Genomic DNA, 288,358 nt, shown 5'->3' with positions numbered 1-288,358 from the left:
TTATTTCTGAGTCTTTAAAGTTATCATTTCGTAATATTTATTTAGTTCATGGTGGAAATGAATACTTCATGTATGTGCTTTAGGTTAATACCATAGCCTGTCTGTTTAGTTATCAAAACCAAAATTCTACACACAAAGTATTTTAAAAGTTACTACACTTAATAAACTACAGCCAGGTTATTAGATTCCAAAGATGATCTTTGGTTTTATAAACACTATGTCCAATGGAAAAATAATCTAAACATATTTTTTAAGAAAATCCACATCTGCTGACAAAATAAAGGAGTTCTAACAAGAACCAGTATCAGTTTGTTTTGTCCTTTCCTAAAAGCAGGTGATGTAAACTCATACAAGCATATTTCCAAAACGTCTCCTGATATCAGAACATGCAGCTCTCCAGTGATTAAATTCTTAATCAGACCTGCAGGACATCTCTTATCAGCTCTGAAATAATTTATTTTATGTGACTTGGAACCAGTTGCAGTCTTCTCAATTCCAGAGAAAGATATATGAGGTTACCAGAACAATTCCACATTGTGGAGGTTAAAATTAAAGAGCGGAGTTACATTCCTGGCAGATGGATGCTTATTTCAAGCAGCCAGTGACAGTGTTTGCAAGATAGTAGACTGTATAGTTATTTATTATAAAGCACATTTTGTTCAGACCTGACAACTCCAGAAGTTCAAAAACCATAAGCCAAGTTTCCAAAAACTTCATTATCTTCAAAATTATAAGATTTATTTTATCTAATTTAATTGAGACTTCAGCAGTCATCCTATCTGTCCACCAGCCTCCAAGAGTCGCTTTTGGCCACTAACAAATATGGGAGGTATCATGGTAGGGGGCACGGAGTAGCTGCAGAGAGTTGGGATTATGGTGGTGGAGAGGCAAGAAATGCTGTGCAAGAAAACACAGGAAACTAGTCTTCCTCAGTTCTGCTGTTCACAGAATGATTTGTTTTAAAAATGGGGATTTATTGTTAAATCCTTCTTATGTTGTGTCCTTAGGCTACCTTAGAGTCAATTATTTCAGCCTTTCTCTGCAGGTAGGAGCTTACTTTATTTTTTTTCATTAACAGCTTATGTTCTCACAGTACTGGGAATGGAGCTTAACAAAAAAAAAAAAAAAAAGCCCCCAAAAATCAAAAGAAACAATCAAACAAAACAGAACACAAAAAACCAACACAGTTTGAGATATGTGATAAAAATCAATAAGCAATAGAAAACGGAAATGGGAGGGATCTTGAGAAGGCAAGATAAACTGTGCCTAAACTACTGCCAACAGATTTTTACCTGCCTTTTTTTTTTAAATCCTCCAATAATAAAGATGCAAAAACTTTCCCAGGTGCCCTGTTCCAGTGCTTCACTATCTTTACATCAACCCCACCAACGCTTCCTGCACCAGTAGCTGGCACCGTTGTTGCTAACACACTACTTGAGAATAGCATGAAATCTCTTACCAACAAGGACTAAATGATCATTGTAGGTCCTTTCCAACTGAAATATTCTAACAATTTAGAGAAAGAGAGGACCTATGTTCCTTAGCCATAATATGAAGGACAATGGTCTTTTTTCCATTTACCCTACCTTTTCATTACACTGGGAGGAAAGGACCTCACAAAGCCACCCTATCAATGAAACATTTTTACAGAAACATGAGTCCAGCAAAATTAATGTAGAAGAGAAACAGCCTTGTTTCAAGTTCTGACCATCACATCTACAGCTACACAAATATGTCATGTGCAAAAATTCTTATCAGCTACTACTAAGTAAAATACTTCCTTAAGGGGAGATCTGCTTTGCTTCACTTTAATCTTGGACGAATCCTCATTGAAAAAGCTTTGAAATTTAAGTCCATAATATTATTTTCTATGTATTCTGGACAGATGCTAGCTGACACCCTTCTGTAGAAAACAGAGTAAAAGCTCATTCAGAGACACCTTCAAGATGTCACCTACCTACAGCTTCCCAGCCTACTTCTTTTCACTGCCTACCATTAAGAAATTTTGGGGGTCTCATGCTATGCCATTTCTTCTTTGACTGACAAGAAATAGGACCCAGGATTTGGCCATGGGCATAAACATGCATATGAGAGGCTGAGACACAAGAGCAAAAATTTAATTCATAGCAATAACATCTGAAAAAATACCTTGTTAAAATATTAGAAAGAAAGCAGCATCTGCATGTGTTTTCATAAGACATAGAACAATTTTGTTCTGTAGCTCTTCCTTAAACAATCACGATCACTGCGAGTGGAACTGAAATGCATCTACTATGACACCATTTCACTGTGAAAGCTCCGAGATCTGAATATTTGTCCTTCTGCAGCACTCTGAAAGCAAAACTGTCATTTAAATGTAATTACTTTAGCCCAGGGAAGATATGCACTTATAAGAAAAAATCCTGATAGCTGTAAATGGGTCTTACGGCAGTATTCACATAGCAAATAAAATGATCTCTCTCATAGAAATTATGGAGCTGGGTTTTCAGCATCTGTATGCTTTGTTTCGTATTTTGAAGACAGCACTTGTGTGAACGTGTGCCTGATTATTTAATAGTGCAGCGATCCTTAGAGATTCAAAAAGCAGCTAGGACAACATGGCTGTGACTTTGAGTCTGAATTTGCAAAGCTCAGTCATCTTTTCTATGATCAATATAAATGGCAAATGTGTTTGTCCTCCCTTCCCCTCTCCTGAAGGAAGCCGTAGCCCCCACTGAGCTGTCGGTGCAGGAACCTGCCTCGTGCTGGGTTTTGCCCCTGGGAGACCAGGACCCTCACTAATGCCTGCTCCATCTGACCGCCAACGGCCTTCGGTGAGGCAAACCTTGGCACAGCACCGCTAGTTTCCACTGGCTCGCGTCCTTCTCAAAGGTTGCCCCTCACCGCACATTTCGGGCGGCGCAGTGGTCGGCGGGCTGGAGCTCAGCTGAAATCCCAGGCTGACAGGTATCTACTGTCGCCTGACTCCTGCTTTATCCCTCCTGGAGAAACCTCCTGCTGCAGACGCAGAGGCTGAGGCTGAAATAACCTTCTTCATCACTCCCTGTCATGTCTGGCAGCCCCCCCGAGCGAGCGCGTCCCCGGGAGGTGAAGGCCTCCCTCCGAGCTGCCACCACACCATGGCCCCTGCTCCCTGACAGCCTCCCTCCCCTCCGTTTGCTGCTCTCACTCAGATTCACTTCGCTCCCCGGTACCGCACGGGCTTTGCTGTAAGACAAAGCAGAGGTGTATTTATCAGAGTTAAAGCTAATCCATTCAGAATTGGAATCATAGATTCGTTCAGGTTGGAAAAGAGCTTTAGGATCATCAAGTCCGACCATCAACCCAACACCACCATGGCCACTAAACCATGTCCTGAAATACCATAATCCTGACATTATACCTACAGGACTGCAAACACGGGTGATATAAATTGTTATTCCTAAGGGTAAGAAGCTTCCTGACTTTTCCTGGGTGTTTCACACCAGGCCCTTGTGGCATATGCTGACCTGAGAAGCTGATATTCCTCCTTCACGGAACAGTGACATACTCAAGTAAACCCACCATGTTGTCGAGGATTTCTCTCTTTTCTCCAGATACACCAAACCTGGCTTCTAGCTCCAATTCATAGAATCACAGAATAGAATCATAGAACCATTTAGGTTGGAAAAGACCTTCAAGATCATCAAGTCCAACCATCATCCATGCTCACTAAACCATGTTCTGGAGTATCTTGTTTATGCGCTTTTTGAACACCTCCAGGGATGGTGACTCAACCACTTCCCTGGGCAGCCTATTCCAATGTCTGACAACCCTCTCAGTAAAGAAATTTTTCCTAATATCTAACCTAAAACTCCCTTGCTGCAACTTGAGGCCATTTCCTCTCGTCCTATCTCCAGCCACCTGACAGAAGAGACCAGCACCCACCTCACTACACCCTCCTTTCAGGCAGTTGTAGAGCGATCAGGTCTCCCCTCAGCCTCCTTTTCTCCAGGATGAACAACCCCAGTTCCCTCAGCCGCTCCTCACAAGTCTTGTTCTCCAGGCCCCTCACCAACTCGGTTGCCCTTCTCTGGACACGCTCCAGCCCCTCCATGTCTTTCCTGCAGCGAGGGGCCCAAAACTGAACACAGGACTCGAGGGGCGGCCTCACCAGTGCCCAGTACAGGGGACGATCACCTCCCTGCTCCTGCTGGCCACACCATTTCTGATACAGGCCAGGATGCCGTTGGCCTTCTTGGCCACCTGGGCACGCTGCTGGTCATATTCAGCTGGGTCATGCCAGCGGCTCGCATTTTGAACTACTATCGTGGTTTAGATTTTCCTCACTGTGCCCCCCACTCCACACAGGCCAGGCACAGACACAGCCCAGATCTTTATTAAATCTTCATTAAATATTCAAAATTATTAAAAATAATGAAACCAAGTCATATTCATTAAAAATACATCATATCTATTTTATCAAAACTTTGGCTTTTGGTGTTCTTCCAGCTTTATCTTTGAGACTGCACATGGCTTTTATGGATACAAACTTCAGGAAAGATGGAAGACTCTGCCCGTATGGGCGTCCACTTGTGTTCCCTCCCCAGTACCTGTTTGCAGCTTTCAGGTCTCTGGATCAAAGAGGCAAAAGGAGCATCCCTCAGAAGTGCAGCATATGAGTCTGGATTTTTTTTTACCATTTCCACAGTTACCTCTCAGAAATACTCAGATCACGAAGTCAGGATAAGAAATGATGAAAAACAGACTGAAAGTCAGAGTCGTTTTGCTCTTGAGAGACCTCGCGAATTATCCAATCCTGACAGCCCTGACTGCTTGGATTAGCCAACTTTCAGAGGAATAAAGCCTCCATGATTTTTTCTCTCTTGGACACTGAAATTACCTCCAGCCTCTCCTCAGGGTCCCTCCAAAGGGACAAGCACATTAAGCCCCTAAGCCACTGTTCTTCTGGAAACAGCCACTAAATAAAGAGGCCAGAGGAAGAACAGGAACTGTAGGTAGCTGTGAAACTATACAGTGCTGGGTTATTAAAATTTTTCAATTCTGATTTTGTAAAAGCCTAAGAAATTACTAAAAATACATAATTTTAAATACAACCATAAAATAACAGAATTATGTAAAGAACAGTTGGGAATATCAGTTAGCCTAACTCTGGCAGGATCAATTATCCCTGTGTCATTCATGACAGACATATGGCTAAACTGTTTTTTAATATCTCCAGCAATTAAGATTTTACAACCTCTGCAGACGTCTGCTCATACAGCGCAAAGCTGTATTTTTGACTAGCACTGTCACTTTCCCTTACAAGTAGGAAGTGTTTCCTAATATTTAACTTGATCTTTTCTTGCTGAAAACAAAGCCTGTTACTGTTTCTTTATCTACCAAATCCTCTCATTCTTTGTAGCAGACTTCTGTACACCTCAAGTCCCTTACCTTGTCGCAATCATTTCCTATTCTGTGTTTTACCCAGGTCCAGTTTTTTCAATATTTCCCCAAAGGTCATCTTTTCTAGAGATTGTCCTGGACTCTCTCTGGTTGCTTTCACATCTTTCTCAAAGTGTCATGACCACAGAAATCCAGGTCTGAGAGGAATAGAAATCCTGTGGGCTGCATTTCTGACTATAGATCCCAGACATGATGTTCACAGCTGTACTAGAGCTCAAAGATCTGGTATTTAATCCTGTTTCTGTTTTGCCAGTTATTCCTATCTGTGTTGCCATAAAGTTTCACCTTGGTTTTTCAGATCAAATTGTCAAGATCTGTCAGCATACCTGCAGTCTTTCTTCCCTAATCTCTTTAACTATTAACCAGAGACTTTTGGCATACACTTTACACTTTCAACCACCAAGCAAGTGTGTTATCTTGCATATAGAAGGTAATATTTTTCCCTTCTCTCTTGTTTGTCCTTCTTGAGCACACTATACTGATTTAGGTTCATCTAGTCATACGAGTTATCCCATCTCTGTTATGCCAGTTACTTCACAACAGCGAAGAGATTAAGTTTCTTGCATTAAAATATAGATGCCTGTATAGTATCTATGGTCTATAGCATAGAAATCTTTGATGGACTGACCAGCTATTCCTGTTTTTATTCCTTCTAAAAAAAATCTTAGTGACTTAGTGGCTACTAAACAATCTTTTTCTATCTAGATCCTTGTTGCTTACATTTATCGAGGATCTTGTCACCCATCACTGCTGATCCAGGCTGGTGTCCCTCCTTCCTAGGTCAGCAAGAGAACATTTTAGGGTAGTCTAGGTTGGCAAGATAATTCCCCCTTTTTCTGAGGTCAACTCTGTTTTGGCAGTGGATCATTGAACTTCATTTTGTGTTGAAAGGATCAAATCTTATGCTCTTGATGAACCTTAAGGTAGTAAAAATTTGAGTTTCAGTTGCAAAAAAAGTAATTACACATGCAAAAATGTCAATTACTTATGGAAATTATAGGCTACATGACTACCTGTTCATTTGCATGCACAATTACCCAAACTGAATAAGAAACCACGACAAATTTAATGTGCCAATTGGGTGTGCAATCAGGCATTCAACTAACTCACACCTAATTGGGCACACCTCATTTTGAAAATTATTCTCCTAGTTTTCTGCTTACCTTTAACATTTTGGGTGAAGGCTCTATAATAATTCTTTCATAGATATAAAATTGAACAAAGGGAAATCATATTTGTCCACAAAAAACATACATAGCAGCACTGACTATAAAGCTTTTTTTTCTTTTTCCCCCCAGTTCAGCCTTGTCTGAATACTATACCAAGTCCCACCAGGCCACAATGTTGGTGTTGTCATTAATCAGTTTACAGACTCCATTCCACAGCAATCTATTAAACTTTTGAGAAGAACTCGACACCAATAGCACCAACATGCAGAGTTTATGACTGACTTTTCTTTCAGTCCTGGGACTCATAGATAGTATTATATACACATAGTGCTTGTGCAGCACGAAGTTGTTTTTAACTAGGATGGCATTTAATTCACTGAGGACCAGATTTTCAGTGACAGGCAAACACAGATGTTTGTGGATGCCCGATTTATGTGCATAAATGTCAGCTGGGTAATCACAAATTAGGTTATCTGCACACGTAAGTATTTATATTCTGAGTGGCTGTGGACATAGCAAACAACTGGTGTAAGTATACAGATCCACTTCTAAGTCAGAGATGGGCTAATACTTGGGGTGCAGTACTAGCTCCCCCATTCAGGTTAGTCACAGCTAAACTGGCTGAAAATAGCTGAAGAAGATCTCATGATAAAGCATGAAAAGATTTCAGGAGAGATTCAAGTCAATAAATGCAAAATAAATCCCATGAAGAGAAGTAATTGTAATTCTGTATGTACAGCAGCAGGCTTTCAATAAGATTTTATGACTAAGAAATGAGACTTCGGAGATACTGCGAACAATTCTTTGAAAATGTTAGCCCTGTACTCAACAGCAATCACAAAAAGAATTAGAATATGGGGAACTACTAGGAAAGGGAAGAAAACTGTATACGGTCACTGAATAAAACCTTTGTGCATTTATGTCTCAAATGCTATGTGCAAGTCTGGCCACCACATATCGGAAATCATACAGCGGATATCAGAAACTGGTAAAGTAGAACGAGAAGATGCACTGAGAAACGTAACAAGGATTATCGAGGATTATCAGAAGTATGTGATGGCCTCTGAGGACAAATTACAAAGAGCGGAACCCTTCCTAAAATTTAGAAAGCCATAATCAGCATTTATAAAACTATTTTTTAAATTAAAAAAAAAAAACAACTTGTCATGGAAAACATAAATAGGGAACAATGATGTATTATTTTTCATAATACATAACATAAGGGACATACGATGAAATTACAGGCAGCAGGTTTAACACAAACAAAAGGAAGCAGTTTTATACGATACACCATTAAATCGTGGAATCTTTTGCCACAGGATGATTTGGATAGCACAAATATGAATAGGTCCAGAGATTTTTTAATAAATCATGGAAGATCCACTAGGGTATTTAAAAGAAGATGTTGGAGATGTGACTCTGCTTCAGTAAACTCCTAATCCAGAGTGCCCAAAGGGCAAACAGTGCATCAGGAGAGGCGGCACTCTGCCCTTCCCGTTTCCTGTAGTCTGCCTAATTATGAAATGTTATTCACTGTCAGAAAGAGACACTAGTCTAGGTGGACCTTTGACCTTACCGCATCTGGCTATATTTATATTTATATTACAGCTCTTAATCCTTTCCTTGGGAACTTCTACCTAGCTGTCTTTTTCCTGTCTTGTGTGCTGCTCTTATTTTCATGAGTCTTCATTCTCATTCTTATTGAACTGCAACCTAGTTTTTTCAGACCATTTCTCCAAGATCATTATATTTAAATCCATTTTCTCCCATCTTCTCTAGTAACAATGATTACCTGAAGGAATGGTTGATGACAATAACTCTAAATCTTTCAACACCTGCACAGTTAAATTACCCTAAAGCTCATAAAACTGACTGATGCCATATACAAGGGAATTATGGTATTTTAAAATTGTGATATAGATGTCTGGATAGATCTGGAAAGACAGAACAGTATGGTTCCCAAAAGTCTACATGATTTTCCTTGCGTGCTGTTACTTTGTGTAATATCACTATTAGTATGGAACATCCTAAGAGTTGTTTCTGAGCCATTAATATTTATGAGATTGGTGCAGCTACTGTTCTCAGTTTGTAGGCACCTGTTGAAGTAAGACAAATTAAAAAAGGAAAAAAAATGTTTAATATGGTATTAGTTTGAATGATCTCATATTGCACTTTCAAGGTAGATTTTCCCTCTATTACCAAATGCTAATACTTAAAGCCACAAAAAGCATTGACGTACCAAAAGCCTAGTCTTCAGCTGAAGACCCCGGAGTTTATTATCTTCACTTCTGGCAGTAAGCCTGGGAAAGGAAAGGGCTGCTAAGAAGTGCAACATAATGTTGCTCCCTCTGAAGAGGAAAAGTATATTGACTCTAACAGAGTGCCATGCTAAAATGGCAGCGTGATCAGCGGAGACCGATGTTTCCCAGGCTTAGACCGAGGCAGAACACATGAGTATCAGTAGGCAACGGTCTGTGCAGATATCCTCTCAGGTACCTAAAAATGGGTTGCACAAAGGCTGAGTTGGGACATACCTAAACTAATCATTCAGACACAGAGGTGGAAGGAAGAAGAGGAGGGAAGAATTTGGACACTTTATCCTGTGTTGCACCTCTTTCCATTAGGAAAGTTAATTGCCTTCTTCTGAAGCTCCCATCCTTCTTTCTGAAGATAAGGAAGAGCCAGTGCTTTTTTAAAAAGTACGTCTGGAGCAAAGGACTTGCACTGCTGCCCAAGCTCCCCCATGCCTTTTGTCCAAGAGCACAGCGTACTAAGACCTCTCTCACAACCTGTGAAAAACAATTTGAGTAGTAAGGTATTCAGGGAGGAAACTGCCAGCAAGAGAGTAGCAAGAGGAGGTATCTTCATCCCCTTCCACTGAAGATGCTACACCTGATACTAATTCAGTTTTCATGAACTTACCTGAAAGTAGGCTGCACCTGGGTTACAGTTCAGGCTCCCAGTTCTAAATTCCCTCAGTGAAATTAGCCCTAAAGAAATATTTAAGTACTTTTCCCTTTAAAAGGTGTTTTGATTCCAATTCTGTAACTTAGCCCCAAGATGACTGTATCTATGGTTTTCTTTGATGAGATTTCTAACTTGTTTGACAAAAGTAATTGGTAACTTTTGCCTTTTAAAAGGTGTTTGATTTAGTACCACATGTGAGTCTTATTATAAAATTAGTCTCTCATAAACCAATAGAGAACACATTAAATGGATTAGAACTCACTAATTGGCAGATGCCCAAATGCAGCTGTCAACCTAGAGTCATACTGAAGTGAGGAATATTCTAACAGGATGATCCCTTTGCAGGGTTTAATTCTATAATGCTTTATTAATGCTCTCAAATAATACACAATATCATTGCTGGTAAAATCTGTGGATGACACATAGATTGCCAGAATAGTAGATAATAACAATGAAGATATCCAACTTGTCAGCCTGGGCCGACTCAAACAAATGATCTTTTTAAACAGCAAGTATCTCTAGATCAAAGCAGCTGGACCATGCCTGTGACACTAAATACTGCATGTGGAACGGGCACTCAGTGAGAACCACACAGGATGAGCAACTGAGCATGAGCTTCCAGAGTGATGATGAGGTGAAAGGGGGCTAACGAAATCACTGCAAGTATGTAAATAGTGGAGCAGAGGTTGGGGATGAGTGTGTACTTCTGTATGTGACACTGGTGAGGCCAGCACCCAAACACCAGTGGAGAAATTTCCAAGAATTCTCACAATCTTCACACGCAAGCAGCAACGTTGCTCACTGCCTGTTGCTCGTCGCATCCTATTCTGCCTTTGTGTAACATCCACTGGATAAAGCATACGAGCTGTTTCAGGAGCAGGAGAGTGCCGTAACCACTGGGCAGTACATCATTACCACGCTTGCAGCCCCTTTGCCTCTGCCCCTGCTGCTTCGTGTTTGGTATCGGTGCTGCTCACTGCCCCATGCCCAGGTCAGAGCAGCCGCGAGCGTCCCCCTTGACCCACACCCCATATCCACGTTTCCCCACAGCCTGATCTAGCCTACAAAACAGAAATGGGAAATGTGTACCCCCTCAGGTCAAACCTCAGTCTCATTGTTAGGAGTATTTGTTGCAAATACCCTTTTACACAAGGAGTAGGCAGGGAAACTAGTTGTGTTTTTAAGGGCTAAAGCCGCCTTGGTTTTTTGAAAGAAATGGTGCAGCTCATTCCCGTCAGCAGGCAGGCTGTGGACCCTGAGTAGGTGGAGTGAAAAACATGATTTAATAGCCCTCCCTAGAGGATGTGTTCAGTCTCCTAACCCTTGGCTGTACAGTGAAGCCAAAAAAATACTGCATTTAGTCAACGGAACTTGACTTGCTGATTACATGACAACTGGAAAAGCGTTCTTTACTCTAATCAAAATACATGCAAGCATTTACCTCACCAACAGGGCCTGATGTATAGCTGCATGTTTCTGGACTTTTTGACAGACACAAATCAGTTAAATACACATTTTTTCAGTAAGATAAATCTTTTCAAACACACCACATTATTGACATTCTTAAAAGAAATATTTATATTTACATAGTAAAACAATAAGGTAAAAGTTGATTATAAATCTTCAAATAAACTTTCCAACAATGAGAAAGTTAGACCCAAAAGGTTTCTCTTTGCTTACTACAAACAAGACAAATGATACATTACAGATTTAAGCTATAAAGAAGAGTTCCCTTCCTCAACATGTTATTTTCCTCAGATTACATAACTGAAACATACATAAACTATTATTGTTGATTAAGAATATAACAAGTTATTAAATATACATCTACTGTTTAATGTCCTTGGAGTCACAGCACTGCTGAAGATTAACCTTCCAAGCTTCTTAGAAAACACAGAAATGCCTACTAAGGTTTTTGATTTTAAAACTTCCCAATTAACCAGTTTAGATTGCTCAGACTAACATTTCAGACTCATGCATAAATACATCACAAGATAAATTAATCTTGTTACTCTACTAACAGGAACTCTTTCTCCCACTAAATTAAATATATACTTATGCCCGAGGTCCAAATACTGTCTTGAAAACTTTTAGGTACTCACCCAAAAGTATATCTGCTTTCTGCTTGCATATATAGTGTTTAAAAGAGTCTTAGTAAATATCTTCATAAATACTAAAATATCAAATTTTGAGAAATATAATAACATGGTCAGTACTAATATCCTCCCTTATATGTTTGGATCTGATGGGAAGGTTACTTCAGGTCACCCCTATATCGGAAAAAAATCTGACTCCTGACTGGCCCATGTGTGAGAACAGGCAGACACATACCTTTGCGCTAAGCACAAACTACTCTTCTCCTCCTAAAGCAGGCAGGAGAAGAGAAGGACCTTCCCCACCCAGCTGGAGGAGGGCCCTGCCTTCACATCCAAGGAGAAAGAGAGAGAGGAGCGCATGCAGGTTAAGATCAGAGTAAAAACTAAAGTTATGTCAGGACATAAAATGTCTACTGTTCTTTAAAACAAATGTTTTGAGTTGTCCTCTATGGCGTCCCAGTTCTTCAAGGAGCTCCATGCCATCCAAGCTGGAGACTCAAGCTATAGCCTGCTCTTCTCCAGAATCCTTTTTGGAGAGACAATACAAGAGGCCATGGGCTGAAGAGAATGACTTTAATGTCATGGGGGATGGGGAACATAATGCAGATCCTCTCAAAGGAGGGTCTGAAGCTGCAGTCTGAAGCCACAAAATCAACTGATGCTGCGCTGTTATTATAAATTCTTCCTCCCTTATATTCATAGTTGCGTTTTTATTTATGAATAATGTGCTCAGTCCTCTAGCATGAAACCACGCTACCTCCTAAACATACCACGTGTGTTCCCTGTAATCCCAGAGGAAAACTATGATTAATATACAATGTCTTTATGCAAGAATTTAAACACAGTAGGACTACAGCTAATTAATGTTTTTTAGAGATGTCAGCCATCCTAAATCATTGGTAAATACAAGTCCAGGAGATCAGACTGCTGCAAAAGCTATCAGTGAGGTGGAATAGATTGCTATGATTAACAGTTTCTAATGGTTTCCCATGGAAGGAATGATTCATTTCCAATAAAAAAAGCCTTGGATTCACAATAGGGAAGCTACCACCTGCTTCTGTTTAAGAAAAAGGTCTGAAATTTATAAACTAGTTTGTGTACAGCATTTTCTTTTCCTGCTGTTAATTTTTTAAATTATCTTTTAACCACTACTGACACCATTTATTTTTCGTTCATTAGCCTTAGGTGGTCCAACCACAGAATTTTCATTAAAAAAACAAGAAAATATTGTTCAAACCTCTATAGTAATCATTGTCACCATCCACCCCTCCAAGGAAATGTGACAGGAGATAATGGTATGACAAGTACTCAGAAGTATAGACAATTGCATGGCTGGAGCCAGAAGAAAGTAGTATACCACAGCAACATACAGGAAGGTAAGAACTATCTGATGTGTGACAAGCTCAGGCAGTTCACAAAAAGACAGAGTGGAGGGTTTTTTAAATTGCTAAGAAGAGCAAGCTGCCATTCTGAACTAAACTCAGACCTCAGAAAGTCCTGATTCTTAATGAAATAGATACTGTCTGGCCACACTTGGTTTTCAGGCTCCCAAATCTTCTGATGGTACTCTCAGTCATTCTGAAAAATAGCCAAATTCAGGTACATCAGCAATACGCAGGCTTTGGCTCTGGATATGCAGCCTGTCCCTTCTGAAGGAAAGTTGTACACATCCTGGTCCTTTTGCTCTTTTGCCTCCTTTAAAGCCTGCACGTACAATTATAGCTGTCCTTTTAAATTACAGAACAAGTGAGGACCAAAATAATTTGCAACTGATCAATGCAAGCAGCAAAAAATAATCCTTCCTGTGCAGGCTGGTGGGCCAAGAATCAGAGCTGCGTCTCCATTCCCTGTCCACACATGAGTCAATGTTCAGCCAGTATTCAAACTCACCACGTCATTGCTCAGAGCAGAGGTCTAGGTTAGTGATATCACCCAACCAAATCACAGTAACCACAATACCAAGCGCGTAAGTACTGCTTATTCTGAAGATTTCCTGCACTTTATGAAAAATAAAGAGTATTCAGAATTTAAACCTGTAGTAAATTCCAGTTGCACTACTTAAAACAGCTTTGGATCTCTGGGTTGTGATAGCCCCTTAGCAAAAGGAACAGGGAGATCCTAGAGTAAAGTCTCCAGGGGGAAGGCTTTGAGCCTCCATTGCTGTTTGAATAGAGGCTGGGATTTTCAAGGAATGGATTTAGTTGACCACAGAAGGATTATTCTCCAGATTTATAGGCAATGAGTCCTTAGATCCAGCACAGGACCCTATGAATTTTGGATTTTTTTTATTTTTAAGGGAAGAAGAAAAACTTCAAACTGCGGTATGCACCCATCCCAAAAGCTAGTTTCATATCAGTGTGCGCTGAACATGAGAAGAGGCTGTCATGGTTCAACCCCAGGCGGCAACTCAGCCCCACGCAGCCGCTCACTCACTCCCCCCTGGTGGGGTGGGGGAGAAAATCAGAAGGGTGAAAGCGAGAAAACTCGTGGGCTGAGATAAAGACGGTTTAATAGGCAAAGCAAAAGCTGTGCACACAAGCGAAGCAAAACAAGGAATTCATTCCCCACTTCCCATGGGCAGGCAGGTGTTCAGCCATCTCCAGGACAGCAGGGCTCCATCATCAAGGTGACTCGGGAAGACAAACGCCATCACTCCGAACGTCCCTCCTTCCTCCTTCTTCCCCCAGCTCTATATTACTGATCATGATGTCCCATGGTCTGGGATGTCCCTTGGGTCAGTCGGGGTCGGCTGTCCCGGCTGTGTCCCCTTTCCAGTTCCTTGTGCCCCCCCAGCCTGCTCGCTGGTGGGGTGGGCTGAGAGGCAGAACAGCCCTTGGCTCTGGGTAAGCCCTGCTCAGCAGAACGAAAACATCCCTGGGTTATCAACACTGTTTCCAGCACAAATCCAAAACACAGCCCCACACCAGCTAGGGTGAAGAAAATTAACTCTACCCCAGCCCAAACCAGCACAGAGGCACTTTTTGTTAAGATCCACTACAGTGTCTTTTATTGATCCGTCACCACACAGATCAGTTTTTCTGGAAGCCTGAGCTTACTTTCCTCCCACTTCTGAGGACTCGAATATTCACCATAATAAAGATCAACTTGGAAAGGCTTTATGCCATAACACAGTACATTCCTTTTGCCTTGCCTCTGGAAAGAGTAGCCTGAGCACATTTCAGTACTTACAGCGTGAGTGAACACGTCTTCTGGGAAGGAGAGGGCAGATGTGTTGCAGTCGTGCTTCTTTGAAGATAAAGGCCCTGTTTAAATATATTTCATCAAGTATGCATTTTGCTTTGGAAACCTACCTTTTCATTACAAATAAAAGGTGTCAAAGGGCTTCTGCCTGTTGTTTAATAATTTGTAAAGGAAACATTCTCTTCTGCTCTGTACTGCCTCTGTGCAGCGCATACGCTGTTTCAGGCTCCCACTATGCGTCCCTTGCCCATCATACCAACAGTTTCTCCTAGCTGATTTCTGCTTTAGGATGTGATGAGTAGTGCCTTAGAAGTGACTCTTCCTCTTATTGACTAGGGTGTATAGAGCTAGGTCACATGTAGCTGAAGTTTGGTCAAATGAATCCCACCCGTTTTGCCTCAAATGATAATCATCCGCTGGTTTCGTTGTACGTTCTCCTTCGCGTAAGTACCCAGTAGCTGTACCTTTGTATCAAAAGATCACACCATGACAGCAAGCAGTTCCCTTCAGATTAACAATGCAAGACAGAACATTTAGACCATAGATTATGTGAAGAACCTGGTCCCAGGGTAGATGGAGTATCTTCAAAGCACCGTGGCAGATTTAATTTGGCCGGAGAAGGAGTGGTGAGCAATGTAAGTGTCATCATGAAGAAACAATGACCTATTATAGATGAAGAGGAAGCGAAAAGAATGATTTTCAGCTCGGAAAAAGTTATATAGATAGTTGAAGGTATAGGTATAATTGTAAGTATAGATGCAGATAGACTTTGGGAAGCTGTTCTTCATGGGTGATAAGAAAAACATTCAGGTAACAAACAAGCTTCCATATGGCAGAAGGCCAGATGATTTTATCTTGAAAACAGAAACAATACTGAAAATGATATATGTTATATACCTGGATACAATTCTACTGTGAATGAACTCAACCACAGGAGCTATACAGTCCAGTTCCTCTGAACCTAAGTAATAGCTGCCCACCATAGCTAGCGTTGCCCTTCGGATGCACTGCTATGTGTACATCTGTCTGACACATCCTTAGGCAGCTTCATTTCCATAATGCAGCTTTTAAGAGCCAGGAGTGATTTAAATGCTTTTTTCTCAGTCTTAGCCCTTCGAATTGTAGAACTGTGATTTTGGAGGAACTACATGACAATAAAGCAATTAATGTATTTTTTCTAGTCATATTTATCTTCTGCAGACATGTTACACTCAAGGAGAAAATAAAGGAACTTTCTGGATAACAAAGCCTGTCTTTAACACCTCTGTGGCCCACAATTTGGTTAAAGTCTCTATGCCAGAAAGCGTTTCCAGCTGGCTTGCCCTTGCATCATTGTTTTAGAAAATACACTAATCTCTTTTTGAAAAAAAAAAAAAACAAACACAAACCAACATATTTCCTCCATTTTTATGCAAAGTACTCCACGACGGAGGAAGCAGAACCAGGATACAGGTCTCTACTTGCTTCCCTTCCTTACCAATTGTTCCTCACATTATCTTCAATGGGGACACCAGTCAAGGGCAATGGGCCAGCTAACAGAAATCTCCTGATTTCAAAAACAGTTTTCCTAGTTAGACTGTCACCTAATTCCAGACGTAGTGGGATTCACATATCCAAATTTTGACAACTGCAGTGTAGGTGTCTGCATAGGAGTTAGTCACTTGGCTCCCTTTACAGAGAGTGATAGGTTCCATAGCACACAGCTCATCTCCTAGGGGAGATGACCCTAACCATGAATTTTCTTCTCCACTGATCAGAGCAGGGATCCAGGTGATTACCTCACACATAGATGTCTAAAGTTGGGTGAGATGACTTCCCCACACCTGTCTTAAATGTTAGCAAGGACCTATAGCATGACAGCCTTTGAAGAATCACAAAAGAAGACAGCTCTTATAACAAGCAAATCTCAAATCCATCGCAGTGTTGGACACTATAAAAATCTGTAGCATGAGAGCTATTTTTAGTGAAAGTAGGAGAAGCCATACTGGGCAAGACGAAAGGTCTGATGATCCTGTTTCTGATGGTGGGCAGCAGCTGGTGCCCAGGATGGCTACGAGAATGCTGCAAGCAGGAACTGATGCTCCCCCAGTGAACTGTCAGGATGCTTGGAGCCCTGTGTCTCAAGATCTCCCCGAGCCAGTGGTCATATTTTTTTGTGTGTTTAATGACCCTAGAAAAATAATTTTTATGAATATGTGTGGTGGGTTGACCTTGGCTGGACACCAGGTGCCCACCAAAGCTGTTCTATCACTCCCCCTCCTCAGCTGGACAGGGGAGAGAAAATATAACAAAGGTCTCGTGGGTCGAGATAAGGACAGGGAGAGATCACTCACCAATTACTGTCACAGGCAAAACAGACTCAGCTTGGGGAAAATTAACTCACTATATTACAAATCAACCGGAGTAGTGTAATGAGAAATAAAACCAAATCTCAGAACACCTTCCCCCCACCCCTCTCTTCTTCCTGGGCACAACTTCACTCCCAGATTCTCTACCAACCCCCCCCCAGTGGCAGAGGGGGTTGGGGAATGGCATTTACGGTCAGCTCATCACACGTTATTTTCTGCCGCTTCATCCTCCTCAGGGGAGGACTCATCCCACTCTTCCCCTGCTCCAGTGTGGGGTCCCACCCACAGGAGAGAGTCCTCCATGAACTTCTCCAACGTGAGTCCTTCCCACGGGCTGCAGTTCTTCACAAACTTCTCCAATGTGAGTTCTTCCCATGGGCTGCAGTCCTTCAGGCACAGACTGCTCCTGCATGGGTCCCCCACGGGGTCACAAGTCCTGCCAGAAAACCTGCTCCAGCCTGGGCTCCTCTCTCCACAGATCCGCAGGTCCTGCCAGGAGCCTGCTCCAGCATGGGCTTCCCACGGGGTCACAGCCTCCTTCGGGCATCCCCTTGCTCCGGCGTGGGGTCCTCCAGAAAGGACAGCCTGCCTCACTGTGGTCTTCCCCACGGGCTGCAGGGGAATCTCTGCTCCGGCGCCTGCAGCATCTCCTCCCCTCCTGCTGCACTGACCTGGGGGTCTGCAGGGTTGTTTCTCTCACATGTTCTCACTCCTCTCTCCAGATGCCGTTTCTGTCTGTCCCAACTTTTTTCCCTTCTTAAAAATGTTCTCCCAGAGGCGTTACCACTATCGCTGATGGGCTTGGCCTTGGCCAGCGGCGGGTCCATCCTAGAGCTGGCTGGCGTTGGCTCTGTCGGACATGGGGGAAGCTTCCAGCAGCTTCTTACAGAAGCCACCCCTGTAACCCCCCCCCCCCCCCCCCGCTACCAAAACCTTGCCACACAAAGCCAATACAATATGTTTTTGTAAGTTGTATATACTTTCAGCAGTGCCCTGTGGCAATGATGTAAAAAGATTTTAATTAGAGGTTGCATGAAGACCCACCTTCTCTTATGCATCCTGAATGTGCAGTCTGATCATTTTGTGTGGTGACTCTGCTCTTGTAAGAAAAAGAAGGCTATTCAGTTTCTCCAAGCCACTGAGTTTGTAGACTTTCATCATGCCCCAAACCCCACTGGCTATTTTCTGGGCTGAACTGTCCTAGCACATTTACTCTCCATGTGCAGATACTGTTACATCATCTTTGTTACCACTCTCTATTATTTTTTAGTTTTATTATATCCTCTCTGTGCAAGCTAGCTCAGAACTCTACTTTCTAGATTGACTGCTGATTGCAGTCAACAACACTGCAAAGGGCATATAATTTTTTTTATAAATAACACAATAACATGTGGTGTGCTCTCTGCTAAAGTAAATTGATTTTCAGTTGATAGCTGATCAGAAAGGAAAGGGAACCCTTACACGCTGGAATAACGCTTTGAGCACAGCAATATTTATCCTAATGCTTTAGTTACTTGCCATCACTGTCAGGTCTGGATCTTTGCTTTTTCCTCTCTCTTACCTACTCCCTCTCTCTCTGGTGTGGTTATTTTTGCTTCCTTGATATACATGAGTTGCTTGTCTACCATGGTATCAAGAAATGAGTTTGTTTTCACACGTGGTTAATACATTAGAAAGTGCTTCTGACATAGTATGTCTGATAGTTGTAGGATTTTGAAAGGAAAGATGCAATGCCACCAACTTGTTTGTTTAATATACGCCTTAGAAGAAGTTCTCTTTGGTGTCCGCAGGTGAGAGTGGATGAGGCAGAAACTTTGGGATAGATGAGCAGGAAAGAAAAAAAAAAGAATAAAATTTTGAATGGATGAATATGCTTCTGAAGGGCTGGAGACATATACTAATCAAATCATGGCCTTTCTGAAAGTCACCTACAGCAAACTAGAGAGAGAAGCTGATCCAAACAAAAAAAATAAAAAAGGAAATTTTGTTCCTCAGAACAATTTATGGATTGAGAAAGTATATTTGTCTCAAATTATAATGAAGAGTAAAAATCCCATAAGTTTTGACAAAATAAAATATCCAAAGTGAAGCAGACATATTTTTTTGTCCTTCTTTTAACTAAAACATCATCAAAAGAGAAAATGTGTCAAAATAAATGTATTTAAACTGTTTTAAAAATGTACTTTGAAAATGTAGATGAGATTGAAATGTTTCACAGTTTCAACTTTGCTATATCCAAAATCTTCAGTAGGAAAGAGCTTCCTGGACAAATTCTGACCAGTCTCATGCAGGAGAATAGGGAAATTTGTTTCATGATGGAAAAAATTCGAGGACCTGAAACAGTCCCCTCCCACTCTGCCTGCCTCACCACGCAGACGCAGACAGTTTCTGATGCTCTCTGATGCTGGGCTACAGTAAGGAATCCAAACAGGGTGACATTAATCATCTGTGCTCTGGAATTATGGACCTCACTAGCTGTGGATGTCATGGAGGTAATAAAGCTGAGGGATGAGTTGCTTAAATTTATAGAGCAGGTGCAAGCATTAACTAAACTTTTCAGAAGACTAGTCTTACATTTTAAGATGGGAGTTAATGATCTGATTATTTTTCTAGTTCAGTAAGTCAGCAAGTAAGTGACTTATAGTGTCCTCTTATTCTCTTTTATCTTATTTGAGTGAATCAGTGAAAGGAGCCAATATGTATTTGCCGTCTATGACTTTTTTTGACAGAAGTCAAGCAACAGAGAAGCTTCAGTCTAAGGGTTTCTGTTCCATGAGAAATTCTGGTAGTTTGGCATTTGAGTTTATTCTGACACAGAACCAAACATGACCTGAGAACAAAACATGACCTGAGACTTCCTTCAAAAAAAGTAATGTTAATAATTCAGACTCATAATATCACATTAACACTAATAATCAGAATAGTGCTTTTGATTTAAAAAAAAAAAAAAGAAATTAACAATTTTAGTTATATGTTATAAAGTGTCATAAAATCAATTTTAAAATCAAAGCCATTTTGAGAGGAAAATCAAAGACAAGTCATTTTAATCAAAATGCCCTTGCAAATAAAGACTGCAAACTAGAACATTAAAATCAACACCAGTAACGCTACAAACCTCTGGTAGTTTTCCTCACAAAATAGAAAGTCCCTTTGGGAAAGTCTTCCAGCTCGGGAAAGCTGACAATTTTATTCCCCACCTTCCCGAAATTAGGTCTCTGATGGCACCAATACTTTTCTCCCTAGGGTGCAGTAGTTTTGTTCAGTGAGGCTATGTGACAAAAATCCCACAGAAGCTAAAACCTATATAAAGCACCATTTATAAAGAAGAGGTTTGTGTATTTCGAATCCAAACCAAGGAGCTGTGCCATATCTGGCCTGTATGGCCCCTCATTATTTAGTGACTCCAGCCCATAACACAGACTCACTCCTGCAATCCGAAGCCCACAAATGTCACTGCAAACGAGCAGTGGTGAAAGGCAGCAGGCAGGTACCTCTTCATTATGTGGCACCCAACAAATACACAACTTGCCCTGACAGGCATTTGTAATAGATAAATTCTTATCTGAGCTTAAAAAAATAAATAAATAAAACCCAGAACAAAACAAAACAGCAGTCACCTTATTAGTGCATATTTTTTCTGCACAAGGAAAAATAATGAGAAGGGAAAATTAATTATTTCCAGGGGAAAATACTCAAGCTAAACCATGCTATTTGCATTTTATTGTCTCTGCAGAGGTGTAAATTGCTGTCATCTTGGGCTTTATATTGCATTGATAAGGTGCTTCTAGGAAAGGGAAACTAGGCAGAAAATTGGCATCATTATGCATTTCTGAGATGCTTATATTTAATCATTACAAACAGCAGATCTTTGAATAATAAACTGGGGGGAATTAAACAGTCAAAAATAAATGTCTGCAGCTTCAGGGTTATGAAAAAATCATTTGATGAATTACTGTGAAATGGAAAAAAGGACTTATCTCCCCACATTCCCAAGAAAACCCCTAACACAAAAACCACCTCATCATCAATAAAATTAGAAGACAAGGAACTGGCAATAAGTGCAGACTAAAGAAATTCTTATATAGCAGATCCATCTGCTTCCTTTCATAATGCAGGGACATTAGCAGAGAAATTTAAAAGCAATGAGCTTTAGAGAACATAAAGAAGCAAAGTAGCAATGGTAGTAGGTCACATTCCCATTTTCCCTGAAAGCTTCCATAAGATCCTCCACAAAAACAACAAGTGGCGGAGGACGTTACTCACAGGAATTATGACTTGAGGTCAACCTCAGTTAATGCCTGAATTTTAATTAATCCACACTGTACTGCAGTTGCCTCCGCATTTTACTAAAGCCTGATAACGAGGCAGTTTTCTCATAGTAAGAAATTAACAGTAGGCTAATTCCACTTTCCATAGCATGGTGTCTTATGAAGTCAGCTGATTTACATGTATTACTAGCAGATATACTCATTTTCCCCTTCCCTTAATTCTGGAGCTTGAAGACCATCAAACCCTAAAGTGACTGCAAACCATATGTCTTGAAGAGACTATGGACCTGACAGGTATCTTTGCAAGGGTTTTTCCAAACACTCTCTTCAGTGCTGCAACATTATTCCATGATCGAGTTTAGTCTGTAATTTTTTTCAAACTATACTATATGTCAAATGGTTTTGATGACACTATAATAATGTCAGAAGCTATTATGGTTTAGCAAGCTTGTACAAGGGCGCATCACCTTGGTGGACCACATGGGCTGAGAACCATGGCTACAGTTTGTTTAAAAAAGAAAAGGAAGTCATATGTATGAGGAATTAAATCAAGAAAGATCAGTACAAGCTGTGGTATGCCAGTTCCATGTTTCTTTTCTGGGTGGTTTTGGGTTGTTTTTTTTGTTTGTTTCTGTAAACAAGATGCTTTATATCTCCCTGAGGTCTTTGCTGTATGAGCATTAAAAGGATCTTATAATAATAATGTAAAGGCTTAATAGCAAATAAAATTTCCAGTTGATAGTATGATGCACAGTTGTACCTCACACTTTATTCTGAGCACTTTAAGATTTCAGGGTATTTTCTTGGTTTTTGGTAGCTTGATCTGAACTGTAAAAGTTTATACACAATAAAAAAGGAGAAAGAATTGTAAAGCTTTTGAATATGTTGTCATTTTCTACCATTGTGTTCATTTAGAAATTAATTTAAAACTTCATATTTTATATTCAAATGTTATAAATAGTCAGTTTATACATCAAACTAAAAGAAAAATTGGTGGGTTTTTTTCTCATTAAGATCAGCATTTCGACAGCTGCTTCGAGGTTAGTCTTTATGCAGTGATTCTAGGAACTGGATACAGTAAGATCAGTCTGATTCTCACTTTGTTGCTTCATGAGGAAGAAATTACATGTCTGTTAAAAAAAAGTATTTACTTCCAGAGACTGAAATGAAAAATATTGCTATCAAATAATACGATTAACTGTTTCCTCTAGCATTACCACTGCTGGAAATAAAATTTAAACAATGATATTTCATTAACATTTTTTCATTAATAATTTTTTTTCTGTAAATTTCAGAAGAGGCAAGGTGTTAAATTTTTCACAAAAGACAAAAGTCAAAAAGTTGTAGCTCTGAATAGAAGAGAACGATAACGTAAAAAAAAATTATCTCCATTCTGACCAGTGTGACATATTTTTGCTACATATACACTTTCTCAGCTGCTAATCTCCAGAGTTTTCAACAGTTAAATTGATGGATGAAGGGAAGAAAGATTGCTTGACAGCCTGGCAATCTATCCAGAGGGGAAGGGACACTGTCAGTCAGGGTTCAGGTACTGGAAGGGCTTTTGACCAGCCAACCGTCTGCACGTGTCTAGAAGGCCAAGTGCTGGTTTTCCCCACTACTCAGTTCATGAGAATGAAACCAACGAGACAAAATACTTTATTTTCTACTGTCATAGAGAACTTTCAGCTTTGTGAACACTTACGATATCTGTATTATGCTCAACAGACACAGAGTTGTGTGAACACCACCGGTACTGTCGAAATTAATAGCACCGCTCCCAATTTCACTATCCACTCCTGTATTCTACACGATTACAGTGCTACTTTAGGCTGCACCAAACCTGTGCTAGCATGGTAGGTAATTAAGTCCCCAGACAAGTCTTTGTCAAGACACACTCCTTTTGGCTGGAAGTCACGTATGACCTCCTGCCTGTACAGAAACGTCGGTGCCACCAAGAGCTGGCTCTGCTCTCTATTAGGGAGCACGTCCTCCGCCCACGTACCTAATTTTATGGTACTACAGGTCTAAGCTGTCTGCGTAGCCCTAGCATAGACCCTTCGCATCCCAGTTCCCTGAGACCATAGGCAAGTCTGGTACACCTTCCCCCGTTCTCCAGCCCTCAGCCCGGTCTCCTCTGGTGGGAACTGGAGATGCGGGAGTCGTGCGGGAGCTGCAGGATGCTCCAGCCAGCTCCAACGTCAGGGCCGGGCAACAGGGCTCCAAAATGGGAGGTGGGATGTGCTGGTTTTGGCTGGGGTAGAGTTAATTTTCTTCACAGTAGCTGGTATGGGGCTGTGTTTTGGATTTGTGCTGAAAACAGTGTTGATAACCCAGGGATGTTTTCGTTCTGCTGAGCAGGGCTTACCCAGAGCCAAGGGCTGTTCTGCCTCTCAGCCCACCCCACCAGCGAGCAGGCTGGGGGGGCACAAGGAACTGGAAAGGGGACACAGCCGGGACAGCTGACCCTGACTGACCCAAGGGATATCCCAGACCATGGGACGTCATGATCAGTAATACAGAGCTGGGGGAAGAAGGAGGAAGGAGGGACGTTGGGAGTGACGGCGTTTGTCTTCCCAAGTCACCTTGATGATGGAGCCCTGCTGTCCTGGAGATGGCTGAACACCTGCCTGCCCATGGGAGGTGGTGAACGAATTCCTTGTTTTGCTTTGCTTGCGTGCACGGCTTTTGCTTTACCTATTAAAATGCCTTCATCTCAGCCCACGAGTTTTCTCACTTGAGAGCGAGCGGCTGCGTGGGGCTGAGTTGCCGGCTGGGGTTAAACCCCGACACGGGGGGAGACAAGCAGACACGTACACACACACGTGCGCACACACACACACACACACTGGCATCGCATTGTTTTCAGGGGAAATCAGCCTAGGAACGTACAAATGGATAGTGGTTGTAACTGAAAGTGCTGTAGCGAGGTATTACAGCAAACCAGTCCAGCTTACAGGGGCTTTAATTCTCCTCCGTAAGAGGGATGTGAGTGAGGGATTTCAAAGGGAGCAGAGAGCTGTCTTGACATCTATCTTGTTACAGTTGTAATGATGAAATGCACCCTTGTGCAGCAATACTTATATACTGTTTACAACAATGCAGCACCTGGGAGCTGAAGGACTACATTCCCACGTAGATGAGAAACCATAGATATTTTTTTCAACGTGGTAATTGGGAAATCCGTAGTTCTTCTTTGGAAGTTATACCTTGCAGAATTGGCATAAGGAATGCATCTGAATATACCACTGAGATATTGCGTGAAACAGAAAGCTACTGCAGCCTATTATTTTTTTTTAATCTCTGTAAACCAAAGTTAAGATACAGAAAATGTACAGAAAATGTGAATAAGTGTCCTTGTGCCTAAAGTAAGGAATACTACAGAAAGGACATTGGAGAAGCACATAAACACACGACTATCATTTACTGGGTCTCTCCCTGCCAAGAAGAATAAAATCTAGAATGAAATATGGTCATTCTGCAGGCACTGCTTCAATGTCACATAGCCTGTTCTGTCCTACCCTGGTTAGTCTCTCCTGAGAACAGCAACATTTCCCTGAAGAAAGGGACATCTCTGTGAGGAGCTAACATCACTCCTCCCTGATGTGGCATCGAAAGACAAGTCACTGAACATGAGGTGATGCTAGGGAACATGGCACAGAAGAATTCAAGAGGCAGGAGAGTAGGAAATATCTTTGAGGGGAAAATGAGCTTTTCTTATGCTGCATCTCTGTGTGATCTTCATCTGTGAGGACATTCACAACCTGCAGACTTCCAAGAAGTGACAGCTCACAACAGTATTGTAAACGTGGAATATGTTAGCTCTCTAAAATTACTGTTGGGTGAAAAGAGACGTTCAGTGTTACCAGAAAAAAACTTATATGCTGATATACCACTCAGTTACTTCTCATTTCTCTTTCAAAACCTTGATAAAATAAAGTACAGTTCATCCCATTAAAATATGTCCTCCATATATATTTTAGCACAAGCAAGCCAGACAAACACTCCCATGTACAAACACAAAAATATATATGTATTTTAATTTTCATTTGGTCGTATTTTATTTAACAGAATGTCGTTCTTCCTCAGTAACCAACAATGATTTAAAGTAGTAGTACTCTCCAAAGCAGCCCATTGATCACAGAGAACTGATGATATTTAAATATACAATATAAAGAGTGACATGTTTCACAAAGTTGCTTAATCTTCAGATTTTAGGTTGGAACACAACAAACCAAAAGTAACCATCTTACTAGGTCCAAGAATGAAATTCAAACTGACAACAAGTTGTGAAAAGAGAATAGTTATTGAAACTATACATAGAGAGAACATGATTGATAGACTTGCCCTGGCTTTACAAATCTCAGACCCCCTGAGTCCTAACAGTACTAAACTGAGAAACAAACAAACAAATTTTATCCTGAGGATACAAGCACTGTTTGCAAATTACTCCTGTAATTTAATTTTTGAATTTTTGATACGGTGCTATAGTATTTTCCATAAGGCTCCAAAGTAGATTGTTGCATGCGAAAAAAATGTATTCAGTGGTTAGTACTACACAAGTACTACAGATCACAAGAGCCTTAAGGCACAGGTAGCCAACCTAGTCATTTTAGATGTCGCCTCGACTAGCTGTTAATCAGCATTCTCCTAACAGAGTTGTATTAATAGATTATATGAGTGCTTTCACAACTGCGTGAGTGCAGAATTAACAGAGTGTGAGCTGTGCACAACCTTCATTGGGACAGGAGTACTTCCATTATCTGCTGTTGCTTAAATGTTGGAGCAGTAGTCCCTATGTGAAGAGTGATAATTAACAGTCAGGGGAAGGTAACATCTTAAATCACACGAGCTGTCTCAGATGACTGTCTATCTACACCTGTGCAGACTCCTAGCCAGAGTCTTTTTCGTATTCCTCTATGATGAGGTCAGCTGTTGCTCTCATTTTCCATTTCACCCTGTTACCAGAGATTTGTATAAGGGCAATATTTAAAATAGTGGTCCTCAAGCTCTAGTCTGCAGGTTATCGGGGATTTGGGGTTTTTTTACAGTTTTCTCCAGTTATTCATAGAATAAAGTACATACAGAAGACAGGATGATGTTGAATGCAAGGGAGTAGGAGAAGAAAGGATGCGGAGCTGGGAAAGTTTTGTGGGACACATTTCACACAACAGTCCATAGGGTGAAAGAGCTAGAGAGCCAAATGATTTAAAAGAGACACTATTGTCAAGTTGATCATTAGTTAACTGCAAAACAATTTTTTTTAAATATTGTCAGGTATTCTGTATTTAGAATCACATTTTCTACTATTTAATTCCTTCTGCCACTGATGCATGAAAGATGCACATGAACCTCAGGGAAAACCGTATTTAGGGAAAGTGATTATACACTAAGTCCCATCAAGGTTACAATGCAACCAAACCCTGAAACTCTTTAAGTTATTGTAATCCTAGGCATTCCTTGTAACAATCGCCGATTTAATATTTTTAGACGTTAAGTGTAATGCTTAAAGTTGTCAGTTTCCTTTAAATCATCTCCACTCTGAGTGACTAACGGCTACAATTAACATCACCAGTGGAACCGTTTAAAGACACAGGACACAGACCACCAGCTACAGCTGGAAGGCTGCGTAATTAGCACAAGACACGGCGGTGCGCAGGGGCGATTCCCACGCCGCTCACGCTCACAGCCTTCTACACAGAGTAGGTGCCAATATCGATGTCAGGGCAAGAGACACTTTAATCCGAGCAAGCGCTCAATTCTCCCACGAAATTATCTCTGCAGCAGGGACTTGCAGAATACATCTCTCCTTTCTCTTCCTATGGACAGGTTGGAGAACGTTAGCTTTCCAGCTCCTGCGTGCTACGTGACACCCACATCCCAAGAGCCACCGTGGGAACGGTAGCGGCAGAGGCAGTCCAGGCCTGGCAACAGCTTTAAATACGTTGAAATCAAGTTTGTGGAAAGAGAAAAAGATGTTCTCCTTCTTTCCGATGACAGATGTGTGGTGGGGTTTGTAAGTCCTCTTGTGTCACAGAACAAGTGAAAGCCTCCCTCACCATTCCATCGAAATGATTGATCAGTTCACTCCAACTCCCTGTCGTCGTTTTCTCCACAGGCCTCCCACCCATCCTTACGGCGTGCGGCTCCTCTCCTTCCCTCCCTGCATGACTCCTTCAGCCCAGCAGGACACGGCATTTCGCACATTCCTTCAGGTACCAGGTCTCAGCCAGCCTGGGGGCCATCTCCAGGTGAGGAGCTGGTGGCATGCACTGATCCAGTGACCCATTTTCACAAGCTCAGCTGCTGCACCTACAATTTCACATGGTAACTCAAGCATTTTCTAAAGAATTAGGGAACTCCACCACAGCCATACGAGGCAGACCAGGTGAGAAATGGGAACTCTGCTCATACTGTAGATGGGGGGACACAAGATAAGCTACTGAGTCGCTTCTTGGAAATGTCCATACGACTTCACTTACATCATTTTTGCCATTCATACGGGTTTGCACTGCAGGCTTGTTTCTGTTTTTTATTTTAATTATTGTGTTTTATCATCTTCTATTATCTTTTCCCTTGCTTTTTTCTTCCCTGAAATTTTTATTAACCAAGGGACCTGATTTGAGATGCCTGCCTTTAGGCACTGCTGTGCACTGCCGATGATGCAACAGCCTCTTTAAGGGATCACAGCAGCATTTCCATATCAAATACAAATCCTAATCAACCCTCGCCATTTGTCTGCTGCAAATTGTGAGATATGCCAATTCTCTGGAAGTGAATTCTCCACTAACAGCAATACCTTTATTAGAGAAGACTTGTTGTAAATGACTGATTCAGAAACAACAGAGCTGGCTGACCACGGTCTCGATAGACAAAATACTTTGGCCAAGTTTTAACAAAAATGAGTGCCAGAAGGAAGCGTCAGCATCTTCCCTTGGAAGTCTCTCTGTTTTGCCTATGATGTGCAGTGCTTCCCCTCCATTTGGATACCATCAACTCAGATGTTGAACTCACTGCAGAAACTTCTCTTTTTTCTCTCTTTTTAAACTCGTATCATGGGAGTCTGACATGTTTGTTGCCAATCACAGCAGTTTACACACACAGCACACTGGAGAATGAGTGACAAAGTAGTGGGAGCTTGTGACCCATGTTTCAACTTCACCACTGCCCAGCATACCACAAGCTGTTATTTTTTAACAACAAAATCACTTTGCAAATTGTGCAATCCAACTGGGGTCGATGCCATTTTTGTGGCAACAGACCCATATGAAGGGAACAAATGAAGATCCCAAAAGCTGATAGGAAAGAATTCCCACACAACTGAAAGCTGAAATGCAGACGGAAGGGTATGTCCAAGTCGATGTGCTAAATACAGACCCTTGACACGGGATCATTCAAGGTTACAAGGCAATACAGGCTGTGGGGTCCTATCTACCTGGCTTGCACTTTCACTTGTGGTCACTTAAGCATGCCTCTAAATAAAATGCTGATGTTCCTTGTATAGCTAATGGGAGATAAGTATCCTTCAAGGTCCTCAAAAGGAGGTCCTCCCTGACCAAGTTCAGAATTCTTTACTGGGCAGCCAAGATTTCCTTTTGGGGGTCTTTAGAGTAAACTACCTTTTTTCCATCAATTATACAGGGAAGAAAGGAATTTCATTTGGGGGACATACTCCCTTTTTACCCTTTCCTTAGCAGAAATAGTAAAATGTACATTCAGGTTTAACTCCATGGGAAAGCAGATCACCCGTGGCTTATAAAGGTCTCACGGTAAAACGTTTAGGTAGGTTTCTAAAGAAACTAGGCATGATTGAATCAACGACCAGACATTCTTCTCGCACAAAACAGGGACACATCACTTTCTCTACTGCAGCTCAAACCAGACTGAGTGATCAAAGTGTCATTTTGCCATATATAAACACAATGTGAATGTCTCCCATTGAGATTTTAATGTCTCTAACTGGCTGTGTTCCTGGTTTGCTACCTGAGAAATGGGGTAACTATTATTTTCTTGATTTCATAGTGTGCTTTGAATTTCGTGGACAAAAGTACTGTTCTCAGCACCACAGTTACATGCTCATAAACTACTTGCAAAATGCCTTTCTTTAGAAGGACACGATACAGCTAGCCACGTGATTGATTTTTCAGTACAATCCTTTGAGACTTTTGCCCTCGCCTTTCACATTGAGATTTATTTTCCAAATTTGTCCTGGTCACAATGCTGTCAGTAGCTAGCAGGACATTCCCCATAGGGAAATAAAGATTATCAAAACCAAATTCAGTGCCCCCCTCAATCCTATTTTAATATTCTAAACAAAATCCTGAAGCCTGATTTTGAATTTTTCTCTCTTCCATGCTCTTTCAAACATGACTACTTCAAAAATCTTGACGAGTACATACACTGATAATAACAGAAACAATATAATAACAGGGACGTGACCAAAGTGTTTCCCAGGTAATTCTAAATGGCAGTTCTTATGACACTTGGCAAACTTTTTAATTTCCCAGACAGAACAGGTAAATAATAAAAGGCATGAACAAAATACTGTCGAGTTACAGTTTTGTCAGGTAATGTGCTTAGGCTTTGCTGTGACTGTGATTAAATAATACAAAGAGCATTCCATGCAAGGTACTGAGCTAAAACAATTTTTTAAGAGAGACATTAAAGCGAATCTGCTCCTCCACTTATCAATGACCTCGTGAGGTCCCTTCTACTCCTGTTTTCTTTAATTCCGTGTTTAGTTTATGTATGTCTCTACAAATATCTTTTGTGACTAGGCGTAGCATGTTTGTAGAGTCCAAAACATCTTTTTAAATGCACTATACAGTAAATTTACATTTCTGTAATGACATCTTAAAGCTATTTTACAACTAATAACAATTGGGAGCCTGGGTATTTGTTGGAGCTTAGTGGGACTGATTACCTGTCTTTATAAAGCCAAGAGACTGTTGACATCTCTGATCACAGGAGGAAGGCTTTGGGCATGGAAGTTTCCATAACTTTTCCATATATTTTTAAACATTTGTGTCATGGAAGAGACATCATATAAGGGGACATTTTTAGATCTTGCCAAAGGCCTGAAATTATCAATTATTACACTTTTTTTTATCCCCCTTTTTTTTTCACTTATTTGCTTGGACAGGTGTATCCAGTTTTTCCACTAAGTTCCTCATATTGCAGGATATTTTTTTATATGCATATCAGCATGCATAATTACAACAAGGATTATTCTATCCAATACACAACAAAGGTAAGAAATTAAGAGAAATTCCTCCCAAGCATTTGAATTCTATTTTTAGCACTTCAATTCTGCTATAAAAATTAGACATCAATTCCTATGATAATAAAGATTGGAAAAAGTTTTCAGTCCAAATTTAGTCTATTAAAAATTGACCTACCTATAAAGATTTTCTACAAGAAGCAAGGGAAAGGTAGAAACCCTTTATGTACCCTGATGTGTAAAAGAGAAATGCCTTTAAAGAATACTGAGAGCATGTAAAGGATAATTATTCTTCTTACCCATTTTCATATTCTTATTCAATGTCCCAACTGCAGTTACCACTGCCAGAATTTGCTTCAGCGAAATAAAAGCTGCAGCCAAGACCTGTAGCCCAATTCTTTAACAGTGAGGATCTTATTGAAAAAAGTAGTTTTGTTCTTGGTGAAAGATGAGGTCCCAGTTACACAAAATTATAATATATCCTACTTTCATTTTTCTGGAAAGAATATATTAATACTCATTAACTTGAAGTTGAAATGAGGCATCAGAAAACATTACATAAATTACAGCTAAGTGCATAAATAAAGGATTTGCAAACAAATTTATAAGCTTCAAAACAAATTTTGAGCTTCATACAGATGAGCAGATACACTTCCCTACAGAGATGCTTTGTAGGGGATGTAAGAGGCATTTGCATTTTCTGACCAGACAGTTGGTGTACTCTAAAATCAGTGCTGTGCTGGTTTACACCAAAGTTTGGTCCATGTATCCAAAAGCATCCATGAAGATTATGATCACCACTGTGTCACAGTTTGCATACATATGGAATACTGACAAAATCCTGAAGCCCTTACAAGGAGAAAATTTCTACTGATGTTAAAGTTTCATCTGATAAGGATTTAAAAATCAGATCAATGGCAATATACTAGTCTACTAACTGTAAGTGTGGGCATATATAACATACATTCAAATGTGGCACGTAGGCAAACCCTAGAGACACATCTCACCTATCCAGCATGATGTTACAAGGTACGTGAAAAACAGGACTGAATAAAATAGTATATAAGAATTCATCAATCTTTCAAGTCTCTCAAACCATGGAATTAGTATTACAACAGTTTCTACTACTGAAAACTTGTAGGACAGACTGAAAAGACGTTCAGGAGAAGAACAGAATTGGGAGAGCAGAAAGGTGATGACTTGTTCAGACAATTCCTGCAATGCGATGGCAAGTTGGGGCGTACACTATTTATCGGCATTGCTAATGAACTGCGAAATAGGAAAGCTTTATCTGTGTGCTGCCTGGGCTAATCAAGGGTGATGCTGGAAGAGGCAGGGTTGTCTCAACCCTGAGAAACACCAAAGCTGCCACCACAGGAGTTACAGCTAAACTCTGAGACGACATGCTTCCAAGATTTCACTCTCCACTCTCTCTCAACTCATCCCAGCCTACTACATCTTACAGCTGCAATCACCCTGGGTGAGGAGAGGTGACCTACAACCAGGGACTTTGAAACTTCAGTGATCACAGAAGTGATGGAAGAAATTCTTTAAACTCCAGCGCTTGGGAGGTGGGGTTGCTGTGAGCCATCATCTCCCCCACCGCGGTCAGTGTATTCTTAACTAATCCCTGCATCGCCTGGACATGCTCGCACTGTTTAGATGTCTTGGTGGACACCCTGTGTCTTCTCACTCTGATTGCCGAGTGAAGTCCTAATAAGAAATGACATTCTTGCCTCAGCATACAACAGGCCGCACACACGTCAGCAAGCACACAAAGATGACACGGCCCCCGCGTTTCAGCTGATTTACCCAATCCCTAGCAAAACCTGTTGCCCTTTTGAGGTAAAATGTATTTCTCTATTATGGCACATGTTCAATATATACAGTTACACAACAACCAAAACAAAAGTGTCCTAAACACATAGGCTGAGATGTTTGACTACAACTTATTATATTAATCCTTTCTTGGAGTGGGATGCTGTTGTTCTATGGAAAGTTTTACTATATTAATAATGACATTGTCTCAATATACAATCTATAATATATCTAAGTACATTGAATAGGTATGATTTTTTGTATAAACCTTCAATTAAATATACTCGTCTAACAATGTCACCTTGTATGCTTGTCAGAGATTGGTAAAAATATATATATGTATCCAGTCTCCCAGTGCACAGGATTCAGTGATTAACTTTTAACCTCTGCTGCCAGGCTTTACTTTCAAATACCAGTTATTACACTGTATTTAGAGGACTATTTTCTCATTCCAAGGGAGAACAGAGTTCTGGAAAAATTCTTGACGTGCACCCAAAACACAAGAGAAGTAACTCCAATGTGTCGCACATTACAACACCCAGATTAGGGTAACAAGCCAGGTTACCTGCGAACTATAAATGAAAAGTTAAGGAAGAAACCTCACAGATCCATACAGCCAAACAACAAAGCTGTCAGAGTTGATTCCAGCTCATCTGTTATCTTTTTCACAATGCTACATGGTTTATGCTAAATCACAATCCTAAGCCACAACGTTATTTGGGAAATCAATTCCTACAGTTAGGAAATATTTGACTGATTACAGCATCTCCAAGTTCTTATATGCCCTCTTTATCTTTGCACACTACACGAGCATTGCAGAGAGAAAACAAAACAGCAGTCAATACGCTAGCTGCAATATGGCTTCCTATGAGAAGGACAACATTTAATTGGCTTTGATATTTTTCTTTGTCCGGTATGCGTTTCTCTGTGTGTATGTGTGTGAGTGCGCACACTTTTTCTTCTCTTTTTTTTTTATGGTGCACTTCACTGACATATTTAATAGTCACTCATTTCCATGGCATTTGTTTACCATAACTTACAAAGTCAAACTGGAGGATTATGTTGTATTTACAAACAAGTTGGCACTTACAGAATAAATTACTGATCCCTCTTTATTTTTTATTTCATTTTATTTTCCTTTTTTCTCCTCTTCTTTTTCACCCCAGGGCATCCAGAATTCAGGCAGAATAGTAAAACCTGCTGCCTGCTGCCATTATGCTACATTAACATGAGTAAATAGGATTCCAGCTGGTACACGCTTTCCCAACGGTTTGCTTGTTGCTGAGAGGCAGTGCCTTCCACCTCAGTTCATGTCCGATGCTCAGGAACTGTTAGTCAAGTGAAAGCAAAGGCTGCATGTTTTCTTCCTCATTCTTATCCATGCGTTTCAGCACCCCAGGATCCACAACCGACTGAGACCTGCAAAGGGATAACACGTTTATTTGACATTTCTAGATCAAGACAAATGAGGGTAAACCTCAGCTTTCTTTTGTTTATTTTAATTTCTGCCAGGGCTTAAAAATAATGGTACAGCATTACCCAAGCATCTGATCACTGCAAATGGTCCAAAAATACCTTTATGGAGTGATTACATGGCTTTAAAGGACTCAATGCTGGTTTGTGGATATAGGAGCAAAAGGTAAAGTGGATCCTCTTCTCTTCAGTAAAGCAGTGAAACAGGGTGCATTCTCAGCAGAGGGCAAACTAAGCTGTCTTGCATACGGACTTCAGTACTGACCCCCTCTACCAGAAGGTTATATGCCACCAGGCTGGTAAAGAAGGTACAATTCAGCCACCCAGCTGGCTAATGGCACACTGCAATTAGTGGCATGTGTTAGCTGGAAGCACAAGTTGCTCCTTTTCTGAACAGCACTTAAATGCAACAGTGTGAGATCCTCAGCCAACCCTCGGGAATCCTGCCATGGCCAGCAGGATTTCTGGAGCAGTGGACACATCTGTCAAACTCACTTATCAGCTCGACTAAACAGAGCAGAGAAGGATGGTAAGGGCCAATTCAATGACGATCGTACAATTTCTCCAGGTTCTCTGATTCAGCACAGAAGCATAACACTGGTACTGGTACCCTGCAACAGCCACGTGTGAGGGAGAAAGAGGAAACCCCAACCTCCAGCAAAATCAAAATGCTCCAGTAAAAACAAAGTCCAAAGTGTTAAGATGGGCTTTTAACATCACCTATGCCTCAGCTTGTCAAAAAGCAGTCACTTCTGGGGTACAGTAGAAGCAACCTTTGTTAGAGGTTTCCTTTAGTGAGATGAATCTCATGCTAGAAATGCCTATTTCTCTTCCTTTCTGTAAAGAAGATTTGAGGTGGCTAGAGCATGTGTACATCTCTATAATGTAGACACCTATTTTTGATCAGTGAAAGCATACAGTGACTGCAACATTGCTACAGATTTGCCCGTATGGAGGGCTACAGCACAGAGAAAAACCTTTACGAATTCTGCTCTCTCCTAAGATAAATGTAGAGAGTCAATCCCCCGCTCTTATAAACTGGCATCATCCGCTGAAACCAATGAATGAGGCTGATAGCAGGACACAATTTGGGTTTTCTCAAAAAATCTAAATCCAACGTTCAAAAACACAAGAAAAAACATCTGAATTAAAGCCTAGGTGAAAACTTTAAGGATATTTTCTAATAATATTTACCACATTCTCTTACTAATGTTAAAACCAAGAAAATTAGCTTTAAAAATCTGATGGTCTCTCTTGTGATAAACATAATTAAAAATTTTTAATTAAAACTGTACAATAACCCTCATCTAGAATGCTGGTCAGTTCCTCAGGCAGAAATCTAAACCACTGAATTAAAAAACGCTTTTTTTTAAATCTTCACACAGTACTGTGCCAATGCAAAGCTGATTGAAAATTTGCTGGTGGGAAGCTGTACTCCTGGAAAATCCAGTTCATCGAGATAAAAAATGCTGTGGAAGCATACTAATTTCAAAAGATTTCCAACTGAATGTAAGTACTAATAGGAGACTGAGCCTCTTCCTCAGCTGCCGATGTCTGAGCGGCCAAGGTTTCCAGTTCTCATCTGGGGAACTGAAGGGGAACAGGAAAGGCTGCAAACCTGCCCTCAAATTCACAGTGAGGCCGTTTTGGCCACCAGTTCCCAGGGCCTCCAAACTCCCCAATGCCAAGGCAGATGTGAAAATGGAACTGCACAAATCCTGATCTACGCCTTGGAAGCCCAGGAGCCTAAATGCCTTGAAGGAGAAGGAGAAATAGTATTCGTTCAGTTTTAAATCGACATTTACTGTCACGTTTCAGTCCATTCAGCAGCAATTCATGAATGAAGGTATGTAAAAGCAAAATAACATTTGTGTAAGGCTATAGCACCTTCTATCTACCTCTCCCAAATAACTTTACAGACACTACTGAATAAATTCTCACAAAACACAGTAGGACAGCGTTGTACTAGAAAGTCCCATTGCAGAGGTGAGGAAACGAAGCCACACAGAGATACTCTGCAAAGTCGATCAACACAGACCTCTGCCCTGCAGGGCTGGGTGAGAAGATGACGCGGGTCTCTTGGCCATGAGAGCCACGGGTCGACAGAGCCACGGGCTAAACGTGACTGCTGAGGCAGCTGCAGCGGTGCCACGTGAAGTGAACATTTCTCCCCAGAGATCTGTACTACAGGTGGGATTAATCCCTCCTGATCTCCACCACCCTCCCCATGATCAGCCTTCCTTTCAAGCAGAGGTCATCCAATGCACCAAAAGTTCAAGGGCGTCTGGAGGAATGTCAGTGGTTCATATGGGGGCAAAAATGAGTGATGAAGAAATGAATTCTCAGTAGGATTTTGGTTTAAGAAGGATATTCTTTCAGGGCAATAAACTAATTTTAAAATGGCAAGCCACATTAAACAAGATAATTGTTGGAGATCTGCTAGATGCTTGTGAAATTTGTTCTAAGGAGTTAAGCACTATTCATTGACATACCGTCATGGTTTTTTATATGTTAAAAACCTTCTTTTGCACTAACATACCACACTGAGTGTGGTTTTAAACTGAGAGAAACAATCCATCAGGTGCCAAATTCAAGTTAAATTTAATTTTTAATGAAATAGTTTATTTGTTTTATCTTAACTTTTCTATTTCTGTTTTAACAAAGTCTGTGCACTTAATACATCAAAGTCCTGGGACTTTCTCTCCATCTTACTACCACTCCCTTCTACTTCATACTAGCACAGTAAGTCTATGTAGTACTTTTTATATCCAACAGCAGGGAAGGAGGATTCCAGCAGGTGCTGCAGACACATTAACTGAAAAAGAATGCGAAGAAGGTGAAGCAATTTCAGCTCAATATTGTGTAGATACAAATTTCAACATGCTTATTTTCTGCAGCATGTCTCCTACTGTGTCAGCTAACCCAGACTGAAAGAATGTCAATTTGAAGCTGACACCGGAGTGCAATTCTGCATGAAGGATTTTTCAAGCACAAGTTAAATGAGTATAAAAATTCTTTGAGAAAGAATAAAGAAACTGGTCAATCCACTGCTTTTCCACTTAATAACCTGCTTGCCCAGGATAGTCTGGAAAAGTCTGCTCCAAAGGGTCTTGTCACAGGCCTTCTCATGGCTTTTTGTTGCATCCTTGAATGAAGCCATTTACTCTCATGACTTCATTTTGCAACAGCAAGACTTCTGCATTTCAGCTCCTAAATTCCACCCTTCTTTCCAAGACAGCTTCTTCTCTATTGTCTCATAATTCTTGTATTACGTGCAAATCATATATAAATGTATTGCTCACTTTTCCCCTTCCCCTGGCTCTTTGCTGTCCCATTTTCTCGATTACTTGTGTTAATTGCATCTTTGTCGTATGGCTTCAGGACCTTTTTTAACTTCTCCTTATCCCAGTTCATTCCCATCCAGTCTCTTGTTATTTCCCACTTTCAATGCACTGTAGATTTTTTCCAACACAAAATCCTTAAACTTCACTGCTTTTTTTTCTTTTTTATTCCTATGGCAATCTCCTGTTGTCTCCTCTCTATTTTCTGAAAAATTATCTCCCCTCCAAACTGCACTGTCCTCCCCAATCTATGCAATGTTTTCCAGCCAAACTCATCTTCCTGGCTGAGGAGTCTGAAAATATTTTATCCTGTTTGATCTGCTTCCAGAGTGTCTCTCCTTTTTGTATCAAATGCCATCTCCTGAAACTGAATTTTCAGCTTAGCATATTCTGACTTAATTTTAATGACTTTATACATTGTTTTCTGCCCTGTTTGTTCTCTTCTGATTCATTGCTAGTCCTACCCATTATGAGCTGCACTCTGACTTTTGCTGCGCTGCTCAACCTTTTCTATCACCCTGCTGTAACCTTCCCCCTTTCTCTTGCACTGCCCTGGCAAGGTTGGACCAGGTTTACCTCTCCCAAGTGAATCACCTCGCTGCTTCCAGAGTTACTGGAGAGGTAACTAACCTCTTCCTATACTTTATTTTGAATGGTAAAATGCAGCAAGCAATTATACTGTATCTTCTCAAAGAGAAGAATATCAGAACGCCAGGATGGTTTCCAGACTCGAGTATAACAGTTGGCCCTGATTTTTGTCCTGGTTCTCCTCATTACATTTTCTCATGTTGTGTGCAGTCACTGTGACTGACAGTTCAGATGCTGTAAATGTCCTGGCACCAACAGGCTGGTGGATACCAGGCACTGGGCTATGAGATGGAGGAAGGTAAGAGTTATCATCACCACCCAGCTGGATAATTGGTCCCAATTTACCCTCTGCACTGCGGCTCACTCCAGCTCACACTGTCTCTCTAATACGTCCTGTAGGCTGGGCTGGGATATCAGCTTATTCCAAACACAGTACTCTAGGCACTACCTATACGGCACCGCAGAAGTAATTAGCTGCACTGAGCTCACAACTCACATGGGTAATAACCAACAATATGGTCTATAGTCAACAGTGATCTTCTTAAGAAAGGAAAAAAAATGGTCCTTGTAGCTAATAAACTGAGGGAAGTACCTGCAGCTTCATGAAAGAGGAGGAAGGCAAATGTTAAGCTTATGGCAATACTAGAAGACCACAGTACCTTTAACCCACCTTTTCATGGATTTGGGAGAGAGATCTTTTTCTATATCCTTTGCAGGAGCGTTGTAGGAGTCCGCATTGCATTCACTGTCATCGTCGTATTCATGGTCAAGCAGTGTTCTTGCCCACGTCCCCATGTCATAGGGAGGCAACATTCCTCCAAACTCTGAAGGTAGGATCTCAGGGTGTATTAGCTGATGCAGGCTGTTGAGGTTATTACCGTGCAGGAATATCTGTATGTACACATGCAGGTAAAAACAAAGCGGTATCACAAAAATCATCACAGCCCAAATTGCATCATCATTATTAGAGGATATTGTACAGTTTCAATATTCTGGCTGTGTTGGGCTAACAGAGATGGCCACCCAGGCACACATCGCCTCTGCCTTAAGCATGGTCATACTATGTTCATAAACCTACAAAGTGATTAAAGCATAAATGACTTTTAAAATATTTGCAGGACAAAGGGCCTACGCAGGGTAAGAACTGATGTCTGGTAACTAGGTGGACTGAAGATTAGATAGACAGACTGCCTACCTCTTGTTATTTGCTCTCCCTAATCCTGTGAATTAAATTAAGTGAAAAAATTAAGAACATAAATAATAAATAAAGTTAATATTCACCGTATACATTAAGGAATAGATATTGGCTTCCAGCATCCAGCCATGAGTTCTGTAAATAAGATAAATAGTGCAGTGTAATGAAAACTCCACTGGAAAGATTTTCTTCCTTAATATGGTGGTACTAGTAACTACCACCCATACTTGACAATTTATGAAGTAAGTAATAACGGGAAACTAATTTCTATGACAACAATGAGGGAATAGTTGATGGACTATTTGATATTTTCCATCAATGTTGTGGTAGACTGATTTTCACATATGCTTTGCATTTATATATATGTATATTAATATGACATATAGAATCATTCTATGATTCTATGATTCCATGATGTTGCCTCCCAAGAGCTGTTCCCCACAGGGCAGGCAGGGGTGCGCGCACGGACAGACACCGTGTGCCATCAATTCACATTCCACTCCACCTTGCGGGGACTTCTCCAGACAGCCCTAGCACGATTTATCATGAGTTAAATTCCGAAGGCAGAAAGACAAAAAGACCAAAGATAGGCTTGTCTTGTGTTGCTTATTTCAGCCCATCTTTCAGTCAGCTGTGGAGAGAGGGAGCTTAATACAACCATGCGAACCCAGTAACGTTCTGCCATCTCAGAAAGGATTTTATTCTTGTTTGAAAGAACAAATATTAATGGCAAAAGTAATTTGTTTTATGGTGCTTTTCCAACTCAATGTTTCACTTCTTAGCAACTGTTTCTGTACAGGACCAGTACTACATTTATCTGAATATAGCTATCAGTTCCAAATCTAACAGACATAATAAAAAAATACAAAATAATTCAGGATAAACACAACAGATAAATAACAAGCCTGATAAAATCCTGAAGAGAATTCTGTTGGGTTTGGGGTTTTTTTTCACAGTCATTTGTTCTGCCTCTTACAGGTTTTTTTAAAGCTGATTTTAAACTTTATGTGCTGGGCATAACTTTCACATTTTGACACTAAGTTTTGGACTCTAAATTGGTACTTAACCACCTGACTACTTCTTACAGGTATTCAGTATTGACAAAGACAGTTGTAAAAAGTCAGCGTTTCTGAGAATATATGCCACTGATTCAGGTGTCTAAACAAGAATTTAGATGCTAGCTGATAAGCACCCATGTTCAACTGCCTTGTCACTTATTTTTAATGTTGCAACACACCCATGAGCTGTATTTTACTCCCTGGTTATGCATACGCAGCACGACTTAAAAAGGCCTCAAACATATCTGGCACTATAATGTTCTTTGTTGAAGCTGTAGTCAAGAGAGTGCAACTGAATCCTGCAAAATGGGTTTTCATTTGCATATTTATAACAGATATTACATAAAAGGCTTTGTGATCTATAGTTCAAAATCTGTGAATACCAGAGGCCTCTGAAGCATAATCTGTCAGTGAAAAACAGCTAAACACCAAGGATCATTGTGGCCTTGTAGACTGTGTTTGAGGAGAGAAATACAGAGTTGCTTGGAGAGCTAATCCCATTTGGAAAAAAAAAAAAAAAAAAAAGATCATCACATTCTTTGTAGTGCCTTTGTACATGATGCTGATTGTGTTTTCCTGGATGACAAATTTCCTGTTACAGAAATAATATCGTTCTATGTGCTATCACCACCAAGCTCTAATTTAATTGCACTGATGCAAATGCTGCAAATTCAGCAACATCTCAGAGACTGCTCAGGCTTATGCACAGATGCATGCACACAAATTTCCTTTCATTGGATTTCATTCAAATCAGTATTTGCAAACTACTATATACCAGCTGTGTATTTTGGTTCATGCTAATGTCAAGGAAATCACACTAGGAAAGGACTTCATACTCACTACCTCTGTTCTTAAAAGAAAGACACAAATAATTTTAACAGAAATTGAATAGGGTTGAATTGAATAGAATCTTAATAGAAACTGTAATGTTGGCAATATTTTTTATATAACCCCCAGGAGAAAGCATATGCTTACATTTTAAAATACATTTAAGTGCACTGCTTGACTGTGTCCTTAAAGGGTAATGCTGTATAAGTTTCTAAAACAGTTAAAGATACTCTTTACAATGCAAATGTATTTAAATACTTTCCACCAATAGCAAGCTGATATATTGTGTATATCTGCTTTATTAGAGTATGATACATCTGCTGAGTACAACTGCCAGGTAGTGGACAATTAAACAGAAGAATACCCTTTTTCGTGTCTTCTCCTTCAGAAAGGGACGTATAACTGTGTAGAGGGCATGGATATACCACGGCTGATTGACGAAATGTATTCCTCCAAACCGGGCTGGAAAGCTGTCCTGTGTGTCACAAAACAAATACATACAATGAGAGTTGACTCTTAACAGAAGTTGCACATGCATCAAATCTTTTTTTTTTTTTTTAATGCTTTCATTTTAATAATAAACCCTAAAGAAGAAGAAACATTCTTCAAAATTGTGTTCTCTCAGTTGAGTTCCAACCTTCCACACCAAGCTGCAACGCGCCCTGGACAGAGCAGTGAGGAAGCATGCTGAGACAGCTATGGTATTCAAATAAAGGTATGGCATTTCTAACCTCCAGAAATGCTTAAAACATTTATGATTGTCCTATAATCCATCTATGCAATACATTTTTTTCTTTTCCACTCCTACAGATTTTCTCATTTTTAATAGTAACCATCTCAGCTCTTCCAGTAGCATCGAAGAGCACTAGCTACGTCCCTCTTGTTTCCACCTTAAAAAGAAAGTGTAAATCTAAACTACTATTCAAAACATCTCCAATATTATCCATATTTCATAAAACTGAGAATGCATTAAACATTATGCATAAAGTGTTATGCAATATCCATGGCAGTAATTCTTGTCACATAGTCAGGGGCCTTCTGGGAGATTAAATGTAAGGATACGATATCTGTATTGAAGCAATGACTTTTCTTTTTTCTTGCTGAAAACCACAAGGGGCAGAGAACTCACTAGGAAAGATTCTGATCTGCATTTTCAATTTCTAAGACAAGAGAATACGCCAGAGGGTTTGGCAGTTTGAAGACAGCAGCCACTCTGTGGCTGGAATACTATTGCCAAATTCATCGCGTGTCCTCATCTTTTCTTTGCCAGGTTGATCACAGGCACAAACAATGCAAGAAGCTGCTGCCATCTCCTATGTTGCCTAGAGTTACAGCACTGAGCAAGGAAGCAAGAGGTGTAAACAGGCTTGTAAATTGAAGCATATCCCCTTTTGTCTTCATGGGTTATGTCAGAACCCTCTCGGTGTTCAGGTATACAGACTTACTAAATTAATGGCTTTCATTTGAACCCTTATTCAACAGCTGGCCCACTCTAGGCAGCCACGGTAGTCACTTAGAGCAAAATTGGGTTCCTCGCAGCAGCACCAACTCCCGTTTGACAGTACAGGTACAAACAAGGACATGCTTCCCAGCTACACCTCCTCCTCCTCCTCCTCCTGTGTGGATGCAGTAAAGGCAGCTTCAGGTCTGCGTCAGTGGGATCAGAGGCTCAAAAGGAGGCAATCAAATGGTTAGACAGGGCACTCTCTGCAAATAGACATATTTTGCCTCCTTTGGAGATAAGAGAGCAGGCCATATAGAAGCATCCAACAGTCTAGATATAACCCACAAAGCACCATTTGAAGCATACTGATTTAAGGTCATAGAGCACACAGCAAAAAAATGGTCAAGAAAAAACCATAAGCTATAACCACCAATCAAGAACTGTCAGATAAGGAAGGCAGGAACTGTAGGAAGGAAATCTTCCATGAAATGTTTCCAGGTAGGAATATACTTTGAAAAAGTGCACATGCCAAGAAACCTCCTCAGTTCTGCGAATGTGTACAGACCTGTGGGAATAATGAAGCCTGAAGCACCGTCAAAAGTTCCATTCAAATACTGGCAGGCACTCCTAACCCAGCGGGTCTTTACTTCAGGGTGCCACCTACCTCCAAATCACAACTACCTGGTGGATTACCAGATGAAATATTTTCCATCAAGGAGGCGATGCCTTAACAATAATCTACGGGGAGGGTGACAGCTACAGCACACACCACTAACATCTGGCTGGCCACAGCACAACAGTCAATGGAATTAACAGTCTATTTTACAGTTTTCCTCCAGAAACATTTGATTAACACCGGCCTTGAAATAAACCAATCCTATTGAAAGGCTGTGCTACAGAAGCCTCGTCTTGCTAAATGCCTAGTTCCTGTCAGCGCTGACTAAATGTCAAACAGGATGGTTGATAATTTGACACGTAATTCACCCTGTTCAATATCGTAAATCCCCAAACACCATTTTGAGAACACAACCTCTGATATACAAAAGGTAGTAAATTATGTCCCTATCACAGCAATCCAACGAATCCATTAGGAAGGATAAATCACTGGATGACACCTTAACCTTTAGTTGCGGGAGATACCGTTCATCTCCAGAAGGCTGCGGTTATTTGGTTTATCGTGACTGCGGCTCCAGCAAAGAAGTCTGGTGCAGCATGCTGTGTACCATGCACAAAAGAGCATACAGGAGAGCTGCAGAAGACATCTTTTGCTAGTTTCATGTAGATGTCTTTGAAGATATCTTCAGAGGTAACTCTGGAACGGTAACCGGGTTAAGCCTCGTGGGGGTCAAACACTTTTTATAATGTAGGCACTATGGAAGACAGCACACAAAACCAGCCATTCCTGGCTGCATGCCTTCTTGCATTATTTTATAAGCTTTTCAATGAATACAAGTGCCCCAAAACTTACATACACCAAGTTATGAAATGCTCAAAAAATGTCTCACACAGAAACTGAGGACAATTTGCGAATGAGAAGATCTCAACAGGCAAACAGCCATGCACACACACAGATGCAGAGCAGAGCGCCAAAGGTATTTGTATTCTACCACAGGCTCAGAATGGATAACTTGTCGATACTTGGTATTAAATTTCTAGCAAATAAAAGGAATATTGTTAGAAAATACCACTTTGACACTTCCACCATCTTTTCCTGCATCTCAGAAACCATTTACATGGAAGATCATGAATATATGTGGAACAATCCTCAAATAGAAGATGCTACTTGATATTAAAAGCCTATTTGTCTCAGTGTTTTTCAGCAATTCTAAAGGTATTTTCCAGGACTGACTAAAGCAGTCAGGTATTTATCAATTTCTGTGACTGAACTGAGGTGCCCAAATTCAGGAGCACTTCCTAAGGTGTAATTAGGAACCGCCAAAATTTGGGCCCTGAAAGAGAAAGGCCGATTTGGTCAGAATGATCCTGCATTGTACACAGTGCTGGGACTAGAATTCAAAAGCTGCTGAATGCAGATCCAAACCCCAAACTCAACAGCACCTGGTGAGAAAATAAAAAAGCAGAATAAGCAACTACAGCTGCTGGAGAAACAGGTGTCAGAAGGTTGTCTGGCTCTTCTCGGATGTATCTGACTTCCACATGGGGATTTGCCAGACAGATGGCCATCCTACACAAACAGCAGGTAGGAATTTCTTCCAAATCACTGATTCTTGTGGGTTTTCACGTAGATTAAGTCACAAGCGTGGTGACAGCCACAACTGCCTCTGTAGACATATTGCAGTTCAACAGAAAAGTCTGTAACCCATGAATCACATGAATTCTAAGTAAAAGGAATCCCATGCCAGAAAACAGTAAGAAATGGAGATCAGCCATGAAGTGAGCCATGCATTTGACTGGGAGAGTAATAAATCTGATGGGGTATTACCAAACGACTAAAAAGAACCAATTATATGTACACAGCACGTGGATTTTTTCAGCGTTCACAATAACCTCTGTTTGTGCAGCAGAACAGAACCTGAGCATGAACACAGTTTGGGACATGGCCGCACCGCAGACAGAGGCGAGCAGGTAGTGAGGGTTAGGGACCACAGCCCGTGTGATACAAGCCTTACAAATGACAATTAATAGTGGGCTGCCAAGGAAGAGGCAGACCCCTACCCTGCTGTTTGCAGGACTGGGTGACTACCAGTGCCCAGCACGTTGGAGAATGACCCCAAGCAACTGCCTCTCCATCTCTGACGACACGGTTCTGCTCACTCACGGCACCGCAGTTTTACCTCTCTGCCACACATAATTCATATTACCTGCCTCCGCAATCTTCCTCTCCAAGGACTCAGCTGCTGTTGCCTGCTACCGCCCTTGGCACATGCTACGAAGCCAGGCTTCTACCTGCTGGGCACCACATCCAACCTGTGCTGGGTTTGGCCATCACCTGAGCCAGCTCTCCGGTTTTTGCAGAAGGTCCGCCTCTCCGCTGTGGCCAGCAGAAACTCTCACAGCACACGTAATAACAGCAAAACTAGCATGCGACATTTTCAACAGTACCTAAGAGAGGAAAGCGCCAAATTCCTACTGAAAACCAGTGTGTCTTCTTAGTGGTATCAGAACTGTTATCATAGAGATAATAAAAATGACCCACCTTTTTTCATCGTTACCAAATGCAAAAAAATTGAAGAACTTCTTAAAGCCCACACTATTCTCCACTCCTTGGGTGTCATGTCTACATTTAAACCTCTGAAGTCTACTTTTAAAGAATTCGCCCCCGCAGCTGAAATCAGCACTGGAGTCAAATTTGCTTGCACAGCTCTTAGAAGAGCAGTCTTAGAAGCTGCTGGGACCGCTGTGTGCCCAAAGGTACGTTGGCAGCCCAGCCACATCAGGGCCCCACAAGCGTTCTGCACATCACCTCCAAATAGCCCGTCTGGACTTTGCCACATACTACCACTGCAAGAGTGCTTGGGCACATATGCTCTGGGGACATGTTTGAGGGTTTGCTGTCCTTACCGGCAGTGAAACTGTTTTTCTGGACAGTCTAGAGGCATCCTCCAAAGGACTGTCTAGATAAATGCAAGGAACATGCTCACATGCTTTACTTAAGGCTGTGCTTGAGTGCTGGGATGAATTCAGCATCTGCACGCTACAAGAGGCTACAGAGTCAAAACTGTGAAAACTGCACCTTCATAACAAAACTTACAAATTCAAAGATAGCGTATTAAATTATTAACATCTTAAATGTCACTTAAGAGTTATTCCTGAAGATAATAAATTCAGGTCTCCTCCAGCTATCCCAAAAAGTCAAGCACTTCAGGGGAAAAAAAAAACAAATGAACCAAAATAGTATTTTCATAATGGAAAGCTCCACTAGACACACATTGAAACATTCTGTCTGATGCAAGATGCAGCACAACTAAACTTAATTTTTAGCACGTTAAAGAGGAAACTATGGAAAATCACAGAAAGAAAAGGCTCTGATTAGAAGGAATATTTCACTTCCTTCGTACTCCAAGAGTTGAAATACCAGAGGAACCAAGAGGCACTGCCATCCACACCAGGAAAGGAGACCCAAGTCTTCCTCCCAAACTGTAACTTTCACTGAAGATATGGAAGAACAAGGCGTTCCCAATACCAAACTTCCTGCAGGCATCCATCCATGACAGGGATAATTGCAATGTCTCAAAACAAAGTAACTTGTGTGTCAAGACTGATCACCTGTGCTCAAGGCATGACCTTAGACTAGGATCCTATCCGGGAGGATAAAGAGACTGAAAAGTGCATCTGGGGAGTTCTAAAGGAATTTGGATTGTTTTATTTATGAAAATAAACACTGGAAGGCAGATAAACACACTAGGGAGAATAAACAACAGGTGAGGAAAGACCCTTTCAAACCAAAGGACAAAGCTGACACTCAAATGAATGAGAAAAATCTCACCATGAACACAGCCAGACTGGAAAGTGGTAGACTTGAATCATCAAACATCCAACAAGTCTGGGGGGGGAATAAGCAACCTAACTTATCTTGAGATGAAAATTACTAAATTAGGAAGAAGCTAAGCTTCAGGTTGTCTGTAGCAATGGGAGACTTCTGTCCCTCTGTGTTAAAGCTCTTTCAGGTTCAGATCAAAAAAACTTTTCAGGTTTCAGTGGCGGTGAAATTTTGCTTGATCCCTGGAATAGCTGCGTTAGTGATTTCCCTCTGTAAGACTACAACATTGTTCACGCCTAACTTGAGCTTTTCATTTTTATTAAACAATGTTGAACCATTTCTAAGACGAACAAAAAGTACCCAAGTAAATTTTTGTTCCTGTGTTCAACCATAAGAGCACTACCTAAAGGCAAATTAACATCATTCAGTGATACTGCTATGAAATAAGATTTAATTATCTAGAACTGGATGTTGTCATTTTGCTAAGAAGCTTCCAGTGAAGCAATCTGACTTTTGGCTATCCTCCTTTTCAATTCTATTAGTCATTTTATCTTACAGCTCATATAGAAATATGTTAAATTGAATGAGATGAGAAGAGAGAGAGATGGTATCCATCCAGTGAGAATATTGCTCTTCTTATTGAAGTATCTGTTTTAATTTCAAATAATCTTCAATCTTTCATTTCAATATGCTACTCATAAAATTTATATATTGGTTAAATTCATTAGGTGGATAGGGATTTAAAAGCCATCTGACCACATGTGTCTGCATGCTTATATATAAATATAGTAAAATAAAAAAATCTACATAGATTTTGTTCTTCCACTATTTGGATAAAGGGCTCAGATCACTCTCATTTTTTTAATTAGACGGGCTTGATAAAGAAAATATTTTGTATAAAACCTCTCATTTTCATTGGAAATTACTTTATTTTTGCAAATTAACTTCAAGAGGTTTTGGCCTGATTTTTTAAAAAGTTTTAATTAGAAATTGTGTGAAATACTTTTAGCAATTTTTGCTTGTTTTGACAGGGGCTTGGGGCTTGGGGTATTTTTTTTCCCTTGGCTCATTTGTTTAGTTTGAACCTGGAAAAATGAAGGCTTTAATTTTAAAGAGGAAATGAAAAAAGCTGTTTTCCAAGGACAATTCTGTCTTCAACTACCAACACTGTCTGTTTTTTAATTCTAAATAACACTTCATTTGGAATGTGAGCTATTAAAAACGGGGCGGGGGGGGAACCCAAAAGCTTTTCACAGCATGATGCGGTTCTCCAAATTGGCGAAGCCAGAAAAACAGTAAGAAAGATGGTAGAAGTACGTTCTTCTACACTGTTTTCTTTTCCTGTGATGAAAATCATTCTTTACAATAGGCAATTATCAGATGGTGATTTCTTCTATGGAAATTCCCACAGGGAAAAAAAAAAATCCATTTTCCAGGCAGCTTGTGAATGTCTGATTAGATTAAGATTACAGACAAAAGGGAAAAAAAAACCACTATACTGCAAACTGCTGTGCATAAATATAGTAACAATATTTTCATAATGTTGGTAGAATAAAAATAATGAGGGAAATTATTGTTCATAAAAATTCCATACTCAATTTCCTGAAGGCAGAAGTCTTTGGCCAGGGACGGTATAGGAGGAGATGAAATCCCACACTGGCATCTCAGCTTGTACCACCCCGATGCGCAAACAGCCCTTGGTCTCTGCCGGGACCACTGACCACAGCATTACTGTCATGATGCTTTTCATCATGCAGAAAGCCTCCCACAGCCCTGAGGTCACCTCAAAGAGGAGCACCAGTAGCTATCAGATACAACCCCCACCTTGTGCCTGACCCCTTTCAAATGTGAGTAGGCTAAATAGCACCTTATCTAGAATTGCCTTAGGGGAGCTACACTTATTTGTTCTGTTTTATTCCACCAAAATGTGATCTCTTGTGCTATCTCACATTTCCTTCATAGCAGAAGGAAGGAAGGGAAACCTTAGGATAATGTTAAGACAAGGATTGAAAGAAACAACAACAAGGTAGAAACCACAGAAATAAGATAAAAGTAAGGAGCAGAGGAAAACAGGCGAGATTAAACGAAAATTAATTCGGGGGGGATATAGAGAAATTACTATGATGCACAAGCGAAAAACATATTCATCAAGTTCCTTTTCTAGCCCCTCTTCAAAACTTGCACAGAAAGGCAGGGAAAGAGAAATGGAAGTATTCCTACATGTAGGATCCACGTTTTACAGGCACATGTCAAGACTGATTTTGCAGACCTAAACTCAAATAGGGTAAGTAAATACCAAATCTTATGCCTTCCATATAGTTTCTGCATATCATCCCAGTTGACAATTTCCCAGAAGAACCAGAGCCAACCCATGGATTTTTAATTCTGGATTGGCTTCAGCCAAATTTTGCAAAAAGCTACATGAACTGACCATCCTTAGCAGTGTATCAGTACACCTGCCCAGGCAACGGTGCCACAGCTCTGCAGATGGATAGTGTGAACAGAGATACTAAACAGAGGCAAAAATGCAAGTTTCTTTGTTGTGGCAGCTTTCAAACAACATTGCATAGCATTGCAGTGCCAACAAGTTACTGAGTTAAAATATACCAATTCTCCAACCAGAATATTCACTTTTTTCCCTGGAAATGAAGAACTTCTGAACTGTTGCCTACAATTTTATTACTCAAAGCTCCTCCAAAAATGCAACTCTCAGTTTCAGAGAAGATGCATTAAAATTGGATTACCACTTTATCAGTTTCAATTGACAATAAGACAATAGACTGAAAACTGTAGCGATTCAAGAGTTATTTCATGATCCGTATGTTTCCTCATACTATGAGGAATCAATCTCCATCACTGCAGTAGGCACTAAGAGCAGTAATCATTTTAGCCATCCAATTTTAACCTGTCACTCCATGCAAATGAGAGTCCTGAGAATTGAACTGAACTGTAAAATTGGAGAGATACTGATTTAAGAAAAATCAGCTGAGGACAGCCACTGAGATCTAGAATGCAGCATAATTAAGCTTTAAATTACTGGGGAAATTGAATAACTGACTTGAGATCCATTAATAAGTATTATATTTTATTAAAAGTAGAGGTATCATGAACTATGCAGCATACAAATTTTCAAGAGGTCAGTTCCCAGCAGTACAAAACTATTTCCAGTTCCAAAAAGTGTTCAAATGTCTTTGTCATAGTACAGAAGGGAGATTTATTTCAGCCTTTCAGCTTCAAAAAAAGCCTTGGTCTGAACTGCTCAGTTATACTTTATCTTTACAAAGGTACCTGAAAGATAGGGTTTCCTACGAGGTAACTCCACCTCAGCTTCTCTCTTCCTTTGCACTCCTGAACAACTACTGGTGGTACACACACGTAAAATGCTCCTGGGAGCCCAGGGAATTTCAATATTGTTTGAGGGAGAACTGTCATTCCCGTTATTACTCTGGAGGATCGTAAATCACTGTTGTTGAATTCTAAATTCAGGCATCAATCCCCTGTCTTTTTAAAGCCATATAAGCATGGCTGTCTCTGTTTTAGCTGCTACAGAGGAAACCCCACCAGTAAAAAACAGAGATTAACAACAACTGGGCAAATAAACAATTATTTGTTTTCTCATACATATCTAGGACAAAACTAATACGTTTATTGCCCTATCAGGACGTGCCAGTAATGAAGAAATGTGATGGTAGAGTCTAGCCTAAAATCACACTTTTGGAACTCTTGAAAATTCATATCCAAGGAGTTAGAAGATCAAAATCAGAAATGCAGATCTCTTCATCCTAAGATAAAAGTGGAACCCATGTGAATCTCTTCTCAGCTAGAGAAAATAACAGTAGCCACAGTCCATGTTACATGGACACCGACAGAGAAAAAGACCTGAACTCTAAAACCATCCAGAGGGCTGGGTCCAGTGCTGGGCTCCCCAGTACAAAGCAGACAGCAACATACTGGACTGAGTCCAGCAAAGGGCCCTGAGGATGACTAAGGGATTGGAGCATCTCTGATACGAGCAGATGCTGGGAGAGCTGGGAATGGCCAGCATGGAGGAGAGAAAACTCAGGGGGATCTCATCAAGGCATAGAAATAAAGACCTGAAGGGAGGATGTAAAAAGGATGGAGCCAGGCTCTCTTCAGTGGTGCCCAGTGACAGGACCAGAGGCAATGGGCACAAATCAGAACACAGGAGGGTCCTTCTGACCGTAAGGAAACCATGTAAGAGTCCACAGTTCTGAACAATTCAGACCCTGATGAAAAATTGTATTGGGTTTGTGTGGAAAGGTTTTGGTAGCGGGGGGGTTACAGGGGTGGCTTCTGTGAGAAGCTGCTGGAAGCTTCCCCCATGTCCGACAGAGCCAACGCCAGCCGGCTCCAAGATGGACCCGCCGCTGGCCAAGGCTGAGCCCAGCAGTGACAGAGGTAGTGCCTCTGGGAGAGCAGATTTAAGAAAGGAAAAAAAGTTGCTGGGACAGACAGAAACAGCAGCTGGACAGAAGAGTGAGAACATGGAAGAGAAACAACCCTGCAGACCCCCAGGTCAGTGCAGCAGGAGGGGAGGAGATGCTCCAGGCACTGGAGCAGAGATTGCCCTGCAGCCTGTGAGGAAGACCATGGTGAGGCAGGCTGTCCCCCTGCAGCCCAGGGAGGTCCACGGGGGAGCAGAACTCCACCTGCAGCCCGTGGGAGGACCCCACGCCGGAGCAGGGGGATGCCCAAAGGAGGCTGTGACCCCACGGGAAGCCCGTGCTGGAGCAGGCTCCTGGCAGGACCTGCGGATCTGTGGAGAGAGGAGCCCACGCTGGAGCAGGTTTTCTGGCAGGACTTGTGACCCCACGGGGGACCCACGCTGGAGCAGTCTGTGCCTGAAGGACTGCAGCCCGTGGGAAGGACCCACACTGGAGCAGTTCATGAAGGACTGTTTCCCGTGGGAGGGACCCCACACTGGAGCAGGGGATGAGTGTGATGAGCCCTGCCCCTGAAGAGGATGAAGCAGCAGAGACAGCATGTGATGAACTGACCATAAACCCCATTCCCCGTCCCCCTGTGCCACTGGGGGGGTTGGTAGAGAATCCGGGAGTGAAGTTGTGCCCGGGAAGAAGGGAGGAGGGGCAGGAAGGTGTTTTGAGGTTTGGTTTTATTTCTCATTACCCTACTCTGGTTGATTGGCAATAAATTAAGTTAATATTCCCCAAGTTGAGTCTGTTTTGCCCATGACAGTAATTGGTGGGTGATCTCTCCCTGTCCTTATCTCAACCCACGAGCCCTTTGTTATATTTTCTCTCCCCTGTCCAGCTCGGGGGGGTTGGTGATAGAATGGCTTTGGTGGGCACCTGGCATCCAGCCAGGGTTAACCCACCACAAAAATACAAAAACACTGAGGTTACATGAGGTCTTTTTAGCTGATATTTTCCAAAAACACTTCACTTCCCAAAGCTGTACTATTTTTGAAGTTCATCATCAGCCAAAGCAACCAATGTGCTGACAGACTTCTCAAACTAAATAAAGAACTGATTTGCAGGTAGATGTTAATATTTACACTATGTAATGTACTCAAGCTGCTTGGTTTGCTTGAGGTCACTCATCTTTTCATCACAAGTGCCTGCCGAACGTGCACACAGCTTATTCCACCTAAGTGAAGGCTTACCTTACTTGAAAACCCTGAAGCTTCCTATGCACCACACTCTCGGGTGATCAAGATTTACAAAATGTAGCCACTGTCCAGCTGCCTGCAGAACACTGAACAGGCTCGGTTTCCAAAGGCTGGGAACTAGCTGCTCCCCCAGTTCTGGCTCAACCCCCACCTGCGAGCCCATTTTTCGGAAAGGTCACAGAGGGCAACACAGGCAGCTCACAGACCAAGGAAAGCCTGCCACACTCAGATTAACTCCATACATTAGCAAAACCTCTAGGAAAGAAGTTCAATTTCCATTCCGAGACTGACGGTTTACTGCTACGCTCTTAGCTTTACCAACCTAATAAAGGGCGGTTGCATCTGAAAGCATGTTGTTTTCCAAACATAGCATTGGTTAACAAAAGATATCGTTGTTGCATATGTAACATCTTCAAATGTTTCTAACTGTAGTTTGTAAGATGTTTATTGCTTTACCGTTAAAACGTTGTTCAAATTGTAGCATCCTAAGTCCAATGCAGTATATTAAAACAGTTGTAACCTGTTTTTTACAGACAGCTTAAGAATGTGCACAAAAAGATCCTACTTCCTTCTCCTTCCTTTCTACTTTTCTGATTTCACCACCTTCTGATTTGCAGCCCTCTTCTACAGCATGGCTTAAATTTTCTGCTTTCTTATCTTTTCTGCTTCTGTCACTCCAATGTTAGCGGTTGATGCTAACAGGAGAATTAAATCCCCAGTACAGGGACGATGACATATGGTATGCCTGAATGGACTTAATGGGAGGGAGAGACGCCCTGATGGCTGTCGCTTGCATCTCATCCATTAGCACCACACACCGCACCACGCCATCCAGCACATACATGCTATTCGTCACACGACTGTGCAACCACCACCCACTTGTCATTCACGCTACAGCTGCAAACGTCCCTGCTGTGACCACCACGTGTACCTCAAAAGGAGCCTGAAAATACAGAACTCCTCACTTCGGTGACAATATCATTAAACATTAAACCCTAAACAAGCTTCTGTCCCTGCTTAACTGAACAGTCAAGAGTCACTCCTCGGCGACTAACAAAAGCGACGTATGACAAGCTGAAGCAAAATCAGAGCCAATGTTCATGTAAGTAGACATGGCCTTTTCTAACCTGTCCACTTGCAAAGGGATGCAGTTGTTGAGGGTATCTGGAGAGCATGTCACAAAGCTCTCGCACCTCTACAAAAAATAGTTTAAAGAAGCAAAACCTTCTGTTAGGTACTAACAGGTGTGGGGTCACAGCAAGAGACAATGCAGACCCAAAATGTACAAGATTTGCTAGACATAAGGTATTTTCAACTGCCAATGAACAGAACTGCATCGAAATCTAAAAAGAATGTGTCAAATAGAGTGTGTGTCTGTGTATAAAAATCATTATGCGTCAAACATCAAATTAATCTCCTAAATAATTTATTACCATGGATAATTTGTCAGTTTCCAGTAGCCTATTCACTTTAATTTAAAACAGATTTAAGAGCTCAGACTATCAGCGTAGGACAAAAAAAGAAAGGCATTTCCTATCTAGGAACCAGGTTCTTTGTGTCCTACTGGTAGATCAATTATGTATTAGAGTTGCTGCTGCTTGACTTTTAATCCACATTAGTTCACAGACCTTGAGCAAATTTGATGTTACCATATTAAAAAGGGAAAGCACTAGAATAAGCTAGACAGAAAAAAAAAGGAAAACAGATCAAGCAAGGGGCCAATTAATCAGCCAAATGCCGGCAATGGAGACAGGCTGCCTACTGCCAGCACACAGGAAAATAAGAAATGCTCAGATAATTCATTTAAATTCCCTTAAATGTAATAAATCCTACTTGGAATAACCATAAGATCATTTTTAATATGTTGCATTGTTACCCTTCTTTTTGGCAATTCCAGCAAAGAAATCTGCTGATGTGTATATAAGTGAACATTGTAGTACTATAATACCTGTTCTCATCCTGAATGAACAACATTTTGAGCCAAATTCTAGGTACCAGATACCAGCTGTATGCTTAGCCATTTAATGATCCTGCTGTGTATTTACTGAAAAAGATAATTTAAAGCAGTACTCCATCCAGTCAGCTTTCCTCATTTTGGAGCCTGGCTGATAAATCTTCACACATAGCCAAAGCATTAAAAAGTCTTCCATTTTCCGAACCCCAATTCTTGCATCATCATATCCACCACAGCCTTCTAGCACTAGAATTAAAAGCTGCATAAATAGTTAAGTGTTTTGTGATAAGAACGCAGTAGCTAAATCTGCCAGTACACAAAAAGCAAAGGCAACCTTCAAATTTGAGTTCACTGAAATACAGGATGGAGGGGAGGAAGGAAGATGTAAAAAAAGGGGGAAAATTATTTCAAAATGCTTGCTAGCTATTACTATTGCCTAGGAGCTGTAGTCTGAGTGCTCTAAGCTTCCATTTTCTTACAAAGACAATGTTATTTGGTTGAAATATTTTTCCTGCGGTGCACAGTATTCTCTCCTGGAGACAGGAACAGATACAGCCTAGAGGTAAATGGGGACGTGAGGTGTCTGAATGCTCCACTCAATACTGGCAGCCTTCCCAAACTGAAACATTTCAGTTTTGACCCATTTGATACTTGTCTACGGAAAGAAAAAAATCTCTAGAAGGGAGACACTTTACATAAACATTTTCATTTAGTCTTGATGAAAAATATGCGACTCTTCTTAGAAAGGCTGTAGAGTCAAGGTTATAATGTTTCTGCTTAAATTTTTAAAAGACCTACAGTGCCCTTGGTTTTGTGCATATGAATGCAGCACCTTGAAGCTATACGAACAGATTCCACTCTGTTATTTGCCGCAACCATATGAAATGCAAGCTTATGCCAGGATCAGAAATTGAATTTCATGCAGATCTGATGTGGAGAGTTACGTCATGAAATAAATCACAGTCAAGCACGAGCTGTGCATCCCAAGACACCCTCCTTATTCAAACAGATTGCTTTGTTATTTTAAGCTGTTACACTGCTGGAAACTTCATGGCCCAGTTCTGTGACTGTGACAGACCTCACCTGTGAAGCAAGACCATGCAGGTTAATCTCCAGGTGGAAGCCGCAGTGCTGCATGACGGTCATTGGCACTTCAGTAACTGGTTCCTCTCCTTTGGACTCAACTCTGCCCCAAAGCTCCAGCACAACTGAACAGGATTGGTGTGCTCACTGGAGCTGCCAGCTTTCGGCAGAAAAAAAGCAACTAAGGTCTTGACCACTTCTATTAAGTCCTATGGTGCCATTGTAGAAGCAGAAGCATTAACCCCAATGTTTTTGGTGAAATAACAACTCGAGTAATCTCATTCTGCGTATCTAAATTCTCTCTCTACTTTCAGCTGTCTCCAGCATTTTTACTGCAGCATTCAGCTGCCTCAAAGTGTCACCAAGCACTGAAAAACACCAGACATGGCAATTTATTCAATGCAAGATGTGATCGTGTCATCACTACAAACACTTAACACTGAGAAGATCCATAAAAGTTAACAGCAAGTGGGTCTGCTGAGCTCAACTCCGTGACATCCCAGACCTGCTCCACCAGCCTGCAAAGGTGAGTGCAAAGATCTCCAAAGCAATGTTCTTCACATACAGCTTGCTCACTTAAACTCACTGTGGACTTGCACTAGCTTGACAGCATCAGGTGTACTCCACAACCTCTGACTACAGACAGGCCTTGCCCTACTAAAATGTACCATGAGAAGGACCAAGATACACAAAATAACATTTCACAAAACCCAAGCAGAATCTATACTGTGCACTTAACAGCACCCAGAAGCATTCATGGAGGAGAAACTCCATTATCTATACTGTGAAACTCTTAGAGCAGGTCAAAGCCACCTAGTACTCTCCCAAACAATTTGGAAGGTAAGCAGAAAGCAGGCACCATTCCCAAAATGCTCTTTGGACGTAGCTATCATCTGATTAGGTTAACAAAAACATTAATAGCCAGGACATAGCCACTCCAGCAGTAGGGAGCAGCCCTGGGCATGTCTAGTTTATTAGTACAGACACAGTCACACTCTCTTAGAGACATTCTCCACTGGCAGCTGCCATTATAAAACAGCAAGAAACCCATAAAAATATGAAGTAATTTTAAATTATTACACCTCATACAAAGCAAACATATTCACTTTCAAATGTAAGCTATACACCTTTTAAATTCTATTGATTACACAGATTAAACCTTTTAAATGCCCCTAATTAAACAGAGTGGCTACTCAAGCACTGTGAGGTCTATTGTGTAAATACATATTAAGGAGTCCTGGGAGCTGTTTCCATCCACCATAGTGACCTCTGCTGAAGAGCACTTTTTTTTTTTAAGAAAATTAGTATTACACAAATGCTTCTGTTCATATAATCTGTTGTCGAAATTTCTGTTGTCCACATTCTGTATAGTCTGAAATAGAGACTAGAAATGGCTGCAAGATATAAACAATTCTCCAGGCAAAATATTTATAATTATTACTTTCTTACCCATCAGGTCTTCAGCATCCTAGTTCCTTTCCTACAGCACTGAGCAATGCACTGTCATTTATATTTAAGGTAAGCGTCAAGTAAGTTCTGTCCATAGCCCAATTAACACAGCAGGTAACTCACAGGTTTCAACCTGAAAAGTCTGGGATCAATAACGACGTTGATACCTGGGGAAAGTGAGGGAGCAGAAAAAGCCCAGCTCTGAACTTCAGCCACAAGCGAGGGACACCAGTGCTTACCGACCGGCAGATCTGGTGCCAGCACGCAGGGGTTCTGGAGAACCTCAGCCACAGCAACGCAGCTAACAGCTTCTGAGGAGCTGGACTCTGCATCAGATGAGGATCAGGCCCAGTCTGATTACACCAATTAATAAATCCAACGTAAATCATAATCCACGTGTAAGGTTTTAAATGTTGACACCAATAGTTATTTCTGATGGTTTTAAGGACTAACTCATCTGGGCTGGGAGAGTCTCCTTTTTTAAAACAACATACCTGTCTGGAAACAGTTCTCCACTATTGAATAGCTACTGAATGCTTTTTCTGTATAAGATGTTTCATAAGCATAATAACAAAAACAATTATCCCCTATCATTAGCAGGGTGAACAGCACAGCCCCAACAGGAATAGGAGTTAGGCTAACAGAGAAGCTGAATCCGTAGTAAATAAATAATGTGATCAAGACCTTTTCATGGTTTTGTATTTCACAGGAAAAAAATCAATTTACAAGTATTTTATTTTTTTGAATAAAGCTCTCCCTCATTGTGTTTTCTGACATAAAAGTAAATACAGATGTAGATGTGCTCCCAGAAAAATTAAATTATCTTTTCTAAAGTGCTATTGTTAAACAAGTGGTGACAGGTTAATATAACCCAGCATCAATGCAAAAACCTTGCAATGTGTGTTCCACTAGAGCACGAAGCTTATAAAATAAAAACATCATGGCATGATTAGCAGGCTGTATATAGTTTTATATAGTCCACATAAAACATCATTCTTCCCTGATCTGTATCTATCATGCTGGGGTGTGTTTTTCAGTACTACACAAAGCAGTAAAAATTACAGATGTTATTTACTATCAAAGCATGTGCACAAGTAAGTGCATCCTCTACCATTGCTGCAGACAAAAAGTATTCCCAGCAAAGATCGTACTGCATTGCCCTCGACATGGCTCCCAGCCAGGTAGAGAAGATCTTTTTCCTTCAGATGTGGGATCTGAAATAACGCCTGAAGCAAGAATCAAACCAGAAGCCACAATTTTGAAATTCGAGCAAGTAACTCTCTGTCCAACCTGGCAGTCCTCACTTTGTTTAAATCCGCGTCCAATTCAGCTCTGGCTGATCTCCACGGACAGGCGACGGCCGCCCGCTCTCAAAAGCTGTAGGAGCGCGGGGGGCTGCACCAGAGCTCGCAGGAGCCTGCGGACGGGCGTCGGGGAAGAAAAAGTGTAAAGATGCAGAAAGACAGCGACATTACGGATGGGGAAAGTTCGGAGCTCCGGCACTGGAGCATCTGGTCTAGCTCAGGAGGACGGAAAAGGGCAGCAGAGGTTTGGATCAGCTTTGGTTAAAGGCACCTGCCCGCTCACTGCGGGTAACCTCTGAGCCTCTTCTGCAAGGATGGAGAGCAGCTTTCATTACCTTACGTGTGTTAATGAGAAATGTGATTGTTAAATCTAATTAAAGCTGTTTAAAAGCTGGGTTTGATTCACTGTTATGTAATACTGAGGGAGACGAGATCTATTTTAGGACTCTGAAAATGAGGGCAAAACAAACGGCACGCACAGATACGAACCTCTGTCCCCGAGCCTCACCCCCCAGCCTGGACCTGGCCTGGCTCCCACCACGCTCACCTGCTACCTGGGAAACAACCCAGGGATTTCACTTTTCAGCACCAACTCCTCTAAATGTACTCCTGATGACATTTTCATGCAGTGACAGCTCCTATTTTCACCCCTCCTTCTCCTTTCCTTTAGCATATAAACACATTACAGTACCTTTCACCGTGAAATAACTCACTGTTCATCCTATCTCTATTTTACTGTTAATGCTCAAGAAACACGATGCCCTCAGTTGTGCATGACTCATTTACTCTGCCTCCTCCCCAGTCTCCCCATTCCATGCAAACTGTCCTCCCCAGGTTTCAATGCTGTAGGTCCCCTTTCACCATCCCAAAGCCTTCAGCCCTTATTCCCTGCTCTCTTCCCACCGAACGTCATCCCTGGAGAATTCCCATTGTCATCCCTGTGCCGAAACACACGTCCCTCCGCTTGTTCTGTCTTCCACAGCCAAGCCTCACTCGTCATACTACTTGGCTGAAAGCTCACTAACAGCACTAAGCTCAAATTCTCTCCGTTTTTATTTTCTGTAGGGTTGCAGCGATCTCCACAAAGCACTCAGCTACTAAACTCACATCCTTGGGATCATCTGTAAAGTCCTGTTCTCCTCTAACACCATGGCTTTTACTTCAAGACCAACACTTACCATGTCTTCCCACACACAATGTTGTGGGGAATCTGGCCTCTCTACTAGTCTACTGCCAAGCTTTTTCTTGCCTAAAAATTATTCAGTTTAAGGGTTGGGCTTTTTTGATCAATTTGGGTTTGATGAGTCCAGGGCTGTGAATTTCACTCCATGTTGAAAGGATCAAACCCAAGAGAGAAAGGACAGGAACGCATCTTCCAGCAGTAAAAGCAGAGAAGGAAACCAGGCTGACACTATTTGGGTGACCAGAATTGCAGTCTGTGTGAATTCTGACTGAATCTGACTGAATCCCCTTTTTAGTTTTTATTGTGTGTTCAAATGAAAATCAAGCTTCTGAACAAGGAGGGGTGAGAAGCAAGCAACACCTAGCCCGACGTGATGCACTAATAGCAAAACCACTCTGAAACAGTCTGCTTTGCAGCAAAACACCTCTCCTCCAACACAACATGTGAATCAAAGCAGATTATGCCCAGGCTTCGCTGCAGAACACGGAACAAAACGAGTTATCCTAAACCAACCTTGCCGTCAGCCCGCGACTGATGCAAGCTCAGGAATGCCAAATAAAAAGCCGAAGAGCGTGCCAGGGCTCCACTCGCTCCATCCGGCCTTACCTCAGACAGAGGGACAGATGGTGCCAGTGACTCAGAAGAACTCCAAAAGGCTCCCATCTCACAGCAATAACCTGTGTCCCAGCCCTGGGAACAGTCTGTCGTCCCTGCAAATGGTATTTTTCAAGGACGTAAGGGTGAACTTGGTGCTGGTAGGAAAACACGACAGAGCGCTCTCAGGGGCAACTTCTCTTTTTGCGAACTGGGGAAAGATAATTCTATTCTGCAGTTTCACCAGTGTACTCCTACATGTCAGAAGGCAGGGCCTTGGGAAATAACGCTTGGCAACATAAATTACAGCTTAGTGTACTACTTTTGACTAAGTTAAAATTGTCAAAAACCTTTCCAGAAAGGAGAAGCCTCAGGGAAAGCATAAAAGCATTCTAAGTAAGACTTCGTGACTTAAAAGGAAATCAATCCCAACTTTAAAATCTGTTAAAAAAAAAAAAACAAAAAAAAAACCAAAAAAAAAAACCCTCCAGATTCTGCTTTTCTATTTTCTGTTTTTTTCAATTGATGTATTTGCAAAATAAAGGAGTTGTAGTTCTCTTCCTTACCAACTCTTTAAAATCCTTCCCATTTCCAAGTAAAATGATGGCTTTCCCATTTCTAGTGTAGGAAAACAAATATGCATTTGCAATTGTACTTTTCCCAAGAAGTGGCCACACCAGAGAGTGAACAAACACAGGGAAGCACTGGCTCAGTATCTGGTCCCAGTCAGGGGCCAGGACTGATTTAGGACAAGGAAACGGGGTCAGAGATTTGCATTGGTAGAGCAAGACCTGTGCAGAAATGAACTGCTGAGAAGACCTGTGCCCATGACAACTACAGTGACAGTTTTCTTAGAGCCGCAATGCTGTAATGATGTAAGCACGTTAAGGTTCGTGGGGAAGAAGAATTTTCTCTTATTAGACAAAATAGCACAGAATGAGACAGTTACATGTTGACCCAAACTGCTATTCTAGGGGGGTTGTTCCACCATGAAAGCTTTAGATGGCACCTTTATGTCCCTTAACAGTGACACAGATACTTCTACTCTTCCAATCTCAGCTCAGTGCACCAAACGCTCAGGGTCACAACCCCACTTCCATTTGCCCTTCCGACTTGGAGCGGTTTCTCAAAAGACCCTCCTAATCCACCTTGCTTTGCATGGGCCCCAAAGTACTCTGTCCTCAGTACCTTTCTCTTCTCCCCATGTCTCAGCCTAAGTGTGAGTTCTAACATCATCTCTGTGCTGGTAACTCATGTGGAGACCTCTTCTTCAGCCCCCTCCTGTACAGTAACTTAAAATTGCAGCCTGCTGCTCTGAAAAATGTCCAGCTGAAGCCCAATGTAGCTAGAAGAAGAGCTGCTGAACTTGCCACCCTTACCTCCATTCTCAAACACGGTGCATAGCAGAGCTGAGCGGTTCATCATATTCAGGCCCTAGTCTCATTTTTGATTTTGACCTCTCTCAAGCCCCGCACATCTCACCTCTGTTTACATCCTGCAAATTCTTCTTTCATGGTGTTGCTTAGACAATAAATGGGGCTGAGAGAGCATGCTCACCAATGCAGCAAATTATCTTTTTTTCCAAATACACAAAGGCGTGCCTGCCTGGGTTTTTTTTCCTACGAAGACATCAGTGCTGCAAATGCATGGTTTTTTCTTCTCAGTCCTCATGTCTGCTTTCCTAGCCTGCGATTTAATGAAAGATTAAAGACTAGCTTATGAAAAGTTCACCACAGCAACTGCTGATGTCACTGGGAACTGGATTCCCAGTTGGGGCTTAAAGAAAGATGAGGACTGTATTGATAATTGACAATATTTCTGACGTTACTCATCTAGCTAATTAAGCCACAACTCCACGCCACCACATATGCTCAAAACTGAATGAACAGAAAATGTAGCACCATTCATATGCTTATCTGTTGGTGTTATATAAATTTAGCCCACAGAAATTAACTGTTCATGGAAGGTACAGATTATTTACTCCTTTCCCATTCAGCAGCGAAAAACAGAATTATTCATGCAGCTACTTCCTGATGCCATGCCTTTGATTATCCTACTGAAAAAAAGCATGTGCATTCTGCCTCAGAAAATGAACCTAAGTGCTGTATCCCCCATGCTGTAGAATGAAGCAAGGTTTTTATCCATTTAATTGCAAGCACATTTAAGCATTGAAGGAAAGGAGACACACACTATTACTAGCTTGGACAGCTTTGCATATAAGACACAAGTAGTGATTCTCCCCCTCGCTGTGTTTGCCATCGTTTTTAGAAGAGGTAAAATTTTCATGTACATACAAACACAAGAACAAAAAGCACATTTAAAGTTACCAAATTGTGCATGTGTTCCCCTTTTTGCTATTTCTGAGAGTCAAATTTTAGCAATTTTAGTTACTGCTAAAATGCCTTTATGGTAGTTTTTTGCTTGCTCCATTCTCCTACAGCAGCCCCAAAGCAGTGTACTGAGAGGCAGTCAGCCCTATGGCATGGAGATACACCCAGTAAGGGAGAATACCTGCCACAAACCCAAAATTCTCAGGGATGGAACATGGGGGGTGTTCAGGACTTTAGCAGATATCATGGAGAAAAAATGCAGTTAGAGGAGGAAACAAAGATCTATCACACAGCTTCAAGAAACTCTAGCAATGAGTACAAAGAGTTATGCTTTGTGTATCTACTGTGGTTACAAGTATTTGGATGACAGGAATGAGAATGGAGGCAGACGGACCATCTTATCCCCGCATTTAAGTGAAAGCCCTGAGACCTGGGACTGTGCCCGAGTCCTGGACACAGAACCGAGAGGCTGCGCAGTTCTGCTACACCGTGTGGCTGCCATCCTCAGGGAGGGACGTGAGAGCTCATTACAAAAAAGCACAAGGTTGTCAAAGGGGAGCTCTTAAAAGAAGACATTTACAGGCGCCATATGAAAGTAAAACAATTCATCAAGATTTAATGGGACAGAATATCAACAGGATGAAGGAGAAAATATATAGTAAGGCTCACCTTGCAAGTAAGATGCTGCTCAGTTTGATTCCAGTCCTACAACTTAAAGCGAGAACACACATGGTTGAAGTTGTTCCCATGGATCGTCAAATGGATTCATTCTTAATTGGCTTTCCATGCAGCTCTCTTTAAAGGCTTGAGTGCTACTTTCATTTGGTACTGCATTGATTTTCTCTGAAGTTTCCTCCTATCATGGCTACCCTGATCAATTAGGGTGCTATAAATAGAGCGGTCAGATTCCTTTCACTGGTCTCATTAAATTGCACCCCTGCTGAATTTCTGTGGAGAACAGAATTAGATCATACCGATAGCAATAGTATGAAGATGCCCCCAGGATTTCCAGAGAAAATCAATTGCTCAATATTCCTAACAAAAAGCTTTGAAAAGCATGAACCAATAGAGCTCAGCTAATGCCCAAAACATATGTCAAACCTTGCTTGCAATTGTGCATCCCTAAAACTCCGAAAGATAAAGGATGGGAAAATAAGTGGTTAAGGGGCTCAGCCAGTTCTTCACCGATACATAATCCCTCATCAATCACGACTATTTAACTGCATCCCCTCATAATGGATATATGTTGCTGGAGGTATGCAGCTAACCTATATAATTCTTCTGGAAAGCGGAGTAAGGATTCAAGAAGGAACACAGTCCCAAGGCATGCTTGGTGCCTGTCAAAGTCACTGTATAACGGTGGTGTGCTTACTGACTAAAACGAGCCGGATGGTTAATGTCTGGTGGTATGATGTGGGCTAATTAGTGCAGGGGTATGTCAGCTATGACTTCAAAAACGTTAAGCTTTATTTTGTAATGGTATGGCAGTATGGCTTTTAAAAATTTGGTTTAGAGATGACATTTTACTCAGTGAGACTGGAAACAGCCATAAAATAGGAAATGGAATTGTCTGCTTTGAAGCATATCAAAATCTAATCTGAAGGGCAGCTTTTAGGTCTCCACTCTGCCCTACACCCTGCCCCATCCCTTCATACCTACCCTGTCTCCTCCTAACATCCTTTCTCTCCTCTTTTCTCCTCTGTTAAGCACTACCATTCAAAATCTTTTCCATCTTCCTGCCAAAATGAAGCAAAATTTTCACCACGGACTCTCCTGCAAGTTGAAAATCCCTACTGCAAAGGCTGGGGTTTTGACTAGTGCACTTGAATTAATGAATGTATCTCCTGTGTCTATATGCACTCAACTGGTGTCTGGAGTATACGCTCCGGGTTATTTGTATGAAGGTCTGAAGGATGCACCGCAGACCCCAGAGGACTGGCTGTACCTTGCAAAGGCTTTGCGAGAAGAACACTGGAGGACTACCAGTACTTGATGATTTATCCTGGACCCTTCAGACTCAGCATGGTGGCTTTCAGCCAGAAGATGCAGTGCTCTAAAGGATACTTTCAGTCAAAGAGCTTAGAGCAGGACGAAGGCACCTCCGAACAAACTCAGAAGATTTTGTGGGTAAGAAGGCACATTCAGTGCAATATCAGGTAAGACTCAATGACAACTGCAGTTTAAACACACCTTTAGGGAGGCCCTCTCCGCAATCACAGCAGAACCACTTTCTCCTTCCAGAAAATGTTTTCTATGGGGGAAGTGCAAAGGGTTGCAATCCAGCCCCCAGACAGAAAGCCCTCCCCAAAATGATTCTAACAGATATAACAGATTCTTAAGAACCAACTTGAAAGAGCAAGGTATTAACAAACACATTTTAAAATACAATCTTTAATCACTGATTAATCCCTGTGTGGTATTGGAGTCAGCCCCATAAAATAAGGGGGCTGAATACACATTTTATAGTCAGAACTCACACCTATACTGTGAGGGACAACATAAAATGCAACCCACGAGAACCAGCAAGGACCCTGACATAGCCAGAACTGTTCTGGGGGAGATGTTGACATGAGACTTTCTCAGTGTCAGGTGCTGGAGTTATATTCTTTTTTTTTGACTGAATGTACACCCAAATTTCCACCAATAGGATGATATGTGCAGCCACCTCAGATTTCAGCCCATATCCGTGTTTGGATATTCATTATGTATAGACAAAACATTAGCGCTCATTCCTTTTTATTACAGAAGACAGTGGAAAAGAGTACAAGCACAATTTTCCCATTCCACATAGTAAGAAGTTAGAAATGTTTTTTAAGAACTTACTTTGATCTTTGCAAAATATGCAGGAAATGACTGGAGAAATGCAGTTTGCCTGGGGTTTTGGGGTAGGTTTTCTTGAAAAAAATATATTATCCAAGTTGGAGTATGATGTTTTAGAAGGAGTTCATACTTAATTTTTTCTTAAGAAATATAATTTTTCTTATGTGTTATAAATCTAAATTTTCAGTTCCTGAACTACTTTAAATCACCAGAGTAGCAGTTATTTAAACATAGTTATGCCTACTAAAACATATGAGAATTGAATTGTCTTAATTTTTTTATGATTATGAAACATGAGATGAGAGAAACCATCACCAGCCACATAATTTCACATTTTTATGGTGCTTCCCCCTAGAGAGGTTTCCCACGTTTGTTTTTCAACATTAGTGAAATATCACAGCCGTGGTTTTCCTACACGGCAATCACGTATAAAAAAAGTCAAAATTTTGCTTATAACCAAAGTCAAATGAGATTCATAAAAATAATTGTCATAGGAACTGAACACTTGCTAAGAAATATAAACAAAAATCACAAAAAATTATATTGTTTTGGGGAACGGGCACTGAAGGCTTAGCTGATACCACAGGCACTACGTGCAAAGGCAGTATGTACTGAAGACAATAACATAAAGCCAACTGTGCACAGCCTAATAAGATCACGGAGGATTTATGAGCATCACAAAAAACAAAGGTTAGACTGATTTCAGAAAATAATTCCAAAAATGATCCAGCGTATCCTTATGAGGTAAACCTGAAAGATGTGTATATGAAATGGATTGATAACACAGGCAATTTAGACAGTATCAAAAAAAGTAAATTTAAGCTCCCCAAATGAAGAGGATCCCACTGATTTTCACATCTCACCATCTCTAGTGGCAAAGCAGACAGGAAGAATGTCTCCAGGTCCTGATTCCAGATCATTGCTGTTGCAAATAGATACTCCATCAAACAATTCCTTTCTTTGGGTTACTGAGAGTCTCCTGCTTTGGACCCAACAGCACGTGGTGAAATAGCAAAGGGTTTTACAGGAGGTGACATTTTGAAATAGAAAAATCAGAATTAATGCCGAGAGGAAATCTGAAGAGCAAGAAGTCATAGAAAGGTTTCCAAAGAATGTGTCAGACCTGTCTTCGAGACTTTAAATTAAATTGTGTGAAGTACTAGAAAATATAACGCATGAGATAATCTTGCCTTTGCAGAAAGGTGAGCTAAGATCTTAATACATGTCTTCTGTCTCTGACATTACGATTTAGAACAAATTAGTTTTATTTCTGAGTGACCTTATGACGAAGAATACTATTTATTCCCTTCATGGCCTTAAGACACTGAAGCAAAGAGAAATATTTAGACTTTGACTGAGAAATATCACTTCCAAAAATAATTATGTATTTTGAAGCTGAGGAATGATCATAACCATATAGTTGTTGAACTGTGGCCTACCAGAGACAACAGGAAGCCAATCACAGCACCAAGAGTTAATTCCCTACACCAAGTTTGTGCTACGAGCCCTTCTTTTCTCATGCTGGTGCCACTCACCTTAGCATAATATTAGTTTTTCAGCTTAATTAGGGCAATTCAGTCACTATCTTTGTTTAATAGATAGATTCCGTTTCCCAATAAGAAGAAATAAAACAGAGAAGTGGTTAGCATTTAGCAAAAGCTCATGAAAGAGGCAGTCTGCACATACAAGAAGAATCTCTTCTATTTTCTTTTCCTCAAGCTGCAATAATTTTAATTTGATGTTTTTCTCTGTTGACAGAACTGATGGAAAAAATGTCAACTATGAGCATTTTCATCGGCTTCTATGCTAATCATGGCTACTTTGTTGAAGTAGAAGAAAACTTCAGGTACAAAAAAATCTTCTTTTCCCAGATCATGCCGTATCATTCCACTACACCCTCAGAAACCCCAACATCTCCTGCCTGGCACCATGAGCACTGAGGCATAGTATATACCGAGCAGGTCAGGTCCAGCCTGAGGAACTACAAGGGCTGTTTCCTCAACAGCCCGGTGGCTGGAGGGCTCACTTGTTGTGTGAACAGATCAGGACTCACCCTCCAATGCTGCTTCCGAGAGCGGTACGAAGACCACTGGGAACACCAGTTAAGAAGAGATTTGAAGCCGGGAGATTTGAAGCTGATTAGATGCCAGATGGGGAGAGCATTGGGACGGTGAGACCACAAAAGGCTGAGATCTCCTAAGGAGTCTAAGATGAACCTAACATGCCGTGACTGAGGTGCTGGACCATGACATCAGGACGCTGAGACAAAAAAACCCACATCAGTGAAGACTAGTACAAAGTAAGGCAACGTCAACAGGAGCGGGATGAGGAACTGGGGAAGCGGTAGGACTGGGGCAAAGGCTGCTCAGAGGGAAAAGGGCAGGAGGAACGGGCAGAAGAGCCTGTGCCAGTTCGATCAAAGTGCCTGAACAAAAGCCAAGATCCCCACAAGTAATCACGCCTCGCTTCCAGCAAATATCTGCAAAACGCTGGCAAAGTGCCCACGCTCTTTCTCGTGCGGGTTCACATGGAGGATGACAACCTACTGCAGGCAGCTACTCTGCTAGCTCTGGTGGCAGTGTTTGGGTGGTGGATATTTAACTCCATTAAGCATCCCTGAAGTTTTCAGTAAGACACCACATGGCCGAGTTTCTGGGGGCAAAAGGGGAGTTCAGTTTATGGCATCTTACCGTTTGTTTCAAAGAGGTGGCAACCCACACGGCGTTACGTGTGTTCAAAGAGCTACTAATGAGGAGTTCTACATTTTGGCCATGCTAGAATTTAGGGTCCTGGCTTGGGGGTTCAGGATCAAGACTTTAGAAGTCTTGAATCCTCCCGATCGAAAATAAATGGCAGCTGGACTCCGAACATATAAAAGGTGACTGAAAATCAGACTGTGGCCTGTCACAGTGGGCACCCCAAATTAGCAGACACTTTTAACAGTAGTCTTTCAGTGGAACAGCTCTTGGCTGGAAAAAAAAGAAGAAATAAAAGTATCCTCTCATCTTGAAAGTGTGTTTGTGAGAATAAATAAATTACCATTTGAAAGGCATTCAACAATTTTTTATTGATGAGCATCATAAAAGAATTTGGCAAGGAAATTAATTATTCTGTCTTCAGATAACAGGTTAACAGCTGGGACCACAGTGAATAATGGGTATGTCTATATAGACATGCCTGTAAGCAACTGAACTCCAGCTCCAGCCATTAAGTCCTCACCTGGCAGGTTAAGCCCATCTAGATAGCAGGTGAGGACCTAGAACTAACAATCACTTCCAGTCCACCCTGTTTCCAGAGTAAATTGCTGGCAAGCCTTTTTGATGGCCTTTTTACAAGTAGAGAAGATCAAATATATGCAAACTCTTGTAAAATAAGAAGCTCTTAGGAAAGATATCCCATTCTGCTGCTGCTACAGAACATGAGTTGAACTGGTATGAAACTGTGCTGTTTACAAGCACATTCCTCCACTCTCTGGGCTGGTCCTGGGATAAGGGCACTCTGGCATTTACAAACAGCTTAATTCTTTGATAAAAAACTGAATGAAAGCAGCTACATGATTTATTAGCCCTCCTGAAAGCAGAAGATACTCCCATTAAAAGCCCGAGCCTGCTACTTTTTAATATCCTCCCAAGCACTATATGAAGTGTCAGGACTCTGTTCTCAAAAACTGGCGGAAAACTCAAGCACTGAATGAGTGTTTTTTATGGTTTTAAGTTTGGATGCAAAGACCTTTAAAGCTCATGTTTTGTGATTTGCTGCCTACTGATACTCATTGCTAGTACTGAGTAACTGTTTCTTAAGCTTATTATTAACGATCCTATGCACTGCACAGAGCATGTGACCATGTAATAAAATACTGTTTTCAGAGGCATCCTTAGTTCTGGAAGTTCCTGACTTACAAATTCTTGACACTGCAACCTGCTGGTTGTATAGATGTAGTCCAGAACTAGGTGGCGAAATTTAAGCGCTGTCTGTGCATATCTAAATAGAAAGGTAAACCAACCATGATGTTCAGGTAAGATTCCCTGTAAGATACTGATGAAGTTCATGCTTAGAGAAAATGGGAGTAGGAAGTCGTGTCCCTTTCATGACCAGATTGTGCACGCTCTGCTCTCCGTTACTTCCACCTTACTCTGCTGCAGGAAATCTGACTGGGGATATTGTCCTTACAACTCACAAGAACAGCTGTTTGAAAGATGTTTGGGATAGCAATAGTAGCTGCAAGCATGCTGTCTTAGTGTTCTTTCTGTTTTGCTTTCACGTTCACAGTAACGAGTTTGTTTTAGCTTATGAAGCCTTCCTTTGTTACAAAAAAAAGTCACAAACGGTTGAAAGACCTGCCTTGTCCCCCACAACACTATCGCTCTCTCTTCCTGTAAACATCCTCAACCCAAGAGCAAGACTCTTCTGTCTTCTGCAACAATGCTGACTGTCCACATATGTTCAGCTCCCGGGTCAAATGTGTATCATCTCTTTTTCCCCAGCTTTTTACCTAGAGGAAAAGCAGTAATATTCACCCACCAATAACTACGCAGTTTTGCTAAGCATTTGGAGGTACAGCCTGCCTGAGTGACAACACGCAAAACAAATCTGTCATGTATGCAACTACTATTATGAGCTAAATAGAAATCAAATATTTAAGAAGCATTTAGTGTTTCAGGTTTTAGAATCCTAAATATCAGTTAATCAGTTAAAGTGTCTTCTGCATACCCACAACTCTCCATTCTGCAAAGCTCACATATAATTACCCCTGAAGCTGTCTGTCAGACTTAACAATAAGCCCCAGCTTTCAATATAATTTTCAAATTGAATTTTCGGTCTTTGACACTGTTTTTACCTGCTTTGTGAAAACAATGCTCTCTTGATACTTAATAAAAAGCCCATATAGGTAGCTATAAAAGGACTATCACAAAGAAAAGAATCATACCCAGAACCGCCTCCCTCCTTCTGCCCAAGTGTTCCCAGGTCAGTGTTTGGGCAGAAGGGGCCGTGGGAGTGTCAGGAACAGTAAAATGAAAGAAAGGTTATTAAAAAGGGGGGAAGGGAGGGTAGAATACACACTTGACTTAATTATGTCCCACCAAAAGTCCATCTAACCCCACACCCTGTCCTTAACAGAAGCCAAAAATGAGAGCCTAGAGCAGATACAATGCAGACAGCATATGTGATATTTCCACTCAGCATTCACCTCTTCTCCAATTATATTTAGTAATCCTCATGAAATGAGGATGAAATGAAATGAAATGGAAATTAAATGAATCCTCCAGTTCATTTCTCTTCCACAAACTTATCCATTTTCCCTGAACACAACTAAACTTTTAGCACCCAGAATTTCCCACAGCAAGGAGTTCCAGAGATTACCCAGCTATTGTACAAAGAATCACTGCGTCATATAAAGAGCCAGGCCTCTTGTTAGTATCATCTGATGATGCCCGTTTCTTAAAATGGAGGTAACAAAGAACATCTGCAGCTTGTCCACTCTCTCCAGCCACCCACGACCTTGTTTGTATCCTGGTCTGACCTCCTAAGGGACCCTGCTTTAAGCAGGAGGTTAGACTTGCTGAGCTCCTGAGGTCTCTTCCAACTTGAATTATTATCCTGGGATCCTACAGTTTTATAGATACCTGTAGTTTCCCTCCACAGTTTTTCTTCTTCCATCCAGAAGAATCCCAGCCAACTTAGTTGCTCCTTACACAGAAACCAGCCCATACCTTCTGGGGGGGTTGCCCTTCTCCAGTCCTACAGGAGTCTTTCTGAGACAGAAAATCAGAAGCATCCACAACATTCAAGATGGAACTGATGGCACAGATTTTGGCAGCAGCTTCACCATGTTCCCTGCTCTCCATTCCCTTCCTTACAATTCCTAACATATGACCTGCTTTTTCGACCAACTTTATGTTTTGAGATGATATTTTCATAGAACTATTTATCAGACCAAAACATCAGGGTGTCATTCTTGTGTGGTGAGAACTTGGAGTTCGTCACTGTCTATGGAAAGTTAGGATTGGTTTTCTTCTGAGCTCTCAAGAGTTCTCCGTTCTGTGGGAAAAGTAGCTGAAGCAGACAGATTGTAACCCCTTGCTGGTGAAAGAGGCAAAGTTTTGTAAAGTTTTTCAAAGTTTTTGAAAGGCACTTATTCAAGGCACTCGGGTGTTGCAGCACACAATGCTGTAACACTCCCTGCTTTGAGGAACCCAGCTGCTGAGTAACATGAGCTCCTTCACAAGCCCAAAATCAGTGCTTGGCTACAGAAATCAATGAATGGGGAGAAGTGGGCACCTAAAGACTGGGATTCACAAACACTCATGCATTGCATACACTGGGGAGAGCCAACACAAGGTGCTAAAGTCAGGGCATGGGTTTCGGTCTCACCTCTCAAAGAATATTTTCCTTCTGCTCAGGTTTCACAGCTCTGAGCTCTTAGGTACTCCCAGGCACCTAATCCAGACAGACCCTTCTCGGAAAACAGAGAGTATTACATGCTGGATTTGCTTATGTTCTTACTCTTCACTACAGAAGGTGTAGGGGCCCTAAGTGCAAATCCTCCTTCTTATTGACGAGGAGCAACATAAATGCTGTAGCCACCAGCATCCGCAGGGAAGAGTATTGCTCCTTTTTCCCAAAAGCACAAGGCCAGTGTGTGAGCTAGGACTGCAGCATCAAAAGTCCCAGCCGAGCGCCCCAAACTCCACAGGAGCTGCTTGGCTAGCAAAAAAATTTGATCTAAAAATCAGCACCAATTTGTTGGTACAGCACTGTTAGGATGGATATGTTGGAAATTCACATTAGTTTACAGATAATCACCGTCCTTTAACATTAAAAATGCCATGGCCAAAAGGCTCTTTTCCTGAAAACAACTACCTCGGAGGTTTTTCTAATGTATACAAGTCATTTAGGGGTATGATTCTTTTCTTACTCTCATTTAACATAGATGCAGACAAAGTATATAGCAGAACTTGTCTTCAGTAGAAAACTATATATATTTACTTCTCTTACTTTCAAAAGCAATTTCCTAAAAAATAAGCACTTGTGAAAAGCCTAGAAACGCCATAGCTTGTAATCAACTCTTTTTGGTACACACCATATTGAATATCCTTCTCACCATGGAAGCTAAGAAAATATAATGCATATTTCGTAGATTTCATTCAGGAGGCAAAGGGATTTGGTTAACATCAAATTCAGTGGTCACTAATCCCACTTTCCCTGTCCCTTTCCACCCAAGTCACACAAATATTGAAATTCTCCAAATGGTAAAGTTCAGCATCTTGAGCCCTGTTAAATCTTATAAGCCAAAGTAAATTCCATTTCTCTGATTAAACAGAGAGTATTTAGAAAGATCATTAAAAAAGCAGTGTGTCTGAGTTGTTCTTGTTCTTTTTCATACCACCCGATTAAGCACTTTTTACTTTGACATCATTCAGAATTATGTTTCTGCTATGCATTTTTGTGCAAAATAAAAGAAAAGGTAGACCCTGCTGAGGGTAAGGGAATGTAACATTTCAGGCGTGAAATCTTGCAAGATGGTGCAAATAAACCTGTGCCTAGCCCAGCGTGTCTCTGTACCACCTTTCCACCATGCTTTCCTCTTATTTCCTTCTTGATCACAATTCTTTTTGAAGTGATGCTCTCCCTCCAAGATGCTCAGTACAGTTGTCTTTAGTCCTTTCCATTGGTTCTAACATATCTTTACATAGAAAAATGTTTAAGAAAAAGAAAAAAAAAAAAAGACATTACATATAAACAACCCCCCAGGTAGTATAACTACTGGGAAAATATCACTAGAGAATCAGTCAATTTTGCTAGTATAAGAATGTTAGCCCTCATTCTCTCAATGGTTCTCCACAGAAAATGAAACACTGTATTATGAGAGACTAACTAATTGATTTCTTCAAAAGACTTGTGGTAAAAGGCCTTCTAAAACTTGCTGCTTACAGATAACAATACCCGTCACAGATTAGGACAGATTCCCTGAGCATTGGGAGAGTTTTATCTCCCCTTTGCCATTTCAGTGCCTCCTCATTGCCTCTTCTGGAGCATTTCATGACCAGTTTTACATCTCTGGAGTCAACAGGACTGAAGACAGTGGGCACAAAATGATGCCCTGGGTGTTGACCACCATCAGACTCGGGATATTCAAACATACAAAGCTGGGGGCATGAGTAAATTAAGCCAACGGACTTCACCTCAGCTCAGTAATGAACCACTCGATGGCAGGAGAACACAGACCTCAGAGCCCACCTGAACTTTGGTAGGTCATCCATCATATTTTCAGATGCAATTATCCACTGCAGCTCTCCTCAAAATAACCATCTCTGATTAATGTCCAAGAAGAAACACCACCATTTAAAAAACAAAGACTACTAAAGTATTTATTCATGTTTTAAGCATGAAAACAATGGCTAACTTTGAAAAACAGCACACAAAAAAAAACCCCAACTTTGAAAGCAATAAAAGGAAATGCAGCACTATTAGAGCACAGACCTCACTGCTGCCTTCCAACGTTCTCAAGACCATGGAATCACACCATTGCATAAGGAAACACAACAAAATGAAAATTGAGATCTTTGTCTCATGACTGTCACTACCCTTGTGTGTGCAACAGCAAGCTGAATACTGGTTAAACCATTTCAAGATCTAGATCAAGACTCTATACTACTGCTATGCAAGTTTCTTCAAAAATAGCAATATCGAAGTGAAGAAAGTTCAAAGATAAGGCTGTTATTTTGTTTTATGAGTAATAAAAATGTATAAATGATAAAAACATCACAGAAAAGGAATATATGTCCTTGTAAAACCAAGGCACACTGCCACAGAAGTGAATTACTGGTATTTTTAACACAGCAACTCAAGCTTGCAAAGAAAACAACTACTTTACAGATTCTAGTTTTTCATTTTAATAAGCATTAAAGATCATAGGAGACAGCCAAGAGTTATGTAGTATCCTTTCCACCAATGTGCCTGTGCCATGTAAAGTGCATTTACAATGAGCAGAAAGAAATTTAAATCACTGTACACTCAGTCCCAGAAGCTGCTGCTCAAATTAATCCTGACCCAGCAAAAAAGCCAAGCACACGCTGAACTTTGAGTAAGTAAATAGTCCCAGCTAACTGTCTAATCACAGTGCCCCACACTTCTCAGGACAAATGATGTAGAGCCTGTCTCCAGTGGAATCAACAAAAAAACCCAACCTGGCGTGGCAGGAGCAACGCATATTTCATTAGCCTTGTGCAAAATTACAAGATAAACTGATTACGTCTAACTTGCTGCTGCAGAAGCTACGGTCTGAATTTACAGGAAGCCAGACACTTCAGAATAAAGACAGAAAAGTTACCTCTTATTTATGGCAAAGAAGGAGCCTACACACCAGGAGTTACTGCAATTAGCTGACTGAGCTCCTGTGTTAGCTTGTGCCACTGTAGCTTGCCTGTTCACCCACACCTTAAGCTGTTAATAGCCTTGCTATTCAGAAGTTCTTGGATTCTTGCTTTGTTTGGGGTTTTTTTAGCCACCTAGATTGGCAAAGAACTACAAAACAAAGGAGAATTGGGAAAAGAAAGAAAAGAAGAATGTTACCTGAAGGCCCTCTATGGCTAATCTAAGCATGCTTGGTGTGAGCTTGGAGGCCTGTTTGAAGGTGAAGTTGCTCCAGTCTATAATCAAAACAAATCCATTCACTTGAAGCTCGGGGTCTTCTATCATGGCTTCTAAAGAAAGAAGTATGGCCCGCAAAATATCCACCAGTGTGTACCTGTGAACGTTAAGGGGAGATTTGGTTAGGAAAGGAGCAACAACCACGGACATGGATAAGTTCTAAGCGTTCTTCCTTTGTACTGCTTGTTAAAAGTTTAAATTGAAGGAGTGCAAACATATGCTCAGAAGTCACGGATATGTAAAGCTGGGAAAGTCTCAAAAGCTCAATTAGTTGAACTCATCCTCTGGAGCAGGATTATGTACATCTAGACCATCAGCCAACCAGAACAAACTACAAGAATATAACACACCAAAAGCAAATTTGAACTTCTCTGTAGTCTCCTAAGCTGCTTTAATATCGATACATGTTATTAAATGTCTGTACAAACATATCCATGCAGATTGTATTTTTCTAAAATCATAATGATACCAAAACCTGAGTCTAACACCAGAAGCCTAGACCCAGAGTTTCCTCCTATATTTTTCCAAAGGATTGAAATAACAGCTTCTACAAAATTATCAGTTAAAAAAGGGATTTCCACATGCTCCCCTTGTCCCTCTCTCTGGGTAATGTTTTCTCTTAAATCTACAAAGGGTATTACAGAAGGCTCATTACTCAAGGATCTTGAAAGCAGAAAGTCACACATACTAGGGCTTTGAGGTGTTTCTGGTTAAGAGCAATAGCAACCTTTTAAGAGTTACTTAGCTGCCTTCTGAGTACTGAATACTTCGTATACCCAGATTATGTGGTTTCAGGAGTAAGTTTGGAACGTGGTATCCATCAGTCCTAGAATTTTCTATGTTAAATTTGGGTTTACAAAAATGCCACCTGCAATATGTAATTATGTGTTTTGCGTACACGCACATAATCTTTTCTTAGATCGATGATCTTGTAAAAGGAGACATAATTCCATATTGCCGAGCTCTGTTAAGTATAATCTTTCTTTTTTTAAGCTAAAGCACCTAATACAGCAGCTGAATAGCTTAAATATATACAGCAAGGTCATCTTTAGACTGCCATATAATAGAGTTATTAATCAACTTGCAGTTTAGCTTATTGGGTTTTATTAAAAAAGGTGAAACACCTGAAGTATCAGGGCTTTTTTAAGAGACAGGAGAGTAGTAGTTTAAGTTTTGATTTTTTCCCAGACTAACTATGTTTTATATCTAAAAGTATTTTTTAAAAGTAAGATAAATAGTTATTGAAACAGATGTAAATTTGCCAGTCCACACCACAGTATCAGATGCAGCATTAGAAAGCTAAGCCAGAAAAATATCAGCTAAGATATTCCAGGAGCAAAAGAAAGAGTTAAATCTTCAGGGTTTGTGCTGATATTTTTAAATAAGGCCCTTTAAAAGTCTCCCATGATGATATCAAACATCGAAGTTCTCAAAATTACGAGTCCCCAGAGAAATCTTCACCATACTGCATATGTAGCAAAGAGCATGTGTGCCTATTTAGAAATTACATTAAATTATACTGAATTCTACTTGCTTTAATACGAGTACGCTGTTCCATTGTGTACATAACTATATTTTGAAAGTATCTGCAAGAGGAAATAACACAAATGAAATTAATCTGCTCTAGCTGACTCCTCGCATCTCTCCATCCTTTTTTTTTTTTGGCCAACTAAAACTCAGTGAACTTCCCAACTATGTATTTCTAGAAAAAGGACTGGAAAAGGACTCTCTTAGTGTCAGCCTAACACAAGCGAACAAGAGAAAGTGTGCCTTCCCCAGAAAACATTAGGGGAAACATTGTTTCACATAATTCTTCTCTTCATTTTGGAGACCCTTATTTTGTTTTGAATTTGGTTTGGTTGACTGGGATGAAAGTTTTCATATTCACTCCTCTCCTTTTCACTTTTCTGAGAGTTAACTTTTTTTAAGGCTTTACTTTTCTGAGAACTAAAGTTTACAGGAAGTTTAGTATGCTCCCTCTTTTTGTTCAGCTTTCTTCAACGGGGAGAGGAAACAGCACGAGAAAAAGTTCCTCTCTAATTCCCCTATAGAAATCCTCAAAACGCTAGAATTCTCCAATTCCTTTTGGCAGAAAAAAAGACCATTTCTGTAAAATGAATTTTGTCCATGGGGGATAAAAAGGACATGCCTTAAAACTGATTTTGAAGGAAAACGTTCAAAACCTGGATCCTTAAAACTGTTAGCTCCATTTGATCATCCAAAACCTGCTAGGCCAGGACCCTGTTTTTGCAGCAGGCACAGGGAAAGAATCCCCCTCTCCCCAGGCAGAGCAGCTCCCCCAAGCCCAACTGCTGGACGTGTGGGGAAAATGCCACCGTCGCTGCTGAAGTCGCTGAAAAACCAACGAAACAAACACCACCAGCGTCACGGGGCGAAGAGCGACCTGAGGAAAAATGAGGAAATCATTCATCGGCTCTTTCCCAAACGAGCTTGCACATGTATAATGGGACGTGTAGGAAGTGTTTGGCAGCATGAAGACTATAGACAGTTTTATTGGCGCTAACGAGGTCTTTGCCTAGCGTGTCTGCAGACCAGTCTATCCATCCAATACAATGCTGCTGCACGGACAGTGGAGGGCACCTCATCAACATCAGAACTAAAAATCTCCTGCACGACGTGCATTTTGTACAACTGCCAGCATCGGGATTAAAACACGCACTCAGCCGGAGGGAAGGAGGCTTACAGGGTCGTGTCCAGGGTCGGGGCTGGGCTCAGAGCGTGGCCAGCTGCCTTCAAACCCCTCGTTACCTCCACAAGGTGGTGGAGGTCTCAGAAATACTGGGGTTTTTATCGCTTCATGAAATTAGCTGGCGACACGGTCTGTAAGAGGCCTTCCCAGGGGAAACGTTGCATTGGGAAGGAAATTACATCAGGTGAGACATTGGGAGAGCAGCTAATGCCTCGGTCTGAGGAAGATCATCTACCAGAGCTCACACAAGAAACACACATCAGAAATACTCAAATCCTAGAATTAGCCTCAACCCCACCTGACACTTATGCTGCCCCATTCAGAGGATCTCATTCTCCAAGAGAAGAGCTCCACGAAGCAGAAGGCTGCTGCAAGCACCCTACATCCAGTCCAAGAAGATGGGTCCCAAGTTCCTGATGTAGATCTCTCATGTCCTCCCTCGGGAGTACAAGAAGACATCTCATGCCTTGGATTAACAGCTCCCTAGTGGTACGAGGCTGCTAGACATCTGGTGCATTAGACAGAATGATTCTTTGTTTATGAGGCCAATCACATCTCTAACATGGGCCATAAAATGCTTTTTATATATACGCCTAAGTGATAAAGATATAGATGTATACATGTAAACAGAAATACACCTAATTATGTCCTGAATTCATTCAAGTCAACGAGAAAACTGTCTAGGCATCAATGAGACCAGGATTTCGGCTACCACAGAGAGTAACCAATGGTCACAGGGCTGGGTCGCCACAAATCTATGCCATATTCACCATCAACATAACTCCTATTGCAGGTTTGCTTAGTGTAGGAAATGCAGTCCACAACAACAATGACGATATTGTATGTTTACTCACTGAAGAAGACAAAAGTTTGTCCTCTCAGTGAAAACAAGTCCTGAAGAACACGGGTTTAGCTAAAAGCAAGCAAGAACACTTTCTGCCAGAGGAAGGTATCTGAAGTACTCTTTAAGTCTAAAAAGCCACATCAGGAGTACACAGGGACATGTCACTAACGACCAAGCTTCCCACCTCAAATACCCTTCAGGGCAATTAGTTGAAGATAGGAGTTATCCTTCATTCTGTAATGGACCTCTTCTCTGGGTTTTGAGACCTTATTTAAGCACAGTACAGAAAACCAGACAAGAAAGACAAATCCATTAGTGGATATTTAAAGCGGCTTTCACTCTGAACACATGCTGAGGCAAGCCAGAAACGTAAACCCAGTGTGACAGATGAAATCTTAGGTGGTGCAAATGGCAAGCTGAGTATTGAAAGTATCAGCTGAACTGCCCATGCAAATGAAACACGATTAAAGAAACTACAGTGAAGCTTTCACGCAGCACAGAATTATTTGCATAAAGACTCATCTTTAATCCACTCCAGCCCCATGTTGTCCAACATTTCGCCTCACTGCTACTACTGTTCATGTCAGCACCAGGAGGCACAGGGTCTCCCGTAAAATATGCCCCATCCTTGGCTGGACTTGAGGCAGATTAAAATCCTATGTAAAAAGAACGTGGGAAAAATTACTCTGGATTGTGTTGCTGAAACTTTTCTTTGAAAAAAAATCAACGTATTAGCCTTTAATTTTAAGAGGCCATGGTGTTCGGTCTGAGAGGAAGATGGTGTTGTTTTATTCTTACCAATCCGTGTTAAGTAACAGCATGTATTTAGGGGACAGCAAGCCACTCATTTTGCCCGAGCCCCAGTTTTACAATGACTGCTCCAGTGCTGTCAGGTACACAGGGTGTGCTGGGCCTGATTTGCTGCAGTGCATGTGCTATAGTACCCTGGAGTTAGCCTGTGCAGAAATAAATCCTTATTTATTTATGGCTAAATTCAGTTGCATTCACTTGTTTAAACAGACTCTCATGCGACATGTTGTAGCCAGCAAGGTATTACTAATTGCTAGGATAATCGAGAACTCACGGTTAATTTAAATGTATTTAATGCCCTCTATTTATAGAACCATGCTTAATTCAATGGAGAGCTTAGACAACTTTTTTAGCCCAGTTATTAATGTGAATAACAAACGCTGGAAATATGTTATCACATATATAATGCACTCTTAGTGTTCCTTTTCTGTGTGAGTCCCAGCTTGAGTTCAAATGAGGTGGGGACTGGTGCGCAGACACACTCTGCTACCTCTTGAAATTCTTCATTCAGGTTGACTTTAAAGCAATGAGCCTGGGAAGGCTTGACAAGTTAATAGCCACACTGACAGTGATTCTTTCAAATGCTTTGGGATGGCTACCATTTCTACCATGACAGCGACAGAGCTTTCTAGGGTAGTACCTCACTGAGGTCTTGATTTGTCAAAAACAGAACGGCTCAACCAATTAACTGAGCATCCCACTCTCTTGTAATTTAACAGTGGCAGCAATTTCCCCTTTACAGAAAGGAAAAGTTCTTTGAGAATTTTTTATGGGACATGACCAGATTCAAAGTATTTCCAAGGATTTTGGGGGAAAACAGTCTGGCAGACACTGCTATCAAGTCTTGATAGTAGTTCACTATGATCTTTGACCTTTACTTCTTGGTTATGTGGTCTGTGCATCCTATTCACTCCCTGAGGCCACTGAGATTTCCACCAGGGCAACAGAAAGAGAAGAGACAGGGAAAATGCAGGGTACAGATGTCTCCTGTCAAATCCAGCTGCATCAGCTGTTTTCAATATTTTATGTTCTTGATGATGGCTGGCATCCACCCTATCATCTGTTTAACCAGATTCTGGCTCCAGTCGACTCACTTTTGAACTGAATAACAGATAATCTGATTTGGCAGAGTTGCCCTACTATCTCTATTGCTATTTGTCATCTGCCCCCCGATATCAAGAAATTTCAAGTTATTTTGAGAATTAAAGCTGAGTGGCATGACTCTGCCTCTCAGGATGCAAACTGTTAACTAGCAGAGATAAAAGGTAGGTCGTCTTTGCTTGAATTTAAGCCACATGTCTCCTGAAGGTCCCAAACATGTAAGGAACGCACAATCTGTATTTCAAGCTCATCACCATTTGGACAAGTAAAGGTTTCCATCAAATGAGTTCTTGTGCCACTGTGGTTTAAAAGAGAAAGCTGGTCAAGTCTCTGAGCCATCATCCCATTTGTAACCTACTGGTCTGGCTTAATATTTTTTAGAATTTCAGTGAAACAGGAGCTGTCAAGATACATAAAGGAGTACCCAGAAATGATGCCTCAGATCTCCTTGGTTTGTCAGTCTGGGTACAGATGTGAATGCTGAAAAGATGGGGGATCGAAACTTCTCTCATAGCTACTCTGCTTAAATAGTGGCAGCATGCCCTGGGAGCCCTTATTCTAAAACCAAAAAGCACTACCAGTGTTACAAAAATGCACAGAAAGATAGAAACTGCTTCAAATATTTTACCATATTAGCTTTTTAGATTCAGATTTAATACCATTCATTACTCCTTACATTAGACCAGTGCCTAACAGTCACAGCCACGGATGAAGATTCAGCTGATCTAAATTTTACATTAGTATTGATCAAAAAGATCCCTGGCCAAAACACTCACAGTCTAAATACAAGTGATAATAGGCAGATACGGATACCTGGGGGAAAGCTAGGAAACAATAAGACAGCATCAGTCAGCAGGAGAAACGGCAGAAAAAATGACAGCGTTTGTACTAGTTAGTAATTATTATTTGAAAGATTACTTCTAAACAAAAATTGACTCTATTAACCAGGTATTTTGTTACTGTTAATAAGTTGTTATTGTTAGCATTGCTATTTATTTTGTCGCACTGCCTCCATCAGAGCTTGAAAAATACCCTGCCAACTCGCCTGTGGTTAATAGTGAGCTGAGGAGCAGACCAGCCTCCTAATAGCTACAGAATTAGAGTACATAATTTAGAGTATTAGAGCACAGAATACAGAATTTAAATTTTCATTTAATGGGAGGAAAAGAAAAGTTTCTAGCACTTCTGCACACAAAAGCATAGTTTTGAAAGCAAACCAGTGGACTCCATCTTTGCCCTGCTGTAAATCATCTGATGCAACAGAGCGAATGGTAATGAGCGCAGCGGATTTCCATGTTCACCGAGGATGGTGTGAGCTGACTGGGTCACTGTGACACAGACAGGAACTAGGAATCACCGCGCTCTCCTACTGCACTTTTCTGTTGCACTTTCTAGGAAAAATTCTGAGACAATTAATACCGGGAAAGATTTCAGGTAAATAGCATCAAAATGGACTGATTTTCCTAAGGCATTTGTGTGCAGGTGCCACGAAGCGTACAGAAGAACATGCATGACAACAAATCCCCTGCCGCTGAGAGCTGAAGTTAACTGTACCATTAACTGAAAAAAAAAACCTTCACCAGCTGGACACATTAAGAAAAAGGGAGCCTTCAAATGCACGTACACACCTACAAGCCAAATGTAGTTATGAATCAACAATCTGGAAGCTAACAGGGAAGGCCGATCCCTCCCCGGGCGCTATCCAGCCTCCTGGCAGGAATGCCACCCGTCTGCGCTCCCCCAGAGTAGAGGCAGGATGGAGAGTTAGGCAGCGTCCCATTGGAAAGCTGCTGGGCTACTCAGTACATTATCCTTCACCTTTCCTTTGTTTGTTTGTTTGTTTTAAATACATGTCTGACTTAGTTGTTCAGATGGTAGGACATCTGGTACAGTTTTCAGGCCCTGCTTTAATTTAATGATTTAACATCTAGTACACAGGCTTGTTTTACCATAGGAATTTTCTGCCTTCCATGCTTTTCCTTCTAATTGGAACTATGTAAATCGTAGGCTGCTGGTGCTATATAAATCATCTATAGTATGTCTGCTATTCATTTAAATAACAAATTGGAACTTTTTAATTCTAGTTGTTACCTGCTGGCCATAATAAGTTGTACACATGTGATAAATTTGCAGGCTTGCTGCGCTCTGTTAACATAGTTTATGAAACGTACAAAGAGGTCCTAACAAGACAGACTACAAAAAGTAATCCTAGTGTTGCTGTAAGAGGAGCACTGGTTTACGCACTGTAAGATCTCAAGTCCGTTAAGGCATAAGCTTGAGACATAACTGCGTAGCAGCTCTAGTATACGTTCCATACACGATGCTCCCCGGGTTCAGTGGCTGAACATCAGATAATGGAAGACAGTCAATTTAATTAGTAAAGAGAGTGACCTAGCTCCATTCCCACATCTGTCACTGACTTGTCATGTGCCTTGGAGCAAGCCACTCCCCGCAGCTGGGCTCCAGCTCTCTCCCCTTTGTCTGAGTGGTCTATCTGAAAAAAAAATCCCTCGCTCCGGAGGAGAGGCGTACCGTGGGCGGGCAGCGCTGAAGAGCGATAGGGACCCGACTGCAAACGTGGCCATTAGGTACCCCTGTGTACCCCAGTCACTGCCCTATTATATCATAAATAATAATTTTACCGACAGGACTTTGCGAAAAAGATCATAGAAATTTGCTGTAGTGTCAGCTGATCTCATGTAGTTTAAATATCAGCACATCTAAAATTAAGAAGAAAATAAACTTACTCTTTTCACACAGCAATTATTTTTTTAAATGCTACTTTATCTCCGAATTCAAATTCTTGATGTTCTTTTAACTGGGAACTAATGATCTAGAAAGTGTCACATAAAGCTTTGGGTTGTTTGGTTGTTTGTTTTAATGAGAAATAACAGTATAGAGTAGGCCACGCTACCTCTAACAAGGGAACTTCTTCATGGTAGATATATGAGTTAATAAAAGGCCTAAATATCCATTTCTTTGCTAGTTCCTCATTCAGGGATCTTTAAGAGTTTGTGGAGGTGTTTTTTAAATAAAAAGTTGATCTGGTCCTTATGTGGGAAATAAGGAAAATCCTTATGTGGGAGCCCACTCAGAGAGTCCTTAGCCTCATCATCACTGCTTCCTCGCTCAGCTTCTTTTGCTCCGTCTGCCAGAAAAGCAGAGCAGCAAAAGGTCGCCGGCCCCAGCTCCGCATACGTTCATCCACGCTTTCCAGTTGTTAGCCTGGTCGTGGGCAGGTTTGATTTGTGCCAGACAGCTTTCTCCCAGTCTCTGGGCGCGACTCAAGGGTTAGCAGGGGCCGGGAAGCTCTCCCTGCAGGCGGTGGGGCTGTGGGCACCCTGTCTGGAGAGGAGGAAAGCCACGGTGGGCCAGCGGCCCCCCGCGCAGAGACCCGTCCCTCGCCGTAACACCGACTGCTGCAGGGAGCCGTGGGAACGCTCCCTGCCACGGCTGTTGACACAGCCGGCGAGAGGACAGCTACCCAAACACTCGAAGGGCAGGCTCAAGTATGCCAGCTCCCCAAATTTTGTCCTTTCTGACCACCCTGCTAGCTGTCCGTGCCCTCCTCGTGTTTTCAAAGAGCTGAGCTTGGGATATCTGCGCCGAGCGCTCAGCGCTGCCTGCGCCCAGCCCGTGCTGACTGCACAAGGACGGTCTGGGTTCACGTGAAGGCAGCTAGCAGGATTTGAAGTTTTCTCACTAACAAGTGCTTCAGACCCTAAACCTGCTCTCAGGCTGGGAGCCCCGGGAAACGCTGCGGTGCTCACAGGAATAGGCTTTAGAGTTCACTCTTCATGGATTCATTCATTTACATGTACTGAAAATCGAGCGGTTGTTGTGGATGTAATTTTAGACTGCAGGAGAAACTGGGCATGACACCCAGTGAGGTATTTAGAATAATCAAATAGTGTCACATAGTATCAAGCCGATCCCTAAAAGAAAGGGCCTTGATGGGAGACAGCTCTTGGGTCAGCCTGCTAAGTCATCCTCAGGCTAGACTAGCCCCAAAAAGGATCAGAGGTTGTTCTAGGGACGGCACTAGCCTCCTTCAATTTGCTACCAAAGCAAGGATCTTATTATGCAGGGAATTCACACTTCGAGCAGCATGAGTGGGGAAAAGAAGCAGTTACTGTAACTTCCATCCTGGCATTTCCAGGTGGCTCAGGAAGAGCTTTCTTTAGCTGAGGGAAAGGATTCGGAGCCGTAGCTTCCTGCACAGGCAAACTTTTCAGCTCAAAAGCCCTGACGGGGGTACTCCTGTTTTGCACACAGCATCTCCCACTTTCTCCTGTGGCACCTCAGCAACTCTGCGTGCGCTGAAGCAGAAAGACCGGCACAGACATTGCAACCAGCCTTTGTCGGGGGGGTCGGGGGGGGTAAGCACATCATCTACCATGCCAGCTCACTTCATCTACCACGCCAGCTCACTTCATCTACCACGCCAGCTCACTTCGGCTAAGGGGAGGCAGAAGCACGTAAATCTCGTATCAGCCAGCCGAGAAGAGCACCGAGCAGCTCCTGCTTCCCTCCCGAAATTCGGAGCCTAAATGATGAGGAGGTCGAAAAGGCCCTAAGCCACAAAACACGTTACTTCTTCCTCTTCTCCCTCTGCCCTCCAGGCCGGGTGGGCAGAGCCCGGCGTGCCCCTGCCGCCCACCCCGTCCTCTCTGCTCTGGCATAGCTTTTCCCATGGAAAGAAGGGATTAAGGCGGGCAGGTGGCTCCGCATTTACCTGCTCTGGTCCCAGTTGGCAGCAAAAAGGATGAGGATCTTCCTGCCGTAGTGGTCCAGGTTGGCCAGCCCGCCGGGGAAGCCATCCTTCAGCGCCTGCTTGATGCCGGGGTCCGTGGCCTTGAAGCTCTTGAACATGTCCAGGTTCTGCTGGCGATATTCAAAGTACTGGGCCAGGAGGCGAAACGCCTCGAAGTGCTGAAACTTCCTCGCCCGCAGGAACCGCAGGATGAAGGCATCGTCGGTGCGGAGGAAGCCGATGTCGGGCCGGGTGATCACCATGTCCCGCACCTCCTGGATGTCCTGGTGCAAGGTGTCGGGGTTCTCGTTCAGCTCCAGCCGGGCTTTCTCCAGAGTCTCCGGGGAGAGACCTGCCTGCAAATGAGTCATGGCGCTGCCCTCCTCCTCCTCCTCCTCCTCCTCCTCCTCCTCCTCCTCCTCCTCCCCGCCTCTGCCGCCCGCTCTCCTCAGCCTCCCGGGCCCTCGCCCCCCCCGCAGGCGGGCTGCCCCGGCACGGCCGCCCGCCGCTCCCCCACCGGGCCCCGGCGGTCCAGAAGCGAGCGGCTCCCGGGGGTGGAGGGGACGGGGAAGGGGGGGGGGGGTCTGGCACCGAGACTACCCCCGGGCTGCTGGAGGAGCCGCGTTATCTCTCTGACATAGCGCCCGCCCCGCCGCGGGGTCCGACGCGCCGCATCCTCCTCCCTCCTCCTCCTCTTCTCCTCCTCCTCCTCCTCCTCCTCCTCCTCCTCCCCGCAGCCGGTCCGCGGGGGAGGGATGGGGACGGGGCTGCCGCTCGGTGCCGGTGAGGATGTCAGGCCGGGGGAGGTCCCCCGGGCCGGGGCTGGTAGGGGGGCTGCCCTCCCCGGAGAGGCACCATTGACGCAAGAGCAGAGCTCGCCCCGCTTCGGAAGCGTGTCCCCGGCTTAAAAAAAAAAAAATAAAAATTAAAATTAAAAAAAAAAAATAAAAAAAACCCACCAAACTATAAAAAAAAAAAAAGCAGGGAGGAGGAGGGATGCCGATCCGCAGGTAATTCGCCGGTACCGAAAAAAAAAACCCCTCGCGGGCGCGGAGCCCGGATAGACAACGGGAGCCTTCGGCCTTGCGGAGAAACACCCGACCCCCCCCGTCCCCGTTCCCGTCCCCGTTCCCGCTCCCTCCCCCGCTCCACGCCCCGGCTCCCAAACGGCACCAGCCGGGCGGGGGCCGCCCCGCTTGCGCGCTCCCGCCTTTGCACACTCGCGGACGCGCACACGTGGACGCGCTTTGCGCCGGGGCTGCGCTGAACAAGATGGTGGTTTGCCCTGAGTGGGGGGTTGGGGGTTTTACGGGCCCCCGGGGGGGGGTGTGAGGCCCCAAATCTGCGGGTGATGGCGGTGGGGAAGGGGTCGCTCATCCAGCGACGTCCTTAATTACCATCCTCCCTTCGGACCGAATTTCTCGGCACGAAACATCGTGAGCTTCAAAACCGGGGGGCTGTGGTGAAGCGACCCCCTTTTTTTTTTTTTTTGTCTGCCCGCCGCGTTAATGTTGCAAAGGGCAAAAATATCGCACTTTGGTGCATTATTATTTTTTTTTCTTCAGTGCGTTGAGTACTTCAGTGAGGAAAGATACCTTTTTTTTTTTTTTTTTTTTCCATGCAGGAAAGTTTGATGCTGCGGTCTGCTTTCAGGAAAAGTTCCCACCGAAGAACGTTTGACCTTTGTCTGAGGGACTGGACCTTTGCGATGCAAATACGCCCGAAAATCAAGCTCACATGAAAGATACACGGCAAACCCAGGAAAACCTATAACACGCTTCCTATAGGAAGCGAAGCTCCTTGGCACTGCGCTGGGCTCCTTCCCCAGGATGACACAGCCAGAGCACACAGGCTGAATTATTGAAAAGGCACCGAGATCACTGATCCGTATAGAGAGTATATATGGGGAACACACCAGCGGGAAGTACAGTATGCGTTCAGGCAAATAAAGACACGGGTTTTCTGCAGGCCATCATCAGACGAAAGAGATGACCTCGGCAGCGGGAGGGAGCCCTCGGCAATGAGCGTGTTCGGAGCGCGCGTCTACGCAGCGAGCAGTAGTTAGGTGGTAAAATTGTCATTCTTCTGGGGGCTAAAGGGAGTTTTGGCGTATTTACAGGGTTTTAGAGGGGTTTGCAGTTCTACTGGATCCCCCCTATTTCTTCAGAGCTGCCTGATCTCAAAGTATCTGCGGTACGGATGGCTGGAAGGACAGACGGAAACACCAGTCCTTCCTCAGCTGGGTACTAGACTTCCAGCAGCCTAGCTTAAGGCAGAAAGTGTTGGAAGGCCCAGTCCGATAGTGCCCACTCGTCGTGGCCCAGCTTTATTCCAGCTGAATTTCACCATGTGCTTTGAGATGCCTCACCAGAGAGATGAGCAGTCTGCCTAAGGACTGAATCACTCTCTAGAAATGCTTATTTCTCTTTGTCTGATAAAATGCCTTTAAAGTAGCCCCCCTTAACGTAGATGTGATTCATCTGGGTCAATAACTTTTTCTTGGGGCAGTTATTGCTCCAGAAATAGCTTGTGCTTTTGTTTATTATTATTATTTTCTATTTTTCTTAAAGCTTCGTTTTCCTGTGCTCTTGCTGTCTTCCTCTACATTACTTCTATGTTCCTCAGCAGAGACCCTTTGAGAACAGCTGTTTCCATCACCCCTATGGAACCAACAGCCAGACTTCTCCTGCCATCATTTTCCATTTCTGATGCTACTGCTTTGCCTTTTCCACTGCAACTAAGCTAATAAAAAGAGTAGGTCATGTCACAAGCGCCTTAAATTCACTCGGTGCGAGGCGAGCTGCAGGCACTCAGTGTCTTGCAAAATCAAGTCCGTAATATACCCTGTCTGTGACCTCCAGTTACGCATTGCTTAATTTGCTTTATTTTTCTTTTGCAAATGGAAACGTACCCATATATTATATTTTCTCATGTATGCCAACACATACATGCACTGAACAGAGAAAAGAAGTGAGCTGACCGAAATTAAAATATTAACAATTTTGAAACTACAGAAAAGGTTAATTCTAAAGTTTCTTAGTTTTTAAAAAAATTTATTAAGAAAATACATGGAATTTTATCTGAAAACTTTCAGTATTGTTCCATTTTTTGGTTTTCCCCATTTTTTACCATATTTAAGCCATTCCTCTTCTTACCCTTTTTAAAATAAAAAAGCACAGACAAACACGGGGAAAAATGTGGAGGAAGAGGATTTAAAAAAACCCTGGAAGCCAAATATATTAATTAATTTCATCAAAACCAACCCAATTTCTGTAGGCTTCCTTTTCAAAGCAAGGTTCAGTCTCCATAAAAATCGATTTAATAATTTAAGAACTTCTAACCGGTACTTTGCCACATTAAAATGAAACTCACCAAATATTAACAACATTTCAAGAAAATAATTTTGTCAATGAATTGTTGAAACATAGATCAAAATGCCCTCATCATGAAGGAGATGGTTTACACCGCTCTTTCCTGAACCGAGTAGATTTACAAAGTAAGCACTACAAAAAGCGGACACAGCAAGGTGGCCTGAAGGTAGAGTAGGTCAAAGAACAAGATTTTGGTCATGTTCTACCCAAGCCGCAGATGGGGCTTAGTATGACAATAACATTTGCTCGATATTTTGAGATCTTGTGTGTAAACACATGAAAGATTTGTTTTAAATATAAATAACTTGGTAGGAGCAATAAAAAATGTTTTCTGTCATCTATAAGCAGATTTATCAAACCATTTAAATAGTATAATGAAGAAATATGTGTTTTCCAATATGCCATCCTACCTAAGTCATGAGGGGAAAAATGGAGCCACTAATGCAGTTAGATGCAACATACTGATGGCACAGTGTAATTTATTTATTGTGCACATGCACTTTTCCCTCTATAAAACAGTAGGGTGTCTGACTAATGCCATTATGTAAATCTCAGTGTCTTTTCACATGCACTTACAAACTATTATTTTTCTTTGATGCTTTTATAGTCACTTTTGCCTGAACTTCATAAAATTAAAATCCAAGCACCCTGCAATCCCATAAGCACCACAATTAAGCACCTGATTTGAAAAAAAAAAAATAAACCACAAATAAGACACAAAGGTGTTTGTGTAGGTGTTTGATATCAGAGATGCTAATTCACATTCAGAATTAAATCGTTTAAAATCAGCAATACACCAGTGCACTCAGGAACAAAAATGGAATACAGAAATAAAACTAAACAAAATAAATACTAGATGGTGGATAAGGAAATAACTGTATTAGGACCCGTGTTGGCGCCTCACTTTCTCTGGGGTGGTTTAAGACTCCAGACGGCTCTTGCTGTTCTCTTTGACTTGCAGTTACGTTGCCCTCAGCATCCTGCTCTGGGTATTCCTTCAGGACAGCTGTGCATATAGGACCAAATTTCTGAGAGAGTTTGTCTTATTTAGCTGTGATATAGTTGATGAGAAGTATGTTTGAAAGTACATATAACCAGGAATATATGCTCGCATCCATTCCTCTTCAGCAGGGTTTATGTTGGTGCGTCCAGTTAAGCGTGTCCTTGAAGATTTTGAAAAGGGCTAAATATAACTTTGTCAAAAGCACCTAAATGACACCTAAATCCAAAGCGGCTAAATTCAAAGTCTAGGTCCCACTTTCAGAATCAATTTAGACACTTCATTCAAACATTTTAAGAGCATAAGAATAACTGTAGGTGAACAAGCATCTTCTTAGTGTGCCTCTCGAGTGGCTTAACGTTGAAGCCTAAGTAATAGTATCAGTTAGTGTTAGGCTCCTGGACTCCTGAAATATTTTCTTCAACGTGAGTTAATCTTTGAAGTCATTCATTGAGCACAGTGCTGTGACTTAACAAGTTCCCAGATGACAGCTCAGACTTAGCCACTGATCTCACGCATGATCTTGTCTCATCACTGCAAGTGGCTGGTAAAACTTCTCGGTTTAAACCTCAGTGGACGCCACATGAGGTTGAGGATTTGCCTCAGATGTCGTTCTGTAACTAGGTGAGTTACAGGAACGCAGTCATGTGTCTGAGCATGATGGTGATCTTTACTTAAGCGTATTTGTAGAAAATGTCAGGATGCTTGACCTAGAAAGTCCCATTATATCTGAAACAAGGGAACTTCTAGAACTGAGCTCTGTTGGAAATCTGTCTGCAACTTCAGATGCTGACTAGCTGAAAAATTGGCTTCTGAGAGCAAACTAGTCATCTGTCTTTTATTCATCATCATAGACCTCTAACAACATAAGGATAAATAGCCTTACAGTAGACAAGGGATAGCATCAGACCCTAATCAGAGAAATATTTCAGTATGACAAGCCTACTCACAGAATCATAAAAAATAAAACTGGAAGGGATTTTAAGAGGTTGCCTGGTTTATCTATCCCCCATCCTGATGGATGTTTGTCTGAGTGGTATTTAAAAACCTCCAGCAGCAAATACTTCACAGCTTCTTTAGACAGTCTGTCCCAGAGCTTCGGTATCCATGTGGTACGTTCTTCCCACTGTCCGGCGTATCCATCACTTGCTGCAATTTAGCCCGCTGGTTTTTATCTTATCTACTGTAGACTGACAGAATAATTTATTTCTTTATTTGGAGACTGGTGTAAAGTCTCAGGTGAAATTTCTCTTCTCCTTTTTCTGGCTGCACAACATCTGTTCTTTCAATCTCTGGCATTTAAAATGCTTCAGATGTACAGTATGAAGGGATGGGTGTGAGCAGGGCATTAGCATCGTGGGGACAGTATTTTGATGGGCTTTCCTCTTCTATCTACATGAGGTCTTTACATGCCATTTTTACTGTTGGAACAGACGGTCTTCCAGAGGTGAAACTCTAAGTTGAAATAATTAGCCTATGATTTAGAAAATTCAGCATCTCACAAACAGATGATACACAAAAGTAAAAGTTTCGCCCAGCATTAGTGCCAACACAAAATATCTTAACAGCTGTATTAAACTGGGGGAAAAAGAAAAAGAAAAAGAAAAAGAAAAAGAAAAAGAAAAAGAAACCAACCACCCCGAACTTAGGCAACTGCAGGACTCTGTCAAGCAAGTTCAAACATTAATTTAGTGTGTCTAAAAACGTATCTGGAAATGTAATGAAGTTCATTGTTATATTAATACTGCAATAACTGGGAGCAAAGCAGTCAGACATATTTCACTGCTATAAAAATTTGCATATCGGAGATATGTAGGAAATAAAGGATAATGAATTCATAACTGAGCCAATAGTTTCAGTAAGCTTAGTCAAATGATGAGTTAGGACATTAAACATTCCAAAATTTCAATACAGAATTAATAGAGAATGCTGAAGAATGCTAAGTTTGGAATAAATGCTCATTTTATTAAAAATGGATGAATGCAGTCATGGAACAAAATTATTCATTAAATCATTTTTAATGCAAGTGCGAGAAAGACATGTAAGTCTGAAAAGCTCCCAACGATGATCTGTGCCTTGGCTTTCCTGAAGTCAATACCCAGACTTGCATATCTAAGTAGAAGGTGATCAGTTTTGTCCTTGAACACATACCAGCACACGCAGCAGATGGATGCAAGCCACATTTGGATGCAATGTAGAATGACAAATCTCAGTTGTTTTATGGTACCAGCATTGCCTACGCCAGAATGACTGCTCACTTCACAGCATTGGAAACCAGGTAACGTTTGGTTTGGCTGCACGAAGGAAAGGTGCTTGGGACTTCAGTAAGTCTCATTCCGTTTACAGCTCAGGAAGCCGAGCACCATCCAAGATAATATCAGCTGTTTTCTTCAAATCCTGATGGGAGAGGTGCTGTAGAATGGGTTCACGGCTGTGAAGGTACTTCCGAAACTCCTCTGCCAAATCTGGGCACGTGTTTTCATCTTTTTAAGAGTGATTTTGGGGATCCTCACTATCTCCAGCTTTAAAATCTCTCAGTGGATTTGCTTTTAGAAGAAGTTGCAGCTTTCCTCTGACTGGAAAGACTGCAGTGCTTTGTTTCATAAAGAATGATCTTCTGTTGCTGAAAATCCAGCCTTTGCGAAGTTTTCTGTGGCTTATTACTCTCCCTGACTTATCTTTCTGTCTGTCTGTGTGTCTTTCTAACTATTTATCATGTTTAGAGCTCATTTTGTACCAAGCAAGTAAACACTTCCTATTTGAACTATTATACCCTGTCTTCAAGCTCTCATTTCCCGATATTTCTTTATAATATTTTTTCACTCCTACTTTGTCCACATGGTCAGGTAACTCTATACTTCTTCACTGGAAGTCAGTTTTACTCGTTGTGTGACATGGATGCCTGCTGGCGCACACAGCATCATGCGTTTTATCTCTACGTGTGGCACTTTGTACCACATCATATTTCTCGATAAGACACATAGGAATTTTTTCTCTTTAACATAGCATCTCCTTTAGGATACTTTTCCCATGACGTGTGGTTTCATAAACAGTTTCATAGTTTTTAGTACAGTATTATTCTCAGTGTTCTCTGGGCAAGCTTAATTCAGATCATGCCCACTACAATAATGATATATGTGACCCTGCCAGCTGCAAGATGGATGCAATGTCTGATATTAATCCTACAATATCACCACATCGTTTCTGGCAGCGTTTGATCCCCACATCTAGACACAATAACAAATCTGTCATCGTTGACTTGGTTACAGCCACTGATCAGATTACTTGGTACAAACTGCAGGTGAATCCTTCGCGAACATTCCTGTCACCTTCCGCACACAGCAGCCATAAAACCACCTGCTCTCTGTAAAAGTCAATTATTTCCATCTACCATAACTATACAGTACTTTCTTGAAATTTTCTGAGAAATATCCATTCTGATCTTAAAGGTCATAATTTATATCATTTTGAATGACTGAGTTTGTGAATTTGGCTTGATTCTGTCAGTCACTTGGAAATACCAGAAATCGCCTGAAAGCAAAGCAATTGAATAAAGCTGAAGTCAGCCTGTTCTCCTAAGGCAGCATTTTCAGCTTGTTCAGCAAAATGTATTTGTACTCCATCCCAGCGCAAATACTTGTGTGGCAAGATAATGTAGCTAACATGGGCTGTGTTTGATGATATAATTTCATTAGGATTTTCCAGTTTTCTCCTTTCTTTGAAAGGCAAATCATCCATATATTTTGTGATTTTCTTTTTGGAGAATATCATGAAGCATGAAGAAGCTTGTTGCCTCTGAAGTTTGTCTCTAGCCTTTTTTTTTTTCAGTTAAAGAATTCAGGCTGTTTGAAAGCTTCATCTATTTACTAAGTCAAAAACAGATTGCACCCAAAAGCTATTGAGTAGCAAAATTGCCTTATGCTGTAACTTGTTCCAAAATAAATGGAGCCATTGAAAGTCATTAAACCAGAATGGACAGAAAGGTGGCCTTATTTTCTAAACTTACACACATGGAGAGCTTCTTGTCACGGCGTTTTACAGGCAGTAATGGTAGCAGGCAACAGAAATTCAGTTTTCTCTGAAAGCAATGATGGAAACAGGTCAACGCTAACAAATGTAGACACATTTGGTTTTGGAAGTGAAGTTAATCATGCCACTGCTGCAGGTGATTTGATTTTAGCGCCTTAAAAATGCCAAGTTTGAACTTCACTCAGTCACTTAGGTTTCAATCCAGCTGCCAAAGCACAGGCCTTTCGAGTCTTTTGAGAGTCTTTTGAGACCACCCGGTCCTCAGCTGCTGCTCTGGAAGGCGTGGGTCGCCTGTAGCTCTTGTGTCATGTCTGCCAGCCCTGTGCAGGTGCCGGTGGTATCTCAGGGAATCTCACATGGTGCTGGACACCTGCCTTTTGAAAAATAAATTAAGCCCTCCTGTCCTGGTTTCGGCTGGGATAGAGTGAATTTTCCTTCTAGTAGCTGGTATAGTGTTACGTTTTGGATTCAGTATGAGAAGAACCAATGTTTTCAGTTGTTGCTATGCAGCGTTTAGACTAAGTCAAGGATTTTTCAGCTTCTGATGCCCAGCCAGCGAGAAGGCTGGAGGGGCACAAGAAGTTGGGAGGGGACACAGCCAGGGCAGCTGACCCAAACTGGCCAAAGGGGTATTCCAGAAATACCATGTGACATCATGCCCAGTATATAAACTGGGGGGAGTTGGCCTGGGGCGATTGCTGGTCAGGAACTAACTGGGCATCAGTCGGCAAGTGGTGAGCAATTGCATTGTGCATCACTTGTTTGGTATATTCCAATCCTTTTATTAGTATTGTCATTTTATTATTGTTATTTGTATCATTATTAGAGTCTTCCTTTCTGTTCTATTAAACTGCTCTTATCTCAACCCATGCGTTTTACCTTTTTCCTTCCAATTGTCTCCCCCATCCTAATGGAGGGGGGAGTGAGTGACCAGCTGCGTGGTGCTTAGTTACCAGCTGGAGTTAAACCAAGACACCTATTGAATGGCAACAGCATAGGGTTACATGTTTACTTTCAGTCCAGCTAAAATATTTAGCTGTCTTTTGGCTGTTTATGGAGCTATGGTATGGTAGGAGGCGAAAATGACACCTACACTTGATCTGTTGATTAGAGAGGCAAGCAACTGCTTTTAGTTTTGCCTGAGTCTTAGGCCCCTTTTATCACTGAGAAATTCAAAGAAGGAAAAGTGCAAAATAAAATGGCTGTTGAACCCTTGTCATAAGCTTTCCTGAGATCTTTCCAGGCACTGTTTGATTCACCATAGATGCTAAACAACCACCGAAGAATCATAGGTTGCATGTCTAACCTCCCTCCTCCGCAATGACGTTGCACAGAAGACGGGAGCAAAGGAGAAGAGCTGAGGCACACACCAAGGCACGCGGAGATGTTTGCAGCAACAAAGGGAACGCTGCTTGTTGAACCTAGCCAACCCAAGGAAAAACCCCAACATCTGCTACGGTTGTTCTTGGTGACCGGGAGCCCACTGAGAATATCAGAGGACTGAGCATACTCTGGGCTGAAGAGGAGAAATTGTGAGTTCATTTCTCTGTCATCAAGTTGGAAGTGTAGGAAAAAAGTTGGAATTGAGAGGTAGCACCCTGGTGCAGCCGGGGCTCAGCAGGGTTTGCTCTCACCGAGCTTTGTTACACTAGCAGTAGTGGAGGGGAGGTACCTTGCTATCTTCTCTTTCAGTCTCACCAAGTTTCCTGACAGAGCCTAGAAAGGACCCAAATCCTCACCCAGCAGGTCCTGTAAGTAATAATAAAATATGATCTCTGTTTGATCAGTCTCTCATATAGCCAAAAAGTGCCACAAAACCCTTTTCCACCTCTGTAAGTTCTGTTGAACACAGGCATTCTGTTCTGACCTTTAGCTCTCAGCTTGTTCCATTGAATTATCTTACTGAGGTGATAGCACCAAACGTGGAAGGAATTTACGTGTTTGTACACATCAGTTCAAAGAAAACATCATGCAGACATGAAGTCTTGATCCACAAAGTCAGGGGGAGTTTTCATACTGCCCTTGAGAAGTAAGGGATTCACTCAGTTCTCGAACTTCTGTAAGTAAGAATACTTCTTGCAACACAGGAGGTCAGCTTAGACTAACACAACAGTCCCCCAGCCTTAAAAATATATGGATCTGTAAAGCATAATGTTCACGAGAAGGTTACTGTAAATAGTGAAATAAAAAGAATTAATGATATACCGCAGTGCTGACCAAGAAACCTACAGCCAAGGAACTGGTAAAATTCAGAGAAAGGCAGAACCTGAATCATCAGATGAAATAAATGTGTTCCCAAAGTCTGAAAATTTTGTCAGAAGTTCATAGGAAATGCAGCTGAATGTATAGAAAATGCTACCAATGAAGCAGCAGGTGTACTTCCACAGGTTCTCTGCCTTTCAAGAGAAACACTCTTAAAAATGAGCATTGTATCATGTAAAAAGGCACTCTGCTTACTGGACAAAAGGCATTTGATGTTCCAGCACCACAGAAGCGTTAAGTAAATCTTTGAACATCTTGGGTCAGAATACCATCAGGTTTTAAACCATCAGGACCACACGGAATGAGTCCAGGATATGGCCGTGCCTGTTGTAAGAGAACTTTGCAAAATGAGTTCTGAAAGCACATTTGGCATTAGCAGTTCCTCGGACTTTCATCATACAGCTTCATAGTCTGTGGCAGAGAGGTAAATTTTAGTTCAGCAGAAAAGGATTCAGCTTCTTAACTGCCACAAATGTTAATGAGAATCTTTTGGCTAAAGCTCTTCCCACAAATTTGAAAGTTTACATTTAAAGGTCAGAGGGTTCCCGTGGCGTTTGAAGACAATGAAATATACTCTCAGGGCACTATTTATTCTGCCACAGAAAATCTAGTTGTTGAGACTCAAAAGTCCTCCCAGTTACATTTACTATGATTTATAAAGAACAGAAAACTGCACTGGCTGTTAAAATAGCAAGAGTCCAGCCAGATTCTTCTGCACTTTACCCTAGAAGTAGCCACAAAAGCAAACTGAGACTATATAAAAAAAGAGTGATTCAGAAGTATTTCTAAGCTTCCAAGTTTGGGTGAGATGCACGTGTGGTTTTGAACAAGTTTCTACCTGCCAAGTTTGTTTCTACCTTGAAGGAACGGCAAAAAAAAAAACCGCACAAAAAGCCAAGAAACCCTAATGCTATTGCTTACATATAAGCAAAAAAATAAAAAGAATATGTGGACACCACCTAAGTGGGTTTGAGGTTTTGGGGTGTGTTTTTATGAAAATATTGTTTTATCCTCCAAAACAGTCTGAGATACACTGTTTTAGAGAAAAGGGTGACACACAAGTCTCCGTACTCTCAGGAGCTGAATGTCTCCTATAACTCGAAACTCTCTATGGCCATTTATCTGGTTCTGAAGGATTTTTGAAAATTGGCTTCAGAAGAGTTGTGAAAGGTGTGTAATAGTTTACTCTTCAGATAAACAATTATTTTATGACAGGTAGCTCCCTTTTGGTGTTGTTCAATTCACAGCAACCCTCCTAAGATGAGCTGGCTGGTCGAAAAGGATGGGAATGAGAAATGCAATAGCATATTTTCTATGACTTTTTCACAACATTATCTTACAGAGTCTGTCCAGGCACAGATTTAATGCTGTTTTCTTCAGATAGCTGCTGCCGCAAATTGGTTCTGTCTTTCACAACTGTTATGAAAAAGAGTTGCAAACATATAATTCTCTTAAAGACACCCTACCAACATCTGTATTGTATGGCTAGATGCCGTATTAAAAATGGAAACATTTCCTGAAGAAGCAAGAAAGAAAAGTAGATAATTGGATTTTCTTCTGCTTGTCAGGAACATACCACTCAACACTAGGCACTGAATGGAAAAGATACCACTGCTTAGTAAGTCATGGCAATTTGACAGCTGACCTAAAAGGCCATTTGACTGTGAACAATAGGTATCTGTTAAGGATTTATCACTGCTCCTGATTATATTACCAAAGCCTTGCTTAGAAAAAGTCACAAACACTTAACGGGAGCAAGCACCTCCTTCTGTTATCTGGATTTACAGTCATGTAACTCCACTAACCTTCGAAGAATTATCCCTGATTTATAGTACTAGGAGATAAGAATCAAGCCAAAGATTTCTTCTTTAAGTTAGATATTTGCCCCATCTGTTTCATGGGGTTATTTCAGACTGAATGTAAGAAAACCCCATATGTTCTGTTTGGGCATAAATACGGATTAAAGACAATCCAGCACATGTCCTTGTTGAAAACTGACACAAGGGAAGATGAGCTGCATTAACTGAAGGTCTAAGATAATAAGTGGTTGACAGTGCTGAAAATTATTCCTTAATTATCCAGACAAATCACAAGTGGAAGAAATCTTGTTCTATCCACTAGCATTCTTGTTCTAAAGCAACAGATCCTTTTGTTAAGTTTTGGATATCTAAACAAATATCCTGGTCAAAAAGCAGTGTCTATTCTCCAATAAACTTGTACTAAAGATGGAGATGAGGAAATTGAAAAAGAGATAATTACTTTTTCTGTTATTTGCATTTTGCTGATTTAAAAATAGGCAAATTTTGTATTTCTTTGTAATAGTTTCTTTTGTGCTGTTTATCAGAAGGTTGATTTTTTAAATGTGCTGCTTTCTTGTTTCATATTTCCCCTTATTCTTTCCCACATTTTTCTCCCATACTTCTTTCTTTTCTGTGTCCGTCTCTCACCCCATTTATCCCTCTCCCCCTAATTTTTGGCCAGTTAGACTGGCAGCTAGCACAGGAAAAGAAGGAATCAAGGTGAAGGAAAATAAAAAGAACGATAAAATGAAAATGGAAAAGAAAGAAAAAGCTAATGCATGAGACAATATTATAGAGTAAGTTGTTAGGGGAAAAAAGAGATCTTTTTAAATAAAACGCCTATCCTTCTGAAAAGATTGGTCAGCTGTATTTTCTGAGGTCATTTAACTCTGCTTTCTTTGCTCTGTATGTCACTATGATAAGTATCACAACTGTAAAGGGCAGTAGGTGCTGGATTAGGAAAACAGGGAAGACCTGACATTCGCTGGCTGCTGGCTAGGCTGTGGGTCCCATTCCCTTCTTGGCAGCATATCCCACAGCAAGGCCACTGCACCACGCAAGAGGACTGCCAGCTCATGACAACTTTCATGACCGTGATATCTGTACTGAAGTCAGCAGCCACAAGGAACTCTCCTGTCTTCCAGAGTCCCTGAGCATCAGCCTGAGTGGATCGTGCCCTTTGCATTCAGGCTGCACAAAAGCCAAGTATTCCAAACCTCCCTTTTCCAGGGTGACCAGTTACTTTGTGAGAGCCACTGCCAAGACTTTTGCAGGGAATTTGACTCACTGCACTCTTTCCTCCTTTGTGCAGTTCCCTGCAAAGGCGTAAACTATTACGTTATTAAGTATTATATAATATTAAATATTAAACTATTGAATAACATTAAGCACATCCCGTTATTCCCACTGAAAATGTGTGCCTGCTGTTGGTTACTTAGAAAAGCTCCCATTTGAGAATGCTGTGGCCACTCCAGTCAGCTGCTTCTGCCTTCCAGGTTATGTTAGCTCTTTTTAGCCAGTAGGGACTATGTTTTCCCCAGTTTTACTCTGAATTCATATCTTCAGTGCTGCAAGTTATTTATATGATAAGTTTGTCCACGTGAATTTTATTTGCCATTGAAATGTTGAAAATAAACTTACCTTTAAGTTTATCTTTAAGTGGAAAATTAAACTTGACCTGTCAAACCTGTGGAACATCGTACTTTGTACTACAACTGCTTCCCATGCAAGCTCCAGCTACTGATGATGTGTAAGCCGAAATAACATCAACTAAGTTAACACAATGCTCACATTAAAAAGTGAATATTTAACGCCAGTTTGTTTATTAGCATCTACTATTAGTTCACTGCTTTTGCTCTCTGTGACATATCTGCATAGACAGCTGACGTACCCACACCAGCGTTTGTGGCAAACGGCAGTGAAGGCAGGTAACAGTGATGGGAACATCGAACGGAGGGGATACAGATGCAGAATGTCAGCTCTCCGTTCCTGAAGTGGAGAGTCTCCATTTTAAAACAAGAACCACTCAGAATGGCAAAAAAATCAAAGGGTTGTATTAACTAAGTGCTGCAGTTTGATTTAGTTTTTATCGGAGTCAATGGTTTATCTTTGCATAGTTACCCTTTTTTCACAGTGTGCTTATCTATTTTTCCTTTGAACATTACTTCTTGGACTTAATTGGCAATATAACTGAATGATCAGGGTTAGTGATGCCAGTGAACATTTTCTTCAGAAGAACTACATAAAGCAGTATTGGATCAGTAACAGTAGAAACGACATCAGCAGTAACTGCAAAAACCTTCTTTTATTGTCATATAACAGCACATATATGAGCTGTTATGCTTCTAACCAGCTTTACTGAACTTGTGTTTCTAATACAAAACTTCAGAATGTCCCTCGTTGCCTCATTTTTATACGCTAGTGGAACAAAGTTTTTTATATTGATCCTTTACAAATGCGCATCAGTAGGTTGATTTTATACAGAACTCTCACGATGGAAACCAGGGTCAACATTCAGCCCACTGAAGTCAGTATAAAGACCCTAATTGATTTCAGTGGACACTCTATCATATCCTAAACGCAGATATCTCCCCGGCATAGCTCTGAAAACACTTAGAAACCAATTAAACCTATCAAGACTTAGGGAGCTAACAGGCCACTTTCCCATGATTTCTATTTTCAGTTTATGCCGTAGTGGGAGGTCACAGGATAGACTTGACACTTGGCATTTTCTTTTCCTTCTCCGTGTCTTTGCAGAATTATGCCTGACACCCTCAGGCTGTCGCTGAGGTGTGTGTGCAGAGGGCAGAGCAGAAGAAATGCACAACGGAAAAATGAAAGGTGATTCCAGCAGACGACAGACTCCTCTTACACTGTCAAAAGAATTTGTGCTTTAGGTATTTTTGCCACCGTTCTTGTCAGCTTCAGGTTGGCATCTTGGGAGTTTACAGAAGTCCCTGTCAGAATAATACAAGCAGAATTATAGAAAGAGAAATGAAGGAGACAACGCAAAAAGAGAGACTTAAGTTTAATTGCAAAACTGCGCTTTTCCATTTAGATGTTTTTTCTGCTAGCTGGTCTCAAGCTGACACTTGACTCTCATAGGTGTCCTTTAGCATAGCTAGATTACAAAAGTAGATGGAAAACTGAGGGAGGAGAATTTCAAAGGCACAAGGGGGAGTTAAGCTCTTCCTCTGTGCAGAGAAATTACCTTTCATTGGAAAATTGTCCCCAAAAGGATACAGCTAGTTAGGACTTTTGTTTTTCAGTTCTCTGAGTAAGTCTGGGAAAGATCCTTCTCCTGCTACTAAGAACATGGTTTTCTTCATACGTTTAAAATTACAAATTGTAGGCATATGTGAATCAGAGGTGGTAACCATCTGAAGGAACCTGAAGGGTGTAAGTACCCATGAGGAGGAAGGCACGAAAGGGCCCTAAAAAGAGCCGAAGAGAATTTTGGAACAGAAAAGGAAATGTAGGCTGAGAGCCCAAGAAATGCTTCCTGACACACAGTGAAATGGCAAGTTCCCTGAAAATCTACAATCTCTGACAAGATTAAGAAAAGCAGCAAAAGCAGATTTTTCAATTGTATTGGTTTCTAGGATGCATTGTAAAGGTGAGCTGTTTTGCTTTTTTTATAGTGCTTATCTGTAAGTATTTGTCGGTCATTAATTCCAACACTCTCACATGTGAAAACATTGTCCTCCTCTCTTCTCTGTACTTATATAGCATTCACATACTAATTAGAACAATGTGCTATGTGGAAAAGTATTACTACAAAATTCACACTTACAGAATTTCACCTATCTTTTCATGAAGCAGATTACTTAGAAAAAAGGAGACCCAAAAACCAGATAGCTCTTTGCAGACTATCAGCAATTATTCCATTAATCATCAGTAGTCCTTGGATTATCTTTTGAAGATCACCAAGGTCTCTGCTTCATTTGCCTTTTGTTTCAGTAGTTTTGGAGTAAAAAAGTACCTACTTCCATCTTGGCAGGGATATGATATGAGTAGAAAGATCACTAACAAGAGGAATTGACCCTCACAACTACTGATTTTAAAGAATATGCTTCCATATCTATTGACAAAATATTCAGTTTATAGCAAAGTTAAGCCTCAGCTACTTTTGCAAGTCTTACAAACAAGAATTGATATTAACCACATCTTGAAATTTCAGCTTGTCTGTTAAATAAGAAGAAAAAAGTTAAAATTACATGAATAAGAAAATGTTCAAGTTTCCACTTCCTCAAGTAGAAAAGAAGGTATTTATAAAGTGGACTTTTAGATTATCTATTTGGCTCATGTTGTCCCATAAGATGCATGAAATCTTTCTCTCTTTTCCTATTAGTGCAGGTAATTGCTTTACAAGTCCCAGTAGGCAAAATGTGTAGGTTATCCCATGCTCCAGAACATTTGGCAGGGAGCAACTCTAACATCCTCCATTTGTATGGGATCCTTGGGAGCGTCTCAGCATGCACGATTTTAAAGGCAGTACACGTTGCAAGGGCAAGGGGCTGACACAGTCCATAATCAAGATTCTTAACTCTGTACTCAAGGTAAATGGGAGACAATAAACTCTCATGTAACCAGAGAAGGATGAACGCACAGTATAAAAGTGATTGTAGCAACGTTTCCCCATGTCCTCCCAGAACTTTTGTTTCAAACCAGTCAATGAGCTTTAAATTGGGTTTACTTCAGTCTTTTGCAGGCAATATTGGGAACACGCATTCTATGATTTTGATCAATCTAAGACATGTTTATCCATTTGTGGTTGTAACACCTGAGGGTATGTACCATAATACATAACATTTTGCGTGCTCAGAGTGACTCAAGGATACCATACTAGACTGTACTGCAGTGCAAGAACACCAAGAAAATAAGCCATAGGCAAAGAGATATAGTTATTTTTTTATCAGGGCACATTTGCATTCCATCTGGAATCAAATCCTTGTGGCAGAGGCTTGAGGTCCCCTCTGGCCTACTTCTTGTCAATATTGGTCAGTTTGCCAACATCAGGATATTGACATCTCTGAAATACCACTGTAGGGCAGGAAGAGGGAAATTTATTGAACTTCTAATTACTAGAAACGAAATGGTAAACAATGTGTCTCTCTACATTCCCATTTCAAATGCCTGTGACTTGTTAGGAAGGAAGGTGTACCCAGGCTATTAGCTGCCTTTTCCTACAGAAAGGGCAGGAAAGGTTACAGCATATTACACCACAAGTAACTCTACATTAAAACACTTGTTAATTCTAGGAAAGAAGAATTTCCGTTTGGGTGAATTTTACTGTATCTGCCAGAACAGGGGTCTGGCAGACATCAGAGGACTGCTACCAAGCTGCCTTATGATTTGTAAAAAGAAATGGGGCGGTTCATTTCATCTATACAGTATGGAAATAAATGGTAATATAGTCAGGAAGGACAAAGTGGAATGGGCAAGTGTATAAAACAGAGCTGACAAAGATGATGTTAAAAGCTCTTCAAGAGGGGTTGAGGTCTTCTCTTTTTGCAGACAATAGCATGGTACAGTGGTATAGCCAGCAGTGGTACTTGATGAGAGAAAACATAATTCATCAAAACCTCTTCATTAACATGAATAAACACACTTGTATGACTAGTGGCACCTGATCCAGAAATGTTTATATAATGGTCCAGGAAGGAAAACTGACCACATAGCATTGAACAGTTAGTTCAAATTTATTCATTCTGCTCAGCTGTCTAAGAAACTAGATGCCTCATCATCCTGTCATTTAGGTAGCTGCATCTAGCTGGGACTATGACCTTGATTTTTTTTCTCACACTAAGCCTATTTGATGCAGCTTTTTTGGTGATTTCCTTTACCAAAATGATAGACATGTACCTAACTAGTAATATATATTATTAACCCACTTCTAAAATTTGTAGGGAAGCTGCTAAAGTTATTATTCCTGTTCACAAGTGGCCAAACTGTAATTTCAGTATTTTTCATTTTTTTTCCAGCAGTCCAGTCTACATGGGTGAACACAAAGATGGATGTAATCTGTAACCCACGCCAGCCTACAGGCTAAAAAGCTGGGTTAGAATGGGCTAATATGCACACTATTGCAAGAAGAGTTATTAATGTGCAAGCAAAGCACATCTCTAATACAGCTGAATGGTGCTAGAATCAAAGTTATCTTGTTCCTCAGGTTAAAGGGTGAGCAAAAGCACCCAGGTCTGTCTGTGCTTAGCCACGTAGACATACCCCAAGGTTTATGGGGGAGATTATGGGAGGATCTCATACTTTTTCTGGGAAATCATCAGAACTGGGTGCCTCTCTCGTACACTAGCATGCACAGCATGGGGAACAAGAAGAAGAAGTCCGTGGACAGTTGCATGGCTACAGTCTTTTCAGGATCACAGAGACATGGTGGGATAACTCAAATGACTGCCATGGGTGAATACGGGCTCTTTAGGAAGGACAGGCTGGGCAGGCGAGGAGGGGGACTTGCCCTTTACATGAGGGAGCAGCAGGAATGTATGGAGCTCTGCCTCGGGATGGGTGAGGAGCCAGCTGAGAGGTTATGGGTCAGGATTAGTGGACAGACCAACATGGGTGAGGCTGCGGTGGGGAGGATGCAGACCTGTGTCAGTAAACCTGATTGGGAAAAAGTAGATGAGGCCTTCTTCAGACAACTGGAAGAAGCCTCACGTTTGCAGGCCCTGGTTCTCATGGGGGGATTTTAACCACCCTGATGTCTGCTGGAAGGACAACACAGAAGGGCACAAGCAGTCCAGGAGGTTTCGGGAGTGCATTGATGACAACTTCCTAACACAGGCGATGGCGATGACGAGGGGAGACCACTCTGCTGGAACCTCATATCTACAAAAAGGAAGAACTGGCAGGGGATGTGAAGGTCAGGGCAGCCTTGGCTGCAGTGACCATGAGATGGTGGAGTTCAGATTTGAGAGGAGGAAAGAAAGGAAAAATCAGGATCACCACCCTGGAGCTCAGGAGAGCGGGCTGCCCTGTACAAGTACCTACTTGGAAGAATCCCATGGCATATGACCCTGCAGAGAAGAGGGGTCCAGGAGAGCTGGTTGGTTTTCCAAGTTGCTTCCTCCAAGCTCAAACTGGTCCATCCTGACAAGCAGAAAAATCAAGCAAACACAGGAGAAGGTATGCATTAATGAGCAAGAAGCTCCTGACGAAATGCAGACATAAAAGGGAAGCATAGAAGAGGTGGAAGCACTATCAGGTGAGCCAGAGAAATATGAAGACACTGCCTGTGTGGGCAGGAATGGGGGTAGGAAAGCCAACATCCACATGGAGTTAAATCTGCTGAAGGATGTGAAGGGCAACAAGAAGGGCTTCTACAGGTATACCAGCAGCAAAAGTAAGAGTAGGGAAACTATGGGCCCACTGCTGAACGGAACAGGAAACAGGGTGATAAAGGACATGGAAAAGATGGAGGTTCCCAAGCCTTCTTTGCCTTGATCTTTACAAGGAAGACCAGCCTTCAGGAATCCCAGGTTCATGAGACCAGTGGAAAAGTCTGGAACGAGGCAGAATTGCTCTTGATGGAAGAGGCTCAGGTTAAGGAACATTTAAATAAACTGGACACGCACAAGTCCGTGGGACTGGTGCCCCCACGAGCACTGAGGGAGATGGCAGTTCTCACTAAGAGGCCACTCTGAAAGTCATAGCAATTGGGAGAGGCTTCCTGAGAACAGGAAGAAAGCAAATGTAACTTCTATCTTCAAGTAGAGGAAGGAGGAGGATTATGGGAACTAAAGGCTTGTCAACCTTGCCTCGACCCATGGGAAGGTGGTGGAGCAACTAATCCTGAAACCATTTCCAAATATATTAAGTCCAAGAAGGTGACTGGGCACAGTCAGCATGGATTTATGGAGGGGAAATCACACTTGATCAACCTGATTGCCTTCTACATGAGGTGACTGGTTTGGTAATCAAAGAGAGAGCAGTAGATGTTTTTTATCTCAGCTTTGGTAAGACTTTCAACATCATCTCCCATAACAACCTCATAGATTAACTGATGAACTACAGACTAGATAAATGGACAATGAAGTGAACCGAAAAGTGGCTGAACTGCCAGACTCAAAGGATTGTGATCAGTGGCACAAAGTCCAGCTGGCAGCAGAGCAGTGGTGTACCCCAGGGTCGATACTGAGTCCCGTGCTGTTTAACGTCTTCATTAATGACCTGGATGATAGGACAGCGTGCATCTTCTGTCAGGGGGTGCCAAGAAGAAATGGGCACAAATTGAAATAGGCGAAATTCCATTTAAACATAAGAAAAAGCTTTTTTACACTGAGGGTAATCAAACACGGGAACAGGTTGTCCAGAGAGGTTGTGGAGTTTCCATCCTTGGAGGTAACCCAAACCCAGCTAGCTGGACATGGCCTTGAGCAATGTGGTCTAGCCGGCCCTGCTCTGAGCTGAGGGACTAGGGTAGATGATATCCAGAGGTGCCTTCCAACCTCAATTATTCTGTGATCTTTACCTTAGGATAATATTAACTTCCCAAAAGTTCTCTTTCCTAAAGAGAAACAACGTTCACTGTTCCAGTCTTGTCTTGAAAATTGAAGGGATAATTCTCAGGGGTTATTTCACCTGGGTAAACTTTAGCTTAATTTTTCAAAGAAAGTGTATCTCATAGCTCTGTTAGAAGAGATGGAGTCAAATATATTGTTTTAACCACTCCAATACAGAACCTACACAAAACCAAATATGAACAGGAAGAAAATCAGACAGTAATCAGCAATTCCACAGGATTCAAGGAAATAAAGACATCCTCTAACCCAGTCCAAAATCTCATTATGTCAGGAAATCTCAGAAGATACTCAAATGTCATTAAGAATGAGACAGCTTGCTGAAATCTACAGCTCATGTTCTCTCTGACATGGTTTTTATTCTTGTTCATGTGATTCTAGGAGGGAAGTGTAATTTCTACCTATGATTATTCTCACATTGCCCAGAGACACTATTTCAGTGAGCACAATATTGGAGACATTCTTTACATACTACTGAGAGAGCAAACTTTCATTAGTTCAATCTTATTTCCCTCTAGGTTGCCCTTGGTCTGCATCCATCTCTCCACCCAGTGAGATTTTAATATTCCAGCTTTTGCAACAATGTCTAGAATTACATGACAATGACCCCACGCTCTTACAGTAACCTGGTTCATTCTTTTCTATCTTCTCCTGCTCCTCTGAATTGGTATTTACCTCTAGAGGAAATGAAACTTGAACATTAACTTTCCTGAAGGCAAGTGCTTTTTTATACATTTTTAAACTGATCACGGGGGTTGTTTTATTATTTATACATTCCAAGAATGTAATCACTATCCCCCTCTGAGAGTCATAGCTACTGTTTCAAAGAGAAAAACAAATATTTGCAGAGACACCAGTGCTGCCCCTTCTCTCCCCAGTCTTCCCACTGTCAAGGAAAAGATACAGGCAGGTACACCAGGCACTTTGAAGTCATTGGAACTTGGTTTTCTTGCATCAGCTGGATGCTTATAAAAAGTCACATCTGAGAGACCTCATGAGACTGGAGATAACAGCGTGCAGTGGTCACGGCCCTCAACCTGGGAGTTCAAAAGTCCAGGACTCCATAGTTTTCTATGGAGCATAGATGCTCTCGGTTCAGAGGTAGCTTCTACCTCGCCGCTTCCCTCTCCAAATCTGTAGCACGCCTATGACACTACTGAAGACTTCAGAGATGCCCTGTGAAGTATCAGTCACTGGATTAAGCTCTTGAGCTATAAAATACTTCATAAATTGTATGACGTGATATGATACGGTTGAGCACCAACTCCAGGCCATTTCCCACACTGCTGTGGAGGCATCCAGAAGCACAGGTGGCCCAGGCCTCCACACTTTAGCACAGACCCACCCGTGCTCCTGCCTGTGGGGTCTCACAACAGACACTTCCCCTGAGAGCTGGAAACCCCAGCCAAACTGCCAGTACTGGCTTGTTGGACTCCAGCCACAGCTTGTTCACCATACCCTCTCCACGGGAGACTGCCTGCTTACAGCCTGACTCTTTAGAAGGTGTAAAACCCACAAAAGTTTAATCGCGCCTTGCACAGTCTCCACTGGCCTTTGGTTTTTCTTGGTTTTTTATTCATTTGCCTTACCAGTGGCTGGTGATCGTTCCCAACCATGACCCCATCCATAAACCAGCTTTATAGTACACTTTCTTCTCTCCCACTACCTAATCCAGGTATGCATCGCTTGCATCTTTACCTGACTCTATCTGCTAGCACATAACAAGGGAAAGTAAATTTGATTTCACAAGGTTGTGTCCCACATTGGGCTGCCTGCAACAAGACACCTTTCTACATACGGACCACCTCTGCTGATTATCTAGAATTGTGTCCTACTGTTAATGGCAAAACCCACTCCAAGCACAACACAGTCAGCCTAAGGGAGGATCACACCTATTTAAAACAGAAACAGATGGGCTTTTTTGAGAAAAGACAAAAAAAAAAACAACTGGGAATACTATTGCTGTAATGCTTTGTACCCTTTATATTGCTTGTAAAATGCCTGAAGACTTCCAGAGTCTTTGCAATTATTGGAGAAGACAATGGGAAATAAAAATGTGTTGCTTAGAAAGAGCAATGTTTTCTTTACCTTTATAAAGAAACCTTCTGTATCTTTTGACGCCTGCAAGCATAATTTGCTTGGCTCCACACAATGCAATATTTCATGCTTCCTGTTAAGCTTTGATATGCTTGAAAACACACTACATAAGCAAGCTAAGAAGATAAATAGAGTTAACAATCAATATTATTATTTTATTCTCTATCATTTTAATTTGAATTGACAAAGTGTAAGAATAGTTTTTAAATATTGTATAACCAATAATACAACCAAAACGCATGGTACAAGAAGTTATTATGCATACATAACTAGGAAAGACAACAAAATATATTCTGCTCTTTAGACAGCACAGGGTTCAATTTACTTAACTTTAGCCAATCAGAAATTAAACATTTTGCCTAGAATAGCAGTCTAATCACTGAAAAAAAAGAAAGGCACCTCTGGGGCAATTCAGCCACTCCATCCTGAGATGGTTGTCTAAGGTATGTAGGTTAGATCATCTTTTGGAGAATGTTCTCTCTCTCACTGCCTTTCCTGCTGATAAGAAGGAGCCCAGACAACGAGCTCAGGTCAGATACTGACCTTCTAGATTAGCTAGCATTAGGTGAAATTAATCCCCCCCAACAAGTTCTCACCTTTCCCAGGGTTTTCATATTGTTCCGTGTGATAGTCATTGTGCATGTAAATACAGTATGAAGGCCAAATGGAAACATCTTTTTACATGGGCTGCCTCCCAGAGATTGACTTGGATTTCCATCAAAGTCAGTGGAAAAAGGCCACCGACTCTGAAATCATACTGTCTGTCGTCCTGTTCATTGCTCAGCTCCCCCAAGAGCAGCAGCCTCAGGCTCTGAACCTTACTACTGTATATCCATCCCGGTTCACTTTGTGTCTTTTGTCTTCCATGACTATCAAAATAGCTGTCAGGATCTTTCACTCCAGGTTATGAACATTGCACAATGCCTCAATAGTGGCCAGACAAAAGTATTCTGAAATCCAAGTCCTTATTGATTCTTTTAGGTATTGTGAACACTAATGATTTTTCTTCCTAGCAAGTGCTTTCTTGATCACTTCAGAAAAAAATACAGTTCATGTAAATATGGACAAGTAAGTTCCCTTTACTTGAGAAAAAAACGCTTCTCTCTGTCTCAGAAAAAGGGAGCTGACTGAGCTGCTTTTTTGCCAGCAAAACTACTATTCCCTGACACTGCAGCCAAAACAGCACACGTTAAGCCAAAGTGGATCTGCCCAGCCTTGCTTGGGGTAAAGCTGGACCCTGAAAACAGTGCTCAGTCTTTAAGGGCTCAGTCTTTAAGCATGAGAAGGTCCTGGAAAGAATAAGCATCTTTTATTAGAGACACATGCTTTTTGTCACAAGCTAGTGCTCGTTAGTCCTGTAAGTTATTAAACAAGACCCTCCAAGCTCAGGGGTGATTTGACTCGGCCAGCCTGCAGGTCAGTACGCCAGCAGCGTGTTCTGGTTTGAATTCCCCAGATTTCACTGAAAGCTTAACACATCCAACAGCCTGGCTTTAAAAGCAGTGCTCTGAGGTACTTCCCCTTGGCTCTTTCAGTCTGATCCAATAGATTCACCACCATTTGCTCTTACTGCAATTTTGTGTTTCATTCATTCATAAAGAGAGTCAGTTTGCTCTGACAGTGATTTTTGTTTGTCATCATCAGCCAGGTTGACGTTCGGAGCTTCTCAAAGATGTTCGACTTTTCAGTGCAAAGGTCAATGGAAAAAGCAGGGCCCTCAGACCGGCGGTGGCTTAACGTTTTTTGTAGGCTTTGGGAGTCACCACTTGCAAAGGAGACCCTGAAAAAGAACAGCGAAGATGCTTTGCAGACACATCTGGAAAGAAAATTTTTTAAAAATCCCAATAAGTTCTAAATACCCCAAAATTGTATCATTCCAAGAAAAAGGGCAGCACAAGGTACTTGTTGTGGAGACTGTAACTGTGGGGTTAGCGGAAGCAATTTTCGATGTTGTCAATCCAAATGAGCAATGACAAATAGGTTACACTTTTAAGGGACTGGCTGTAACAATGAGTAGTGTAAACCTGATGCACAAGAAAAGTAGTAGTACAGCATACAATTTTGTATAGAGCAAAAATTAAATTATTTTACATACACAAGGATCAAAATACAGGTATTTGAGTTCTTTCTGGAAAGCCTCTGGAAAATTATAAAGTGAAATGAGCACTGTGACGTGTTCAAGTTGCATGCCCCTTTTGCATTTCCTAAAGAACAGTGAGTGCTTGACATTTTCTTATCTTTATTGTGTCTCAGCTGTAAAGCTTCAGTTAAATTATAGTTTGAGAAGTTAGCATTAATATGTTAATTGCTTGAACATCAGTTTTTAAATATACTATGACAGCTACTGAATAGCACAAACTATGTATGTATACTATTGCACTTTTTTGCAGATTCCTGTATTCTTCTAATCTTGCCAATATCTGTGAACAAAAAAGGTTTATTTTTAGAGAGAACATGTTCTTCTACAGGTTCTGCTTGTTTAGGAAGGCATTGAGATAAATGGAACGTGGAGTCCTTTCAGTTTCAAAGAGATTTTATCAGAGAGGTTTTAGAAATCATATATGCTACTCCGTAGGTTAAACATATATTCATTACAAAAGAAAGGTCTGTGCACTTATGGACAAAGCTCTTAGCAAACTCAGGCAACTTGTACATGGGTTTAATTGAACTTTGCTTTTATATCTGTGCTGAATAGCTTCTAACCCTATCAATGCTCTGTGTATTCTACACAGTCTAAAATAATCCGTGGGTATTTTACCAAAAGCATTACTGCAGTGAACTGCCTTGTCTTGTCCCTGTTGTCGTCTTCCTCTGTGTAAATCTACTACTTCTCCCCCTCTCCTCCACCCGTATAAGTCCTCTAGTCTTCTCTTCATCTTTCTCACATTACAACTGCTCCTGAATGCAGCAATTCTCCACATGGAGAAGGAATATAGAAAATAAGAATTCTTGCCTGTCCAGTAATCCCATGGCTTTGGCTCTTGGACCAAGGAAAGAATTACCCTTTTGAAACCCACCATCTTCATGTAACCTTAATTTTGGAGGAGGAAAGAAAAATCTTTTTCCTTGTACCTGGTGGGAGAGAAGTAAAAGAGTTATCTCTCCCTGCTGCACATCTGCAAATATTAGACTGGGAGAGAGGATAAGCTATTTTCAACATCCAGTGCTTCAAAGTAAAACACCTGGGACAAAACAACCACACCGATACAAACACAATATGATTTACTACCACTATGTAGGAAAGAGATGCTGGGTCACAGTATAGCACTATGAATATGTCACCCCTGCTCAGCAGTAGTCGAAAAATCCACAAACAAAAGGATCACGGTTCATGATAGCCTCCAATCTTGAGTACTGGGTGCACCCCAGCTATGATATCTTAAAAATACATAGTTGACTTGAAGAAGGGGACAAAGAAAGGCGTCAAAGGTAATGGGAAGTATGGAACGGCTGTTTAGGGGAAGAGTTTAAAAGAAGAGACAGCATAGACCATGACTATTCAGCCTGGAAAAGAGGCAAGTGAAATAAAGCCTAAATTCAAGGTCTGTACAACTGGAAAGATAACTATTGTATCTTTCAACACAACAGCCAAGAACACACAATCTACTAATTAGACAACAGTTGCACGCCATGCATAACTAAACTGGGAAAATCACTCCCAGTGTCAAAATTATTAATGGGCTTAAAAGTAGATGAACAATGGAGGGCTAATTTAACTTGTAGTTGTTAAACATAATGGTCTTAATAAAACCTCAAGAAAACCCTATGCCACAAACTGCTGGGAACTGGGAGAAGACCAAGGGAAGGAACGCTGCACACTTGTTCAGCTCCGCAGCATCTGCTTCACGCTGTTGGAGGAGGCAGGATTCACAGCTGGACAGAGCTTTGATCTGAAGGAGCAGGGCAAATATTGCACTCGTGATAACCCATAACCGACAAAGTGCTTCTGCTGAGACTTGTTTAAATTCAAAACAGTATGTAAAGCAGCCACCTGCTTCCCTTTTCACCATAATGGTTCTGGTGACAATTGGAAGACTCAAAATGAGCCAGATTATGTTTTATGCCTTTCCCCAGAGGCCCTTCCTTCTTAGTGCAATAGTACTCTGCAGCCTATTATGATGTTCCCATCTGTCTTAGTCATCGTGCAGCCAAGTTATTTGTATTTAGCTCCTTAACCTTTCCTCATGAATCAATTTCTCTAACTCGGTAATCAAGACTGTCTGACAGGGAGGGAAAGTAAATCTTGGATTTGAAAACAGGGCTTCAGACAGCAACTCCTGCAATAACAGATGTAGAAATTCCTTAGATCCCTTGTACTACCTTTGTTTGGATAAACATGTATACTCACAGTGGGAAACAATGAAGCAAAAAGGATTGACCATGTTTGGGAAAAAAGTGGGCACTGGATAGGAAAGACCATTGAAAAGTCTAAGAGCAAAAGGCAGGATTAAGAAGTGTTAAGAAACTGCCTATATCCCAGAATGTTTATTTCAAGACAGTCTTTTACAAATTTCTTGACTATTCCCTTGAAGCTGCATTTTAGTAGAAAATTCTGTGTAGCTGGGAGGAATGTAAATCAGCCTGTGAACCATCTTTGGAAATTTTCTTCTTTGTGGTCAGTGAAATGGATTTTTTATTTTTTCATTGCTGATTCAAACTAGACTTTCACAGCTGCTGAGACAGAGAATTTCTGCAGAGCAAAGCCCACCTAAACTGCATTTTGTGATGAACAAGAACCTCTATGAACTGCATTATCAGTGTTTGAAGTGAATTTACAGGCATCTTTGACATCACTCATTTTCGTGCTCTGTAGATTACTGACTGTTTAATGATATTGAATTAGAAACAGTATCAATAGTTGGTATGGAGGTGCTGATTCTTATGCCATATACTTTTTTAGAAAGGTATCCATATTATATACCTGGTATTATATTTTGCCAGTTAATTTTGCCTTTTTAATTCATTGATTAAATATGACTTACATTATCCAAGGAAGCTTTCAGTTGCAGAACACCACAAATCTGGCTCTGAACCTATTTCCCATACATTTTAGGAGGCTAAACTGAAACAATATCTTTTCAGTTAAGAAGGACATGTTGTTACTAATTTGATTTTGACTTTGATCTAACCAAAAGTATACTTGAGATATTTAACTTACTCTTCACTCAGTACAATCTAGTCACTTATAGGTTACCCTGTACAGGCTCTTGTTTAGCACTCTGCTGCCTAAATATATGAGTGGCAGCTTTTGAGAAAATTTTGGAATCAAGTTTAAAGCCACAGACTTCTCATGCAAATGAACTAGCAACAAGTAGCTGTCATTGCCTAGTAGCGAGAGTCGTCATTAATGAAGCTCAATAGCTGTTACAGTTGCTTCTAACTTTGCCAGGCTTTAACCCTCCACATTCCTGTTCTTAGTACTTCTCTGCTTGAGGGTTGCTTTTATAAAACTTAAGTAAAAAAACCCACCCTCTTCAGTTCCAAAAACAATTAAGGAATAGAGATAAAATTGCTCTGAAGCAATTCCTTGGGTTTGAAGACCACCTCATGGTTGCCTTTACATGGACTGTTTGCCTAGGTTATGTTCATCATTGTCTCAACAGTTAACGTAACAAGACTCAGGGTGAGACCTTATGGAAGGAGAAGTGATAGTCTCTCACAGGTCGCACTTGCTCGCTGGTCTCTCACAGGTCGCACTTGCTCATCTTCTCAAACTGACACCCTCACAAGTAGCAAGATGCATGTGTCTAAGCTGTCTGTCCAGGACTTCTTGTGTGCAGCCCAGAGGGCAAGGGACAACAGCCACTATGTCTTCTGGGTTCCTCTTGCTTGGCAACGACAGGCTGGTGTTTGTGCAGGCTATTTGAAGCTCCATTTGAGAGCCAAACAATTATTACAGCGGGATCTTTCAACTCACAGCATTGCTTACCTCATCCTCCATAAAACTTCGACAAGGCTGCCAGGTGCTGCCTTTGGTTGCTTCCTCTGGGTATCTTTGTGGCTGCCATCTGCTTTTCGGTTTGGAAGAGGAGAGCACGTGCAATGTGACCTACAGCCTGTGTGTAAAACTTGTTCGCTGAACAAGTTAAGCTGAAAATCATTACACAAACATCTCGGCAGAAGGAGGACTAAAAAGCACAAGCCCATGTGTGGGGTCTTCTCAGCTTCAATAAATTGATCATCACATTAGTAGGACTGAGGGACTCTAAAGAAAAACTTACAAGGGATGCTGCAATGTTCGTTACCCCCAAACAGAACAGAAATGCAAGAGACTTCGTGCCTTGTTTTGCTGTCTCTCAGAAGCTTGAGGCTATGAAGTGGTGACGTTAAAGACAAAATAAAAAAGTTTAGCCCAACAGGAATCCATCCTTATTTATGGATTCTCTCTCCTCCCTCAGAATAGAAATAATCCACAAATTTTAAGGATTTGATCCCACCTCATATAGATTTCTCATCCTTTTGGAAAAGGCAAAATTTCTGGCATCCTGAAATGAAAGAATCTTTTATTCTTAAACCTTTTATTCTCCAAAGAAGTCAAAGGGGTGCCTTGAATGACCAAGACATAAAATCCCTTTCAATGATGGAATTGCCTGGGGTTTGGGCTGTGAAAACTGGCTTTTTTTCATGACATGATATGCTGAAGAGAAAGTTGGTATCTGCTCGTAAATCAGTGCTGCTGGTGGTGGTCTGTACTGCCTCCCTCTCTTCTAATACCACGATCACTGACATAATCCTGGCAACTTTACCTGGACTTTACTGGCATAATCAGTTCTTCTTTAATGCACAGAATGAATTTGTAAATGAGTAGCTATTAGTAGGAAGCATACTGTGGACAGGGGTGATTTAGTTTAATGCAGCCTTCCTGAACTGTATTTTCTATCCATTTCATGTGACATAAACTGTTCAATAGCTGAAAATCCTGTTACTTTAATATTAGGAAATTTCCCATTAATAATGGGTAAGTCTGGTAATAAACTCTGACGACATTTTGTGCATAACAAAGGAGGGGAAAAATGTGTATCATAGCCCAATACACAAGGGGGTGGGGGAATTATAATAAATATGGCTTTATAAAATAACATTTTAGTAATTCAACTTGTGGCAAATTACATCTTTTAAAATCTCTTAATATTCTGCCACACTTGCATTATTTAAACTTTACCTTTGCCACTAAGCAAACAAAACTGTACTAATGGAGACATAAATCTTTTTTCAGAATTATTTTGAGACACAAAGATTGGAAAAATCATTAAATATATGATGACAGTTGCAATATCTGCCTGATTTAGAAGCAGATCTATTCCCAGGAAAATACAGAGAGAATGATAAAATGAAGATCAATAAAACTCTGCTTATATGTATCTTATGAAGGAAATAAAATGAAGATACAGTAGATGGATCCATACAACGGATTCAAAATTAAACTGCAGATGGAATATAATTTGTTTGTTTCCCTCATATTTTTGTTCCATTGAAAGAACAAAACCAAAACAAATTTATTAAAAACATTCTAAGGTAAAAATTTTACCCCACTAAAGTCCAAGGGCTTTTTATCACTACCTTCAGCTGGGATGGATCATCAGTTATGCTTAGCTCTTGCTATAACTGGATCTTTGTCTTTGTGGACGTAAAAAAATTGTTGACATGATATAATTCACCTACAGATCTCTCAACACAATTTTCAATCACTTAGCCCATGTTCAGAATAGAAAATACTGTAGCATATCTCACCTGCTTTGCAGTGTCATAGCTGTAGATGATGAAAGTTGTACTATGGATAGGAAGAAGACATATCTGTTGTTGTTTCATCTCATTCTACTAATGTAGCTAGGTGAGATTAAAATTATTTTAGTCAGAGATGCATGTGCTTCAAATCTGTTAACATTAAGCCTTACACGTTATTTATTCCAGTTGTACAGATAGTAAAACCTGAGATAGGAACGCAGAGTGCCACAGAGCAAATTAGAGCTGGGAAAGATTCAGAAATTGCTTTATGCTCCCATGGTAAACCCAAACTACTCAACAATTTCATACCTCAAGGCCCCAAGATACTGTTTTCAGAGTGATGCTGGTTTGTTGGGGTTTTTTTGCATAAGGAAACATGCTTGTAGTACATGGCTTGAAATGCTACACAACAATTGGCCTATGAAAAGTTTTAATTGCACATTTTATTCCTCTGCTTCCATTTCTCTTTATCTAACTCACCCTTCTTCAACATAATATCTGAGCATCTTCTTATGAATAACCAGAACCACAAAATAAATTTGTTTCCTACATCTTCAAAATAGCAAGATTCTCTTCTTTCTTAAGTATACAAGCAATTGAATTTCTTTTTCAAGTTCAGAGCAATTTCATTTGGCTGCTCAGATAATTCATAATTGACTTGGAAAAAAATCAAACTGAGCTTGGATCTAATCCATATCACAAGAACCAAAATCACAGCTGACATTCTTGTTAGCACAGTGAGCAGAGAAACCCAGAGCCTGCTCCTATAAACATTACTCAAGCAGAACTCCTATTCTGAGAAATTTATTAAGAATTTTTGCTAGCATGAGGACACTAGAAATTGAGACATCCCTCCCTTGAATGAGACCCTATCTGTCCCCAGAATTGCACCAGTTTAACCAAAAGAGAGCTTTTTTAACAATTTTTGTTCAGTGCTAATGTAGGAGTTGGTGGTTTTTTGGTTGAAGCATGACTTCTACTTAGAAATAAACAGGAATTAAATATTTGAAATAACCTGCTTTCCACCTGAGTAAGAATATTCACAGTCATTCTTGTACTGATTTTAATTCAGTTGCAAATAAAAGCAACCCACTTAGGTAAGCCAAGGCAGGACCACTTCCTCGGTAGAAAGGTTAATTCTGCCAGGGAAAAGATGATTCTTGGCCTTGTATCTAATCAAGGCACTAAGCTTTCATTAGTTTTACTTAACCTGTAGGACAAATTGGAAAGCAAGAGTTTGTGGTGTGCCCAGCAGATAAATTAATTGCTTTCCTTTCCCTCTCTGCTGCCTGGGTCTACTGTGCAGTTACACAAACTCAGCTACATCAAATGTCACAGTTGGTGCTAATGCAACGGGCTTAAGCTCCTTATCTCCCTTCGATCCCTAACCTTAAATCCATGCTGGATTTTTTATCATTCATGTTCACTCCTTTTAAAAAGTTGAATAAAAAGCTGCGCTTTGTTTCAGTAATATTTCTTCTTTCCTCCCCTCCTCTTTGGTGTTAGTACTGTGTCCCTTAATTGCTGTCTTTCATTGAAGGTTTCCAGACTTCATCATGCCAGTAGATAAATTGTCTTCATTTATAACTCCAAATAGTCTGTTCATAGCTGTCAATAGCTAATGTATTTGTTTGAATCCTGAAAGGGCCCCAGACTGCAAAACCTAATTAATATTTACTAACCAGCAGAAAATTGTAAGAAAGAAAGCATTTCTCCCTAGCATGTATAATGTACACTTGTTCATTCTGCCTTGCCTTTTTCTCTGTCCTTTACCCTTATTTGAATGGATTTGTCATGACTCCCTTTTCTTTAGGCATGGCACATACAGACCCACTATTCCCCTGTAGATGCCACGGAGTAGGCGTCCTCCTGAGAGCCGTGCATGTACCGGTGGCACGGGAATTCTTCCCACGGCTCTCAAAGTTCGTCGTGAGCAGACATGAAAAGCCACGGCCCGAGCTCCATTCCTGTACTGCGCCTGCTGGTCCCACAGTCTGATGTTTGAGGGGGTCATTTAGTAGACTACATTTCATTGTTAAAATTAAGATCTCATTTAGTAGAAGAGGAATCCGTTCTCTGGTGGTTCAGACTATTTGAAACTCCATTAATTCCATTCTGGGGGGCACCCCTCTAACTCACTGCAACAGATAATTTTTTTCTCCCATGGCAGGAGACAGTAAAAAACCTAACATCCCATCCTAAACATTGCAGAGATATGGGTTAAGTGGACTGCATCCCATGGTGTAAATGCATCCATCACGGATCAACGTGTCCCCTCCCATTCAGCTGAGACCTCTCCCATCCGCACAGTTTCTCTGCTTGGCCCCCAGCAACTCAGCCTGTCCCCACTCCCACCTCCCTAAATCTAATCCTAATAGGACAAATTCTCTTAGCATTCAATATGGGAACGATGCAGCCAAGCCTTCAATAATTTGGCACTAATTAATACCAACTTTCTTTGTTGGAGGCGCCTGGAATTTCTGTTGTGATAAAAGCTTTCCCGGGTTGAACTTTGTTCTCCTGCCAGGTTTTTTGTTTGGTTTTCCTTTTTGAGAGTGCCTTAGCCAGAAGAATTGATATGTACACACACCTACTCTGCTCTCTCACAGGCAGAATTTGCCCACATGAGTGTGAGAAAATTCAGTGATCTCTGCTCAGTTTCCAGCACCAGGACTACCTTGGCTGAATGTTGTGGAGGCACAGCCTACAGGAGAACCTGCTCACTGTCATCAGTTTAAAAAAAGTCAAATTAAAGCATTTAAGAGATTACAGAAAGGCTTCCTTTTTACAGCATGGTCTAGTAAAATGGGTTTGCAGAGATATAATTCTCCAAATGCAAAATATAAGTAACTGCCTTCCTGGATTCAGGCCCTGGGGACCCATTGTTACCTACAGAGATTTGTTTGGGACACTGTGATGGAAGGGCAGATAACAAGATGGAGGTCTAGTAAGTTGAGGTAGGGAACCTGCAAACACTTTATGAAGAAATTAAGCTCTTTCTGTGAGTTTCAAAGCTGAATTTAGTATGCACAAGAGAAAAAAAATCTTTCTACTGAAGTGAGTTAATGCCTTTGTCCACTGGAATAAGATAATTATGATGTATTTTTAATTCTGGAAGAAGAACCTATATTAGCAAAAGAATTTATCGATTATTTTAGCATTTAAACATTTCATCATCTTGTCTTGCTTAAGCTGGAAGGGTACAGCCCATCAGACAGCAAACCACAGCTGAAAAGCCCTTCCTTGCTTTTCAGCAAGACTGATCATTGAGTTGTCATAAATCTGTGAAATGCAGCTCTACTTTCTTTATAAACACTGGACCTATTGTTCCTATGGCACAACTATTATTTAGATTTTTATTTGCATATAAAAAAGTAAAATCTAAAAAAAAAACCTGCTTGCAGCTGAATATTATCCTTCAGCGGTCTAATCCCAGAGTGATTCTCTTTGTATATGTTTAGAAATGTACTACTTGTCTGTTTTTAAGATGCAAGAGTAAAGAAAGAAACTACTATTTTTTTTAACTTAGAATATTTTGTCAGATATTTTGTTCTAAAATAATAGAAAATCAAATGTAATGGGCAGGTTTTTTATTATTGATTTCACTACTGCAATGTAGTGAAAGGGTTCTGTTCAAACAGATAATGTCTAAAAAAAAAAAAACATTTCCCATGCTGCATCTAAATAACTCATAGCCACCTCAGGCCTCAATCATCAGTCTGCATACAACAGTGCTGGCCATCAGGCATACCCTGTCTCTGTGGGGCTGTTGTAACAGGCGTTACTTGGGTTTCTGTAGTAAATTGCTGTTTTAATTTGTAAGCTTGAACACCCTTGCCTTAATAATCCCTATGTATAGCAAGAGCAGAAAGGCACTTTCTGAGAGAAACGTGGGATACCCAATACCCTGGAAACAAAAGTTCACTACGAAGCATTGAGAAGTCAGCAAAAAATTATTGTTAAATTAATCTGTTTTTTTAAGTAAGTGGGTGTTTACAATAACAGTTTACATATTTTCTTGAAAACCTAAATTTTAATAGCATACTTAAGTAGAGAAAATAGTATGAAATGGATTCCAGGGAGGAGGATAAGATACAGAGAAAGAAGCCGCTGAAGCAGAAGGGAATACTGTACTTGGGAAAACCCTGGGCAAACTGATTAAAACTGGGATTCATTTTACCTACTTTGTAAGGTACTAGCCAAACTGGTTGTCTAGGCTCCCCGTGTATGGAAAGAATACCTGGAGGGCAATTCATCTCAATTAACTTAGATACCTATCTTCCACCAGGATGAAATAAATGTGCTCTGAAGGTATCCTTTCTCTCCACTAACTAGAGGGGAACTTAAACACCTGGTTTAGACCAGACATTTAGCTCTTAGACAGCAAAGGTAGGTGAGACGTATGGCATGCAAAGCAAAAACAGGAGCAACAACAGCTGAGAAATAAAAGGGAAGTGAGCTGCAAAGGGCCTTTGGGGTAACAGGAAAGAATATGGAAGATGGGAAATAACATAATTAGGTAATCATGTGTGGCCACACAGAGGGATTTAAAGAGCGGGACAAAAGGATTTCGCAGCAACCGGGTAAATCCGACTGGGCTGTCATATGGTATAGAAGAAAATAGAAAAGGTGGCTGGGGGAAAGGTTTGCAATAATCAGTGCAAAAGTTGCTCAATGCATGAATACAAGAGTCTCCTGTAGGGATGCAAAAGAATTGCCAATCTTTGGGATATTGTGAAAATACAAAGGGTATTCAACCGCAGTATCTTCAAATGATGAGAAAGGCACTGAAGGTGAAAATAGGTTGTATTTTTACTGTAGTGGAGATAAAAGATATGATATGCAAAATGTAGTGAGGAAAGATATTTTTTCTCTTTGAACTGGATCTAGACCTCACAATGAGAAATAGTCTATTGCATGTTAGCATGGATTTTTTTCTGGTTGCCTATTGTGGCAGAATTGCTGACTGAGATGCTAGAAATATTTAAGCAGGAAACCTTTAATTGTACACTATTTTATTGAAGGAATAAATAAAATTGACATGATCGAATAAAGAAATCTGCTCCCTGATTAGGCATTATACCACCTAGTCTTAACAGTCTGACTACACATTTAATACTATCAACCTGTAATCTAACAATAAATATTACATAATCCAGACAAAGAGCGAGCAGAGGATTTGATTCAACCAAATCTTAATTATGAACTGAAAAGTATCAAGTGACCGCGATGGCTTCCAAGGCTGGCTCATGTGGATGTTTTGGGAAATTGTGCTAAAGTACTAGAAAAGCCTGTGGTGATCATCAATACCCTGTGTTATTTGAAACCAATCACATGGTAACTGAAGGCACTATTAAAGCAAATTGCTGGTTTGTGACTCTTATTTAACTAAAACATTTTTATCTTTTTCTTGTCCATCCTCCCAGCTCAAAATCTAAGCTGTGCTTCTTGCGTTTCTCTAGGAATTCATCTAGGATTCATATTTTTCTCTGTGATGTTTTGACTGTATTTTAAGCATAAATATTAGGAACCCTTTCCTGTCAACTTTTGATTTACCAAGCATTTGGCCAAGTCAATGAACACATTAAGCTCACTACATAATACCAGATGGCTTTATGGTTTTGTGTCCTCTCCTGGGCAAGTCCTGCTGTCATCTCGGAGCATCTGCACGGAGCCACGAGGGATGCATGCACTTTTCATTCATTCAAGCTGGGTCACTCATCATTAATATTCGGAGGAGGAAAGGAGGTGTCAGACAAGAGAATTGGTTCTGGCTTCTGTTAGCACATTGACGTGTCAATCATTCACCCTAGAGGCTGCCAGGCCCAATTTAGAACAAAAGTAACTGCTGGGCTGAGCACATCACAAAAGGAGATGAGATTTCTTTGTGTTAACCAGTCCCTTCACGGGATGGAAACGTAATTAGAGTCTTCCTCACAACCAATAACACATGAAACCCGGTGATTAGCAGGACCTACTCCGAGATAAAATCGCTGACCTCAATCACGTTATGAATGATTCTGCTGCAATCGTAGGGCGTTCGCAAAATGAAATTGTATTTAAAGCACCTCTCTTAGGAAAGCAGTCCGATCCAGCACGGTGACAGCTTGAATATGTTAAGTTCCCTGCAATTTCTTACATGACAGCTTTGATCATTCATAAAAGCTACTGTTGTTTTCCAAATTAATGTAGTCACCTTTAGAAGAAAGAACAGCAGAAACAAATTAATCCTCAAGCCGTTTGATCTCGGTGCAGCTCCCCAGCAGCTGTGTGTGTAATAGCCTCCTAGTGCACTCTGCTGGACTCCCTCCAGAAGGAACGAATGCCTCCTGCTCCCACGGAGCTCCCTTTAATGGCAAAAAGGTGGGTTCGGTGGCAAAGCCCACATGGGCTGAGTTGCTCAGGCTAGAGCAGGAATTCCCACTCCGTAAAACCTTCCGCCTTTTCCTGCAACGTTTTGATGCTTTTTTGGCACCTCGAGTTAATCGAAACAAATGGAAGCACCGGCAATAAGAGCGTTTGCCATCACAGTTCATACCTGTTCATCACCAAGGGGCAAAAGTTTTGTTTTGCTCTGGTAGTGTCACAGTCCACTCGATGGACTCGTGATGGTTCATTTGCTACAATCTCAAAAGTGCAAAATTAAGGTGACCAACACCAAAGAGGATAGCAGTAATCACACAATAAAACTTTATTGTATTGCCTGTGAGGAGCCACGTGATAATTAGAGATGGGTGAAAGAAAGGAGAAAAGTAAAGTTAAGTTTAGAGAGAGGAGAAAGAGAGGTTATAGCTACCACCGCTGATCTCAAGACGTCCTAACGGTCCTGGGTCCAGCTGATGCTGCATCGTCGATCGTCGTGGTCTTTGGTGGGGAAGCTTCAAACTTCTGTTGTTCAGAAGTCATCTTTTATGCTTAGTAACACACCTTGCTCCACCTCTGCCTCAGGAGTCTCCGCCCTTCTCAGAATACAATTATCATATCTCCGCCCTTCTCGAGCGAGGCTATCACGCAGGCGCGGGGTCAGTGTCCGAGGCATGGTAAGTCTTGGAAGCAGGCAGCCTTCGACCAGGAGGTGTGTTTTGGTATTATAATGAAGCAAAGTTCGTCTAAAGTTCATGATTTCTTCATCGATGTTATGGCAACAGTGGCAATTCATCCTTTTTGACAGTAGCTATGCGGTTATCTCTAACGGTTCCAGCCAGGTACCTTCCAGGAACCTTGTACCGCACATTCCACCCTCGGGACCGGCCGCTGCGCTCCAAACAGGCCGTTGTCAGGTAGCGTACTGTTCGTGTTCCTGATGACAACGTTGAGACAATGCTGATTTTCCGACCGACTCTTACAGGTAGGCAGCTTCTCTTCCAGCAGAGAGGCTAACATGGGACAGCTTTCAAGTGCCTGCCATTATAATAGCAGACTCAAACCTCTCAGGCACCAGGATCTGAACACTAAAGCTAGCTTCTTCTCTGCCATAAGTTGAACCAACATCCAAGCTGCAGGTATTTTGAGGAAGGTTAAATATTTATTCTATTGACCAGTTCCATCTCTGTGTGTAAAATCTCCTACCACCTAGTGATAATCAAAGAAACATTTTCTCAGGACAAACCACATGTAAACCAGTAAATCTCTATCACAATCAATACATAGACACCTTTCTATACCAGCTGAAGAACTGGTCTATTTTAATATAAGGTTGTCAAATATGTGTTTTCTTCCCTTACACTTGCAGTTATCTGCTGTTTACTGCATGTGACACAAGCAATCCATCCTGAACTTCTGTCTTGGTCAGAAGGTTGGAAACCTTTCACCTCCAGCAATTCTCATAACAGAAAGTCATTGTTCAATACACTTAATTTATTTCCTCAAGAAGAAAAAAAAAAAAAAGTCCTTAATTCATTTATCTCCTTTAGCCCCACTGTCTGTACCTGACTGCATCATGAAAAATGTATTCTAACTGTGGCCCGGTTTTGTAATGAAGTTTTATGGCCAGTTAAGTTTAACCCAAAGTATGAACCCCACATCTCTATTTCAGATACTATAGAACAAACACATAACATCATCAGCCAAAGGTTGTAGCTAAACTGCAGGAGTAAGAAACAATGACAGTGGGAAACAATAAACCACTTCTTTTTTAGCTCTCATAGGTATATATTACTAATGCTGTTTAGTGATTTATTTGAATGGCTGCAACTCATGGGCAAGTGAGAGGAAAGCCAGATCTCCCTAGTCACATAGCTATCCTGGGTACAAGGAATGAAATACCAAAAATATTTGGCAAATACCATAAAATATTTGGCTTTGGTTCTTATTTATACTGCTACTTTATTCATACAGTTATTTTGCTGTTCAGGTACCTACAGACTGTTTGTATGGCTGACTACACCAATCATTCTGCATCCCAAAAATCTGGCACAATGCCCATAAAAAAGAAAACTACAACAACAGCAGTCTGATGAACTTTTAAGAGTGCGTTTTGATCATTAGCATAAAACCATTTTCCCTTTTATAGTCTAAGAGACTAAATATGCAACAAGGTGGCACTGCCTTAATGAATGCTACTATTAGGTAAATTATATTATTCCTATTAATAGTAACACCTTCAAATAACATGTTCTTCCCTATTTTATGTACAGTTGTAAGTTTAATGAAAGGATACAGCATACAAACTCTGGCTGAAATATCTGGCAACATCAGTGGAGCGTATGTCATGGCTAAAGAAAGAGATGCAGAAGAGCTTTTGTGCTCTTTCACAAATGGCCAAAAGTCACTGTGTGTCAGTCCAGCATCTTTTCTGAAGCTGCCTCCTCTACATTATGTGAGGGGCCAAGAAGCTGAAGTTCACCTTTTTTTTTAAAGGTACTTCTTCAGCAAAATGCTGATCCTTCAATATTTTAGACAAAAATATTGTGCAAAGAAACTATGCACAGCTTGAGTCATTCTTAAGCCCAATTTCCCCACCACCTGTCAGGACATGAAGAAATGGAGGCTAAGTACAGTACAATTCGGGATAAGCGCCGTCACTGATAATGTAGTCCATTTGCATGGTAAGTAACTCCAAGTGCAGTTATGTCAATATATGCCAAAACTATGCTCCAAATACATGCATATGTAGATAGTGAATTAGAGAGGAAGAGCAGATTGGTGGTAACCTGTCAGAAAAGACAGGTTCAATTCTTTGCTCAACAGAGATTTGCTGTGTTCCCCTTTGTCCTCTTCAGTTCCTCATCTCTAAAATTGGGATGACTGTATTTTTTTACACATTACAGAGATGTCTGAGGACCTTAGAAACAATATCAATAGTATTGGTATAAATAGCTCCGATAGAGTGAATTGGGGGGAGGGTTATTGAATTGTTTTTCCACAAGGAATGCTGTCGATTCAGTATAAAGATGCTCCAATTTTTAACATGCTGACAGTATTTTGATTAGCGCGATTGTATTTTCTTGCCCTTGCTTCCATCAGCATAATTTTTACATAAGATGCACTGGTCCCTCTGCAATTTGTCTCCATACATTGCATTTCCATAAATAATTTCATGAATTCAGAGACAAATAGTTTGAGAAGGCCGTCCGCTTTCATTTGCATCATTCTCCATGTGTTCTCTGCTCTGAGGTATGTTATGTTCAGCAGTTGCTTAAATACTAATCCCAAAACTGAATTATCTCTGTTACTTTAAAGGAGGATAAGAACTGGTTTTGTTATGAAACATTCTACCTGTTGCAATACAGGAGAGTGGCGGGTATACACAAGATGTGGGAAGGAGCTTGCATTATTGTTCACTTAAAGGTTTGGGGAGTTATTTTCACATTTAAAGAAACTGCATGTGCAAAGTAACTGTGTCAGAGTACTGAAGTAATCAACATTTCTGAGTCAAATTTTAAAGAATGGAGTATTAACAAAAAAACTCAGACCAAAGCTTCAAAGAGAGTATGCAGTATTTATTTAATGTTGAAGACAGGTTTAAGAAGACATCCAGTAGAGACTTCTCAGCCACCAAATGGAACTTATGTTGAAAAAGCAAGGAAATACAGTCAAAAAATTGAAGAAAATTTATACAATCCATTGATTATCAGAGGACAACAAGCTGACTAAAAACTCTGTATTGCAACAATGCTGAAAATAAACATGAAGCAATTCCTGTTGCTAAAATCAGTTGAAAGTCATCTGTGGGACTGACAAAACCACGGCTTCCTTCAGTGGGGGTTTAAGAGAAAACTATCTCTGAGAAGGCTGTGCCTCTTGATTTTTGATTAAAGACATAGTCACAGCAATCTACATCTTCGTAACATCCACGGTGGATTAATACTCCTTATTGAACTCCCTAATGCACATGCTGAGATTAAAACCAGCTTCAGCTGATGTAAATCCCAGCAATCTCTTTTAATGGTACTAGCCACCAAGAGCATGACCCCCTAGCCCTCTGCTCCATAGCACGACTCCAAAGCAAAGAGACAAGCCAAGCGGTCTTCTGTGGTACAGGGCTGAGGTCTCTGGTGAGCTTTCTCAGCAGATGGTCCAAGAGCTCCTTGTTGGAAGAGGTGTTCATCACATTGGCAGAAGTAGAGGCTATATTCACAAAGGGATCTAAGATTGGAAATTCCTCTTCAGGTCCTTAAGTCATTGGACTTAAGCACCACCAACACTCACATCTGTGGCTAACCAAGCTCACAAACCCCCCCAGAAGATTCTCCTGTAACACTGTGGATGGACTCCTTGAGGCGTTTGCTGTAAAACAAACCTCATCTCAACTGGTACCTCTAAAAGAAACGTGCCAGATCAAGATTGTCCTTAGATTGTCCTTAGTCCCAGCTACACTTACTATAGGATGGTCCTTGCTATCATAAATAACTCGTTTTCCTCAACCCCACTCTTTCCTTTTTAAAAAGGGCAGAGCAGGGGATGGGCTGTAGCACTAGTAAAACCCTGTAGACCTTACGGCGGTGGGCCTGTGACACATGCTACCCCTCAGCGTGGTACCCCTAAGGCCTTTGGGGTGTCCCACCCCCACAGCGAGGGACATCCCACGGATCCGGGGTCCAGCTCAGACGGCATCGTCCTCCTCGCAAGACAGGGCAGAGCGGGGAGCTCCCTCGGGTCTACCACTGCAAAGATGGCAGCGCTCCTCCATGACGGGGTCTTCCCACTCGCCTGCCTGTGCCCCCCGGCTCCGGGTGAGGCTCTCGTTGTCCTTCCCGTGGAGGTTGCAGCTGCAGGCCTCCAGGGTTTGGGGTGCAGGGAGAAGGCAGGGTAAGAGACTCAAATCCCGAGTGGAGAAGGAAAGGTGGGAGCTGCTGGCGGAAAGGCAAGCGGTGGCACAAAGGAAAGGCCGAACGCGGCCTGGGCAGGGAGTGACTTCTGAGGTCAGGCCAAAAGAAATGGTGTTGGGAGAGAAGAGATGGCAGAGACTGGCACGGGAGGAAGGAACCAAGCGGAAGGTAAAACTTGAAAGACCAAAGCTCTAAGGTGAGTACAGGAAACGTCTTCATGAAAACCAGCTGCGAGAGAAGCAGATCATGAAGAAGGATACTAGAGACTTGAACCATAATCCGCTCAGAGGCAAGGTTGCCTGGGCTTCTGAGAAAAGGAGTTTGAAAGGAATTGAAGGGAAGAAGAAGAGACAAGAGTTGATTCGGTACAAAAAGACAAGACACAGACACCTGAAGTGAGTTAATCGCCAGGTCAAAGTTGATGAGCTTTAGCAAGAGACTTGCTGTGGAACAAAAGCTTCAAAGATCTCAAGAAATCCTTGATCAGCTGATGGAGGAAAGGATTAGGGAATCAAAAGAAAAAGCTCTAAAGGAGGAAGAACAAAGTTTTATGGCCAGATTTAGAGCAAAAGAGAAAGTGGAAGAGAAAAGAAGACATAAAAGGATGTTGCTAAATATAGCTGAGAGGAAAATTCAGCAAGACCCAGAAATTCTGGCCAAAATTATCCAACAGAAGGTAAAACACATCAAGGAAATTAACTGTTTGAAAGAAAGAAACCACCACTCTCAAAGACAAACCTTGATTATGATGACAGATGTCAACTACAGGAAATAGAAGCAGCAATCAGCAGAATAGATCATAGAAGTGATTTAGCATTAAGAGGTAAGGAATCTGTTGGAGAAAAAGTTAGAAAAAATACCCACAGTGTCTTATGGCCTGAGACAAAAAGAGACAGAACTGATGAATATCTAAACAAATGACTAGATGTCTTCAGATGCCTCTTTAGAGCACAGATATTCTTAAGACTTAAAGAAAGATTACAGCCATTTTTGTGCCAAAAAAGGTAGTTTGCAATTTATTCTTTCTGTGATTTGGCAAGAGCTCTGGGTTGTATCGCACTAAAATGGCTTCATTTTAACCCTGCTGCATCCAATGGATACGCCGATCACCACCTGAGCCGCTACAGTGCTGGCAGCCTGGTCTACCTGCTTGTTTTTCTGATGTTCTTTGGCGGCATGACACTTGGGCACGTGAGCATCTGTATGACATAGCTTGCAATGTCGTGCCTCAGGGCAGCGGCACAGGTGAGTTTACTTCTGCACTGCCGGTTGGTCCGTTTCCATCGCTGCAGCCAGCTCCGCAGGGCGTTTGCCACCATACAGGAGTCAGTATAGAGACAGAGCACTGGCCACTTTTCTCATACAGCAAGCCCTAGGGCCAGAGGGATGGCTTTCAGTTCTGCAGACTGACTTGAGTCACCTTGTCCTTCAGTGGCTTCTGCAACTCGCTGTGGGAGACTCCACGCAGCAGTTTCTTTCCACTTCTGATGGTTTCCCACAACACGACAGGATCCATCGGGAAACACAGCATGTTGCTTCTCGTCTCGTGGGGCCTCAGCACAGGTAACCTCCTTGGGCAGTGCTCCGAAATCTCGGCTTTCTGGCCAGTCCATGATCTCTTCCAGGACTCCTGGGTAGTTGCAGTTCCTCATTCGGGTCTGTTGCATGATCAACCCTTCCCACTTAGTCCACATAGTTTCGGTCACACGATGTGCAAATGGGACCTTCCCTTTGACCATCCAGTGCAGCACAGGCAACCACAATGCCAAGAGGAACTGTGCTTCTGTACCATCTACTTCCAAAGTGGCTCAAACCCCCTCATATGCTGCTAATATCTCCTTTCCAGACAGGGTGTATTTTGTATGACAACCCCATATATATAATATAATTTAATTTATAAACCATTTATAATGAAATGTATGTTAAATATAGATAATGAAAATAAAGTTCAGATTTAGTACTAGATAACCTGGTTTACATATGTAATAAATAGACATCTCTTCACAAGTAATTCTTACCCCTCATTAACTTTTGCAGCTTTGAGGAGAATGAATCGCTTTTACCTGTCATGTAGGTGGGCTGGTTCCGCCTCAGTAATGCAACATCTACTACTAATGAGGCATTAACGTAAGGCAGAAATATGTTCAGGTTCTTTCTCAAACTAGAAGAATTAGTGGTCCTAAAACAAAAAAGCAATCATATTTCATCTTACATGTAGCTAGCAAATACACAATCTGAAGTAAAATTTAGTTTGATGAACTGTTGGTCAGTGAATTAGATGACTCATTGCAATGGTATTTTCTTATTATATGATTTATATTGAGTTCCAGTAAATTATTTTTTGCAGTATGTTTAATTTTCATTTCAAAAAGTTGATTACTGTATCATTCACAGCATGCTAGGTATAAAATCCAGCTTTTAGTTTTTGCAGAAAAAGCAATCCCTGTGGTATAGGACTTCAAATAATTAAGAATCAGTACTTTGGAGGGGGGAATTCTGTGCATATCACTGAGTGAAATATACTCCAGTTCAAAGGCTCCAACGTAGACCTATTTGCCTGAATTATTTTTTTTAATCTATATTTATGTTTTCAAGTTTACCTATTGTCAATAACCTAGGGCAAGCAGCAGTGTCATCTGAAAAAGTAGAGAGCGTTCTCTCCTAGAAAAGGAAGGCTGAAACAAAGTTAGTGGTCAGCTACACAAGTGACAAGTGATGAACGGGAAATAGACCAAATTTGAGGGTGAGCCTTGATCTGGATGTCATCAGAGATCTTTGGGGGCTTCTGCCTCCTGAAACCAAGATTGCGTTTTCTCAAGGACGTGGTTCAAAAATAACATCTCTTTTCTAGAAAAGCAAAAATCTGAGCAAAGAGCAATTTAGCAATTGATAGAGCCTCGCCCTTTCACAGCCAGTGCTGGAACATCATTACATTAGGTTTGTTTAAGCACCTGTGTGAAATGTCCTAGCTTCAGGCTGCAGCCCAACAAGTCAAAAGCACTTTTTGCCAGAAAAGAAGGTAAAGCTGTATTTTGCCAATATAAATCAACTACGATTTGAAAACCTGCTCCTGCTAAAAATTCAAAGAGATTGTTGAAGCGAGATAACCTAAGAACCCTACAGTTGGAAATATGCCTGCTCCCAGTAGAATCAAGGAATGGAATTGGTAAATCAAAACAGCAAGGTATTTGCACACTTAGAATTCTACAGTATTTTCTACTCTGCTTCAGAACACATCGTAGTCATCTGCTGGGAGATTTTGGTTAATCTTTCCCACTTTCAGCTGGAATTGGAAAGGATAATAGTGGCGATTCTGATTTCTGTGTGCTGAGTCTCTAGTGAGGCACAGGCAAGGGACTGGTTTGCTGCTTGCCTCCCACTTAGCATGTGGTACAGAAATTCACTCCAGCTCAGTAAGGAACACTCTAATACTATGCAATTCATAGTATTTCATGATAAATGCAGCATTATAACCGATCTCTCTCTTTCAAAGAAAAGATTATGTTACCTCTTTCTGGCCTGAGCAGGTAGCCAAGAGTCTGGGGTCTCGTGAGTTGTTCAAATGGAGGACAAACTGGCAGGGTCCAGCGTGTATCACATACAAATTAGTTTATTACAAGAAGTGTTCAAAGTCACCTTTCCTGAACACATGAGAAATTAAACAGCAAGAGCAGGTTTCTTAGCACACAGGTCAACAACATCCTTTTCTGAACAACACTTAGACCAAAAATTCTCTCTCCGTTTTCACCCATGCCTGTTTCTAATTGCCTCTTGTAGACTTTTCTCTCAGCTCTTTCAGTTATTCTGCATCCCAAAGATCTGAAAACCTTCATATAGCAAAACCCATTCGTGCTGTGTCTTTATTTTAGGTGGAAGCTGTTTTCATTTCAGCTCTCTGAATACCTACAGAAGCCTAATCTTTTCTTACCTTTATCCCTCACAAAGACCTATTGTTAAACCCAGAAGCTTTTAATGACATTTAGCCAACTATAACAACATCTTGGTTTTGAACGCTTAGCAACAGCTACCAAATTTCTCATTGCTGCGAACAGCAGCCATATACGGCCCTGTGTCCCGACGTTTATCTTCAGCAAAAGGCAGATAAAGATAAATTATCCTGGTCTTTGGAGAGAAAGAAACAGCAGCATAACAGTTCTCATATGTTTTAGTGCTTCAGCTTCACAGTGGTGCTCTGATGAAAAAGGAATTGACCCCGAGTGGGCAGGGGCAGACAGCGGGACCAGACCATGAAGGTGCTGGAGGAAGGTGAACTCACCAGTAGTGCTGTCTTCAGGCATCCTGTCAACGGGAAAATGTTATAAAATATACAAAAAATAGTAGCATTGATTCATGCTTAGCAAAACCCTGAAATGTGATATGACTTGTCTTTCACTGTGCGTTGTTGGACTACTCTTTTCTTTGTTCTGAAGTAAAAAACCGCTTTTCCCAAGTAGCCTTATCTGAGAAGGGAAGCCACTGTTCCTTCCAGTTTTGAACTACTGTGGGCACACATCTGTCCACATGTCTGTGAGTATGGCTGCAGTGCATGTGAAAATCCTGAAGCCTTGATCTTAAAGTGAACTCTGCACAGATTCACCTGTAGAGATGGCTGTGATACAGTCAAGGCCAAAGTATAAATTAGCTCCCGGTTGTTTTGGATGTTCTGACAAATGCTGCAAATCTTCAGTTCAGGCTTCGCACAGTCAATCCACATACTTGGAAACACAACATTTTGAAATCACGATTTGAAAACATTCACTTCCAGTGGCCAACAAACAAGCCATGTTTTTTGGTGGTTTTTTTTTTTAACTAACTGAGATATGTAATATTTACAAAAAATACTTTGAAATATAAAATAAAATCCATGAGGGATTTTGAAGCAATGTTTATAATTGATTTGGATAAGCTCAGCTTTTAGGATTACTTTCTGCTTCTTTTTAAAATAACTGGATTATCTGAGGGATGAAGAAATCTTTGACCTATATATTCCAGTTACTGTCTTTCTTTCTTCCATTTACTTGTCTTTAAAGCATATTAAGACAAGCTAACCCATATAAATGTCTTGCAGGATATAAGATCCAATTTTAGTCATGCAAAAAGTACCTGTGTACCAAAGGAAGACAGATGGACAGATTCTTATTTTAGCACACATTGCATGGCAGAAGGAAACCAGTGGAAAGCAGGACTTAAATTTCTCTCTACCCCAGAAAATTACAATCACAGAATTATCCCAGAAAATTATAATTAAATCAAAAAAGAGTCAAAACAAACCAAACAAGCAAACAAAAAAAAAAAAACCCAAACCACCAAAAACCCCCCAAAACCTCAACCTTGATGCTGTTTATACTGATACCTGTCATATCAGTGTTGGTCACAATGTTCATCAAAGCTATGAACTTAACATATTATCGAGGAGAAAGGACAGACCAGAACGTGGCAGCTTAATTTATCAGTGAGTTCCACTCGCTATAGGAACGATGGGATATGGGGAACTTCTTCTTTACTAGGAAGGAAATGAGGTGGATGTTGTGTAAGTAAATATTATTGAAGCGCTGGCCCAAGGATGAGAAGCAGTAATACTTTTGCAACCAATGACCACAGCTAGCTCAGATAACCTCTCCCAAAAGTCTAAGGAAACCCAGATCTCTTGCCTGTGCATCAGACCTTCTTGCCCCTGCGTGGGGCTGGCACTGCAGCAGCTGCAGGGCTGCAGTGAGCCGCAGGGATTCACTCCCGGGGCAGGCTGGCAGTGGAGATGGTCCACAGTGCCAGTGAAGCCATCTTAAAGTACCAATGAGGTGAGCCTCCTGCATCTGCAAACACAATAGATCCTTTTCTTCGTTCTCCCATATCACGCCTTCATCACCCTTACGTTCCTCCTTTCTTTGATTAATGAGTTGATTTAGCGCAACCCTTAGCACACCCATCCTCTCTGTCACCCACCTGAAATGCACAGCGTGTTCAATGCGAAATGACCCAGACGGAAAAATTCCTGACTGGCCTAGAGAGTGGTGAGCTTAACCGTTAACTTGAATTTTTTTTCCCCTCACCATTCTCTGACATATTTCAGTGAGAAATCACTATCATTATGAGCACTGGAAAAAAAATAGAAAGATGGCACATGCACGTTCCTTTAGCGCTCTTTGATTTGTCTTCCTCCAAACGAATTAAATGCCCCATTCCCCACTTCTGAAACAAATATACTGAATTTGGAGAGAAAACAGCCAACAGTAATATTTCATTTTAGGAATAAAGTCACAATTTTGTTTTCTTAACCACAGATGAATAGTTTCCCTACCAGATATAGGCATTTCCAAACTGGGACAGGGGAGGGCACTAAAGAGTTACACATGGATCTGAAAGCTGAAGAAATACTTTGTCCAACACGTAAATTGGCTCTAAAATGGGTTCAGGCTCATCATGTATACTTCTTGAATGAAAAAGAAGCTTTGATACAGCCTGTTTTAGTTGATTGAACCACTTCCGTAATCCTGGGGAAAAGCTGCTGAAGCCAAGCCTTGCTTTTGTGTTTTATCATATTTCAGCCAAGGAAGGAAAAATACTTCCTTGTCAATAGTTTTCTAAGAGCATGTTGGTCTCTGAGAGAAGTAGAGAGCATGGTGTGAACCAGACTAGCATGTTTAGGCACTAGTTTTATTTGTCTCTAGTCAGTCAAACTAAGTTTTAGGGTAAAAATATATGTTTATAAGGTCTTTGCTCTAACTGGGCTAATACCACTGAAGAACTGACACGTTTAGATAATGGACTGCAACCCTCATTGCACTTCCAAGAAATGTCCTGCGAGGTTATTTGCAAATTTACTACAGTTGCTCAGGACTTGGCTCCTTATGGGAAGCAACGATTCATCTTCATGTGCAAAGGGAGTGTGTTTTGTCAACAGAAATGAACAACACACATCTATTTACATAATTAACTACCATCAGGCTCACAGCAGCGTAAGAAGCTGAGACAATTCTTCCCATTTTCTGCCTGTCAGAGTGTACTATCACAACTGAGAACATGCAGTGAGGTCCTTCTTTGTAAAAGCACAACTGAATGAAGACTCTCTTTTAATTATAGCAACTTTTTTTTTTTTAAGTAGTGGATAGTTCTGTAACCAGTGGTAACGTTTGTAATGATGCAAGGCTGTAATCACATCTCACGCCTTAGTGGAAAAATTTATTTATCACCGCGGAGATCAGGAAGGCTTTATGAATAGCTGTTCAATGGAGGTACAAGGTTCTGTATTTTTCTGGAGAACTTTTATACTGTCTGTCATACCACACAACATGTCATAAAGAAGGAGTAAACCTGGGTGGGTTGGTCAATCACAGGACAGTTATGAGGCAACGCTATGTAGTGTCTGTTAGTTTTAGGACACGTGAGGAAAAGCAATTCTAACAGAGATGGAGAGGTCTGAATGCTGCTTTACAGGCCACTGATACAGTTCTGGTCCACTGTTCTGGTCAGCCCTGATCAAAAAGATGTGATAAAAGTGGAGCAGATCAGAGAAAGCCTGTCAAGGAGCCCTGAAACACTTCAGCTGCTGAATGTCTGGTGTACAGTGAACACATATATACCCCATCCTTGGGCCTGATCTTGATATACATCCAATGCCACATCGTAGTTTTCTCTAAAAGGAAAGCCATATGCATAGGCCAGACAAGAATCACCTTAAATGGTGGGTGAGGAAGAGGTTGGCTTTTCAGATGTCTTCAGGAGACGTCTGGGAAGGAATGATTGCCTCCTATATAAAAAACAGAAGGCTAAACACTGGAAAAGGGTCAGAATAATTTAACTTATGCAACAATGTTCTCAGAAAAACGTGCGGAAAAAAGACAGATGATAATGAAAATGTGGCTGCAAATTAGACGTCAGATTCTGGTAATTCTTAGAGGTGTGCAGCATGAGGTCTCAACTCCAAAACAAATGTTCACAACGTCGCTGTCACTAGCACAACTGCATAACAGCAACGACAGATGCCCTAGGTAGACGGGGTTCCTCCTAGCCACCCAGGTGACCTCCTCCTTACTGACGTTTTAGAAGGAATATCACGTGCAGCAGAAATGGAGCTAGAGAACAAAGTGAGGTGTGGAGGAGCATCCCTGCCCGGAGGGTCCTCAAAGACCCCCAGCCCATGCAAAGGTTGGTGGAAGAGTCCAGAAGCCTTCTAAGATCTTCGCTGCCCCATGGCCAAGCTCTGCTCTGGTTTCCAGAGGAGTACAAGCTTGCTGCCTGCCTTCATGGTAGAGACAGACAAGTCCCCTAATGGCTCACAAAACTTGTTTCTCTCTCCGTGATCGCAGTTTCCCATGACAACCGCGTTTCTCCATAGGGACGCTACGCCTGGCTGCCAAGAGATGGATGTTTGTGGATGCAGAAATTTCACAGGAGATGGACCGGCCCCCAGCAGATGGGAATGGTTCGGGTGCTCATGGTGTTCAAAGTATATAAAAAGCTAATCCATTTTTTCACTTTTGAAAGAAGCAACAACCAAGACTTGTTGCAAACAGAAAAATTAAACTTCTGAATTTCAAAACAGAACGAGCGAGGTATCGCTTTCTCTTAAGATAGTATCAGGAGCTTGCAAAAACAAAGACGAGCTGTGCGTATGTACCCATCTTGACTTTGTGGGTGGAAGAGAAAGCTGGCATCGCAAACGCACACTGTGTTACCATAATTTTTTTTTGGAACGAGATCTGGCTGCCGTGCTACCGTATCGACCCAGACTCCCCAAATCGATCGCAAGGAGATTGCCATGAAAAATGGGAACGAGGGCAGCGGGTCCTGCCGACCAGCAGCCCCCGGCGCTGGGGGGGGGACGGCGGGTTATTTATTTCCTCGCCGTGCGGTGCTGCCCTCGCCCGCTCCTTCCGATTACACACCCTGCTTTTGTGCATCCTGGCTTGCGGGGCGGCGGGGGGGAAGAGCGAGCCGCGTGCGTTGTGTGGTTTTGTTCCCTTCATTACCATGCAGACAATATTCGGCTGTTCTCAAGGAAGGTCTGGGATCCCTGCTCTTTTCCCAGGCTTTCTTCTTTGCCCATGAAAAGATGGAAAAAAAAAAAAATAAAAAAAAACACAACGAGGAGCTTGTTTGGCTCCGTCTGGCCGAGCCGTGGGCTGACGGTGATGTAACGCCGAGCGTGGCGGTGACTGGCTGCGGCCAAACTGGTCATGCTCTGTCCACGCATGGTGCGGCCATCGGGCCGGCGGCCGCCTCACACCTCGGGCCCCCCGCCGCCGCACAAAGGCTCCGAGGGGGGAGCGCTCAACGGCGGACAAAGCGCCAGCCGAGCGTGAAGCGGAAGGGGATCTCCCCCATCGGCACGGCCGTGGCTCCCAGCCCCTCTCCTGAATGCCTGCCCGGAGCCGGGGGGCTTCCTCGGGTCGGGCAGGGGCACCCGCCCGGGGCTGCGGAGACGATGATGATGGTGATTATTGTTATTAGCCGGTGGAATGGGATTTTGTGAAATGGGGGCTGGCGGGGGGAAGTAGGCGCAGAAGGAAGAAAACCAGATTTGTTTTTGTTTCACAGGGTACGGGGCCAGATCTCTGATGTGCATCAGCAGAGCCCCACTGCGTTCAGCGGCAGATAGAGTCAAATACGTGTCAGCACAAAAGGCGGCCCACGATGTCAGATAACTGAAGGCTGTTTACAGCTGTTGCACAGTTCCGTGTTGGACGATTAGCAAGCTAAATGTCTACTAACATCTATTTAAACAGAAACATTTAGGCAGTGGGTTTAAAACTAGCTTGCAGGTTTATGTCATCTTATGACATTCATTTTGCCTAAAAAGTATTCATCATTCTCAATGCAAAAAAAACCCCAAAACAGTCCTTAGTCAATCCTTTGGTGATTGCTTATGATCGACTTTTCAGTTTTAATTTTGAAAATGAGTTACATTCTTATAACTAGAGATAGGTTGCCACAGAAAGACACTTAATAATTCTCACACTTGTTGTGTGATCTTGCCAGACAGCTGACGTAGAAAGGTCCTATTAAATATTTGAGCTTCCTTCGCAGTAGAAGGTAGTAAATACAGGATTTCTGTTTGTTAACTAACTTGTTAACGAGCTTTACTTTTTCAGTCTTCATTCTGCTTTCTCTCAGCCCATCAAAGACTGACTCCTGGGGTGACACATCCAAACATTTTGTTGCTCACAGTAGTGACAGCCTCTCAACAGATCCAGGGGGAATGAAAAGCAATGGAAGCTTACAGCTTGTTTGCAGAGGGGCGAGACACTGAAAGCATAAAACCAGATTTTCCTAAGAAAATATTAGACCTTGATTGAAAGGGGAGGAGGATGAGTGGAAAGGATTAAGCACTCCATGTTATCTGAAACATCTCTCACCTTAAAACTGGATCAACTTCCGAAGTGCCAGTCAACTCACCTTTCAGATGAAACTTCCCAAGACATGGTATCATTTAAACTTGCAGAATAGGTGTCTGACAGCATGCAGTTTCATCCTTTTAAATGCCTTCCAGAGTCTTGAGTTTGAAACGTGCTGTATTTAAATTCAGTCTAATTAAAGGTTGGAAATTAATTCATTAAGTGTTAATTATAATGAAAAAAAGTGCCCAGATATTTGATCTGCATGCCTTTATCCTCATTAAAACATAGAGTCAAAGTACAAATAAACAGAAAAGCCCTACTAAGTAAACCCACGCTTATCACCCAGCAACACAAATATTCACTAAAAAAAGCCCTCCCCTCAATCATTAGCCTTTTTAAGTGCTTCCAAATACATTTGTAATCTTCTTTCTATTACAGTCTGTTTCTCAAGAGTATGCAGGTGCTGCCTATTTCTGCAGCTCAATGACATACAGTGCATGCACATAAAGCGTAAGGATCATTTTCATTCAGGAGATCAGAAGTTGCCTTCCAGGCAGTTCAAGTCCCTCATTTCCAGGTATTGGCATTTGGAGATTGACACATAAAAAATGATGAAGCCAAAACTGAGGTATTACAGCAAACCCATGCATCCACTAGTGCATTCAGGGTCTGTCTCTCTTTACCTTGGTACATCTCGTGCATGCATGTACACACGTGTTTATGACAGCAGGAAATATATGCAGCAGAGGGGCTACAATTGCACTAGTAAAATCAGAAATTAGAAGTGCTTGGAAAATGGAAAGGATTTCTCTATTAAAAAGTAAAACTAAGAATAAAATAGCTGGTGAATTCCCTGAGTCTGCCACTGTGTGTTTTTACACAAAATGCAGCTGGGGAGAGGAATGTTTGTGGTTGATTTGTTATTGAAAGGAAAAAAAAAACCAACCCACAACCTAGAAAATTTGAAAGTCTTCCCCCAAGCAGTTTTCTTTGCTAATTGATTTGTCTTCATCATTAGACTTTTTTCTTTTCCTATAACAACAAGCTGTTTTATATGACCTCTCCCTTTTTGTTCACGGTACTTTTAATCCCAGGGCTTTGCTTTTCACTGCTGCTAGCTAGCAAAGACTACAATTACCACAAGGTGTTACTTGCAGCCCTGTGCTGTTAGGATTCTCATTAAGACTTAGCAATTCACGGTTCAACCTGATTTTACCCTACTGCCAGTAATTCCTTGCCAAAGCCACCTTCCAACCATGAAATCTGAAAACTTATCAACAGTGACTTCTCAAATCTCTAGTCCTGTTCTGGGTGTTATCCAAAGCAATGGCATCTCTTGTATTTCTTCCACCACCCCCAGTTTTTCACTGGGTCCTCCATGTACAAAGTCAAGAATTGCCTGAGCTATAATTTTTAACAGCTCAACGCTTCCAGCAACATACAGAAAATGTGTCCAGAGTGGAGGAAGATGAGGCCTCTGAGCTGCCACTTGGCTTTGGTTTTATCATCTACTTTGTTATCATGCTTACAATTGTCTCCTGTATTGCAACAATATTTCCTAAGCAAAGTCTACTCAGTTTTGATTCTGGTAGTGACTGAAGAGCAGCAGAACAAATGGAAGGTCTTGAGAACAGATTACATTCAAACAAACCACAAAAGACTTAAATAAGGCACTATGCCACTTGTGAATCCTGGTTTGCTCTGGTAAAATCTGTAAACGGTGTTAAAAAAAAGAGCAAAAAAGTAAAACCTTCATAGGCCTCCAGAGGAAAAAGAAGGCATCTATCTGTACTTACATGAAAATGTGTTTGGTTGGTTTTGACAACAGTGAGCTCTACTGCCAGGGAAGAAACATTTCTAGTTCCAGAGAGGAAACCTTCAAGCTTCAGAAAGGCAGAAGGAAGAAGAGGCTTTTCATTCTGCTGCGAGATGCTGGGGTTTGTACTTGTTTTGGAGGGGAGGGGGACCCAAGCTTTCATGCTGATGGGGAAGTAAAATAGTTCTTTATGGAGTATTTTATAAAGGACTATCAATCATTCCAGTATGAGCCTGAAGCAGAAGGGGAGCAAAGGAGAGGTCATGCACAAAAAAGGTTGTGTTTCAAGCCACGCAACGAATGGAGATTTGACTGTGGGAAAGGAGATTCATATTCATGCAGACCCTGAACTTGGCCTTACAGAGCAGATAAGTGCCGCTTGTGCCCGCAATATCCTCTCGCTGAGGTCTACCACCTATAAAATAAATCCTGTAATGAAAGCAGATCACCTCATAATGCAGTCCTGGAAGGGGCTGATTCATCTAATATCTCTTGCTTACAAATGTACCGTGGGGTTACCATAGTTCAGGCAGCCTCATTAAAAGCAGTGCAAAACACGCAGAGCCTGAATGGAGATGAAATAAAAGCCCTATAGATGGCTGTTACACATAATCCATTTGTTACTATGCTTCGGGCAAACAAAGGAGCACATTGTTTGTAGAGCTGCTTTCTGCCAGCAGCAGGACAAATTCTTATATGATTCTAGTGAATTTTTTACAACGTTCAACAAAACGAAGAGTGTGCCTTCTTCGTAATGCTAGCAATTCATGACTGGGAGAGGGATGAAGGCGGAATAGAGAAAGCGAGTGTAAAACAGTGAGATCAGGTAATTAGTAACAGCTGTACAGGGAAACCGAAATTCTTACTGATTCTGAGCACCTGGAGACCTGCACTGGAAATGAGAAGGAATTTTTCATGATTTTACATGCATTACATATAGTATATATAAAGTTTAGAATCTATTCCCTAACCACGAAATTCAAGTGGTTTAAATTTTTCCATACCAGTAGGTGACAAAGCCTCACTAAGCTTGGATAGCCAAAATAAGAGGATATTCTTGAAATACAAGTTGGCCAGACGCTAAAAACCACAAAGGCAGGCACTGAATGAAGCAATGAATTTAACAAGCAGAGGACCTGTCTAGTTACACAATGGAAAAGTTTAAAATAAAATTGCTATTCCTAGCTGTACATTTGGCATATATGTGAAGGCTTTTTTTCACCCTAACAAATTAATGGAAAACATAGTTTGCAGTCTACGTATTATTGGCATTCTCATACCCCGGGTTAAAAGATGTAGAAGCAGACTTCATCCTGACCTCACTGGAGTTGCACCAGATTCTAAGCATGCTAACCTAGGTGTCAACCTAACCAATTAGGACTGGTTAATTCACATTTTTGACTACACCTTGCTTTCTTTTCCAGGAGCTATGTCTTCAAGAGTACACCCTCATTGCTCATATATGTGAACAAAACAAAATTCCTGAAGTCGGATTTCTAAAAAGAGGCTAAACACTTCTTAGGCTGGCATAAGCTGAGAGGTGGTTTTTATGCCTAAACAAAGGAAATGCGTGGAGATTATTCTTCAAGCTGAACAAGCGATACACTACACAGAGCCAAACCCTTTGCACTTTAAGAATGGGACACCGGCCTGTCACCCCGCCTACACGCATACAAAGTGTTAGAAAAATTTATCACCTGAAAACAAACCTAAGAAGAGGGCTGTCAGGGACACAGTCCAAAAAAAACCTATGTGAGGTTTTGTTTAGCAGCGATATAATAACAGTCGTTTAACTGCAGCTGAAGCAAGAGATTTTCACCTCCCCTGGTCATGATACCACTTACCCCGGCTTGGAGGCGAAGGGGCAGGGTCTCTCTCAAATAGCCTCCGCTCTTCTTTGGGAGGGAAAGCAAAGCAAAGCGACGCTGAATGCAGTTAGGGGCCTCAAAAGGGAATCAACGTATCTGCAAAGGAAACGGCACACTATGAGGCCCTGACTGTTAATTCTATCTTTGTCCCACGAACAGAAGTGGTGGCAAAACATGGCCTGGTGGAAAGATGCGAAGACAGCACGAGGGCAGATATGCAAATTTCTGTGGGAAAACATCCCCTCGGAGGCATTGAGAAGCACTGACATGTTTTCACATAAATCATTAGATAAGAAGGGATCCTATTTTCCATCCAAACGGCACTCCAGAAGATGGGGGGAGCTGAGGGCCACCCCTCCTCCATGCACAACGAACCACTTTTGCCTCTACCCAGCTGATCACACAGAAATTGCTTTTCTGTATAATTATACGAAAGTAGCAAATAGGATTTAGGGTATAGAAATACTCTCTGTTCTAAGGTGTTTGTTGTTTGTGTACCTGAGGTAAATACTGACAATCAGGATACAGGAAGAGCCGCATTCTGATTTCCTAATTATTCATTTGTTCTGGACTCTGAGTTCCCAAAATTATTTGAGGCGCTGCTAGTGTCGTAGGTGGCTAATATATTCAAGAATACAAACTGCAGTGGGCTGGATTTCTGCTGCAGCTGGGAGGTCTTATGGATTAAGTGAGTAAGTAAATGCAGTGAGCGAGTGGGAATTTTCTGACTGTTTTGATAGGTCAAAGCTTAATTGCTGGCATATTCTGAATGAGGCATTCCACTGAAAACTTGATTTGAACCGATACTATGCAAAAAAAAAAAAAAAACAAGTAAGAGCTGACATTTAGCAATTAAATAAAAGAGGAAATACGATTCAGTGCCCACTCCCCGGGCAAAATCCCGGCTCCTGCTCCTCCGTCCCCTGACGGGCCTGGAGAGAAAACTCCCATCTCCTGGTACTGGGAATCTCTCCATCCATCCCTCGAGCCTCACACGGCCACACGTGCTACGAATAACGCACTCCGCTTCCCCCGTGGGTCACTCTGAGGGGAGGGCTTCACCCGTACAAATATTTAGCAACAGTTTTCAGCAGAAAATTCCCAGAATCGCATTGGATGGGACTGGGGGCGGGGGGCAATATAAGTGATTAATGGGTCCTCTGCAGAACAAAACCTCCTCAGCTCTGTCACAAGATAGTTGCTATGGTTTTTTGACACCGCTTAGCAGAAATTTGCTTTAGCCGGGGGGGATTGGAGGAGGGGAGAAACAAAAAAATACTATAGAAAAGTCCTCCATTGTACACTAGCAATTATTCTGAGCAAAATCCTGTGCTTGTCTAGAATTTCAAGCTCTGTATAAATACTTTCAATTAGATTTTAAAAAAAGAAAACACAAATGAGGAGACTTTGTTAAGAACAGACAGCTTGAAACATGTCTTGTTAGCTATCAACAAAGTCTGTTAGAAATGTTGGAAGGTTTCAGCTAGGTTGATGTAAAAACAACATCAAATATCCCCTCCTGTGAGACTAAGTTAAATGTTCTTTGCAGTGACTCAATTAAGGCTAGGTAAAATGCACGCTTCATTGCAATCAGCTGCAACAACATCAGAATCTTTTAGTGGGATATTTTACCAAAGTCTCAAGTTTAGACTGGTTTAAAAACGCTTTGTGGCAGATGGCAGTTTTCATAGGTGTAAAACATTCTAATATATGGGACAAGTTCTGCCTGAAACGTCCAACAAAATAGGAACGAGAAGTTGGCCAGGGAAGGCTTTTCAAAGTGTCTAAAAATGGATGCTTCCCATTTTATAAGGCATAAAAAAGCCAAAGCAGCACGCAAGAGTTTTAAGGTACCCTACCCATCTGGAAGAAGAGTCTTTCCGCATGTATTTTGAGTGACACAACTACAGGCTTTTATCACCACCCCCACTTAACGGAAGATCCTGCTAGACTGAACACTGGGGATTTGGGGAAGTTGGATGCTTATACAACAGCCTAGAGAAATTGCCATCCTTTAACAGCCTCGGGCGTTTCTAAATTGTCTTGTAAACTCCAACATCTGCAAGATGCAGAGTGCCCTACCTCCCTAGAAACACTGTATAAGGGTTGTCCATCTGTAGCCAACAAACATCAAACCAGAAGACCTGGGAGCCCAAATCATTTGGGTTTGTATGCTTAAGTCTGTCGGTATGTATTTACATGCCATAAATCAATGCTACACAGGCAAACATCCAGGGTAGCTTGGAAGGGGGAAGCAGGATGGCTGTGTTATCACATCACGCCGGGCTACAGGGGGAATTAATTCCTCCAGGAAAAGCACTCCGCTGATACAGCTACTCTGCTACTGCTACCTGAGACTGCTCGTTCAGTGCCAGGTGGGACTGCATCATGTCACACAGAAATATTATTCAGGTATTTTTGAAAACCCATTCCTGAATCGCAAGTACGATTATTCGTTACTTTATTAATTAATTCATCGCTTCACTAATTTCAGTGCTCCAAAGTCAGTTTTTACCAGCTGATCATCTGGCCCACACAAACTGTCAAATATCATAGATTATATAGGACAAAAAAAGTTGCTGCAGTGTATCCATTGGCATGTACTGCGTTGGACAGGCAAGGTGTCAAACTTCCCAGCATGTGGGAGAAGTTCTTGAGAATCACTTAACAGTTTTCAGTGGAAAATGCTGTGTCAATATCAGAATTTTTTATATAAATGTAAGAGTTCCAATGAAAATTTTAATTTAGAAAGTTGTTCAGTTGCAGGGTAGAAGGAGAAAGCATAATCAACACCATGACAGATGCACGGCAAGTGCTTGAGGGGGAAGGTGGCAGGCGCAGGTGCAAATCCCCACTTTGCATATCGCCCTGCCTAGAAACTCAACAAGGTCTTGGTTTTATCCCAGTGGGAAATATTGAGATCTCAGGATGATTTTCAGGATGGGAAAAACTCTTTTTGCCCAGCACCACATCTGAAACTTCTCCAGCTTAATTATTCCTGATGTCTGAGTGGCTGCTTTAAAATCCAACAAAGAGTTTACTGGGTACGAGAACAAAGTGTCCAATTTTCTTACCCAGTGCAAGCTGGAAGATATGATGGAGGAATATTTCAGTAATTAGCTGAAATACATTTGACAGGTAGATTCAGAACACAGCTCAACAGAAATGCAGATAACAGAAGGAATTTTCCAGACAGTCTTTCAATATAGCTCTATCACTGAAGGCAACATAAACTGCACTTGAAAAGCTGTAATTTGGCCACATCTGTAAGCACATCAGTGCTCTTTCCACAGCCTCACTAAGTGCTTGGGGCTGGGGTTTGCCACATTTCCAGTGGTTTTGCTTTCAACATTTCTGGTTTTAAGTGATTCCTTTGTTACGATTTCAGTCATCCACCTACTGCATATTCCATCCTATTTGTGACCATTCTCCTGACACCTGAATCAGCGTACGGTGCTCAACAGCACACTGGCAATGCTCATTCAGTACAGTGCCTTTGCCATTCCCACAACTATCAGAAACTAATTAAGCATACATATGACACTTCACATTTTTGGGTTTTTCTCTATGCAATTTCTTTGAATTTCTACAGTTGATTTTCACACCCAATATGAAAACAACATTAATTTTACACCAGGCTTCTTTGCAGACCAGCAAATAACAAAACTGGTAGAATTGCTAGGTAGGATGTTCCTCCAGCAGAACAAGAAAGCTGGGGCTGACAGATGACAAGTGAATCATCTAAAGCAATATTTTCCTGTTGAAAGCTATAGTGGTAAGCAAATAAAAGCTAGTCTACAGCTTTTGGAAAATAAGGAGGGAAAGCAACTAATCTTGTTTAGACAGTTACAGTCCCTTTCTTGATTGACATTGTCATAGTTCCTCTTGGCTGGGCATGAGAGAGACTTTCAAGAGGTTTTATTCTTAGACCGATGTGACAACTCACCTTCTCGAGATTGCCTTTTCCACGGAGGGATCTTACTTGACAGTGTTAAACTAGATACTTATCCTCGAAGACACTGTGCTCATCATTTGTCCATGCAGGAAATGGGCCACAAGGGACTACGTGTAGTTAGTTAACTATTTCTGTCTTTAGACAACTGAAGTTCATCACTTCAATTAGTCCAACAGCATGTTCTCTCACTGCCCATCTCCTCCAGTCATTTCAATTTCTTCAGGCTGGCAAGTGAAAAACAATAGAAAAGATGAGATCACATGCAGACGCTACTGAGCGCCCCAATGGAAAGCAATTCAGTTGGCCTCTGGGAGCACCTCCACTTCGGTTTGGCTCCGGAGCACACCTTTGAACAGCGTTCACTGACCATCCCCGCTTACTGTGCTTTTATTCATGGTGCAGCGTGCTCTTTCAGACGCGATGCTGTTGGCAGCTGCGCTTCAAGGGTACATCTAACGGCGTCCAACTGATAATGAAACGCGCAGCGGTCACATCAGCTCCTCCACACCAACTCTCCTGCTAAAGAAGGCGCTCCTATAAGGCTGCAGTACCTGTTAATGTAGACATAAGCTCAGACAGTTAACTCCAGGAGAGAATTAAAGCATGGAAACTAATTGGAGGGAGACACCAGCCTGCTTAGCGATAGATCTTTGGTTTCCGTCGCATCCCTGTTCTGCTGGCTACCTGAGCTGGACTCCGAGGATCCCTTCCATAGGCTCCAGTTCTTCCCTGGATGTGGGCTGAGACCTGCACCTACCGCAGGGTTCAGGATCCATCAAGTGACGGCCTCTAGGAGCCAGCAACCATTTAATACACACAGAAAGCATGCTACGTGGCAGTACTGCTACAAAGAAGTAGCAGTACTTCCTTCAAAAACTACTTACCTTCTAAAACTAGAAGTTAAATCCTAGAATATTTGAGAAATTACTCTCCCTGTTTATACGCCTCAAGTTTAATGGTAGAAAAATGTAGGAAAATTGGAAGTTTTTTACTCCACTAGGTGGTGTAATTTGTCTTTCTGTCAAATGTGGCATTACAAATATTCCCCCTAATACTTCATTCAAGATGGGGCCACAAAGTACCATGTGAAAAGTGAAACAGGAATCTGGTCTACAGGAGTCAGAAACTTTTACCAGGTCATGCCTCTTTGGTGTTTCCTATGAGTTATTAAAAAACCTTCTGTTGGGAAAGGATAACTTACCTTTAGAACATTCCTAGATCCATGGAGGAACAAAGTAGGAACCTGAAACAAAAATATCATGGTCACCTCCTATTTCCCCTTACACGCAGGCGCCATCCAAGCTGTTCATGTGATTTAACTCGGTTTTTACAGTGTAACATCCCTAGAAGCTCTCTCCTTGGTTTATATCCAAGTTACAAGATGATGCAGTCAAACATACTCCTGGATCTTTCTTGGTCAGTTATGTTTGCACTTGCATGAGTATAGTTACATACAGGGGAAGCAGAGAATGCTAGACTGCATAACAGCATATATATCTTGGAAGATATACCCTGGCTAAATGCAACCCTGGTGGATATATCCCTCTGGCTGAAAGAAAAACAACCTCCTTGGCTGATGCCATCCAACTCTTGGCTTCAGTTGAAGTCCAGATTTTAAAAAGTATTTCTGGAACATAACTTGCTATTTAGACATTTGTAGTCATTTATTTGTTCATGCTCACTAAGTAACATCTACTGACACAAATACAAAAAAAAAAAAAAAAAAGAGATCTAGGAAATAAGATGCCCAACAACCCATCAGCAGCAGACCACTCTTCCTAGAGTTCTGTAGCTACTAATCTGCCACATGATTCAGCAATAAACAAGTCCTTAATGGAGGAATACAACTAGGTAATTTTTATAGTGTTTCCAGGGTGTCTTGTAGGTATTAAGCTTAAACAGAAGTCGCAGAACTCACAGAAACAAACCAGTATGAGAAAAGAGACAGTTGGTTAAAGCACAAGACCGAATTGAACAAAACCCATCTGGGAAATGGGAGAAAGCTCAGCTATCCTATCAGCTGCAATTACCCTTATGCTACCCGCCCACAACTTTGCTTGCTTGCCCTTGGAGAACAGATACTGGTAACATAGGCATCTTTCAACAAACCAACCCATGAGAAACGCAACCAAGAAACACATCCAACACAGAGGGAATCATCAGCTTTCAGTGCTGAAACTTTCTGGTACTTCCTCGGTGTCACAGTCTGTACAGAACTCATGTTAATTCAGGTTATTTACATATCCAGACACATTCGAGATCAGCCAGAGCAGATAGCTCTGAAGAGCTTACATGCCCACCATACCCTCTCCAAGAACAGAATTTAAAATACAGGCCTGCCTACTGTGCATTATTAATGGCATTTCTAAACATTAGTGCCACTGGAGGATTAGTTTCTGAATGCGAATTTAACTAACCAACCATTTCCTCTGTGGATGACTGATGCATGACAATCTGAGGTATCTGCAACTACAGTTGTGAATACTACAGACTTAGAAAATTTGTCCGGAAATATTCTGCTAAATATTTCAAGCTTGGGTGGAGACAAAACCAGAAAGTTCCTCAACAGCTACAGTAAAGGCTTTAATCTCATTAAAATTAACAGCAATTGGATTTGTCTCATAAGCACTTCTACAGCTCCAGTTGCACCAGAATAATATTATCTAGAGAAGGGTCTGTATGTATTATATTGACCAAAGGTTCCAGAAGTGTAGCTCTTGATGTGACAGAAAAAGGGGTAAAGGTCCTTCTTGGTTACACACATGAGATAAACAGCCTTCTTAATATTAGTGTCTTGTGAACACATTAAACCACAACAAGAGGAAGTGGTCTGTACAATTGTAAATTCATACAAGTGATAATCTTCACATTAAGTACAAGACTGCACTATGAAAAAAGAAAGCTGAGAAACACCATGACAAGTGCATATTTACCTGTGCTGCACAGAGAACGTATATATTATATCTAATTAGTGATGCTGATCAGTTTAAACCTGACTTATGGTCTGCTGCAAAATCTCATACCAGGAGGCTGCTTGACAGCAGTACCACTGTACATAGCTCTATTATAAGAAAAAAGCACTTTGTGCTGTGCAAACACACACATTCTGAAAAAAAATGCCTTAAGTATTTACAGGATGGAGGTTTGTGTGCCATTAAGTCATGTTCCTGCTGCCGTTAGAATATGCACCTAAACAGAGGTGGGTTTAAGGGGTTAAGAAGGAAAAGAAAACTTGGCACAGGGAGATACCAAATACTGGCATCACATCAACAATGTAACTGCACTCCAGTCTCAGCAAATGCGAGTTTTGTGGATTTCGGTTTGCAAATTATGACAGCAGATGGTTGAAACCTGCCCCCATACAAATCCAATGCCTGAAATGGCATTGCCTATGTTTACACACCCTGAGAAAAGACGACTTGGATTTCCAAAGAACTGAGGGAGTAACTTCTATTCCCACATACTGGGACACTTGTTACAGAGGGTACAGGACACTTGAAACAACAGCCAAGTATCTGGCCACAATTACATAGCCAATAAACTTTTATTTAGATGTGGAAGGAAGACATGTTTACAATAAGAAAGATCTAGGGAGATTTATTGCTCCCCTGAAGTTCAGAGAAATCCCACAGGCTCTCTGTCAGCCTACCAGTGCTTGAGCAAAAGGATGAACAGGTTCTTTAAATCACAGGCTAAAGTCAAGAGCAGCATAAATTGGACGGAGACTTCACCTCCACACTGCTTCCCGATTGATACAATCTGTGTACGAGGAGTAATCCAAATATTGGATTGCACATATTTGGCAGGTCTTGCACCCCTCTTCACAGACAATGGTTTTGTCATAACTCACAATGAAGTTACTGTAATACTGCTCAAACAGTGTGCTGTGTGGCATAGACAACTGCTTGGCCATTTCATATAGGCTTTCTGGCTTCAAGTCTTCAATGCCGTAAGCTTTAGTCAGGATGTATTCTAATTTCCAGTTCGATTCATTTTTCTTGTTGGCGTCTCTGAGATCCAAGTAAAACTGCCAAAGATCCTACAGTTTAAAAAAAAAAAAAGAAAGAAAAAATAGGCACGGCTGTATTACTTTCTTCCCTGCTTCATTAAGCCTCTAGAGTGATACATTGATTAGGAAGCTGTCACTCCTCATTATTCACAACTGAACAGAAGGTCACGTCCCACCCCAAGAGCTGGGCTTACACCCAAACTGGTACTTGCGGTGCAGTAATGGTGGGGGGATGGGGAGGAGAAGAAAAAGGAGTCACAAAAGGCAGCAGTGGCAGTGTTAGAGGTCTTTCCTGTCCAAACTGTAAAATAAACTCCGCTATGCTCATGTCTCCTTTAGGGGAGTGGGGCAAAAGGGTGAGAACTGGAAGTTTCTTTTCTGCAGGCACTGCCTGAAGGGCAGAATGGACAGAAAAAGAATGGCCCAGGGAGAATTTAAGGGAAAAAGAGAGATGGAGATGCAGTAGTGAAATCTGCCACAAGAAAGTAGCAGCTTGTATTAGCATACGTCTCCAGAGGGAAACCGCAGTCCCAGTCAAGCTGCAGGATGTATTGTCACTGAACTCAGCGAGGTCAAGATTTTACCCTGAATTACAGAGAGAATACCCGAGCCATTCAGAGCCAAAATAATTATACAGGATTCACTTTATCTCCAAAAATCACATGAGACAGAAGTATTCTAATTTTTCCTTCTAAATTTATCTATAATTTCCTATAAAAAGTATAAACTCTATATAGGAAAGTGCATGATTACAAAAGACATCACACGGTTAAAAGAGCTTTTCTTCATCTGCTCTTCCACACCCTTTAGAAGCTTTTCATGCACTGCATCACTAAGCTCAGGCCAAAACCAGCAAACAACATTTGTATGTAAAGAAGCCCAGGATTTAGGTGAACCTTTTTCACTGTTGCAGAGGTCCCTGCAAATAGTTTTAGGATTCCGCCCAGAAAATGTCTGACTGTCTTTGATTCTAAAAACATTCCATGGAGAACAGGGAGTACTGGGGAGTCCTGCACGTACAGAAAGACTGACCAAGTTCTCTTTCAGATCTCCTTTCCTTTGCCCAGAAAGAAAAATAAGAGTAAGCACCACCGTCCCACCAATAGCCATAATACTACAAAGGCTGACATCTCACTGTAATTTTTAATGACGCTATTATTTCAAGTCTTAAACAATGCTTTAAAATCTTTACTTACCAGCAAGCTATAATCAAGAAGATCATATTGATACAATCTGACGCCAGGGTTATTGGACTCCATTTGCCATACATTCTTCACTGGGGTTACAGCAGGTGCCACAAACAAGGAATTTATTGGCTTTTCTGCAGGAAGAGGAAAGGTGAGGAAACAGTTTCCGTTAACACAGCAAGAACCAGAGTGACTGGCTTAGGTACATTAGCACTTTTTTCTCCCTGGATTAGCTATATCACTGTGACCTCCTTCTATACTTCCACTGGATAGACCAAAATCTGTGTCAAATACCACAGTACACATTCCAGTGTGTTACCAGTTAAGTCTGTCGATACTAGAGGCTTCCCACCAATTCAACTAGCTGTGCAAAATCGTCTTGCCTCTATGTAAATTTGTATATTTCTACTGAAGAAATATTCAAAATCTTTAGTTGCTGTCTCCATGCTATATTTTGCAAGTGTCCTGGTTTCAGCTGGGATAGAGTTAACTGTCTTCCTAGTGAGCGGCTGCGTGGTGCTTAGTTGCTTTATGTATTTATGATGTTATTAGAAATGCCAGGGTATGACCACCTGAGCCTGACTTCACTCACCTAGGCTAGCCTAGCACCTGATACGTGAACACCAATCTTTACAGCAACTGAAACATGAGGATGTACATGGATTTTAATTAGACAGAATATGCAGGTAAGTATATTGAGAGGTTCTCTGTGGAACAAAAAAAAAAGCCCTAACTATTCCTTTCTCTGACAACATCACTGCAGTGAAATCACAAGGTCAGTCTCCACATATGAGCAGAAGCTTTGAAAGCTTGGACATCAGTAGATTCTTCTGGAGAGGATAAAACTGAGCTCTGTATCTCAGTACACTGATGTTGGCTACAATATTACATTTATCTTGAATTCTCTGGAATTTTGTCAAGATGAAAACAGCATGACTAGAAGACAGCCCAAAACTGTACGATAAACACAAACTCTATTTAGCTACATGCAATTTCACTGTTTAAATTTTTCAAAAGATGCAAAATTATTAAAACAATTTGGAAGCAGTTACTTGCGCATGCAGACTATAACAACAAGGCACCGAGATCAGTCTGTCCTCAGTGAAATTTGCAGTAGAGGTGATGATTTCATGCACAGATGGGACAAGGTACAAAAATATGTGGGTATAAGACTGCCCTGAATACCATTTAAAAAATATTAAAAGCCAGTTCTTTCACTAGGGCTGGATTCCTTTTTACTGGAGAATAATTTCATGATAATGCCATGTAAAAAGGTAAATGATTTAGAATACTATTACCCCAGTCAGCATTTTGGGCATTGCTTTTATGAGTTCATATAAAACACAGATGAAGAGTCAATTAATATTTGGGTATTTTACATAAACCAAAGCAATGGTCCTCTCACTGTTCTATGGTACAGACACATATATATAACCAGTTACTTGTTAGAGATCTTCTATTAGAGATGTTAAGAGTGCTCTATACAGCCATGCCCATGCTTAAAACTAAGGGATTTCAAAGCAATAAACAAAATTTTCAAACATGGGTGCTTTTCTTGAAGGGAAATTAGCTGATCTAAGAGATGCAACAGGCACAGACTTTCCCCTGCCTCCTGCTTACCCTTATCTTAATTAACTTTGAAGCAGCAGGGAACTCAGCAGAGAGGCACAGTAATGATGCAGGAAACACAAGAACACAGAGCACGTCTAGTTGGCCTGAGAACATTCCCTTTGACACATTACACAATAGCAACTGGCTAGTATAATTTGCCCGTGTCACTGACAGAGCAGAGGGGAAAGACTAGAAATCCTTGTCTAGGCATAATCATTCATTAAAAAAAAAAAAAAAAAAACAGGAAGCTTGGGGAGTCTCTTCTGACTTCAACAAAAAAAGACAGTCTGCCTTGCAAGGTTCTCTCTGGAAAAAAAATTGGAAGTATGTACTCTTGTAGATAAATAGCAGTATTTCCCAATTTCGTTCTTCAATTATTTATAACAAAGGCTGCAAGAAAGTATTAATTTGCTTTTAATCAAGAAGAGAAAGATGAAGGATTCAACAAGCATCATTACCTTCTTCATCCAGGAGGACCATGATACTATCTCTATGTGTATGTCCAAAAAACTGCCCCGCAATAACACTACTGTATTTGCGAAAAATCTTTACCAGTCTCTCATTGTAATACTCCCTGATAGCTGTAGTATTCCTTGCATATGGCAAATATCCTATTGGTACATGTCCTATTATATATACCTAAGGAATTAGATACAGAAAGCACAATTAGCACCTTCATTTGAAGCTTAGACTCTTAGCTGTAACTTAGAAATGGTTACCACGATTTCATAATAATGCTATCTCAGAAATGGCATTCTGAAAGCTATAAATCCCGACAGTTTTGTTATACAAAATACAAATAGTAAGAATGTTTAAATTCATAATCAGAAAAAATAAATAATTTTTTTTTTAGTGAATTCCGTATATTCTTGGGAAAAAAGTTCCAATAAATCTATGTGTGATTTTAGGCCAAATGAAAATTTGATCAATTATTTCAAATTAAAAAATAAGTTACTAGGACAGGACTTATGATATGGCATCTCAAGAGGATAGCAAGAAAAACATGTTAGAATATTACAGAGGCTGCACAGTCAGAAACATGGAAGAACTGGTTAAAACCTCTCTGTCTGAGGTCAAGACTTGGTTCCAACTGCACACACCAACCAATATGCTGCAGGGTTTTATGAGGAAGGGAAATCTCTCCTTTCTCCTGACTGTAATATAATATTTTTTAAATTACAACACCATAGAAAAATGTAAACGTTTCAAATTAAACACTTCTTCTGGTCAGAGGATGATCCAATCCCCGCACCAATCAATCAAACACGAGCCAACAATTTATAACCTCACTTCAAAACCTGAGTATTGTAAGACAATTTATTATAACACTCAAATCATAGCAAAACACTCAAATCATAGCAATTGCTGCAGCTTGGATAAGTTTTGTGGTTGACAAACTCCTTTTTAGTTTCTATTTTTGATACTTGTAATTACATTAAAATGTAAATGAAATACACTAGCTTTCGTCTCAGGCCAAGGGTGCACATTTTAAAATTACAGGCTATGAGTAAAGAGAGTCAGAAACAAAAGTGAAAGTATTAAGTATTCTCATCCTGGCTTCTAGAGTATTTTACATAGTAGGAAAGAAAAGGTATTTTACTCTATAATTTGGGAAACTGCATTCAACTATTTTATTAATTGTTGTAGTATAATGCGCATATTTAAGGAAGAATTATTTAAAAAAATGAAATTTTTATCTTGCAGTATTTTTGGTACCGTTAATATTCTCCTAGAATCATGTTTATCTTTTCATTGTCTCTATTTCTTTCTTCTTTTCTGTTCTTTTCAAAGTTCGAACAAATAATGCTGATGGGTTCTGTTCACAGCCCCTACCTTTTCCTCCTTTTGTGAAGAGGCTTCTAGTATTCCCTCCAGCCAGGCAAACTGGTTGGCTGGGTCAGTGATATTCACAGTTACACTGTTGGGGCTGTAATATAAATTTGTGTTCAGACTGATTATCCTCAGCCGTTGAAAGCTATCACTGGATTCAAACAGCTGTGTGTAGAAGCCACCTGTGAAAATAAAAGCAACATCATCTGCAAAATGAAAGGCTTCAAAGCACAACTTTAGAATGGAAGTACAGCACTGACAAAATACCCAGCCTTACTCTTTCTCATAAAATAGAATATGGCATGTTTATTCAAGCCATGCATCACCTTATCACAAGAGAACATCCTAAGAATCTGGTTTTAGCTACTTTTTAGCAGGAGAAGTTGACACTAAATTTTTTATGAATTCTTGCCTGTAATTGCCTTTGTGTTTATTTGACAGTTTTCAGATGCAATTATCCTACTGACATGGAAGAAGTTCTTCCACACCAAGAGGTGCAGTAATTGTTAAAAAGTCCATGTTTCTTGAAATACTGCAAACATATAGGTTCCTCCAGGAAGAACTGCAATTAACAGTATAATCACCAAGACTATGTGCTATTATAACTTGAACAAATATGTGCCTATTCAATATGCTCTGAAATACATGTAGTATCAAAACAGAAACAATATTTCATCAATTTTTTTACAACCAAATTTAAATCTTCTCATGCATTGTACACCTTTATCTAAAAAGTATATGAGGTCTTGAAGGCAATAAGGTATTTCACATGCATTGGTACAAAGCCAATAATACTGTACATTTACAAGAAGCACTAATTATTGCACCAGAGGAGAATAAATGTACCCTGAAAATAAGCATTGCTATTCAAAAAGACAAGTAACTTCTTCCAGGAGAAGCATTACAGATAATCCATTGTGCTGATTCATCCTATGAGACGTCACTAAACAAACAGGACAAATCTATAGAAACATCAGTTCTCTAAGCCCTAGCTTTACAATGCATTACTGGCACATTTTACCTTTCCTGAAGGTACTGATTGCTTCATCAGTTAGCCAAGGTTTCCAGAAATCTGCTACAGCATTGTAAACTTCACTGGTAGTTACAGGAAGCTGATCCTGTGAGAGAGCAGAACCTGCCTAAGACTTAGCATTCAGAGACACAGACAAAAAAGTCACTAAATTATCCCACCTGCCCTCTCACATAACACCTAAGTGTATCCAGTCATCACCAAGAGGAACTCAAAAAAGGAAAAACCAAAAACTTCTGAACATCCAGTATTGCTGAGCAGGAGCAAATGCCTGAACTTAGAACGGACTGCATGGCCTTGTTAATGCATTGATAAACTAATGCCAGAAATATTTCAAGCCTTAGGAGCACAGCAGAGTGGAAAACCATACATTCTGCAAAACTAATAAATACATAAACTGAATATTCAAAGTCTAAAAATAAAGTCTCTTAGAGGAAAAGCTTGAACATAAGCTTCTTTTATAGCAGGTGAATTTCTCAAGCAACTGGGGGTTCACAGCAGCTCCCCAAAACTCCACTACGGTCCTCAGAAGCATTCAGGTGAAACTCACAAGTATTTCCATGATAACCTGTAGTTCTAAACGCATTTAAACGTAAAAGAAAAGTTTTGCCAATGTTTTCTCCCACCAGCTCTAATTAGGACTGTAGTACCTTTTGGTCTGCGCCAAGCACTGTCCAAGCACCACAGCCTGGTAAGAGCCGTGCTCTCACCTAACCCTGACAGGAAGATCCCAGCCTGTCCTTGCCTTTCCTAAAATACCTGCTTGGATTCTTGGTGCTAGAAGAAGAAAGCAGAGGCCCAAAAATAGGAACAGTATTACAGTGCATGTTTTCTTAAACATAAAATTTGACCTTTCTAAGACCTTTGAAACTAAACCTACGTTATTAGAGGCTTAGGCACTAAGTCTCCGTCTAGGAGTAGTGCAATCAGAAGTCTGTTCAGACATTTGTTGCTTGCAGTGCACAGATACCAGTTATTAAGAAAGCTTTGAGCCACACCAGGTCAGCCAGAGCTAACAGTCACTAACAGACATAGTAAAACCTGATCTCAGATAAGAAGCCATGTTATGGACTGAAGGTGGTCTGGACCCAGGCAAGTCAGTGCTCTGTGAACTTGTGGATTAGACAGCAGTTCAGGAATTTGTTTTAAGCAGGGGCAAGGATGTGAAACAAGTAAGACTACGCAGAAAGACCGAGGTTACAATATACGATCTGAGAGGTACCCCAATGCTTGATTAACCTGAGTAGTATTTTTAATAGGCTCTGCAAGAAAAATCACCCAAGACCGTTAAATTGTTAAGACGGACAGGTCAGAACACAATTTAGAGCAATAAAATTCTTCAGTGCATGGTGAGCGCACAGCTTTCACACTTGCTCTGGAACAGCCTACAGTGTGTGGCATGCTCCACATCGCTTCCAGTCTATGGGACATTTGCCAAGCATGTCCAGATGAAAAACAGAAATGTCATCAACAGAAAAAAAAAAAAAAATCCAACAACCTGAAATGACCCCGTAGTGGGGAATTTCTGATCCCATGGTCTTTTTCAAACAGCAACAGAAAGGTATGTCAGTTCTGCGCAGTAGCAAAGCTTGCCATTTCAAAGCAAGTATCACAGAAACACTCCTGTATGGTTTTGTGCAGAGAGAACTACAACAGTTATTCCAATCAGCAGCCTGCTTCAAAATACTATTTGCTGCCTGTCTGCCTCTCCTAACCATCTTTTTTCTATCTTCAGATTTAATTTCACAAACAAAACTCGTATTTGTTGGAAAAGTCACTACATTCTTTGTCTACAAGGTTACTGTATACAGTTTTTTTCTTCTATATCAAAAGAGACTGCTGAATGACAACTCTTTTCTGTTAAGGTTTTTTTAAAAAATGAAACAAAATGAAAACAAAACACTGAGTGAGAATTCAGTTAAGGTGTTACTTATCAAAACACTCCACCAGTGGTTTCTGGTGACAAGCTGGTGACTACCAGAGTACAAACAGAAGAGACTGAAGTCCCAGCTTGGTTTGCGCACTCACATTTCCAAGATATGTTTAGCTCTTATTTTGCCTCTCACATTTCCCTTTCCCCTCTCTAAGCACCTCTGTTACTCCCTGATTTGGGAATCACTAACTCCAGCAATGATAGGGGCAATAATACAATCACCTACTACACCAAGATATACCCTGATAGGCCTAATGAGTAACACAGAAAGCTGGAACAAAAGTCTTTGGGGGTGTGAAGGGGTGTTACTGAATTCCCATTAGGTGTTTCAAACAAAATATTTTAGCTGATGGGCTCATCCCTTCCGATCCCCTCAGATCCAATGACAGAATTTGCTTCTCAGTCCTGTGTACTGCCAGATCAACCCGCAATACGCTTTAAAGGACACATGAAGCAACTGTTTACTTTTGAGCTATGCCAAGAACAATATTCACAGAACACTGACAGTAAAAAATCACCGTCCTCAGCTGCAATGGCCCACACATCCCGTAAACCATCAATGCAAATATTTCTAAGTGTCCAATAAGGAAAGAAAAAAAGACTATTTTTAATAATAGTGGCAAAACTATGGGAACTTTACAAAAATTCTGCCATTAGTCTGATTAAAAAAATCCAGTGATGTCAGCAGACAGATTTCCAGTAGGCCTTTCAGTAGGCCTTGAATCTTACCACGGGCTCACAGATCCACTAATGATGTCATTTCTATTAGATTAAGTTATGTACACACATGCCTGACTTACACAGCAAGAAAAAAGTAAGTGTGTATTAACTATGATGAGAGCTGGTGGTTCTAAGCCATGAGGAACGATTAGCAGTAAATTTGCACAACCTCAGGCAACGTACAGATTTTACCTGGAATCAAAGTTTGCTTGGGTAACTTAAAACAGAGAGAGATGTACTTTCTGTTCTCCATTGGAACTATTTATAATTTTAAATGCTAACTAGAGAAACTGTTTCCAGGATAATAGTTACAAAAATGTAACTCTGATTTTTTTACACCTGCTTTCTGAGGGGTTAGGAACACAGTCAGTATGACACATAAACAGATTTCTAACTTGCTTTACCTGTGGCCAGTAGTCATGATTGCCCAAGGCCGGGAAAACCTGAAGATCCGGAAAGAAATTACGAATTGTAGAACTCATATTGCCAATGATGCTAATGACCAACTTTGTGGAGAGTTCTTTTACAGGAACATGAGGAGGACTATCTCTGAAAAAGGAAAAGGCTTTATTAACAAAGGTTTATTAGCAACATAAGGAAAGGCAAAAAATTCTGCAAATACATCTACAGTCTAGTATGTAATACTAGTGTAGACTCTTTAATTAAAATCAAAGAATTGCCTAAAAGGCTCTCTGCAAAGGCTTTTTTTTAAAAAAAGCAAACAAGTAGGCTAATGTTTATCCTATGATTCACACTTCTTACAACTAAGATTTCTTAGAAATTAAATTAATTCTACTCCATCAATTTGAGCTACTGTGCAATTTGGGTTATATATCCTCAGTCATCTGCACAACCTTATAAGTTTGCTTTTCCCCTTTTAACAACATCCTGTTGAAAATGAAGTACAGTAAGTGAAATAAATTAATCACTTGTCTTTACATATTCATATTTCCTAACAGCCTTCCCCCAGCAAAATTAAGTGACACAACATATATAACCTTTCCAGTAAAAAATACCCCATCATTGATAAGCAAACTAGTTCTCACAAACACTCAAAGATACTAATCTCTTTGATAAATTATCCATTAATGTATACCATAAAAAATTATGTGATGGTAGAATGGAGAATTTTGCTATGGCAGAAGGGTAAATTAATGTTATCTTTCATGAATACCTAGAAAGTAACAGGGCATGGTACTATCAGGCTACTCATATGCCTCCCTTTCACACTTCCTTCTCCAGTCCCACTGCTAAGGCACACAAAGGCTCATAGATAACACCTGTGTGAGAGACAGAATATTATTATGCCCATTTTCTAATAAGGAAGATCAGCACAGAAGAGGTAAACTTTTTAGTCAACAGGGGACTGCACACATCCAAAATACTGCAATCAGGGACTGTGAAACCACACTTTGTTTAGAAGCACATGCAGCTATGAGTGATAGTAATGAGGAGAGAGACAACGTCTACGACGCTGTTATCGTCCCCCTGCTAGCCCCTGATCTAGAACTCAGGCACCAAAGTTAAATGGTCACTTTATAGCACTTTAAAAAAAAACCAATATAAGCTATAGTATTGCTTGATTCTAGTTACCTCTTACAGAACCAGATAAAATACAGTTAAAGTGTATCTTCTAAAAAGGGGTGCACTTTAGATTTAATGACCTTAAGACCTACAAAATCCAGTACCTCCCATAATAATTCATTCCAGTCAGTTATTCCTCTGACCTTTCTTTTTGCTTTTTCCACTTCCCAGCGTTGCCGCACCATTTCTATTAACTTATACTAATACTAATATACTTATACTAATACAGTCATATGGTAAATGACCCAATGAACAGTCCAACAATATCCAGAAATGATTACAGAGACCAAAATCTGTTCCTAAGGCCTTACATTCTCCATCTTGCACTTAGCCATCTGGACAACTAAAGTGACTATTTAGAAGTAGCATTTGTGAGATACTAAACTCAGATCTGTTGGTGCAAATATAAACTTGTGAATTACTGCACTATATGATTATCCAGCTGTTAAAAGCTTTAACTGCAGAGTGACTTGAATACTTACCCCGTCCAAATCATGAATGAAACCTGCTGGTTTGAATCTTTCATGAATGCAAATGCTGACAAAATAAGTTGATACGGAGAATCACACAAAAAGTCTCCAAAAGGGCCTGGGTTGGAGGCATTGGCTCCTTTGGAAGAAGAACAAACTTTGGTGCGATCAGGGGTAATGTGGTAAGTCGGATCTAAATGTAGGTCAGATACATGCCAGAACTGCCCTGTTTTCAGAAAACAAAGATTAAAGAAAATGCATTATTTGCATTTGAACTGGATATACATGGGTAACGCCAAGTTTGCTCCAGTTTGTCTACTGCTATTCCTCTTTCAAGCTTTGGAAAGGAGAATAAATTTAACAAATTGGTGACTAGCCCGTCTGTCTGATAAGTGTGGACGAGTTCTGCTATTCCTGACAAAAGTCCTTCATGTAGTCTGCTCAGAAAAACTGAAAACAGAAGCAGAGGCATAGGTTTCAGCTGTTCAGCAGAAAAAAAATGGAGCTTGGTAGGGATGGGAAAATCAGTTCCCTTTCATTAATAGCAATCTGGAAACTGGAGAGGAGAGGAGGCGATACAAGGACTTCTCCACTCCACCTGAAAAGAGAGGGAGTTGCATTTTAATTATTTTCCCAGACCTTCCCTGGCTGGAAGCTACTGTAAAAGATCACAGTCCAGAAAGAAAGGCAAGAAACAGCATGCGTGCAAAAATTTCAAAGCTCTTCTTCTCCCCAGCAGCCGCAGTAGCAAAGAAACCGGGCTTCCCACCAGAGAGAGGTGTGTCACCAACTCACTACTTTCCAGGCTGACACATTCTCAGCCACTGCTATTTAGCGCTGCACAGATAAAGGAGCTGAGAAGCATAGGAATACGGTGAACAAGATGAATTAAGCTGGTATTAGACTACCGGCCTTCAAGTTTCACGTAAAATAAGAGTAATTTCTTTCTGTCGGTTTCAAAGCCCTCAGGAAAGGCACACACGTATCTGGGGTAGTGGTTGTGAAAGCGGGACAGATATAAATTGATTTTTCCCAAGGTCACATGCTCCCTCCGTGGCAGAGCAGGCACCACGCGCCCGGATGCCGTGGAGTTTTATTTCAGGAAGCAAAGAGCAGCAGCGATCTCCAAAACCTGCAAAACCGTGACTCCTACCAACAGGAGACAGAGACACTCCGGCAGGCCGCTGCGTCTTCGGTCCGAGGCATGTACCGGTTACAGGGAACGAAAATCCTGCGGAAACCATTTCGCAGCGCTCACCTGCGCGCGTTACCGTACCTCGGGCAGCGTGCGTGTGTTCGCTGACAGCACAGGAACCAAGTTTAATGTTTTCGGTCGGTGCCTCAGGACACCGCGCCGAAGGCAGGGCAGGGCTCGCCTCACCGGCCGCCCTCCGGAGCGCCCCGGCCAACGCGATCTAAACCCCATTTAAGACCACCCTCACACCCCCCCCCGGACCTGAACAGCCACGCGTTTGCTTGTCTGGAAGGTCACACGAAGCACAAGCCAGCTGGGACGGGGAACGCCGCCGCACCAGCCTACGGGAAGGGGAGGGAACGGAGAAGCAAGAGGGGAGCGACCGGCCCGGGCCTTCCCCCCGCCGCCGGCAGCACGGAGGGGCGGCCGGTCCGTCCCCTCAGCGCCTTCCCCGGGCGAGCCCCCCGCCCGCCGTCCCCCTCAGCGGGGGCGGCCGGCCCCTCTCGGCCGCTCCCCCCCGCCTCTCACCGGACTCACCCGCGGCGGAGCGGGGCTGCGGGCCGGCCGGCGCCGCCTCCAGCGCGGAGCAGAGCAGGGCCAGGCCGAGGGTCAAGCGGGAGGCGAGTCCCCCCCAGCCTCGGCTCCATGTCGGGCCGTGCCGGGAGAACCCTGCCCGCAGACGGTACCTCATGGGACCGCCCGCGGAGGAGAAGGGACGAGCCCCGGGAGGCCGAGGCGAGCGCCGGCCCTTCGGCTGCCGGAAGCCGCCGCGCCCCGCCCGCAGGCCGCGGGGGCCGCGGCCGCCTCAGCCGGGCCGGGCCCCTGGGGGGGGATCGGGGGTGAACCGTCACCGCTGAGGCGCCGGGGAGCTCCTAGGAGCCAGCGCGGCCGCCGGCTGGGCTGCATCGACGGCGCCGGCTGACTGCAGGCGGCCTGGAGGGAGGGCGAGGCGGGAAGGCGGGAGTCCCTTCCCCGCCCGGCGGGCCTGTCCCTTCGGGCCCTGGGCTGGCGGCTCTCCGTAGCGGCCGGGACCCCTGGCTGAAAATCCCTTTTTTTTCCCTTTTTCCCCCACGCCCGGAGCCCGCCGTGGCCCCGCCGGTGCTCCAGAGCCGGGGCCGAGCCTGCCCTGTACCCGCAGCGCTCGGAGGCCGTGCGGGAGTCTCTTGAAGGAAGGTTTCTGACAGCAGACCTGTGAAGAGGGATCCTGGTTACTTAAGGCACTTCAGAATTTAAAAAGCTGGCGAAATAACGCCGTCGACTACGGCCGCAGGAAAACGCTGAGGTGCGCTGTAAATACGCGTCTGCGTCGCTAAGGCGTTATAGTGGCGGAGCCGCTGTTTGCTGCTGGAGTCGGAGAAGTTTCTGGTGAAGGGAGAAGGCTCAGCGTCAGATTTAGGAGCAGACCAGAATAACGACGGCATGGATCCCGTAGCTGCCCCCGAGCGTCCCGCTGCTCGCTGTGCTCTTCTGTTCAGATCTGCTTTCCGGGGCTTTGTAAAACCCATTTTACCAGCAGCTGGGAGTCCCATATGTCAGTATTTTTCCTCACTTTTCCACTCCTCCGAGCAGTGCCACAGGCACCGCTTCTCCACTTTTCTCTCCCTTATTTAATTTGACATTAATATTGTTTATCTTTAGAACAGCAGAAGACTTCACTAATAAGGTTCATGATGCTTTCACGTGACTTACGGAAGATATGTATGTATGGAAAAGTAGCCTTTGTTTAAAAACGACTGTAATGTAAAATGTTTACCGTTCAGGGTAAGCCTTAACAACCTGTCTCTGCATTCCTTTCCTCATACATAATAAAAACCTTATTTTTTTAATTCATGACCCCACGAATCACTTGTGATGATGAATGCCAGTACTGGGGACCCAAGTCTGTTTTCCCCAGTGATGGAAAAGCAGCTGCTCCCACCTTTCTGAGAAGGGGTGGCTGGGAAGGACAGTCATGTGGCAAATGCACCCGCAGGCAAACTGGCAGCACAGGAGGGGAGGCGCATGAAAGCTGTATTAGTTACTGAGGCTGACGATTAAATGAGCTAATAAAACTGAAGGGCAGAAGATGCTGTTTAAACATAACTTGCACTATAGCAGCTGAAGCAGCCCACAATATAGAGACCGTAGAGCTCCCCACACCACTGGAACAAGTCCTACTTTTTTCTGATGAAAAAAGTTCACTCCTAGATTTTAAAAGCTATCGATATCCACCAAATAAAGCATATTTATAATGGTTTATAATTAAGGACTGTCCTCTAGCTGTATAGTGTTCCCCATGAGAGAAAACAGGCTTGGATGGTCCTTTCAGGCAGCTTCTTTGTGAAAAAGTAAAGCTACTGACATTGAATTTTGCATTTCTGTTGGCTAGGTGCCACAGTTATGTCTGAACTTTTATCAGATGAGTGAGTTGCGCTACCCGTGTTATCCTAGCTATCCAGGGAAGCAAGAACCCACTTCCCGTGACACCACGTAGCAGACCTGAAGGATAGCACGGTGCAGTATTAGGGCCAGGAATTTGGGCAGGATGCCCCTCCTGCACCTCCCTCTGCAGCTACATGCCCCCCCCCACCTCCTGCCCCAAGTACTGACCAGCTAAAGCCACAGCTCAGCTCTGCCTTGGTTTGAAAACTTATAGGCAGCTACACCTCCATGTAGTTCACTGAGTCAGTGTGTCAGGAAACATGGACTTCCCAAACAATCTCATTTGTGCTGCCAGCGACCTGTTTCAATTTTCCTAATAATCTGAAGTGTAAGGCACTTTTCCCCACCTTGGTCTTTTAGGGAAATATTCTTCAGGAATAAGGTTTTAATTTATGTCTTTTAAGCAGCATTTTATCTTAATAAAAAATGGTTATCTGCTGTACATATTAGCTATGAAACTAGAGCTCAGGGAGGAGAATCTCAGCAGGTTTGTCTTGTACCATTTTCCCTTTGTTTTCCTCCCACCCCTGTGGAGACTGATGAAAAGATAAGCTTTGTACTCTAGGTTCCCCCAGTCCTGCCCTTCATCACATTGGTCCTCTCCTCTGGCCCTGTGAAACACTTTAATCTTTTGTATATTAGCAAAAAAAAAAAATCCCACCCACCAAAACTAATGAAAAACTCTCATAACTATTAAAACCAAAACTACAGGATCCCCCCTGACATCAAAGGCTGACCATCTATTGACCTTAGCATGCATAGGATAACAAGTTCCCAGTGAAGAGAGGAGCTGAAACTGGCTTGAGCCTCTCACTTCTCTGCCTACTTCTATAAAGACAGGGGCTTTAGATTTCTCCAGCAAAAAGAAGCCACTGAAGTAGAGTGAAGGCAATTTTTCATTTCCCATGTACTCTACACCACATAGAGAAGCTGCTGCAGCGTTGTGCACCACATGCTTTTCTGTTGTTCAACGTGGAAAAAGGAACTTTCAGCAATTCCCTCCAGAACACTGGAATATTAGCTGATTAAATGCAGAAGGAGCACAGGTTTAAAAAACTTTTTAATTTGTTTATCTGCATTCCAAAACAATTCAAATATGTTCCATTTACTGTAAAAAAAAAAGAGGCAAGTGTTTCAGAAATTTAATGCCAAGCTTAACCTGTTTCACTATACAGCACAAGCTTGCCAATTTGATGGCATAGTTTTTTTAAAAAAACACCCCCCCAAAACTCTTTATTAACCTTTCATGCCAGAAATGTGCATTTTAGCTACGTTCAGTTGTGGACGGTACATTAATCCATCCAGCAGAAGTAACATCTGGACAGAGGTCAGGTAAACTCTATGCTTTCTCATAGTGGCGAACAGCAACGACATCACCAAAGGTGAGAGTCTGCAAGTCCAAGGAAAAGACAGACACGTTAGATGCTGGACCATTTTCTATAATGACTTAACACATATTAAAGAAGCCCATGCTAGAGCAAGGTTGGTTTACATCATGTAATTTATAGAAAAAACAAATTGGTGTAGATTATTGATATTTTAAATGAACAAGAGGCAAAACTTTAGTTACAGTTCCCGTAATAAACCCAACCTTCTCCTTGCTGCTTCCAAACCCAAGAAGCACATACTGCACATTTACAAGGCAACTATAGTGAGGCTAGAAACTACTGTTTAATTTTTCTAGTTTTTGTGAATGTAGTTTCTTAAATACAGCATTGTTTTAATACAGATTTAACACCGATTTTCCCAAAGCTGATCACACTGCGAGATGTGCAATCTAAAAATCCAAGTCCTCTATACCCACATTCTACACTATTATGCATAGGCATATACTTAAGGAGAACCCTGTACTAAAATAAATGCATTCTGTGCACTTAGGTAGCTAGAACTACCAAATATTTTAGTCTCTGCAGTTGTGCGGAACACTAACTGCAGTGTGTGAGTTTTGGAGGCATTTCCTGAAGTGGAACAGGGCATCTCACTGTGTTCAAACTCCAAAGGAAAAGGTTTTCTGTATATGCATGTAGCCATTTCCAAAAACAAAGCACGTATTTTCCCTTGTATCGCTTGTCACATTGTGTTGCACTGACTGTGTGCTTTAAGCTTTTAAATATTTGGAGGTCTCCATCCATACAGATACTCTCCAAAGTATTTGGAAAACAAGCTAACTGGTTTTCCCAAACAACCAAGTCATAGGTTAGTATAGCTGAAGAGGTTTTATTTTTGAAAGTTACATCTCTGTGCCAAAAATAAGGATGAGAAGTGCTGCCCTGGACATTAGATATATTAACTTACACCATTTATTCACCCCATACTCCTGTTCCTGAAAAGTCAGGAAAAGAATGTGAATTTGAAGCAAGACTTCTTCATACAATTGCTGTTTATCATAGTTTTTAAGAAGGTAGGAGGAATAAACCCTTTATTATTAAATATGAAAATGCTATTACCTCCCGCAATATTGTAGTCTATTTTCCTAGGGAAATACTTGTTCTGTGTAGTTAAATATTATTTATGCGTGCATATATAAAACAAGTTTTTAAAGAAATCTAAGTTAGCACGGGCAACAGATCATTGCCTATATAATCCAGAACTTTGTGACTTTCCCAGCTCACCAGGGCTTTTTTTTTTTTTTTTTTTTTTTTTTTGCTTGAGCATTTACACAAACTCTAGAAAGAGCATAAACACTCTGGAAATCCACAGGCTGGCCTGCCTATAACCACTAGCAATTTTTTAGTTGTCAGTAAAACAAGATGCAAAACAAAATAAACATTTGAAAAATCTCTGTTAGCTTTCCCCACCAATTGGTTTAAGGGTTTGTGCATACATAACACTATCTGTTCATAAAGTTTGAAATAAATGCAAGTGAGGAGTGTTAGCAGTGTACGTGAATGCTCAGTGAGCTTTATACTTACCATTACCATTTTGCCATCCTTTATTTCTCTCACAAAGTTTGTCTCTTTGCCATCCCACTTCTGTACGTGCACTAGCTTGTCTCCGTCCAAGGTCACAACTGACTGTGAGATACGAAGAAACACAAAGACATTCATTTATTTGGGGTATTTGGGATTCTGCTCACACATTCAGCATGCACTATTCTATTGAATTCTCTTCAATAGATGGATGTGGATCTAGAATGATAAAGTAGTCCCAGCCATTTTAAAGCCAAGCCCGTGAATCATCCTCGGTTTAAGCACAAGCTCCATACAATTCTTGTTCGTGTCAAAGGATTAAAAAAGTTGTTTCCTTCGAGTTCCAGTCTCACAAGAACCACTGTTTCAGATGTGCTTTGGGGCAGCGTTTACGTTAAGCCCCCCAAAAATGCAGGGAAGAAGGCATTTCCCCATTTCGACTGGGAAAAGTTATGCCAAATGATGTTTGGCTTGAAAGAAAAGTGGGCAGCCAACACAATTCTTCAGGGCTGGAAGGAAGACTAGAAAGGGGCTGGTGACATAACGCATTGCTTCAGACAAGACATGGTGTAAGCGGGCAAATAAGATGCAATCTTATCTTTTTTTCCTGTCCTTCACAGTGCTGCAACTGGCAGAAGTTACATTTTTTTTTCCTTTCACCCTACCAAAGATACAGCCTCGGGGGCGGGGGTGGGGAGGAAGAAGAGGAAAAAGAAGCCACTGCAGCCCGAGAGTTCACTTACTTTGCAGTTTCTATCATCGGGGGTAGTTTCATCAAATTCCTCTCCAAGTTTAAAGCTGATTTCTGTGTTTTTGAAAGTGCTTTGAGTCCTGATCACTACTTTGTCCCCCTCGCTGCTGATAATCACAGTGGGTTTAGTTACATTCCCCACCTGCCGTGTTGCAAACCCCACTCCTAGACCATCAAGGGAAAAGAGAAATCCATCAGACATGCGGGTTTTCACTTTTTTTTTTTTTTTGCCACACATCGAGGTACAGATTCCCCCGCTCCACACCTTTAAGCCCCCACAGCGAAACTCTACCTTTCTGCTTCGCTTGTGCCCTTACCCCTACAGCATCCATAGGTGCGTGTCCCCCCCAAGAAGCAGCTCCGTGCCCTCCCTCACCTCGGGGACGAGGAACCCCCAATTCGGCAGCGCCGCGGAACGGGTGGCGATCGCTTCTGCTTCTCTGGCTTTCAGTTTCTTACCGCTCCGGCACAACGATCGCTTTTGCTCGTGTTTGTTTGGAGTTTTATCTGCCGGCGGCGTTTGCCCTTTCTTTCTCCGGCACCTCCCGGAGCTTCTCCCCAGCAGGACGGCTCTCACATAACCCCCCCATCACATTAACCCTACTGAAGCACAGCCACCCAAACCTCCCCCGCCTCTGCCAATGCCTCACCTACACCTGGGGGGGGGGGGCTTTTTAATTTTTTAATTTTTTTTTTTTTTTTTTTAAAAAGGACGGTGCAAAACTGCAGCTCTGACCGCGCCGTACCTACCCAGCGCCTTCATGTACTCGTCGAAGTTGTGGCTGTCCACCAGCTTCCAGGTAGCGCAGAAAGCTTCGACCATGGCGGCGGCGGGGAGGGGGGTACCGGGGGAACGCCGCTACGGCCCCTATTTAAAGCCGGAGCCCGGCGGGGGTTTCGGGAGGAGGAGGAGGAGGAGGAGGGGGGGGAGGCAGCCGCGGTCCGCCCCCGCCGGCAGGGCCGGCGCCTCCCCTCCGCCCTCCGCTCCAGCCCCGGAGCCGCCGCGGGGGTCCGCCGCCCTCCGCCCCCTCCCCGTTCAATTCACAGAACGTGAAATACTGCCCGGAGTACGAGGAGAGGGCCGGAAGGGTGCTGCAGAACACCTCCTCGAGAAGGTGGCCCGCGAAGATTTTTTCTAAAGCCAGTTTGTACAAGACCCCTTTGCCCCCCTCCCTTTCCCATCGCTGAGGATGCTCTCTCCAAAATTGGCTTTTGCCGTTGCCGGCTGGAAACAGCATCTTGCCTCCACAATTGGGAGCGTTGGGAAACTTAAGAATGAAGGAAGAGGGCTTAAACCCGTTTTCATCCGATACGGTTTGTTTCTGTTGTCCTTCCCCTAGGTGTTCTCTGAAATTCATTGAAGGCGCTCGGTAGTCATCTCCTCTTGAGTGTTTTTCAGAAAGCAGCCCGTCTCCGTGGGACGAGCCATGGCGTCGGCTTTTCCAGAGCCACGGCTGGGATGGATTCCAGAGTCGTGAATCTAGCTCTTCTGCTCTCGTAACAAAACTCGGGCACTAAGTGAAAGAGGCTTTCTCTGACTCAGGAACAAAACCTCAACAACTTTCTACCTGGTCCTACCAAATGAAATATAAATAATTATCAATATTTTCCTAATATTTTTAAATTAGTTTTTGACATGTCATTTGCATGTCTTTCAGGCTTTTGTAGTCTGGCCCATTCTTTGGGTGTCAGGCAAGTGATGCTTCTGACAGGACTTTTAATTTGCCACTTTTTCACTTGTCCTCAGAAAGAACCAACCCCTCTCTGAACTAACCCCAGGAATACAATCCTGATTCCTTTTACCACACAACACAATTTTCGTTAGTCTTGATAACCTAAGGGTATGAACTAGTGCATCTATTTCTCCTTAACCCTCCGTCCACTTACTTGGAAGCACTGGCAGAGACACAAAGCGCCTCCTGCAGCTGCTCGGTTTATGTCCGACCTCCTCTTCTGAGACTTTTCAGCTAGCGCTCAGACAGCCAGGGAGAGCAAGAGCATCACTTGAAATAACAGACTGCCAATTGTTGTTCATGAGGCTGAAAGGAAAGAATTCCCCTTTTTTTTGTCAAAGCTGACTAATGCTATGTCTCCAAAGTTTGCACAGAATGCCAGCCTTACTGGTGCATCTCATACGGATGTCCACTAACCTAAATGTCTGTAGTCGGTCAAACCCTCTATAATGAATGAGGAATATGCTTTGTGATTGGCGCTGTCATGGCACGGGGCACACGGCATTTGTATCGTGCGTGGGTATCATCTGTGACTCCAGTTCAGTTTGGAACGGTGTTTCCTCGATACGGTAACATTATCAAGGATTTAGTAGCGTTCACCACCCGCAGCCAAACTCTGCAGCCACGGTCTCACAGACCTTCCTCGCTGGCACCCAGGCAGCTGATGTGCAAGTACAAGCAAACTGATCTCGCCTCTCACCTATTTCATCTCAGGTGAATCATATTAAATCCTAAATGATTTCACCAATACCCTCATGAACTGACACGAGTGTCTCCTTTCCCAGTACTGACAAGACAGAGTTATCTGCTCATATAGATTCTGTTTGCAGAAGCCCTGGAGCCTCTGCTGATCCTTCTGGTGCAGATGTGTGCACAGAGCCCTGGGAGAGCTCCTTGCTCTCTGTGCTCACCGGGGCTTGTTGTGGAGAACCAGCCCCACGGACTTTGTGTGATATAAAACTCCTGGAAGTGATTCAGTGCCACTGCCGGTAGCTGGACTCCTCAAGGACACTTCTGCCTTGCACCTTTTCCAGACGGTGCTGCAGCTTGGCCCTTGGGAGGCAGCCACTTCAGGATCCTTCGTAATTTAAGCAATCATACCTCTGCTGATGGCTCAGTTCTACAAGGATTTCTCAACATACTTAGCTAAGTACCTAGTCTTAAGAAAAATACATTCTTTAACACTTTGCACTAGGCTTCAGATGTAAAACAGGGTCTGCTAAAATGCTCACATTCCTTCTGCTGCTCAGCTAGATTGCCAAAGTCATCACACCAGGTTTTATGATGGTGAGATCCCACCTGTCTGTGTTAATGATGATTTGGGAGCAGGATAAATCCACAGCAGGAAATGTTACATTATTGACACCTTGTGGGGTGACAAGCCACAGCCAAAGATGTTTTCCATGGCATCTTATGTCCTATATATTTGCTTGTGGATCCTTATGTGAGAGTTGTACTAATGTCAACAGCTAGTACAAGTCATCCTGATCTATATAAATGCTTTGCTATGGCTGGAATGGAGATAGCAGTGTGAAATACGCTGACCAGGTGTGCATTTTAGGTTGCTGCTGCACAAGAGACCAGCTTGGAGTTTCTTTTACGCTGTCAGCAGAGTTTGAAGGTTTTAACAGGCAGAGTACTCCCCTGTAAAAAGCCTGTGTGATGGAAGATGTCTCTCGAGATTCTTCTCAGAATGCCCAGGGACTCATTCTCATTTACACTAAACTCTTTACATCCCTTGAGCAGTGTAAGTAGGCACATTTGCATTCTCTGTGCAAGGCCTGCTTGAAAGATGAAAATGCTGTGGCAAGACATCCCTGTGTAATGAGTAATCCTTACTTCCAAAGGCCATCCAGGGTGAACATGGGACTGCTCTAACCTTCAGCCTTTGAATACAGGACACAAAAACTGCTTTTGGCTACCTTTCCCCCCGTTATATCCCTGCTTCGCATGCCCGCAGGCATTCAGAGAATGAGGCGCTCACCCTCCTTCAGCCTTCATTCAGTCCCTGAAAAAAAATAATCATCTATTCAGAAGAAAAAAAAAAGGGCACCACAGGATGGCCACCAGGCTCCTGTGGTACAGAAGTCTGACCAAGAGGTTCTCTCATGTGCGGATTCCTCATAATCAATGTCAGGAACTGCTGAGCATCTAATCACTGCAGCCAGTCGCTACAGGCTTAGTATTCTGGCTATGGAAATGTAGTGAAATCGGTGCAGCTGATGTTTGAAGTCAGGTGTATCTACCCTTCTGTCGTGTCCCTCCGTGGATCTAACACAGGAGGGGCACCCTTACTACACCAGTTCAGTTAAACCTATCCTTTCACCACCCTTGCAGTACAATAGCTGGGAATATCGTACTACCCTGCAGAGTTTGGTCATTAGTTCAGGGGATACTATGTTATAAGACCTTCAGATAATTTAGTGATGACTGCATTATTCAAACATTTCTGTGTTCAGGGCAACGAAGGCCCTGGAACTGCAGAGCATCTTGTACCCACGTGTGCAAGGGTAGCAGTGACACCAGGGCCTAACTCCCCTGGTACCAAAGCAGACGTAGGCACTCAAAGGCCTTTTAGGTATTGAATCCCGTTGAAAGCCAACATGATTCAGGGTCCTAACTCACTTCGGAGTTTTGGTAATCTCTTAGCATTCTGAAACATATAGGGGGCTACTTTTGAATTAAGGAAATTGGAAATAATGTGTAGCTGAAAGTAGAAGAGATTTCCTCCATTCATGGACAGCAAACTAGGGTATTCTCTGCACATTTTAACCATGTCTGAAGCCCTGCTGTGCATCTCTGTGCAGCTGTGATCTCGGTGTAACACAGAAACAACCAGATTTTAGTACCTATTGTGTCAGATGAGATGATGTTGCTTCAGGGCTGAGCATGATTTGATTTTTGGTGCTGCAGAAAAACCTAATGTCAAACAGGGCAGTAGAACGTCCTTAACTAAAATTATCTGATGTGTCCTATAGCTGTCTAAGAGATATACTGATCCCCCTAATAAAAATAAACTATCTCGGTGCTGTCAGTGAGTCACAGAAAATCACTAGGTTTACTCTATTGATGAGCAGCTCTTTAGAAATCCCAATTTAAACAAGAGAGATAAATGCTTTATGGAGAAGATGCCCAGTTATGCAGCTGCACAAGCAAGTGGTCACAGGATGGCCCCAGGTACAAAGCAGCTGCATGAATCCAGTCTTGTGCTGTGTAAATGCTGTGGGAAGGGCTTTGCTGGAACTGCAGACCAGATGATAGGCAGGGTGCAAGGTAGTGCAGGCAGGAGCAGGGAAAACGTGTTTACACCGTATCCCTTCTAACAGCACGGCATACCTTAGGCAAAGCTTCGGAGCATGGTCAGCCGGCTTCCTTCCACTGTAAAAGCTCAACCAAAAATAATGCCAGGACAGGCTAACATTAGAGCACAAGTCATGTTAAGGTCTAATTCTGGTGTCTCTTGCTAACTGGTGAAAACTAAGCGGTCTGTGATCATGCATTTCATTCTTGTAGACTCTCTCTTGGGTTACAAATTGGTGTGACACGAGATTAGGAGAGTCCTGGAAAGTAAATACCCACTAATACCTCATTATGAACTATTAGACATTTATTCGGATTGGTTTAAGCTGAGAGGACAGCTGGTCTACAATGGTTTAAAGAAGGAAGCAAATACTACTAAACATCTCCAGGGTCTTCTCTGCTTCTTAAAGGCATTTGGGGGGTTGTTATCTGTTGTCTAATATTACTATATCTACCATTTAGAGGACTCGAGTCAGAGGCTCTCCTCGAAGAATTAGCCTGTGCTAAAGCCAGCCACCTTCCTGGCTCCCAGTTCTGTGTATTGAAGATGCAGTTATTTTAATTTTGTACCATTAGGCCTTTGGTTATCATAGTATTTGTCTTTGCTTTCTTTCATGTTTAAGAGTAGAAAAACTATTTTAAAGCCCCTAAAATGTAACAGAAATGTCTGATACTGGGTGTCACTTACAATAGCTGTCTAGTTATTGTAAAATCAATACAAGAAATCAGCTTTCCAGACTTACAATTTCAGCATGGCCAAATGTAAGGTCATACACTGAGGAAGAAAGAAATACAGTCTTATAAATAAGCAACTATTTCAGGGGTAATAATGACTCAGAGAAACTTAGAAGGCATACGAATAAGATGAACACACTAACTTAAAATAATCCTTATGTGCATAAATGGAACAATAGCACATAGGTTTAAGGAGATTAGATCACCTGGGTTTGACTTGTTACAACTGATTCTGGAAGCCTTGTGTAGATTTGGTGTTCAGAGCAGCCCAGTGAGAACATTAGTGGAGCAGAAACACACTCTGTATTAAGGTCCAAGGATGCTGTATTATAACAAAGGTAGGGAATGATTTATCATCATGAATACAAATTTTACAGTATTAAATGTACAGGTGATCTCTAAATGTCGTATTCTCTTTCCGTAGCCCTAGTATATGCCATAGAGGCTGTCTAACACTTAAGTGCAACTATGTGGAATTCAGTATAATCAATCTCAAGCTGAGTCCTTGCAGCGTAACGAAAGACAACTTTGCAGTCTGCAGGGCTGGATTTAAGAAACTTTTGGAATAGCTCAATGTACCTTCATTCTGTTTGTCCATACTGAAGCACTCCATTTGCTGCGATATCCTGAAATCACTCTCAACAGCAGATGAGATTTAGACAGTAAATCAGTTTTATTTGACTGAATTACAAATTTAAGAAAATAACTACTGAATTTGGAAAAGAGATGCAAAGTAATAACTCAGCTCATTAACTACCTGCATTTGGATATTCCCAGGGTCCTCCTCTGTTCCACTCAGCTGTGGACTGACAGGACAGAGTCACAGCCTGCTGGAGCCAGAAATGGTCCCTCAGATGCAGCTGGAGACAGACTCCTCCGGGTTTGTCTCCTCTAAATCGGAATCTCTCACCTGGAGCAAGCCGTTTCCTCCAAAGTTCTAAACTAGCAGTGGGTTATGGGGAGTGTTAATGCACCCCAGAGAAATGTCTGAATTCCACAGTCTTGATAAATAATTTAATTAGGTTATCAATTTATGGGCCTGTTGTTGATGAAAAAATGTCTGTAACATATCAGGCAGAGGTGCTTTCGAAATGCAACCTCATGCTAGGTGACCTAGATAGAATTACGCACCTAACTTGATTCATTCAAGAGTGCAACTATATCCCTGCTATACATCTTGGTTTGTGACCAAGCGTTGAGTCATTTCTCAGTTTTCATGAGTCTAAATATGTAAACTTCCTGTAACGCAAAATTCTAGAGCAACCTGAAGCACTGCAGGGTTAAGGTAGCTCATTACTAGCTTTAAATAGGGACTAGTACCAAGACAAACTTGGCCAAAACTTCAGTCTTCCTGGCTGTTTGGAGGCAATCCCAGAGAAACAGAAGTAAAAGTGGTCTGTTCAGTCTGGTATACAAAACTCCAGCCACTGGAAGTTAAGCCTAGAGAAATTTATATTAAAAATTAAGTGCATATTAGCTGTGAGGAGACTTAACCCCTTGACCAACTTTCAAACTGTCTTACTAGACTTTTCATCCCTGCAAGTTCTAAACTATGCTAACAACGACAGCTATTACATGATGCAGGAAGTAATTCAGAGAAGTTCCATATCCTGGATTATGCAAGAAATGACATCAGATGGTCACAATGGGTGAGTCTAAACCAGGACTTAAAAACACATCCCACTTGCTGAGTGTGGGTTCATACTTTGCAAAATCCAGAGTCTACTATGGGAAAAGATGCAGATATACACAGAAAGGAAAATAGACATGTAGTCCCTCCCCGGATAATCATGGGACTCACTTTCTGGACTGTACTGCAGCAAGTGCCAGTGGAGAAGCATAGATACAGCCACTATTCCTTTCATTCTATACATCCATGTGTACATGTTTCAAAAGACTTCCCCCTCAGTGTGGCAGTGGTAAACATAACCCGGACCCTCTGTGTATCACAAAATCCTTAACTAATCTTGTAATAGTTAAACAAGGCTTCTAATAGCATCTTCCTCCAGACCTTTGAAACTTTCTTGAACGGCTGATCAGAGCTGCAGCCAGAGCTCAGAACATCCAGAGTCCAGAGCCAGCGGAGGGTGCAGGAGCAGGGTGACTTGCTCACACCGCGACTGGCTCAGCTGTTCTGCTAAAAGAAGGGCTACAGAGGGGAAACGTGGCACAACTTTCATGCCTTTAACTCCATCTCATTGTCCTTTGTCTCCTCCACCCTTAAATATAATCCTTCTTACATGTCAGCATTTCATTTTATCCTTTATAAATTTACCTAGAAGTTTCCACTCATAACAGCCCATGTTTAAAAAAAATAAAAATAAAAATGCAAAGTCAAGAGTTCAAAGGCTGTCTGAAAGAACATGCCTGAAAGAAACTTATTTCAGCACTTTCTTATATTGCAACACCATCTCTATTTGCATAATCACATGCTATTTTGTTTCTAGAGAAGCTTCCCTCTCTCAATGCTCAAGAGAAAGGCTGTTCAGGGACTGGCTCAAGGCTCTTTAATGAGTCTGTCTGATATATAAGCTCTCTACCCAGTACTTGCTGGGAGGAATAGCAATGAGTTGTCCTTCTACCATCTCATTTTACCGAACATGGAGGCAGTTAAAGAGATTAGTTTCTTATACTGGGTGTTTAAAGCACTAACAGTTGATGTTGGGCATAAGAAGGTTTAAGCGAGCGAAGCAAGGGGTGAGCACTGAAGAAAGGAAGCGAGTAGATGGGTGTGAGCTTCGAACAGAGTTAGACGAGAAATTCAGAGGGACGGAAGGAATGGGACGGGATTGTTGAGCCATTGAAGTAGAAGGTGGGCACAAACTTGGGAGGAGCAAGCAGGTTCAACACCTGTAGCTCTCCCGCGAATGCACATACGGCGGGTTTCCTGTTTTTCACTTAAAGGGCGCTTTTCTTCAGGACACTGTTGCTCAGCCCCTGCCGTCTGCTGGAAGCTGGAGGAGGCCTCGATGGCCGCCGGGCAGAGCCCGTCTCCGTGGCGCGGTGGGCGGCTGCTGGGCCATGGAGGTGCTGCTGGGGAACGGGGAGGGGGTTGTGCCGGAGCGACAGCTATGCTGGAGAGCAAGAAGTAACGTTATTGTGAATAAACCGTTTATTTAGCTGAGCAGATGGATGCCATCCGCATGGAAGGCGCCTCGGAGGGGAGTTCGCCTGCCCTCCGCCACCTGCTGCAGCTCTGAGGGAGAAGGTTGGAGCCCCGTCCATCGTCCCACCGGCGCCGGGCGGTCGGGGCATTACCACAGCTGCCCCTCTTTTTCACGTTACCCTTCACCGCGAAAGTGGCCCAAATTCTGCCATTTCCCGGGCGCTGCCAGCCGAGGAGCGGGGCGAGGCGGTGAGGAAGGCGAAGGGCCGTCAGCCTGCCTGCCGCGGGCTCGGGCGCCATCTTGTGCCCGCAGGGCGGGAAGCGCCCGGCTGCAGCCCTCGGGCAGAAAAATCTGCTCCCGTCCCCTCAGGAAGGTCGGTGCGTTGTTCGGAGGCGACTTCTGGAATAACGCTGGGGGTTAACAGCAAGTTTGCATGCCCCTGCTTTTTGTTTACCCTGCTGATGTATCATTTACAAATGTGCCCAAGGGATCTGGGGGAAAAAAAAACCAAACCAACAACAACCATATAGGAAGGTTAAACCAGTCTCTCACAGATTAGCTTTTCCGTACACTGTGTGATAAACACTGGATTTACAGCATCAGTCACTGCACGGCAGAGTCCCAGGAATAAAGCACTGGTAAGGATTGTCTAAATGCTCACATCAGGGCCCTTTACATGCAGGCAACTGCTGAATACATGTTTAATCCAGAAAAGCCCACAGCATGCTGGCTTTCTTTCTATCAACAGCCAAAAACCCCATTTTCCATCAAACGTAAGTCTTGCATTAAAATCTGGAGATCTGGCATTAGGATGTGGCACAAGACAGGGCAGAGCAATGGCCTTCAGGCCTCCTGTCGCTCCCAGCCATCTTGGGATAGGAACCGGTCCCCACTGGGCTGAACAGGGAAATAAACCAAAATAATAAAATAACAGCTCTCAGCATGTATTGCTAATTACTATCCGAAGTAGAGCAGCTTCAGGTGGGGAAGATGAAACAGAGTTCTCCCTAAGAAAGGTCAAAACTAGTCATCTATGGCAGTACTGGCACCCTAGCCCAAATCGCAGAGCGAGCATCTAAAGCAGGGTAGGCTGCAAGCCAGACTCAGCCACCTGTTTTATGACAGAATTTAGAGGTTGAAAATGCTTTTGGCCGGTTCAGCCCTCCATGTCCAAGTGCAGCATCTCTCCTTTGCCCAGGCAGTGTGAGCCAGTTTCCACCGAGAGGTCTGGCCCTCCGAACCGGCGGTGACGTGCTCCTGCTGACTGGGCGAGGAAGTACAGAAAACGTGTAGAAAACAGAGGGGAATGAATTAATAAAGTAAACGCCACCTTCTCTGGACCTATCAAAGAATTTCCCCAAATCTTAAGTGTAATTCACGTGGGACTGTTTTCGCCTTGGTACAAGGGGAAGCGGGAAGGAGTGCCGCACATCTCCGAATGGCAGCAGCCCTGTGGCGTGGGGAAGCTTCAGCCGGCATTATTTTTCCAAGCTTACGTAAACCATTGGAACGATGTTCTCAGCAACACAAGATGCCTCCTGTTTGCCGTCACTCAACTTTCTGAATACACAGAGACACCAAGGTTTCCCTTAGGGAAACCCTTGAAGTGAAGGTCTCAGACAGTCCCTCTCACCAGGCTGGCTCACACCCTTTCTGCACTTTTGCTCTCCAGCAGCTGTCTCCCAGCTGGTTTTGAGGTCTCTGAAAACTGTCTCCCTCCACTTACTTGCACGAACTACCTGGCAGGCTGAGGATCCCACTAGATGGCAGGACAGTTTAAGCCCTTGCTATTTCTACCCAAATCGCTTCAAAGCAAGTGCCCTGGGTCCCCAGTGGGCTCAGCCCCGCTGGCCTCTGTGCTGGGTGGACCCTGGGGAACCCACACGTACCACGGTGGGTCTGGGGCTTATGCTCGCTGAGCACAGCAAATACAGCTTGTGCCAAACCGGTGGAGAAAAGCATGCAGAAATCTCTGCCCAGTTGCTTTTTACAGGCTTTATCACACAGAGAGCACCAGCAGACAGAACAGAGGAATATGAACTAGTCCTAAGTAATTTGCTAAATGTTGAAGTATTCCTATTTGTATGTGTGATACATAAAGGATATTTGGAATACTGATGGTAAAGTGCAGCTTAAACCTCTTCTAGCCACTGCTCTGTTGTAATTTTTAACTAATGCAAGTGCAGTTATATTATTTTATATGATCACCATTGTATGAAAACTGTGCAACACAGAAGTGGCCACTGTGGGTCAGATCGTAGGTCCACGTATCTAAATATGACATCTTGGATAGTGCAAACATATATGATGTTTCCACTAACTAGCCTCCTTGCCTCCAAGCATGTGTGTTCATGGACTTTCTGAGCTGGAAAAAATTTTCTATATGATTAGTAACTCATGACTTATAAAACTAAAGTTAGGTATAATTCACACTGTAGTTAGTATAAAACCGATCTTTGTCTTCAGTGACAACTAGATCTGGCCTGTATATTGCTGTACTATCAATGCTCTGGAAACTTCTTTTAAAGCATACCACTTTAAGAACTGCTTTGCCACTCATTTCACCCATCCAAGCTCAGCCTATGCAGTACTGTACCAGAGTGATGGTATACGGCACAGGTGGAGATAGCTGTATGAAGAATCATAGCAAATAGGCTTAATTTTAAAAAATGTTTAATTACTTCTCTTAATCTCACTAAATGAGAACATTCTAATAATCAGTCCCCTACCTCAAAACCTACTTAGTCCTTTATTGCCTTCCAGATAACAAATTGAACTTTCCTGTTTTATAGCAACAAAAGATGCACCTCAGCATGTTCACCCACCTCTTAAATGAAGCTTCTGATGAAGGGCTGACCCAGATAAAATTACCTTCCTAATGACATCTGCAAAAGATCTGAGGCTAATTTTCTGTATATTCAAAGTACCTAAATTGTTTTATATATGCACAACGAAGTTACAAGTGTATTTCCTGCCTTTTTTTTTTTTTAATATGCAGACTGACTAAGAATGAATAATTGCTTGATTAAGTTCTAAAATTTGGAGACAACAAAGGTACCTTTTTTGCTTGGTACTGAAATGAACTTCTTTGCTCTCTAAAAACCCAGGTTAGTGCTATAAACTGATGAAAAAGATGCTATTACCTGTACTGCACTTGCTGGAATGGAAATTGGGATTAATGCATTATAATACCAGATTAGCCTTAATAGAAGTTTGCCGCTGTAATTTATCAAGGTAATTAAGTATATACCTAATTTTAGGCACTAAGTAGTTCTATTGACTTCTGTGAGACTAGGCTGCATTTAAAGTTAAGCATGTTTTAAAATACTCCGCTGATTCAGGGCCATAGCTTTGTTACTCTCTAGATTAAGAGAATGCACTGTCATCAATTACCCATTAGCAGAGCTAATGGGAGGTACAGCCTGGATAATGGTTGAAACTGGATAAACTGGCTCAGTGAGAAATGTATTCAGAAACACTTAATTTGCTCTTTACAGGTTTAGCCAAAGTTTAGTAGAAGTATTACCTGTCTTCAAGATAACAAAAAGAAAAGAACCAGAGCTTTTCCAACTTCAGCTGTGCCTAAGATAGTAACCCTGCCTAAACCCCAGACTACTAGACAGCATCGCACAGAGACTCCCAGACACCTCCTGTCAGGCTGAGTCAAGTGTAATACACAATTAACAAATTCTTCTGGACCAAAATTTATGTGGCACAACATCTCCCACACCAACCAGTGTTTGCGGTTCTGTTTATACTGGTCAGAAATATGCAGCTGGCTCAGAACTGGAAAGGTTTATTTAACAAAATCAGGGCGTAACTAGATATTCCTCTTCTTTCTATATCTGAACTAACTACAAAAGATCTCTCTCACACAACCTGGACTAATAAATGTTTAGACACAAACCATACATGCGTGTGGCAAAGAAGTACTTCTGCATCTGTAGCTTGGCTGATCTGCAACTAGATTGATACACAGGGAAATGAGGACTGTATATGTGACCCACATATAGATCAAAAATGTTCATCCTGCTTTTAATTGAGTTGCATTTTAAATCTTCCTGTTAGTCTTTACTTCTTCTGCAGTTTTTCTAATTCTCTGTTAAAATTCTTCTTTCTAGGCAGCAACTTAGTCTTTCTCAATGACAGGTTCATACAGCTCAAGTACAAAGTAGGCACCAATTTTCCAGTGTTGAGCATTCTGACTAGTTCTAAGCTATACATCTGTGAGCAGTTAACTCCATGTATGTGTATAGCTGTGGAATGGTTTTTATACAGAGTTTAGCACATGAATAATTTGCTAAATTCAGCTGGTTCATAATTGGTGTTTTCATAGTGAAAAACTTCAAAGCATCTTAGGCTAACAAAATACTTACTTTTAAGTATCTATTCTTATAAGCCAAATTTCAGTGCCTGTATTCTCTAAGAGAAGAATCTAAATATATCCAGTGCTGCAACTGTGAAAGAAGAGGAGAATTCAATATAGGCCATGACCCAGAAGAGCACTTTAGCATATGCTCCAGTTAAAGCACATAAGGAATTCTGTTTCAGTAATACTCAGCTACTTGATTTTCATGGGATCATTTTAACTTCTTAAAATTGAGCAATTTTATGCACTGTGATGCTATAAAGGAGGCTGGTATATGAGAATGGGACTGCAACCCAGAACAAGAGTGAGTACCACAAATATAGTTAGCTCCGAGTCCCTCTCCACTGCAGTTTTCAACTCTGGTCCTCCAGTGCCTAGTTCAGTCTTTTAGACTTCCTTAAGCCACCTGTTTTGCTCCAGTGGAGTAAGTTATTTTACCTTTCCAAACCTGAAAGTAATTCTGCGATGTTGCACTTATTAAATGAATACAGGTAAGTGGAGCGAATTAAGTGTCAGTTCAGTTGGATGAAACTGAATCCTTTCCTGAACGGTCCCCCAAAGACAGTGTGTGAGTAAATGCACAGTAGGAATGGTAGGTGTGCAGAGAGACCTCTTAGAAGCTCTCTGCCAGCTATAAAATACACAAATATTTTACAGATGGAATACTGGTCAAACGTGGAATGCACCCATCAGAGATGCTTCCTCTGTCTGGCTACAGCCCAGCAGAGAGATTGTGTGGGCAAATAGAAGCATTTGAGAAGTACATAAATGGCTGCTGCCCTAGCCTGCAGTAAAGGTGCATGTCTGTACCCGAATCTTTGATCTCCTACAATAAGGGAATGAATGCTAAGTACTTCCAGGAGCATAACCTCCATAACAAAACAATTCCCATCAGCAGAGAAAAACCTTTGCGTAAAAATCTTTGTAAAAATCACAATGACTGAAATATCTTCATTGTCAGAAAACAATAAAGCAAGAACAAGATGGAATAAAAGAAATACGTATTATGGGGTTTTAAGTCTTGTCATACAGGAGAAACATCAAAAGAATCAACAGAAGACAGAAAAGACGATAGCTATTTAATTTCCACAGTGAGATTAAACAATTTTAATCACTTACAAACATGGCTACTTTATTTTAGATACACATGAACAGTTACAATATTCAGCCTGAAAACAAAAATGACAGAAGTGGCAAGACTGCTAAGAGTGGGAGAACTGAGATGATTTGCCATAATCAAATAGAGTTTAAAGAGAGTTTGAAAACAAACACTGGTGTTTAAGTAGTTTACAAAACTTTTTGAAGACAGGAGGGGGAGAGAAAAAATTGTTTCTTTTTTTATTTCTCACACCCATCTACAAATGCCTAATGAGAACAAAAATCTCAGGAGATAAATACAGATAATGTCTGTAATCTAATATATACTTAATATCATCTTAAGGTGGGGAGAGTGAATACACCTCTCTGTCACAGAGAAAGAAGCTATTTTGGGAAATTAAGACAACAGGATTTTTATTTTGAAGCAATCATTAGTTGCTGATACATCTGCTAGGTATATTAATTGAAACTGTCAAAGAAGATTAGTTAGGATGAATACTATAACCATGGGAAAACCCCAAACCAGATACATTCTTTAGTTCTCTTCCCTTTTGGATGTGTAGAACATTGGTTTTGAAGGACGACAGTAGAAAAAACAGTAGTTCCACGTTAATGTCATCTAAGTACAAGTGTCTTGCAAAATCTTGTATTTGCTGCTAAAGTTGCTACCACACTTCAGAAGGGGTGACACAGGGAAACTGGAAAGTCTGTCGATGGGTTGCATTAATCCAGCAGTCCTCAGGTGTTAGGAATCAGTGCTTTTTCCTTCTGCCTCTTGACTTTCCAGCAAGGCTTTGGATGATGGCACTTCTCCACCCTCTGCTCCTTCATCTAAAAAAAGACAGAATTAAACATTTATACCACACACATTCTCACAGCTTTTTTTTTTTGCAGCCAAATATTTGGGTTCACTGATCATCTCTGTTTGGATTGGCTCTTTATTACCACACTCATGGGTGCTTTAGAAAGAGAGATTAACTCAAAAGATAAAGAACTTGCAGAGGCATCTTCCAAAAGCAATTGCCCATTGTTGTTCATTTGCCAGCTCCTTGCACATGCTGATCAATGTGCATTTGGTTGTAAGAAACAGATTGGAGATAACTTTTTATTATGGTTATTCTTTTTTTTCCGGGTGATTTCCAAAGTCAAGTTAGAATACTGCACTTCTCTGAGTGTTGCTGGGTTTCAGGTAGATAATATTAGAGTTTATGAAAATGCCAGTTATCTGGCTGACTTTCTTTGCCAAGAAATACCTAGGCAAATTCACCCTGCCTTCACAAGACGAGAGGATTTTTTGTTACTCTGATTTGGAAGTTGACTCTTCCATAGGTTAGAGTTGAATGCTTGTATGACTAATGTAAGTAAAAGCTCCCCAGTGTGCATGGTCATTAGATGAAGAGCTCCACTCTGTTGCTTTTGATGCTCAAATTCTCTCACTGAGAAACAGGAACTCCTCTTGCCTCAATTTCCTTGCAAAGCATAATTATTTTAACACTACCTTCAAGTCCCACATGGCATTACCAGTGCTAACAGACCAGTTTGTAAACCCAAACCTAAGACAGCCCATAGCTTTTGGGGGCAAAGAGAGGTCTGCTCGGCGTATCTGGCTGTACCATCTTCCACTTTAATAGTTGTAAACTAAGCGGTACATTTTCAGCTATTTGCCCTGAAGACTTGTCGTAAAATATCACAAACATTCAAAATAGTTATATATCTTGTTCTCTACATATCACAGCAAATATATAATGCTGTACACAATTCATCAGCTAAAGTTGCTGGCAGAAACTGTTGTAAGTCTGCTCACAGGTTTGGAGGCTTCGGAGTTTTATACTGGTAAATTAGGAACCGAATTATTTGACACCCTTCAGCATTACATAGCACAGCACTGTTGAGGAAAGGGAGACAGTGCAATCTCCACTATTGGCTGTTTCTGTGTGGGGTTGGATGTCTAATATTAATGGAGTCTTGCAGACAGGGTAAAGGAAAACTGTTAGAGGAAATCTAATCTCATAGTTGGTAGCACTTAGGTGTGCAACAGGTGCTAAGCTGCTGAGTGTATCAAGATAGTTATACACAGTCACCTAGAAAAAATTCAGCAAACAATAAAGGTTACTGGCAGAATGGTGCCCTAACGCAGATTACCAAATGTAGGAGACCAATATAGCCTCTTTGCTCTCAAACTTCTTGCAGACTACTCTTCAACCTTTGGATCACCAGTGACAACAATCAACTGTTTAACATGGTTCCAGTATCGCCTCCCACCAGATCACCTGTGGAAAGTCTCAGCCCTCCAAAATTTACGCACCATCAGAGGATGATCAGACAGGATACAGATGGTCTTCATTTCAGAGTTAGGCTCTGAGATAAACACCTCGTGCCAAAATCTCTCCTGTCCATCTCATGAGAACGTTAATTTGGTGGGGCTTGCAGACTACATGGAAATTTACTTCACACAGCTATGATCCTTGTATATTCATAAAGAATAAAGCAAAGTCTCTTTTCTCTTCTAAGCCAGACAATAGGTATTAGTACATCCTGTTCCTGACCTTTCACTATGACAGCAGCTGACAGCATTTTAGAAAGAGAGGAAATGTATGATCCAATGAGCATTAGCTAAATTTGAAGCAAGATGGAGAAAGTCCTCCTCACCATTTCCCATAATCTTCACTGAATCTTTCAGAGTAGAAAAAAAATAGGGCATACTTTATATAGCCACATGTTCCATCTTCTCCGCTTTTCTCATTTATCCAACTTCTTTGTTCTGAGCTTGAAATGGCTTTCATTTTTTTAACAACTTATTGTTAAAGCCAGAAACAGGCAAAAAGAGATGCCTGTTAGAGCCCCAAACATTTCACAAACAAACTGTTTCCTTGTCACAGCACTTGAACTTCCAAACTCTCTTTCCATTTTGATGAATTCTCCTCGTTTTGCTTGCTGTCTCATCAGAAGTTTAACTTACAACACAATGAGGCTGTACTTCCCACCTGATACTTGTAGAATTCCCAACCCCCAAAAGCATCCAAGCAGTCAGAGTGGACCTAACTGTATCCTGTATTCATTTCCTATTATCACTACTGCAAACTGCTGATAACAGAAACTGCTCCTTCCAGGCACGGTCTGGCACAGCTATATGTCAATGACAAAGGCAAAGGATAATTCCATGCTCTTAATTGTTCTTCAAATCCTGGCAGTGCTGGTCCTTGCAGTTGTAAGAAAGCATCAGTACATTTTGCTAAAACTAATGTAGCTGCGTTTCATTTCTTCTTCTTAATGCATTGGACAGGCACCAGAAGAGGAGGATTATGCTGTCTGCAGGGCTAAGTACTTATTTTATGCTGTGCTGTAACATTTCTTTTAACAAGACTTTCACTCTTTCATGTTTATTTTTACCCAGAGGAAAAAAAAAAAAGATTGAAGAGAGAAATTTTGCATGCTTTAAAAATTATTTTCTTTCCAACTACTAAACTTTCCAGAGGCCAAAATGAAACAAACGTGAGGAACTTATCTACAGCTGTTCTATTCTTTTGTGCTTTGTTTAACATGGTTAATATGGTGCATCTCCCTCAAGGTTCACTGCTCTAAACAATACAAAGGTTAGTTACACATAATGTAGCAATGAGTATTTCAGCAGGTTGGACTGGTCACTTCACTTCCACAGCTCCTGACACTAATAACAATATAAATTCCCATCTACCTCCCCTTTGACAAGGGAAACAGTTCTTTTCCTGCTGGAGCCTGACTGTGCCAGGCGGAAGAGCTATTTGGAATAAAAAAACCCGTAATATTTGAAAACCAAAGCATTAAATGTTAAGTGACTGTGTGTGCTTTGGAATGGATTTCCAGTGCTCCAGTTGCACACACCAGAAGGAGAAAATCTGTAGGGACATACTTTTCATATTCCTAGGGAAAAATCTCTCCTCAAAACAAAGGAGTTTTGACTCGACTCACAGGGCTTTGAATGTACTGACACAGTGCCCACCGTCCTTCCCACATGCTCTTCCAGATTCTCCCAGTTCCCTCACTACTGCCCTGCAGCCTGAGGGTATCTGACCTTGTTGTTTTACCCTTTTTTTCGTTATGTCCACCCTCTCTCCTTCATAAAACTTTGTGCTGTCCCTTTGCAAAAATAATGCCTCCTTCCAGGAGGCATCATAATGCCTCCTGCCTTTATGGTGCTTTAGGGGGCTGTAAACTCAACATCCTGTAATTGCTTCGGACAACGTACAAGCAGGACATGCATCCTCAGAGCCTGGGAATCCCTCCTACAATCTGCTTCAGTTCAGATTCACGGATCCTCACTCCTCAGCACAGGCCTACCTCCCGCTGTGCTGCACCCACACCATCGCTGCTCCTGGATGTGGGACCACCAGTTGCAGTGTCATTTGTGACAGCAGCAACACTGACGGGCATGAGAGGAAAAAGTTACTTCCAAATCAGAACCTAAAAAAGTAGGGGCAATGCATGCTGAGGGCCAACCTATAATTCTCATTTCATAGGCATTATAAACCAGATTTTTCCGAATCTGAAAATCCCCCTGAAAGTAAAAAGAACTCAAATGTAAAGCTGGTGGCGACTGGATCTGTGCTAAATCAACAGAGCACCTTATCAAATGAAAGGACATGGCAAAACAGGACACTGGTCTCAGATAGCAAAGTTGAAAGCCTACTAGCAGGAGTAAATCACTGTAAACCCTACCCTTAATGTATATGCCTGAGTTAGGATAGCTGTAATTGGATTAACAGTGCAGATTGCTGTCTTGTGCTAAGTTATCTCTGTGCAGGAGTAGACCCTAATTTATAGCTGAAGTGATGGGTTTCCATGCTGCCCAGCAATGCAACTGTGTTTGCTCTTCCTCAGAAGAACTGGAATTGAGTTCCCAGTACCTTTCCCCAGGCTGCTGAACACTAAATCTGTGGGTGGATATAGCAGACAGTCTGGGTTAAAATTAACTTGTTTCATCAGGAGGTACAAGTGGTAACTGCTTTGGAAGGTTGAATTTAATCCTAAATGAAGAAAGAATATTAGTATTGACATCAAAACTGCACTGTGGTCGAAGTCTTAAGGAGAAAGCAAAGGACAACTACATAAAAATGTCCGCTTCTTGAATGTACAGCTATTACCTTCTGAAACGGAGAGCTCAGCCAGTTTGTGTGGCAGATCTGAAGTCCCAGCACCAGCAGGAGAGCCCAGAATATCCGGTAAAGCGTTCCGGCGGCCTGCCCGTCCTGATGCTGCAAAATCTGTGACCACAGGCTCCACATCAGTCATTGCTGACTCCTTTCCTCATAGCAACATCTGCATATGTAACAAACAAAAGAAGAAAACAGCTGTAGCCCGGATGGATGCTATCACCTGCTCAACAATACAATAGCCATAGGCTTTGCCCAAGGGGTCTTTTGTTATTAAAAGCCATATATTTCAATACTAAGTGCTTAAGCTTTATTTGTGCCCCAGAAGATAAAAGAATCTCTATGCATTTCCTTACATTGCCATTTGCACATCAGACTAGCACAATGAACAGCTCTGTACCTACAAGAAACCTGTGGATAAGTCAGCAGTAGCCCTTTCTGCCAGCTGCTTGTATGTCTTTTTATGACCTGATTTCTCTTTTTAAGTGGTTTTGCCATCCAACCACTCGGAAGGGAACTGAAATTCTATTTTGCCATACTGTATCTATGAAGCAAAGCATGTTTTCTTTATTATGAATCTTGTTTAGATTCTCATTTAGAATCCTAATTTTTTTATCCTGCAGGTATCAAACTATTTGTTTTCCTCTGCTCCTTGTTAGCTTGGCTTCACCTCAGCTTGTGCACGTGACTTTTATCTAATAAATAGCCGAAGCCTGGAAATAACAGAACGAACAGTGCTCAGCTCCCTCAATCCCTATCTCAAAGCCCATTGAATATTCAATTCCTGCTGACCAAGACGGACTTTGGATCAGGCATAGAGGAGTTTGCAGGATCCCACCCCAGGGCACCAGGTTAAGTGAGAACACCTGGAGCAGAAGGAGGTGATACTTAGCTGCAAGTGGCACACAGGGATAGTGTGTGAAAACTGCCATTAGCAACTGTATTATTAAGAATCACAAAAGACTATCATACCAGAATTGTACGCAATAATTCCTGATAATTAACAGGTAATTCAACAGGTAATTTCTAATAATTAGACATGAATTGTTCAACTAAAAACAATATTTACTTGCTGTTTATGAATGCAGCTCTGTGTGCAACATGGGAACAGGAATGTTGTCTCTTGTGTAAATACGGTCAGTGCTTTGTGTGGGAAGGGATACAGATGGGGCTGGAGACCAATCTGATGGAAAGCTGTCAGCCAGCTTTCGGTTGACAACTGGCTGTATTTAGAATAAGAATTGGATAAGGAAAGTCTCAATCATTTTAGTGTTGTTCATATAAGAAGCAAAGCATCATAGTCCCCCTTCTAAAATTCTGCTAAGGTTGGGAAATATCAGTGCTCTCATTTCGTGGATAGAAAAACCGAGGCCAACAGGGATCAAACATGACTTGCTCTGATGTGCAGGAAGGGAGGGGCAGAAATTTGATTACTGATGCTGACCTGTCGTTTCCACCACAAAGAACATTTTCCTTTTCTCCCTCAAAGTGCCTTTCAGCTGTGTCACTCCAATAACAAGAATAAATATTCTTAATCTTTCTATCTCTAAATACTATGTAATAAAAGAAAGGAATCCTTCTTGGCAAGAAACGAAGGCATGAGTAAAATCTGCAAGTCTGAAAGATTACTTGCACATGCAAATAAGTCACTTTCTTTAACCAAAGTCAGTAACTGAAAGTTCTGACCTGGAGATTTAGCAGAAGGTTCCTCTCTTGCATGAAAACAGTCCGGTCAAGTCCAAATGAATCTTGTCCATAAGTAGCAAAAATATAAAACTATACATGGACATTCGAGACTGCAACTTTGAGAAAATGTACAAACTATGTGTATCAACATTCTTGGTTAGATATAGCATTATACTATGTATTCATTAAAATGGGTGAGGTCAGCCCTTGACAAGAAATATCAACATATGGAGAATCCATATTTACAGACACAGTCTCATGCTTTTTTGTGGGTGTTGGTATTTACTTAAGTGTAGGTGTCCTAAATGTATTTCTCCACATGCTCACCAGAGCAAGCAGAGACTGTAAATTACACTTCAGAACAGAAAATACTCAGGATCTCCTTTTGCTTAGTAAAGCTGTTAAAATTTGTTCCCAATGTCAAAATATCAGTGCTGCTGCAGTTCCTGCCAATTTCATTTCAGCCATTTAGTTGGTGAGACAGTAATACTGTTGCAAGCTGACTGCTGTTCACACAAAGATCTACGGAATTACATTAACAGCAAAACACACCAAAGACTTTCTCAAACCCATCTTGTGGACTTGTTTTTTTCTTTTCCCTCCTGCGTGGATGCTTTGGTCCCTAAATGGTTACTTTTTAAATGGAGAAAATCTGCTCTACAACTCAGGTAATATGAAACTACTCTCTTCTGTAGTACAGTTTCATCTTACCCACCTTCTGCACTTGTTTCAAATACCTCCCTTTTCTCTCTAGCTCATCTCTTTCTCCCCTGATGTAATCTCCCTTCATTGCATAATACTAGACAACCCAGGAAGATGATGAAGGACACACTCTGACACGCTTTCACGTACATTAATTTTGATTTATGCACTTGATTAAAAAAGTGTGCAGAGACAAATCTAGAACATCTGTCAGACAGAAAATCAGCTGATCATTATCCATCAGTCCGGTGGCCATAACTCAAACGTTGCTATCTAAAAATAATAAAAGTACACCATCTTTTATATATGTAGCAGTTACCATTATGTTTTCACCTTTGTTTTTTCTATACTACACCTGAGGTATTAGAGGCTGAGGAGAAGACTGAGCTCAAAAGTGCTACCCACTGTGCTAGCACAGGATGTTCTCTAAGTATATTTGAAAGATGACGGACTACCCCAGCAGGCTTAGAAATGACATTACAAATCAAAACTTAAGTCCACTTAGGTCCATATAAATCAAAACTTCAGTCTACCTCCAGACATATGACTGACCATATTCAAAATAGCTTGCTGCTGTGCTTTAAATAAATGTCATTTCGTTCTTCAGTGTTCTAAGGAATTTCTTCAATTTCATTCCGATGCTTTGTTATAATAGTATTTTGTAAGGCCTACATACAAGTAGGGATGTAGAGTTTCTCCACTCTTCATCTGTTTCTACCTTTAATTTTTTTTAACATTAACCATCAGGAAATAACTACCTCTTTGGCATCTTGCATCTGTTATGTGTAGTATTTTTCATGCTTCCTCACAGAGTAAATAATAATCACAGTGTGCACAGCATCTATTTTCCCAATTCCACTCCTCCTCCCACTGACAACATCTCCTTCAGCTTCACTGAACTCATTTTGCTGTAGCCTTATTCAAGTTAAAGACACATCTTGCCAATGCCTGCATACAGTTGCTTCTCCCAGCTTCCGAATTACTGTTGTCATTTTTTTCCCATGTCACTGCTTACCAGACCAATGGTGCACAGCTCAAAGAATAGTGACAGATTTCCAGAGCAGAAGGTTCTGTGCTTCCCTAGCTCCCTTTTTTCCATAGCAAAAACCAGGCCACCCAAAAGCAGAAGGGGACTGGGGGGAAAACAGAGTCTAGCAGGGATGCAGGCTGTTTGCAGAGGGTCAACAGTAGGAAGGCAGGTGGACCTCCCAGAAAAGCTCACCTACTAAAATTAGAGACCAAAGGCTTTGACTAGCATCCCAACTAGTACTCCATCAGTACTCCGTGGCACCAGACTAACTTTGCAGCTCATTACTGGGCCATGACATAGTGCTATGGGGTTTTGGGGAATACTAGGTTAATCGTCTCACATACACCTCTGAAATCCCAGCAGGACCACCCAGAATGCACAACAGACCACTCAGGTGTGCAAGGGGGAAGGAAATGCTCTGCCTGTGAAAACTGGCTACAACCAAAAGTAAAACTCAATTACTGTATCTACCAGACATTCAAGTTAAGTGTCCTCAGACAAAGCAATGGCAGCTAAACTACCGGTGGGATTTTCTCCAAGCAAGATAGCTAGTTTGTTAATCTTCGAATCTTCTTTTGTTGGCAGCATAGCCAGCCCCTTGGGGGGAAATGAGTCACAGAAGCTGGTGAGAATTTATTTAAATAAATGACGAAGGAAAAGAACAAATAAGTCTCCTGAAACAGTTTGTGTTGAGGATCAAGGGAAAAAATGCTTCACAGTGCTCAGTTGTAGCAGGTGCCACGGTCCCCATTAAATGTCAATGCTGTCTCTTCCTTACCCTATCTGTTAGGAAGTAGATAAATCACCACCATACATATTTGTGAAAGCTCTTTTTTCTTCTGATCTTTTTACTGTCTTACACAGAGACAAAATACTGGTTTTGTTCCGCTTGGAAGGACAAACTCTTCCTCAGAAAGTGTCAAAAGGTTCCTGACATTGGTATTGTTGCAATTCCACGCAGGAGGCTGAAAGACCAAACACATCACTCCTTGCCACTCAGGCTCTTCTCTCCTCTCAAATATTTTTCTCTTAGGTCTTACGAATAGTCTCCGCTATCAGAGAAAGCTACACTTCCCAAACACTGTTCCTTTTGAATGCCCCTCAATAGGAACAAACTGGAAAGCATGAAATCCTCTCACAAACACCTGAAAAATACAATAGCCAGGTAGGACTTTTAGAGCCAATTGATTGATTTTGTGCCTTGATGGTCTCTTACTGCAAGATGCATTTCAGCATCTTACTTCAGTCAGAAAGAACTTTAGTCCTTTTAGTTGTGTTTAGCTGGTTTTTATTTACTTGTAAGTAATGAGTGTTCTCCAAGCACCTTTACCCCAAAGACAACATTCAAAAGTTTTTAAGTAAGGAGAACAGAAAACTTATTGAATGAAGTGCTTCCCACTGTGCAACTTAGATGAAAACCACATCTCCTTGCTACACAGTTGCCATGCTTTCACATCCTCTTCTGTGGCAGCTGCACCCTGATGGCTTTGCCTCCTCTTCCCAAAGATCTCAGAATAGGAACATTCTCATTATACATGCTCATGTAATCCTTCTGCTTTATCCTGAAGCATTACTGGGCCACAGAAAAGGAAAAAAGCTAGGAACATGCATGCATTTAAGGAAGACAGTCCAGAGATTATGATCATGACCAACAGTAACCTGGGCACTCGCGTAACAATTTTTGTGAGAAAAATTTCTGTTACGTGTTTTTTCACATCAGTAAAGTTTGTAACACACTCGTAAGCCTAGTGCTGGGAAGCACACAGACAGATAAGCAAGCCATCTTAACCATATCTATATGAAACACAGGAGTCTTGATTCTGTTTGGGGCTTAGGAAAACAGACCACACATTTCTTAATACACAGAACCAATATAGCTATCTACACGAAAGTTAGAAGTGAATCATTCAGGAAAAAAAGTAAATTTGTTAGCTTTCAGTTTTTTTAATACATCACTAAAGTTGAAACAAGAGTTCCTTTTATTATTTCGTGTTAGAAAGATGATTTGGGTTTCCTGTACCAATGGAGATGGCCTCTCTAGTGCATGTTCTCTGAAAAATTTGTGAGTTGTTTTCCCATACAGGGAAACTAAATTATATCCCATCTCAGTAAATCTACAGTGCAGAAGCATGTCTGAGTCCTACATCTTCTGTCTCAGTCTGGATGTTACAGCCCTTATAACACATGGTGTTTTGAGGATGAATTTGAAAGTTTGGTATCTCATATAACAGATTTTCACTTTTGGTTCTTTGCAGTGTACACAGCAGGACAGACATTTAACACGTCTTGTGTGTTTCTTCTGCTCTGGTTACGTGACCTACTCTATCGTCTTGCACCAGGAGCAACATCCTTACTGATAATGTGCAAAAATGGCTTCCATACATGATTTTCCTAGTCCCAAACTGGTCAGCCTGGGATACTAAGATTACACCATTCCTCCATTTCCTGCCTCGGTGCTCTCAGAAGCACTGAATGAAGGTCCAAGATCTTGATCAAGTTGTTCAGGTGTTCACCACTTTGGGGCACAGAATCTGAAAACATTGGCCAAAGCTGTAAGATAAAGACAGGAGCTGACGAATTTTGCCCCTTGGTGAGCCCAATTTCTACATGAATCTTGTCTATGCTTTCATGAGGAATGGCTGAAGGTGGGGAATTAATTTTACTAAGTATTAAGGACCATCACAGACTTCACCAATCTTCAGCTCCAAATGCAACACATATCTTAACTTTTGCTGTGTCCTGTGTACAGTACCTAAAAAGTGTATGTATGCACTTGTATAGATACTGCAGCTGAAAGGACTGGTCGAAGTCCAGTATGCCATGCCAGCATTACGAGGTATGTATGGCATGAAACCACTTTCTATACAAATGAAATGGGATGGACTTTCTTCTTCCTCAGACTGGTACTTCGAAACTTTCAGTTGAATTTTCTGATCACTTCCATAAAGCCACTATTATAGAAAAGGCAAGAGAAAAAAAGCCACGTAACTTATTAATCATGCTGCTTTTACGCTTCTGGAGAACGCACAGATACCATGGTGCGGTTCACCCTCTACAAACCCGTACAGAGTAAAACAGCTTTACTGTGAGCTGTGTCTGACGCCGAGTACGCACAGTGCTCTGATGCACAGGACAACACATTACAAAACCAGTAGCAGTTCTAAGTAATGGTACAATTTTCCCGTTCTGAAAGAAAATAAGGAAGAGAGGAGAAAGGGTCATGATACTGACAACTGAATCAGAAGTTATCTGTGGCAAGCAATAAATGAAGTGACATTAGCTGAAGGCAGTCAATATCAGACAAGCAAGCAAGTCACTTTCCAAATGTCTCTGAGTGACCAAAAGCAATGACGGACATAAGCTTTAGTTGACTTCACGGGAAACGCAATTCAACAGGAAGCAACTCTGATGCATCAGCTATGCTTGAAAGAAATCAAATGCATTCCCTACTATGGAATAAGAAATGAAGCTCAATGGAAACCAACCAACCAGCCAACCAACCAACCAACCTAATTCTTCCTCTTATATTTTGGCCATTCACCCTCACAGAGTTTTCATTTCCTATTGCAAAATGTATAAATACCACCTGTCCCACATACCCACATACCACTTCCTGAGTTCAGCCACAGAGCTCCCCCCTTCCAAATCCTTTCTTAAGATTTGCATCTGGCCTGAAATCCAAGAGAAGTTTGCCCACCCACAACAACATACCCGAGGAGCAGTTTAGGATTTAGAAATCGGTTTTAAGGCTAATTTTGCAGAGGCCCTGCAACTACAACATTGCAGTTAACTTGTAGTCACAATTTTTTGCATTGCCAAAGGCGCACAAGGAAACAAGTATCCTCCAACCTCTCTGATCTCCTTGTTCCTCAGGCTTTGAACTGGGAATTTTTTAGGGAAGAATCAAAGGACTTTTTCCCTCTACTTTGATACCTGCTGCCCCAGCATCCCATGAACACTTTATGCAACACAGACAAGTCAATAGCTATGTAAGCCAGCATATGCGTGCATCAGTACTGTATTCTTTATCAGAAGCAGCGAGGGATTTAGTTCTCTGCTTGCCAGCTCTGTGGAAGAAAACTGCTCTGACAAAACCACTGGGAAGGGCTGACGCAGCAAACAGCTTGTGGCATACTGGAGTCCAGTTACACAATGCACTCTAGTAAAGCCATCAGCGCAGTGCAATATAAAATGCAATTGAGAGAAGATGAATTTACAATTTAGCAGATACATGAGAATGGGACAATCCTATGCACACAACCAACACGCCTATGCATCCAAATTCTCTTACTGGAGAAGGCCCAAGTCTCCTTGAGATCCTACTGACATGAATGAGGAACGTTTCCATCCAGTTCAGAGTGAATCAGAGGGTACCAGTACGTACAGGAGGTTCCCAGGAATGGAGACGCTTGTGGAAATGCTTACGGAAGAGAACGAGCTGCAGAGAAAGAGGAGGAGTTGTCTGGTAGCAACGTGTGGGCACAAAGGGCTGAAAGTCAGGAGCACGAAGGTGACAGAGAAGTTAGAGGCATGGGGAGCCTGTAACTGTGCTCGTACATAGAGAGAAGGAGAGATTAACTGAGGGTCTATGTGAGATAAAGAAGTGACACGGCAAGGTAAAGGGACACAGGAAGAAAGGAGATCTCTGGAACATTACTGAGGAAGAGGAACAAAATTAGTAACGAGGAGCTTCTTTGCACAGCAAGCGGGGTGGAGGCAGGAAGGAAGAGAGTCTTGGTAAAGTTTGGGGAGTGTTTCTGGAGACCAGCTCTGCTGGAGGATGTGCACAGAGATGGACACGGTAGAGAACCTATGGATTAGGAGCAAACTAGCTAGGTTGCAGTAAAATAGGTGCTTTTTTTGCTTAAAAGAATATGTGTGTAATTATCCCAATATGCCCACATGTAGGAAACCTGAAGAGTCTGCACAAGAAATACAAGGACAGTTTACTACACCTAGGAGTTTATTTTCTTTTTTCTTTTTTTTCTTTTTTTTTTTTGAAGAGGATAAATTATTTTCTTAACATGACATGTGCCACAACATCTTGTTAACTGAATATGTAGTATATGTGACGACGCTTACAGACTGATGTTTGGAGCCCTCAAAAGAACAAGCAGCTGCAATATGAGCTTCTGCACAGACGTGCCTCTTTTTTGCCCTGCCAGCAGCTGTCCTCCCAGGAGAAAAGTCCCTGCTTGTTTCACATTCAGACCTCCAGAGGGTCCCCTGGAGGCAGAAGTGGGTTTGATGAAAGGGTTATCTTGCCATTATGAAACTCAGAAAGGACACAAGCCAGAAACTCAGAAAGGACACAAGCCAGGGCTTCTCTCCATCTAGCCATTGGGTGTTAACAGTCTGGCAGTGAAGTGAGCAGGAATTGCATGTGAACAGCAGCAGGCACCTTGCTAAGTCCATAAGCCTTCAAAGCATGGGACCGTTTCCATTAAAAAGCAAGGACAAGCTCTCAGAAACACGTTATTGTTTCAGTTATGCAAATGAAAACTGACTTTTGATTTTATTATCTTTGTCACAGCCAGATAACAATCCATAATTATATAAAAAAACCAGCTTAATCATATCTTATTTGTATGATTCTTCCTCCTTCAAATCTATGAGCTGTATTTTTTATGACCTGGATCAGATCTGGAAAGCATCCCACCCTACATGTGGATTTCTTCCCTGGTCAGCTTCAGTTGCACCTTACTGATGTGGAAATACTTGTGTTTAGCCACTTTTGCAGTCACACCCCTTAGTGCTTCTTCGCCTGAAGACAGGAGAGGATACTCTCTGTCTGGTAATGATATGGTTCATGTCCGATGGAACACTTCAGAAAAGCTGAAGTGTAATCAAATCCAAGCACCATTCTTCTCCCTAAGTTGGAGTAAAACTTTCCTGTTTAAATTTTTGATTTCTGCATTCTGGTTTCATAATGCCAAACACACACAAGGAGAAGTCACTACTTCCAGTCAAGAATCACTCATTGCAGTCTGCTCTAACAAAAATAACCCCAAACAACAACAAAACAACACACACCAAACCGAAAGAACAAAAACTGAAGTGAAACTTAGTAATTAATTGCTACTTACTCACAGGGGTCTGGATATAGCATTTAAAGCAAAGTCAGCGTATCCTTCAAGTCTTTACTGAGCAATCAAAGTACTAACATACTATGAAAACCTAATTTTATTTTCTTTAGGACAGTAAGCTGCAACAAAGCCTGCTTGACTTTGTCATGAGTGACTTTGTAAACCTAACACTCCAAGTTTTTATTATTCGAGTAGCTTCCTTAAGCACCAGCCTGAAAGGTAAAGCAGTTGACAACTTCAGCTATTTCACCAGTATTTACTGTTGATGGGAGCATCTCTTCCACCCTGTTCACAAGGAGCAAATACCAGTCTGAGAGCTGCCAAGATATCCTGTAGACATCACCCCAACACTTCACTGAAACATGGTTCTCGGGGTCTCAGCATTCTTTGCTTTCATCAAGAAGCTCTGCATAACTATTTCTCCCCCATAATTATTTATTCTATCTCTCGCTTCACTTCCTTCTTCTGCTCCACAAATGATCTGGGTTTCTGAACTGTTCTTCTGGCTCATCCATGAATACTTCTGGAAATCCAATCCAAAATACTTCATTTGGCATTCTTCACTGGATAGGATGTTGGAAAGAAAATCGTGTTTGTTCAACTGAATAAATGTTAAGTTAGTTAATAAAATATTAGTTTATTAACGCAGTTCAAGGGTAGTAAAAGGTCTTTGATTTTGCAAATATAAGTGAACGATTGTAGGATAATTCTATAAAGCCATCTCAGCTTGAAAGAGAGCTGGTCTACCCAAAAGTTTCTCCAATGACATTTTTCTAACTAATAGAAGATATTTTCTCTCCCTAAAAACTTTGTCTTGACCATGTCCTTAGGCCACCACAGGTGCTGTAAAGTTCTACTAAATCATTTTGGTTCAGTTTGTGCTCAGGGGAAGACAAACCAACAGAGATCACTGTGCTTTTTGCAGGAATCTGATGACTTTAAGTGAGCCTGGGGCAGAAAACATCCATTTGGCATGTGAAGTCTAATACAAACAAAATGGAGCTAACTTCCAACTGCAAGTGACCCTGGTGCACTGAAGAACCGTTTAATGAGTTACTGAAGTCTCCTACTGCTGTGCTCGACACGGCAGTGACTTTACATTCGCAAAGATGAAAAATCAATAGGACATACGGCTGGCTACATTTTGAGAAGTTATGTTACATGACTTTTCCACACTGTCTTCTAAAATTGCATTTTAAATCTGGACCCTCAGTTCCCTGTTCTGTATGTTCCATTTATATTTTATTTATGCTTTAGCGTATATTTTTGCTTCAGATACAATATTTCTTCAAAATTAAATGAATAATTTTTAGTTTTCATTTAATTCTCCAACATACATCATGCTTACTAATACAATACCACTCAGGTCATATCCTCTAGAGCATACCTGATCAATCTTGGTACTAGTCCTGTTTACTAAGTTTAATGAAATTACAGCTAGAAAAATCTGCCCCATCCAATAGTGACTCACCAAGAAAACAGACCGAGATTTGAGAAACATGTCTTCCTTTAGACTTGTAATTTAAGTTAGATAATGACCTTGATTCACAAGGCTTCCCAATTATATTTACAATAGACTTTAACTTACAAGTAAAAAAATAAATTCAGTTACAATTTACTGAAACATATCCTGATAGCGTAGGTTTACATTTTGATCCTGCAGTTATGCATGTACTTAACTTTATCCAATTGCAAGGCTTCTGTTGCTTCCATTGAAATTTTATAATACAGACAGGAGACAGCACTAGGAATGCGCTCTTTAACGTTCAGGAGCAGATCACTGGGCTGGATTTGTCCCTCTCAGATTTGGAGGTAAGAGTTGTCTCCAGTGGATCAGACACCTGCTGATACAGTCCCTGGTTATTTGTCTGCACCAGAAAGTCTGTGACTGCACCTTAATGGTCAGAGACCACAGGGTATTTACATGCATGCAGAGGCACAATCAATCAGAACAAGGCAAGTCTCAGATTTACTCCCCTGCCAGAATATTTTGAGACTGGGGGGAAAACTTACCAAAATTTTCCATAGAATAGGGAATATGGGGGCACAAATATCTGAGAGCATCTTGTCCTTAAATTTTCTGGGAATGAGCCAGCTACACCTTGCTCCACTGAATAGCACTGATGAAACAGAATTTCAAATAAATGAAAAAAATAACCCCGAACCCACAATCTCTTGAGGACTAATGATGGAAACAAATAGGCTATATGATTAACCACAGTACACACTAAGAACTTTTTCCTTGCAACTTATTTTCGATTAATTTTACGCTTCAGGTGAGGAGTTTATCTGCAGTACTACACTTGCTCCTGCCTTCCTATTTTTAGATGACTCCATTTGTTTCCTCTGTGTCTCTGCTGAAAGGATACCATTGATCACAGCGATTTATAAAACTCCTGGACTTTCATGCTATTTCAGAGTGTCTCTTTTTCCTATGAGAATAGGGCTAATAGGTGAAATTCATACTAGTTATAAGCCTAAACAAGTCAGTAGAATTACACCTGGGATACATTTAGTTTAATTTCTTTAGCCTTTCAATATACTTCTATTTTATGAAAGTATGAATCATCTCTATTACCCTCCAATGCCCTTAGCCTAGGACATTAAAACAGCCTCCCTATCTTAGAGATTCACGGTTATAGACTAGTTTGGTAAAATAGACATATTTCAATCAAAATTCTAGTAAAATATACTAAGGAAATTATTTTATGGTCTCCCTGAGCTTACCTGGCAATTGAGGAAAATTATTGCCTCTCAAAAAAGTAAGCCCTAAAAGCAAATCCCTACCTCCAAATACTACAGCCTATGTGCTGTTCAAGAACAAACACCAAACAGTCATTTCCAAGGCATGTACTGAGCTGGCAGTCAGATAATTTCCATGCTGTTGAATTCATGTATTTTAAATTAATTCAATTAAAATGATCTCTCATTGAGGCAGATGGCTTTAAAAGAATCTTTTCAATTTTGGTAAATGATCCTTCACTAAACATGCCCTGCTTTTGAAACACCTGGATAAAGTGGTTTAAATAAGGATCAAAAAAAGTATATTAATATCCCAGATGATAATGAGGCTGTGAAAACAACCAGTATATACAGGACCATTTAAGAGATGACACAGTAGAAAGTTAAAGTGTGCTTTTTATAAATCACTTGAATGAAGTATGGCTGGACGCTTGAGCTATTTTAGCTGGAATGCCACCAGGCATAGAACTTTTATTTAACTTTCTTAATTTACATGGGCCATGGAGGGATGGAAACCAAAACGTAAGAAAGCCATCAAGTCTTGTTCCTATTTGTCACACAAACAACATTAGTTGGGAGGTCCACATACTGAATCTTTTGGTTTTAAAAGTTTAACAATCAATCAGCTTTCTTTTTCCTCATCTTTATCATTTTTAATTTAACATTTAGTCTGCTATATTCTGAGTGAGAGGTGGGTTTAATTTTAACATGTCAGACCAGAGCCATTCTTCCACAAGGAGCAGCAAAAGCAACAAGCAAGATCTGTCTGAGCAAATGTTTTTACTTTGCTTTCCTCTGGAGCAGAATTGGATAGGATTTTCCTACTGAAAACTGTTTTCCATTGTAAAGGAATCTGCACTTTCACTGCACGGAGGTCTGTTGGTACCATGCTGTTCCTGAATCACATCAATTTTAACAAAACTTTTTTACTGGGTCCAGGCAAGAGAGAGCCTGCCGACTGCTGCCAAAGAGTTACTTGCCTGCAGCCAGGGGCTGGCAGAGGGTGGGAGGACAGTCAGCCTGAGTTATTACGGGCTAGGCGAGTGCTTTAATCGCTAGGTTCTTCGTTACCTCTGAAGATCTCACAGGCTGGTTTCATCCCCAGAAGCACACAAACACGACCTCACCGGGTTTCCTCACCCTGGAAGGAGCCTGTGATACAGCCCCGGTGGCACAGGACATTTCCTAAAATGCTAGGAGGGCAGGAAAGCCCAGACCTCGCTCGGCTTTATCACAGGAGGGTGGTTCCTTTGCGCTCCCATCTGGCACTGAGACCAAGACGGTCAAACCCCTGGCAGCCACACAGACCACGTAGGCGATGGGGTGTCCTCCCTCCCTTACCCTGAAAGATGCAGCACCAGCCCTGCCTCCCCTCTTCCCACCCTCTCATGGCAGCAAACGCCTTCCCTCCTCTTCCTCTGCCCTTCTACAGCACCAAATTCCCACACGCCCCCGCCAGGACACTCCCACTCCATGCAGAAAGTGCCAGTGCCTCCCTCCCCATCCTGCCCCACAGGAGGACCACAGCAAGAGCCTCCACCGTCCCCACGGAGGCTCTTGCCCAGGCAGCACCACGTGCGAACCTCCGTGGAAAGACAGGAGAAATGAGCGAGGCAACCTGGCCAGGTAAATCACATCTGACATTTCACTCGCTGACTGAAGGCGCTCGGATGCCAAGGAACGAGGTGCCCGAAAGAACCTGTTTCCAGTTGGTTAAAAATTACTGTTCAGCACTGACATTTTGTAGCCTTCAGACTTTATGTCTAATGGGAAATACCACCCTTGCAAGCTCCTCTTAGGACTTTGCAGCCCCCACGGCATTACACATACCTGTGTAACATGTTGTGTGAGTTCAGGAACTGCTCAATGCTCAGAAACAAATTTTTCCTATCTGCTAAGCTAATGACCTCTTCTAAAATGTTTATAAGCTCTGAACATTTCCTTTTTTAGCTCTGCAAGCATAATCATATTACAGCCTGACACCCGGCAGTGTAAATTAATCTTCCTTCTTTTTTTCCCATGCAAATTCCGAAGTGGATTTTTTCCCCCATTTTGTCTTACTAAGCACAGAAAGGGAGAGAAGGAGAAAATCAGATAGACATTATAACTAAGTGAATCTTTTTGCAAACTGATGCTTCTGTTTCTAGACAGATTGAAACAACACCAAGCCCGTTTGGAGGACACATTCTACAAAGATGCATCTTTCCCAGAAACACACAGACCTAATTGCATTGCCTAATGGAAACTCCACAGGAGTTTTGTTTGTGGAAGCATGGAGTTGAGCTTTTCAAAACAAAAACCTGGAAATGATATTGACTTATAAGTGCAGATCTTTGGCAGGTTATGCTGATGTTGTTGTAGTACTCAAACATTTAGTCCTTGTTTTATGTACTGGCATTTACTTCTGCATTAAGACCTGTATCTTTGAAAGGTAAAAATTAAGAAGGATGCTTGTCATGCTTTCCTGATGAGCGCATATCCTTTTTCTAAACTCCACTCAACACTGAAGATGTGTAAAGCCTACACCACCTCCCTAGAGTCTTGCATGAATCTGGGCGAGAACTGCAGATGGTGTGATTTCAGGGGACTCCTGTTTTCTGCAGATGAACTCTGGTTCTTGAAGAGCTACAAAAGACTACAGGCACCACAGGAAACATTTTTCTCTGGTCTTCACTGCCACATTCTTTATGGCTCCCCTTAAAATCAGCAGCTGAAAGGTTTTTTTTATTTATATCTTGTGTTTTTCTCAAAAAAAAATGCAGAAATAGTTCTGAATTTTCTTGATTGCAGATGAAAAGACATGACCTTTCACCGAACAGACCAGTATGCTACACTCATTTTGAAACTATAGGTCACATTCTGTTCCTTGTAACATCAACCAAACCACTACAGATTTGTTCAATGAAATAGGGGTTTTGGAGAGAGCTGACAGAAAATTAATATCTGCAGATATCCCTCCACAAAAGCCCTGCTCATTTATTTTGATGGGGGCAGGGGGGAAAGAAAGAGCAAGATTTGCTCCTGCCTTAGAAGTTTTAGCACTTCTCCCCAGACTGTAAAGAGTCCCTCAAATTTGTGAAGGGCCACAGGAACGGTTTTGCCTGATGAATCCCTCTTCCCCTCTGAAGAAGGAAGAGATGCACCCACAGAGAAACGGAACCCATTTCTGTACTTCTCAGCAGGGAACTCCCTAAAGCACCGACAGTCACAGCCAAAGAACAAAATTTGAACATATAATCTATAGAGTCTTTTTGGTTTTTAAACTAACCACATTTATTATACCAAACAAGATGCTTACTCTAGTGTTTCAAAGGAGAGCCTAGAAAGACAAAGATGACTTCCACAGTGTGTAAAGCTCAGCGAACAGGAGAACATCAGCAAGGCTATGAACATTTAAATAAAGGCGAACTTCTCAGTTTGCTTAGTTTGATCAAGGCTGTATGGAGACAAGCACAGCTCTTTAACTGAAGTTCATTAGGAATGGTAGGTGCTTATGAAACCCTGTTAAAATATTTTAAAAACAGCCTAAAAGAGGTAGAGGACGCAAATGGTAGAATACAGCAAATGAAAGCATAAGAAAAAAGCTACTTACAGGACAGCAAAAAGGGGCTGATGAATACCAGAGACACCCAGAAACAATTGGAATGTGATCCCAATGTCTGGCTGTCAGCTGACTACAGCAAAACACCAAGGGAAGGCTGAACTGTTGCCAAGAGGGAAACAAAACTTGAACACTTTTAAAATAAATAAACAGCCTACAAATTCACATACAGGAGCACATGCCTTACAGATAGACTTCTGGACTTCAGCCTTTCCATTCAAGGCACTTCTGGTACAAAAATAAGTCCTTAACAACCATGTCACAAAACAAATTCGCCATTCTCCCGTGAAGGAGGGTGAATCTCTCTGCACCAGTAGTGCTGCTACGTTCACCCCAAAGGTGGCAACTGCTGCCTGGACACCGTGTAAGAAAGCAAGCCATGTTTGTTCAATGGCATTCTGCTATCCGAAGCGATAACACACAACTATAGTATAAAAACCTCTTTCAAGCTGTTGTAAGATAAATACTACTTTCCCACCACATTTTCAGCAAATGTCTACAACTGAGTTAATATTTCAGCATCTACACACAGAGAGTTTTCACAACGGACCAGAAAGCTACCTGGAAATAACCATACTGCTTAATTTTGTATTAGCTGCCAGTTGATTTGCATGAAGAACCAACCAGCCTGCAGGAAAGAAGGTCATCTAGCATGGTTTCTTGGCAATCTGCCCCATTCAGCCCCCAAAAATGATAAGTACCTTAAAGTTCATGGTTCAGGTATGCATACCTTCAGCCCCACAGCATGGTCTTTCTTGAAGTGGGGCTGGGCGTGAGCTACAGAAGAAAACCACTGCTTGAGCTGTGGGCAATCGCAGAGAGGTATATCCAGGAAAGTGCCAGCAGCTCTGGCTTCCACCGTCTCCTCAAAAATAACCTGCCGTCACACAACTAACAGAGAAGCAAATGGCCACTGGAAAAGCCTCCCTGCTTTTAAAAATCAGAAAGGCTGAAACAATTTGAAGCTATACAAATAAAGCAAGCTACTTGTGTGCCGAGTACGTCAGCAGGGGAAAAAAAGGAACGGAACACTGAAGAAAAATTATCTTCCCAGTTGAGGAAATGACTCAACGGTTTGTACAAAGTCAAGATAGTCTCCACCTGACATTTTTCAAGGGTCAGTCACCCACAGGTGGGGCACTGGTTTTATTTACCACTGGATAGGTTTCTTCTGATACACAGGACCCAAGCTGAGTAAAACTCAACTGCTGTAAATCTAGAGCAATCCCACTGGAGTTAACGTTCCTCTGGATGTACACCGGGGCAACTGAGGTAGGGGTCTTACCACAAACTGTTCACATCAGCCAATTACTTAGTTACTAAAGTGAAAATGGGACATTTCAGTGGAAGTCACTGGGATCATAAAGTCAGGTAGCAGAAATAGAATTTAATTTTCCTAGATAAAAGGAAACATATTCCTGTTTTGTACAGTGTCATCTCTATTTCAAATGTTTAACCTAAATGTAAAAAGAAAAGAAAAAAGGAAATAATTTGTTTAAATGGTTATATTAATTTAGCCTTCAAATCACTTATGTATTTATTTGGGTACAGTGTGAAAACACACTAAAATCTACACCAATCTATTCAACAATTCAGCACTAGCCAAGTAGAACCTTTTCTTCCCCATATTCTCTCTTGGATGAACATTCTTTCCTCTGCACTTTCATATTAAGTGATAATACTTCCTGAAACCCAGTACAAACTTTGCCAAGGGCTCAGAGAACCCCTGCCCATTCCCTAGGTACTAGTTGTAAAAAATGCTGCTCCAGAAAGTTATTAGAATACTAATACAAAGATCAGCATTTTGAAGTAGATGGGGGTTCATCATGGAGAGATTACTAGATTTCAAAATATTGCAAAATAAATTATACTGCTTCTCAACTTCCACCTCAACATTTCTGCAACAGTAGCTGACACAGTAAAGAAAGCATACATTTACAGGAAAAACTGCAATCTTCCCTGAAGCTTTTAGCACTCTGTAAAATGAGTTTTCTTCTTGTGCTTGTTGATTATGCCTATTTTACTGGTTTTGGTTAATTAACACTATCCAGAAGAAACTTTAATGACATAACTGTCCTTGGCCATTGGTTAGGAGATATGCTTCATTTATTTTACAAGTATAGTTAGAAAGGCAAAGCAAGAATGGGTTTCTAACTAAGGACCAGGATCTGAAGAGACTAGTGTGAATAAAGGGAGACAGAAAATGTTATCAGGGTCACACTGACCTGTGCTGCGGTATCGCAAAGGAAATCTTTGGTTGCCACCACGCTGATGCACAAACACAAGCCAGCTGGGGTAATGCAATGGCTAGAGCCCCATCAGCACCCTTTCCAAATTATTTTATTTCCTTCTATTCCCCCTCCCTTCAGTAAACCATGCCTGGTATCAGCAGGGAAGCACAAAATTGTGAATGTTACCTCAAGTTAAAATGCTTTCTTGTTCCAAATCTGTTGCTCACCTGAAGATGAAAAACCGTGCTTTTACTTCAGCTGATATATTACTGGACAAACTGCTGGTACAGTCAGTGCTCTGATTCACATCCTTAGTCTGAAATGCTTTCTTTTGCACACATGCCCTTTCAAATCCGACATTTTATGTGTGGATTTTAGCTGCTTTATAGTTACCTAAGTGCTGAGGAGAGGAAGAAAACAACGTGCACATACAAAAGGTCTGTTGGTGGGTTCTCTCTTTTATATTTTAAAGTTCAAATGCATATATATTATACATATTTGCAGCTCTCCAGGGTTTCTACCAGCTAAAGGATAGATTTTTCTGAACTGTTACTGCACCTTCCAAAACTGTGACTCGGCAACCACACTTTCACACTTAGAAGTATGGCAAGTGGCTTGGTGCCAGGTAAACTAATGATCTAAGAGCTTCCTAATATGCAGCAGGATGCTTTAATGAAAGTTTGCCCATTACATATGTAAGGACAGATTATTTGCTGTAAACTCAGATAAACTGTTGGTCTTGCAGCACTGAGAGCATTCAGAATCTCGCAAACAACATAACGTTTGTGTTGTGGAAAGTCTATTCTGGCATGTCATCATTTATTAAGAAACCACTTTTGCATTTCTCATTTCAAGAAATTTATTTTCCAAGTAATATTGCTGAGACCTTTATTTGCTGACTTTTTCTACAGTAAGTTCTATTTATTCATTTTTTAACAGATGAAGAAAGTCTTCTCAACTTGAGTTTAGTGCATTTTAGAAGCTCAGTTAAGTCCTTTTATATAACAACCAAGTTATCTTGTATGAAGTTTATAAAGAAATAAAAATTAGACCATGAGATACATTATTGGATTGATGTCCAGAATGCATTTCAGGTTATTTTTAATTTGCATTTATTTTGTATTATTAGGTATGGATACTTCCACATCTCCTACACTGATGTCTGAGGACATATGCCATCCAAATTATTTTCTCTCTAAATGCTCTTGCCATAGCCATTAAGGTGAGATAGGGACGAAAAGAAACTTCTCTAAATTTCACTGGATATGGAACTGTTCAGGGTCATACTTACAGCTGATAAAACCCCACTTTTCTCTAAAGTGGATAAAGGCGGAGCCAAGCCTACTGCAAGCAGCCATATGCAAAGTCAAGCTTTTTGTGGACTGTCATGATGAAGGCCCACTACTGTCCCTGTACTTCATCTTGCCTCTTTTCTTGTTCCACACACCACAATTCTTCATAGCATCTGGGAGTGGATTTTGATTCGTTCTTCAGCCAAGAGCATGTGTATGTATAAGACAGGTGCCACAACACCTTTGCTTGAGGTACCAGACCTGCAAAGTAGAAAGAAGCCAAACCACAGAACTAGATGCTAAAATTTCCTCTACCGAGTTGGATGCTTCAGAAAACTGCTTCAGCCTACAAATTTCATACATGAAAGGAGAGCGACCTGGAACTAACCAACAGGTAATACCTGGGAGAAGGGCATGCCTAGGGATCCTACCCATCACAACTTTGCCTTGCTCTGGGTTGCCGGGAAGCACCTGCATCTACCCACCGCTCACTTCAGCTGACGAAGAAATCATCACCTCTGAAACGACTCCTTCAAATCACCAGGCAGGGTTAATTTCTCCTTTTGAACACGTGCCCAGAGGAGAACACCTACTGATTTGAAGAAGAGCTGCCTTGAGCTTCTGTCTCCTACATGAATGCTTTGATCCCTAGGGAAGAGGTTAAGTTGACCAATAGCACTTTCCACTGTGCCAAAGTATTGTAACTGAAATTCTGCTCTTTTGATGTCAGTGTAAGTTTTGCCCTAGTCTTTACACTTCAACCTCTAATACAACGCTTCCTTTAAGGGGGAAAAATAGTATGTCACAGAAGTTGGGGGTCAAGGCTGGCATTAGTCAGGCCACCACTTGAAACACATGGGAAAAATATTATACTTGAAACCTAAAGACTGCTTCTGTAATTTATGCAGTGACTATTTCTTACACAAGAAGAAAGAGGCCTTGGAGTCAGTCCAACATTCACAACTTTCACATTTCCAGCTGAGTACCGTAGTGACTGTGCTCATTTGTCCCCACAAACCATGAATTCTTAGCTGTCCTCTTCTCTAATTAGCTTCCAACTGACTGGATAAAAAATGTCCACACCACTGAGCTGTTAGAAAGGGGTTAAACCAAACATGAGTAAAACCAAAACAAAATTAAAGGAAAACACTGTATGTTTATTTAAGTAAGACGACACTAAAAACATTGACCAGCTGCAAGGAACTGCTGAGTATTTCTCTGAAAGAATATTTTCCTTGTGTTGCCAATATTACATTAACAACATACTGATAAAGAAAGCACTAAAGAGGACCCCAACAAGGTGCTGTTCTCTCAGAGACAACAGTTGCAAAACATCTTGGGACATTTACACACTTCTTGTAACTGAAAGTAAATGAGATCAATCACAACACAGCCCTGCTAATCTGATGATAGGACAGTTGTAATCACCTCTGTTGCTACATGCTATGATGACTCACCACAACTAATAGTTAGACTTTTCTTATGTCCCTAGGGGAATCGTTATTAGAATTTGTCCCTGCCAGTGAGGAGTTACCACACCTACAAAGAAAGGAACAGGATTAAAAGAAAGTTGAAGAGTCAGTTTTCAATTATATGTATTATTTGCATGTACCAAACGCTAACAGTGATAATTTATTCTGGAATACAACTACACTCAGGAAAAAAATTACACCTCTTGCCAGCCTTTGGTGTAGTTTAAATGCGTGGCATACATCAGTCTGCCAGGAATACTGGAGTTAAGAGTCCTGAAAAAAGTAAAGGAGGTCAGTATAAACTGTTAGACACGCAGTACTTGAGAAAAATGGACCACTAACATGTCCAAAATAAATAGAAGATAATTATGTAATTATTTTGGAAACTCTCAGCATCAGTTTCTGTGTTTATCATTTCTACATCACCCCTGTGTCTCCTTCTACCACCTCAACCCCTGAACACTGACAAGCTGCACTGAGTTTAAGAACTGGATCATCATGTGGTGAAGTCTGAACTGATGCCAACACAAACCTCATGGTACATCAGAAAAGGCCCCTCGTTTTTTTCCTCTCACCACAGAGAAAGCCCAGTTCTGCAAAGGCTTGTTCACATTGCTTTTCTGGAGAGAAGTTCTCAGGCACATCCCAAGTTAATCACTGAATTTGAAGTTGGTGAACTCTTAACAACTGCTAAGGAAACAGTGATGACCAGTTGTCAAGGCAGCATAATTTACTGAAATGAAGTGACTTTTGATAGACGGACAAACTGATGATGCTACCTGACTGTCAACCCAAGGCCCTATGTCTTCTGAGACAGACTCTTTGCTCTCCTTATCGTCAGCCAATCTAGCAAATTTCAGCTCCAAAAGTAACATTTTTGGGGAAAAGATGCAACACCACCAAACATTCAACAGTGGCCCATAAAGAAAGTGTCCTTGTTATATACTTTATCACAATTTTAGAAATTTTACATGTCACTAATCCACATTAGAAAACTGACCTTTGAGTCCCTTTAAATTTAGGAAAGAAAAGCAATTCTGCCATTTTCCTAACTTTATTTCACATTTATTATTAAGTCATTATTTCAGACTATTCATGGGCACATTTTAGATGATGTCTTTGTATCTGCCCGTTCTGTATGGATTCTGACTCTGCTGCTGAAGAAAAGCACAAGCTTTCTGAGTTTTTCTCAAAGTCAGCTGAGGAGGGGAAGGGAACAAGTAACATAATTAGGAAGAGTATAAACTAGTTCAACTTCATTCTGTTTAGTCTTCTAAAAAAAGAGTTCTGCATATGAAAAAGAATTAGGGTCACTGCTTCCGGGACAGCTGAAAAACCCAATTAAAGCAAGGAATCCTACTTGACTTTGCTGAATACTTTATGAACAGATGGGGTGCATGAGACATGAAGAAAGGTCTGGGGGGAGAAGCAGGCTCTGGTGGCTTCTCAGAGGCCACAGTCTGCTCACTCTTGCTTCAGAATATCAAAGACAAATTTAGGGATATTCTAAAATGTCTATCTCCTCAAAAAAGGAGCAATTGCCTCTTTCACAGTGAAAACAAGTTAACAAAACAAAATTCTTCTGTTCAAATGGGAGTAAATGGATGAAGCAGTCAGGTAGAAATCAGTAACTTACACCTCCAGCATTGGTCAGAACCGTCTTCCTCACCGAGCAGATTTACAAGGCCACAGGGACAGACTGGCATAGGTTTGAACTCTCATACAAAATCAGTCAAGGTGGTGACTGGGTGTGAAACATATTTTACACTTCCCTGATGCAGGAAGTCACTCAGTCTCTTCCCAATGACTACTGTTTTGCTGTATGTGGCTTAATTTTTTTTTCCATCTGTCTTATTGCCTAAATGAACATGTATCCACTGTCTTTGGCTCATTTCCTCCTCCCAGAAATTGTTCTACTTTACTTTGGACCCTGAATAAAAGTTCTCTGAACTTATTTGAGGCTCGAACACTAGGCAGTATTATTTCTTCATTTGCTGAAGCAGAAATAAAATGTCATTTTTGTTATACTAAACTACCTCAGCTAAGTGTTTGTTGGAATGCAGTTCTGCCTTCCTGCTAGTTATTGGTATGGCTTCTTGCCAGCCATCATCTTGAGAAGTTAAATATTGGCTTCCAGATGAGCAGCAATGCTAAAGACAACAGAACATCATTCTAAATAAAATAGATGGCAGCATGAAAGGAAAGCAAATATCTTCCTGCTGGGACAGTTGCCTAAAAGTCCTGGCTAAGCAACTCCCTTATGAAGACACGGTAGGGTTTTGCCAAAATAGGAGTCTGTCAACATCTCAAAACTAGCACACTTTTCATCATGTCAAGGCTCACGTGGTGGAGAAGAGCAGTGATATCCTGCATTACTTGTAGGCCTGTGAGAGCAGGACAGGCTAGGCAGCCAGGAGGAGGTGTCTGGGACAGAACCAGGAGTGGAGGATAAAGCAAGGCTGGTAACTTGGTGGTATAAAATCACAGAATAATTCAGGTTGGAAGTGACCTCAGGAGGTCATCTACTCCAACCTCCTGCTTGAACAGGGTCAGTAATTAATTCAGACCACACTACTCGGCGATTTGTCCAGTCAGCTTTTTGCTATCTCCAAGGGTGAAGACTCCACAACCCCTCTGGGCAACCTGTGCCAGGGCTTCACTATCCTCATGAAGAAAAGGCTTTTCCTTACCTCAAGTCCAAATCTGCCTCGTTCTAGTTCATGACTGTAGTTCTCCTGCTGTGCAACTCTGTAAAGAGCCTGGCTCCATCTTCTCAGTAACACCTTATAGGTATGGAAAGGCTGCTCGTAGGTCCCCCCAAAGTTTTCTCCAAGCCAAACAAGCCCCAGTCCCTCAGCCTCTCCTCACAGGGCAAGCACTCCTTCCCTGACCAACCTGGTGGTCTCTTGCTCCAGTTTATCAACATCCTTTTGGTAAGGAAGGAGCAAAACTGGACAGTCTTCCATACAAGGTCTAACAAGTGCAGCCCAGTATGTCATTACGCCTTCCTTGGTGAGTAATGTTTAGCTTGTTGCAGGCAATGCACAAAGCAGGCTAAGACGTTCACAGTTACCAAGAGTTTTCAGGTTGAGCCGCTCACCCCGAGAGGTGTGGAAAAGATGGGGAACTATCAACTGATCCAGTAGGATTTTGCACTGCAAGAGCCTCCATCTTTTGGGAACTGGGCACGGTGACAGATTTCCAGTTCAGCTGTGAGACATGTAGAGCAGCAGAGCATGTGGTACTCCAAATCAGGCATCAAAAATCAGCTTTTTGATTCTGAATAGGGCTGGCACTGAGTCTGGTTTCCAGATGGTTTTCTGTTCTGTGTTTCTGTTGCTTAGAGGAACACAGAAAAATCAGAAGGGAAAGCCCTTCCCCACAGAGAAGCAAGAAATCAGGGAAACAGAAGTAAAAACATGAAGAATCAGGCAATAATTAGTAAGTTAAGTCACTTCCCGTGTCACAGCTTTCTCAAGTACGGAACCAGCTGTGGAAGCTCTCGCTTTTATGCCAAACAATTCAGTGTTTGACTCTCCTGTCTGTAGTAGCTTTGGCTGGCATTTTCCAGTCTTATTTATACAGTTAGATGCAAAGCAGCCAATTAACATGCTTGTTATTTCTTTATTAACAAACATGGTCTTTGAAAGGACAGATGCACTTGTTTACCATCCCCTCAGATTTCAATCAGTCTCCATATCAGTGTTTGTGCTCTATGCTATACAAAGCCTGACTACTTTTGCTCTTTATCTGCTTTTGATATTCAATTTTTTAAACTGCTCAATGCCTGTATTAGCTCTGGTTTAGTTGTTTCCCTATTTGGAAATGTTCCTTACAGCTCATTGATCTCACATTCATTCGTGAATATCATTAGAAGTCAATGGGAAAATTCAGTTTAAGAATTTGACCCCTGGAGTAACTCTAGCTTCTAAAAGACTCCAAGCACAGCTGAAGGGCACATACTTAATACAGTGGGGACATGACAAAGTTGACTTAAAGGACTGCTAACTACACTCACCTTTAACTGTTTGACTATGTTCCATTTATTTATTGTATTAGAGCCGTCTTATTACCTAGCAAAAGACAACTCAAACACAATAGGGGATAATGTCAAATCAATAAACTGAAGTGCAATATACAATCAAATGCCACTTTAACTCCAGGTTGTAGCACTATACACCATTGTACTGCATAGCTCCAGTACATAGGAGCACTCAATCAAGTTTCATAGTTGCATGCTTAAAAACACATACTTAACCACTCCATACAATTGGGGCCATAATCACTTATCTTATTTTCCAATTTTGTCTTTCAAAATAGCAGTTGCAGGCTTAAGAGAGACCACCAGGGCACAACAGGTCCAAATATTCAACCTTCTAGTCTTAGCGCTGAAGAGTGCCGAGTATTATTGAGTTCTACAGATAGTGGGGAGAGCTGAAGTTACTTAGCAACTTAAAGGATCAAGCCCTATTAAAATTGCAGGAATGTGCAAGACTTCATCAGAAAGGTTTCTTTCATCAGGGAAATTTTCTTTTCTAACAGTAGACCTTTCCCTGACATCTGATCTCACCTGTACCAGTCCAATACACTGAGACACATTCTTGTAGGTCTATTGTGCTGCAGTGACCTTGAGCCCAGGTCCTCCAAAGAGACCAACAGAGCAAAGATACAGCAAGTCATCAAAACCAGGATTCCCTTTGCTGCTTACACCATCCTGCCTAAGGGCAACCACAGGAGGCGAAGCCTGGGGCTCCTTGCTGCTGCCGAGAAGCAGTAGCTGGGACAGAGGAATTGGGGCAGGAAGGCACATTACCCTCTAACTCTACCGCTCCTTCAGCCCTTACCTCTTGACCTTGAACCCATGTTATAGTTTCCTCACTCCTTACCAACTTTTCTCTTTTCCTTCCATCTTACTGATGCAGAATTCAAACTAATAAGCTTTGAGAGCTCATTACTTTTCATGTCAACTACATCTTACTTGCCTTGAGGCAGAAACCCAGGAATCTACAGGCTGTGGTATCCAAAAAGTCAAACTACCTTTGTACGGACATAAGCAGTGCATGGACAGAGGAGCTAATTAACCTGTGCCCCTAACCCTGCAGAAGTTAAACAAGTGTAACATTACTGCCAGTTGCACTGTACAAAGGCAAATGTGTGGCTGCAGTGTTAGGACCCATGAAATACAAAGGCTGAGCAAGCAGCATTTTGAAGGGTAATTTAATTTTAATCGCTGGCCAGAGATTTGCCAAAGGCAGAGAAGTCGTTTTGGGCTTGCCATGGTCTCCAGCACAACCATGCAAATGCCAGTATGGCAGTGAAATACCTCTTTTCATATGCCCTTGCACAAGGTGGGCACAAGCAGTGCCACACAGACATCAGCAGAGCACTGACCGGGCATATCTGCTAGCCCGAGACACAAAAAAAGCCATAGACTCCAAAGGGGCTGGGGAGAAATGGTGGTCAAAAGGATTTAGTCTTTCCTCTTATACTGTAGAGCCAATCCTGCCTGTTCATCACATGGAAAGGGAGAGGGGAGAGAAATCTCCCCCAAACATCAGTACACAATCTTTGGTGGCTTGCACCCATGAATCCGCAAAGTCACACAGACAGACCCAGGTCTGAGTGAGGCTACGGCTTATTTCCGTGCAGGTTATCATACTGTGCACAGGATTTTTAAGTGCTATTATAGCTTCTGACATCCTATCTAAAAGAGTGGTCACCATAGTAACGCCTGAATCACATGGCACTGCACACCTGATACCAATCAATCTTGAAAACATCTTTTTAAAGAAACAGACTCCTGGAAAACTGCAGATGGAGGTTTCTTTTTGAGACTAAGAAGATGCCCTCTTGTAATAAAAATGGGAATTTTACCTTATAAACTTCTCATTTGACTCTTCCTCCATACAATCCCATTCTCTATCAGCTTATAAAACTGATAGAAACTAAAAAAGGGCAATGGTTCTGTGCTGTAAAGAGTGACAAACAACAAAGTACAGCTGGCATGTAAAGGATACATTGCATTTTTCCCCCAGAGCATTAACTGTGACTTCTGAGAATACAGCCATGCTCTGGTTGCTGAAACAAAATATAAACATGCCTGCCGTAGTGCCTCTCCACATTCCCAGGACACCAAATTTCCCCTCAAATGTTAAAGCCCAGAAATTTCATCAGCTTCTTTCTCCCTTTTTGCTTTCCCAGTCTGCAATTCAATTTAGTTGATTTGAGTTGTGTTCCTCTGCGTGGGTAAAAGAAGAGGAGCATGTTTAAGGAAATGTTGTTTGCATTTAGCTTGGCACCGTGGCTTTCTGAAGTGCATTCTGCCACCAGCCCTCCAGACCCACCCAGCAGCCAAAAAGCTGATAAAAGTTGATGATGTCTCCGGGGTTTTTGGTGGGTTGCTTTTTTTTTTTTTTTCCCACAGCTCAGCCGGACCCTAGCAGCCTTTGGGCTATCTGTGCTGGGCCTGCTCCTCTACCTGTTTCAACAGCCTGCTGCCTCTCATTATCCCAGTGAGGGCACTGCTACAGGTTGATGAAAATAATCCCAGCAATGCACTCATGCACAAAGTTCAACCAGCCTCAGCAGTATTTCCAAGAAAGACTTAATATTTCCCATTTGATTCTATCCCAGATTATCACTACTTTCATTATTTGAAAGTCTACCGCTTCTTAATTTTCCTTTGAAAGAGACTGCTTCTGTACAGATGGCTTCCACCTTTGTCATCTTCCATTCCATCTATATTTTATTTTTCAAACATGTCAGAGCTATAATCATGTATTGTGAATGTGCCTCTCCTTTATTCGATGTGATTTCAGGAGAGCCACTGAACTTGTAAATGCCATTGACTGACAAAAGTTGGATATCCAACTGTCATAATGCTAGTAACAAATATGCTTAGAAATTCTTTCAGCATCCTGGAGATGGGTGTAAAAACAACAGGAGTAGACACTGTATGATTCTAAGGCGGTAATGAGACATCCTTTACTAAGCTTACTGAAGTCACTAGAATATGCCCCCTTTGCCATGGCCTCATTGCTGACCCACCAGAACAGATTATGTGCACATGAACTGTTACCACAGGTTGGTTGAGCTCATCTGGGTGACTGTAGACTAGAATTGATTAGGAAAATGCTCCCACAACTCATTCCCAGAGAGGTGGTCATATTCAGGACTGACTAACTACTTAAATGATTAGATGACCACTCAGAAAAAAGCTGTAACTATTGCTGTTCAAGAAGAGTGCTATCAAGATTTTTGTAATAAACAAAGTGCAGTAATTGGGTGGTTATGATATGTGTAAGTCACTTCGCATGTATCACAACTGAAATGTCAAATTGTACTTGTGTTGTGTGCTTAGGTAGGAATAAATTCCAGTTGCTTCTAATTTTAGGATAATACTGGCCTCTATCCTACAGGTGTGTTCCAGGAGCAAAGCGAGGAGCAGAGAGAGAACTAAGATGCATATTGCTTTGAAGCTAGAAAAATAAAGGTAATTGATGATATGTAAACATTTGTGGCAGTTGTTTTCTGCCCTCAATATGTTGTCATGCAATACAGATACCTCCTAGCAGCTGTGTGAGGTATTTGTACTGTCTGTAATGCTTTAGAAGTCAGAGCTAGCAGTCATAGAGTCCTATTACACATAAGGAAGTTGGACTTTAAATCTGCTTTCATAGTGTGGAAATTACATTTATTCAGCTATAGTTCTGACATGCATCTCACAGTAAATGGCATTATTGTTCGACAGGGCAACAGACCAGAAATGTCATGTTTCAAAATCAAAATGAAGAAATCATTAACAATTTATTGAGTTTTAAGCTATGCCAGGGCCCAGCTGTGGTTTTCAAACTGCATAGGAATCGATAGCAGAAGAGATCCATTGATTTTGGCAAGGATCAGAGACCATACTTCGACTACGTGCAGTATCTTTTGCAAAGGTAAGTGGCAAGGGAAGATCAGGAAAGCACAAGTGAGTTGTTACAGCAATTGAGAAAGCTGCCTGTGGGCTCCTTTGCTTTATCAGCCTGTAGGAAAGAACTCAAAACCTGCCCTTCCCAAACCCTTGTTTAAAGACAACATAATCGATTCAGTGAAACACACAAAAGCAGTCTACTGTCGCCCTGAAAGAGCTTTGTCGTAAATAACTAATTAACTACGCAGTTGAGCCTGGAAGGCATTCGGACACAGGCACACAGGAAAAACCCGGATAAGGAACAGAATATCACGTTATACTTGCCACCGGAAAATGATGATTCATTCGTTTTCCATATCCATTTATAAATTAAGGGTCATCATAAAAAAAAAAAGGCAGTAAGGGTCAAAAACTTCACGAATATTTTCATTACATTCTCTAGCAGGTCTTCATATGCTTTTGCTGACAGCAAGATCACAAATCTTTCACCCTTACGCAGCTGACTCAGCAGTGCTGTAGAAGCTGTCAGTACTGCAAGTTTTGAAATGTATGCTAAACTCATGCTTTCTGTTAAGGTTGCCTTCTTTTACTACTGTTCTTATGTGTATGAACTTCAAATACCGAATACTGGACTGTGGACACAGTGTGTGCCTTTTAGGCTGGGGTTTTTTTAGTGCTCCCTTAGGAATACAATCTTCACGTAAGCACATCTACACTGTGACTCTTTTTCATCCCCTGATGCTGTATAGTAGAAATAACTAATAAATAGCTTGCTAAAGCGTTATTTATACAAGTGCAAACACAAATCCACTAGATTTGATAATATATTTTCCTTTTGTGCTAGTGTAAAACAATAGTGAAATAAAATCAGCATGATAAAAAACTGGTCCATAAACAGCAAACAGAACAGCAGAACTAGGAAGCAAAACAAGTTAGAAAGTCTGCCTTCTGAGTTCCCTTTTCAGATTCAGCCGTCCATCCCTGGCACTTATGGTAAAGATTTTTTTGCCCTAGTCCAATTTTAATTTCTGAGTCTCAGTACTATCACCTAGAAGCATCTGACAGCTTTTTTCCCTTCCTCTTTCTGTGTCTTGGAGAAGCGCAAAAAGCAAAGATAAAGCCTGGATTCTCTGACAGGGTTTGTCTTCATACTGTGATTGATGAGGCTGATGCTGTACTAAATTTAAACTTGAAAATACCAAAACTGACAACATCCCTCTAAAGCAGTGAGGAAGAAGGGCACACATTCCGCCCGTTGCTGCAGGTAGCATAGCCAGAAGTTGCTTGAATAGGCTCAAAAACATTTGAAGACAGAGGCCTGTCTCCTCAGAGAGGATTTGTGGTGTTCATTTACCTGCGATTTAGACTGAAAGACCACGAGTTTCTAGCCGTGAAAGGTAAAAGGAATGGCTGCCTGCTGCAGCTCAGCGCTCCCCTCCTCCAGCTGCATCGGGGAAGGGTGTCGTGTCCGCCATGCGTCCCCGGCCAGAGCCACCCCCCCGCAAACAGGAGGGGGACAAACCACAGCAGAGCACGCTCCCTGCCAACCCCCATACAAAGCTCCCTTTGTCCCCAAGACTCCAGCTAAGAGGCCTTACCCTCACCCGTGGCTGTTTCCCACCTGTGAAACACATAAACAGGAGCACTGTGCAGAAGCCTCTAGCTAGCTGGCCAGTGAAACAAGGGAGGTGTCCGGCCCACCCTGGGGTGGGGGCATTCCTTCTTGCGGGGCCTGAGTCTTTCTGGAGATCATCGGTGCACGCAGCTTAGGAATTCGCCTCCCTACCCCATCCTCACTTCTGTCTGTGCTCAAATCATTTGACCTGTTCGGAGTACAATGAAACTTCCAGGGGATTTGAATGTGGTTTTTACCGAGAGCCGTTAAAAGACAAATGCTTTTGAGCACAGCCTTAAGGACCCAGATGTCTGATTTATGCATCATAGAAAGTCATGGCAAATACCAGTGAACTCTCCAGATGCATCATAGAAAGTCATGGCAAACACCAGTGAACTCTCCAGATGCTCACCTGCTGCTGTTTTCCCAAGGTAGCCATGCCTTTCCCAATCATTCTCAAGATAAAACTGTAAAAGGCAACTGGCGTGTCAACAGAGAAGAAAGAAATGGCATCCTGTAGCTACTCCTTTTGTTGTTGTTCACATTCTGTTTCCAGTGAAGGCATAAACATTCCTGACTCCCGCTTGTTTTGGAATGAGAGGCGAAGGCACCTCCAAACACTTATCACCCAAGTGCATCTGCTCCTTGTCCATGCCACAGATTGGAGAAAGGCAACCCAGAGGAGACAGCTCTGTCCCATCACACGCAGAAAGTGGTAGCCTACAGACACTGCTAAAGAACTGCTTTTTATACGTGCAGGCCCTCACCATCAAGCTCTTGACATACTTACCACTTGCCTCATTCTGCCTTCAGGTAACTTTGCACCTTTGTTAGGAGCAGCCTCCAAAGTGCTGACTTCTACTGAAAGGCATTTTATGGCAACTGTTGAAATGCACAGGCTTACTGGCCAAGTACAGGTCTTCTGCAGGGGAAGGACCAGAACTTCAGCCTACAGACAAACCATTCTCCTTAGGCTTCCTACCTATTCCCATGACTGTAAATTACAGCATTGCTCTGGCCAGAAGAGGCCAACTTGCTCTTTGTTCTGAAATATGTAAATATGGCATCAGTTTAGACTGCACAGTGCTTTTATAGGACATCTTCAATGGGCACGCAGAGCAGCTTTAGAGATTGCCCCATCCTTTTTGTGAGAGGTTTAGACATGGTCTCTCCAATGAAAAAGTCCCTTACCACAATTCCTCCTGGGTCCAACATAATTATATTGACCTGAGTAACTTTTCCCACTGCAGTGTGGTGCCTATACAGTCCTTGGAGGCTCTGAAGCATAAACAAAGGCGTCTATATTAAATAAATAAAGATGTGAAGTTAACATGGATCGAATACTTGATCCAACTCATACTGAAGTCAGGGGGAGCATTTCCAGGATCTCAGATGCAGGACAGAGCTTAGAGGGGGATTTCGGATAGGCTTAGACTAGCAGCAACGAATTCTGCCTTCTGTGAAGCATCTCTGAACCCTGAAAAGATGCACAATGACTTAATCTTCCTCATACAGCCTATGCTGAACATGAAGGATATTGGCAGGCATGATTTCCACATTGTAAACTCATATTTGAGGAGCTTATCTTTCAAAAATGGATGGAGCTTATTGAGTTGCACATTTTTACCATTCCCCGACACAAAGATATGTGGGCTCTACAGCTGAACAGATAAAGGAGGTCAATTTAATTTCTGATCCCATGTTGTAAACTATTAAGCTACACAACTTGTGTATGAGCATTATCTGCAGTGAAATATGTAAAAAAAAGGCATTTCATGAGTTCTTTTATCAAGTTTAAAAAAATGTCTATAGCTGATCGGTAGGTTAATCTTATGCTTAAGTCACATCTACTTACAGTTGTAGCTCTTTCCTCTACCAGTAAGCAAGGGTATTCTACTACTTTCAAAAGAAATTTCACAGCTGCAGAGAGAAAAAAAAACTTTTCTACACCCAGTGTTATTAATACTTACTGATAAGCATTTCAAACTCAAAATCTGTTCAAAACGTTCAGGAATGAGCACCCCAAAGAAGTTTGTTTTCAGCAACAGAAAAACAATTTTTCAAAAACAAGCCTGTCTATACTAATGAGGCCTAATTAAGCATATTTCCCTTAACAGTCCTGGCTGTAAGTACCTATTGAATTACTTACCAATTTGCAGAACTGCTGAATATCTGCACTTCTCATGTGGGATCTCTAAGAACTTAAGTTAAATGATACAGTGTAAAAATCATCTACTGTAATTAGGCTTTAGTTTTAATTACAAAAGTTCAGACATTTTGTTAACATATATTTTCTTCAGATCTTCAAATACAAAATAAAGGAGCTCTGCTCTCCTTCTCAATAGGATCTTAAAAATCACCAGGACTGCTTCTGTTTCTTCCAGAGCTGTGACTAGTTCCTGTTTCATTCTCTTCTTCTGGGACATCTCAAGATGTACCTTCTGAAAGCAAAAAAGGAGGTACATGATCTGAAGGGTGTTCACGACACATAACACACTTTCTCACCTCAGTATTTCTTTGTGTGCCAACAGGCACGAGCAATGCTTCTGCCTTCAAAATTGCATACCCTGCAAAGCGCTGGCGATATCCCTATATACCTGAAGTGGACAAGAAAGCAATGGCTACAGCTGGGGTAGGAACAAGGAGACAATTACACCAGCTGGCAGAAGGCAATGAGGAGGTAGCAGCGACATACAAAAGAAAGATAAACTATGGCAGGAGTGAGGCTTGGCTTTGAGAAGACTGTGGCTATCATCCTGGATGTCCTGCCCCTTGATCAAGATCTCTGTCAGAAACCAACACTCTGCAAATTCCCACACCTCCACAGATTTATGGTTTGCTTTCCATTGCACATGATTGTAGCATTTCAAATGTCCACAGAATCAATAGGTAACACATCTCAATTATTTCCAAGACAGAATTTGCTTGATGTCATGCAGGTGGCTTCAAGGGGCAATTTCTGGATGTCTGTGGCAAATCTATCCTGGATCTGAAAACTGGGTTCAATCTAAAGAGATGATTGAGAGGTCCAGGAGGTAATCGATAATGTTAAGAAGGTCATTAAAAAATTGAAGAAAGCAAAATCTATCAACAGCCATTAAACACAAAGATGCTGGGTCTCGCTCAAGTAACCCATGAGCTGCTGAGCACTGGGCACATGGAGAATACACAGGGGGAAGTACTTTCATGTGTTTATAGTGTTTTTCCTAGGCACTTATTTTTGCCCCCTCTCAGCAGCAAGATACTATGCACTAGATAGCCGTTTGATCTGAACCAGTTCAACTGATCTTATGCTCTGGAGGAAAATACAAACACAAAAATAGACCCTCCCCCAAACGAAATGCCCAGTATGTCAGTTCAAAGCAAATGGAAAATTTCCCTCCCCTTCCATAACAAAGAGCAGTCCAAGTCATTTAGTCAACATTGATTTAAGAAAACCCATTCCTTTCTGGACACCCAAGCAGTGGAACAGCACAGCACACCAAGGTTTCTAGTCTGGTGTTTGCTGCCCAGTGCTGTGGCAAGGCACAACATCAAGTTTCTAACAAAGAGAAGACCACAAAAAACATTTTCAGTTTTGACTTCCACCCCTAGAAGCTGGTGTATGAGACCACCTTCAACTAGCCCCACAGCAATCCCCTGCAGAGGGGAAGGACTAGTCCCTTCTACGGCAAGGAGAAGTCAAATGTGTCTGCTGATTTTGGAGAGGTAGAAAGCAGAATCTGAAAGTGGAAAATTACAAGGGTATTTTGGGCTATTAAGACATTACAGCTTTCTGATGAAAATAGGAAAGGATCCTATTAACTCTTCATTCAGTTTAGCTTTTTGATTTCAAAGAAGCATTAGACAATGAAAAAGCACTCTGAAGACTGGAAGAGCTCAATCAGAAAAGAACATTAAGATTATCAATTTAGTGTTCCTATTGAAACTATGTGACCCCTCCACTTGTGCTGAACTCTGCTTGAATGGTAAAATGGCAAGTTTCACAGTGCACAAAGAGATGGAACACATAGGTTTTTTCCATATTGATCACCCCTAAAGCCCAGCAACTGTCTGCTGCTGGCTTCAGAGGCAGCCCTGCAGTGCTGCAGGTTGCCCTTCCGAAAGGGCAGCAACAGGAGCAATCAGTCCCTGAAGCGGTGCTCTTTAAAGCAAGGTGATGCTGAGGAAATTTAAAAGTCAAATGCCCTAAAGAATCAACACCTGCTCTCCTGTCTACAGAGACATCCCTGACATTGGGCAGTCAGGAGATGACAATTTATGTGCTGTATCTGCCATAAATAAAGCCATCAGCATAGATGTGAGAGCTGAAGTCAGCAGCTCCAAAACTAAATCCCTCTTTAAAACCTATGATTAGAAGGAAAAGGGTGTCAGAAGCTCAGAGACACCCCAGCTGCAGCTTGTGGTCACTTGCCAATGTTCAGCTGAAGCAATCTGCTGGCACACCAGGGCTTGCCAAAAGTTTGAATGGCATTTGGAGGTGAAGGGAAGGCAGTCCCAGGGAAGACAATAAATCATATCTGATCCCTAAAGAGGTGGAGAGGGACAGCAGAAGCAAAAAAGGGTTTTCTTCAGTCTTTGTTCTTGCACTGTGCAGGCCAGACACAGCTGCAGCCCAAGGGGTTCCCTGAGGGTTAGGATTGCACCTCTTAGCTCTCCCCGGAACAACAGCATCTCTGCAAAGAGCAAGAGAGGGAAAGCAGGAATCATTAAACCCCAGCCCTAACCTCTGCATACTCTATTATAGCTTCATCCATCAAACAGGATTTTTACAAGTGCTTTGCAATCCCCCCTGCAAGACTCCTTGGTGCTATCAGTAGGGGAATGCAATTTTACACACTGTGAAAACACAGTATTTATATTTGCATGTAGCAAATTAACAAAACAACAAAAAAAGATGCATAACTGATGTCAATGGCAGAAGGATGATAAGCCAGAAGCCTTGATGAAAAGCCTGAAGAGAAGCAAATGTGTTTGAAAACTACTGTCCTATGTCCAGATTCACTGCTGAATCCACCATTCATTTTCCCCTCCCCAATTTCAGGTCACTTTATCATTGCACTTTCTCCTCCCTTCCCCCCACCCAAACTGTTCTGCACAGGAACAACTGCATTTGTTAGCACAAGGGTCTCCGTCGTGCAGGCTCTATAATCGCATTTGCTAACATTCCTTTTAACCTAACAGACTGTGACTGAGCACATGTTATTCCACATCTGGTATCACTGAGATCAAACCTGAAATAAAACAACGGAAGGAAGCCTTGGCACACTGTGTATGCAAGGATATCGCATTGATGATAACTGAAGGTCACCTCTGGATTCAGTGTGCTGTGGAACCAAACCTCAGGCGATCTGGTGGTGTTCTTGCTCTTTTCTCTGCTATGTATACCACTTAAAATGATGGGAGACTGCTTATGCAGCTTTTAGCAGCCTGCGAGTGAACATAATTCTGATGTTAATTCACCAGGTATTACTCCTGGTCCATCTCTCTCAGGTATGCACAGCAATAGCATTCCCTCTGTCCATTCCAGGAATGAAATCTTCCCTGTACCCATATTGAGGAAAAGGACAAATGCACTGGCTTAGTCTGACCGCAGTTCACACGTCAATGCTCTACACAAGGATATGTTCAGGCCACACATCAATCAACCACACAGCTTTACAGCGACAAGCAGGCAGATCTACAGATTTTTTAATTGCCCTTGGTATGGAGGACATCACCAAAGCAAAAGCAGAGCCAGTGTACCACTATGTCACAGAGATCCATCTGAGAGGCTAATGTAGCCAGGCACAATTTATAGCAGATATTCTGAATTATGTCAGAAACCAAATTCACCCTCATTTACCCTCAAGCTCAACAAGGCAGACAGGCACCAACACAAGACTCTATCCTTCAAGTCCTGGGTGGTCCATTCCTTAGGCCTTGATGAGCTGTGGGTCTAAGCTGGCTAAAAGTACCTCTTGAGGTAGGAAACTGTTCTTGAAAGCGCTGCTAAAAAGTTCTTCTAAGGATGCACTGCTTCCAAAGAAATGCATAAAAACCCAACAGAAATAGAAATAGGGCAGGATACATCTCACATAAATGAAAGGACACATGGCATAGGCCTCAGTATTTTGTGTATTCAGCCAAGTTCCTTTCAGGGTTTTATTCAAAACCAGAAAAATATTCATGCATAGCATTCAAGCATGCCCATTCCCACTAAAGGATGTTCAAGCTCTACAGCCAACTTCTTATACGATCCTCTGAGTTTTCTCTCACTATTTATCCTTAGTGATTTTTTGCTTCTCTGAAGAATTCTGAGGGCAGCATGAAGGAGAAGAGACAGAAGGTATTTAGCAGTAGTATCATGTCTGTTAAAAGCACAACAGCTACCCTTCCACAAATACCATTAGTCAGGGGTTTGTGCCTAATGCCCAGGCTCTTCCTACCACACGTTCTTCTTAGGATGCATCGGTCAGCCCATCCTACACTGTCCTCTCAGTTTTCATGCTTACTGAATTTCATGAGGTCATATTTGATTGTTCAGAGATGTGCATTTCGAATACATCTGATTGTTAAAATATTCAATACATACATGAAAATTACATTTAGATGAAGAAAAAGGCAGGAACATCTACAAGTAAACTACTCGCCTGGAATTGTGGTCTTTCAACTACAGAATTGGAGGCCAAAAAATGGGTACCAGACATCAAAAACTGACACAGACAAAATAACTTAGTCAAAGGAGAATGAGCTGCAAGTTCACATCAAGTCTTTTACCAGTGCAAGTGGCAATTTTATCTGACACTGTAAACAACTATAAAAAGAAAAATCAAAGTCAGGATATACTAATAGCCTTTCTGAGATTTCATGCTGCAAGAAAATACGCTGAACCTACAGACCCAGGAAAGCTGTATTTAGTAGAATGTGGTTTCAGGTTGCTTACTAAGTGACCCGAAATAGTTCAATGGACCTGGAGTAGTTCAGTGGCTGTAGAGAAAAACAAATTGAGTGAAAACAACAGTGCCCAGTGTATTGGTTTTATGTGGCAAGGTTTTGGTAGCGGGGGGGGTTACAGGGGTGGCTTCTGTAAGAAGCTGCTGGAAGCTTCCCCTGTGTTCGAGAGAGAGCGAGCCCATACCAGTCGGCTCTGAGACGGACCTGCCGCCGGCCAAGGCCGAGCCAATCAGTGATAGTGGTAACGCCTCTGTGATAACATTTTTAAGAAGGAAAAAAAGTTGGGAGAGTGAGAAACAGCCGCGGGAGAGAGGAGTGAGAACATGTAAGAGAAACAAGCCTGCGGACACCAAGGTCAGTGAAGAAGGAGGGGGAGGAGATGCTCCAGGCGCCGGAGCGGAGATTCCCCTGCAGCCCGTGGTGAAGACCCTGGTGAGGCAGGCTGTCCCCCTGCAGTCCAGGGAGGTCCACGGTGGAGCAGATCTCCACCTGCAGCCCGTGGAGGACCCCACGCCGGAGCAGGTGGGTTCCCGAAGGAGGCTGTGACCCCGTGGGAACCCCGCGCTGGAGCAGGTTCCTGGCAGGACCTGCGGATCTGCGGAGAGAGGAGCCCGTGGAGCAGGTTTTCTGGCAGGACTTGTGACCCCGTGGGGGACCCGCGCTGGAGCAGTCTGCTCCTGAAGGACTGCACACCGTGGAAAGGACCCATGCTGGAGCAGTTCGTGAAGAGCTGCAGCCCGTGGGAATGGCCCACGTTGGAGAAGTTCGTGGAGGACTGACCCCGTGGGTGGGACCCCACGCTGGAGCGGGGGAAGAGTGTGATCAGCCCTCACCCTGAGGAGGTGAAGCGGCAGAAAATAACGTGTGATGACCGTAAACCCCATCCCTGTCCCCCTTGTGCCGCTGGGGGGGTTTGGTGGAGAAATCCGGGAGTGAAGTTGTGCCCGGGAAGAAGGGAGGGGTGGTGGGAAGGTGTTCTGAGATTTCGTTTTATTTCTCATTACCTTACTCTGGCTGATTTGTAATAAATTGAGTTAATTTTCCCTAAGCTGAGTCTGTTTTGCCCGTGACGGTAATTAGTGAATGATCTCTCCTGTCCTTATCTCGACCCGCAAGTTTTTGTTATATTTTTCTCTCCCCTGTCCAGCTGAGGATGGGGGAGTGATAGAACGGCTCTGGTGGGCACCTGGCGTTTAGCCAGGGTCAACCCATCACACCCAGTCAGTGCGATGGCAGAACATTTGTGTTATGCAGCATGTTTTACATAGGTGCCAACAAATGTTTCTGTGATCATAAACTTTTTCACAAACAATGAATTTCCATTATGACCCACTTGGCACAACGGAACCCGGAGTACGTCACTCATTTGCTTCATGAGAAGAAGATAAAACTCCTCAGTCTTTCAAGAAACTTCCCTGGTGACACGGTTGTCTCGTCCGCGTTTTGAAGGCTTCATCTCACAACTCAGAAGGTAACATTTTCCCATTTTAGCGAGGGCAAGGTGGAGATCCATGAGAAAACCCGCCGCTACCTCACAGATCCCCAACTGAGGGATGGCCTCCAGCCCCAGAGGAACACTCCCAATGCAGGACGCCCCATAACCCACTGGGAGGAGGCTCACCACCAAACCACGGTGCGGAGGGACCTGTGGGGTGCCACAACCTAGACCCTGGCACAGGTCAGCTCTGACAGCCAGATGCGGCTCATCAGCAGGCTGGAGAAACGGCTGAGGAACGGTGCAGCGATTGGGGCCACAAATGATCATGAAACCACCAAGCAGAGGTGGGGGTGTGGGGCTGAAGCTAGCAGCATGAACGCTCAGTAGATGCGTTACGACAAGCAGCAAAGAGCTGCAGATCTTTCTCCCCTTCTCCATGTCCCACGCTCTTGGATGTGGAGAAGGAGGCACTTGCTACACCGCTGGGAGGTACTGCTATGCTGCCCATCAACATCTGGGCTTTGCTGAAGTTCATTCTGGATTAATTGGATAGCTGCCCTCACTACTGAATCCCAGGGAAACAAAGACAAAAAATGGGGGTTACATGGTAAAACTGCCTTTCCAAAATAAAGTTGTGAAAGATAAGAAAGGTTTAAATTAATTTCTGAATTAGAAGTAATCAATTTGGTGGTGTAATAGAAAAGCTCTTTTGATCTGTTTTGGGGTTTTGTTTGGTTGTTTTTTTAATCTGAACCATCCATCAATCTAAAGCTGCGTACAATTCCTACATTATTGAGTAGGCACTGCTGATTCAAAGCAAGGATTAGTAACAAATCTGTGCCATGCCACAGCCAGTTAGTGGATGGGAAAAGGGCAGATGAATCTGATAACTAAAATGACCTTTCCTACAGATTTCCATGTTTGATTACCAGTATCTTTTCTGGTTATACAGATCCACTGGTACACTGTAACATCAGAGCTCTTCCTGAACTGTGGAGACGAGAATAAGATAGTCTTTACCACCGAAACAGGAGAAGCCTCACACAGTGCAATTTAGTACTGCATATACAGTGCAAAATAGTGCAAAACTACCAGTACAATTTTATTCTTCGGAATAGTGAAAATACTTTAATAAACCCTACTAAACCCAGGCATCAATACCAGTCCCAGTAATAAACTGTTGAATACGGAGCAATCTTCCTGTGGGAAATTTATGACCAAAGGAAACATTCTAGCCTTGGTATTTTTATAGCATCCATTTGTTTTTTAATGGAGGAGGGGGGGATCCAAGATTTCAAAGGCTGTTCAAAGCGTCCTCAACCTTGAAGAAGGAAAGTAACCTGCATCGGAACACTTGCCACAGCTCCCAAAATAGGAGACGATACCTGGGTACGTACAACTGCTGTCACAAAAGGCAATCATTTAGTCACCTGCTGTTCTCCTCAACAGACTAGGAAAGTATTTCCTAGGTCTCATTAAGAGTCATCCTGCCCATTTCGGTTATAAGATCAAACCATCCCGACCTTTTATCTCACTCCTCTGCCCAGGATCATTGACGCCTGTTGTCAAAGCCGTGGTGCACAGCACGCAGCAAGGGGTCCTCGAGCCTTTCCACGCACCGCAGACCTTCCTCCCCGAACCGCCCGCTGGCCCGTCACACCGGCTCTGCCCCCTCCCATGGCCGGCTGCCTTTCCCAGGGCGTTCAAGTGAACATCCCACAAACTCAGCACCCCAGACAAGAAGTACAGACAGTTCATGAGCTATTTTCCGGCGATTTATTACCAAAAGCAGCATGATCTGAGAAAAAAAAAAAACTGTTATTCTTGTTCCTCTAACTTAGAAAATGAGGGTGCAATTTCCTCCAGAAAGCAGATGCCATAGAATTAGCTGTGGGCTTTTCCTGCTATTTTGTTCACAGTTTAAACATTAAAAATGGAGTCTCAATAAGCGTTTCATGAATGTTTAGCAAGGTTAAGATCTATTTTCATCTAGGGAAGTATCATTTCAGATGTCACAGTTCACCAACAAATGCTGAGCACCACATTTGTGCAGGGTGGCATTTCTCCTAGGATCTACAACTCCAGAGCTTTTACTGGAAACGCCTTTTTCTCCTGAGAGGCAGCTTTTCCACTGAAACATAATTACCAATATAACACATCACTGCAGCTTCCATTTGCAAACAAACTGCTGCTAATCTCTGTCAGATCCGAGCATCTCTCTCTCCTCAGCTTCCCCGCCTCCTCACCCTCCCTCCCTAAATTCAGAGACACAAATCTACACGAAAACGTGTGAAGACACATTTCTGAAGAGATGTAAGAGAACAGAGTGTCTGCTATGTTCCCTACTCAAAATAAGCCTATGTGCTTTTTATACAGTCCATATGCTTATTTTCTTAACAATTCTTGAAACTCCCATACTGATAACAGACATGACCATGTAATATTCCTTCCTCAGCTTCAGGTTTTTCCCCCCTCCGAGGATTCGCTCCTCTGAACAAACCCAGAACAGCTCCAGCTGCTCCCAAGTTAGGGACTGGCTGTGCTGGCACTGTGCAAGCGCAGCTCCAACACCACCGAGCTGTTTTTAGCTCCCATGCTGCCTGAGGCTGAGCATCTTCGCCCTCATCACATCCCATTTAGTGATGAGCCATCTGTCCTCCTGCTTTTGAACCCTACACTCTCTTTTAGGAGATCGAGCCTTAAAAAGGTCTCCATCAAAAGAGCATGTCTCTACATACACTTCTGTCAAGGCCTTTGCCCCAAAACATAGGAGACGTCAACACGGACACTAGAAAATCAGAACTAGGTCTCATCCTGCACATATTTTGTTCAGCTGCCTAGACTGGCTTGTCGTCTGCTGGGGCAGTTCAGACTGGCACGGGAGGAGTGGAACCATATCCCCCTGCCACCTCCTGGTAAGACATCTGAACAAATAACCCCATTTTGGGAAAAGTTTAATTTCAAATGGTAATTACGCCTTACCTTCCATGGGCTCCTGCTTTTCTAAGCCTGAACTGTTGGACTGCCTCACTTGTCACAGACACAACTAACCGATCCACTGCCATCTCCACATCCAACGTGACTCCCGTCAGATGGTAGCTCAGGCTGTCAGCCTTGCTTTTCTTCCTCTATGAAATACTGACATTGGAAAGTCTTAACAAGGAAACTGAGACTATGGGAAAGCGTCCTTCGCTCCAGAGACAGCAGTGCCGGCTGTTATCTCTATTCTCCAGTTCTCAACCAGGAACAGAGCAGGAACAAATGCATTCAGTCCTACCCTGAATGGTAGCTCTACAGAAAGGTCTGGACTGGAAATCCCAGCTTTTTGGTTGCTTTAATCAAATGGAACAGCATCGGGAGGAGGGGGGCAGTAGTGGTGGGGAGGCACTGCGCCATCCAAAATTTAAATTGACCTTTTTTTAATCTGCTTTGATTCACTCCTAATCTTACACACTCTTTCCTAAATTCTGAAAAGGTACAGAAATGAGGCCAAGATACAGATTTAAATAAATAAATTACCATTTCCTTTCAAAATGTATGCTTAGAAAACTTACATAGTTAAAATATTTAGAGTAAGAGCTGATCAAGTGATTAAGTATACTCAAAAAGTTCCCTTTTTAAGAAAAGCGCATGTCTGAATCTCATCTTTTAGTTCTTCCAGAGCATAAATCTTTCTTTAATTTTAAGCAATAGAACTTCAGGTTCTAAGTTTTACAGAAATCTAAAGAACAAGCAACTTTTAAGATCATTATGGTATGAAGTTTTAATTGATTATTTTGGCAGTCAGAATCAAGAGGCAGATATCACTCCACGTGCACTTGCAAAATAGGTCAGCTGGGTAAATTTGTTCAGCTTTCTTCTACACTCTTTAGATGCTTCACCAATTACTACTTCTTTCTAAAGCAGCGTCCAAACTTGTTTGCTCTTTCTTTATATGACATAATTTAACTCTCTACAAAGGATGGCTTGTTAGCCAGTCACTTAATTAACACAGTGAATATACAGTTGAATGCCTGATTATATCCATTCAAGATAGCTAGGTTTCTGTAATAACACTCAATTTCCATGGTAAGATGCATGAGTTCTTACAGTTCACTCAAAAGAAACTGTCTCTACTTAAATGTGATTATAACAAGTAGGTTTCCATTTGGAATTATTTTAATAATCAGTAAAGGTAAATGAATTAGTATCATGAATTAATATTTATTTCTTTACTTTCAAAACTTGCTAGAACAGAAACAATACACTGACTCTACTGGGAGATCTGTTTGAGAAACGCATCGTCCCATTTATTCTGGTTTACTTTGAAGTGCTACTTCTAGCTACCTGTAAGTAATGAGAATCTGGAAGGAGAGAAGGAACATAAAAGTGCATTAGCCCATTAATAAAAGGAACTGTGTGGACAGCGTGTACACTCTCTTCAAACTCTAAGTGCTAAACCTACAAATTCAGAAAAGAAAAAGCTAGCATTGCCTTTTCAGGAAGTCTTCTTCCTAAAGGCATCGTGCTCTGGCTCTATGCTATACACCTCCCATAGTAAAATGGAGAGCTTCCAACCACATCAATAACAGGATGTTGCCATTAGTAATCAGCCGAGATTTATTTTTATTCAGTTCAGTTCCTTCCACAATTCTAGCTTTTCCAGCAAACAAATGCAAGTTCAAGGAGAAAGAAAACAAATATTCCTCCAACCCTCACACACTCATCCTCTTAAGCTTTTTTAACCTCTCTGAGGTAAACAGCAAGCACTTTTAGTGACAGTTTCTGAGTAATGATGGGGAAGAGCGAGGAGGTGGCTGGAAGCACCACTGGCTTCTTAATGCAAACTCTTTTATGCTACTCAGGGAACACATGTTCAATCACTGCTTATGAAACAGCTTTGACAACACAGAGAGGAGCTTTTTGCTTGATGTTTGTTTAAGTGAGGCTATATCTATTTTAGGAGGAATTGCTTTTATTTTACTTTTTTAAATATTTTTTTTTGTTAAACAGAAGCAACCCACAGTCTTAATAACAGATTAGTGAGTGAGTGGCTGTCTTCTCTGGAGACTGCATTATGATGAGGTTTCACTGCACTCCAGCTCTTCTGAGAAGACATTTAGAGAAAACATAAGAAAGGTAGTACAGAAGTGAGACATATTAGAAGAACCCCATCCCCACTGAGGGACCCTTCTTTAAAACATCAAAATCATGCCATTGCACATGATGCCTACTTCCAAGAAAGCAATAGAATCAGCATTTCATTTTTGAACACAGAACATAAGTACCACATTAACACTTTAGCAACACATGTTTACAGAAATCCCTGCATATTTATGGTACCATATTGTGCCTTGGAGAAAGCTTTTCTTAGGTGAACAAAAGCAGCAGCAAACTGAATTAGACTTGCAGTCTGAAACAGAGCACGTGCAGCACACTTAGAAATGATTTTACAACATCGAATTGTAACCTATTTTAGACAGATTATATTGGCAAGATATTTAAGGCAGGGACTGCAAACCACTACGCTGTTGTAAGCATCTATTTTTTTATTTCTTATTAAAGGTACTGTCACTGGCCGCCTTTCAGACTGGGAAATAAGGGTCCCTCTTTCCTGTTACATTTTTCATGCACAGACAGTAGCAAGGACTTTGCAGCAACTTTTCAGAGGCTCAGCTTTGAACTTGCAATGATAGCAGGACAGCTCAGCCTCAACAGGAGCTCAGGGGGTCTCTGGTCCGGCCCTGCCACAGCAGGCTCAGCGCTGACTTCAGTCGGATGGAGCCGGCACAGCCTCCCTGAGCAGCCTGCGCCTCTGCCCTCCTCTCCAGCCACAGGGAAAAGCCTTTTCCTTGTGTACGGTCGGAACCTCTTTTGCTTGGTCCAGCCGATGCCCCGTGTCCCTCTGGCTCCCTCTCCTCAACCACCTCCCTTCAGGTACAGGGGGGTTGTTGCCAGCCCCCCCTGGAGCCCTCTCCCCCCAGGCCGAGCCAGCCCCATCCCTCAGCCTGTCCTCATGGGGCAACTGCTCCAGACATGACCATCATGCTCTTGATACTCTAGAAAATGGCTCTTTCCCCGAAGGAAAGGGCATCCTATTTTACAGGGAAAGAGATAAGGTGAATCGCGCTGACAGCCCTTGTCAACTCCACAGCATCTTTGCGCTCCTTGCGTCAGGGGTAGAGCCACATTCCTGTGTCCAAGCCCAGCTCTGCTACAGGCAGGATTACAGCTAAACCAGCCTCTCGTCTTCCACTTACAAGTTGTCTCTGTACGAGCATCCCATTCACACTCTAGAAGAAGTAGCAACAGGAACACAGAGCTCCACTCTGCTCCTCAGTTCCAGGGTGGCTTCCCTTTTTTGCAACATGTTTTATAAAGCCAATCCTCCAAATTTTTATTCATACAGCAGCAGAAAAGCTCCAGCACTCCCACTGGATATGGGATTTAAATTAAGACGAAGTGCCATATGATTGCTTAACACCTTGTTATATCAGCTGCCAAACCTAACAGTGCTATTCATAACTGGCTAAGCCCTCAGAAATGTGTATACTTCAGGTATTAGGCAAACCACATCCTGCTACTTGGTACCACGGGGGAAATTCTGGTTACATTTCAAATACTACTTTCAGAACTGCTTGTTCACTCAGAGACAGAATTTCTAGACATCACCTTCCTGGCATCTGCTTCCTTTAGTCCTCCTATCTAACCAAACCCCATCTCCAACAGACAGAAGAGACCATCCAGCGTCTCCATATAAATACTTACAGGACAAATCTTACCAACACTATTAAATGGAAACTCTCTTAATCAAGGACTGTAAAATCCACCTTTGTAGATATGAATTGCTTATGAACAAAGCATACCACATATTGCCCAAGAATTAAAGCTATTTTTGATGAGGCAGAAGGCATAGACTCACCTTAATGATAATCTCTTTGGCATTACACAGTGATACGTCACACAGCACTTTCATTAGTTAGTATGAAATATATAACAGCTGCCAATGCTTCTGCTTCTGTCTGAGCAAAAGCAAGATACCTTGTAATGAAGAAATTATAAGTATCAATGGGTGAGGTGCTCAGCTAGAGGATACAAATGACTCAAGATTCAAAACTAGGCAAAACAAAACTTAAAGGAGGTGTCAAGCCTGAGCAAAAGGGAATACTTTATCCAGACAGAACAGATAGTTGTGTGAATTTTATTAACACCTGTCTGGTATCTCAGCCTCAGTCACTAGACATCCTACAGAGATCATGAAATACCACACTTCCAGGTGTTTTCTGTAGTGTACATGAATTTATACACACAGCCACAGAGCTTCCACATAAAAACTCACTCCAAGATGTTTCCTAATCAGAATATATTATGTCATGGGGAAAATGTACATGCTTTAATGCAGTATTGTCCTGAAAGAATGAAGAAGTAGCAGTATTAAAAGTGCTCTGGGCACACAAACTGAAACTTCCTTCCTCCCTGGTTCTCCTCATTTTCATTTCTGTTTGTTCCTTTTCTTTTAAGGCCTATAACACAGGTACTGCTAACCATTCTGTATTCACAACTAACTCAAAATGCTGTTCATGAAGAGTATCCTAGTGACATTACCCTTCAACAAGTCAGCCTGCTCCATCAGCAACGACAATCACAAAGACCAAACCCTGAGATCTGAAGGCATTTGGGTTTGTCTTGTAAAAACGGTTTGGGTACTCCAGCAGCATTCACTTTAATACTTGTTTTTATTGACCCCCCCTGGCTTCTCTTTATGCAAAATGAGTTGCAGGATGTCAATCTGATCCAAGGCTGACTCCAAAGAAGGGATTTTGATTGCAGAGGAGGAAGCTGTACCTACCCAAGAGGTGTTGAATGCAGCGTGTCTTCCAAGGGCATTTCAACAACTCTGCAGCTGAATTACTAAACACAGTTACAGGTTACTCAGGAACCTACAAACAAACTTGTGGGTTTCCCACAGAATTCTGTAAACCGGTTTCAAAGGTAATTGAAAAAGGCTAAAATAAAAGGCTGCCCATTTGCCCGTGAAGGCTGGAAAGCAGCATAAATTATTCCCCTGTTCTGCATCAGCAGGTGTTTAGATCTGCAGACGTAAACAGTACTGTGTACTACCCACCCACTTCACCTTCCTCTGTGGGACGGAATATGTGGACAGGACAGGGAAAGCCAACAGAGAGGAAAATAATGTGTTGCTATCATTACGTATGCAGCAAATACTGCTTAATCTGGATTAAAGAAGAAAAAAGCAAGAAGCGCTCCCTAATGTGCAATTGCTTCTCTGGGATCTTCCTAAGGACACCGCAGAAAATGCAAGGTTTTTAATTAAGAGCCGCGTCCTTGCAGCACAACCTAGCACAGAACTGCCCCCACCTCTGGGGTCAGCACAGAAAGATGCGTGCTACACACCAAAGCAAGCACATGCAGAAGAGCATCTGCTACATATATTCAGCGCTTACTGTGCTCTGGCAAACTAGCTGAACACCCCCTGTTCAAAAGCCTCAGCCTGGGGGCACCTGGCACAGCTCCACGCTCAAAGGCTGCTCAAGGTACACATCTTCCCATGGGCAGTGCAAACCTGACCCCGATGGTAAAATTGTCATCTCCCTTCCCTGACAGTGGTTTTTTAGGCTGTACTCAGACATGCTGCCTCGGCCACAGCTGAACTGTGTTAAGGGCTCCTGCTCTCAGCCCCGTGGCTGGCATTCCCACCCCAGCCCACGGGCAGGGGCCACGCTCCCCTCGCTGCAGGATGGCCCTGCCCTTCTCTGACCTGCCAAGGGAAGGGCATGGCTTTGCACACCCTACCCGATCTGTCGCAGTGGTTCAAGTTAAACACTTCTACCGGCGGGGTTTTAAGATCCCTTGGATGCATCTTAACCGAAAACAGACTGGGTAGCACCTACGTACACTGCTACTGGGAGCGATGCAACCGCTGGTGAGGGCTGGGGGGTGAGAAGCCGCTGTGGGACTTGCCTCTTAAACCAGCTGGGTGGCACCCAGCCCGGCGTGCCCACTGGGGCCAGGTCCGTGCGGCGGGGAAGGAAAGATGTTTGGCTTCATCAAAGTGCAAGAAGACAAGGCACAGCAAGATGTTATGCGAGCATATGTGCTTGTTCCCAGAGCAAGAGACGTTCTTGTGCGCCTCGTTCCTCCTCTTGCTAATATAAGTCAAATGTGATTGCTATACAAGCACGGCGCTCTGTCTTTGGTGAGGAATACAGGCTTTAATAATATATAAACGATTTCTAGAAGATGTAAAGGAGAGCTTAGTGCAACTTGAATGCAAACAAATACTTAAAAGAAATCAACATTATCCACTAAGCACTTTACTAAATTGGTTTCATTTACTTATGTATGTTCATGCCCAGAGAGCAAGTCCAGTTGATACAATTTCTACAACAGGAAAAAACCTAGCAAATCAACTTACTATACTATTAAAGCTTTCTAAAAAAAACAAAACAAAACAAAACAAACTCCCAAAGCAATTTTTAGGGAGGTAATGAGAGAGAGATGAAAGGACGTATTGAGATGGTATTAATGTTGGAAAGACAAGGAAGGAGAAAATGGGCAATTACCCATAAATACAGCTCTTAACTTCAGTTATGTAACAGAACAAATACTCAGAATAACCACCACTTATGAGTCAATAAAAGCATCATGTATTTATAAAGGTCTTGCTAGATAAACTCACAATACCTTTTTACATTTCTCATCCATTATCCTTCTCCTGTCATGACACAGGAAGAGTGCTACAGCATCCCGCTATGCAGAGAAAGCAAAAGAGGACATTCAGAAGCAGCCATAACCAGAAGAAACAGCAGTGGCAGTAAGAAGCAAATTACAGTCTAATCAAAAACTTGTAAGCAATTCAGAGAAACTGATTGTGGAAGAAAGTAGGTTTTATTATGAACACAGTAATCGAGTGTTTGCACTGGGTCAAGGTAACAAAAGAAAAATTACTGCACCATCAGCTATCAACTCTGTATCTAGCTAGAAGTTTTAAATTATGGGCTAGGAAAGCAACAGGTCAGTTTAGGTAGTTGAGGAACAACAGCATTTATATATATGTCATTACCAGAAACATCTCAGAGAAATAGAGCTTCTTTTGAGGGGACTATGGAGGAAAAAAGGCATGTTCAAAACTTCCAAGACTCTGCACTCCCAAGAAGCAGAGAAGTTGAAAAATATAATTGCTCACTCCGTGAGTAGCAGCAGCTAGGAAGGTCAGCATCCTACGGAGCACCCACACAAATTTTCTCATGTCTGATAAGCTGAATGCTTGCTTTTTACATTTACTCTTCCCTCAGTGGGGGCATCAACCTCATCTCTCTCATCTTCCTGGCCACCAGCAGTCTTGAGGTTTGTAAGAATTTTATTCCTTTGAAATCTCTACTCTTCTATTTATATCGGTTGAAATTGATCCCCAGGGGTAAAAAATTATTCCAGGACAATGAGGGGGGCTAACAGTCAAGATGGCATTATTGTTTTAGCTTCATCTCGGTAGGAAACCAGGTTGAAAAGAATATAGTCAGGACAGAGGGGAAGAAACAACAAACAGAAAACTCAAATGGAAAACTTCTAAAACCAGAATTATTAAGTCAAGTACAGACGACATTATTTCACATGAGGAAAGCCAGATTTGGGAGCTTTTCACAAACAGATCACCATTCCTGACTTTCTAGGATTTCTGCTAAGCCATACTCTTAGGCTGCAATGAAAATCTGGATGATCCCCTTGTAAAAATGTAAACACCAGAATCTTAATCCATTCTAACACAGATGTCCAAATACTTCTACCAGACAAGATGGCTTGGATTTACTTTTGCAGTTCTCCCCTTCCAGTGCTGGTGGCAATCCCATGGGTCTGAGTGACCGGTCTGGATGCCACAGAGTGGAACAAGTGAAGCCATCAATCCAAAATCCTGCACTGTTTCACTGCTTGCAAAACCATTTGAGAGAACAAGGAGCACACTGGGGAGACATTGCATTGAATGAGGGCTCTTTGGCCATCAAGATACGGAGAGAGCACAGAAATATCCCTCACTTTTCCCCCAAAGCCAGTCAAGAGGGAGCCATGCCCAGAGAAGTGAGCAAGGTCCTGGAGCATCTTCAGGAGAAAGAGAAATCAATGAAGTCCAGCAGAAAGCCTGGCAGGACTTCAAGGAACATACAATTTCCCACAAGAGTGGTCTTGAGCCGATGGAGAAAACTACACATGTGATTCCTCACAGTTTTTCATCCCAGGTTTTAGAAATCGAAGGAAGCAGGTACATTCTGAATGATTCATTAAAAACACTCATCGTTATACTAACAGAAAGTATAATTTGAACAGGATAGATCAATAAATGGACACAAGGGAACAATTTTGCACTTCCAGACAGATTAACAACATCACCTGAGCTTCTCTCTCTCTGCATTTCCTGATTTGCATCAATATTTTTTAAATTTGTCATAATTTTGAAGCTCATTTATATTTTTATAGCATACTGATGTATGTTACGCTGTTTTGCTTAGGTTTGTTACTGTCATGACATGTCCAGAACAAAATAAAGTAGACTAGTCTCTATTCCAACAGGGTGTATTTCAAAACCAATCTACAGAACTAAACATTCACTCTAATGGCACAGTAAAGTGATTGCTTGTAGAAGTTATTTGGGTATTTCTAGTGAAGTTTCAATTTATCTTACTTCCATATAAGTATTTTTTATCAACCACAATGCAACATTCCATAAACTTCATAGCACAAACATTCAAGTTCATAATTTCAAAGGGAATATTAACAACAGAAGCACAAAAAAAAAAAAAACCAAAACCCAGACCATTCTCATCCCCATGACTTCTTCAGTGAGGAAAGGCAAACACTGTCATGGTCTTTCCTTCAGCTGTTTTCAAGATCCCTGTTTTGATCAAATATTTCATCCAAACTGTTTTTTCCTAGCTACAAAAGGTGACAAAGTTATACTAGTAAGTCAACATCCCCTACATCTTTTCACATTCATCAGTCCTAACCACAATGTCCCCACAGCTGGCTGGGATTTTCTTGGAATGACCAAAGTCTCATTACTTTTCAAAATTCAGGTCTTTAAGAATTGGGTGTATCTGTACCAACCAAACAGCACACTGTAGATCACTTCGTCTATTGTTTCAGGAATATTTTGAATACTCTTCTACTTCTTCCTTCCCTAAAAGCACTTGCCTGCTCTTCAGAGTGCACAAATAACTTTTAACAAATGCAGAGGAGCATCATTCATAACCGAATTAAGAAAAAATTCTCCTACTGCCAACATTTTTGTCGCAATCGGAAAGAAAAATTCCTGCCTTGCGAGTGATCAAAGTACAAGGACGCTCCTTGCAATCCTGGAAAGACGAAAGTCAAAGATGTATTTTAACCGAATTTCTAGGAACGTCTTTTGCATCAACAAACTGCATGTTAGTTGTTCATTACCTTGTCCGTGCAACGTTAATTATGGACTTCACGCACAAGGGTTATTTTTCAGAGATGTACTTTAATATAACTAAGCGGTGTCGTTACGTAAACAAAACTGATCTTTTTATTCTCTACTCTTCACGGTCTCACCACTGATTAATTTCACCACACACACACAATTTCAGAAAGGAGACGTAGACACAAACTGCACCCGGAGCACTTCTGATTGCTCTTCTGCCGGAGAAAAAGTCATTTTGAGTTTTCTCCCTGACGAGAGGCAAGTCCCTTTCCGACACCTATTAGCAGTTTTTCCCGATCGCTTCCTACACCCTAACGCCTAACGTTAACGAGCATTAAACCCGCTGGGTCGCTCGCAGGGGAGCACCTCGGGCGGGTGAGCCGTCACTTACCCGCGGTCACGCCGAACACCCGGGACGCGGCGGGACGTGGGACCTCACGTCCCCAGGAGCCCCCTCAGCCCCCTCCTTCGGCTCTCCTCTCCCACAGCACCCGGGCTCTCACTTCTCCCCGACCGACAGCCCGCGACGCCGCTCGAAGGGGTCCCCGAACCAAAGGGCCGCTGCCGGGGACGGGGGGAAGCCGGCAGGGACGCGGGCGTTCCCTCAGCGCTCCGCTTCGGCCGCCGCTCGGCCCTTCCCGCGTCTCCCCACACGCCGCCCGGCGCCGCCGCCGCCCCTGCCCGCCTTCCCTCCCTCCCTCCCTCCTTCCCTCACTCACCCGGCGCCGGAGGTGCCGCGGCCGGCGGGTCTCTGCCCTCGGCCCGCGCTGCGCCGGGAGCCGCGGCCCTGACGGGAGGCGGCGGGATGCCGTGCCCGCCCCCCCTCCCGCTCCCCGCCTCAGGCGCTTCGCCTGAGGTGGCCGCGGCGGGGCAGCCCCGAGGGGCCGCCTGCGTGAGGTGACCCTCGGCGCTGGCGCCAGTCCCCAAAATACCGAGTGTGGGGCGGACCGGCTTGTCCTCCACACACACACACACACACACACCTTCTGCAGGCGGGAAAGGGGTGCTGGCCGAGGACACCCCCCCTCTCACCTCCAACAAGCGTAGAGGGACATCTGCCCCGAGGGTCCCTGTCTGTCTGACTGCCCTGAGGGTCTACACCGAGGGTCCCTGTCTGTCTGTCCGCCCCGAGGGTCCCTGTCTGTCCCCGTCCCCCCCACCGTGGCCCTCCCCTGAGGCACCGAGCTGTCCCTCAGCAGACTGATGGCGGCGAGGAGAGCAGGCCCTGGTGCTTGGTCACCTCAAAAATGGCGGGGAAAAATAACAGCTCTTACCTGCAGCCTTGCTCGGTTTAGTCTTCAGTTCTTCGTGTTACACGGTTGGGTTTTTTTTTTGGCTGCAGTCCCTCAAACTGCACCAGCAAAATGACACAGGACATCCTCCCGCTCCGGCCTGACGCGAGCAGCTACGGTCTGACAAATTCTGTGTGAAAACAAGGGGAAGAGTTGGCACCTGGATGCAGCCATATGTGACCCTTTTTTGGCCACCAGCTTTACGGTAGGGCGCAGGGAGAGGCCGTGGTGCAGCTGCACTAGTCTGTCCTCAGACTTCTGGCCCCTGGGACGTGCCTTTACCCAGGAGCTTGAAAAAATCCAACCTGGGCCTGAAATCAGCAGCCGTTGCGTTTTTCCTCTTAAAAGGTTGCCCTGTGAAGAATACTGCAAGTTGTCTGTCATAATTACTGCGTTTCAGTGGAAACGCAGAAGTTAATGCTTGGCATCTTAGAGTATATCAAGGCACAGTCGCATTCCCTATAGCTGGATGTGTAGGACCGTATTATACCAAACTGGCTTTGAAAGCTTTTTAAAAGACCTAGAAATCTCAGGCACTGATTATTAATACAGGTTTGTGTTTGGGGTTTTTTACATTGTACCAAAAAGACTCTAGACTATCTATTCTGAAATCCCTTTAAACTGTTCTGAAAATCTCACTACAGGCAATCCATGTTTATGGGAGTCTTGATCCAGCCGTTTCCCTAGATCCAGTCATAGCTGCCCAACAAGGGAACTTGCACAGAGGTTTTCCATTTATACCTGATATTCTGAGAACTGGACAGATTCAGCTGAAGATAGGTATCATGGTACCTGGGTTTTTCGGTGCTTACACTACAAACTGTGTCAAGATTTTTATCATATTTATTTGTGATAACAAATAAAGGGAGTCAGAAGGTTAAAATTTTATCCTGTTTTGAAGCTGAAGTCGGCATACCTGAACCTAAAATCTCTTGGTTTTCTTTTTACATTTTTCTGGTGTGACCTAGAATACTTAGGATCTATTGTTAAGGCTATTTAAGCCATATTGTTACAGTAATCCAATTTACAATGGGAACTTTAAATACCTAATAACTCAGGTGATGGCTTGGAACTGGTGATCTTACATTTTTATTAGATCTTTCTAAATGTCCTCTTAAAGTATAAGAGCTTGGAGTCATTCCATTCCTCCCTCTAAAATATTTTTCTTTAATAAACAGTCTCTTTGCCATTCATTTTATTATTTGGGTAGATGGTCTGATTTCTCAAAAAAACCCTTATGACTACTATTTTTAACTTAATGATGAAAATAAATGAGAGATGTCTTTCATTTTCTGGGTTATAAGAAAAGTTTATTCAGAAGAATGAACCTGCAGTTATTCTCCCATAAAGCTAGTATTTATACTACAGATTTACATTCAGCAGCTTATTTTTCCTGCAGAAACTGGAATTCAGTGCACTGATCACCTACAGTGCTTCGTTTGCGTAAGGACACATGAGGAAAGAAGAATACACCCAACCACCATATGTATCATCATTACAGATATTAGTGCCAAAATGCAGTCCTAGATTTAGCTTGTGAATATTGCCTTGACATCTTTCTAGCCCATCTGGATGTCTTCTGAGGGAAAACCCAACCTGCGTATTCCTTCAGACTGCTGTAGTGGTATTATTTCTTTGGAGGTAGTACAAGATGCTTTCCTCACCTGTGTCAGCCAAGTACAGGTGGGATTTCACATGTGGTGTTTGGTATGGAGCACTTCAGGCACTTATTTTAAATCAGACCCAAACCTAATGCCTGAAAGAACTGTCACTGCCAAGAAGTGGTCACTACATGGCAAGTTCTTCTTCAGGGATGTGCATGTTCCCACTGTGGCAGTGAGAGAAAAATCCTTCCTGCAAACCTGTCACCAGTAGTGGAAAGCTGTTTCGAAGCAGCTGGGATCAACTTATTTTCTGCTGTGGGCATGCCTTGACAGAAACATGGAGCATCCCACTTAGAGCCACAACAGGGTTTCTCTTCCTTTTCATTATCGTAAACTGCTGTTTCTATCATTTATTTTCATTTTCCCTCCTTATAGCAAAATCAATCTCACCTGAAAAACAGGTTTTATATCTGTAAGACTTGCTGAGAAACTTTTCATGTTGTAGCTCTGTGCAGTTTCTATATTTTTAGAAATCTGGAGGATTAGGAAAAAAATCCTAGTGGACTTAAATAATATTCATGCCAAGCCTTTCTTTCTTTATATTGTATTGTACATATTGTTGAATGTTTCTGATAGAAAACAATAGAAGACTAAATCCCGAAGAAGCTTCTAATGAAATCGATTGCTATCACAGGAAACAACCCAGTAAGGAAAATACTGTAGATTACTATTTTTGAATTCCAGTTGAGAAACTAATGAAGAAGATTGTGTTTTACTGTGGTGCCTAGGAGCCAGGAAATGAATTCAGTGGCCCAGATCCTTGCTAGTCCTGTGACCATGTTCCATGTTCCACCTGGCATCTAAAATTTTCAAGATAACAGGATATAAATAAAGTAAAAATGAAACAAAGGCAAAATGCAGACTTTTAAGATTGTTTTGCTGCAGTGGGCACTGGCAATGCCAGCCAGAAGAAGGGAACCGCACCTGGGGAGCAATGGGGAGGTGCAGGACCACCGTCCTTCTCCGTTGGCCACCTCACTGGATGGGCCACATAGCAAACCTCCTGCCAATGGCCCTTCCCTGAGCTGGGGATAGACCTGTGCTGAGCTGGGTTTTCTCAGCAGTCACAGCACTGGACGTAGCAATGTATTGGAGGCTCAGGCTGCCTTTTAAGCTGGAGGCAGTCTCACCTCAGTAAAGGCTTCTGAACTCTCTTCTTTCTTCTAGAGAGCTGGCTTTAGAAAGGTGACATTTTGCCCTCCTTAAAAGCATCATCTTAAGAGATGCAGAATAAATGAATATTCCTTGTAAAAAAAAAAATATATATACTTAGAGGGCTATAAGTGACAGAGCTAAATTGAAGAAGAGGCCTTATCTGAAGGTTAAAGACATTGTTCAAAAAGTGGAAGTTGTGTGCAAACAAGGGAGCTTACATAGATCATAAACCCAGACAAATGAGGCTTAAAACTATAAACATAGATTTGAAAGAACACCTTGCCAAAGGCAAGTGTAAAAGTTACTAATAAAACCTTAGACCACAAGAACTAGGAAGCTTTGCAGAGTTGAGAGGTGACCAAGGAGTAGAAGGATCACAAAAAAGGCCACAGAAGAGATGCTAACTCAACTCTTTGTTGTAGTGTTCACTACCAAAGATCTTGGAGACGTTCTTATCTGTACGTACTCTTTCTTCACAAAAAACAGGTCTGAAGAGTTATCTCCCATTGAATGGTTGGAAGAAAAAAAAAAATAGCTCAGATAAGTAAAATGGATGATAAAATCAGCTGGCCTGAGTCCTATTCTCCCAGAAGTTCCTAGAGAGGTCAGATACTGAATAGCTGTTCCACTAATTGAAGTGTAAACTTACCATTCAAATAGATTTTGAAGTCAGCCAAACAGCAGGTACCAAATCTGGAAAAGGGCTCCAGAGGGTATTTGCATTTGAGGCAATTCCACTTAAAAGTATCCTAAAGAGTGGTATCAGTTGGCACATGAATAACTCTGAACTAATGGGGAATCATCAACCTTCCTTTTGTGGAAGGAAGCCATGCCTCCTCCTTCTCCTCTTCCTCCTCCTCCCTCTCTTCTTCTTCCTCCTCCTCCTCCTCCTCCTTGCTATCTTCTGAAGGCTTCATCAAGCTCCTTCATATGTAAATGATCCAGTCTATACAGGACTTTTAAATACCATTAATGCTCCTGTTAATGTCTTAGGAAAGACCTGCAAAGACCTTTATAAAGAAACTCAACTATCTTGAGATGAAAAGGATTAATAACTACTTAAAGGCCCATCACGGGATATTAAAGAAAATGGTCCAGATGCAACTTCTGCCTCACAACACAAGAAAAGAGGCACTGAATGACATCCTCAGACAGTGGGTTTTAAACAAATAAAAGGAAGTACTTGTTCCACACGGAGCAATGTTAAAGGACACTTTGCCCACATAATCAGAGAATGATGTAGAAACAAAAATCATAAATGGGTAACAAAGTGCAAATTATGGAAGAAATACCCATTAGGTGCAATTAAACACAAAAATTCAGATTTCCAGTTCTTTATATGTGTGAGGCCTAATAAATGACCAAAAGCAACAAGGCTTATAATAGGCAATAGAAACAGAAAAGCAAGCGCATCCTCTGTGTCTCAGCTCCCCGCAGCTTTAACGCCTGCGGTCTTCCTCCTTACTTGGGGAAAGGTCAGATTCTGGAGACATTCAGAAATCTTCTTGGGGAGAATGCTAGTTGGAAAAGGTGTTTCAGTAGGAAAACTACATTTTTTATTTACTTATTTACCAGTATCTTCATTAAAATACTGACAGCATAAGGACTGCATGGAGCCCTTCCTAGTTTGCATAGCACAATTACTCTAAGTGGCAGCATCTTTTTCTTGTTACCATCGTACCCTTATGTTGATCAAACATATTGGCCTCCAGGAACTGGCCTCTAAATTAGTACAAAGCAAGAGTTAACTCCACAGAAGTTGAAAGCAAGTATTAAGTAAAAATCAAGCTTCTGATTCATGAGATTACATGTATGCATCCAAATACATCCAAACTTCCACATGCAAGCATCCTGTCGTCTGTGATACAGCATCAGGCTTCAAGTCTTGCTGCGACCCAGAGCAGAACTGACAGCTATATATGGGCTCCGAATTAAAGTGCTCTAAGGAGAAGGGACTAGATTACATTGCCTAGATTCAGAAATGTCTACCCAGAGGATCTGCAGCTGAAATGTGTGTTTGTATCAGAACGACAAAGCCAGGGTTTGAACAGAGATGCAGCTTTTTCAGCCCAGAGTTGGCCCTGACAGGTCACATATGAGATGTGCCCTGCAGATATCCAGCTCTGGCCTCCTACCCTTCCTCATCTCCAGGCTCCCACACACATTCATAAAAGGATTAGAGCATTTAAATAGCCTCATTACAAAATTCTATTGAAACATAGATACTGATGCAAATTGTACAGCCTGTTGGCAATGTATGAATCATGCCAGGCCTAGAATGGGTCTACATTAATTCCAAGCGTGCTGTATTTCCATTTCCAAACTAGTTCTCTTTTGATATTCATATTGCGAGTTGCCTTCATTTAGATTATTTTCTTTCATTTTGCAATTTTCCTTTGCATCTATTAATGCTCTTGCCAAGTCTCTGTATACATAGCTGATTTCCAAAGCTTCCCTCATCCTGTCCTGTGTTTGACCTCCATTTCTTCCAAAGGAATGTAAACAATGGCAATCAGAATTTGAGGTAAAGAAAGAGGCATTTCTAGAGCTAGCCGTTGCAGACAAGTCTTTAATAGAAACAGAACCAAAAGAATCAGGAAAGGGTCCATTCCCACTGTAAAGTTCATTTTTGCGTCCCAGATATACGTACAGTTGAATTGTATCATTTTGGTCATCTTCACTTCTTTCATAGGAAAAGTATGCACTACCCTTTGAAGCCTGTTCCTGCTTTCTAAGGGAAAGTGAGCTGCTTCCATGTCACCTCCATGGAGAACACAGACGGGCACACGTATAGCCTCACCAACGGCACATACACCATGCCATCAAGAGCAGTCTTCTCTCCAAAGAATGGAGAAGGAAGACAAGTCAAGCTGGTGGTACTGCCACTGAGGAGGCTACGCGCTGTGATGACTGGCGTGATTAACGGCCATATTCAGAGGATACATTCCAGAGTGGCCATAAAACACCAGTCATTAGGAGTTTGCATTTATCAAGTCAGATGTAACTTTGGTGAATCTGCTACCTGTGGGGATTAATGGGCAAAATACGTGCAACTCTGCGTGCTGCAGCAGCTGTCGTAAAGTCTCTACATTTTCGTTTGATCCTTGCTACCAAAAATTACAAAAACACTTGTAACAGATATGGTTGTTCATAAACCCCTGGCATAGCCTGCTGGGTCAAAAGTTCATTAAAAGTCACATTCAATTAACAAATGACTGTCATCGCCAGATGTGTATATCCTGAGGTACAGTTTTAATATATGTCAGACACAGCCACAATGACAGGATAACTGATGATTAATGCTTAGCTGACTATTTCACAAAGCATCACACTAAGTAAAGGAATACCTCTGAAATAAACACCCTAACCCTCATAACTTAAGCTAGCTGAGGTGAAAATATGAAATAAGGGAAGAAAGATGAGGTGCAAAAAATACAGATAATTGGAATGTCTTCACAGTCATTCCCCAGGCTATATTTCTATGTTTCACCTAGCTGGGGAGGAAACATCTCCTCTTCAGATCAATAAATAGACAAACTTTTTGTTCAGGAGTGATAAACCACAGCAACAGAGCTCCAAGTGCATTCCCCAAAAGACAGCGAAGGCAAGATAGAATCTCAAACATGGCTTCCTGGACTTCTGAAGAGAAGCAGCACTGTGTACAGGCTCAGAAGACCCTCTGTGGTGGTGCTCACCAGCCTTTCCAGAACCTTGTGGAATGTATTTCAGGCCTAACACATATTACTGTGATGTTACAACTGAAACAAAGGCAGCTGAGACTTGTGTTTTCATTATATGAGTGTGCTGGCAGCAACATCAAGTTAAGGAGGAGTTCTGCCCCCACACCTCCTTCACAGACAGTTAATTTTAACTCCGTGAAATGGTGCATCATCTCCTCAGTTGTTCTGTACAACTGGCTATGGGGTCATGCTGTAAACTGGAGCAGCAAATGGGGGGGTAGGCGGGCCACACGCATTAATGAATATTGCCAGAATGGTATCAGGAAAGCATGGTCTCCACTCAGGCTCTGCTATAGTGCAACCTTCTACACGTGCTTAATTGTCAGGTAGGTCCTCGAGAACCAGGGTTGACTATGCAGAGCTATGCATTAGCAGATGGACTGCACTCAAACACTGCCCTTTGCTGGGGTGAAATGTCCAGTTTATGCATTAGCATTTAAAGAGAAGACACTGATTCCTCTCATTGTACAACTTTTAAGTTCCTAGTGCAACAGAAGCAGTGCAGAAAGGTTGCCAGGCCATTACCTTCTCCTAATAGTTGAGTTTTGCAGCATGAGGCACAGGAAAGGTACAATGCAAGCACTGGAAAATTGCTGCCTGCTTGCTTTAGAACCGTGAGAAAAACAATGCAAATTGCTTTTGTGTTGTGGAATAGTTTCTTAACACCCTTTGGTGTACATGATTTCATCTTGTCTACTCAGTCACCCCAGGCCCTCTGTTGACAGAAATTATTTAGCAAGCTAGCTCAGTTGGAAGATTTACACAGTTCCTGATTTCTGGGGTATCAGATTTTGGTCCAAATACACCTTAATGCACCAGTTCCTTTTACATTTAGCTTTTTATTCATTTTTCCTCATTCTGTTGGAAAGGTACAAGGAGGCTGAATGATACTTACTTGTATGGCTGTCTGCAAGGTGTTTCTGTATGGCTGAAGTCCACTCAACCTTCCAGAGCTGCTAACACTGGCTGCTGCAGTAATGTCACATCCTGTATGAATTCCTAGGCTGAACATTTTCACTTTTTCTGAGCTAGCTGTCCTCTGCACACCGTAGCAGTTAGACAAAATGATCGTGTGGGATGAGGATACCAACCAGTCCCAGCTGGAAATGTTGGGAAATTGTCCTACCAGGCACAATCTGGTCAGATGTCCAGGATAAGCTGTAATTACTGAGGAAAGGTGCTAAAAAGGCAGAGAACTGAAAAAAAAAAAAAAAAAAAAAGTTGAACATGAAGAATAATCTCCAGTTTTCTCACTCCAAAAGGAAGAGGCTCACAGCATTCCTCTTGCCCCCTTCCACGTTTCCCTCTTCCAAGAGTGTTTGACCCATCCCTCAAAGCTGGCCATGTAAAGCACATGCCTGTCACCAGCACATGTTGCTCAAACCACAGAAAAGCAAGTAGCAGCACGACATCCCTTCTGCCTGCACAGGAAGCACCGATGGGATACAGCACCAGATACAGCACGTGCAGTCTAACAGCAACCACGGTCAGCCAGTGCTCCTGCCATCAGATCAACTCCACCAGCATTAAGGACCGCTTGTATAGCATCGTAAGGCGACTCAGGTGTAAGAAGTAAGGCTAGAAGAGTTACAGCGCCTGATTCTCTCTTACAATCCCCAAATAACACATTTCTTCATTTCCTCATCAAATGACTGGACACTGTGCTGTCGTTCATTTATGTGATGAGTACACAGGCTACAGTGACATCTCTGTCAGGTCTTACTTCCCATGCAATCTATAATGTATTTTGATACTTCTGTAACTCCTTTACAACATTATTCTCTTGGGTTTCCTCTTTTTTTTTTTTTCTTTTTTTTTTTAAAAGCAAAGCAAGTAATAACTTCTCTTTCAGCTATAAATTCCCAGGGCTTTGGAGCGCTGCTCTTTTCAGAGTGCCAGTCCCAGCTAAATGAATGCCACATTAAGGTACCTGGCTTACCTTTGTCATCTCCAAACCACCAGGTTCTTCCTCAGACTTCTGTTAACTAGGGAGAACTCTTCAGTAAGTGCTCCATAAAGGACTGGAGCTTATAGAATAATATAAACCAGCCTCTCTATGGCTGCAACAGCTGGAAGAGCAAACAAGCCCTGAAACACATTAACGAGGAATGAAGCACACATCAGTAGAGAGATGAATGATGAGAGAAACACCATGGTGGAGAATTATCTGTGTGTCATCACAAGGTGATCAGAGAACTAAAATTATTACAGGCATCCAAGCACATGACTGTCTATTAATTTGGAATTAGTTGTCATTTTAATTTGGTATCTGAGTAATCTGGGCTAAAAAGTTCCAAATAGAGAAGACACTTAATGCAAGTAATTTGGAATAAAAAAAATCAGATAATAGAATGGACTTGAATCTGCGTTCCCATTTCAGAGTTAGAGATCATTATGTCAGGGATGATGTAAGCTGCAATAAACTTGCACTGTGTCTTTCTGGGGGGTACTCATTTCATGTCTGGCTCAGAGAAGTCTCCAGGGAGAGAGCACATGGATACTGAAAAGCAGTAAAAAACAGCTCTGAAGAGGGGTGAAAGGACATTTTGTCTTTAAAAAAAAAAAGCCGAGAGAAGATATTTCATGAAAGAACCTCTCAGAATGAATCAGCTCTTTGGAGTGCGTCAAGTTAGCTTTACAAAACAGTTTCTATGTATTCAGCATTCAGAAACCTTCAGTGAATCAGTGAATTAATTTCTTTTGGGAAGTTTCTGAAAAGTGCCTCACCAACATTACTGGAGAATTAATCTTTATAATTCAGCTGTCAAGCAGTGTGACTGATCACCTACAGTCTTATTCTTGCTCCCTCATTAAATGGTCTCTGCTTTAAAAAGACTTTTTCCCTTAAAAAAAAATCCTCACCTAGTCACAAAATTAATCTCAAATTTAAGCAGCCTGGGAGATCAAAGTTCTTAACTTAGTGTTTATTAGTCTCAGCCATAATTATAATTATCTGAAAATACTAGGAAAGCAAGAGTTTTGTTCCTTAGAAAGCTTGAGGGGAGAACATAACTAAGGCATAGATGATGGATTTGAAGATACAGGCTGACCCTCTTAAATAACCTTGTACAAGACTCTCCGGGCTTCTGTAAAATGGGAATATTAATAATTCAGAAAACCATTAAGAGAATGATCACTGTGGATTTGGAGGTCCAAAACATTATACCAGGTAATGAGACCATAGGGAAGGAGATTAAGGATGGACATATCTGAGATTTGATCAATTCTGAGGCAGGCAGTTTGAGCAAGAATCTAGCCAACAGAAAGACCGTCAGTGAAGGGTTGGGAAGAGAGATGAGCTTTTAGGAAGCAGAACTGAAATATTTCTCCCCCAATGGTAATTAAAATGTGGAATGTTCAACCAAAACTACCAAAACAGTTGCAACAAAAAATCATATTCAAATAAAAGTTGGATGTAGTCAGATGGTACCAGTTAGAAACTGTATCTTCATCCAGAACCAATGAATGGGTGTATCTCCAATTTATTGATATGTTGTTAGGATGCCACAGCAGCACCTCTGTTTGCAGACTTTCCATGATTGTGAGAACAGCTGTAATGATTCACACAAGAGTTCAATGGCTACAGAAATGGTGCATGTGGTGTTTCCATCATTCAGACCTACTATGAGGCTCCTGCCACAACCATTTAGTAAAGAGCTTGGTTATTGTAGAATGCAAAATTTTCAAATCATCACTGTGTAGAAGACATACATAGCCTGAGTTTTTTTCCACTCTCGTAATCCCTGAAATATATGTTTCCTCTAGTTGTTCACTAGAAAGCATTATTTCCTTTTCAGAGTTCCAGACATACCATGGGACAGTTCACAATATGCACAGATGGTTGGTCTTCTAAATTAATAAACCAAATGATCTGGGGGGCTCTCACTGGAAAGTTCATTTGCTATGTTGTTTAGAGTTTATGCAATGTTTACTCACTTGAATGTGCTTCTAAACTCAATACAGCTGCTCCTCTAAGTAAGCCTTCACCTGGAAGACAGACAAAGTGGTCCTTGCTGTATGGCAATTGCTAAATATTGACTTACATTGTTTCTGTTTTGGTTTCATGCAACACAACAGAATGTGAATTTCCTCTACTACACTACAGATGTGAAATATATAGGAATAATATGTTTGCCATATGGTTTTTTTTTTTATTTTAGTTAATTTAGGTCAATTTGACTTGATCATGAGAGAATAATATTTGGAACCAGAAAGTGAAAAAGAACAAAACCCACAAATACTGCAAAAGCCTGGTACTGTAATGTTGAAATATGGTTTTGGCTGTAAGCTAATACTAGCACATCATTCATAGAATCATGGAACATCCCAGCTTGGAAAGGACTTCAAAAGATTGTCTGGTCCAACCTTTCATTGGAAAGGGAATTCATCAATTACAACCAGTTACGTGATGAATACTTTTCTAATTTTCCATGAATGTTGATTTAGTGAGTGCCATGGAGTATAAATGTTAATGTTGGCAATATTAAATACATAAAGCATACAAAGGCAGAGTTTTCAACTATTGCAACTTATGCTGTTGTCTTTTCAGCTTTCATAAGATAAACAGTATGACATCCTTAGTCTATAACTTTACTTTCACTGAAAATTTTCTAATTTTGCTGAAAAATTGTAAATGATACAAAAAATGTAAGTTTTGGGGTACTTGGGGGTGGTGGTGGTGTTTGATTGTTTGTTTGGGCTTGTTTGGTTTTTTTTTTTAATAGAAGCCTAAAGGCAAAGAAAGACTGGTAGAAAGAAAAAATACTTTTAACAGAAACACTGAAACATAGGGAAAAAACATTTTCCAACTTCTTAGTTAATGGCATATCTAGTCTTGACACGAGAACGCCAGAGTGATCTATAAAATGGTTCCCAGCCTCCTAAGCTTGACTATCTGTGGCCCTCTCTTTAGAAAGATGTGCATAAACAGTTGTATAAACATGAGTCTCAGCAAGAATCAGCATTTATACTGCTTGGATTTGAAAATATCTGCTACTAAATGGAATGCTAGGGATGTCACCTGGGGTCCAGAATGGCATCTGTCACTAGCTAAGCCGATAAGGATAAAACCATAACACTGTAAATTCAATTTATAAGCATGGTATAAAAATATTCATCATGGGCTTAACGTATTTCTTTTGCATTAATGTCTATGTTTTATATACAAAGATATGCTGCATATTTATAGGCCCAAACCACATCACACATGCTGGGACACCAGAACGTGCCTGCTTGGATATGCAAGTCCAGATTCACCCCCACTGATCGTGCTCTTGCAGGCTGCTCTCCACTTTCAATCTCCATTGTCTGGGTTAGGATATACACGCAGGTAGGAGCTCGTCCACCTCCTGAAACATGTCTCCAGTCCTGAGGCTTGGAGTCCTGTCACCAAGATGCCAGAGTCCAAAGCCCTCTCCCCCCAGACTCTGTGTTTAAATCAATGAGAAAAATAGCAGCAGGTTAACTATCGTTCGCTCGCTGACTACGCAGGAGAGCTTGGGCAACCACATGTTTACCTACAGCACATCACTTAAGAAAGCATTAAGAAAGCTTTAGAGTGGCCTTCAGTTTGGCATGTTGCAAGAGATAGATGAGGGCATTTCTGGGCCTCTAATTTACCCAGTATGAGGGACACTGGATAGTGATTTTTAATCCACCCCCAGCACCACTTGGACCAGCACCACTTCAACCTTGTCTTTCACCATCCACATCATCCTGAAACCGCCACTGACCTCCTTTAGACCGGTTGTATCATCTGCCTCACTTGACACACTGCTGTCACAGAGTTTACCACCCCGGAAAGAAGTCAAATTACATTTTATTCTTTTTCTTGGAGCACTGAAATTGAAATCTGCCTCTGTTGTTGAGTAGCCTGGAGCTGGCTCTTCTTACCTGGATATCAGGTGGGGAGACAAGAACAACATTTTTGTCCCTAAGCTCTGATTCACTGCTCAGAGCTGGCAGAAAATCTCATTGCCTTTTTTACGAGACCTTGCATGCCTACCTGAAATAAGTTTACTACATGGAGATAGGCAAACGCTATTCACAACTTGGTCAGCTTTCACCAAATTCCTTTGCCTAGAAACAAAGCTGGTCTGGGGTCACTCCAGAAATGGTGGGAAGCTACTGAAAACTGTATTGCCAATCCCCACCAGGAGACAGCACAACCCAGGCCTGACTGTCCTAGCTTTAGCCCTAGAGTCAAAATAAGAGTTAATCTAGTTCAGCATTGTAAGTTTCGTGTCATGGTACTGTCAAACAGTCCAGCTGCTTGGGACAAGCTGCGGTAAGATGTAAGACGAGAGTGCAATGAGGAGCTGGCAGAAGCTGTCCTGACCATGCTGCTGACTGCTGCAGGTTCTGGAGAGCCAGAGGAGCTGGAGTCACCACAGGCTACAGCCCTGACAGCCCCGAGAAGGAGGGAGGTCAGGTAGTATTTCCTTTAGATGAACACTTTTTCTCTATGGTTGCCACACATTGCCTATGGCACATGTTGTCATTGAAGACAGATGTTTTCTAGCATAGAAGTTAAGCTGCTGTGAAAGTCAAGAGACAAGATAAGAAAAATATTTTTCAGCCTGGATCTGAAAAGATATCCATATAAAATAACTTATTTATACAAAATGTAGAGAACGTATCACGCAAATTTGCCATAATAATATGCTGGGAAAGCCTGGAAAACCTAAGAAAGCAAGCCTAGAGCAGGCAATATTTATGTAACAGATCATCAGTGACTTATAAAATCAATGTTTGTAATTCACTTATGTGAGACAGGTGAAATAGCACAAATTCAGTTGCACTTGTTTGAAAAAAGTACAAAATCTTGTGCTAGTAGAGAAATAAAATTACAGTGATTCTTCTTCCTGCCTTAGGTTACAATAAACTGATCTGCAACTGGGATCAGGAAGAAAATCAGGAAGCTATTAGTAATGAATAAGATGTACTGCCACATTTGTGGTAGTGCACTAGATAGACCTCTCCTAAACTTTTGCATGGTTAAATAACCCCCTCTCTTGTTTTCAGACATCAGAATTTTTATATACAGGAAATGGATCCTAGAGAGGATATGTTGGATTCACAACAGACTATGTAAACTTCTCCTGACACCATGATCATTGTATGATATTTGACCAGTGTCCCTCCTTGTCATAAAGGCTTCAAGAAGAAAAAGAATCATTTGTCACAGTTACAGAAACAAATACAGGTAAAATGACAGTCTAAAGACCAAACTTGTTACAAACAGTTAAAAAAATGGGAGAGTGAAGTGTTAGCACCTCGAAACAAAAGCCTCCTTGGTTCAAAGCCTTGTCGATTGGCCAGAATATTATCCAGTAGACCTCAGTCAAGAAATACTTTATTTGTATTGAAGTAAATACCTCAAATACATTTACTTCTAACACCTGCTAGTACTTACATCTTTCCTGATAATGTCTTGTGGGTCAATGTTTAACCATCAAAGGTGGTCATAGGTCATGATGTAGTACCTGAGATGCCATCATCCTTGTGTGCCCTTGTGAGCTTGCTGCTCAGATGAGTGGGAACAGGGCACGCCATCGAGACCCAGGCTTCACGGAGCAGCCAGGTTACCTGCCAGTTTCACCCACACGTCAGCCGGGCTTTTGTTGTCTGCAAATCAAAAAATGGTTGTGGTCTGATCCCTCAACAGCACTTAAACACCTTGGAATTAGATGTGACTTGACAGAACGTCTCTATTAAATAAATAAGGACTATTACCGAGATTCCTGTGTTTTTCATTATAACAAACTTCCACATGCAGAGCAGTGAACCAGATGCATGCAACAAAACCTTGCTGTGCTTGGGTAAATTCATATGCATAAGGAGGAAATAAGTGCTGAACGTATTCCAAAGCAGTCATAGAAATACCAATGCTTCTGAATGCTTCCTCTAGACTGTGGCTTTTCCATCATTATTATAAAGCAACTGCTCCAATACCATTACGCCAGTGCGGAATACCATGAATGATGAAGCTCAGATTTAGCAGGAAAAAAACCACTGTTCTTCAAACCAACCTGTCAAGCCAGAGAAGAAAAATGGCAGAAGGAGGCTTATGTTGTTCAATGTGTTTTTTTTCTTTCATAGTACTAAATCAGTTTAACTTTAGATTCTGCAAAATAAGTTGCCCATCATCACAAATAAGCAATTGTTAAAAATTAATTCTGGCTTTAAGCATTCTCTCAAGGGTTTTTTTGAAAATGGGGGCCTAAAATTAGGCATGATTCCTGGGTGGCCTGAATAGTCTGCTAGCTGGAAGTCCAGAGAATCAGCAAGTTCAGCTGAAGTTAATGGGACTGCAGTGGACTTATTTACATATTAATTTAGGCATTCATCTCTGAAAACGTTTATTCTTTTTCTCTGTGTTTAAAAACTGGTTCCCTATAAAGTCAAAGGATTCTGAAAATAAACACAGATTTACTTTCTTGAATGTATTGATCAGTATATCTGTGGTGTCTTTTACTATTAGGCCATACTTGCACACAGGCAATTTGTTCCACTCCAAAAACCAGCAGTGAACCATTCCAGCTTGCTGAGAGATCATACCGACAGCTTAACAGACTGAGAGCAATTTATCCATTTAGTACACAGACATAAATCTTCTCTCCTAACAGCTCTGTTAAAAGGGACAGGACTGTTTGCTTCTACTCCTGAACCTGCCAATGACATATACGTGGTCATGCTGGGAAAGAAGTTACAGTGAGGGAGAATGCTTACATTTACAAAAGTTGACTTGAATAGTGTTGCACTCTCTTACGTGAGCTTATACAGATGCACAGTTCATGTTGTAGTCCAAACTTTCCTCGTATTCAGTACTTCGGTGCTTGTGGCCGTGCGAGTTGCTAAAGCATAGCCATGTCAAGCACACTTGTACAAATTCCGCCTCCGATATCCCTGCACACGGGCAGCTCTTGGGTTCAAGGATTACAGCCAACATGCGTCCCTGCCGGTCTCCCAGGACTCTGCAGAGGAGGTCTCATCACAACTCATCAAACTGCAGGAACTGCGTTCCTTTCTCCAAAATCTCCTAAAAACAAAAGGAATGATAGATTTCTGCACTGCCCAATGGCTCGAATTTTGTAAGTTTGATATCCTCCACAAAAGAAGCTATTGATGTGAAAATGATTGCTCTATTTTTAAATAAAATTATTAAGTTATGTAAGGAAGAGCCCCTTTATCATTAAATTGAGGAAAACATAGATACTTTTTATTACTCAGCGCATATGACACTTAGCTAAGAATAGTGGAAAGGCTGCACTAGGTCAGAGTAAAAGTCTTCTTGCCCAGCATTACGTCCCTGACAGAGGCCAATAGCAAATGCTTCAGGAAAGGGTGTAAGCGAAGGACAAGCAGGTGGTGATGGCTTTGCCATCCGGGTTCCAGCAATTACCATTTTAAGGCTTTTCTGAATAGAGGTTGCAACAGGACAATTAGTTTAATAGCCCTTGATGGATCTTGCTAGTAGCTATTAATCGAAAAAGGAGCCTCTTTTGTCATTTCATGACTGATTAGTTGCTTTGAAAGCTCTTAGTGAGGACCTTGTGTAAGGCTTTTTAGAAATCCAGGTACACCGCAGAAGCCAAATCACCCTTATTCATATGCTCACTAACTTTTTGAAAGAATGCTATTAGGTTTGTGAAGCATGTGTTCCCGGGAGGCTGAGTTGTGCAGGTGCCCCCAGAACCTTTGGAAAAATTGGCATCACATTTGTTGCCCTCTGTCTTCTGGGACAACTGCCAGAGCCAGTTAAATAACAGCTAGTGGTTCAGCAATTTCATATTTTAATTTGTTTAAAATAGCCGATGAACAGCATCTGGTCCCACCAATGTTATTAATGTCTTTGAAATTGGCCATAGTGCCCGAAATACCAGTCCTAACAGCAAAATGATCCCTAGCTGTTGCTTTCATGTTGCTGCAACAGGTAAGTGTTTTTATGGAGCAAATACTAAAATCCTACAGCTTTACCTCCTCATGATTACATTTTAAGATTAGAACCTCTGTATTGCCACTCCTGACTGGCAAACTTTTTGCTTAGCTGAAACTCATAACTGAGGAAAATCAGTCCTCATTGCCTTTGAAAATGAAAGGAAGGTCATTAATAATACAGACCAGTAACAGGTGATGTATATCAGCATAGCTCCAATAACATCCCTGCAGACACACAAAAAAACCCCAATAAAAAATTAAATTATCTTCTCTATCAACTTTCTGTAACAGTTTTGCTTTTTGTGTGTATGTATTTTAAGAGTTATTTAAAAATTCTTATTTCAATAATCAACTGGCTCCAGATACTGCTATCCAGAAGACATGGAGCAGATACTGTCTAGACCACTATCATCTTCTAATCTGGGCCTTAACTATGAGGTATAAAACTCTGAGGCCATTTAGAATTAAACTGTCTCATTTAGAACTTGCCTGTTAATCCTGAGATAAAAATATCTACATGTCTTGGTCTATTTTTAGATGAGACAGTAGTTACACGTATTTGTCAAAAGAGATGCAATTAACAAAAACGTTACAGCTCATTTAATTAATTATATGTGCTACCCACTATATATATAAAAATCATCGTATTTTTAGTTAATGTTAGGGCACATACACCTCCACCAAATTCAGTGGAGGGAGGTGATGCTGTGCCAGTTAAGGTTCTGGCCCAGAGGTAGATTTCACATAGAAGTTAAGAGGCATTTATAAAAATTCAGGAAAATTATTTGGCTCCAAATTAGCCATTAGTAATAAAAAGAAATAAGTAAAACCCAAATGGCTCTGTATCTACAGTGTTGAAATGAAGAGTAAAGTGCCAGCAAATTCATTGGAAGTGCTGGTACAGTATAAAGATCCACGGCAGTTCATTTCAAGTAACATATTAATGCATACAGGTATGTAGGTGTACGTTTTTGTGTACACGTATATGTACATCAGTGTGCAACATGCAGATATGTAATTACACACATACATACATCTACATGATTAAAATGAGAAGCAACAAATACTCTGTGTGTGTCTGTACCTATGAGGATAACTTAAATATATATATAACGAGATGACTTTCAGTCCTGAACCAGTTTTTGGTAAATTTGCTCAGAGTAAAAGCCAAACCCTGCCTACCCACAAAAGAAAAAAAAAAAATCCATTAAGAGAGGCAGGTTACCATTTAACACAGAACACACATGAAAGATGTGCAGGGGCAGCTTTCACAGCATTTTCTCTCCCTGTTCTCGTTAGGCTGTTGATCAGTGTTTATTCATGGGCAGGGGACCAGGGCACCAGAGGAGTCGCAGCCGGCCAGTGTGCACCCAGGGAACCCCGAGCACAAGCCTCCTGCCAAACCTGTGCCGAAAGCTGCCTTCGGCAAAGCCACTGCGACCAGGTCTCTGGTTGCTGAGGCTTGAGACTGAAGGCAGCCCAACGCAGTGCCAGTTATGTGTCCTCAGGTCCTCTCAGACACCTGGGTGAGCCCTCCGATACACAAGACCAGATGATGTTGAAGAACACAGATGGACCCAGGTCTTCTAAAATCTCACTGGCTTACAAAAAATAAGGGGGAAAAAAATCATTCCTTGATGAATTCCACAGGTTTCTTTAGACATATCCCGAGGATGAACAATACAAACACAAAGCTTCTCACGGTTGGACCGCTAGGCAAGATGGGAATAGAATGAAAGTTGTCAGTATTGCGTTTTAAAGGCATCCATCATACATTGATACAATGCTAGCAGCAGTCTCCAAAATGCCAATTATTTAGAAACACTGAACCATACTACACTATACAGATTGAAGGGGTTTGATTTTATTGCACATATTTCTGTCTTTTCCTGTTAAGAACATAGAGCATTATGTAGTGATGTGGAACTGTCTTGTTAATTTACCCTTAGCGAGCATTTTTTCCAAGCAAACAATAACAGTAACAGAGGTAGAAATTAATTTTCCTCTCACTTGCAATGACTGTGATGGGGCTTAATAGGAACGTTAGTAACAATGTTGACCCAATCTGCATTTAATCTTCTGTTGCCACAAATGGAGTGACAGCAATTCGACACAATCTGATGATTTTTTGTTCTTTGCTTCATGACAGTAGCTGTTTAAAAGTTTCGGATTATTCACTTTTCTAAAGAAGGATTAAACCCATACATATTTACAAAAAAATGTACGTTGTTAATAAATTTCTACTCAGTAATGTATTTTTCAATATGACAAAACATAATTTTATAAACAAACATAATAATGGTTTAGCATTTAAATCCATTGCATCATTTGATTCTGATCTACAGGAATGGGTATTAGAACAAAAAAAACTTCTAAGAGGAAGATAAACGTTTATTCTATAGTCCTATCTATTTATTTGAATCGGTATTAGATTTGCGTCGGGGTCAGTCCTTAAAAAATGTGGCCTCTGAATTCCACTTAATTTCAGATATCTCTATTACAAGTCTTTGCAACTCCATCAGAAACAAGAATTTTATTCTTTTGTACTCCACTTCTCTCTCACAATAGAGCTATAACCCTGGATATCGTAATGTTATCACAGACATTGTTTCAATATTACTTTTCATTTAGAGGATCAAGGGCAAAAAAAGGGATTTTTGTAGATTTCACTTAAACATGGCTTAAAGTGAGTGAAAGGTAGAGTCGTACTGTGTACACAGATTTATTCCAGAAAATACATCCCTGTAGACTATTTTTCTGTTAACTCTCTTGAGATAAAAAACACATCTTCAAATTGCCAATTTCCATTTAAATGCCACCTGGGAGACATTTCCATTCTTTAAGTTGCACTGCCCTCTGGGGGAGACGATCTTCAGATACATCACCATGTCGAGAGAACAAAAGCCTTCTTCGGTTACCTCCTTCAGTTTTGAAAGCTGAACATTTTGCTTCCTCCGAATTTTATGCCAATGCTTGTATGATTTTGGCATCGTAGCATGAAGATGAGAGAGGCTCCATTGCAGCCGCCTTTTATTTGCTCTTTTACTCCCTTACATGTGTTTGCTTTTTTGTATGTGTGCTTGGGAATCTTATCTGGGAAGGCCTGGAGGTGCTATTATATTTTTCTGAGATTTGTGGATGTAAGGTAGTCTATCCATGGCGAAAAGTCTGTGCTGCTGTACCCTAGGGCTGAATGCTTCAAAAAGCAATGCCCTTGGTCCCGGAGAAACATGCTCAGGGCTTCTGCGCAACTGAAGGTGGACATAAAACATCAGACTCAACACTTTTCACAAAATGTTTTAAATTCTGCTTACATGGTGCACATTCCTAACATATACACATGCACTGCCTAACTACATGGAGAACGGCTGGGTGTATGGTGCACATGCTACATGCATGCTCACCGTATGCGTACCTGGTGTTTCCTGCAAGCCATAGGGTTTATTCTGTGTACGCCAGGCAGTATAGTATTTGCATTGTGTTCCCAGCCTCCGACTTGGCTTGTTCCTTCAAACAACAAATGCAATGAATGGTAACTCAATTACTGAGTGGCTGTGTGGTGCTTAGTTGCCGGCTGGGGTTAAACCACAACACCATCCAGAGCGATTTTCAGGATTCTCCCTCTCATGCTGTTTACCAGTGTGTTGAACCACTAACAGAAAACTATGCATTTGGAAAAGCCTTGCCTAAATCATAAGCCTGTTTAGTGTATCTTGTTCTGTCTAGCTCACCCTTTCTCTCAGTGGTTTGAGGACACGACCTCAAGAGACAAAATGGTCACCAGGGCTTTTCTGCTGCAGGTTAAAGTGTGTGTAGCTGTGTTTGGGATCTCCCACAATGCAGCTCTGGGCTCTCTGCAGACCTGGTGTTCAGTGAAGGAGCTGATGGAAGTTGCTTATGCACACCATGACACTGACAGGTGGTCTCTAGTCTGGAAAAGCCTCACTTTCCAATATGCATCTGACAAAAAGGCAGTTTTTAGCAAGAAGCTCCCTAACACAAAGGAGAAAAAACAAGAAAGTTACTTCAGCTATTTGGGTCCTGTTATTTTCTAAAACAAATTCAGAGAACTACTCAAATAATGGACAAGTATGACTTTCATATCCATACAAACTCAAGAGGCTCACAGGGAAGATCACAGTGGGGAAGCTACCTGAGACACATATCTGGGTATGAAGGATTCCACCCCCCTTCAAACTGAATAAAACTGAAGCACTGCAATGAAAATAAAGGATGGACTCAAACCTAGCAATGCTACAAGAGGCTTTACCAGTGGCAAGTGGACTGACAACAAATAGTTAAAAGAAACTCCAGTACAAAGGAAAGTATTTACTATGATGGCCAAAGGTAAGCAAAGTCCTAAGCATTTCCACAGCAGTGTATGAACAGCCAAAACAGACCTCCAAATTCCCGAAGAACAATTTTGAGGAACTGCTAGTTTCTACTCAACCGAGATTTCACAATATGATTTGAAGCTGTCAGGCAATCTGTATGTCTTGAAAGTGAAATACAGCTCCAGAAGAGAAATTCCTGTAACAGACAGTTTCTCTCTTACAATTTCTTAGAAAAGACGCGTGATGAAGGAGGAGGAGGACTTGGTTCAGTGAAGTGTACATAATGCTTCAGTGTCTTTCCACAGTAGATGCTCCAGAGAGAATGTGAGCCAGCAGAGAGAATGAAAGAATCAGAGAACAATGATGTGATTTAATACTTTGAAAGAGATCAAGTTGGTCTGGACAGAAATAGTCTGCCTTGGCTGTCAGAAGTTTTTGTAAGGAAAAAGAGCGCACTGTGAAGATGGCAGGAATAGTGAAGCAGAAAAAATCAGTAACTAACGAAAACTCATCTTTGGAAAAGAGTAAGGGCTTCACAGAGGAGACAGAATAGATTCCTGTTCTGAAAGATTGTGAATTCATCACATGAAGCAAGCCACTGTTAGCTGTGAGCTGATGTGAGCCCGCAGGACCTACCGTGGTAGTGCTGTGTAGAAGATGAACACAGCACACTTTACTGGCTCAAATTAGCACACAAACAAAAGTGATCATTAAGAATTACTGCTGTGGATCTACTGGCCGAACTAAAGGGACTCCAACATTTTTCCCCACACCCTGCCCTCCTGTTGCCCTTCTGAGGAGATATTGGACACAGGTACCAAATCCTCGTTCACTGCCCCCCCCCCAGCCTTGCGCCCTAGTGATAGGGAGCAGGAGAGAGGAGCGCTCGCTGCCTTCCTCTCCCCATGTCTTTTCTCCTTGCTGCAGAAGCAAATCCACTTCCATTACCCTGCCTAACACAGGGGGAAGGTCCCGCTACACTACAGAGAGTCTTGTGGGGCCAGACGGCTCAGGCTCAGACCCCATGCTCAGATCAGAGCTCATCCGCACCTCAACCACTGTCTCAGTGCAGGACTAAGACGTGCTTATCGGCAACAGACCAAGGAGAGCCTGGTGGCCACTGGCGAGTAGGCTATTTAGCCAAGGAGCAGAGGCACCCTAACTAACAGTCGATCCCATCTCCCACTCTCAGGTACTTCCACTTAAGCAACATTTTTACTTTTATAGAGACTTTCCAAAGCTTTCTTAACCTTTTGGTAAGGATGGGCATGCTGCATTTTATTTCAGTTCAGCATTCAATACCCACTAATTCTGTGTACTTTCCTTTCAAACCAATAACCATAACCATTTTGTTAATTATTGCCATTCTCTTTTTTAGCACTGGACAAAAATTGCAGCCTTAAACCTTCAGCCTGCAAAAGTTCCTTCTTAGGCTTTTCTTTTCATGTTTGATTTCTGAAAATAGGATTGCCTTTAAAATCAGTTATAAATGATAGGTTTAGCAACATTCATAGCTAAGTGCAATCTGAGCAGTAGCTCAGTATGTAGTACCGCAATCACTGCCTTATGTAAGAAAATAAACCTGTGAGAGTAAAAAATGTTTCTTAACTTGTAAAATGATATAAAACTCCATAGGAAATGCCCTGCCTCACACCGATAAGTAATTTATTTAAAAATTCAGTTTAATTATTTATCCTTCTTAAGTGCCTACTTTTGGGTTAAGACACATTTGACAAATGAAATGGCTGTATTTTTCAGCTGAGACAGTACCCTTGGTATTATGATGTCTCTATTATTAAAATATACGTTTTCTGTTCCTTGATTGTCCCACTGTTTTATAAAGATTTTTAAGCAATACTTTTTCTTCTTGGACTCTTTTCTGGACTTTTTCGGCTATGTTCATCTTCTACACAGCGCCACCACCACCACAGCTAGAAGGTCGTGCAGGCTCAACCCTCTTCATTAGTAAGAAACACTGTCCCTAACGAGATTTATAGAACCATAGAATCGTTTAGGTTGGAAAAGACCTTGAGATTGAGTCCAACCGTCAACCATGCCCACTAAAACATGTCGTGAAGTGCCTTGTCTATGCGCTTTTTGAACACCTCCAGGGATGGTGACACTGCCACTTCCCTGGGCAGCCTGTTCCAGTGCCTGACAACACTTTTGGTGTAGAAATTTTACCTCATGTGCAACCTAAACCTCCCCTGGTGCAGCTTGAGGCCATTTCCTCTCGTCCTATCACTAATTGCTTGGGAGAAGAGACCAGCACCCACCTCACTACACCCTCCTTTCAGGCAGTTGTAGAGAGCGATCAGGTCTCCCCTCAGCCTCCTTTTCTCCAGGATGAACAACCCCAGTTCCCTCAGCCGCTCCTCACAAGTCTTGTGCTCCAGACCCCTCACCAACTTGGCTGCCCTTCTCTGGACACGCTCCAGCCCCTCCATGTCTTTCCTGCAGCGAGGGGCCCAAAACCGAACAGGGCACCCAAGGTGACAACCTGATGCGGTGAAAATTCGTACCCAGCTTCAGGGAGCCCTACGGCCGGCCTAGGCCGCGGCCGCCGCCGGAAGTGACGCCGCCCGCTGCCGTCAGAGCAAGCCGGAAGCGGCGGCGGGAGCAGTAAACAACCCCGCCGCCAGCCGCCGCCGCCGCGCTTCCATCTTGAGGAGCCGGAGCCGGGGCCCGCCGCCGACCATGGGCAGCGTCCTGGGCCTCTGCTCCATGGCGAGCTGGGTAAGGTGGGGGCGGCCGGCGGTTCCCTGACCCTCTTTGCCCGTTGCAGGCCGCTGACCGGGCTCCCCCTCCCCGGGCCTCGCCCGTCGCCTCCCCGGGCCCTTTTGTCTGCCGGGGGGCGTCTGTGGCGCTGTCTGCCCGCCTCCTCCAGCGCGGCCGGGCTGTAGGTCCCCTCCGCGAGTAGGCCGCCGGTCCTGCGGGGCAGGGCTCTCTCCCCGCCGGGCCGGAGGAGAAGGAAGAGGAGGAGGAAGAGGAGGAGGAAGGCCCTGGGGCGCTCCCCCGCCGCGGTCGTGTTCGCCCCCCCCCCCCCCCCCCCCCCCTTCTCGGGCTTCTCCGGGGGTCCCCAGGGATCCGCTGGGGCGATGGGGAGCTCCGTGCTCGTTCAGGCAGGGCGGCCCGTCGCGCTGCTTGGCCGCCGCTGAATCCGCGTTCTGGTGTGGGAGGTGACGCTGTCTCCGCCGAAATTCCCCCTCCCCGAGCCTGTAAAGGGGTCAAAACCTAATTAAATGCTTTGAAGTTCGGCGGTTTTTTTCGGGGGGAAATAAACCTCGCGTGTTTCCCTGATCCTGATGATTGTATTTAATTTCTCTTTCTTATGGCTTTGTCTTGAGCAGCTCCGCCCTTTGTAGCATCTTTGTCTTATCGAGCCATCGTTTTCCCACCGCGCAGTGCGTCACCACCATGCTGAGCATCGTCAGGTGTTTTTTTTTTTCCTTAGTGGGAAAGAGGAGTTTGAGATGGTTTGAAAACTGTTGTCACTATGCAGAGAAGTTGGTAGAGATCCTGCTTGGCAGTCCTTGGTTCAGGCATTGTTGTTTTATCCTTAAGTGGCGATATGTCTTTCCAAGCTTAGTCCCCATGCAAATAGACGCAGTCAGGTGGATTGTGAATCTTGAGACCTTTGCCTTAAAAATGTCAGTGGGATTGTGAAAACCTGAATTTTCCATACCAAAAATATTGTACCATACTTGGATTAAATGAAATTACATATATTTGAGCAGTTCATACACACGACTTGGTGGTCTAACAAAACCTCATATTGATTTAAGCCCCTATTTTTTGTGCTATCAAAATATATGGACTTTGGTTCCCCTAGTACAGAGTGACATTTTAATTAGAGAGATGATACTTGACTCCTTAATCTCCTGTACAAATTCTAGGAAGTGATCCTAGAATTGGTAGATTTGTGTGAGCTAAGCTTCCAGGCAGATACTTATGTAAATAAGTGACTAGAACACTGACAGTATCCTGTTAACAAAGTACTGTCAGTGTTCATTTTGCTTTAATTAACATTTTAAACACTACTTAATGGATTAGCCAGTTAGACTTTAATTACTAGGTGAATATAGTTAACATTTTAAATTATTGTCAAATACTAAGCGACAGTACAACTATAGGTTTTAATTCAAATACTTGAGTTAATATATACTGCGTTTTCAAGTGCATAAACAGCCTTTCTGATGACTGACTGGTGTGTGTAGTGCCTGAAGAATCCCTGTATACTTGCTCTTGGTTTTGAGTATTTGTTTCTGTACAGAGAAATTCAGCTAATGGTCTTTTAGACAAAATGATTTACATGAGCATGTAATCATGATTAAGCCAGATTTACTGTGGGTAACTAACCCCCACCCCTTCCTTTAAAGTGCCCCAACAAATCGGGTTTTTTGTATTTGGGTGGGTCTTTTTTTTTTTCCCCCTGATGGCTTTAAAGTGTTGATTTTCTTTCCAGATTTAAAACCACAGCTAGTCAGCACTTAAAGCCTATACAACAGTTCTTATAGGGGAGCTGTCTCTGCTGTCTGTGCTGGTCTCTAAGGATATGTCAGTATAAACACCATTTGTGGCTCTGAAAGAGAAACAAGCAGTGAGGGTGAGGTAGCAGGGGGGCCAGATGTAGCAGAGTTTGTGCTAGCGCAGACCGTGCCATGGCCAGGAAACATACTCCTCTTTTGTCAGGGAAGATGCTGCTGCAGGCGTTGCTTTAGCTGTGGAGCTTCTCTGCAAGGCCGCGTGTTGTGCCATGCAGAGCTGCTCAGGGTAAATGACCTCAGCATCTGGCCTTGTACCTTTATTTCGTCTGGATTTTTTGTGTGGTGTTACTTGCCAGTTGTAGCTCTGCCCTACTGTATGCTGATCAGGCAGTGTTTCTGTTAAGCGTTTTTAAGAGCAAAGATGAGCCTGTTGGAGAGGGAGGTGGTGGTGGGGGAATGCCTTAAGACCACTGTCATCTCACCAAAAGTCTTCTGATCCTGACGACCTAGATTGGTCAGGCAGTGCCATTTTCACTCTGCTGGGTTTTGCCTCTACTGCATTGTTCTCTGAAATAGCTCAGCTGCTGTTTTGCTCACTTTAATACTCTGTATCAAGGCAAAGATCTTGATTGAATTGGTTCCTTTAAGCATATGAGTAGGGATGATGTAGCTAAAACCTGACTAGGCCCAGCGGGGGGCTTAGTGTTTTTGCAAATACTGAATTTAGTATGTAATTATTTAGTCATTATCCCAGTAAGAAGATTACATTCGATACTAAAAACTTGTTCTGTGTGCATCAGGGGCAATAACACTTGACTTTCAGTGGTTTTGTGGGGTTTTCCCTCCCATCCTCTCTCCTGCAATACTCATCCTGTTATGTGTTCCTCCTGCAATTTCCACTGCCCTAGAGAATGAAGTGACTGGTTTAGCAGGCATGAATTAACTTGTCTGCCCAGCTGGCTGCTCCCAGAATAGGTGTGTGGGTCATCTTTTCTTATTTTGCCTCAGTGAACACTGAGTTGTTCATTTTTCTCAAAAATGTGCAGGGATGCGAGCTGCTTGGTAGGTCCAAAAGTTCCTGGATGGCAATAGGTTTATGCAGTTGTGACTTAGTGACTGTTGTCCGAGCTTCCTTAAGAAAGCAAGCTCAAAACTGATTGCAGGGTAACTCTTTGTCTGCATCTCTGACTACGCTGGCTTCCCCTGGGGAGTTAATGTTAAGCTTTGATCTGTGTAGTAGTATCTTACTGTTTGCCCTGTAGTATTTTTTTTGTAGGAGGCGAGTTCTGGATTTAGGAAGAAAGTGACACAAACTGTTCTTGTCTCCTCTGCTGGTAAACTCAGTTCCATGGGCCAAATGTTCTTTGCTCTCTGTTCTTTTTGAAGTCTGTTACTTGTTAGAAGTGTTTTTGCCTGTAGTACAATAATAATATTTTATTGAAATGGTATATATTTTATTCTGTCTTGCTAAAAGAAAGAGGGACTCAAGACTGTAGCGTGATTCCTTGTAGAAATGGCTGACTTGTATAAATAGTATTAACTATCAATAGGGCTCTTGTTCAGGGATACGCATGAGCACAGCTTGTAAGGATGAGCCGTTTGGGGACAAAACGTTTTAAAAGCTAGTGTTGGAGCTCAGACACTTAAAGGAGGTATATCGCCTCGTTTGAGGCACGTTGTTTCCCAGTGGGGGGAAGACAGTCATCTTTATTTCAGCCACTGTAAGCCTCCCCTGTCTCTAGAAACATGCATTCCTGTGTTCTCCTTGATGCACTCAGGAGGAGGCTGCTTGAATTACTTAGGTATTTAACAAACAATTTAACACTGGGATTCTCCAGAGAAGTCACTTTTGTGCCAGACGGTCCTTGCACGAAATTTGCTGCAGCAGATGAGCCTAGGCTTATATTCTACTCTGCCAAATTCAACCTTTTATTCAACTGTATCTTTAAAAATATTAATGCAGACAGAATTAGTTCAAGAAAGTAATTTTTTTGAACATAGAAATATTCTTCACTCGAAGGGTTATTTGTATGTGTGGAGGAAATAATGTAATGCATTAGTACTATAAAATCCTGATGCATCCTAAGCCAATATTTGCTATACATTTCCTGCTTACTAAGCGTAGATGCCCCTAATGTAGTTGCTTGCAGCCATAGAACAGCCTCGAACAATCATCTGGTCCGACCTTTTGTGGGAAGGGAGCCTAGATGAGATGATCTAGCACCCTGTCCAGTCGTGTCTTGAAAACCTCCAGTGATGGGGACTCTACCATGCCCTTGGGGAGGTTGTTGCAGTGAGTGATTGTTTTCACTGTGAAAAATTTCTTCTTATATCGAGATGAAACCTCTCAGGGAATCAACACCTTCATACTCCTTGTGCTGTAACGATACTGAGTGGAGGAGGAGGTTAAAAAGGGCAATATAATATCTTTTACTGTAGCAGAGTGAAAATTCTTGGCTTCTCCATCGTTGGAAAGGATCACAAGTATGAAAAGAACACGAGGAAATTATTTAAAAGACCCAGTTTGTGGGTCCAGTGTGTGGGTCTGGCTGAACCTGTAAGAACAGATAATCTGAGCCTTTTCCTGAGGGCTTCTCAGGAGGCTGCCGAGAGCGTCGTGGCAGTCTGTCTGCTCTTCCCTGCAAGCCCTGGGGTCTTCCTGGTAGCGGCAGGCTGGTGCCATTTTAGTTTGTCATATGACTACACTTTTAAGAACTCTCTTTGACACATGCCAGTCCTACTCGATGATTGACATGCACTGGTCATGTGGCCATGTAACTAGTCATGTTCTTATGTGACTGACTGGGTGTCTTTCCTGCGGTCATTGAAGCCTGTGGCTTGCGTCACGTGGTGGAAGTGTCCCTGCGTGGGTGCTGGAGGAGAAGCTGGGTTTTGCTGCCATTCAGTATCTTTGTCAGAGGTTGCGTGGTCTGTTGTAGCTCAGATAAGGCAGCGCTCGCTTGGTAACTTTACTTTAGCTGAAAAATATGTGGCCTCCAAAACCTAGCTGTTCACTGCTCACTGGGATTTCCCATGTCTTCTAGGCAGAGTAATTTATTTGTAAATTAAAAAAACAAACAAACAACAAAACAACAACCCAAAACATTTTGACTGTACCTTTTCTGTTTTGGCTTATGTTTACATGTGGAACTTTGTCCTTCTTTCGCTTCCTGAATTGTTGTCACTTGGCAAGTGGCAGAAAATTGCAAAGGGGTGAAGTTTCCTGCTCCCCGCCCCCCCCGCCCCGGTGAAATAGCACTATCTGCTCCCTTTCCTTCTTCCCACAATTTTCTGTTTAAGAATTACATACAGGTAAACTTTGTCCTGTTTTCTTCCCTTGTAGTACTGCAACTGTGCAGCATTCCTATTCGCTTTTACTGTTGATATTTGGTAGCAGTGATAATACGTGTACTGTGTGTTTGCTTTGTTCTTGAGATTTGTAACTTTTACATTGCATAAGTTGTCTTTGCCAGCTAACAGAATTAGGTGATATGTGAGTAGCTGCTAAGTATGCAATAATTTGCAACCTAAGCTTTAGGCTATTTTACCTATTGTTTGCCCTCCAGTAATGTTCATGGCCCCAGTGAGGATTGTGATCCAACTCTGCCAGATGCTGAAAGTGTATCTAGATGGCAGTTGTGCTCATATTTTTTTTTTTCCTGTGGTATATTTATTTAATCTCTGCAGCTGTGGAAAGGAGGATGTAGTTGTTAACTAAAAGCAATCCTTGCGTCTCATTTAGCTGAAATTAAATGAAATTCAAGAGAACACATGAGCCTGAATCCAGTCTTTATTTCCTCTGAATGGATAAATGATTACTTTTGACATAGCACTAATTTCACTGTACAGTGGTGCGTTGGGAAACGCTGCTAAGATTGTTAGAAGGCTCTGTAACGTTGCAGTGGCTTAGTCTACACTAAGTGATGGGATGCATAAGATGAGTCATTTTCTATCATAACTTCTGATGATCTACACAGCCTGATTAAATACTGAAATCTAGCAATGCAAAACTTTTTAAAGAATCTGTTTCATTTTCTGTCTCTGTCAGGTACCATGCTTATGTGGAAGTGCCCCGTGCCTGCTGTGCCGATGCTGCCCCAGTGGAAACAACTCCACCATAACTCGCCTGATTTATGCGTTCTTTTTACTTCTTGGCGTGAGTGTTGCCTGTGTGATGTTAATACCAGGCATGGAAGAGCAGCTGAAGAAGGTCAGGTTACTTCTTTGCTAACATATTTGGTAGAACAAATGTCACAGAAAATTGTAAATGACATCTTGAAAGCATGGGGTTTATGTGGAAATTTGTAATTGTGCTGCCACCTGTGCTTCACAGTCACTGTTAATTTGACTGTAGGTCAAATAAACAAAGAACTCCTGGGACAGTCACTGCATAGATGAAAAGCACTATTTAGAAATAAAGTTGTGCCTGTTCTTTAATAGCTCAGAGCAGAAAATATAATGTATGTATATGGAGTTATAAATTATATATCATTGAGATACTTGTATTTGTGGCACTTGATTGATTTTGATTGTTGTTAATAAAAGAGTGAAAACTAATCACAATCTAAGGTGACTTCTAGTTTCATTGTGCTGTCCTAGTTAAAATTCCATACAGTTTATTAATTGTATGATTTTACAGTTTATTAGTTATGAAGATACGGTAGTCTGTGTAAAATTATGGAGTAATAATTTGAGTTATAGAAGAGCTTATAGATTCACTGACGTCGGTTTGCATGTGCTTTGGTTCTGTTAGTCTTTGTTGTGCTATCTTTAATTTTTTTTCTTTTTCTAGTAGATAGTAACTTGTGTTAGGCATGCTTTTGACACCCCCCCCCACCCCCACCCCCAATGATTCGTTCATGTGTAAATGTTTATTTCAGTGTGGTATGGTAACCACATTAGAGCTTCAGTGAGAGCCATGTTAGTCACCTAGGAAAGAAAATTACAGCCTTCTGGAGTATGATTTGACTTCAGAAAGGTGTTGCTCATGTCCTGGTAATAACTGGAAAGGATATTCTCAGCTGTTTCATATGGAAGTTACAGATACTTGTAATTGATTGTGATGTTACTTTTTTGGGGGAGGCTGTTTCTGTTTTAAAAAGATGTAAGCAGGCTGCGTTCTCCTAGCTATTGCATGAACTTGATAGTAACTGTCAAGTCAAATGTACCAAATCCCATTATTTTTTTTATTTATCTCCTGATTCAGATCAGCAAGTGAAAATTGCATTTCTTTGAAAAGTTCTGAAATTCCTAACAACAACAAAAAAACCCTAACAAAACAACAACCCACTACTGTTAATAAGATTTATTTTTGGTTTTGTTTAGAATTTGCCTGTGGGATTTTTTTCCTTGAGTGTGTTTAATATTCTGCTTGGACTATAACTAACAATACAGCTGTTCAGTATCGTATATTCTAGCAATGTTAATAGTTGCATAACGTTACAATATTAATGAGTTGTATATTAATAAATAGCTAATACATATTTACTCACAGGAGGCCTTTTACACATCACTGAAGTATCCCTTGTATTTATCACAGATTCCTGGATTTTGTGATGGAGGAATGGGAACAACTATTCCTGGTGTGCATGGCCACGTGAATTGCGACGTACTAGTTGGTTACAAAGCCGTGTACCGTGTGTGCTTTGGTATGGCAATGTTCTTCCTTCTTTTCTCCTTATTGATGATCAAAGTGAAGAGCAGCAACGACCCAAGAGCAGCGGTGCACAATGGGTAAGATACAGAAATGAGAACAGAGATGGGTGGTGTCTGCATATGAGATACAGCTACTGTGAAAATAAAGCCTGTGGCTGAGCATCCTGGTCAAATTTACTGTTCCACAGACAATTTCATAGTAGCTAGAGGAGCATTGTTGCAGTAGAGGGCATTCAAAGTTATTAGAGTTCTTAGACACAGCAGATTAATTTTTGTAAGAGGAAAAGATACACATGGCTGTCACTTTTCAGAGCCTGAACTATGGCAATGCATAACCTCTCCAGAGGTTTCCCAAGATTAGAGGTTCTGCTTTTGTCCAAAGACGACAAAATTCAGAGATGAATAATGGTACTAAGTTTCACTCCACTGAGATTTTTTTTTTTCAACAAAGAGAAATATTAAAAAGCCTCACCTGTCCTCTAGGAATTACATTCCTCTTAACTTTGATGTTTGTAAGGGTTTGCTCTTTTCTGAACAGTTTTATTTTAAAGATTATCACAGTTATCTATATATCGATATAGATACATAACATATCTCTTCCCCCTCTGCTATGTTTTTTTCAGTCTCCCCTCTGCATAAAGAAGAGTGAGTTATGTATTTAGTTTCTGAGCTTCCCAGTAAATTTTTCTTTGGCATTTCATTATAGTTAGGTTTATCAGCTGGAAGATAATAGTGAAATTTTAGCTTGCAGGTTGGTACAACTGGTAGTTTTCATCCAGGCTCAGCCTATGTGTAATGTAGCTTCTTGAACTAAGGAGATGTAAATATTTGTAATAGGGGATGGCACTAAAAAGCATAAAACCATTTATGGTGCCTAGTCTTGCAGGTCACACTGATTGCTTAGACTACTACTTTTTCAAGATGATTGTATTTAACGGAAGCTATGAACAGCTAAGCCATAAAAATGAAGAAGTAATTTCATTTTATATTCAGTATAATAACATTAAACATGTTTAGCATAAACTGAGAAAAAACTTCAAATGATTTCTGTAGGGGTGTCGTTGTTTAACCCCAGCCAGCAACTAAGCACCACACAGCTGCCCACTCGCTTCCCCCCGCAACCAGTATGATGGGTGAGAGAATTGGGGGGAAAAAAAAGTAAAACTCATGGGTTGAGATAAGAACAGTTTAGAAGACAGAAAGGAAGAAACTAATAATGATAATAGTAACAATAATAAAATGACAGTAATAAAAAAAGGATTGGAATATACAAAACAAGTGATGCACAATGCAATTGCTTACCACTCGCCAGCTGATACCCAGTTAGTTCCTGAGCAGTGATCTGCCGCCCCAGCCAGCTCCCCCCAGTTTATATACTGGACATGACATCACATGGTATGGAATGCCCCTTTGGCCAGTTGGGGTCAGCTGTCCTGGCTGTGTCCCCTCCCAACTCCTTGTGCCCCTCCAGCCTTCTCGCTGGCTGGGCATGAGAAGCTGAAAAAGCCTTGACTTAGTCTAAACACTACTTAGCAACAACTGAAAACATCAGTGTGTTACCAACATTTTCCTCATCCTAAATCCAAAACATAACATAGTACCAGCTACTAGAAAGAAAATTAACTCTATCCCAGCTGAAACCAGGACAAGGAGAAAAGAAAATAATTAAGACTGAGCAGAATATTGCTTTGTTGACTACTTTTGTTTGTTTCGGTCTAAAGAAAAAGAGGCTGGCTACAGTATTAGGATGCATTAGCAGCAGTAACTCAGTTCAGCCTTTCGCTCCGCCCTGCTTTGTTCAGGAGAGCATACTTGTTACAAGCAAGAAGAAAATGGTTCAGGTACATTCTATATCAATACTTTGTGGGGTGATTTTTTTGTTACAATAAAAGACACCTTTTATATGACATAAAGTCTTTTTACCTAAAACCACTCCTTAAGTGTTGGGGATCTTCTTGATATTGTTATCTGGAGTTGTGCTCTCCAGTACAAATTTTGTTACTATTTATGCAACCCATAGCAGTTTACTCTTCTTAGCCAATCTAGTGTCAGCACTAGTATAAAAGGAAAGATGGTACTTGTTAACTGTTAGTGGTAAAATATTTAATAATGTTACTTCCAACACTTCTGTAATAACTAGTTGCTTCAATAGTATGCATTACAGGTAGCTTTATGAAACCCATGGCTTTTGGTTTTTGAAATTGTATGTATCCTCAGTAATACTTTACAATGTAATCTTCCTGTCAGTGGTTTGAAATATTCAGAATATTAGGTTTTGCCATGTATGTGTACTAACTTTTTCATACTTGCATGCAAATTAAGCCCAGTAATGTGGTGTAGTGCCAATGTTCACCTTCTTTGCTTTTGTAACAGCAGTCAGAATGGTTTCTTGCCTCAGGTTAATAATAACAGAAAAAAATCACTTATATTCATAGGATTGCTGGTGGCTTGCACAGAATGCATAGCAACTGTAGGTATTATTTCAGATCAGTATTGTTTTTGGCTGTCACGCACATTATATGGGTAGAGTGTTTAGATCCCTTAAAAAATTCTGGAATTAGAGATGAAATTTATACAAACTTGAATCTCTTCTTATTTCTATAATTGAGAATGACATTGATTAGAAAAATATAAAATTCCACATGTGGATTCAAAAACTAGTTTTAGTGGGGTATGTATTACACCATAAATGTTGTAAGTTAATTCAGCTATCAAAGTGCGTTTAGTCACTTTGCTATATCCCAGTGAATTAGACCATTTTTCCCATATTCTGCACTTGTGTCCTTTGACACAGTTCCTCTCCACAGAACTGGAATTCATTCCTCTGGTCACCATCACCTGATTGTAGCAGCCAGAAGGAGAGATTAAACTTGTTTAAAATATGGGAAAGAAATGGGAAGGGATATAAAACTTGAAAACCATGCAAGTATTTGACATCACGGGGCTGTGGTACATGCCTTTGTGCTATATTCAGTTTTGAAGTACATGTAGATGGTACTGTGCCTATATTTGGAGCTGCCTGTCACTGTGATCAGAAAAAATAGTCTTCACCTTTTTACAGTTTTGTTGGCATAACTTCTTGATGTGAAGTTCCCTATGCAGGGTATATTTGTACACAGTCTGTATTTGAGGTGAGTTTGGGGAATCTTTCGTGGAAGATATTTCCTTGTCTGATTTTTAGGAAACGTGTGATCTGTTTTGTTTGTCCATGAATGTGTATCTTTTACTGGAAAAAAACCCAAGAGTGCTACTGAACTGGAACAGGAACTTAGAATTTGATTGTGTCCTTTCTGTGAAGGATAAATCCTTGGCTTTTGTTGTTGTGATAAATCCTCATCAGATGTAGGCCTAAAGAGTCTGAAGTTAGGTGGGAAGAATCTAGGCTTTTGTACATCTCTCTCTTGTAGGAAAAGAATCAAGATTGGTAGGGAACTCCAGCATAATGTTTTCTGTCATTGTAGGCACCAACCAGATCTTCTACCCTTTTGGTTTTGGTGCTAAAAACAGGTAGGGATTTTTTTAAACCATTTTTTCTGATATGCAGGCAGTTCAATAATCTCACTGCTCTAGTTAAAAACCTTAAAAAAACCAAAAAAACAAAAACCCCACAACTCAATTATATTCCACCCTGGCTTCATTTGTAACACAAGTGAGCTATCTTCAGGAAATGTGTCAAACTCTGTGTCAGTCTAGCACAGTTTAAGCATAATTTTCTGGAGAACAAACATCTTGGGCAGATAAGGTAAGATTTTCATCCTACTTCAAAGGAAGTGAGTTGTGAATTAAAAAAACAACTCTTAAGGATGAGCATTTTGTGTACTTTCAAGTTCTGTGAATTAGATCAGACTTAAGCAGTTGCCTGACTTTTTTTTTTTGTTTTGTTTTGGTTTTTTTTGTTATTTCCCTTTAGATTCTGGTTCTTTAAATTTGCAACAGCACTCGCAATTAGTGTTGGAGCTTTCTTCATACCAGAGGGACCATTTACAACTGGTAAGGGAATATTGTCTTCCACTGTATCATGGTACAATCATAACTGGTTTTAAAACAAAACTTAAGTGCATCCTGTTGTCTTACAGTTTTAATTGTAGCTGTGTAACTATAGCACTTTTCTGTGTCTAGGGACATTAAGACAGGGTGGTAAACTATCTATGGTTCTGAACTGGTTTTGTTTTATTTCTCTTTTAGTGTGGTTTTATGTAGGTATGGCTGGAGCATTCTGCTTTATTCTTATTCAGCTGGTCTTGCTTATTGACTTTGCTCACTCCTGGAATGAATCTTGGGTTGAAAAAATGGAGGAAGGAAACTCAAGGTGCTGGTATGCAGGTAAAGGACTGTACTACAATCAAGTTTTCAATTTCATTGTGCATTACGCGAGTAGTGCATTTTACCATAGTGCAGAAGGGCTGCTTGGTGCATGAGTATCATTTTCTCAGATGGTGTAGTTCAGCTCTGTTGTCTTGCTGTCCTTTTGATGTCAAGTTAAATAAGGGGAGGGGGGCAGGGCGGGGAGCAGCAGCCTCTGAGCAAGAAGATCTAATCCCTGGGAGCAGGGCATCAGCTTATGATAGCAGAGAAGTGGCAGTTGTAGGGTTTTGGGTTGGGTTGTTTTTTTTTTTTGTCATCCACAGGTTTTGTTACACCTTAGCACCGACTAAAAACTAACTAGCCTGTTACTGCTTCATATTGAGCATAAGCCTCCCAAATAATTGTTTTCTTTCTGTCTGCCGGTTGGTCATTCTTTGAAAGTATATGGTGAGTGAAAGGCCAGGATAGTGAAGGAGAGTACAAGTCATCACACTGGAGAAACGATATGCTAATTTTAATAAAGCATTTCAGATGTGATATTTTAAGTGTTTCAAAAGACAGCATGGCCTGTCTTTGTGCAATGGCACTTTACTCTTCAATGTTTTTAATAAGATGGAATTTGGAAATGAGATTTTGTTTTTCCTTCTGTTGGAGAAGTAGTTCTTCAGTTTCTTTTTTAAGCTTTTAGCCAAAGTGTATGTAGTATAACTGTATTCCTTCATACTTGTTCTTCTTGTTTGCTGTGGGAGGACTGGAGAATCAAGTATGGCTTCAGGCTTCCCATTTATTGTGTTCTTTCTTTTTAACACCTCAGAGTATTGAGAAGAACTTTCTTCCTTTAAATTTCAGTGCCCAGAGCTGCTCTCAAATGGTCATTGTATATTGTATCCAAAACCTGATAATCATGCAATATTACTTCAATTTTAATACTCTCCATTATTAACCGGTTTAACTCTGTTTTTTGTCTCTTTTCACAGCTCTGCTGTCAGCTACAGCTGTCAACTATCTACTGTCTCTAGTAGCTATTGTCTTGTTTTATGTTTATTACACTCATCCAGAAGGTTGTTCTGAAAACAAGACATTCATCAGTGTTAACATGCTGCTGTGTATTGGTGCTTCCATAATGTCAATTCTGCCTAAGATTCAGGTATAGTTTTAATTCTATTACCTTTTAGGGTTTTCTTGTGTTATAAGTCCCAGAAACCTATGATATAATTGTGCCCAAGACTTTTACTTGCCTAACTTTGTTGTTCTATGACTACTTTGTATAGGAATCTCAGCCAAGATCTGGTTTGCTGCAGTCTTCTGTGATCACAGTTTATACGATGTATTTGACTTGGTCAGCTATGACCAACGAACCAGGTAAGTGTAGTAGCAATATATGGCTTTTTGGGTAACCAGTTCAGCAGTAAATTCTATCTTCACCTTTTTGCAAGGCAATATTAGAATGAGGTGCTATAATGCATACAAGTTAGAGGTAGGACTTGTTAGTTTGTGTTCTCTTCCCCCACCCCAATTTTCTGTAATAATACCAAAGAAATAGTTCTTCCAAAGATAACGTGTTTTTCATTTCCTCTTATATTTATCGTATGGAAGAACTTCTACTTATTATTGGCAGGATTCCAGTATTCTAAAGCTTAGATTTTGCATATTACCACAACTCTTCCAAGGTGTCTGGAAGGTTCATCTCCCTACCAAGTTTCAAGTTTCTTACCTGGTGACTGAGGTGCTACTGATTATATTTTTCCAAAGTGAGGATTTAAAAAAAAAAAGTATTAATAAATGTATTCAATGTTTTTTGTGTCTGAAAACGGCTGAGCATCTCTAAAAAAAAAAAAAAAAATTCAGAAATTCGCATGATTGAAATAAACTGTCAAATATTGATTTTGGTGTTTTTAATTGGGTCTCTGACTTTTTAATCTTAATCATGGACAATCTTCTGTGCTTCTGTGTAATAGCATATGTATGAGTCATTTAATTGCTGCAGTAATTATGGAATTGTGGGGAAGTAAGATTGTCTACTACTTTCAGCTGTTTCATCTTTGTTACCAGTGGATGCCGTGGGTTGGGAACCTTTGATAATACGAAAGTGACTTTGTAGCATTCTTTTCCAACTCTGGGATGATGCTGGTACCCCATCTATAGAGTATATGCTTGTCAAACTTGTTTTCTAGTGGTAGAATTTCTAAGGCTTAATATGCAGAGCATTTTTATTTTGCTGCATCTTATTATATGAGGTGGAACGGTAAAGCAGTTGATGCATATCTTATATAAGTTTAAAATCCTTTTATGTGGTCAAAGAGACAGATTTTTATGCTGCATACTGTCACTTCCCTGCTTTAGAGAGACTTGATAGGCTAAAATTAGTTTCAAAGCTTTTTTACTTCATGACTGTCACAGTCACAAAGTTCCTTTCTATTACTGTGCATTCAGTGTGGAAATGTACTATTAAATATTTGCTCTGTTCTTGTTTTATGTAAGTTCTAATGTAACTTCTCCCACAGACAGGCGCTGTAACCCAAGTTTGCTGAGCATCATTGGTTACAACAGCACCACCATTCCAACCCAAGGTCAGGTAGTTCAGTGGTGGGATGCACAAGGAATTGTGGGACTGGTTTTGTTTTTGCTGTGTGTTCTCTATTCAAGGTAAGATTCCTTTAAAAAAATTTACTATTAACTTGTATTACTTCTCATTGTCAGAGAGTAAATTGTATTTATTTGGGTAACTATGCTGTGTCCTTTCCTGTCAAATACAGCATCCGAACATCCAACAACAGCCAAGTTAACAAGCTGATGCTGACCAGTGATGAATCTACACTGATAGAGGATGGAATGCCCAGGAGTGACGGCTCCCTTGATGATGGAGATGATGTTCACCGAGCCATAGATAACGAGAGGGATGGAGTTACTTACAGTTACTCCTTCTTTCATTTCATGCTTTTCCTGGCATCGCTGTATATCATGATGACACTTACCAACTGGTACAGGTATTACATTTGATGATACATTGTGCTAATAACGAGCATACAAGATGCTATCTTTTGCTGCACAAGGAGGCATAAGTTGTGTGCCCTGAGGAATGTAGGTCTTGAATGGGACTTCTCAAGGGAAGTATACTGTTTGATCTGTATTAAGTGAATTGTATTTGAAAATTGGAGTAGCCAGCCTCGTTCACAGGTGCCTGTCATATTTTCTAGGATAATTCTCATGATTCACTGGACTCCTGAAATACGTCCTGCTGAAGTGAGCAGGATAGAGTCTTAAATTCTGTAATTAAAGATAAGTAAACACCAGGCCCACGTCTGGTGCAGAGAGATGGAAAAAGAAGAGATAGGACATGTTGTATCAGCAGGTTGAGGGAGACATGATCCTTCCCCTCTGCTTGGCGCTGGTGAGACACACCTGGGGTGCTGGGTCCAGTCCTGGGCTCCCCAGTACAGGAGAGACATGGAGACACTGGAGAGAGTCCAGCAAAGGGCCACAAAGATGGTGAAGGGGCTGGAGCATCTGTTACACGAGGAGAGGCTGAGAGAGTTGGGACTGGTCAGCCTGGAGAAGAGAAGGCTCTGGGGGATCTTATCAATGTATATAAATAAATACCTGAAGGGAGGATGTAAAAAGGACGGAGCCAGGCTCCTTTCAGCGGTGCCCAGTGACAGGACCAGAGACAATGGGCACAAACTGAAGCACGGGAGGTTCCCTCTGAGCGTCAGGAAACACATTTTCATTGTAAGGGTGACTGAGCACTGGCACAGGCTGCCCAGGGACGTTGTGGAGTCTCCATCCTTGGAGGTATTCAGAAGCCGTCTGGGCATAGTCCTGGTTGGCTGGCTGTAGGTGTCCCTCCTTGGGCAGGGGGGTTGGAGCAGATGACCTTCAGAGGTCCCTTCCGACCTCAGCCAGTCTGTGACAGGGCCTGGTGGAAGGAAATGAGGTTGTCTGCTCCCTGAAAAAACCCTCACAATAAAATGGTTCTCCTGCATGTGAATTGTTGTTAACAGCTTGAGCAGGTATTCTTCAGAATTTAAAAATACAGATTAGGGTCTCTAATAATTTGTTAAAGGACAATTTGTATCAAAATAGCAATACTAGAAAGGCATTTCCTTCAAAAGTAATTCTTAATAGTCCTGCTGTGGATTTGATTTGTGGCCCTGCTTGGGTCAATATGGGTCAAGATTGTTAATTCTTCTAGGGGTTGTCTTTTGGCAAGGTAAAGTGCATTGTTTGCATCTATAAATGCTATCCATTTCCTGCCTTTCCACAGATTTGCTTAGAGATTCCTCGTAATTATTTCTGCTTCTTGACAGCTTCTCTTACTATTTTTCTGGGCTGCTGTTGCTTTCCACCTTCCTGTGACACCAACTTAACTTACAAATGGTGTTCTTGTACAGATTGGCGTGAACTGCCTGGAAGAAGGGTAGAGATGTCCTTTGAGGGGTGGAGAAGTGAAAATGATCTACTGTGGAAACACTGTTGAAGAGTGGCTTACTACGATGAGTATGTCATATTGAAACAAAAATTGCAAATTTATCTTTTTTTTTCTTTCCTTCTTTAACAGTCCAGATTCTTCTTATGAGACAATGACCAGCAAATGGCCATCTGTCTGGGTGAAGATATCTTCCAGCTGGATTGGCATTGTGCTCTACGTGTGGACTCTGGTTGCTCCGCTGGTTCTCACAAACCGCGACTTTGACTAAGCTGTGCTGCGCTCTAGGGAGACTGCGTTAGCTTCACCGTGTCCATGAAACAAACAGTATTCCAGATAATAGTGCAGTTGTAAATATGTGTGTGCACGCGCATGCGTGCGTGTGCTATCCATGTAGTATATACCCTGCTTTATTCTGCATGATTACCTTGAATCATGTCTCTTGTCACTTCACTAATGACTTTTTCTAGCTGAGCTCAGTGACAATTGCTGTAATGGTGGTTTTCATAGGAGCTTCGGGAGCATTAGATCTGAGATCAGGACCTTTTGGAAGTAGGTTTTTTCCCCTCAGTCACATTAAATAGTTGTAGGAAAGAAAGCGTAAGCGTTAATTAGGGTAACAAAACAGTATTAGATCAGGCTTTGCAAGCAAAGGAGGGGCTGCCTTTGATCCCTGTTGCCTTGATTCCAAATTAAGTCTGGAGTGAGCATTGTTAGACTCAAAACTCTGCTTGTTGGAGTTCGCTGAACCTCTTGCAGCACATTGGCACCAGCAGCCCGCCCTTTTCCTGCACTGAGGGCAGCAATACCTTTAGCACAGATGTTAAGTGGGGAAACCTGCACCTGAAGCTGCAGAGGAGCCGATGTCCTCCTTGGTGCTGTTGGGTCTGACGTGTCCCGTGGCAGATGGGAGGACAGACACCCTGGGGAGAAACATCCTGGTACCAGATGCTCAGAAGCATGTTTTTAAGGCACCTGTTTACACCTTACATCTATGTATTATTATTTTTTTGTTTGTTTAAAGTAGTTTAAATGGGATAGCTGTGCTGTAATTTATTGCCGTTTTGTGTGCCACTTTCTTGGCTAAGCTACAATCACAGAGTTTGCAAGGAGCCAAGTGGTGAAAACTGTGTAAGCCCTTTAGAGGAATTCTTTGAGTATTGTGGTTAAAAAAGCAGCAGAGGAAAAATTACAGTAACTAAAGGAGGCTTGCATTAACTGAGGCTTCCACAAAAGTGTTTCTTAATATATTCGGGGCTCTAAATTTGAAATCACTTAATGTATTAGGTATTTTGCTTGTTGTCCATGGCCAGAGATGGACTTGAGCCTAGAAAGTCTAACTCTAGGCAGGAGACAGGACATTAATCTGCTTGATTAAAATACCATATAGTTCCTGTGCAGTTATGAAATCTTAAATGCTTTTGTGCTTGCTGCTTTGTATTTGAAGTATGTAAGCTGCATTATTTATATCTCTGTTACTTGCTACAACTTGAGACTAGAGCAGCCTGACTGGGAGTGACCTGAGAGCCTTCGGCAGATGTCAGGCTGATCTGTTACTGTGGTGTTTATCCTCTTGCTAATTATTCTCTAAGCTTTTATTTTAATTCTGCACCTAAACCCTGACATTTACTGCAGAAGCCTGACATGTCAGTCAAACTTGAGATGGTAATGGAAGGATTAGTAAAGGCTTGTAATAATTTGGAACATGTTATTACCTTACTAATAAATAAATTTGGATGAAGATGTGCTATGACTTTTGGTGTGTTGTACTACTGCCCTGCATGGGTAGCATCGGGTTTGATATTGCAGCTCATCTTCTGCTCCTGGGATGTTTCATAGCACTCACTGTCTGAGAAGTAGCATGTGCAGCCCTGCAAGGCAGGCAGGGGGTTCCTGGCTCCATGGGAGACCGCACGTAACCCCTGGGGGAAGTTTTTGGACAGTTCTCTTCCTTCTGCCCTTTGCGCCCAGCTCGCTGGAACCATGAACTGCACTCCTCCTTCAGCAACTGCTGCTGCCACCTTGTACTGCACCTGTGCTTAAGTTTGGGTGAAACACCTGAACGCCAGTTTTAACACAGCAGTTCCCAAGTCCTGTAAGAAATGACTAGGTGCTGAGTTGGGAAGATGAACAGACAGCTGTGTCTACGCATTCAGCTCCCTGTACAACTATGCCTTTACAAAAAAAAAAAAGTTGATTTTGAATGCAGTGCCAGAGTTGTGGAAGGTGTTTTTCCTGCTGTATGTGTGAAGTTACTAAAATCCAGTTTGTCCCATCATTGGAACATCTTGCACAATGGAGCTTCTTGGAACTCCCCAGCTACAGCTTTGAGGGCAGAGAGGGAAGAACGCTTTTATCTTCAGTTACAGCTTACCTTACCATTTGTTTCTGTTGAATCAGCTCAGGGTGAGATGATTTAAAGTGTGTCAGCTGCACCTTCACCTGGTGTGGCAGTAACCTCCCTGCTACAGCAACAGCATGTTCACCTGAATAAATGGGGAAGACTTCAGTAAAAACAATAGAAAGGCACCTTTTGAGTAGGGGCAGAGCTCAGCCAGGGGAAGGAAAGCTACAGGCATCTGCCACAGTTTTCAGTAAGAAAACAAAGGAGAAGTTAGATATTCCCTTGTGTGCTATTAAAGGAAAACACAGTTTGCTGCACCAGCCACTTGTTTTGGAGGCTTATAAATAAACCTTCAAGTTTCATTACCTCCAAACTAGTTTGCAATAAACATGCCTAGAAGCAGACCTGCTTGCGCAGCTACTCAGGCATGAAAAATACAGGCTGTTGGATCCTTGCCCACCTGGCACAGGGAATAAGGGACAACTCTTAACAAGTATCACACTTAAGTAACATTTATTTTATCAGAGTAGATGGTCCAAGTTAAAAGCACTCATGCAGTCGAGGGGCCTGGTGGCTGTAAAGAACTTTTTTCCCCAAGTTTGTGCTATGTGTGAGCACTTCCACTGAAGTGAAAGTAAGGCAGAACCAAGATTGAGCAAGGTACAGGCACTTTGTTCCCAGTTCAAGCAGGGAAAAAAAAAGCCTACATCAGGTCCTGGTCCCCCCCACCCCAAAAAAGCCTCATGTTTGTTAAACAAAATGTTGTAAAAAATAGAAAAAACCCAAGATACAGAAAGTCAGTGCTCCCTAACCATACACTACTAGTTTACGTCATCATATGTAAGACCAGAAGTATAAGAAATCATAAATCAGAGCTTACTATTAACAAGTGTTCCGTTACCTGGGGTATGTAGGGATATGTGTAATACCAAGTATCTGACAGCAGTAACTGTTACACGAACAGTCCCACTCGGTATTGCCCACCCTGCCTAACAGCTTGTCTCACCACGCAGTTAGAACGACTGCTTGTAGGGAGTAGCATAGGAAAGGTATTTTAGATTCCACATTATCTGGTTACGTAAAACAGTGATTTACAAAAAACTCATATACCAAACAATATTCTAAATAAATAGTTCATCTTCATGACTATATACAGAGTCCCCGTTATGTTAGTTATCCAAGAACGGCATGTCTGTGTCCATGGGTGCCGGGGCAAGTTCACATAGATAGAACAGCGTGGCTTCGCTCGCTTCCGCCTCTGTCAGCGGCTCCAGCCGCACCAGCTTGCTCTGGGTGGGCTCGGGATCCAGGCTGCTCTCCAGGAGCTCGTCCACTTCCAGGGGTTTGTCAACGGAGGAAGGAGTTTCAGCCACGAAGCTCCCGCTCTCGAGGATGGAGCCTGGGTTCCCATCGAGGAATGCAAGGAGTGGAAACGCAGTGTACTGGATGAGCTGCTTATCTAGGGGGAAAAAAATTCCCAGAACATCATCAGTTCTCAGGCCTTCCTACATGCAGACGGAAAAAATACAATCCAACCCACAGAATTTATTTAAAGAATAGTTAATAAAAAAAACATTATAGCTGTTTGTTTTAAATGAGTGATTGAAGAACTGTTACGTTCACGCGTAACATTGTTTGTTCAGATTCTCCTGCAAAAACATCAGTTTCTCTGCACCTGGTGCAGTGCCAAAAACCTGAAAGCAAACGCAGTCAAGTATTTTCTTTTGTTATTTACTTATTAGCTTGACACAAAACCAGACAAAGAGCAAATAACTAAGATGGTTTATAGAACAAGGCTTGTTAAACTGTTTCAACAAAGCACTACAACTAACCTGATTTGGGCTTAAAAACTTGTGTTTCCTGTGAAGCCGCTGGACCAGCATTATTCTTGGTAGTTTCTATTCCCTTTGTCTCCATCTGGAAACAAAAGCAAAATCTTAAACACATGCTTAAAGCCTTTTCCAATGCCACCAGAACACAGCTGACCAACTATTAAAAAAAAATAATCAAATTTTTATTTGTGAAGGGATGCAGTGGTATCAGTTACCCACACTAACAGACCTTGGCTGAGAAAACATGAAATGGAAACACAGGCTGACTCAAGCAAGAACCAAATGCAGTGCTCATGAATGAACAGGACAAGTTCAAAGTGCTAGATCTTTGCTCTGCTGCTTATTCTTGTGCTTCTTTTCTCACCAGACAATACAGATGAAACCATTCTGACAATGTGTGCACCATGTTTGCAAGTACTAAAATCTTAGGGGACACAAAAGTCAAGAGACTGGTACAATATACAGGTATCGGCCTTAATGTAATATGAGTTTTAAAGGACATAATTAATTAGCGTGCTTTTCCCTTTTCTGTTTAAAACCTAACAAACAGGACGAATTCAGCTGCAGCCTTTCTATTCTCATGGAAGTCTTCAAAGCCAGAGCATGAAAAAAGTGCTATTACACCAGAAAAGAAAACAGTAAAGGATGAATAAAGTTTGCATCTCTCACTACTGTGTACATTGAGCAATGGATTTAAGACTTACTTTGGTATTAGTGATATGATCTGTGGGATTCATCTGCACGGAGCTTGTAAAAAGCTGAATAAGACAAAACACATCAAGTTTTAGGTATCTCGATGTTGCTATTAAGAATACCAGAACATCACATCTGCCTGTGAGAGAATTATCCCTGTACTTCCATGTTTTCACCCTCTATCAGGATTAGAGTTTATTGACAGGTAGTTACCATTCTGCAAAGAAAACCTAGCTTTGGAGCGTAAAGGTTTGGAATTCCACAAACCTCGGTCACAAAGGAAACAATTGCATTACGTCTAACTTAAGACTAACACGGTTTGCTGCAGTCTTAAAATGATTCCTTCTTACGTTGCTGCACAGAGAATTCCGGGTACAGTAAGGAAGAACACACCCCATCAGGTTTGCAAGTGACACCAAACTGGAAGGAGTCATCAGCACGTGGGAGAGCAGAGCTGCTGTTAAGAGGGATCTCAGCAAGGTGGAAGAGGCCGACTGGCACTCCGTCCAGTTCAACAGCCACACGCATTTAGGACACAATAACCTCACGCATTGGCCCAGGTTAGGGAACGCACGGACAGGGAGCAGCTCCTCAGAGAGGAACCTGGGAGTCGCGGTAGACAACACTCTACCACCAGCCAGCAGCATGGCCTTGCTACAGGGAGGCACGCTCTGCTACGGGCAAAGTACAGCCAGGAGGTCACTGGAAGCGATCGTTTCTCCACACAGCACCTGAGGCCACCTGGGGAAAAGTGTCCAGTTTTAGGCTTCCCAGCATGAGACTGTTCAAACTAGAGGGTGTCTGGAGGGCCACAGACGTTTGGGGGCTTAGGACGTACAAGAGGCTGAGGGAGCTTGGCTAGTCTCGTCTGGAGAGGGCAGACAAGGGAGGATAACTGCACTCTTCCACTGCTTCTAAAGAGGTGTTGTTGCGGAGAAGGCAAATGCCACAGAGGTGGACAAAGGACAAGAGGCAAGAGCTACAAGCTGCAGCAGGAAAACTGTGACTGACATAAGGGAATTCTTAACAAAGAAGAGTCAAGCACTGGAACAGGCACCCGAAAGGCTGTGGAATCCCCCATCTTTGGAGATTTCAGAATTTGAGTCAACAAGGTCCCAAGCAACATGATCCAACTTTCAAGCTGGCCCTGCTTTGACCAAGGGGCTGGACTAGATGACCTTCCAACCTAGACCACTCTACTTGACATAGATCTGAAGAGAAATTGAGAAAATACACATGATCTTAAGAAATAACCTGAAATGTCAGGGAAACCTGTAAAATAAATGCCAAGAACCTTTTTAACCCCAGTTCATTGAGATGACCACAGATGACGTGCTGGGCTATTAGAAAAAAACAGTATTAATCTAATTGGTGTCTGAGTTCACGTAACAACAAATATAAGCATTATTTCATTAAGAAAGCCATTCTTCAATCAACAACTTAAGCATTCGCTTGAGCAGTGGTGTAGCACTGAGAATTATACCAGTGCCCCAGAAAAACATTCACAAATATTAATAACTTTCCTTTTTTAAAGGAAAGAAAGAAAAAAAAAGTCTGTTGTGTTTTAAGTCTATTTTAAACAGTAACAACCCACACAAATATCTTCTGTAGCGTATTACCAAAAATACTTAAAATAAACAGTGAAAATTACATCGACCAGGAGATCTGGATCTATGCTGAACTGCCGTCCTGATAACATAGCTTGGAAGTCCTCTAAACTGCAGTCAATACTGTCAAGATAATCCAGAAGTTCAACCCTAGAAGACAAACAGTATTTTATTACTGTATCCCTTAACAAAAGGTGGAGAAATCCACAATTAAACTCTATGCAGATGTACTACGTGCATCTAAAAATCTTCCCCAGAACGAGAATGAACTAAGTTTTTCATTAGAAACAACCTCTGGAAAAAAATGCTCCAAAACAGATATCACATCAACGTAACACTATGACACGACATCAGCAGAGATGCGATTCTTGCATCCAGAGAACCCTAATGAGCCTCATCCACCTGCAGGAGCTACACAGATAAATCCTGACAGCTTAAACAATGATATCCACAATATTACACTGTCAGATTATGCACCCTGACTCACTTGCTTCACAGTGAAAAAAATCAGAGGCCAAGCTTAAAATAGAAGGCTCTTTAGAAATTGGCTAGAATAAAGGTGACCTATAAATTTAAAGTTCTCAATAGAAACTATTATTCAGTTCTTTTTACTTCAGTCAAACAATCACTTCCAATACTTGAAAAAAAACCAAAAGACCGGGCTACTCACTTTCCAAGAAGATTTATATTCTGTGAAATTACTCCATTCTCATTGAGTATGGAATCCATCATTGAGACCGGATCTTCTGCAGTCAAAGTGGACTGGTTATTCAGCTGTACAGCACTTGACATTAGTGGGCTTGTACTGTCACCGACAGGGCCGATGGGATCACCAACTGGGACAGCAACTGATTCTGTGATTTTATCCCCTTGAATTACAGGGGCATATTCTTCTTCGTTATCATCTTCCACAATTACAATATCAGGAGAATGGCTACAGCTTTAATAGGAGACAAATGAATTACAGCATTTCATACACTCATTTGAACTGGTACTATTCCACAGGTTTAGTTACTTCTCATTTTAGCCAAGCTACTATAAACTTTCCTACTGCTTTTTGATATAAAACACAGCAAGATACTCTAAATGTTTTATTTTCCATTGATATGGTGCTGCAATGCTCAATACAGTTAATGCAGCTCAGCTAGCAGACGCTGTTGTGCTAGACCACAATAACAACAACTAAAAAGATATGTGAACACTGATATTTCTTGCATTAGAACAACTAAAAGCTCGCATATAAATGTAAAGTATGTACAAAGTGGACCAAAGCATAGGATGTCATCAAACTAGACAGACAATATACATTTTGCATTTTTCCTGTTGAACAGAATCAACTCTGGAGCATTCATAACAAACTATCTCCATTGACAGTGTTGTAGTTATTTAACTTTGTTATGTATACCAGGAAGGCAACCTAAAAACCAAGAAAGGGTCTCAAATAATTTGATTTCATCCATATTCTGGTTTTCTTAACCCTTAATAGCTGTTAGTTGTGCTGCCTCTCTATCACAGCCTTATCTTCATAAAGCTTTTCTATCAGAGAATGCATTCCCAAGCATTCAGCTGAACAAGAACAATGGTACTAGTTCAAGTATAAGCTAGAAATATCTATGTTTTATTCCTTGAGGCATAATACAGGCCCTATCAATGCAATGCAACTCAGGAAGAGAGTTGCATCTCAATCCCTGGACCAAGTTTCAACTGCTCAGGGCTGAAAGATGAACTACTTCTATAGTACAGACAGGAAGGAACATAGTCACAAAACACTTGGGACTGAAAAAAAATCCACCGAAATTAACTGGCTTAAAGTTCAAAGACCACACCAACATTCAACAAACACCACATGCAAATTATTCTCCATAAAAATCTGTAAAAACAAGGGAAGTCATTCCTGTCTGTATTTATAACCTAAAGTAAGATGACATCACTTACTCTGTCTTTGGACAAATAGTGTATTTAACAAGAGTGCAATAATACTGAGTACTTCTCCCTAGTTTCTATCCTCAGCATACTAAAACTCCAACAGCCATTTAATTATTTGGAACAAATCCAGAGGTCAATAAATCAGAACCTAGTGTGAATTCACAGATGAAGCTTCTATATGTGCAGGAGTACTGAATAATTCTGACCACTTCATTAAAAAAAATTATCTAAGACATCTGAATTATTGCATATTATACAACACTGAAAGCCAATTATCTACATAGACTTCTAGAGACTTCTTACTTGGAAGAATCTGAAGTGGTATCTTCATTTGCTTCTGGTGTAATGGGAAGATTTTCTTCATCACCCACATCCTCAGTGACATCATAAATAATGATGTCATCTGAAATCTGTTCCCTTTGTTTTAAGCCCTCATTTCTGTTGAGAGGTACCTGAGAATTATTTTAAAAAGAGTCAGGGGACAGAAGGACAAGGAGCTTCAGCATTCTGACCATTATCATTGTATCTTATAATGCTTCAATTCTAGAGAGGTGCAAGAGCCTTCCTACACCTCAGAGATTACAAGCTGTTTGTATTGATCTACTTTTAATAGAAAAAACGTACAAATAAATGAACAAGCTGGAGAAGAGCAGCTACAGAAAAAAATGTTTGGCAAATACTACAGGCATAGAAATAAAAATATACTAGCACTGTCAGCAAAATCAACAAAAAAGCTGTGACAAAAGGACTACACAAGAACTAAAAATAGTAAAAGAGTGACTGCTGTTTAAATAGTACTTTGTTATAAAGCTATTAATTCTAGTACCATGTTACAGCACTCATTCTAATGATTTCCCCACCAACCATTACTTGGACAGCAGAAAATAACTTTCAGTGGCATAACACATTCAAACAGCACAGCAACTTGACATGATTTTGCTGGGTTGGACGGTGCCTTGCAGAGCAGCACGCTGGGTGCTTGTCCCTGTATGGGGCTAGGGGTGCCTAACTCCTAGAGATAACACAACATTCACGTGCTATTTCTAACAGCACTGCTATTAAAAGCAAACTGCTTTCAGTAGGATCACATCAAGCTGTATTTAATACACTGGTAACTGGCTTATACATGCTTATATTGAAAAGTGAATGGTGATTATCAATCAACACACTTGTCTTCTGAAGGAAACACAACATGGCGTATCACTTCTAAAAGTTAATAGCTCTACGTACACAGCTGTGTTTTATTCCCCATATGACAAGCTACTTGATCTGTCTGCCCCCCTCTACTCCTTCCTTCATCATAAAAGAGTACACATAACAGAAGACTTACATGGTGGTTACTGTCAGCTGGTTCTTTCACAATTTGTTGAAATACATTCGACTTTGGAGGTCCATTAGTGTTCAGAAGTAGAGGCCTAAATCAGAAATAAAGGAAGAAAGCCATCTCAAAACTAATTCTTTGGTTTTAGACAACAAAA

General features: G+C 41.7%; 6 protein-coding genes and 2 long non-coding RNA genes across 14 annotated transcripts in view; 2 read left to right on the top strand and 6 right to left on the bottom strand.

Annotated features, from left to right (window-relative positions):
- Positions 1 to 33,371: 33,371 nt before the first annotated feature.
- Positions 33,372 to 85,486, bottom strand: CLVS2 (clavesin 2). Its single transcript, XM_075046400.1, has 5 exons — positions 85,098 to 85,486; positions 74,820 to 74,994; positions 41,359 to 41,469; positions 38,584 to 38,804; positions 33,372 to 33,930 (listed from the first exon to the last, which is right to left on the bottom strand). The coding sequence occupies exons 1-5, from the start codon at positions 85,484 to 85,486 to the stop codon at positions 33,843 to 33,845; spliced, it is 984 nt and encodes a 327-aa protein (XP_074902501.1). The 3' UTR covers positions 33,372 to 33,842.
- A 63,220-nt stretch (positions 85,487 to 148,706) lies between these two features.
- On the bottom strand, positions 148,707 to 161,590 carry SMPDL3A (sphingomyelin phosphodiesterase acid like 3A). Of its 2 annotated transcripts, XM_075046861.1 has the most exons (9): positions 161,288 to 161,541; positions 161,012 to 161,091; positions 159,568 to 159,781; positions 157,906 to 158,050; positions 154,840 to 154,936; positions 153,822 to 154,000; positions 152,447 to 152,627; positions 150,387 to 150,511; positions 148,707 to 149,220 (listed from the first exon to the last, which is right to left on the bottom strand). In XM_075046861.1, the coding sequence occupies exons 1-9, from the start codon at positions 161,395 to 161,397 to the stop codon at positions 148,909 to 148,911; spliced, it is 1,443 nt and encodes a 480-aa protein (XP_074902962.1). In that variant the 5' UTR covers positions 161,398 to 161,541; the 3' UTR covers positions 148,707 to 148,908. The 2 variants fall into 2 exon arrangements, with proteins under 2 accessions (XP_074902962.1, XP_074902963.1); XM_075046862.1 differs by lacking the exon at positions 161,012 to 161,091 and having other exon boundaries at positions 161,288 to 161,590.
- Positions 161,591 to 162,160: 570 nt separating this feature from the next.
- LOC142039856 (uncharacterized) lies at positions 162,161 to 162,576 on the top strand. Its single transcript, XR_012653074.1, has 2 exons — positions 162,161 to 162,281; positions 162,389 to 162,576. It is a non-coding gene; the product is annotated as an uncharacterized LOC142039856 (long non-coding RNA).
- A 1,642-nt stretch (positions 162,577 to 164,218) lies between these two features.
- FABP7 (fatty acid binding protein 7) lies at positions 164,219 to 167,732 on the bottom strand. Its single transcript, XM_075046398.1, has 4 exons — positions 167,582 to 167,732; positions 166,824 to 166,996; positions 166,084 to 166,185; positions 164,219 to 164,561 (listed from the first exon to the last, which is right to left on the bottom strand). Exons 1-4 carry the CDS (start codon positions 167,652 to 167,654, stop codon positions 164,511 to 164,513), a joined length of 399 nt encoding a protein of 132 aa, XP_074902499.1. The 5' UTR covers positions 167,655 to 167,732; the 3' UTR covers positions 164,219 to 164,510.
- A 13,401-nt stretch (positions 167,733 to 181,133) lies between these two features.
- PKIB (cAMP-dependent protein kinase inhibitor beta) lies at positions 181,134 to 238,814 on the bottom strand. Of its 5 annotated transcripts, none has more exons than XM_075046856.1 (3): positions 238,756 to 238,814; positions 186,294 to 186,468; positions 181,134 to 182,004 (listed from the first exon to the last, which is right to left on the bottom strand). In XM_075046856.1, exons 2-3 carry the CDS (start codon positions 186,439 to 186,441, stop codon positions 181,919 to 181,921), a joined length of 234 nt encoding a protein of 77 aa, XP_074902957.1. In that variant the 5' UTR covers positions 186,442 to 186,468; positions 238,756 to 238,814; the 3' UTR covers positions 181,134 to 181,918. The 5 variants fall into 5 exon arrangements, with proteins under 5 accessions (XP_074902957.1, XP_074902956.1, XP_074902958.1 ...); XM_075046855.1 differs by lacking the exon at positions 238,756 to 238,814 and adding an exon at positions 238,201 to 238,304; XM_075046857.1 differs by lacking the exon at positions 238,756 to 238,814 and adding an exon at positions 237,873 to 237,958.
- Positions 238,815 to 252,744: 13,930 nt separating this feature from the next.
- LOC142039853 (uncharacterized) lies at positions 252,745 to 262,150 on the bottom strand. Its single transcript, XR_012653073.1, has 4 exons — positions 261,882 to 262,150; positions 254,063 to 254,372; positions 253,067 to 253,362; positions 252,745 to 252,958 (listed from the first exon to the last, which is right to left on the bottom strand). It is a non-coding gene; the product is annotated as an uncharacterized LOC142039853 (long non-coding RNA).
- Positions 262,151 to 262,205: 55 nt separating this feature from the next.
- SERINC1 (serine incorporator 1) lies at positions 262,206 to 280,231 on the top strand. The gene is made up of 10 exons (XM_075046854.1): positions 262,206 to 262,341; positions 268,141 to 268,302; positions 269,632 to 269,825; positions 273,658 to 273,737; positions 273,933 to 274,070; positions 275,030 to 275,199; positions 275,324 to 275,414; positions 276,557 to 276,698; positions 276,809 to 277,039; positions 278,611 to 280,231. The coding sequence occupies exons 1-10, from the start codon at positions 262,303 to 262,305 to the stop codon at positions 278,747 to 278,749; spliced, it is 1,386 nt and encodes a 461-aa protein (XP_074902955.1). The 5' UTR covers positions 262,206 to 262,302; the 3' UTR covers positions 278,750 to 280,231.
- Positions 280,232 to 281,318: 1,087 nt separating this feature from the next.
- The window catches only part of HSF2 (heat shock transcription factor 2), a 17,191-nt gene continuing 10,151 nt past the window's right edge, over positions 281,319 to 288,358 (bottom strand). Inside the window, exons 7-13 of one of the 2 annotated variants that reach the window (XM_075046852.1) lie at positions 288,211 to 288,295; positions 287,184 to 287,332; positions 285,625 to 285,894; positions 284,999 to 285,104; positions 283,359 to 283,412; positions 282,655 to 282,739; positions 281,319 to 282,281 (exon numbers count right to left, since the gene is read on the bottom strand). In XM_075046852.1, the coding sequence (XP_074902953.1) occupies positions 281,992 to 282,281; positions 282,655 to 282,739; positions 283,359 to 283,412; positions 284,999 to 285,104; positions 285,625 to 285,894; positions 287,184 to 287,332; positions 288,211 to 288,295 (1,039 nt within the window). In that variant the 3' untranslated portion in view covers positions 281,319 to 281,991. The remainder of the gene's footprint in view (positions 282,282 to 282,654; positions 282,740 to 283,358; positions 283,413 to 284,998; positions 285,105 to 285,624; positions 285,895 to 287,183; positions 287,333 to 288,210; positions 288,296 to 288,358) is intronic. The other variant, XM_075046853.1, reaches the window with a different exon arrangement.

This window comes from Buteo buteo, chromosome 15 (genome assembly GCF_964188355.1).
Source record: "Buteo buteo chromosome 15, bButBut1.hap1.1, whole genome shotgun sequence".
Taxonomy (NCBI): domain Eukaryota; kingdom Metazoa; phylum Chordata; class Aves; order Accipitriformes; family Accipitridae; genus Buteo; species Buteo buteo.
Note: the sequence above shows the minus strand (reverse complement) of the source record. Positions and strands in the feature narration are given on the sequence as shown.

What these genes read in the sequence shown, in the direction of transcription:
- FABP7 (XM_075046398.1), bottom strand. Translation starts at nt 167,654, where the DNA reads ATGGTCGAAGCTTTCTGCGCTACCTGGAAGCTGGTGGACAGCCACAAC. An exon ending in CGAGTACATGAAGGCGCTGG is followed by an intron (nt 166,997 to 167,581) that starts GTAGGTACGGCG and finishes TTGATGGTCTAG; the next exon opens with GAGTGGGGTTTGCAACACGG. An exon ending in AGGATGGCAAAATGGTAATG is followed by an intron (nt 164,562 to 166,083) that starts GTAAGTATAAAG and finishes TTGGACTTGCAG; the next exon opens with ACTCTCACCTTTGGTGATGT.
- SERINC1 (XM_075046854.1), top strand. Translation starts at nt 262,303, where the DNA reads ATGGGCAGCGTCCTGGGCCTCTGCTCCATGGCGAGCTGG. An exon ending in TCTGCTCCATGGCGAGCTGG is followed by an intron (nt 262,342 to 268,140) that starts GTAAGGTGGGGG and finishes TGTCTCTGTCAG; the next exon opens with GTACCATGCTTATGTGGAAG. An exon ending in CTGTGTGTTCTCTATTCAAG is followed by an intron (nt 276,699 to 276,808) that starts GTAAGATTCCTT and finishes TGTCAAATACAG; the next exon opens with CATCCGAACATCCAACAACA.
- SMPDL3A (XM_075046861.1), bottom strand. Translation starts at nt 161,397, where the DNA reads ATGGAGCCGAGGCTGGGGGGGACTCGCCTCCCGCTTGACCCTCGGCCT. An exon ending in ATCATGACTACTGGCCACAG is followed by an intron (nt 154,937 to 157,905) that starts GTAAAGCAAGTT and finishes GCTCTCTCACAG; the next exon opens with GATCAGCTTCCTGTAACTAC. An exon ending in CTTCACAAAAGGAGGAAAAG is followed by an intron (nt 152,628 to 153,821) that starts GTAGGGGCTGTG and finishes CTAATTCCTTAG; the next exon opens with GTATATATAATAGGACATGT.
- CLVS2 (XM_075046400.1), bottom strand. Translation starts at nt 85,486, where the DNA reads ATGACTCATTTGCAGGCAGGTCTCTCCCCGGAGACTCTGGAGAAAGCC. An exon ending in AGGAGAAGACACGAAAAAGG is followed by an intron (nt 38,805 to 41,358) that starts GTATTCTTCTGT and finishes GTGTACATACAG; the next exon opens with ATATTCCTGCACGGTAATAA. An exon ending in TCTCCCAAATCCATGAAAAG is followed by an intron (nt 33,931 to 38,583) that starts GTGGGTTAAAGG and finishes ATCCCTTTGCAG; the next exon opens with GTCTCAGTCGGTTGTGGATC.
- PKIB (XM_075046856.1), bottom strand. Translation starts at nt 186,441, where the DNA reads ATGACTGATGTGGAGCCTGTGGTCACAGATTTTGCAGCATCAGGACGG. An exon ending in TGAGCTCTCCGTTTCAGAAG is followed by an intron (nt 182,005 to 186,293) that starts GTAATAGCTGTA and finishes GTCTTTTTTTAG; the next exon opens with ATGAAGGAGCAGAGGGTGGA.